This window comes from Rhinopithecus roxellana, chromosome 15, assembly GCF_007565055.1.
Source record: "Rhinopithecus roxellana isolate Shanxi Qingling chromosome 15, ASM756505v1, whole genome shotgun sequence".
Classification (NCBI taxonomy): Eukaryota; Metazoa; Chordata; class Mammalia; order Primates; family Cercopithecidae; genus Rhinopithecus; species Rhinopithecus roxellana.
In genome coordinates, this window is record NC_044563.1 from 13,635,642 (window position 1) to 13,908,214 (window position 272,573).

The window sequence follows — 272,573 nt, forward strand, 5'->3', positions numbered from 1 at the left end:
TGCCTGAGGTGTCTGGATCCCTGCCCACATCATTGGCCTGGAGGCTGGGGTCCCTCAGTGTCTTCTCTGGGGGTCAGGGCTGAGGCCAGGTCTCCTCCACCTCCCCTGGCCTCTCTCAGGGTCTCAGACTCAGGACTCTATCCAAGATGCTTTGAGGTGGGGTCTCGAGCCCAACAGCAGGCTCACCAGGTGAGGCAGGCTCAGGTAACACATGATGGACATGAGGATGCCCACACAGGGTGTGATAAAGTACCCCAGGGCGGAGGTCTGGGTGTCCACACCACCTGCGGAGAAACTTCAGCTGCAGAAGAGGCACCTGGTCCCCCCGGCTCCCACGGGGCTTCCAACTCTTGTCCCACTTCCCATTGTGCACTTCTCAGACCCATTCCCAGCCTCCCTTCACTGAAAATGGGAATCTTGTACAGGGCCCCAAAGCAGCCTGGCCCTTCTCCCACTTTCCCCTACATGTCATTTTTGTTGAGCACGTACTATGTGCCAGGAGCCTTCTCTTATTGCATGCTCATTATAATCTGAGCAGGGAGCTAGAACGATCACGTAGGTGGGGAAACTAGCACAGAGGGGTGACAAGCCTTGTCCAGTGCCCCTAGCTGGTAAGCGGTGAAGCAGATTCAAATCCAAGACTATCTGAATCCCAAACCCATCCCCTCATCCTTCAACTTCAACCTGCTGCCGCATGCCAGTACTGGCCCTAGGAATCCTGGCCCTGTCCCTGAGTTAACCCAGTCCTCGCTTGGTTATTACTCCTCACTGCAGGGCCCATGAGCCCCACTCCCTAGCCCCAGACCCAATCCCCATTTCCATATCACCCTCTTACCTCCATCTTCACCCAGAACCCAGGTGTCTTGCTCTCACATGCCCTCTCCGTTCCCCAAACCTCAGAGGCCGCCCCAGCCCTTCAGCCACCCAAGTGCACTCACTGGCCATGGACAGGAGCATGGCAAGGGCAGCAAAGATCCCAGCCAGGCCCTGGCCGCTGAGGAAGAGAGTGCTGTAGGTGGAGGGCATGGTGCCCAGCTGCCCGAAGAGGCTGCCCTGTAGGACTGCACTGAAGGCTGTGGAAGACAGGGATGGGGGCTGCTGCTCAACTAGGCACGACTCAGGGGCTCCCTGGAGGACGTGTCAGCAGGATGCACAGGGGACTCTGGTTGCACAGGTGTGAGCTTCCCTAGGGACTCTGGGCACTCTGGGGCAACACCCGCCAGTCAGTCCTTTTCTGAAGTGCCGCCATTGGTCTGTGGGGCTGTCGACCAGGAAGCCTGCTCCTAGGTCACCAGACAAGTGACTCTTCCCCTCCCTCTGGGCCTCAGTTTCTTCACCAGGGATATGAGCGACCATGATGCTGGCTTCCCTTCTCAGATATGCTGGGCCCTTTCAGTGATGAGGCCAGGCTGAAGCCCTGCATGGGCTGGCTGGGGAGGGGGTGAAGGTGCTCACAGTTGATGAAGCAGACGGAGGCCATGGTGATGGAGAAGAAGGGTCCGGGGCTCATGTCCACCTTGACCAATGCTGCCGTCAGGGCAAAGAGCAGCAGTATGGCCAGCAGGCTGCCCAGAATGCGCACCGTCTCCGGGATGCTGCTCAGAAGGGGGCAGAGTGGATCAGTGGGGCCCAGGCCAGAGGAGGCTGAGGAAGGGCTGGGCAGTAGGGCTGGGGGACGGGGGGTGCGGGGGAAGGCCTCAATGAAGCTGCGTCGGCAGGGGGCACAGGAGCCAGGGCAGGCCTCTCACCACTGGTACAGGAAGGAGTTGAGAAGGGTGAAGAGCAGCAGGGGAAGCTGGGACAGCAGCGTCACCCAATTGTTGAAGTTGAAGGCATCCTCGGGGCCTGTGTGGTTGGTGCTCAGGATCCTGGTTGTGCTGTTGCTGGCCCCGGCCAGTCGCGCCTGGAAGTACTGCCAGGTGGGGAGGTGACGGAGGGTCAGCACCTCTCAGCCTTACCCCACTGCCTTCCCCCTCACTTGTGATTGCTTTCTACTGTCTGCGGGGACTTGTCTGCCATGTCCTTGTTCTGTCCCTAGCGCCTGACACACAGTCGGAGCTCCATGAATGTGCACTGAGTTAAATGGCTGAAGTCTGAGACACAGCCCAAGCATTAAGAGCCCCCAGCACGAGCCTCGATCCAGCCTTGGACAGCCCCTTCTCTTCAGTGCCCTGGTTCCAGCCCCCATCCCCACTCGTGCAGCAGCTGCTAGATTCATTCATTCCAGGGGTATTTATTGAGCACCTACTGTCAGCCAGGCTTTGGCCTAGGTGCTGACCAACTGCATTCTCTCTAGAGCACATAGCCTGCCACTCCTCTGCTTAACCTCCTCACTCCTCAACACCCCGCTTCATGCCTACCTATTGCCTGCAGGGCAAAGCCCCAAATAGAACAGCCCTTCAGAATCAGATCCCAGTCTCCCTTTGTGCCCCATCTTCTGCTCCATCCAGCTAAGCTCCAGGCAGCCCTGGCTCTGGATCTCTCTCTAAACAGGCTGATCCTCTCTTGCCTGTTTGCCTTGGACGTGGCTGTCACCTCCGCCTGGAATGTCCTACTGACCACATCCCCCCCATATGCACTCTGCCTACCCTACTCCCAAATTACAAATCTCTTCCATGAAGCAGAAGAAACTTTCTCCCTCCCCTGGGGACCCACTGCACTCTGCTGCAAGCCTGGAATGTCGCGCATCATGTTACATTATTAATAGCTCTTTGGCCCCTCTTGCTCTCAAGACCAGGGGCTGATTCATCTCTGGGCCCAGCACAGAGCCAGTATCCAAGAGGCATTTGCAAAGTTGTTGCAGTGAATACAGATGAATAACCCGGTCCCAAAGACAACGCAAACCCCACATTTCTGCCTTCCCTGAAGACACTCCCTGCTGTTTCCTCCCGTGTCCCCAGTGCCTTCTCCACAGTAGGTGCACATTAAACGTTTGTTGAATGAATGAATGCATGAATGAGTGAAATTCATGGTATTTCAAAGAAAATCAAACGTTCGATAACCGACTTTTGGGGTGACTGACTCAGGAATAACGACACATAGAGGAGGTGGGTGGGCAGCGCCGTTGCTCATTCCAGACCCTGTGGGCTGGTGGCCTTGGCCCTCTGAGATGTGGGCATTCCTGAAGTTCTGCTTTCCTAGTCATGCGGGAAGCATTCCCCTCTCTGTGGCTCCGAGCTTCAGCCCATAAATGAGCTCAACGAGGGGTCACAGGTGCGCGGTGAGGAAGTGCCCGGTAAACCTCATCCCAAAGGGCTGGAGGGAGGGGTGCTGGCTGTGGCCACGAGGCTGCCACGCCGCCAGGAGTCTCACCGGGATGGCGGTGATGAAGAAGTTCCAGGGAAGGAGGGTGCCCAGCCCCAGGATGAAGAAGCTGATCCCGACCAGGTGGTAGCTGTGGGGATCGGTGGGAAGGTCACCCCGAGGACGCACCCGCCTCCGCGGGCCCTCCCGCCTCCCAGGCCGCCCCCTCCGGAGCGGACTACAACCCCCATCACCCCGGCTCCGGCGGCAGAGGGAGTCGGCTGATGGGAATTGTAGTTCGATCCGGTCTTCCCTGCGCCTCGGAGCGCCTCCAGGGAGCGGGTCTGCAACGCCCCGGGTCACTTGGGTCCCGGTCCGCACCCACCCGGGCCCACTCACCTGTCCCGCGGGGCGTCTTCTCTCGCCATGGCCGTTGCGGCGAATGCGCCTGGGGTGAAAGGGACAGAGAAGCCCCACCAGCACCAGCGCGGGGGCCGAGGGCCGCAGCACCGGTGGGGCAGGGGGCGGGTCTCCCCAGATCCGGGTGCGGGGCGGCGGGAGCCGCACAGGTAGCCTGGGGCGGATTTCGGCGGGTCTCGTGCTTCGCAGGCTGGACCTGGGCTCCGCCCCTGGGGCGGGGACAGAGGGTCGCGCCACCCGTCTTTCCTTCCCCCCCCGCGCCGCAGGGACTCTAGACTCCGGCTCGGGCCCCGCCCCACCTCGGAGCCTCCGGAACCCGCCCGCTCACGGCACAACCCCTCCCCGCAGCCCCCAGTCGTCTCCGCGGGCGTCGGAGGGGAAGGCGGGGGTGGGGGCGGGGGGTAACCTCACCTCCACCCCTCCCTGAGAGCTCTGTAGGGGCAACCCTGGCGCGGGGCTCTTCCCGCTTCGTCAACTCCGAGGTGATGCCAGAGCCGCTCCAGCGACCCCTAAAGCTGGAGCCCACCGGGGCGCCCCCTAACTAGGGAGCCGCTGCGGAGCCCCCACCCAGAGCGTAACCCGAGCCGGGCCCGGACCGGGGAACCGGAGCCGCCGCCGGTCGCCCGCGATCCTGGCAGGCTTCGCCGCGGTGGGTCCCCGGGAGTGCCTGGAAAAAACAGCATTACTTTCAACTCCCCACTCTTTTTATGTTTAAAAAAAAAAAAAAAAAAAACTTTTAAAAGACTGTAAATCATTAATTTGCTCCTACTCGTAATCTACGAATAGGTGTGGGTTCTCTGCAATCCCCGGGCGTATCGGGGACGCTGGAGAAGTGAGAGGTCCCGAAACACAAACTATTTTCTTTTTCTTTTTTTTTGAGACAGTGTCGCTCTGTCGCCCAGGCGGAAGTGCAGTGCCGTGGTCTTGGCTCACTGCAACCTCCCCCTCCCAGGCAGGTTCAAGCGATTCTGGTGCCTCAGCCTCCGGAGCAGCTGGGACTACAGGCGCATGCCACCACCTCCGACTAATTTTTGTATTTTTAGTAGAGACGGGCCTTCCTTCACCATCTCTACTTAAGAGGTGGCCAGTCTAGTCTCGAACTCGTCTTTTGACCAGGCTGGTCTCTGACTCGTGACCTCAGGTGATCCGCCCGCCTCGGGCCTCCCAAAGTGTTGGGATTACAGGCGTGAGCCACTACGCCCGGCCAGAAATTATTTTCTCAAGCAATGACATTTTATAGCCATTCCCGGGTTGCTTATGTTTTTCCTCCAGCCGACTGTGAGTCTGTAGGGGCATAGGCTGTGCTTGTCTGGTCCATTGGTTTACTGGCAGCATCTAGCACGTTGAGTGATAAATGGGTTGCAGTAAAATGCAGGTGATTTTAGGGAGAAAAGGGACAGCATTAAATTACACCGAAAGAGAAAGTTATTCTTTCCATTTTCTTTCAAGCCTCTGGATATGTCAAGGGTGTTAACAGGTTGCTAACACTTCTTTTTTTTTTTTTTTTTTTTGAGACGGAGTCTCGCTCTGTCGCCCAGGCTGGAGTGCAGTGGCCGGTTCTCAGCTCACTGCAAGCTCCGCCTCCCGGGTTCACGCCATTCTCCTGCCTCAGCCTCCGAGTAGCTGGGACTACAGGCGCCCGCCACCTCGCCCGGCTAGTTTTTTGTATTTTTTAGTAGAGACGGGGTTTCACCGTGTTAGCCAGGATGGTCTCGATCTCCTGACCTCGTGATCCGCCCGTCTCGGCCTCCCAAAGTGCTGGGATTACAGGCTTGAGCCACCGCGCCCGGCCCGCTAACACTTCTTAATCTGCCTCCCCATTCCTTCCCCTCAGTTAGCCTCAGAGGGTCTGCTGACAATTCTATGAAAAGTTATTAACTTGTATTTGTCTTATATTTATTTTTATAGCAACTTTATTTTCAGGGCTACTCATACTGGTTTCCTATTTATGATTATGATATCAACTCTTCTCTGAAAAATCAATTTATCGATGGAAAATGAGTTATTTAAAGAAAATCAAGCGAGGCTGCTGGTGCAGCACAGCTATGGCACAGGTTGTGAAGGAAGGACTTGACAATGGAGGCTGGGGAGCACTGAATTTGTTGAGACAGTGAAGGGAGAGGATGAGGGCATTTCAGGGAGAGAACAGCCTGTCCCAAGACAAGGGACAAGAGAGTGCTGACACATTCTGGGACATACAAATAAATCCCTTTGGCTGGCATTGGTGGGAGGAGGGGACAGAGCCTCTACAACAGCCAGGCTGGTTATGGCAAGCCTGAGGACTGATTAAGGAGTTCAGATTTCATTTCAAAGCACAGACGTTCAGCTGGGGCCGATTCCGTCATTCTTGTAATAAATATTTTGTTACTATCCTGCAGTGAAATTCATATAGAACAAACCCTACCTATACACAATAATATTTGATGTCCAGATAATATCCTGATTGTACTGCAGAGGAATCATAAAGAAAAGTGTTTGGTAATAACATGGTATGTGTGAATGTGTTACTATTCATGGTATGTGAAGCTGTCAGATGCTTGCCCTTCTTTATAAAACTGCAGTGAATCCATGGCTACAAACTCACATGGGATACCGGCATGCAGTGAAACTGGCCACTCAGAGACCACTAGTTTGCCAGGATTTTCTTTTCTTTTTTTTTTTTCTTTTTTCTTTTTCTTTTCTTTTTTTTTTTTTTTTTTTTTTTTTTTTTTGAGACAGAGTCTCTCTCTGTTGCCCAGACCGGAGTGCAGTGGTGGGATCTTGGCTCACTGCAACCTCCGCCTCCTGGGCTCACACGATTCTCCTGCCTCAGCCTCCTGAGTAGCTGGGATGACAGGTGTGTGCCACGATGCCTGGCTAATTTTCTTATTTTTAGTAGAGATGGGATTTCGCCATGTTGGCCAGGCTGGTCTTGAACTCCTGACCGCAGGTGATCTGCCCATCTCAGCCTCCTAAAGTGCTGGAATTACAGGCGTGAGCCACCGCACCCAGCCTCTTTTCTTCTTAAAAAACCTTTTTTTTTTTTGAGACAGAGTCTTCCTCTGTCGCCTGGGCTAGAGGCACTGGTGCAATCTCGGCTCACTGCAACCTCCGCCTCCCAGGTTCAAGTGATTCTCCTGCCTCAGCCTTCCCGAGTAGCTGGGATTACAGGCATGAGCCACCATGCCCAGCTAATTTTTGTATTTTTTAGTAAAGACGGGGTTTCACCATCTTGGCCAGGCTGGTCTTGAACTCTTGACCTTGTGATCCACCCACCTTAGCCTCCCAAAGTGCTGGGATTACAGGCATGAGCCATATTGCCCTGCCTAAAAACAAATTTTTTTAGTCATTTATGTTTTAAATTTTATTCGTATTTATTTATTTATGTATTTGTTTATTGAGACGTAGTTTTGCTCTTATTGCCCAGGCTAGAGTGCAGTGGCACAATCTCTGCTCACTGCAACCTCTGCCTTCCAATTTCAAGCAATTCTCCTGCCTCAGCCTCCCTAGTCGCTAGGATTACAGGCGCCCGCCACCGTGCTCAGCTAATTTTTTTGTATTTTTAGTGGAGACAGGCGCCCAGCCCTATTTATTTATTTAATTGATACATAATAGACGTACATATTTTCAGGGTGTATGTGATCATTTAATCTATTCATATAATGTGTAAAGATCAAACTAGGACAACTAAGATGTCCATCACCTTAAATATTTGTCTTTTCTTTTTTTTTTTTTTTTTTTTTTTTTTTTTGAGACGGAGTCTCGCTCTGTCGCCCAGGCTGGAGTGCAGTGGCCGGATCTCAGCTCACTGCAAGCTCCGCCTCCCGGGTTTACGCCATTCTCCTGCCTCAGCCTCCCGAGTAGCTGGGACTACAAGCGCCCGCCACCTCGCCCGGCTAGTTTTTTTTTTTATATTTTTTAGTAGAGACGGGGTTTCACCGGGTTAGCCAGGATGGTCTCGATCTCCTGACCTTGTGATCCGCCCGTCTCGGCCTCCCAAAGTGCTGGGATTACAGGCTTGAGCCACCGCGCCCGGCCAAATATTTGTCTTTTCTTTATGCTAGGATGTGATTTTCTGAAATGTGACCAAGTCCTGATCAAGTTCCAAAGAAGTCCAAGTGCAGCTCTTCGTCAACACAGACAGTAGCTGTGTTACTGAAGAATGCTGTGTATATTCAAGCCTTGCAAATAATACATTTTGTCTAAATGTAAGAGGATTTAAAGTCTAGGCTCAGAAAAATTATCAACATGGTTTTTTGTTTTTTTTTTTTTTTGAGACGGAATCTTGCTCTGTCCCCCTGGCTGGTGTGCAGTGGCGCAATCTTGGCTCACTGCAAGCTCTGCCTCCCGGGTTCACGCCATTCTCCTGCCTCAGCCTCCGGAGCAGCTGGGACTACAGGCGCCCGCCACCTCGCCCGGCTAGTTTTTTGTATTTTTAGTAGAGACGGGGTTTCACCATGGTCTCGATCTCCTGACCTTGTGATCCGCCCGCCTCGGCCTCCCAAAGTGCTGGGATTACAGGCGTGAGCCACCGCACCCGGCCTCAACATGGTTTTTTAAAAATAAACAGTAGATTTTATTTTTAGGTTGTACTTAATCCGCTATTAAACCTGTGTGCTGGATTTCATTCAACATTGATTATTATTATTATTATTATTTTTGAGATGGAATTTCGCTCTTGTTGCCCAGGCTAGAGTACAATGGTGCGATCTCGGCTCACTGCAACCTCTGCCTCCCAGGTTCAAGTGATTCTCCTGCCTCAGCCTCCCGAGTAGCTGGGATAACAGGTGCGAGTCACCACACCTGGCTAATTTTTGTATTTTTAGTATAGACAGGGTTTCACCATGTTTGCCAGGCTGGTCTCGAACTCCTGACCTCAAGTGATCCTCTGGCCTCAGCCTCCCAAAGTGCTGAGATTACAGGCGTGAGCTACTGCACCCAGCCTGGCTTCTTTCATTTATGTGTGTGCTTAAGTTCCTCCATGTCTTTTCATGGCATGATAGTTCATTTCTTTTTGTTTGTTTTTAATTTTTTAAATTTTTGAGATGGAGTTTCACTCTTGTCACCTAGACTGGAGTCCAGTGGCATGATCTGGGCTCACTGCAACCTCTGCCTCCCAGGTTCAAGTGATTCTTCTGCCTCAGCCTCCCAAGTAGCTGGAATTACAGGTGCCTGCCACAATGCCCAGCTAATGTTTGTATTTTTGGCAAAGACAGGGTTTCCCCATGTTGACCAGGCTGGTCTCAAACTCCTGGCGTCCAGTGATCTGCCTGCCTCGACCTCCCAAAGTGCTGGGATTACAGGCATGAGCCACCATGCCCAACCAACTCATTTCTTTTTATTGCTAAATAATACTCCATTTTATGAATTGCCACTGTTTGTTTATCCGTTTACCTATTTCAGGATATCTTGGTTGCTTCCATGTTTTGGTGATCACAAATAAAGATGCTATACACAATTGTGTGTAGGTTTTTGTGTGGACGTAAGTTTTCAATTTATTTGTTTTAAATACCCAGGAGCACCATTGCTAGATCATATGGTAAGACTGTTTAGTTTGGTAAGAAACTGCCAAACTATCTTCCAAAGTGCCTGTACCATTTTTTTGTCCCCAGCAACAACAATGAAACAATTCCTGATGCTCCACATTTTTGTGGGCACTTGGTGTTGTTAATGTTTTAGAGTTTAGCCAGTCTAATCAGGATGCAGTGATATATTGTTTTATTTATTTGTTTGTTTGTTTATTTATTAACTTTTTTATTTTTTTGAGACAGAGTCTCACTCTGTCACCCAGGTTGGAGTGCAATGGCTCAATCTCGGCTCACTGCAACCTCCCCCTCCCAGGTTCAAGTGATTCTCTGCCTCAGTCTCACCAGTAGCTGGGATTACAGGCAATGTCACCAAGCCCCGCTGATTTTGTGTATTTTCAGTAGAGATGTGATTTCACCATGTTGGCCAGGCTGGTCTCAAACTCCTGACCTCAGGTGATCCACCTGCCTCGGCCTCCCAAAGTGCTGGGATTGCAGATGTGAGACACCACGCCTGGCCCTGACTTTGACTTTGTTTTTTTCCTATATTGTGTTGGCTATTCTGAGTCTTTTGCCACTTCATCTAAGCTTTAGAATCAGTTTGTCAATATCCATAAAATAATTTCCTGGGATTTTGATGGAATCAAGTTGGGAAGGAGAGATATCTTGACAATATGAAGCTTTCCTATCCATGAACAGGGAATATCTCTCCATTTTATTTATTTATTTATTTATTTATTTACTTACTTACTTACTTACTTAATTTTGAGACAAGGTCTCACTCGGATGTCCAGGCTGGAGTGCGATGGTGCAGTGACAGCTGGCTGCAGCCTCAACCTCCCAGGCTCAGTCGATCTTCCCTCTTCAGCCTCCTGAGTAACTGGAACCACAGGTATGTGCCACCACACCAAGCTAATTTTTAAATTTTTTTGTGGAGAATAAGTCTCATTATGTTGCCCAGACTCATCTCAAACTCTTGGACTCAAGTGATCCTTCTACCTTGGCCTCCCAAAGCACTGGAATCCTAGGCATGAGCCTAGGTCCCAGGCCTCTCCATTTATTTAATTCTTCTTTGATATCTTTCATCAGAGTCTTGTAGTTTTCCTCATACAGATCTTGCATATTTTGTTATATTCATTGCACCTAAGTATTTCCATTTCTGGGATGGTAATGTAAATTATAATGTGCTTTCACATTTGTTTATTGCGTCATTCACAATAGCAAAGACTTGGAACAAACCCAAATGTCCATCAGTGATAGACTGGATTAAGAAAATGTGGCACATATACACCATGGAATATATGCAGCCATAAAAAAGGATGAGTTCAGCTGGGTGCTGTGGCTCACACCGGTAATCCCAGCACTTTGGGAGGCCAAAATGGGTGGGTCACGAGGTCAGGAGATTGAGCTCATCCTGGCTAACATGGTGAAACCCCGTCTCTACTAAAAATACAAAAAATTAGCCGGGTGTGGCAGAGCGCCTGTAGTTCCAGCTACATGGGAGTCTGAGGCAGGAGAATGGCGTGAACCCGGGAGGCGGAGCTTGCAGTGAGCCGAGACGGCGCCACTGCACTCCAGCCTGGGCAACAGAGCAAGACTCCATCTCAAAATAAAAATTAGCCAGGCATGGTGGCGCATGCCTGTAGTCCCAGATACTTGGGAGGCTGAAGCATGAGAAACACTTGAACCCAGTTGGCAAAGGTTGCAGTGAGCCGAGATCAAGCCACTGCACTCCAGCCTGGTGGCAGAGTGAGACTCTGTCAAAAAAAAGAGAAAGAGAGAGAGAGAGAGAGAGACAGAAAAAAAAGAAAGAAAGAAAGAAAGAAAGAAAGAAAGAAAGAAAGAAAGAAAGAAAGAAAGAAAGAAAGAAAGAAAGAAAGAAAGAAAGAAAGAAAGAAAGAAAGAAAGAAAGAAAGAAAGAAAGAAAGAAAGAAGAAGAAGGAAGGAAGGAAGGAAGGAAGGAAGGAAGGAAGGAAGGAAGGAAGGAAGGGGGGAAAGAAGCCGAGATCTGGGCTTCTGGGCTCTGGGAGACAGAGTGATCATTTAAAAATGAAAATTGGATGATATCCAGCACTTTGGAAGGCCAAGGTGGGTGGATCTTGAGGTCAGGAGATCGAGACCATCCTGGCTAGCACCGTGAAACCCCGTCTCTACTAAAAATACAAAAAATTAGCTGGATGTGGTGGCAGACACCTGTAGTCCCAGCTGCTTGGGAGGCTGAGGCAGGAGAAGGGTGTGAACCCGGGAGGTGGAGCTTGCAGTGAGCCGAGATTGCACCACTGCACTCCAGCCTGGGCGACAGAGTGAGACTCCGTGTCACAAAAAAAAAAAAAAGAAAGAAAGAAAATTGGATGATATCAACTTCCTTCTTACAGTTTTGGATGGCTAGCCACCGTGCTCGCAGCTAAAGCTGAATCTATTCACAGCCTGCAGGAACCTGCCTGAGTGGGCTCCTGCCCGCCTCTCCAGTGCCATTGCCAGCTCCTCTCCCCTTAGCCCATCAGGCCCCGCCACACCAGCCCTTTTGGTTCCTGGACTATTCCAAGTTTTCTGTTCTCAATGCCAAGAAAAGTGTTTTGCCTCTGAGTAACTCTGACTCCTCCTGAAATGCCCCTTCCCGAGAAAGGTCTTTTCGAATGGCCTCTTCCTGTCCCATCTCCAAGTTTCATTAGGCAGGACCCCATGGTTTTTCTTCTGTGACGGAGACTGCTTGCTACCCACCAGAAGCCTTTCTCTTCCTCTTTGGTGGTAATGGACTTGTAGCTGGGCATGTCACGTGGTCTACGCTTCCTTTCCCAGGCTCCCCAGCCTTGTCTATATGCTAGGTTCTCTCTAGAGAAATTTTTGTTGTTGTTGTTTTGTTTTTGTTTTCGAGACTGGGTCTCATTCTGTTGCCCAAATTGTAGTGCAGTGGTACAATCTTGGCTCACTGCCTCCCGGGTTCAAGTGATTCTCCTGCCCCAGCCTCCCAAGTAGTTGGGATTATAGGCACCCATCACCACACCTGGCTAAATTTTTTGTATTTTAAGTAGAGACGAGGTTTTGCCATGTTAGCCAGATGGGTCTCGAACTCCTGACCTCAGGTGATCCGCCTGCCTTGGCCTCCCAAAGTGCTGGGATTACAGGCGTGAGCCACCATGCCCAGCCTATAGCAGAATTTGATTGAAGTGACATGTGCCACTATTGGGGGAACACGCCCCCAGTATTTCAACGTAGGTTCTTTCTACTTTCCATAAGTGTCAGCCAGCTGAGAAATAAAGAGAGACAGTACAAAGAGAGAAATTTTACAGCCGGGCCACCAGGGGTGACATAATATATTGGTAGGACTGTGATGCCCACCTGAGTCTCAGACCAGCAAGTTTTTATTAAGGGTTTCAAAAGGGGAGGGGGTGTAAGAACAGGGAGTAGGTACAAAGATCACATGCTTCAAAGGGCAAAAAGCAGAACCACTAATAAGGGTCTAACAAAGATCCATGCTTCTGAGGGAACAGGACAAAGGGCAAAAGCAGAACCACTAATAAGGGTCCAACAAAGATCACAAGGCAAACGGCAAAAGCAGAACTACTGATAAGGGTCCATCAAAGATCACAGGGCAAAGGGCAAAAGCAGAACCACTGATAAGGGTCTATGTTCAGTGGTGCACGTATCATCTTGATAAACATCTTAAACAACAGAAAACAGGGTTTGAGAGCAGAGAACCGGTTTGACCACAAATTTACCAGGGCTGAGTTTTCCCAACCTTCATAAGCCTGAGGGTTCTGCAGGTGACTAGGGCTTATTTCAGTCCTTATCTCAACTGCACAAGACAGACATTCCCAGAGCAACCGTTTATAGACCTCCCCCCAGGAATGCATTCTTTTCCCAGGGTATTAATATTAATATTCCTTGCTAGGAAAAGAATTTAGCGATATGTTTCCTGCTTGCATGTCTGTTTATAGGCTCTCTGCAAGAAGAAAGTACAGCTCTTTTGCCCAACCCCGCAGTCAGTCAGACCTTATGGTTGTCTTCCCTTGTTCCCTAAAAATCACTATTATTCTATTCTTTTTCAAGGTGCACTGATTTCATATTGTTCAAACACATATGTTTTACAATCAATTTATACAGTTAACACAATTATCACAGTGGTCCTGAGGTGATGTACATCCTCAGCTTATGAAGATAACAGGATTAAGAGATTAAAGACAGCATAATAAATTATAAAAGTATTATGTGAGAACTGATAAATGTTCATATTAAGATGAAATCTTCATAATTTATGTTCCTCTGCCACAGCTCCAGCTGGTTCCTCCACTTGAGGTCCATGACTTCACGTAACGTGCCACTTTCCGGACTGGCCCATAGAAGTTCCCATGCATGCCTGCCATGGTCTTTTCCCCATTCTGGGGCTAGAATGGCCACAACCAGAGGCTCGTGGAAGCTTTGTGTAGATGGCAGCTCTGATGTCAGCCTGGGGGCTTGGATGGCGGTAGTGGACAGAGATCTCCACCAATCTGGAACTCCTACCCTAAACTGTTATATGAGAGAGAATCCAACATTTCTGGGGACTATTTGTTTCAGCAGCTTGGCCTACCCCAATGAAAACACCATCTAATTCCATTCAGATGCTGTCAGAGGTGTGGAGCAGAAAGGAAGGTGACATGGAGGGAGCTTCGAGTCTGAGCAGAAGATTAAGCTAGTGTTGAATATTTCCAATAACAACACTTAGGGGTGTGGAATAAAATATCTGACTCCATCACAAATGTAGAATTAAGGGAACTTGTAAGGAAGAAAGGGAAATCTCCGAGCACCAGAAGCAAAGAGGAACCTGGACCCCAGAGAAGCAGCCTGTGAGCTGGGAAGTTGGCACTCCCAGGGTGATGGTGGCGTTGGGGGCTTTATGTTTTGTTTTTTGCTGTCGTTTGCTTGCTTTGCTTTCAGTGACTAAAAAATAACATTCACTGAGCACTTTCTATATGCCAGTCATTGTCCTAAACTCTTCACATGTATCTACTCTTCTAATCATCGCAACCTTCTGAGGGAGGTGCTGTAATTTCCCCATTTTGCAGGTGAGGAGATGGAAGCACACAGAAGTTATGTCACTTGTCTGTGGCCTTGCAGATGGAAAGAGGTAGAGCCAGGACTTGAACCCAGAACGTCTTGCTTCTGAGTCAGTGTCCTGAAGCAGCATGTGTTACTACCATATGCCAGTGTGATAAGAGGAAAGATGAATAACAGTTTAGTTAAGATCAGATTTCACCTGGGTAGCAATGATCCTGGCACAGTGTCCATCACAACACAATGCATCCTGTGGCCCACAGAATCTAAGGAGGCTGATGCAACTGCATTAAGCCAGGAGACAGATCTCTGTTCCTGCTGCTTTCCAGGTTGTCCACAGCTCTGCCAGACAAGTCTCACTGAGGTCTGGGAGAGAGAAAATATTCAAATTATTTTGTATTCCTGGCTGGGTGCAGTGGCTCACTCTTGTAATCCCACACCATAGGAGGCTGAGGCAGGAGGATTGCTTGAGGCCAGGAGTTCAAGACCAGCATGGACAGCATAGCAAGACACTGTGTATTAGTCCGTTCTCACACTGCTAATAAAGACATCCCTGAGATTGGGTTATTTGTAAAGTAAAGAGGTTTAATTGACTCATAGTTCCACATGGCTGGAGAGGCCTCACAATCATAGTAGAAGGTGAATGAGAAAAAAATCATGTCTTACATGGCATCAGGCAAGAGAGAGCACATGCAGGGGAACTCCCCTTTATAAAACCATCAGATCTCATGAGACTTATTCACTATCACGAGAACAGCACAGGAAAAACCTGCCCCGTGATTCAATTACCTCCCATTAGGTCCCTCCCATGACATGTGGGGATTATTACAATTCAAGGTGAGACTTGTGTGGGGACACAGAGCCCTGGCCCCTCCCAAATCTCATGTTCTCACATTTCAAAACCAATCATGCCTACCCAACAGTTCCCCAAAGTCTTAACTCATTTTCACATTAACTCAAAAGTCCATAGTACAAAGTCTCATCTGAGACAATGCAAGTCTTTTCTGCTTAAGAGCCTGCAAAAACAAAAGTAAGTTAGTTAAGTACCAAATACAATGGGGGTACAGGCATTGGGTAAATACACTCATTCCAAATGGGAGAAATTGGTCAAAATGAAGAGGCTACAGGCCCCATGCAAACCTGAAATGCAGCAGGGCAGCCACATCTTAAAGCTCTGAAATGATCTCCTTTGACTCCATTTCTCACACCTACGTCATGCTGATGCAACAAGTGAGCTCCCATGTCCTTGAGCAGCTCTACCCTTTTGGCTTTGCAGGGTACAGTTCCTGTCCTGGCTGCTTTCATGGGCTGGTGTTGAGTGTCTGCAACTTTTCCAGGTGCACAGTGCAAGTTGTGGGTGGATCTACCATTCTGGGGTCTGGAGGATGGTGGCCCTTTTCTCATAGCTCCACTAGGTGGTGGAGTCTCCCAGTGGAGACTCTGTGTACGGGCTCCCACCCCACATTTCCTTTCCTCACTGCCCTAGCAGAGGTTCTCCATGAGGGCTCTGCCCCTGCAGCACACCTCTGCCTGGACATCCAGGCATTTCCATACATCCTCTGAAATCTGGGTGGAGGTTCCCAAACCTCAATTCTTGACTTCTGTGCACCCGCAGGCTTAACACCATGTGGAAGCTGCCAAGGACTGGGGCTTGCCCCCTCTGTAGCCATGACCTGAGCTATACATTGGCCCCTTTTTGCCATAGCTGGAGCAGCTGGGATGCAGGGCACCAAGTCCCTAGGCTTCATAGAGCACAGGAGCCCTGGGCACAGCCCATGAAACCATTTTTTTCCTTCTAGGCCTCCAGGCCTATGTAAGAGGGCCTATGGAGAAGGTCTCTGACATGTCCTAGAAACATTTTCCCCATTGTCTTGATGATTAACATTTGGTTCCTTGTTACTTATGCAAATTTTTGCAGCCAGCTTGAATTTCTCCTCAGAAAAGGGTTTTTTTTTTTTTTTTTTTCTACAGCATTGTCAGGCTGCAAATGTTCTGAACTTTTATGCTCTGCTTCTGTTTTAAACACAAGTTCCAATTCCAAACCATATCTTTGTGAATACATAAATACACAAAGCTGAATGCTTTTAACAGCACCCAAATCACCTCTTGAATGCTTTGCTTCTTAGAAATTTCTTCTGCCAGATATGCTAAATCATCTCTCTCAAGTTCAAAATTCGACAGATCTCTAGGGCAGGAGAAAAATGCTACTACTTTCTTTGTTAATACATAGCAAGAGTCACCTTTATTATAGTTCCCAACAAGTTCCTCATCTCCGTCTGAGATAACCTTTGGTGAAAGCCATTCAACAAGTATCTAAGAAGTTCCAAACTTTCCCACATCTTCTTGTCTTCTTCTGAGTCCTCCAAACTGTTCCAACCTCTGCCTGTTATCCAGTTCCAAAATCACTTACATATTTTTGGGTTATCTTTACAGCAGCACCCCACCCTACTGGTACCAATTTACTGTAATAGTTTGTTCTCACACTGCTAATAAAGGCATACCCAAGACTGGGTAATTTATAAAGTAAAGAGGTTTAATGGACTTACAGTTTCACATGGCTGGGAAGGCCTCACAATCATGGTGGAAGGCAAATAAGGAGCAAAGTCATGTCTTATATGACAGCAGGCAAGAGAGAGCATGTGCAGGGGAATTCTTCTTTATAAAACCATCAGATCTCATGAGACTTATTCACTGTCGAGAGAACAGCACAGGAAAAACCTGCCCCAATTCAATTACCTCCCACCAGGTCCCTCCCACAACGTGTGGGGATTATTACAATTCAAGGTGAGATTTGGGTGGGGACACAGAGCCAAACCATATCACCCCATCTCTATTTAAAAATATATATGTAGGCCAGGCGTGGTGGCTCACACCTGCAATCCCAGCACTTCGGGAGGCCAAGGCACGTGGATCACGAGGTCAGGAATTCGAGATCAGCCTGACCAACATGGTGAAACCCCGTCTCTACTAAAAATACAAAAATTAGCTGGGTGTGGTGGCACGCACCTGTAATCCCAGCTACTAGAGAGGCTGAGGCAGGAGAATCGCTTGAGCAAGGGAGGCAGAAGTTGCAGTGAGCTGAGATCATGCCACTTCATTCCATCTGGGCAACAGAGCGAGACTCCATGTCAAAAAAATATATATATATTTATATTTATATATGTAAATATATAAATATATTTCTATTATATATTTATATATAATATAATTTTAATTTAATATTTATTTAATATTATAAATAACATTATATAATATTAATATTATAAAATAATAATATATTATATTATAAAATAATAATATAATATATAATATAAATATAAATATTTATATTATATATGTAAACATATATATATATGTAAGGGCCAGGCATGGTGTCTCATGCCTGTAATCCCAGCACTTTGGGAGGCCGAGGCTGGTGAATCATCTAAGGTCAGGAGTTCAAGACCAGCCTGGCCAACATGGTGAAACGTGGTCTCTACCAAAAATACAAAATTAGCCAGGCATAGTGGCATGTGCCTGTAATCCCAGTTACTTGGGAGGCTGAGACAGGAGAATCCTTTAGAATCCGGGAAGTGGAGGTTACACCACTATACCTCAGCCTGGGAGACAGAAAGAGACTCTGTCCCCTCCCCCACCCCCCCAAAAAATATATATAAATTAGCCAGGCATGGTGGTGTTCACCTGTAGTCCTAGCTAATCAAGAGGCTGAGGCAGGAGCATAGTTTGACTCTAGGAGTTTGTATAGCAAACACCGCTGCATTCCAGCCTGGGTGACAGAATGAGACCATGTTGTTGTTGTTATTGTTGTTTGTTTTTGTTTTTTGTTTTTTGAGATGGAGTCTCCCACTGTTGCCCAGGCTGTAGTATAATATATATAATATGTATATATTATATATTATATATGTATAATATATATAAATATATAAAAATATATGTATTATATATGTATAACATATATACATAATATATGTATAATATATGTATTATATAAAATATATATGTGTGTATATAAATATATTTTTTACACACTTATATTTATGTATGTATATGTATACACACACACACAGAGGGACAGGAACCAGGAACATCACACGATTTCACATCCTAGGGTCCTCCAGAGCCTAGTCACTCCTGTGCTCCTGTGTCACTCAGTGCAGAAGTATTCCCCCTTAAACATAGGAAGGCGCCCTCTCAGATTATAGATGGAGGGCTGGGAGGGGGTGTCTACCACCCTAATTTGTTAATCTCCAGAGAATTGCTTGAACCCGGGAGACAGAGTTTGCAGTGAGCTGAGACTGCACCACTGCACTCCAGCTTGTGTAACAGAACGAGACTGTGTCTCAAAGAAAAACAAAACAGATTGGCTGAAAAGACCAGCTCGGCGTTGCCCGGAGGGTCCACAAGGGGGTAGTCGAACATTTGCTTACGAGTTCCCCAAGGGAGAAAGATTGGTTTTTAACCTCATTCAGGAACAGAAGATAGAATCTCGGGTTTTGACGGGGGATAAATTAGAAATAAGATCCTTGCACAAAGCCAGGACCCTTGAAGGGCTGCCATCACTTTGTAAGGAAGACCAATAAACTTCCCACTGGCCGGGGAGGCAACCGGGAAGCTCATCTCAGCTGTTGCCTTGGCTGGGAATAAAACAAGGTTTCCTAATCTCCAGGCAGGCAAGGAGCCTAAAGCAGTCTATTCTGTGGGAAATTCAAGCTGATACATTATCACAAAAATTAATCCCAGGCTGTTTCTATACCATGGCCTGAGTTTTTGTCCTCCTATTCCAATTAATTGAAACGTAATCATCAATGTGATACTATGGAGGGGGGTGATTAGATCATGAGGCTACATTCCTTATAAATGGAATTGGTGTCTGTATAAAAGAGGCCTCAGGGAGTTCCCTCACCCCTTCCATCATGTGAGAACGTGTGAGATTGTGCAATCTATGAACTAGAAAGCAGGTCTTCACCAGATGCAGAACCTGACAGTGCCTTGATCTTAGACTTCCCAGCCTCCAGATCTTTGGGAAATACATTTCTGTTGTTTACAAGCCACCCAGTCTATGGTATGATCCTGCCACTGCATTCTGCCTGGGTGACAGAGTAAGACCCTGTCTCTAAATTTAAAAAAAGAAAAAAATTGGCCGGGCACGGTGGCTCAAGCCTGTAATCCCAGCACTTTGGGAGGCCGAGACGGGCGGATCACGAGGTCAGGAGATCGAGACCATCCTGGCTAACACGGTGAAACCCCGTCTCTACTAAAAATACAAAAACTAGCCAGGCGAGGTGGCGGGCGCCTGTAGTCCCAGCTACTCGGAGGCTGAGGCAGGAGAATGGCATAAACCCGGGAGGTGGAGCTTGCAGTGAGCTGAGAACTGGCCACTGCACTCCAGCCCGGGCGACAGAGCGAGACTCCGTCTCAAAAAAAAAAAAAAAAGAAAAGAAAAAAAAAATTAAGAAAAGAAAATATGTAAATGGTGAGCTAAGCCAGATTTCTTGAATGAATAGTGCTTGTCACAGTGATTTCCACTTCCCCATTCTATGTGCTTTTGTTCTTTTTTGTACAAAGAGATCATACTCTGATGTCATTTATGTAATTAAAAATAAAAGAATAAAAACCAAGTCAAGAACACTTTCTATTTATAAAATCGGAAGAAATAACATTTTTACATTTCTAATTAAAACTCTAAGTGCGCCGGGTGCAATGGCTCACACCCGTAATCCCACCACTCTTGAGAGTACAAGGTGGGTGGATCACTTGAGGTCAAGAGTTCAAGACCAGCCTGGCCAACATGGTTTAAAAATTAGCTCTCTGCAACCCCAGACTCCTGGGCTCAAGCGATTGCTTTCTTAGCCTCCCGAGTAGCTGGGATCACAGGTGCACACCACCATCCCTGGCTAATTTTTGTATTTTTTTTTTTTAGTAGAGATGGGGGTTTCACCATGTTGGCCAGGTTGGTCTTGATCTCTTGATCTTGTGATCCGTCCCCCATCGGCCTTCCAAAGTGCTGGGATTACAGGTGTGAGTCAGTGTGCCTGGCCAGAGCTTTTCATTTTCTTTAAACTCTTCAGAGTAGTTAAAAGCATCAGCTGCTCCTCAAAAGATATTTATTAATTGCAAAGAGAAAAGTAGTTATTTTGCAGTGGACGAACTCAGAGCAAACACTGCCTTAATCAAGCACTCAAGGTTAAAATCACCAGTTTAAAGGCCAGGTGTGGCTGTGGATGCCCGTGGTCCCTGTTATTTAGGAGGTTGACGTGGGAGAATTGCCTGAGCCTGGGAGGTCGAGGCTGCAGTGAGCCTAGATTGTGCCACTGCACTCTAGCCTGGGCAACAGAGTAAGACCCTATCTCAAAAAAAACAGTTTGTTAAGTCACTAAGTTTGTGGTAATTTGTTACAGCCGACCTTATGGTTTACTGTGTGGCCCAGACTGAGAAAACATTCTCCAGTCAAACAAGGCTGTAGTCTAAGCAGTCCTCTTCTTGGCCCTTATACTCCGTGGAGCCAGTGACACCAGATGGAGAAACTGTATGGAGCTTAGAGAAAGGCTGTATAGGAGAACTGGAGCATGTGCCCTGTGTTTTGTTGGTTTTGGTGGTTTATTTATTTATTTATCTATTTATTTATTTAGAGAGGGAGTGTTGGCTAAATTTTGTATTTTAGTTCAGCGGAGTTTCACCATGTTGATCAGTGTGGTCTTGAACTCCTGACCTCAAGTGATCCACCTGCCTAAGCCTCCCAAAATGCTGGGATTACAGGCCTGAGCCACCATGACTGACTGTTAAACTTTTTATTTTGGGATAATTGTAGATGTACATGCAGTTCAAAGAAATAATACAGAGAGATCCTTTACCTGGTTTCCCCCATTGATAATATCTTGCAAAACTATACTACAATATTGGACGGGCGCGGTGGCTCACACCTGTAATCCCAGCACTTTGAGACGCTGAGGCGGGTAGATCATGAGGTCGGGCGATCAAGACCATCCTGGCCAACATGGTAAAACCCCACCTCTACTAAAAATACAAAATTTAGCCGGGCGTGGTGTCGTGCGCCTGTAGTCCCAGCTACTCAGGAGACTGAGGCAGGAGAATCACTTGAACCCAGAAGGCGGAGGCTGCAGTTAGACGAGATCGCACCACTGCACTCCGAGCCTGGGCGACAGAGTGAGACGCTGTCTCAAAAACAAAACAAAACAAAAAACTATAGTACAATATCACAACCAGGATATTGATTCAAGATACAGAACACTGCTATCACTTCAAGATCCCCCATGCTGCCCATTTATGGTCATACTCACTTTCCCTACCCATTCCCCTCTCCTACCCCACATCCTCAACCCCTGGCAATCACTAAGCAGTTTTCCATTTCTATAACTTTGTCATTTCAAGAATATTATATAAAAGGAATCATAGGCCGTGTGTGGTGGCTCACACCTGTAATCCCAGCACTTTGGGAGGCCAAGGTGGGTGGATCACCTGAGGTCAGGAGTTCAAGACCAGCCAGGCCAACAGGGAGAAACCTCGTCTGTACTAAAAATACAAAAATTAGCCTGGCATGGTGGAATGTACCTGTAGTCCCAACTATTAAGGAGGCCAAGGCAGGATAATCACTTGAATCTGGGAGGTGGAGGTTGCAGTGAGCCAAGAGCCAAGATCGAGCCACTGTACTCCAGCCTGGGCAACAGAGCAAGACTCCGTCTCAAAAAAAGGAAAAAAAAGGAATCATACAGTATACAACATTTTGGGATCGGCCTTTTTCACTCAGTAGCATCCCCTGTGGGTTCATTTAGGTTGTTCTGTGTGTCAGAAGTTCATTCAGTTTTTTTCTTGTTTTTTGAGACAGAGTCTCCCTCTGTCGCCCAGGCTGGAGTGCAGTGGTGCCATCTCGGTTCACTGCAATCTCTGTCTCCCAGATTCAAGTGATTCTCCTGCCTCAGCCTCCTGAGTAGCTGGGATTACAGGCACGCACCACCAAGCCCAGCTAAGTTTTATATTTTTATTTATTTATTTTAATTTTATTTTATATTTTGAGGAGTTTCACTCTTGTTGCCCAGGCTGGAGTGCGATGGTGCGATCTCAGCTCATCGTAACCTCCACCTCCCAGGTTCAAGTGATTCTCCTGCCTCAGTCTTCTGAGTAGCTGGGATTACAGGCGCCTGCCACATGCCTGGCTAATTTTGTATTTTTAGTAGGGACAGGGTTTCTCCATGTTGGTCAGGCTGATCTTGAACTCCCGACCTGAGGTGATCCACCTGCCTCGGCCTCCCAAAGTGCTGAGATTACATGCATGAGCCACTGTGCCCGGCCTAAGTTTTGTATTTTTAGTAGAAATGAGGTTTCACCATTTTGGCCAGGCTGGTCTCAAACTCCTGACCTCAGGTGATGCACCTGCCTCGACCTCCCAAAGTGCTGGGATTACAGGCATGAGCTGCCACGCCTGGCCAAATTCATTCATTTTTATTGCTAGCACTCTTCCATGGTATTGATTGTTTAACAGGCAATATAACCATTTGCCTATTGGACATCATTTGGGTTGTTTCCAGTTTTGAGCTATTCCAGATAAACCTGCTGCAAACAATCCAGTACAGGTTTTCACGTGGACATGAGTTTTCATAATGCCCAGGAGTGCAGTTACTCGGTTGTCTGGTAGATGCATGTTTAACTTTTCAAAAATTGGCCGGCCAGGCGCGGGGGCTCACGCCTGTAATCCCAGCACTTTGGGAGGCTGAGGTGGGCGGATCACGAGGTCAGGAGTGCGAGACCAGCCTGACCAATATAATGAAACCCCGTCTGTATCAAAAATACAAAAATTAGTTGGGCTTGGTGGCGGGCATCTGTAATCCCAGCTACTCAGGAGGCTGAGGCAGAAGAATCGCTTGTACCCGGGAGGTGGAGGTTGCAGTGAGTCAAGATCTCGCCACTGCACTACAGCCTGGGGGATGGAGCGAAACTCCATCTCAAAAATAAATAAAGAAATAAATAAAATAAAAAATAGTTGGCCAAACTGTTTTCCAGAATGGCTGCACCATTTTACATTTCCACTGGCAATGTGTGAGTGACCCAGTTTCTCTGTACTCTTGCTAGTGTTTGGTGTTGTCTGTGATCCATTTAGAGTTAATTTCCGTGTTAGATTGTGAAACTTAGATCGTGATTTGATTTCTTTGCCTATGTATGTACAATTGCTGCAATGTTACTTGCTGAAAAGACTGTCTTTCCTCCAATGAGGAGCCTTTGTCTAAAATCATTGGGCATATTTGTGTAGGTGTATTTCTGGGTTCTCTTTCCATTTGATTGATCTAGGTGTCTGTCTGTCTGCTGACACCACACACAGTCTTGATGACTGTAGTTATATAATAAGTCTTTAATTCTTAGAGTAGTTCCACTAACTTTATTCTTTTCTTCAAAATTATTTTAGCTATTCTAGTTATTTTGCCTTTTCATATACATTTTAGAATAGTCTTGTCTATACCTATAAAAAATCCTGCAGGGTTTTGATAGGAATTGAATTAAATCTATATATCAACTTGGAGAGAATTGACATCTTTACTATGCTATCTTCCAATCCATGAACACACTATGTCTCTCCATTTATTTAGATTTTCTTTGATTTCTTTTATAAGCATTTTTTAACTTTCAGCCTACAATTCCTTTACATATTTTCTTAGATTTACACCTAAATATTTCCTTTCTATTTTAAGCAACTATAAATGACATTATATGGCCAGGAACAGTGGCTAATGCCTATAATTCCAGCACTTTGGGAGGCCGAGGTAGGCAGATCACTTGAGGCCAGGAGTTCAAGACCAACCTGGCCAACATAGCGAAACCCCATCTCTACTAAAAATGCAAAAAAAAACCTTAGCTGGGTGTGATGGTGCATCCATCTTTGTAATCCCAGCTACTTGGGAGGCTGAAGCACAAGAATCACTTGAATCCGAGAAGCAGAGGTTACAGCGAGCCAAAATTGCGCCACTGCACTCCAGGCTAGGCGGCAGAAAGAGACTCTGTCTCAAAAACCAAATAAATAAATAAATAAAGCAAATAACATTATATTTTTAACGTCTGTGTCCATGTGATTATTGCTAGTACATAGAGGTACAATTGATTTTTGTATGTTGAACTTATAACCTACTATCTTTCTTTTTTTTGAGATGGAGTCTGGCTCTGTCGCCCAGGCTAGAGTGCAGTGGTGCATTCTGGGCTCACGGCAAGCTCTGCCTCCCGAGTTCACGCCATTCTCCTGACTTAGCCTCCTGAGTAGCTGGGACTACAGGCGCAAGCCCAGCTAATTGTTTTGCCCAGCTAATTTTTTTGTATTTTTAGTAGAGACAGGGTTTCACCACGTTAGCCAGGATGGTCTCAATCTCCTGACCTCTGATCTGCCCACCTCGGCCTCCCAAAGTGCTGGGATTACAGGCATGAGCCGCTGCGCCCGGCCCCCTATTCCTATTTTTATTTATTTATTTATTTATTTAGAGACAGAGTCTCGCTCTGTCGCCCAGACTGCAGTGCAGTGGCGCGATCTCGGCTCACTGCAACTTCCTCCCCTGGGTTCAAGCGATTCTCCTGCCTCACCCTCCTGAGTAGCTAGGATTATTACAGGCATGCACCACCATGCCTGGCTAACTTTTGTATTTTTAGTAGAGACAGGATTTCGCTATGTTGGCCAGGCTGGTTTTGAACTCTTGATCTCAAGTGATCCACCCGCTTCAGCCTCCCAAAGTACGGGGATTACAGGCGTGAGCCACCGCATCCAGCCATGCCTGGCTAATTTTTTTGTATTTTTGTAGAGACAAGGTTTCACCATGTTGCCCAGGCTGGTCTCAAACTCCCAGGCTCAAGTGATCCTCCCACTTTGGCTTCCCAAAGTGCTGGGATTATAGGCATGAGCCACCGCACCTGGACGGAAATGCAATTTCTGTATCAATTGATGTGATCATGTGATTTTTTTTTCTTTAGCCTGTGTTATGGGCTGATGTGTCCCTCTCCTCCTCTGCCCCAAAATTCATGTATTGAAGTCCTAACCCCCTGTACCTCAGAATATAACCATATTTGGAGATACAATCTTTAAAGAAGTAAAATTAAAATGAGATTATTAGAGTGGTCCGTAATACATTTTACCCAATGTCCTTGTAAGAAGAAGAAATTTGGCCACAGACACACATGGAGGGAAGATGATGCGAAGACAGAGAGAAGAAGGCCCTTGGAAGGAACCAATCCTGCTAACACCTTGATCTTGGACTTCCAGCCTCCAGAACTGTGAGACAAAAATTTCTCACTGTGCTTTCCCCAAGTCTACGGTACTTTGTGGCACCATGCCCTCTTTAGAACACAAGCGGAGAAACTCATAAAGGACTGAGTTTTGCCTGATCCACCAATCCATGAACTGGGCTTGCAAAGTCATTCCCCATCCTTACGTGAAAGTTGCACACATGACCTCAAGCTCAAGCGTAGCCTGGAAGCTGAAGTGGGTCTAACGAGCAGAGGGCTCCCACTTCCAGTGTCCCCAGACTCTCCCTTCCTGGCCACGTCTCCCTTAACTCACACCCATGGCCTGATGGGGAGTTCTGAGCCCAGCACACGGAGGGTTCTGTGTGACATGGCACCAGCTGGTAGTGGACTGCTACAGCATCACAGCGCACACATGGGTGTCACTGAAAGACAGTGCAAAGAGGTATCTCCAAACAGATAGAGCTTTGAGGAGCACATCTAGTCCACTTTGTTTTGAAGGAGAGTAGTTCCGAACAGTGGCTGTATGCAAGGGCATACATAACAGTTTAGCTGTTGTGAGAAATATTATTACCTTAGGAGTTAAGAACTCAGATTTGAGCTGACTGCCTGGGTTCAAGTCCTGGCTTTGCTACTTACTGTCCATGCAACTTTAAGCAAGTGATTAAACTTTCTGTACCCCTATTAGCTCTTCTTACCATTTTAAAGAAGGTAATGATACTATCTACCTCACAGAGTTGCTGTGGTGAGGACTGAATTAATATAGGTAAAGTACTCAGCACCTGGAACACAGTAAGCACTGTGTAAGTTTATCTGCAATGGATGATGATGGTGATGATGCCCAACAGTCAGGGATTTGGAAGGAACAGAACTAGGACCCATAACAAAAAATTCTGGCAGATTCAAGAATGGTTCAAATCCTATAGGGTTGAAAATTTCCCCCACCAGGGAACGAACCCTGATCAGCCATGGTACAGGCTGAAGGCAGAGAAGGTGGAGGGGGTCATGAAGAAAGGTAGTTGTAAGTATCAACTACAGTCTTAGGCCTGCTGCAGAAATGAAGATTCCAACAGGCATCAAATGTTTTGTCCTTGTCCTATTATGTGACCATTTTCACTTTCCTTCCCCTCTCCTTTTCCTCTTCTGTTTTATATATGGTGATCCTTCTCAGCCAGGGGTGATTTTGACCCATGGGGGACTGATATGGTTTGGCTCTGTGTCCCTACCCAAATCTCATCTAGAATTGTAATCCCCACGTTTACAGAGAGGGAGGCAATTGGTCATGGGGATGGTTTCCCCCATGCTCTTCTCATGATAGGGAATTCTCATGAGATCTGACGGTTTTAAAAGTATCAGTTTTCTCCTGTGCTCTCACTTCTCCCTCCTGCCGTCTTGTGAAGAAGGTGCCTGCTTCACCTTCCACCATGATTGTAAGTTTCCTGAGGCCTCCTCAGACATGCAGAACTGTGAGTCAATTAAACCTCTTTCCTTTTATAAAGTACCCAGTCTCAGGAAGTTCCTTATAGCAGTATGAAAACGGACTAATACAGAGACCTTTGCCAATGTCTGGAGACATTTTCAATTGCCATGACTTGGGAAAGGGGAGTGCTACTGGCATCTAGCAAGTAGAGTAAGGGAGGCTGCTAAACATCCTACAAGGCACAGAAAAGTCCCCCACAACAGCGATTATTTAGCCCAAAATGTCAGTGTTCTCAAGGCAGAGAACTGATAGAGAGTATAGATGGTGGTTCATATTTTAAGTCCACAAGTTGCAGGATATCAAGATGGAATTGGGATTGAACCAAAGAAGGCTGAATAATACCCAGAAGTGGGTGTGATGACTGATGGAACATTGAGCTACTAATTTTCTCTTTTAAGGAGTGTGATATGGCTTGGATCTGTGTCCCCACCAAATCTCATGTCGGAGGTGGGGCCTGGTGGAGGTGACTGGACCATGTGGGTGGAGTTCTCATGAATGGGTTAGCGCTGTCCCTCCATGTTGTTCTCTTGTGATAGTAAGTGAGTGAGTTCTGGTGAGATCTGGTTGTTTAAAAGCGTGTAGCACCTCCCCCTGCTCTCTCTTCCTTCTGCTCCGGTCATGTGAAGATGCCTGCTCCCACTGTGCCTTCCACCATGATTGTAAGTCCCCTGAGGCATCCCCAGAAGCAGATGCTGCCATACTTCCTGTACAGCCTTTGGAACCATGAACCAATTAAACCTATTTTCTTAAAATTTACCCAGTCTCAGTTATTCCTTGATAGCAGTACAGGAACAGACTAATACAGAGTGCCTTAGTACTTTTGTCTATGTATGAGAAAGAGAGAGAGTTTTTGTGTTGGGGCCAGGTGGTGGTTGATGTCATTGTTTGGATGTTTGAGGATGAGGACACAAATGTATGTTGAGTGTCTGAAAGGGTGGGATTCGGCAGGCGTGGTAAATTTGTTCACTCATCATCTCTCCCAGTCTCTTTCCGGTGTGCTTTCCTGTTCTTCAGAGTCTACAAAGAGAAACACTCTGTTTCCCAGACTTGCTTACAACAAGGGATCTGGGTGTGACTTAGATCCCGCCAGCCAGAGGCACTCTCGTGCCTCAGATTGCAGCAGAGTTTACAGTACCCTGGGGTGGACTGATTCTGCGGGGTTGTTTTTTCATGTCATTTCTGAAAGTCCAATTAATAGGCCATTTCTCCAGCTCTTCCGATTATTTTATAAACACTAAAACCCTATATAGAATCCCTTAATGCTTAAAATGGTAAGAATAGTTTTTGCAATAGAACCCTGATCGATACGGCAATAGATAGTATCCACAATGACTTATTGATAAGGAAAAGTAAAAAAAGGAGAGAAAATTAAGTAAAAGATGTGAATATTCCAGAGGGAAAAAATAAGAATGTTCTATAAACTTGAAAAGACGTTCAACCTCATCAGAATTAAGGGCAACCACAACGAGATACATTTTCACATCCACCAGATCAACAGTTTGGATGATGCCCCTAAGTAGTCCTGAAGCAGTGCCTCCCAACCTTTCTTACCTAACAGTGCACAGAGAAAGCCATAGAATGTTATCAGCACAGGCTGGGTGCGGTGGCTCACACCTGTAATCCTGGCACTTTGGGAGGCCGAGGTGGGGGGATATCTTGAGATCAAGAGTTCTCTACTAAAAGTACAAAAATTAGCTGGGCGTGGTGGCGGGCACCTGTAATCCAGCTATTTGGGAGGCTGAGACAGGAGAATCGCTTGAATTCAAGAGGTGGAGGTTGTAGTGACCTGAGATCACACCACTGCACTCCAGCCTGGGTGACAAAGTGAGACAACATCTGAAGAAAAAAAAAGAAAGAAAGAAAATACAAGTCAGTAAGAACAAGCTACCAACAGCCTCCAAAGACTTACATAGGATCAGTATTTCTGCAAGAAAATCAAGAAAGCAATAGACCCAAGAAGATTCACTGGAAAACAAGGCAAGCCCATTAAGAACAGCAAGCAAAGAGGAGGCATTTTTCTCACTTAATAGTAGATACGTACAAGGGTTCCACCATAGCAGGAAGATTACATCGTAAGACAACAACATTCAAACACGAAGCACAGTATATATAAAATTAGAGATATTGCTGGGCTCGGTGGCTCACACCTGTAATCCGAGCACTTTGGGAGGCCCAGGCAGGCGGATAACCTGAGGTCAGGAGTTTGAGACCAGCCTGGCCAACATAGTGAAACCCTGTCCCTACCAAAAATACAAAAATTAGCTGGGCATGGTGGCATGCACGTGTAATCCCAGCTACTTGGGAGGCTGAGGCAGGAGAGTTGCTTTAACCCAGGAGGTGGAGGTTGCAGTGAGCCGAGATTGTGTCATTGCACTCCAGCCTGGGCAACAAGAGCAAAACTCCATCTCAAAATAAAATAAAATAAAATAAAATAAGTGATATTGACAATTGAGGAAGAGGGAGAGAGACTGGAGCATCTAGCTCCTGTGAACACCCAAAACACTGGATAATGTGGAGACCCCCTGACCTTCTCCTGACTGTGGGCTGCTGGGTTCGTTAATGGTAAAGTAGCTTAGGATGGGCTCCTTCGTTCAACCCAAAGAGCAGGGGCTCACAGAGGTGTGTTGGACTCACTTTCACCCTGCTACCTCATACTAAAAACCCCTGGGTCAGAGGCTCAGAGATCTGAGTTCCATCTGTGGCTGTCTGAAACCTCCAGAAAACCATTTAACTTCTCTGAGTCTCAGTCTCCTTGTCTGTACGTGGGAATGATTTTAACGCTCACTGTCCTGCTTATCTCAAGAGACTGTGAGGCTGATCAAAAGAGACAAGGGGTGTGGAAGGGAAAGGGCCCAAGAAGAGCACTTTTCACAGTCATGAGTGCAGGAGGCAGTTCCGCCTGTGCTGCTATGGGATCTTAGGCAAAGCCGCAACTTCTTTCAGCTCCAGTTTTTCTCACTTTAAAATGACAACAGGCCAGGAGCGGTGGCTCACGTCTGTAATCCCAGCACTTTAGGAGGCTTAGGCAGGCAGATTGCTTTAGTCTAGGAGTTCTAGACCAGCCTGGGCAACATGGCAAAACCCCATCTCTACTAAAAATACAAAAATTAACTGGGTGTGGTGGTGCGCACCTGTAATCCCAGCTACTCAGGAGGCTGAAGTGAGAGGATTGCTTGAACCCGGGAGACAGAGTCTGGAGTGAGCTGAGATCGCACCACTGCACTCCAGTCTGGATGACAGAGTGTGACCCTGTCTCAAAAAAATGAGTAAAATAAAATGATAATAATATTTTGCATTACAGCGTTTCTGGGAGAATGGAGTAATACCAGGAAAGCACGTAGCACACTGCCTCACACATGGAGCGCGTTCGCTGAACGTTAGTCACAAGTGTGATTGATCACAAGTTAATCACAAGTGTGGTAAGAATAAGTCCCCCGTTAATCAGGGTTCTGGTGTGAAAATTCCTGAGCTCCTTCATGCTCTTCCCTGCTTGCAGACGCCAGAGGACGACATAGACGGCGGGACTCCAGCCGCCAAGCAAGTCCGCCGCAGCCCCATAGTTGGCCACGCGGTGGCGCTAAGCCACACAATATCCGGTTTTCCGCAGGCTTTGGGGAGCAGAGGGCTGACCCGGGGAGAGCGGAGACCGGGTAAGGGGGGCCTTGGGAGCCAGGGAGCCCTGAACCAGAGGGTCGAGGGGTCCTCGACCCAATATTCCCCGGGATCTAGGGACACAACAAGATCAGCTGGGAATGAATGGGTCCTGGGCTTTTGTGAATCTGAGTGGGGCATCCCTTCCTCTGGGCGCCGGGCTGCGCCCCCTTCCCCTGGGCAGCCGCGGGGCCGTGACGCCTGGCGGAGGGGGCGCGCATCTCGGCGCGCGCCTGTCCTCGCAGTGGCTCATTCATCGCCGCCGCGGCACGCCGTTGCCATGGGGACGTGATGCAGGCGCGGGGAGCGGGAGGGAGAGGGAGGCCCCGGGTGACGTCCGCGCTCTTCTCGCAGCTCGTCTCCCGCGGCCTCCCAATTCTTGCCTAATTTGGAAGAGAGCCGCAGCCCTTCTGCTGATGCGCGCGCGCTGGCGCCTTTTTAAGGCAACTGGCGGAGTGGCGGCTCCGCCAGAGCCTGGGAGCTGCCCCCGCCCCCGAGCCGCGAGCCCTTCGCCGGGCCCGGGCCAGGGGAGTCCCCGGCGCCGCACGCCCCCACCACCCCCATCTTAGCGCCCCCCACCCTCTATGGGGATATTTCAACCAGGAAAAAGGGAGGTCCTGCCCTTGCCCCTCGCCCCCGCCCCCCTTCTCCAACAGGGGAGACTTCTGTCCAAACCTTGGAAAGAAACGAGATGCCAGGCCTAGCGCCTTCGGGGATCCTCTCCGGCCAAGGCCACAGGGTGAAAACACCAGGTGAGGACTTCACTACCCTTGGGGCCACAATGGGACCCTGGAGACCTTTGCCTCCCTCCAGGCCCCCCGGCCCTTTAACCTTTTTCTCCCTGTGCTCAGCCTGGAGCAGAGTTAGGATCCCGGGAAAGCCCCTTACCAGTTGCTCCAACCTCCTCCTTAAACTGGAAGGTAAACTGAGGCCCAGAGAAAAGTAGTGATTGACTAGGGCCACATGGCACGTTCCTGGAGAGAGAGCATGGGCTAGAGCCCACGGCCGCTGACCTCCTGGCCAGAGGTCAGGCCATTCCTTATGGTTAAGCTTAGCCAGCCCCGTGTGCCAGTCCCCAGCCCCTGCCCTGCACCAAGCAGAGGGGCTGGACACCTCTGTCATGACACAAACTGCTTCTCCTTCCCCAGCACAGTCTGGACCTGGGCAGGGTGTTTAGAAAAGCTTCTGGACACCACGGACTCCACGACCGACCAACCAGGTTGCTGCTGCTTGCAAACGTCGCCTGCATTGAAGGATTCCTGCAGCCACCAGCTCTGGAACTTTCTGGAACCAAACCTTTCCCCAGACTGCCTACAAGGACCAGTTTGCTTCTGGATGTAGGTGTGGCCTGCAGGGGTCTGGTAGGGCTCCCCAGAGTCAAGTGGACCCAGCCCTTTGGAACCCCTGCCTGGTCCTGTTGACTTCTGCCCTCTCCCTACAGCACTTCCTGGAGGCGTTTGACGGGGACCTGGGACGACAGCTGGGAAGTGTCGACATATTCTCAAGGAGCTGCAGATTCCAGACATCTCTGGGCCCCTCTCTGGACTGGGATGGGGGACCCAGAGGTGGAGAAGAACACACAAGCAGCACTTGAGGGCTCCAAGGGTGGCGAGGAGAGAAGTTTCTGCTCTGGTACAGCTAGCCCTGGGACCCTGAATGGTGCTTCAATGGAGCGTCCACCCCCAGCGCCAAGCCCTCAGTGCAGAGGAGACTCAGGCGGCTCTCAGACAGACACAATTTGCCAAGGTCACACAGCAAGTCAGGGTGCCACTAAGACTAGGACCTAGAGCTCTGCCTCCTGGCCCAGGCTTCTCAGCACCTGGACCCCAGAGGCCAGCCTGTGGGAGGCCCGCATGGCCACTGCACCACGAACCAAGGACCTAGTCTGGGTTCACCTCCACCAAGTGCTGACCGTGAGTCACTGGGTCACTCCACTCTCTGCATTAGGCCTCAGTCATCCAAGACCATCTTTCAAGGGCCCTCGCTCCAATTATGAGTCTGGGACTTTCTGAAATTGAGCATTTTGGCCAGGCTTTTGGGGCCCTCTGTGGCCACCTGTAAGACACTGCTGAGGGGACTTTCCTCCTCTCACCAGACTGAAGCTAAGAAGTGCTGGAGACAGTAGCTGCTTTAGCCACAGGCTGTGTAGACCACCTGAGGATGATCTGGGAGTCTGTTTTGTGCACCTTGGAACCCATCGGATCCCTCCAATGGTGAGTCCCTTGGTGTACCTAGCACCAAGCTGTGAGAATGACCCCCAATGGGTTGGGTGGAAGAAGCAAAACTACAGGCTCAGCCCCAGCACTTATTCCCCTATGTCCGCACAGGCCAGGTCTCCAGGGTCCCTGCCCATCCAGGGCTGAGGACGTGGTCCTCTGGGAGCCTTCAGGCCCACTTGGACACTAGCACTGGGCAATGGGCTCATCACCACCTGAAACTGGGGCTTGGGGTTGCAGCATTCAACTTCCAAAGCCCAAGAGGCACTGGGACAGGTGGCCCAGCAGACTCAGAGATGCTCAAGTACCAGAGGTTGGGAGGGCCCTTTGAGGCTAAGGGGTCTGACCCACTGCTATTTTGCAAATACAAAAACTGAGGCCCAGTGAGCCGGGAGAGGTTTGCAGAACACCCTCAGCAGGCTAGTGGCAGAGCTGGGAACAGAATCTGCATCTTCCGCTGCTCCTGTTCAGAACTATTCCCCTGCACCAAACATAATCCACTGACATCTAGACTGAGCTCACCTCTTCTTCTTCCTGGACCTTGGACTCCTTTTGCAGAAGACTCTCCCAACTAACAGCTTGTCAGGGCTGGGAATTCAGGGGTTTTCCCTTCAACCTGATGGTCCTTTCCACCAGAGCTTCCTAGTGCTCCTCCCCTCCCACCAGTGCTCAGCCCTTCTTGGCTTCAGGAGCTGCTCCATCCTCAGCCGTAAAGGTCACTCTCCCCTGCTCACCATGGTTCACCCAACTCCCTGTGGTTCCCACATTCCCAGGCATGGAGAGCACCATTCTCCCTGCTCGTGGGGGTCTCTTCTTTGTTGCCCCTAGGCCCAGTCCCTGACCCTCTCTGACCACTGGAGGCTTAAACCCCATCAGTCTTTCCTGGGACCCCCTGGACTGTTCCCTGTAGACTCCCTCTCTGCTGGCCCAGGGCCTGTGGGAGTAATGATGGCAGGCATGTCACAGGGCTGCTGTGAGGTTTTCATGAATTAATACACTCATCAGGTACACAAGGTATGGGTAGGTGCCACATCTGTAAACTCCCATGTTACGAGCTGTGCCCTGTTAGTAACAAGGAGAGACTTGAAGCTGGAGCCTCTGGAGGCCGAGGCACCTGTGGGTGGAAGGGGAAGAAAGGAGGTGCCAGCCTGGAGGAGTTTTTAGTAATTAGAGATAATGGGAGCCATAAGGGTCTTAAGCTGGGAAGAACATGGTCAGGTCGGCTTCCAGAAGAATGGCAAGGGGAGCTGGGCTACTGAGCACCAGAAGGTTGTGTTGGGCCTAGCCCAGGCCCTCCATCCCTGGCTTGGTGAACAGTGAAGGGGGAGCTGCTGCCCGGGGAAGAAGCTTGCTGGGGCCTGAGCCAGAGCCCTGAGGGGCACTTTAGGTATATCCCTTGACTTCTCCAGGCTACAGCCCCAGCCTGGCTTGGGCTCCATCTTGTGCTCTCACACCTGGCCTGGACCAAAGCTGCTAGTGGGTACCCAGGCTATTTCTACACTTGCAGTGCCAGTACATGTGCTGCCTCCTGAACCAGCCCGTGCTGTCTCTGCATAGCCTTGTTCACAATTATATTTTTCATAAAGTTAATGACCAACATTCTGCCATTGAGCATTTCTTGTGCTCCTTTTATGCATCAGGCATTTTCTGAGTGTTTTAACTACTTAACTCCTTTAATGCTCACATAAGTCCCTTGATAGAGGTGCCATCATTCTCACCACTTCTGTATTTAACAAATCGGTAAACTGAGGCACAAAAGGTTAAGTCACTTAACTGACCGATGTCACAAAAGCAATCTGTGGAGGAGGCAGGACTCAGCCCAGATTCTCCTCCCCCTGCCACCCCCTCCTGCCCCAGGTACCTCCCTGCCCGCTGGCCTTTCCACGCAGACCATGTCGCTCCCACTGCCTCTTGATGGTCCTTCAAACATCTGCAAATACCACAGCACCCCCTCAAACCTCCTCTTCTCTGAGGAACATCTCTCCATTCCTTCCATCTTTTAAACATTTCTTAAAAATGTTTATGAAGCACTTTACTCCACACTGGAATTAACAGTGGGCAAAACAGTCACGGTCCCTGCCATGGTGACCACAGTCTAGTGGAGAAGAGGCAATAAATTCCTCACCAAAATAAAGTATTAAATCGCCATTTCGCCAAGTGCCAACAGAGGCCTGGGGTGCCTGCAAATCTGTAGCTGAGGATTTGGCCTCATCGGGAAGGTCAGGAAGGCTTTCCAGAGGAGATGATATTTGGGCTGAACTAACAGGGGAAAATAGGAAGAACTTGGCAGAGGAGAGAGGCAGCGGCACCCCAGGAGAGGAAATAGCATGTGCAAAGGCACTGTGGCGGCCGGGAGGGTGGCAGGCCAGGGACTGGAAGAAGGCTTATGTAGCTGGAAGAGAGGCAAGGGGGTGCATGAGGCCAGACAAGCTGGAAGGCTTATCAGAGTCAGGCCTGGGGGATGCCCTGGGCCTCGCCTCACAGCCCCTGGTGCAGTTGGCCCTTCCTCATTGGCTGCTCTGCTCAAGGCTAGGCTTGGACCCAGAGCATAAGTTCTAGAGCCAAACCTCCTGGCCCTGACAGAGGCTGCCCTCTCTCCACTTTTGTGCCTGTCCATGTTAACACAACCTCAGCTACAGTGGTTTCTTTTGTGGCTACCTGGCACTGTGTCAAGTTTCATTTATGAGGCCACACTCCTCTGTCCACCCAGCCACCCACCCAGCACAGCCTGGCCCAGTCAGCACTGACCTTGCTACCAGCAGCTCAACACAAATGCACCTACTTGGGGAGGCCGGTGCCGACTCCTCAGGCAGGGTCACCCCTCCTTTTGCTCTCCCCAAACTCCCAGCATGCCTCCTTGACAGCAGTATCCCACTAAAGTTGCTGGATGGACCCCTTGCTCTCTCACCAGCTTGCAGGTTCCATGAGGCTGAGACCAGCTGTTTGTGGGCACCATCACGTCACTGCAGAGGCTGGCACAAATTCCACCCTCAGCTTTGTTGCATGAATGACTTACATGCCTGAGCCCCTGCCCTATGTCAGGCCTTGTACTGGATGCTGGGAACATGAAGACCAGATGTAGATGCTGGTAGGGGAGACAGCCAAGTAAACACGCAGGGACAGCGCAGGGTGCAGAGTGTGGTGATGAGGAAGCACAGGGGCTGGGGGCACTGAGGGGGTTCCCGGACTTCACTGGAGGACCAGCAGGGCCAGAATTCGCCAGCTGGGAGTGGTGGTGGAGACGACTCTGAAAATGAATGTGAGGAAAGTCCTCCTCCTCCAGCCTCCCCAGGGCACAAAGAGGTCGCTGCTCTGCATTTGAAAAGTGGCTTTAGTTGATTAGGTTTCTTTCCCCTCTTGAAATGTGGCTGCTCTGACTTGCTCCTCACTGCATTCCTTGCGTCCTCTTCTCTCAGCCCTGCCTTCAGGACATTGCCCACAAAAGTTTCATCTATTCCCACCTGGGCTCCACTCTCCCCCTCCCACCCCTCCGTGGTTCTATGTCCCTCACCTTCCTGGCTCTCCGCTCATTCACCCAGCTCTGGCCGTCTCAATGCGTGGGTGCCAGCCTGCACCCTCTTTACATGAGCTTTGTTGATTTCATAACCATAAATAGATAAAATGTTCTGAATGCTTTCATGTGCAAGTAGAATTGAGGGAGTGATAGCATAATGAAAAGGCCTCAAGAAAAGGAAAACAGCCTGCTAAGATGCAGCGGAAGACAACACGGCCACTGCACAAGCCAGCTCTGCGTGGGTTTCCTATTCTCAATGCACTGACCGCGGAGCCGTGGACGCAGGATGGGGAGGTGCTTAGGAATCTGTTAGAAAACCTTTCCCTGGTTTCAAATCCACCAATTCAAAAGAACAACCTAGAAAAAAACAAAGTAGAAGTCAGGAAAATCTGGGTTCAATTGTGGATGTATCTCATTCTAGCTGTGTGATCCTGGGCAATTTAATCAACATCTCTGAGAAGACATAGAGAGATTCTTCCCCTGGGTCAGACTGGAGGCTTCGGGAGGCCCAAGATCCCACAATACCTTCCTTTTCCTCCCATACATAAATTTTTTCTTCCTTACAATGCCTTAATCACCAGCCCTGAGACCCCCTGTCCAAAATGCAGTCCTGCAGACTAGGGTTGGAATAGGGATGGAATAGGGTACCCCGTCTCCTCATTGCCTTTTCCAACAACTGTTGCAGGAAGTGGAGTGTCATCCTGCATGGGGAGGATACATCTCCACAGCCACAAAGGAGGCTGGAAACCAATAAAAAGCCTGGCCCATTGGGCTTCCCACCTCTCCTCCTTTAAGTTGTACAGGAGCACTACTTCTCTCTGACATTTGGAACAGTAAAGGGAGCTGAAATGATAGCTTGGTATACCCTGGGTTAAGAGAACTTTCTGGGTGAGAAAGAGAAGCAAGTGGAGGTATTCGTGGTGTGAACTCATCCTCTGGTCTAAGGATGGCAAACTTTTTCTCTAAAGGGTCAGTTAGTAAAAAAGGGTCAAAAAGTTCTTTAGGCTTTTGAACCATGTGGTCTCTGTTGCAACTACTCAGCTCTTCTATTGTAATGTGAAAACAGCCATAGACAATGAGTAAATGAATGAATGTGACTATATTCCAATAAAACTTTATTGACAAAAAGAGGCAGCAGTCTGGATGTGGCTAGATTTGCAGTCCATAGTTTGTAAACCCTAGCCCTATCATGTGGTGCAAGAAAGAAAGCTTGGGTTGGGAGCAGGAACTAGGGGTGAGGCGTAGCATTGCCAGAGACTAGCTGTGTGACTTTGATTAAGTCATTATCCATCTCCAAGCCTTTGTTTCACCATCTATCAAATGAGCATCATAATATCAGTCAAGGCTGGGTGTCTTGGCTCACATGTGTTATTCCAGCACTTTGGGAGGCCAAGGTGGGAGGATTGCTTGAGATCAGGAGTTCAAGACCAGCCTCGGCAGAAAAAAATTTTTCAATTATCTGGGTGTAGTAGTTTATGCCTGTAGTCCCAGCTACTCGAGAGGCTGACACAGAGGATCATTTCAGCCCAGGAATTTGAGGTGGCGGTGAGCTATGATCAGACCACTGCATTCTAGTCTAGATGACAGAGCAAGACTGTATATAAATAAAAATAATGATAACAGTCAGATTTGTCGTGAGAATGTGTCTAACAGGCCAAAGCAAATCTGGAATCTTTTTGTCCCTCTGCTCCATAACGTTAAGTGGATTTGCACCCACTGCCCATGCCAACCTCACCTGGCCATGCCCTTGCCTGCTGAGGGTGGCAGCAGCCTGCCAGAAAGAAAGGTGTCTCTCTCCAGGGTCAGATTCTTCATCTGTCTTTCCAAGCTCGAGCCCCAAGTGACCCCATTTCTGTAGCAAGCCAAGCACAGGAAACAAGGAATCCCTTTCTTTCCACCATCCAGTCGTTTGGCAGGAAGCTACAGTTCACTTGAGAGAGTGATGTGGCTGCAGTGGCTGGTGGCCAGGCTTTGGAGAGGCCTTTGAGACTCAGGCTGGGAATAGAACTGTGAAAAATGGGCGTCAGTGCTCCTCTGGAACATTCACCTGTAGCCGTAAGTTAAGTAGTTGCAGCTGTGGTCTCATTGGTGACTTGCAGCACCACCAATAGCATCAATGCATCTTTCTTGGACCATCTTGCCCACCTGTCTGGTCTGACCACTACTGCAAGCTTGCATCCTTTGGCATATTGTCATTTTCTCTGACGCCCCATTCAGTGATTCATTCATTCATATTCTTTCTGTCTCTCCCAACTTCCCTTCCCTTCCTCCCCCTTTCTCTTTCTCGTAGACACATTTGTCCAGAGCAAGACAAGATCACACTTTGACAGCCCTCTGTCAAGATCCTTGCTCCATATCTCCAGACTAGCAGCCAGGAGTCTCCATGCTGTTCTGAAGAAGCAGATTCCTCAGCTACCCTTCAACTCCTTCCCAGGAGGTAATCCTCCTCCAAATCTCTGGAAAAGATACACCTCCTCTTCTCTGATAAAGGCTGGGGGGTGATGCCCCTCCCCCAGATTCCCAATAAAGCTGTGCAAGACAGGAGCAAGGGAACTCACGGCCCATTTTTGCTACAAAAACCCTTTTTCGGAAAAAATAATAAAGAAAGGAATCAGCCAATCCCTCCTCGATGCCATCACCTCTTCTTGGTGATTTTTCGGGGAAGGAGTGGGTGGGTTGCTATGGCAACGGATGCGAGCTCTTCTCAGTAAAGAAGGGACCTTGATTTTTTTCTCTCTCTCATTCTCTCAGTTGTGTGTGTGTGCGTGCATGTGTATGTGCGCCTGTGTGTGTGTGTGCATGCGCGCTACGCATGCCTGTGCCCACACCAGGATTTTTTTTTTTTTTTTTTTTTTTTTTTTTAGAACTAAAGAAAGCCCTTCTCTTCTCTCAGCTCTCCAAATATGGAGTGATGGAAAACCACTTACTCCTGCAGGCCAGGGAGAATTCAGGATGATTCAAGAGAAAAGGGAGAGGTCATGTGGGGCTCCTTTCCTCCATGTTTTTACTAGAGATTGCATGCAACAAGAGAGCTTTGTAAATGGTTAGGGGGCCCTTGGAAAGAGGAGAATATGCTAGGTGGAAAGGGGTGAGCAAGATATAGATGGTGCAGGAGCCCAACAGGTGACATCAGAGAGGGCAACAGAAGCTATACTGAGTCTGGGGACGTATGCACATCCCACCACGCCATCAGATGCTGAAAGACCCAGAGCAGACTCAGATATGGACACAAACACAGACACTGACAGAGAGGCATATGGAAAGTTGTAGACATAAATACACACAGGCACAAACATAGAACTGCACAGAACATAAGTTGGAGACAAAAAAAAGACAGACATAGATGCAGACATAGGTAAACATAGATATACAGGGGTACAGACTCGCAGCTACAAAGATACATGCAAACAGGTAGAGATATAGACGTGCAACCACGTTCAGACAGGTTTAGAGGCAAACACACAGGACACACAAACAGTCTCAGTCAAATGAACACAGGCGCGCGCGCGTGCGCGCGCGCGCACACACACACACACACACACACACACACACACACACACACACACACAGTCTGGCTCTTTTCCTTCAATTGCCCAAGCATCCTTGAGCGGTAATGCATAGCTGGGGATGCTGCATGCTTGCCCAATAGGTTTGGCTGAGAGGCTCTGCTCTCCCATTCCTTCTACACACTCACCCCAAAGCCCCTCTCCCAATTCACTCCCTTGCCCACTTTCCCACAGCCAACAGGCTCTGATGCCTCCCCCATCTCAGGCTTCTAATTCTTAGCTTGTTCTGCTGCTGCTGCCTGCCACTTGGGGGAGAGAGTGGGGTGACTCAGCCAGGCCAGGATGACTCACACTGCCAGTATTTTTAGCAGCGGCCAGGAGCTCTCTAGTGTGCCAGCCGCCCCCCTCCTCCTGCTTGCTATTTCGGAACCGTCACTGGTGATATAAATAGCTCCTCTCCCACGGCCTGAAGCTGCTGCCAAGCTATTTTTGGTTCTGCACGGTTAAAAATAGCTTCACGGAGGTGGGAGGCAAGGGGAGTGGGAGCTGGCCTAGGGAGAGGAGACATCGGGGCATACAGAGCTTCTCAACTTGAATCAGAGTGGGCGAACTAAGATGAGCCCTTCTCTACCCCCTCCCTTGTCCCTTTCTAGACCCTTCTTCCCTTCCAACGTGCTTCTTCCCATTCCATTCTTCTGGAAAAAGCCGGGGGCTCTTCCCTTGAGCCCAGTTCTCTTCCCTTGCTTACTTCACCCCTAGAGCCCAGAAATCTTGGCTCCCTGCAAAACCCCCATATTCATTCACAGAAAATAAGGGGACAGTCAAAGGGGAGGCTCACTCTGAGGCCTGTGGGTACCCAAACCCTACTTCAATGTCCCTGGCAAACCGTAGCCTGACTTCCCCGGTGACTCTTTCAGCACCACGGACAGCGGTTGGCGCCCCATTCCTTCACTGCAGATTCGCTCAGATTGCTAGAGGCCATGGGACCCAGTCAGTAGACTCCTCTTATTGTGGAGAGGGACGCTCAGAATGCCTCACAGGCAGCTTTATCATCAGTGGGTGAAGAACACAGGAACAACCCCCCTGGAATTTCATACGGAAGGGGATCCAAAGATCAAGGGTTGTTGAAATGGAAGCTTGAGAGAGGGGTGGGTAGATACATTAGAGGTCAGATTGAGATAAAAGAAGCAACACAGATCCATGTCCAGGAGGAATCATCTCTCTGTCATCCAGATCAATAGGGTTAGAGACTGTAGCAGACAGACACACGGACATCGTTCCCTCCACCTCAGTTGCGACACTGACCACAGGATGGCCCCAACCTCTGCCAAAATGCATAAGACACAAGAATAGGGTCTCCACACCTTGTACCCCTCTTCTAAGACATATTTCTCCTCAGCTCCCTCTCCTCCCACTCTACCTCTGTTGCTACCACCCCTTTCCATGAGGAGTGGGGAGTTCCGTAGCCCCAAGCTGTCCTTTTTGATGTCAAAGTTCATCTCCATGCTTCCTGTGTGACTGGAAATTCCCAGTCCCACTCCTCCAATTTTTAAGTGGCCTCATTTCCAGCCTCTTAAGCGATTCCATGCGCACACAGCTACTCCATCAGACGAGATTTCAGATAAGAACATTCCCTAGCCCACTTGCTTCTTGCATTATTGAATCCCGGGGTAAGAACGGCACCTCCTTGCCCCTGTAGAGAGCAATAATCTGTGGTGAAAAGAGAAAAAAGCGAGTGTGGGGGGTGGGGATAAAGCAAAGGTGACAGGATATGGAGAAGAAGGAAAGGGGAAGCTTCAGGGGTCAAGGCACTAAGCTGAGCCGACCACCAAACACGCTAATAGAAAAAAGAAACGAAGGTGGGGAGTGGAGAGTTGAAGGTGGAGAGGCAGAGCCAGCAGCCCTAGCGCCGCAAATGTGGAGGGGGTGGAGGGAACCTGGCGAAAATACAGGGTCCCTGGTAGGTGCAGGGGTCATAGAGGGTCCAGCGCTCTCCCTTCGCTTCTCGGCTGCTCCCCCATCTTGCCCGCCTAGGCAGGGCGGGGAGCCCTCCGGAGCGGTGCGGAGGCAGCGAGGCCCCGCCCGCCGCCGCCGCAGCCGCGGCAGCCGCCGGAGGATTCCTGTCCTAATATGGAGCTGGGATTCCCCCGGCCCCGCCCCCGCCCCCGGCCCTCGGGGAGACCGAGGCTGGCAGCAGGGCGGGGGGAAGCACTCGCTTGGGGGCCGGCAACGGGGGGAAGGGATGCATAAGTGCAGACCCAGGTCCTCGCCGTGTCCCGCGTCCCTGCCTCAGTTTCCCCTGTCAGTAAGGTTAATTAGCTGAGAGGGAAACCAACAATCACTGCAGACTACAGCGCTGGTGTTGATTTCTATTCCTGGCTGTGGGAAAACAGGATAAACGCCAAATTCAGCTGGTCCCTTTCCCACCGGACTCCCTTTCCACCCATCCTAGGGACTTAGACCCCCATGAACACCTCCTGATTAGCCGCCAAGTCCCAATTTGGAAAGCGGGGGTGGGGATTTTTTCTTTGAAAATGGCCAAGGGAATCCCAGGTTAAGTAGTCCCCAGAGAGGAACCCCAGCTGTGACCTGTCCCCCGGAGGCCAAGGAAAGTCCTCCTTCCCTGCATGTGAACGTGACCTTGTCTGTCAAGTAACGAGGGGGATTTGTAGACAGTCTTATTCCTCCCCATTCCCTCAACTCCTCAGAAAAATTAGTCTCAGTGCCAGCCCCTCTCTGCCCTCTGCAAACTCCTGCCGGGGGCTTCAGGCCGCCCTAACCCTGGCCCTGTCTCTTCCCTCAACTGTACGCGTTCGGACGCCAGGGTCCCCACACCCCATTCAAGCTTTCCTAACGCAGCGCCTGCCTCTCCGCTCAGCTCCCTCCAGGCTCGGCCCCCTCCGCAGCCTCCTGCTCCCCCCTCGCCCGCCCCCCTCCCGCTCTCATTCTACGTCATAAGATGACGTCGGAAGCCGGGCGGGAGGAGGAGCCCCCCTCCCCAGTCAGCGGCTCCCGCTGCAGCTTGCTTAGCCCAGCCTCCCGCTCTCCCGCCCCCCCGCTCTAAAACGAGCCCCCCACGCCTGGCAGGAGCTATATAAGGCGGCGTGAGGCAGGCAAGGGGGGCAGCGCAGCCGAGCGGAGCCCAGGAGAGCAGAGAGCGAGCCTGAGCGAGAGAAGGGGAAGCACGGAGGAGGAAGCCGCCGGTGCGTCGGGACGGGAGCGCAGGTGCTCGGGCGCCCGAGCTGGAGCTCCGCAGCCGCCGGTCATGTACCGCTCCACCAAGGGCGCCTCCAAGGCGCGCCGGGACCAGATCAACGCCGAGATCCGGAACCTCAAGGAGCTGCTGCCGCTGGCGGAAGCGGACAAGGTCCGGCTGTCCTACCTGCACATCATGAGCCTCGCCTGCATCTACACTCGCAAGGGTGTCTTCTTCGCTGGAGGTGAGCATGCTGGGGCTACCGCAGATCCGAGCTGCCGGGTGCCGGAGACCCTGGAGCTGAGGGAACCCACTGGGGCTGCCGCATGTCTAGGGCAGCGTGCTGGCGAGCTGGGGAGATTTGGGACTCGGGAGATGCGGGACTATCTACTTTTCCTCCTGAGCTCCCTCCAAACCTCACCTTAGTTCTGAATGAGAGTTAGAGAGCCTGGTCGGTGTCCCTAACACCAGATTATGAGAGGAGTAGAGCCAGGACAGAGCTGCCTCGGTGCCCGCCAGTGCAGAGGCGCTCCGGGAGCTGGGGAGGGAAGCCCGGGAAGTTGCAGGGATGGAGCTGCCTGAGCCTAGGGGAACATAGCCACTGTCCGCGGTGCTGAAAGGGATCGCCTTCGGGGCACTGCCCATGGTGCTGACGGCTGCGTCTGCCGTGTGTGGCGCTGTCCACGGTGCTGAACCCACAGCCCTCTTCGGAGCTCTGTCCACGGTTCTGAAATCAGAGCCGCTTTGGAGCTCTGTCCGCGGTTCTGAAATTCAGAGGCGAGGAGTAGCCGACCCCGGTTTAGCAGTCCAGGGCTTGTGGGCTATGGAGGAGATACAGCAACAGGTTCCCAGGCCAAGAGGTGCGGGCAGCGGGTCAACAGGTGTTTGCAGAGGCAGGTCCACGAGAAATTCCTCTGGATTCTCTGAAACTCAGACCATGCCTTCTTCACTTCTGCTTTGGCTCCCAGTCTTACTCCTGACTCACCACGTCTTCTCGCCCTACAGGCACTCCTCTGGCGGGCCCCACGGGGCTTCTCTCAGCTCAAGAACTTGAGGACATCGTAGCGGCCCTACCCGGCTTTCTGCTTGTGTTCACAGCCGAGGGGAAATTGCTGTACCTGTCTGAGAGTGTGAGCGAGCATCTGGGCCACTCCATGGTGAGTGCAGAGGGTCCTTTCAGCTGAGGCTGGGCATGGAGGGGGTGCCATGAGACTTCCACTCCTGAGGAACTGGGAATTACTATGGAGGGCGAGGTTATACCCTACTAGATACTATAGATCAGAGATTGGCTTCTGCTGTTCTCACTAATGGTCATCTCTTCTTTTCCTTCCTCCAGGTGGACCTGGTTGCCCAGGGTGATAGCATCTACGATATCATTGACCCAGCTGACCACCTCACTGTGCGCCAGCAACTCACCCTGCCCTCTGCCCTGGACACTGGTAAGGACTCCCTTCTCCTTTCCTTAGTCCAATTTCCCACCTGCTGCCCTTCTCCCCACTATCCACTGTCTCTCTCAGCCATTCACCCTCTTACCTGTTTTTCTTTCCTCCTATCTAGATCGCCTCTTCCGCTGCCGCTTCAACACCTCCAAGTCCCTCAGGCGCCAGAGTGCAGGCAACAAACTGGTGCTTATTCGAGGCCGATTCCATGCTCACCCACCTGGGGCCTACTGGGCAGGAAACCCCGTGTTCACAGCTTTCTGTGCCCCATTGGAGCCAAGACCCCGCCCTGGCCCTGGCCCTGGCCCTGGCCCTGCCTCACTCTTCCTGGCCATGTTCCAGAGTCGTCATGCTAAAGACCTGGCCCTACTGGACATCTCTGAGAGGTAAGCCTGGAGTGTTCAGATTCCAAGAGGAAGGCAGGCCAGAGATGAAGGGACCCTAGATTCTGGAGTCAGGGGCAGGGAGGATGGGGTTTAAGGGGGCAGAGGATCTGGGAGGGAGTGAGATGCATGGGTATCAAGCAAGGAAAACAGAAAGCTGACCTCACCCTTTCCACCTTCCCAGTGTCCTAATCTACCTGGGCTTTGAGCGCAGTGAACTGCTTTGTAAATCATGGTATGGACTGCTGCACCCCGAGGACCTGGCCCACGCTTCTGCTCAACACTACCGCCTGTGTGAGTGTCCAGAGAGGCTGGGGACAAGACAGCAAGCTGGGAAAGGGCATGGGAGACCAGACAAAGACACAAGAGTGATGCTGGGGAGATAACAGAAGCCAACAGTTTCGAACGCTATAGGGTGAACATGAGGGTGAGGATTCAAGGCAATAATCGAATCAGAACTGGGGGACTTTGAGTGGTGAGGTCGAGGTAGAGAGCTGAGTGGTGCAGGTGAGGGTAGTCAGAAGAAAGGATGTCATGGCTATCTCAATTCAGTGGAGAGGTGACCAAGGGCAGGGAGTAGGTAGAGTTGCCTGGTGGGCATCCTAACTCTGCATCTTCTTTCTCCCCAGTGGCTGAGAGTGGAGATATTCAGGCAGAGATGGTAGTGAGGTTACAGGCCAAGACTGGAGGCTGGGCATGGATTTACTGCCTATTATACTCAGAAGGTCCAGAGGGCCCCATTACTGCCAATAACTACCCAATCAGGTAAGCCACAAGCCAGGGGCCTGGGGGGCAGCTGAGGTCGGCATGGAGGAGATACAAATCAGGGAACTGCTCTGGAAATGGACATCAGACCCTTACCAGCTGCCTCTTCTCTCCTCTCCAGTGACATGGAAGCCTGGAGCCTCCGCCAGCAGTTGAACTCTGAAGACACCCAGGCAGCTTATGTCCTGGGCACTCCGACCATGCTGCCCTCATTCCCTGAAAACATTCTTTCCCAGGAACAGTGCCCCAGCACTAACCCACTCTTCACCACAGCCCTGGGGGCTCCCAGAAGCACCAGCTTCCCCAGTGCTCCTGAACTGAGTGTTGTCTCTGCATCAGAAGAGCTTCCCCGACCCTCCAAAGAACTGGACTTCAGTTACCTGACATTCCCTTCTGGGCCTGAGCCTTCTCTCCAAGCAGAACTGAGCAAGGATCTTGTGTGCACTCCACCGTACACGCCCCATCAGCCAGGAGGCTGTGCCTTCCTCTTCAGCCTCCATGAGCCCTTCCAGACCCACTTGCCCACCCCATCCAGCACTCTTCAAGAACAGCTGACTCCAAGCACAGCGACCTTCTCTGATCAGTTGACGCCCAGCAGTGCAACCTTCCCAGATCCACTAACTAGCCCACTGCAAGGCCAGTTGACTGAAACCTCAGTCAGAAGCTACGAAGACCAGTTGACTCCCTGCACCTCCACCTTCCCAGACCAGCTGCTTCCCAGCACAGCCACCTTCCCAGAGCCTCTGGGCAGCCCTGCCCATGAACAGCTGACTCCTCCCAGCACAGCATTCCAAGCACACCTGGACAGCCCCAGCCAAACCTTCCCAGAGCAACTGAGTCCCAATCCTACTAAGACTTACTTTGCCCAGGAGGGATGCAGTTTTCTCTATGAGAAGTTGCCCCCAAGTCCTAGCAGCCCTGGTAATGGGGACTGCACGCTCTTGGCCCTAGCCCAGCTCCGGGGCCCCCTCTCTGTGGATGTCCCCCTGGTGCCCGAAGGCCTGCTCACACCTGAGGCCTCTCCAGTCAAGCAGAGTTTCTTCCACTACTCTGAAAAGGAACAGAACGAGATAGACCGTCTCATCCAGCAGATTAGCCAATTGGCTCAGGGCATGGACAGACCCTTCTCAGCTGAGGCTGGCACTGGTGGACTAGAGCCACTTGGAGGACTGGAGCCCCTAGACTCCAACCTGTCCCTGTCAGGGGCAGGCCCCCCTGTGCTCAGCCTGGACCTGAAACCCTGGAAATGCCAGGAGCTGGACTTCCTGGCTGACCCTGATAACATGTTCCTGGAAGAGACGCCCGTGGAAGACATCTTCATGGATCTCTCTACTCCAGACCCCAGTGAGGAATGGGGCTCAGGGGATCCTGAAGCAGAGGGCCCAGGAGGGGCCCCATCGCCTTGCAACAACCTGTCCCCAGAAGACCATAGCTTCCTGGAGGACCTGGCCACATATGAAACCGCCTTTGAGACAGGTGTCTCAGCATTCCCCTATGATGGGTTTACTGATGAGTTGCATCAACTCCAGAGCCAAGTTCAAGACAGCTTCCATGAAGGTGAGTCAGCCAAAAGGTCCAAGAACTCAAGTCCCTGTCCTGCCAATGAAATGCTGGGTAGAATTAGGTAAATCAATTCCCCCTCTCTGTACCTTGATTTTATTAAGGGGATGACATCCACTGCTGCAGAGAGTAGCAGTGGGGATAAGAAAAAATGAAAGACTTAATATGAACGTTTGAACAAGTATACCTGGCAGGGGTTGAGGCTGGGGGATAGAGTGGTAGAGAATCCTTAAGGAAGGGCGTGTGCTTAACTCCATGAGAGTCCTAGGTCAGTCTTCACTACCCCACTTTACAGATTAAAATAATCAAGGTCCCAGAGTTAAAGAAACTTTCCTTAGGGCACACAACAAACTAATGGAAGAGGAACTAGAGCTCTATCATAGTATCCTAGCTCCCTGAAAGGGATACAGAGCAAGAGTTTATAGAAGTTGGTAAAAGAAAGATGAGGCTCAGCCGCTGACTCCATTGAGGTAGCTCCCTGGTTACAGCTCCATCCTTCCTAAACTACAGCCATGGTTTCACTCCATCCATCCAAGTTGCCCCCTAATCTGCTGAGCCTCTAGCCATCGTTTCATCATTGAGCCAACATCTTTGAAGCCCATACTAATACCAACACATTCTCAGCCCCAGGATCCTCTGTCCTTATTGGCCTAGCTGATTGTGTTCTCTCTCTCTCTGTCTCTCTGCAGATGGAAGTGGAGGGGAACCAACGTTTTGAATAAGTCTGTGACTTAACGTCGTCAAGTATGGCATATTGTCATCAAGACGTGGAGCCGCTCTCCACCCCCCCGGGACTGTTGGGGGGATTCTGGGGGCCAGAGGGGGATATATATGATTCCCCAGGCCCTGCAGGATTGGGGGGGGGGGAGGTGGGAGGGCAAGGGAGGGGAGCTTCTTTTTAAAATCAAGAGACTTCGAGCGATCCCAGTTTCCATTTCAATCTGTATTCACTCGTAGTGAGTTTCCTTGAATGGGATTTCAAGCGGAGAATGGGGGAGTCTCACTTTCCCGCCGCCTTGCCCCATTGGCCTGGGCCAGTTCTCCACTCCTAGGGGCCAAGCCACCCCTAGGCCTTGGTGGGGGAAAGGCAAGGCCCACCTGGGCCAGCCCGTGCCCTGAGGGGCTCTTGACACCCACGTAGAATTCTCTACACACCAGTAACGGGATTTCAATTCCGATGGACTCTGCCGCCCTGGCGGCCCTTCCTGTGACTTTTGCGCCCCGCGCCTGGGGTGGGGGGTGCGAAGAGACGCTACGTTCCTTTCCGATGGAGGAAGGCAGACCTGCCGTCACACGTGTGCTTGCACGAGTGCGTGTACCTGGTGCGGGACTCACCCGGCCGCCAGACTGCCTGGGCCTGCCCAGATGGCCACCTCGTGGTGCTGCGGTGACTTTGTAGCCAACTTTATAATAAAGTCCAGTTTGCCTTTTTGGTACCTCTGGTGTCATGCACTACTGTGTAAAAGGAAGGATGGAGGATAAGTTTGGGAGGCTTGGATGGGAGCCTGGGGGCCAGGAGGTAAAAGCTGGACCTGTTTGTGGCCCCAGCATTTCTTCGTCCACTTGTGAATTCATTCATTCATTTATTCATTCACTCATTCATTCATTCTTTCACTCAACATCCACATGTACATTGTATGGCCCATACTGTGCTAGAAGCTGGAAAGTTTAGGGCTAAAACAGATGTTATGTCTTGCCCTCAAGGTGCTTGGCCAAACCCTGTACTAGAGAATATCGGCATCTCCTCTCTGCATCAGGCTTGCAGTCCTCATGGTGTGGGAGGAAACAGAGGGCCTAGGGGTGGACAAGAGGATTCAACTTGATGTTGGTTCTGGACATGGGTTTGAAGCTTCTGCTCACAAGTTCTTTCTTCACCTGGTCCTTCAGGGAAGCAACTTCCTTGTGGGGCCCTGGATCGACCCATTGGAAATTGTAACCACGTCTGTTATCCTTGCACAGGGTTTTCAGCTGACACACACTTTTACATCTCTTTTTGCTGCAACAATGCCTCTGGGCAGGCATATTAGCCCATCTCACTGATGAAGAAACTGAGGACCACAGGTAAAAAGTTATTTGCTCCCACAGTTGGTGAGAGGCATGGGTGGGTGGGCAACATACCCAGAGCATCTGCATCCCAGCCCTGGGCTGTTTTCTCTGCCGGAAGAGCCAGTGAACCACCACCCATCCCAAATCATCTCATCCCAGATTACTCAAGAAGGGCAAACGTGGGCTGGAGCAGGGTCCTCTCTCCCAAGTGTGGGGTAAGAAACCCCCTCCTTTTGCTCCTCCAGGTCTGTAAAGTAGAGCTGAGCAGAATATAACTCAGTAGGTCAAGAGAAAAAAGTTTCCAAAAATGCGGTTTTCCTCCAAGCTTGAAGCCCAAACAGCCACAGGGTAGGGTGAGGGGCAAATGAAACAGACGGGCTGGGCACAGTGGCTCACACTTGTAATCCCAGCACTTTGGGAGGCCAAGGCAGGAGGATTGCTTGAACCCAGGAGTCTGAGATCAGCCTGGGAAACCTGGTGAAATCCCATCTTTACAAAAAATACAAATATTAGCTGGGTGTGGTACACACTTGTAGTCCCAGCTACATGAGAGCCGGAGGCTGGAGGATCTCTTGAGCCTGGGAGGCGGAAGTTGCAATGAGCCAAGACTGCATCACTGTACTCCAGCCTGGGTGACAGAGCGAACCCTGGATTCAAATCTCACCTCCACCAAATATTTGCCAAATGGGACTTGAGGTTCAGTTTCTCCACAAGTGAAGTGGAGCTGACAAACATGGTACTTATCTCCCAAAGATGCTGTTAGAACTTGATAGTGTCCATTTAGAGCGGAGAAGCACAGAATTGACTTAAGTTATTAAATTGAATTAGAAGGCAATGGTGACCTTAAATGCTTGAGAGCATGTTTCTTTCTCAGGCAAAGGAAGGAAACTCCAGGCCCCAATCTTTCCCGGGTGAAGTACTGAGGCTCAGTTCCAGGAACTGAGGGTGCAAACCTGAGAAAGACCCTAAGCCTCCTTTCATTCCAAATCCTCCAGTTCTGGGCCATGCCCTTTCTGAGAGTCCCATGAGAAGGAGGACACTTCTGGGGACCTGTCACTATTTTTCCACCTTGGACGGGTCCGTGGGTGGAACAGGAGAGTGGAGTTTTGCCCTCTGCCTTCCTTGTTCATCTGTTCTCCAACTTGGACAAAATAACTGGACTGTCAACCCCAGGAAGACCCTGGCACAGAGCACAGGACTGGCACATAGCAAGCACACTCAAAATGTCTTCTTGAAAGGAATCTTTTTTTTCTTTCTTCTTTCTTTCTTTTTCTCCTTTCTTTCTTTCTTCTTTCTTTTTCTTTCTTTATCTCTCTCTTTCTCTCTTTCTTTCTTTCTCTCTATCTTTCTCTCTTTCTTTCTCTCTCTCTCTTTCTCTTCTTCATTTTAGACAGGGTCTCATTATATTTATTGAAAGGAACTTCTTTCTTTCATTAATTCTTTCTTTCTTTCTTTCCTTCTTTCTTTTTCTTTCTTCTTTGTTCTTTCATTCTTTCATTCTTTCTTTTGAGACAAGTTTCACTATATTGCCCAGGCTGGACTCAAACTCCTGGGTTCAAGTGATCCTCCTGCCTCATCCTCCCAAAGTGCTGGGATTACAGGTGCACAGTACCCCACCTGGCTGAGAGGACACTTCTGAAGATCAAAGGATTTCATTAGAGTCATCAGTTTCTACCACAAAAATGTGTTCCCAAGTTCCCCAGAGGGAATCTTAAGTGACCATGAGCTCAGGACACACTCTGGAGTCCCATCTAAAAACCTCCCTGGGGTCATTAAAAAAAAAAAAAAAAAAAAAAGGAAAGTCTGGTCAGGAAATTGTGGCAGCTCAAGCCTATAATCCCAGAACTTTGGGAGGACGAGGTAGGAGGATGGCCTGAGCCCACGAGATCAATACCAGCCAGGGCAACAAAGCAAGACCCAATCTCTACAAACAAAAATTAGCTGGGCATGGTGGCGTGAGCCTGTAATCCCAGCTACTCAGGAGGCTGAGGCAGGAGAATCACTTGAATTCATTAGGCGGAGGTTGCAGTGAGTCGAGATTGTGCCATTGCACTCCAGCCTGGGTGACAGAGTGAGACTCTGTCTCAAAAAACAAAACAAAACAAAACAGAAAAGCCCCCATCTTTTTTTTTTTTTTTTTTTTTTTTTTTTTTTTTTTTTTTTTTTTTTGAGATGGAGTCTTGCTCTGTCACCCAGGCTGGAGTGCAGTGGCATGATCTTGGCTCACTGCAGCCTCTGCCTCCCGGGTCCCAGCAATTCTCCTGTCTCAGCCTCCTGGGTAGCTGGGATTTCAGGCGCATGCCACCACGCCCGGCTAAGTTTTCTATTTTTAGTAGAGACGGGGTTTCACCATGTTGGCCAGGCTTATCTCAATCTCTTGACCCCGTGATCCACCTGCCTCAGCCTCCCAAAGTGCTGGGATTACAGGCATGAGCCACCGTGCCTGGCCGCCCCACAACATTAAAAAGTAAAAATTATGGAAGAAAAAAAGAAACACCTCCTTGGTATTTGGGGGCAGTGATAGGAGATGGTAGAGTGTGTATGGACAAGAAGGCACCCTGACACTCAGAACTGCAGAGCCAGGCAGTCGGCCCTTGCGGAGAAAGAAGTTGAGAGAGCCCATGGCACCCCCTGCTGGACGTAGAACTATCTGCTTCTGTTCCCTTCCCTGGCAGGGTCCCTGTGGCTCGGAGCATCAATACTGCATCTTAGAATAGATGGGTAAACTGAGGCCCAGAGAGAAGAAAGGAATTGCCCAATGGCACTTCCAAAGTGGCTGAAGCCAAATCTGACTCTCAAGCACCCTTGCCACCAACACCATATTGCTGCCCTGGGAGCAAAAAGGTATGAGAAAGGGCTGAAGTTTTGGGGTCACAAAGACTGAGCTCAAATACTGACTCTGGCACCTCATTTTGCATGTGATAAACACTTATGACACCTACATGTGCCAGGGGCTTTGCTAGGTGCTGGGAAAAACTGAACAAGACAGACAAGGTCCCTGGACTCACAGACCTTACACTGAAGTTGTGGGGAGACATAACAAAAAGTAAAATAACTCTCTAAAAGGAGCATGCAGTGTGTGCAATGAAAGAAAGAACTTGCGTGCTGTGGCAGAGAAGAACTAAGGAGGGGGTGCTAATTTAGAGTGTGGAGTCAGAAAACTCTTCTAAGGTGACATTGAGCTAAGACCTAAAAGATAAGAAAGAAGAACAGGCCAGGCACAGGGGCTCATGCCTATAATCCTAGCACTTTGGGAGGCTGAGGCAGGTGGATGGCTTGAGCCCAGGAGTTTGAAACCAGCCTGGGGCCGGGTGCGGTGGCTCACGCCTGTAATCCCAGCACTTTGGGAGGCTGAGGCAGGCGGATCATGAGGTCAGGAGATCGAGACCATCCTGGCTAACACGATGAAACCCCGTCTTTACTAAAAATGCAAAAAATGAGCCGGGCGTGGCGGCGGGCGCCTGTAGTCCCAGCTACTCGGGAGGCTGAGGCAGGAGAATGGCGGGAACCCGGAAGGCGGAGCTTGCAGTGAGCCGAGATCGTGCCACTGCACTCCAGACTGGGCAACTGAGCAAGACTCTGTCTCAAAAAAAAAAAAAGAAAGAAAGAAAGAAATCAGACTGGGAAACAAGACGAATCCCTGTCTCTACAAAAAAAAAAAAAAAAAAAAAAAAAAAAAAAAAAAAAAGCAAAACGTTAGCCAGGTGTGGTGTGCACCTGTAGTCCCAGCTACCCAAAAGGCTGAAGTGGGAAGATCACCTGAGCCCAGAAGCGTGAGTCTGCAGTGAGCCTTGATTGCACTTGCACCACTGCAGTCCAGCCTGGGTGACAAAAGTGAGACCTTGTCTCAAAAAAAAAAAAAAAAAAAAAAAAAAAAGGCCGAGTGTGGTGGCTCACGCCAGTAATCCCAGCACTTTGGGAGGCTGAGGCGGGTAGATCACGGGGTCAGGAGATTGAGACCATCCTGGCTAACACGGTGAAATCCCGTCTCTACTAAAAATACAAAAAATTAGCCAGGAGTGGTAGTGGGCGCCTGTAGTCCCAGCTATTCGGGAGGCTGAGGCAGGAGAATTGCTTGAACCTGGGAGGTGGAGGTTGCAGTGAGCCGAGATTGTGCCATTGCACTCCAGCCTAGGTGACAGAGTGAGACTCCATCTCAGAAGAAAAAAAAAAGATAAAAAGATGGAAAAATGGATAAGAAAGTTTTGTTTTTGTTTTCCTTTTTTTTTTTTTTTTTTTGAGATGGAGTTTCGCTCTTGTCACCCAGGCTGGAATGCAGTGGCATGATCTTGGCTTACTGCAACCTCTGCCTCCCGGGGTCAAGTGATTCTCCTGCCTCAGCCTCCTGAGTAGCTGGGATTATAGGTGTCTGCCACCACGCTTAGCTGTTTTTTTTTTTTTTTTTTTAGTAGAGACAGGGTTTCACCATGTTGGTCAGGCTGGTATCTAACTCCTGACCTCAGGTGATCTACCCATCTCAGCCTCCTAAAGTGCTGGGATTACAGGTGTGCAACACCATGCCTGGCCAATAAACTTTTAAAAGATAAGAAAGGATGCCCACCCTGGCTGCAGGCTGGGTGTCTCTGGCTTGCTAAGTAGGTGTGGGTGACTACCCTGAAGATGCCGCTCGGAACCTGCCAGCACCGCAGATGCTGTTGGTCTGCTGTGCCCATGATATTGGGACAAAGAGGAAATGGCCATTTCTACACTTGGTGTTCAGAAACCAGCGAGCTCTAAGAATGGTTTATAGCCTGACATTTCTTAGAAAAAATAAAAAATTAAAATTAAACAAGATTCCAGTCATGGTGGCTCATGACTGTTATCCCAGCAGTTTGGAAGGCCGAGGTGGGAGGATCGCTTGAGCCTACAAGTTTGAGAGCAGCCTGGGCAACATGGCGAAATCTTATCTCTACAGAAAAATATAATTTAAAAAATTAGCCAGGCATGGTGGTGTGTACCTGTGGTCCTAACCACTTGGGAGGCTGATGTGAGAGAATCACTTGAGGCCAGGAGTTGGAGGCTACAGTGAGCTATGATTACACCACTGTACTCCAGCCTGGCAACAGGGCAAGACCCTGTCTCAAAAAAGGAAGGAAAGAAAAAGAAGAAAGAAAGAGAGAGAAAGAAGGAAGGAAAGAAGGAAAGAAAGAGACTTCATTGGGCACAGTGGCTCATGCCTGTAAGCCCAGTGTTTTGAGAGGCTGAGGCGAGACGATTTGAGGCCAGGAGCTTGAGACCAGCCTGGGCAACATAGTGAGATACTGTCTCTTTAAAAAATAAAACAGGTCAGACATGGTGGTTCACGCCTGTAATCCCAGCAGTTTGGGATGCCAACCTAGGAAGATTACTTGAGGTCAGGAGTTTCAGACCAGCCTGGCCAACATGATGAAACCCCATCTTTACTGTAAATACAAAAATTAGCTAGGCGTGGTGGCGCATGCCTATAATTCCAGCTACTTGGGAGGCTGAGGCAGGAGAATCGCTTAAACCCAGGAGGCAGAGGTTGCAGTGAGCCAAGACTGCGCCATTTCTTGTCTTGGAGACAAAAGCGAAACTCCATCTCCAAAAACACCACCACCAACAACAAAAATAAAAATAAAATAAAAGTAAATAAAAAATAAACATAATTTTAAATTCACCAGGCACAGTGGTATGCACCTGTAGTCCCAGATACTTGGGAAACTGAGGCTGGAGGATCCCTGAGGCTGCAGTGAGCTATTACTGCACCATTGCCTGGGTTACAGAGTAAGACCCTGTCTCTAAAACATTTAAAAATGAAAAAGCCAGGTGCGGTGGCTCACGCCTGTAATCCCAGCACTTTGGGAGGCCAAGGGAGGCAGATCACAAGGTCAGAAATTTGAGACCGGCCTGGCCAACATGATGAAAGCCTGTCTCTACTAAAAATACAAAAATTAGCCAGGCGTAGTGGTGGGTGCCTGTAATCCCACCTACTTGGGAGGCTGAGGCAGGAGAATCGCTTGAACCCAGCAGGCAGAGGCTGCAGTAAGCTGAGATCGTGCCACGGCACTCCAGCCTGGGCGACAAGAGCAAGACTCCGTCTCAAAAAAAAAATTAATTAATTAAAAAAAAAATTTTTTAATAAAGTATTGGTTGGGCATGGTGGCTCACACCTGTAATCCCAGCACTTTGGGAGGCCAAGGCGGTGGATCACCTGAGGTCAGGAGTTCAAGACCAGCCTGGCCAACATGGTGAAACCCTGTCTGTACTGAAAACACAAAAATTAGCCGTATGTGTAACTCCAGCTACTTGGGAGGCTGACGCAGGAGAATCACTTGAACTTGAGAGGCAGAGGCTGCAGTGAGCCGAGATCGCGCCACCGCACTCCAGCCTGGTGACAGAGTCAGACTCCATCTCACAAAAAAAAAAAAAAAAAGAAAGCCTAAGCCATCATTTAAAATTGTTTTAGAAAGACAATTTTTAGGCATGGTGGCTCACGCCTATAATCCCAGCACTTTGGGAGGCGGAGGCGGGCAGATTATGAAGTCAGGAGATCGAGACCTTCCTGGCTAACACAGTGAAACCCTGTCTCTAGTAAAAATACAAAAAAAATTAGCCGGGCATGGTGGCGGGCGCCTATAGTCCCAGCTACTCAGGAGGCTGAGGCAGGAGAATGGCGTGAACCCGGGAGGTGGAGCTTGCACTGAGCCAAGATCATGCACTGCACTCCAGCCTGGGTGACAGAACGAGACTCCATCTCAAAAAAAAAAAAAGATAATTTTTAAATGTTCCAAATAGTTACCAAGGTAAAAGTATACAGCATTGTACAGCTATATAGAGGATGACCCCAGTTTGCTTTTTCAAAAAGCATTATACATAAATACACAAAGAAAAAAAAGAGCAGAAAAGATACACAACAAACATTGGCAGAAGTCTCATCTGGGTGGTGGGATAACATGAGGATTTTCTTTTCTTTTAGGTATTTATGCTTTCCATATTTCATCAGTATAAAATGAAGTGTCTAGCACATAACAGATGCTCAGTAAACAGGACACTTCTTTCTCCCCCAACTCCTGCTCTCTTCTCTGAAAGGACAATGAGGAAATAAAAGGCCAAGGGCTTCCCGAGGACCTCTGCATCAGACAGGAACCTGCTGAAGCTTTGCTCTTTCTGTGGTCTGTAGCTGTCAGCCCTACAATAGTTCATGTTCAGCCAACATCTGACCCAGAGCCAGGGTCAGGAGCTTAGTAGAAGGGCCTGAAGTAGCCCCTGCGATCTGGGCACTCCATGTAGTAACCCTGCCTGGGGCTGAGCTGAGACCTCCACAGGGACCTGTTTCTGCTGAGGTGGCAAGTCATTAGGAGATAAAAGAGATTTTTGATGGAAGAAGCAAGCAATATACCCCAGCCCTAGCACCCATGGTTCCCACCCTGGGGAGGGGAAGAACAAAGGATTTCAAATGAGAAGCCCTGTGTTCTATTCCTACCTCTGGCACCAATTCAGAACCCGGGCAATAAAACAAAATTATAACTTAAAAGAAAAAAAAAGGACCTGGGCAAGTTACTTTGCTTGGCTGAACCTCAATTTGCACATCTGAGAAGCAGCATGAAGACCCCAATTTCCTAATGTCTGCCCATGTTGGCTACCACCAGTACTGGTCCCCTTCCCTGAGGTCCCAAGACAGAAGATGACAGTGGGTAAGAAAGGATGTTTATTCAGCCCTGATGCCTCAATACAGCTAGATGTACAAAAATATATCATTCAAAGTCACGAAAACCATCATCATATTGGTGTGACTTCCTTCCTCCCCTGGGGCACAGCCTTTGCAACTGGCCCCCTTCCCAGCTGCCTCGTTTGAAATCTGGGAGATGGGGGGCAAGGGTCACTTCTTGGCAGCTTCCTCCTGGGCAGCCAAATCTGCCTCCTTCTGAGCAGCCAGGAAGATGGCTCGTTCCTTCTGGAAAGCTGCAAGCTCTTCTGAACTGAGGCTACAAGTGAAGACAGATGGTTGGTGCATGATTAGTCACCAGTGGGAGCTCACAGGACCCCATGTCTTGCAGGGGCTCAAAAGGACCTCTGTCTCAGAGCCCAGCTTGCCTGGCCCCTTCTCCCTCCCTGACTTCCAAGCCTCTATACCTTTGCTCTCCAGGGACACCATCTCCCAACCCCCAACACCCCTATCTTTTGTTCCCTTATTAAATCCCTACTCATCCTTTGAGGCGTCAGCCAGACCCCAGTCCAGATTAACTGGGGTACTCTGTGCCCCAAAATATGCTGTACAATGAAGTCATGGGGCTGAGCATGTATGTCTGTGCCAAGGCTGGGGTCAGATTTACCCATCTCCATGTTCCCAGTAAAAGAAAAGATTTGAGAAAAGTCAAGTCTGTGTCTGCTCCATGCTTAACCCCAGTCTTCTCGGGAAATAATCAATTGTCAGCCTTGACATGGGATGTGACACAGCAGCAAGAAACCAGTAAAGAGTTGAGTGCTATCTCTGTTCCGGCCATTGTCTAGGCCAGACACTCTCCCACCCAACATCTTACTTCAATGAAACAATTCCTGAAGTCATCTGAAGCCCCATAACGGGGGTCTCCTGTTTGCCTCAGGAGCAAGCATGAACCTGACACAGCTCAAAAATCTTTCCCCACTGGTCCTTCCCTCATACCATTCTCCACTCGCCTAGGTCTAGGATGACAGACCTGGGTGACACTGAACTTCTCCCACTTGGATCCTTCATGGAGATCTTTCCATTTCTTAGAAAATTTGCAGAACAACGTCTAATACATAACAGGTGCCCAATAAGAGTATTCCAAATCAATGAATGTGGTCTCCCACACCCACCCTATCCTCTGGAATCTAGGGTCCCTTGACTTAAAAACTGACCTTCCCACTACAATGGGCCCTCTCAGCTCTGCCCGAGTCCAGAGCTTTCTGGGCCCTCTTGTCACACTGCACCTGCCAGGACACTTACGCCTTCACCACACGAATGCCCAGAGAACGGGCAGACCCGATGATGGAGCGGACAACAGAGGACAGGGGTACATCCTGCAGGGCGAATGCCTCATCCTGAGCTTTGATGCAGGCAATCTCATACACGTGCTTCAAGGTCACCAGGCCTGCCACCTCTTTCCCTAGAAGGAAGGAACAAGTGGCTCTTCAGGTGTTACTGATATTCTGGAGCCCCCAGAATCTCAGACGCCTACCCTGACCCTCACCTGTTTGCCGGGCCCCCTTTTCAATCCCAGCTGCTGCCTTCAGGAAGTAGGAAACAGTGGGCTGTCCAATCTTGATTTCAAATGTCCTGTCAGGCTTAACAGAAAAAAGAAATATGAGATTCTCTCTTCCTGCTGCCCCATCCCAGGGAACTTCTAATGTCCTGTCCCTGCTTCCTTCATCTCACTTTCCTATGGCATCCCTCAAAAAGACCACAGAATCACAAGAAAAAAATCTGGGCCAGGTGCAGTGGCTCATGCCTGTAATCCCAGCACTTTGGGAGGAAAAGGTGGGTGGATCACCTGAGGACAGGAGTTCAAGACCAGCCTGACCAACATGGTGAAACCCCCTCTCTACTAAAAATACAAAAAATTAGCAGGCATGGTGGTGGGCGCCTGTAATCCCAGCTACTCAGGAGGCTGAGGCAAGAGAATTGCTTGAAACCGGGAGAAGGAGGTTGCAGTGAGCCGAGATTGTGCCATTGCACTCCAGCCTGGGCGACAAGGGCAAAACTCCATCTCAAAAAAAAAAAAAAGAAAGAAAAAATAAATCTGCAGCAAACAACCCTGTCCCCTCTATTCCTGCCCTAATTCTGCTCTGGAAGGCCCAGTGAGATGGAGGGGCAAAGGGAGGAACTGCAACATGGCAAGATGGGGCTGGTTCAAAACAAATATGGTCTAGTCCTAAATGGGGAAAGTGAAGCCCAGAAATAGGAAGTCAAGTCAGGAGCAGAGAAAAACCCAGACGAGCAGCCCCAGGGCCGAGGAAGAACAGAGGGAGAAAGAAACCAGGGATCAGAGTCCAGACTCCACCTTCACAAAAATCTTGGTAGGCAGAGGAATGCCTTCTTTGATGTCCTTTGTCCTCTCATTGAACTCCTTGCAAAATTGGTTGATGGAAACACCTCTCTGTGAGGGAAGCAGAGGGGGTTAGTGGTGGGAGGAGGGGACGGCTTCCTACCGCCCAGGAGGCGCCGTCCATTCCCTCCTTCCTCTTCACTTCTCTGTGTTCCTATCTCTACCCAGATTCAACTACCCCTCCGTGAGTCAGAAGATCTGTACGCATCTTCCCACGTTTTCCTCATCACAGCACATTGGGATGGGATGAGGAAGCCCAGGCGGAAGACCCTTTGTAACCAGCACAAGGACGTAAAGCGTGTGAGAAGCGGAGCCGAGCTCTGAACCGAGGCCCCGGTAGTTCCAGAGCCAGCGGCCTCCATCCGCGTCCTAGCTTCCACCACCCTCGACAACCCCCACGTCGGGTTCCCGCCACGGCCGCACCTGCCCCAGCACTGGGCCTAGTGGGGGCCCGGGCATGGCCAGGCCTGCCCGCACGATGGTCCGGATCACACCGCCGACCTCGGGCTTCCTGAGGCCCCGGGTGGCCCGGCCGAGCTTCGACATGATGCGGGACTGCTGGCTTCAGTTCACCTCAGGGCAGCAGCAAGAGAGAAGCTCTGGGCGCCACCATCTTGGCCCAGAGGTCAAGGGTCCTCACGTTAGGCTAGCGCAGGTGAGGCCAACAAACAGCAGCCTTGTTTCAGCCCTATTGCTCGCCAACTAGTAAGACAAGGAGGATAAGAGGAGGATAAAACACTTTTTAACTTGTCTTATGCAGATAAAGGAAGGTCCCGAATGGCCTTAATACACAATTTCCCACAGGAACGCGCACAGGCACTACCTCGGACAGCTAACCAGTAGAGTCGGACTTTGATACCCCATAGCATTGTGGGTATGGTAGTTTTGACTCCGTGTACAGGTCCGGCGTATTGCTACGCGCCAGGGCGCCATCTACTGCACACGGTGATAATCCTAGGGTTTGAAATACACCTGGAGCTCCTGATTGGTAATGGGAGTCTCTCTCTCCTCTCTCTGTTCCTCACATGCTGTTGAAAGGCAGTACAGTTAAGAGTGTAGACCCTGAGCTCGGCGCGGTAGCTCACGCCTGTAATCCCAGCACTTTGGGAGGCCAAGGCGGGAGGATCGCTTGAGCCCAGGAGTTGGAGGTGGCAGTGAGCCAGGATCACGCCACTGCTTGTGAACTTAATCAAGTTTCTTATGCTTTGTCTCCTCCCCAGTACAGCAGGTATTGCAATATGTAGCACCTACCTTTAGGATTGCTGTGAGGACTAAGTTAGCAAAATGCTTAAAACAATGCCTGGCACCTAGTCAGCATGTGCTATTATTATCTGTACAATTATGATAAAACCTGAGCTATTGTGAGGCTTAACAGACCCAGAACATTCGATGCATCATCTGTGACCAGTCAAATAAGCCAGCATCTTATTGTATCATGAGGAGAGCAAAAATCACCTGGCGACCTTTGAACGGGTCCTGGAGACTAAAACTCCTTATCTGAGGAATTTAAAAGTAATTAAACTACCTTAGTATCTAATGTTGGCATCTGGTTCCAGGACTCTTTTAAACTTAAAATGTATAAGCAACTAGAATTTCTATACACTTGGGAATGTCATGCCAAAACTCACTTTGCAACCCTTGCTGACATTAAGGCACCGGAATTACTATGAATGTAATCATTTATCATGACCTACGTGGCTAGCGTGGTCCAAATTGCCCTCAAGCTTCCTCTTTAAGGTCCATAAATACCCCTAAGGAAAATCCGCCAGCATGGTCAGTTCTTTCTTGCTGAGGCGTCCCTCTGCACTCCTCTGCAGCGTTCTTTCTTTCTAATAAAACTTTCCAGCCGGGCACAGTGGCTCACACATGTAATCCCAGCACTTTGGGAAGCCGAGGTGGGTGGATCACCTGAGGTAGGGAGTTCAAGACTAGCCTAACCAACATGGAGAAACCCTGTCTCTACTAAAAATACAAAATTAGCCAGGCATGGTGGTTCATGCCTGTAATCCCAGCTACTCAGGAGCCAGAGGCAGGATAATCACTTGAACCCGGGAGGCAGAGGTTACAGTGAGGCAAGATGGCACCATTGCACTGCAGCCTAGGCAACAAGAGTGAAACTCCGTCTCAAAAACAAAACAAAACAAACAAACAAACAAAAAAACCTTTCCTTTTCAAACCTATACTGTTGTTGGTAAATCCATCTTACCAACCCACAAGTCAAACATTTCCCCATCCCAGGGCTCTGACACCTTGCTTGGCATATCATTTAACTTGTTTTCTGAGTACTTGCTCTATGTCAGGCACTGTGCTAAGCACAAGTGCATTGTTATTTAATCCTCGCAATGGCATGAGGCAAATGCTTTTATTGTAAGCTGGGAGCGGTGGCTCATGCCTGTAATCCCAGCAATTTGGCTGAGGTGGGAGGATTACTTGAGCCCAGGAGTTTGAAACCACTCCTGACAACATATTGAGACCCCCGTCTCTAACCAAAAAAAATAAAAAATAAAAAATTAGTTGGGTGTGGTGGTGTTGCGGGAAGTCAGGGACGCCGAACGGAGGGACCAGCTGGAGCCGCGGCAGAGGAACATAAATTGTGAAGATTTCATGGATATTTATCAGTTCCAAAATAATACTTTTATAATTTCTTATGCCTGTCTTTACTTTAATCTCTTAATCCTGTTATCTTCGTAAACTGAGGATGTACATCAGGACCACTGTGATAACTGTACAAATTGATTGTAAAACGTGTGTTTGAACAACATGAAATCAGTGCACCTTGAAAAAGAACAGAATAACCGTGATTTTTAGGAAACAAGGGAAGACAACCATAAGGTCTGACTGCCTGTGGGGTTGGGCAAAAACAGCCATATTTTTCTTCTTACAGAGAGCCTATAAACGGACGTGCAAGTAGGAGAGAGATGGCTAAATTATTTTCCTAGCAAGGAATATTAATATACCCTGGGAAAGGAATGCATTCCTGGGGGGAGGTCTATAAACGGCTGGTCTGGGAATGTCTGTCTTATGCGGTTGAGATAAGGATGGAGATATACCCTCATCTCCTGCAGTGCCCTCAGGCTTACTGGGGTGGGGAAAAACTCCGCCCTGGTAAATTTGTGGTCAGACTGGTTCTCTGCTCTCAAACCCTGTTTTCTTTTGTTTAAGATGTTTATCAAGACAATACGTGCACCACTGAACATAGACCCTTATCAGTGGTTCTGTTTTTGCTCTTTGCTGTGATCTTTGTTAGACCCTTATTAGTAGTTCTGCTTTTTGCCCTTTGAAGCATGTGATCTTTGTACCTACTCCCTGTTCTTACACCCCCTCCCCTTTTGAAACCCTTAATAAAAACTTGCTGGTCTGAGATTCAGGTGGGCATCATGGTCCTACCGATATGTGATGTTACTCCCAGCAGCCCAGTTGTAAAATTCCTCTCTTTTTACTGTCTCTCTTTATTTCTCAGCCAGCTGACACTTATGGAAAATAGAAAGAACCTACATTGAAATATTGGGGGTGGTGTCCCACAATGTGGTGTCACACCTGTAGTCCAAGCTACTTGGGAGGCCAAGGTGGGAGGACTGCTTGAGCCTGGAAGTTCGAGGTTATAGTGAGCTATGAGTGCAGCATGGCACTCCCCCCCGGGGAATGACAGAGTGAGACCCTGTCTCAAAACAAACAACTTTTATTGTACCCTTCCTCCTCTTCTTCCTCCTCCTCCTCTTCTTCTTCTTCCTCCTCCTCCTCTTCCTCCTCCTCCTCCTCCTCCTCCTTCTTCTTCTTCTTCTTCTTCTTCTTCTTCTTCTTCTTCTTCTTCTTCTTCTTCTTCTTCTTCTTCTTCTTCTTCTTCTTCTTCTTTCTTCTTCTTCTTTTTTTTTTTGAGACGGGGTCTTGCTTTGTCTTCCAGGCTGGAGTGCAATGGCGTGATCTCGGCTCACTGCAACCTCTGCCTCCTGGGTTCGAGAGATTCTCCTGCCTCAGCCTCCCAAGTAGCTGGGACCACAGGTGTTTGCCACCACCTGTGGCAAATAGGGTCTTTGGGCCAGATAAAAGAACAATACTTTATCATCTTTTGCTTTTCCCTGTCCCTGGTTCGAGCGTTATTACTCCAAACCTACAACATTCTCTGCAAAGGACTATCTGGGGGAATGTCAGGGGAAGTTTCTTTGGCTCCCTCTTTCCTTTTTCCCCTAGGCCTAGAATTCCTATTTCCCACTTTTGGTCAGTCTCTGTGTTGGAGCTTTTCTCTGTTTACTCAACCCCCCCACTGGAAGTTTCTTGCATACCCCAAGAATTGCTTCATCTGTCTCCAGCTGTTTCCCTTGCAGGAGAAGGGGACCATGGATTGGGACTCCACACTCACTTCGTATCGAAGATACTTCTCAAACACACTCGACCTCCAAAAGTGCCCAACCACCAACGCAGTACTTATAATCCAATTTTCTGTCCTTGGCTCTCCAGTTTTCTGGTCTTGGGTCATGTACGAGGTTGCCTGGTTGCCATGCTGCCTGCTTTTCTCCCTATGTTACCTCTACTGCCTCCTGAATAACAGTCTCAGGTTTGTCTAGGGCCTCTGTGGGGAGCCAGATGCCCAGAAAGAGTGGGCCACCTAAATCAGGTGGATGCATCTCCCCTCTCTCCCAGAGTCCCACTCCACACAGGCACAGAGATCCCGGATGAGCCCCCAGATTTGTGAGAAGCAAGTTCACCTGTCCAAACCTGAAGAATGGACTCAGAGGCATGAAGAACAGTGAAAGTGAGACATTTAATAGCCATCTTGCAAGATCGGGTGTCTGATAGGCAGGCATACCTGGGGCAGCTAGAGCAGGTAATTTATCTCCTAGTACCCACTTCCCTTCCCCAGTTCCTCATTGGTTGAGTACTATGGGGTTACAATCATCCCAGACATTGTCTAAGTTTCATCATCCCCCTTGTAAGGTTATACATTGGTGACCTTCCCTGCTTAAGTTTCAATTTCCCAAAATTTTCTTCCCTTTTATGGGCTGACCCATCCTCTACATTCTGTTTGCTTATTATGACCTTTTTGGTGAATGAGCCATGCAGTTTGTTACATTCGCAGGCTGGCTCTCAGAGCTTAGATTTATTATGCCTTGAAAATGAACCATTTAAAATGTTTTCTCACAAACCAAGGTATCCCTTCCATGTATTGATTTATTGTCTTTGCTTATAACTCCTAACTCCTTAAAACATATAAAACCAAACTGTAACCCAACCACCTTGGGCACACTTCCTCAGAACATCTTGAGACTGTTCCCCAGGCTATATTCACCCATATTGGCAGAGAATAAACCTCTTTAAAATGTTTTACAGAGTTTGGTTTTTCCATTAATATGCCTCATCTAGTAAAATGAAAGAATCCACATAAAACCACCCTGGAAACTGTGAGGCACATATAAATTATTTATTAGGAATACTTGTTGGACTCCCACTAATTAAATATGATTGTTTCTACCTCTGAAGCCCATGAAGGCCTTTATAGCACTCAGGCTTGTTAACCTTACCACAGCTCTGGAGCCAAGCTACAAAGCCTTGAGCAAGGTAATTAACCTCCCTGTGCTTCACTTTCCCTACTAGTAAAATGGAACCAACAATATCTGGGCTGGGTGCAGTGGCTCACGCCTGTAATCTCAGCACTTTGGGAAGCCAAGGTGGGTGGATCACGAGGTTAAGAGATCAAGACTATTCTGGCCAACATAGCAAAACACCGTCTCTACTAAAAAAAAATACAAAAATTAGCTAGGCATGGTGGCACGCACCTGTAGTCCCAGCCTCCCGAGGAGGCTAAGCCAGCAGAACCTGGGAGGCAGAGGTTGCAGTGAGCTGAGATCGACCCACTGCACTCCAGTCTGATGACAAAGTGAGACTTCATCTAAAAAAAAGAAAAACAGTACCTATCTGGCAGGAAATTAGTTAATTCAGGTAAAGCACTTAGAAGACAGCCTGGCCCAGGCCGGGCACAGTGGCTCACGCCTGTAATCCCAGCACTTTGGGAGGCTGAGGTGGGCGGATCACAAGGTCAGGAGATTGAGACCATCCTGGCTAACACAACTAAACCCAATCTCTACTAAAAATACAAAAAATTAGCCCGGCGTGGTGGCAGGTGCCTGTAGTCCCAGCTACTTGGGAGGCTGAGGCAGGAAAATGGCGTGAACCCAGGAGGCGGAGCTTGCAGTGAGCCAAGATTGTGCCACTGCACTCCAGCCTGGGCGACAGAGCGAGACTCCATCTCAGAAACAAACAAAACAAACAAACAAACAAACAAAAAGACAGCCTTGCCCAGAGGAAGCAAGGCTGGGTCTGATTTAGCTCTGTGTGCCCACAGTGCAATAAATCCTTCCTGAATGAAGGAATTGTCACAAGGCAAACCCCAAACTTGGGGCTTGGCCTAGGAGGCCACATGGGTTTTTGGCCTCATGCAGGAAGAAATTTAAGAGCAAGCCAATAGAGGAAAGTAAAAGCAAGTTTGTTTTATTTTTATTTTATTTTATTTTAGAGATGGGGTCTCACTCTGTTGCCCAGACTGGAGTGCAGTGGCATGATCTTAGCTCACTGCAAGCTCCGCCTCCCAGTTTCAAGCAGTTCTCCTGCCTCAGCTTACTGAGTAGCTGGGATAACAGGTGTCCACCACCACACCTGGCTAATTTTTGTATTTTTAGTAACGGGGTTTCACCGTGTTGACCAGGCTGGTCTCAAACTCCTGACCTCAGGTGATCCACACACCTTGGCCTCCCAATGGGATTACAGGTGTGAGCCACTGCACCTGGCCTAAAAACAAGTTTATTAATAAAGTAAAGGAATAAAAGGGTAGCTACTCTATAAGTAGAGCAGTGGCATGGGCTGCTTGACTTAGTATACCTATGGTGATTTCTTAATTATATGCTAAACAAGGGGTGGATTATTTATTGGTTTTCTGGTGTAAACTAAAAATAAAATTCTAAGGCCCCTCCCAACCATCTAAATCGACCCCTCCTGTCAGCCGAGGGCATTCCAAAGTTAACCTGAAAAACTAGGCCATGATAAGAATTGGGGGTTGGACATACCTCATTATACCCTCTTCCCTTTTGGAATTCAGGAAAAACCAACCAGCATTAACATCAACACAGACCTTAAGTCTGATAAGAAACATCTGCAGTCTATTTTCTCTGAAGCCTGCTACCTGGAGGCTTCATATGCATCATAAAACTCTGGTCTCCACAACCCCTTATTGTGATAACCCATACATTTCTTTCTGTTGATGCCAGGTCTTTAGATAATAACTTAACTCTTTCAACCAATTGCCAATCAGAAAATTTGTAAATCTACCCATAATCTGGAAGCCCTCACTTCAAGTTGTCCTACCTTTTTCCAGGTCACTTCAAATTCTCCCACTTCAAGTTTTCCCACCTTTCTGTTGCTTATAACAGAATACCTGAATATACACCTTACATGTTTTTTTTTTTTTTTTTTTGAGATGGAATCTCTTTCTGTCACCCAGGCTGGTGTACAGTGGCACAATCTCAGCTCACTGCAACCACTGCCTCCAAGGTTCAAGTGATCCTCATGCCTCAGCCTCCCAAGTAGTTGGGATTACAGACATGCACCACTGTGCCCAGCTAATTTTTGTATTTTTAGTAGAGACAGAGTTAATATTTTATATTTTTAGCAGAAACAGAGTTTTATATTTTTAGTAGAGACAGAGTTTCACCATGTTGGCCAGGCTGGTCTTGAACTCCTGACCTCAGGTGATCTGCCTGCCTTGGCCTCCCAAAGTGCTGGGATTACAGGCATGAGCCACTGCACCCAGCCTCTTACATGTATTGACATGTATTATGTCTAAAAGGTATAAAAGCAAGTTGTATCCTGAACAACTTGAGCACATGTTGACAGGACCTCCTGAGGCTGTGTCATGGGTGCATCCTTAACCTTGGCAAAATAAAACCATCTAAATTGGCTGACACCTGTCTTGGATACTTTGGAGTTCACACTGGGAAAGGGGTGGAGATTTCTAGGACTGAGGGATCCTCCCCCTTTTAGACCATATAGTGTAACTTCCAAACATTGACATGGCACTTGTAAACTGTAATAGCACTGGTGGGAGTGTCTTTTAGCATTCTAATGCATTATATTTATCGTATTTTCAGCAGTGAGGACAATTAGAGTTTGCTTTCATTGCCAGCTTGATACTGGGTTTGGGGCTTTTTTCCCCCCACATCTTGTTTTATCAACAGGGTCTCTGTGACCTATATCTTGTGATGTCAGCCTGCTGATCTCCTATCTTATCCTGTGACTAAGAATACCTGCTCCCCTGGGAATGCAGCTCTGAAGGTCTCATCTTCATTTTACCCAGACTCTATTCAAGATGGAGTCACTCTGGTTCAAACATTTCTGACAGAATCAGGAAGTTGACTGGCATAGCAGGTGGCTACAGAACCAAGTGTGCAATCTGGGGCAATCTGCTCTATGGGGTGCAATTTCCACTTATGGTCAAGGGAAACACGGTTTTGATTATTCTGGCTCTTACAGACTACCAGGAAGCAACTCCCCAGGGTACCTCAGTAATATGTGAAGTCAAAGTGAGGTCATGTGTGAAGTTCAGTGGCAATAGTAAAGATGAGGCTGGACAGGTGGGTAGGGGCCAAATCATTCAGGCCTTGTCAGTCCTATTAAGGCGTGTGGACTGTGCAATAGGGAGCCATTGAAGGGTGTTAAGCATGTGCATCATATTTGCATTTTGAAAAGGTCACCTGAGCTTGAGTAGGTAGGAGGCACTGGAGGAGCATAATGGTGGATGCAAGGAAATCCATTAGGCCAAAGAAGGAATAGGGTAGAGAGATAATGGTGACTTGGACCAGGGAAGAGGAGGGGCACCCATTCATGCGCTATTTAGAAGACAGAATTTATTTTATTCAACCAAGGCTTGTGCAGTATGAACTGTGTCTCTGAACAGTAATTATTTTGTTCAGATGGAGTCTCACTCTGTCATGCAGGCTGGAGTACAATGGCTTGATCTTGACTCACTGCAACCTCCACCTCCCAGGTTCAAGCAATTCTCCTGCCTCAGCCTCCTGAGTAGCTGGGGCTACAGGCACGTATCATCACACCCGGCTAATGTTTGTATTATGAACAGTAATTCATTTAAACTTCATCACTATTCTAAGAAGTGTAGGTACTATTTCTGTGTTTTTGGAGATGGAGTCTTACTCTGTCGCCCAGGCTGGAGTGCAGTGGCGTGATCTAGGCTCATTGCAACCTCTGTCTCCTGGGTTCAAGCAATTCTGCCTCAGCCTCCCGAGTGGCTGGCATGACAGGTGTGCGGCATCACACCAGGCTAATTGTCTGTATTTTAGTAGAGACGGGGTTCACCACGTTGCCCAGGCTTGTCTTGAACTCTTGAGCTCAGGCAATCTGCCAGCCTCAGTCTCCCAAAGCACTAGGATTACAGACGTGAGCCACCGCTTCCAGACTACTATTTCTATTCCCACTTACAGATGAGGAAACTGAAACACAATTGTAATCACACTGTATACAAAATTTGTGTGTTGTGGCCGGGTGCGGCGCTCATGCCTGTAATCCCAGCACTTTGGGCAGCTGAGGAGGGCAGATCATGGGGTCAGGAGATTGAGACCATCCTGGCTAACATGGTGAAACCCCGTCTCTACTAAAAACACAAAAAATTAGCTGGGCGTGGTGGCGGGTGCCTGTAGTCCCAGCTACTCGGGAGGCTGAGGCAGGAGAATGGTGTGAACCCGGGAGGTGGAGCTTGCAGTGAGCCAAGATCGTGCCACTGCACTCCAGCCTGGGTGACAGAGCGCTCTGTCTCAAAAAAAAAAAAAATTGTATGTTGTGTATTGGTATTTTACCTTGAGCACTGTCTTAATCTGTTTTCAGTTGCTTATAACAATCTTTTTGCTATTGCTTATAACAGAATACCTGAAACTGAATATAATAAATAAAATTTATTTCTTACAGTTCTGGATGCTGGGAAGTCCAAAGTTGAGAGAGCACAACTGGTGAGAGCCCTCTTGCTGATGAGAACTCTCTGCAGAGTCCTGAGGTGATGCAGGCTATCACATGGCCAGAGGGCTGAGTGTCTAGCTCACGTCTCTCTGCCTCTTCTTTTGTTTTTCGAGACAGAGTCTCACTCTGTCCCTCAGGCTGGAGTACGATGGTGTGATCTTGGCTCACTGCAACCTCTGCCTCCTGGGTTCAAGTGATTCTCATGCCTCAGCCTCCTGAGTAGCTGGGATTACAGGCGCCTGCCACCATGCCTGGGTTTTGCCATGTTGGCCAGGCTGGTCTCAAATTCCTGATCTCAGGTGATCCACTCGCCTCAGCCTCCCAAAATATTGGAATTACAGGTGTGAGCCACTGTGCCCGGCTGACTCTTCTTAACCAATCCCACTCATGTGATAATCCACTAATTCATTAAGTTGTTAATCCATTAATTTTTAAATGGATTAATCCATCCATAGGGCAGAACCTATCATCTCTTAACGGCCCCACATTTCAACACTTCCACATCGAGTAATGTAAACCAAAAATAAAAATCTAAGCCTGTAATCCCAGCACTTTGGGAGGCCGAGATGGGCGGATCACAAGTTCAGGAGATCGAGACCATTCTGGCTAACACGGTGAAACCCCGTCTCTACTAAAAAAAAATACAAAAACCTAGCCGGGCGAGGTGGCGGGCGCCTGTAGTCCCAGCTACTCGGGAGGCTGAGGCAGGAGAATGGTGTAAACCCGGGAGGTGGAGCTTGCAGTGAGCTGAGATCCGGCCACTGCACTCCAGCCTGGGCGACAGAGAGAGACTCCGGCTCAAAAAAAAAAAAAAAAAAAAAAAAAAAAAAAAAAAAAAAAAAAAAAAAAAATCTAAGCCTCCCAACCATCTGAATGTACCTCTCCTCTCAGCGAAGGGCATTCCAAAGTTAACCTGAACGACTAGTTCAGACCTTGATGGGAAGTGACAGTCAGATATGCCTCATTATTCCCTTCTCCCTTTTGGAATTCAGCCACAACTCACCAGTAAAAACAGATCTTAAGACTGATAAAGCAGACTCTTTGTAGAAACAGGATACCAAATTCCAGCCTGACTCTAGTATAGCATCATATGACAGATAGCATGCCCTGAAAGAAATCAAAGTATTTTGCTCCAAATTATGTTTCTTTGCCATATATTGAAATAGTCCTGTCATGAGGGAAATCTACATTCTAAAGAGAATCCCCTTCCTTTTCCAGGTCTTTTTCCTGATCCAGGAGAAAAACAGTCTGACAGGCAAAACTTACAATCTATGTTCTCTGAAGACTGCTACCTGGAGGCTTCATCTGCATAATAAAAACTTTGGTCTCCACCAGGCATGGTGGCTCACGCCTGTAATCCCAGTACTTTGGGAAGCCAAGACGGGTGGATTACAAGGTCAGGAGATCGAGACCATCCTGGCTAAGATGGAGAAACTCCATCTTTACTGAAAATACAAAATTAGCTGGGTGTGGTGGTGGGCGCCTGTAATCCTAGCTACTTGGGAGGCTGAGGCAGAAGAACTACCTGAACCTGGGAGGTGGAGGTTGCAGCGAGCTGAGATCATGCCATTGAACTCCAGCCTGGGCAACAAGAGCAAAACTCCATCAAAAATAAAGAAAGAAAGAAAGAAAGAAAGAAAGAAAGAAAGAAAGAAAGAAAGAAAGAAAGAAAGAAAGAAAGAAAGAAAGAAAGAAAGAAGGAAAGAAGGAGGGAGGGAGGGAGGGAAAGAAAGAGAGAGAGAGAGAGAGAGAGAAAGAAAGAAAGAAAGAAAGAAAGAAAGAAAGAAAGAAAGAAAGAAAGAAAGAAAGAAAGAGAAGGAAAGCATGAAAGCATGGCAGTACCTGCTCAGCTTCTGGGGAGGCCTCAGGAAACTTACAATCATGGTGAAAGGGTGAAGGGGAAGCTGGCATATCTTATACAAACAGAGCAGGAGAAAGAAAAATGAGGTAGGTGCTACACACTTTCAAACAACCAGATCTCGTGAGAACTCTATCATGAGAACAGCACCAAAGGGACGGTGATAAACCATTCAGGAGGATCCACCCCCATGATCCAATCACCTCCCACTAGGCCCCATCCCCAACACTGGGGATTACAACTGAACATGAGATTTGGGTGGTGACACAGAGACAAACCATATCAACAAGTGTCTTCTATGTTATGAAATATCCCTCCTAAATAGAATTTTACTGACTAGAACAGTTTGGGATGGCCTCTTTGAGGAAGTGACATTAGACTTGAGAGAAGGAAGACAAGGGACTTGTTTGGGGTAAGGGCCTTCCAAGCAGAAGTAAGTGTGTGTGGACCCCTGAGGCAGGCGTGGGCTGGTTGGCTCTGGAGACCACCAAGGAGGTCAGTGCAGCTAGATGGAATGAGGGAGGGGGCAGGGGAAGGAGAGGAAGTTGGAGAGGATGGGAAAAGCAGATCACAGCAGGCATCGGAGGGCAGGTAAAGACTTAGGACTTTACTTGGGCTCCAGTAGGAAGTCACTGGAATAGGTAAGTGATGGGATGCAACTTACGCTGTAGAAGATGACTCTTGGCTGCTGAAGGAAGGCTACAGAGAGGCCAAGATGGAAGCAGGGACCTGTTAGAAGGCTGTTGTCATCCAGGTGAGAGATTTTGGTGCTGCAACTAGGGTCATGAAGGGGGAAGTAGAGAAGATCATATAGGCAAGGGTCATTGCATTGGTTCCACAAATATTCCCCAAAGACCTACTGCATGCCAGGTCAAGGTCAGCCACTGGACATACAGAAATGAGAAGGTGTGACATCACCTTTGAGGGTTACATGGGCTATGCACTGGCTTTCTATCTTTCTTGGCCATGAGTATTAGTAAAAAAAAAAAAAAAAAAATGCATTTTACATTGTGGCCCGATGCACATATGTGACATATACATAGGGAAATACCAGTTTCATGAGACAGTTCATATCTTTACTCTATGTGTTGTACTCTATTTTCTATTCTATTCTATGATTTCATTAAAAATGCTGGTTGAACCCATGAAGTCAATTTCATAACTCGCTGGTAACTCACAACCCTACCTTGCAAAAAGCCTTGACCTAACAGGAGAGGTAAATACATGAGTAGAGCACTAGGTGCAGAACCACATGGTGAGTTCTCTATGAGGGGCAGGCACAGCTGCTGCCCTGCAGGGAGGTGCTCTCTGTGCATCAGCTCAGCTAATTGCTGTAACAAAATACCATGGCCTGGGCACGGAAACAACAGAAGTTTATTTTCTCACAGTTGTGGGGGCTGAAAGTCCAAAAGCAAGATGTTGGCGGAGTTGATTTCTTCAGGGGCCTCTTACCTTAACTCAAAGATGGCCACATTTTCCCTGTGTCTTCACAAGGCCTTCCTTCTGCTCTGGTGCCTCTGTGTGTCCAAATTTCATCTTCTGATAAGAACATTAATCAGATTGGATCAGAACCCACCCTAATTGGCCTCATGTTAAGTTAAATCACCTCTTTAAAGGCGCTGTCTCCAAATACAGTGACATTCTGAGGTACTGAGGAGCCAGGGCTTCAACATATGAATTTGCAGGCGTCGGGGAGATACAATTTGGCCCCTAATAGGCATGTTCCCCAGTCTGGGGACAGGGAAGCACAGGGAACAGCAGAGGTACAAGATAGTGTGGGGCAGGAAGGAGGTGCATGTGCTGTGGCGTCAGTGGAGGGTATGGTGTGAGGTAGGGAGTATCAGGCTGGAAAGGTTGGCAGGGGCTAGATCTGAAGGGCCTTGAATCCTGCACCAATGAATGTAGACTAGCTTGCAGAGGGGTGAATCTCAAGTGTCACTGCACTGCAAGATTGCCTGGGACATTGTGACAAATGCAGGGATCCTTGGAGGGGACATCCCAGAAAGCTGCACTTTAATCAGTATCTCAGATGGACCAAGACCCACCCTCGGCAAAGAAGATGCAGGTGCCATTGACAAGATGTAAACAGGGGCTTGACACTGGCTCAGTTGGAGAGGACAGATTGGGGGGCAAGAATGGAGACAGAGAGGGCATCAAGGGGGCTCTCCTGAGTGCCCAGCCAAGAAATGATGAAGTCTGAACGGATGCTAATAGTGGTTGACTTTTAGAGAGTGTTTAACATATGCCATGTGGCCAGGCGCGGTGGCTCACACCTGTAATCCCAGCACTTTGGGAGGCCGAGGTGGGCGGATCACAAGGTCAGGAAATTGAGACCATCCTGGCTAACACGGTGAAACCCTGTCTCTACTAAAAATACAAAAAAAATTGGCCAGGCTTGGTGGCAGGCGCCTGTAGTCCCAGCTACTCCAGAGGCTGAGGCAGGAGAATGGTGTGACCCTGGGAGGCGGAGCTTGCAGTGAGCTGAGATCGCACCACTGCACTTCAGTCTGGGCGACAGAGCGAGACTCCATCTCAAAAAAAAAATGCCATGAGCCAGGCCTGAGCTAAGCACCCTTCCTGGGTAATCTTACTGATTTCTCACAACAGCCTTGTATGGTAGGTATCTTTATTATTATTACTATTATTATTTTGAGACAGGGTCTTGCTCTGTCACTCAGGCTGGAGTGCTGTGGCACAAGCATGGTTCATGCAGCCTCGATCTCCCAGGCTTAAGCAATCCTCCCACCTCTGTCCCCCAAGTAGCTGGGACTACAGGAACATGTCACCACACCGGCCTAAATTTTGTGGTTTTTTGTAGAGACAGTTTTGCCATGTTGCTCAGGCTGGTCTCAAACTCCTGGGCTCAAGTGATCCTCCTGCCTCAGCCTCCCAAAATACTGGGATTACAGGCATGAGCCACCACACCCAACCAGTGTCTTTATTTATTTATTTATTTATTATTTTTTAAGACAAGCCTTGTTTTGTCGCCAGGCTGGAGTTCAGTGGCATGATCTCGGCTCACTGCAATCTCCGCCTCCCAGTTCAAGCGATTCTCCTGCCTTAGCCTCCCGAGTACAGGCGCGTACCAGCACGCCCAGCTAATCTTTGTATTTTTAGTAGAGACAGGGTTTCACCATGATGGTCTCAATCTCTTGACCTTCTGATCTGCCTGCCTCAGCCTCCCAAAGTGTTGGGATTACAGGCATGAGCCACCGTGCCTGGCCTATTTATTTATTTATTTATTTATTTATTTTTGAGATGGAGTCTCACTCTGTCATCCAGGCTGGAGTGCAATGGTGTGATCTCGGCTCACTGCAACCTCTGCTTCCCAGGTTCAAGCAAGTCTCCTGCCTCAGCTTCCCGAGTAGCTGGGATTACAGGTTTCTGCCACCATGCCCAGCTAATTTTTTGTATTTTTAGTAGAGATGGGATTTCACCATACTGGCCAGGCTGGTCTCGAACTCCTGACCTCGTGATCCACCCACATCAGCCTCCCAAAGTACTGGGATTACAGGCGTGAGCCAGCACGCCCGGGCTATCTTTATTTTTATTTCATAGTTGAGAAAACCAAGGCTCAGAGAGGTGAAGAGACTTGCCCGAGGTCACAACTAGGGAGAGCTGTGTGTGTGTGTGTGTCAGGACAGGCAGAACTTAGATCTCAGCCCTGCTTCTCTGGACAGATGCAGAGGGGATGGCAAGGTTGATAGGAGCTGTGGGGACATAGTAGGCAGGACTTGGTGACAGGCTGAATGTGGGCAATGGCGGGGGTGGGGTATGAGCTACTTGCAGGCAGTTCTGGGTCCCTAACTCTCCATGTCGCCAATCAAAGGTCCAAGGGAGCCCAGCCTGGGTGTGGGGCAGAAGCGGAGATGTTGGCGGCGTGAAGCTCAGGAGTATACAACAGAGGAAGCCAAAAGCCAGCTGGAATAGTTCATGAATACAGTTTTAATCTTGTTTGTAATTATTTCGAAGGGGAGAAATCATCTGGATCAGAATTAAGATGCTCTGGTTTCAAGGAAATAGCATGCAACTTGCCGGATCCTCCCTTGGAGTCTTCTTGGTAAACTGCTCTGCCTCTAAGACAACTCTGCCTGTGCTGACCTTATTCACAAAGGACCCACGCCCCCTTTGTGGTGAAGCCAAGGAAGTACTCAAGCCTTATAAAAACAGGTTTATTTTACAGGAAGTGAATGTCACACTTCCAGAAAACTCTGCCTGGTATGAAAGATATAAATTTGACATTCCTGTCTTTCACTTGAATGGCCAGTTTCTGATGATGCATGGAGAAAACACCTTAAAACTTGAAAAACAGCTCCTGAAACTTGAGCAGCAAAGTACCGGAGGCTGACTAATGCCCTCGTGATTTCCCACCCTCTCTTCCTATACGGCATCTTCCCAAGGAAATGACCACGGCCTGATACTCCTTTTGTCACCAATACAGAGCCCTAAGGATATTCTGAACACAGGGGTGCCAAACAAATGTTGACATTCCTTTTTTGGTTGACGGGAAAAAAAAAAAAAAGGGAGCCCAGACTCCTCACTCTCCTCTCTGCCTTCCCCATCCTCTGTCTGCTCTTCCCCACTCCTCCTGGGGGCTCCCAAGGTACCAAGCAAGAGGCTGACGTTGCTTATGTATGATAGATACAAATCTCTTTGTATCTACTCGCTCTGGAGGGATTATTTTAGTGAAGTCTATCTCCTCCTTCTTGCTGCCAGAGTGTGAAGCCTCGGATGTCACTCCTCAGGGGGTACAGCCTTGGGTACCCACAGTTACCGTGGGTTAACAAGGGTTGTGGCAGGACTCTCTTTGACTGACTCATTCCCTGACACACTCAGCTGTTAGGCTCCAGTAATTGCCAGCTGAGTTGTCTACTACTGTATTTTCAACAAAGCTCTGGGGTGTAAACTGCTCCACAAATGGATCCAATCAAACCTGGTGACTCGTTTGAAGAAACAATCCTGGAGGTCAGTGTCTGAGATTTGTTCTGACTCCAGCAGGATTCTCCAGTTTCCCTTTCCCCAGTTTCTCTCCAGCAAACTAGCCAGCCTGCAATTTAACCTGTATCTCCAAAGTCCATCAATCTCCCCTGTATTGCTTTTCACCATCACCTCCAGTATTTTGAGAATGCTCTTGGGCTTGAACTTAAAACTTCTCTACAACCTGTTCCAAATGTTCCTTTAGGGAAAGATCTGGAGTTCTCTCTTACTACCTACTTTTTTTTTTTTTCAAGACAGGATCTCGCTCTGTCACCCAGGAGGCTGGAGTGCAGTGCCACAATCTTGGTCACTACAACCTCTGCTTCCTGGGTTCAAGTGATTCTCCTGCCTCAGTAGCTTGTATTACAGGCATGCACTACCACACCCTGCTAATTTTTGTACTTTTAGTAGAGATGAGGTTTCACCGTGTTGGCCAGGCTGGTCTTGAACTCCTGATCTCAAGTGATCTACCCACCTCAGCCTCCCAAAGTGCTGGGATTACAGGCATGAGCGACCATGCCCCGGCCTTACTACCCACTTCTGTCCCCAAGAGAAATCTCTGAGCCAAGGCTCTGCTGCTGGCAGGAACAATAGCAGGCCACTCTCTGAGTGACACCCCCACTTTAGGAGCTGAGTGCTTAGAGGACAAGTTCAGCAGCCCCAGGTCTCCTCAGTTCCCCTCCTCCACACTCTGAATGGAAGCCCCATTCCACAAGTGGGGTAAGAGTGAACTGTGCCCCAGTGTTCTCAGCAATGCCATGCCCAATGTTGGATATCCATCCGACCAATGGGGACTGGGTGGAAGAAGTGCACCTCCACATCTCAGATACACTCACCCAGAACTAAACTCAACCTCAACAACAGGTAGCTGGGGCAGGATGAAAAATGCTGATGTCCAGTCACTCCTGAAAAGATAGCCCCCGACCTGGAGCAGGGGAGGGAGGGAGCCCTGCCTTTTTTTTTTAGACGGAGTCTTGCTCTGTCCCCCAGGCTGGAGTGCAGTGGCACGATCTCAGCTCACTGCAAGCTCCGCCTCCCAGGTTCACGCCATTCTCCTGCCTCAGCCTTCCGAGTAGCTGGGACTACAGGCGCCCACTACCGCACCTGGCTAATTTTTTGTATTTTTAGTAGAGACGGGGTTTCACCGTGGTCTCGCTCTTCCGACCTTGTGATCCACTCGCCTCGGACTCCCAAAGTGCTGGGATTACAGGTGTGAGCCACTGCGCCCAGCCTTTTTTTTGTTTTTTTGAGACAGGCTATTATTCTGTCGGTCAGGCTGAAGTGGAGTGATGCAATCATGGCTCACTGCAGCCTCGACCTCCCTGGCTCAAGTGATCCTCCTGCCTCAGCTTTGCAAGTAACTGGGACTATAGGCACGCACCACCATGCCCAGCTAACTTTTTGTATTTTTTGTAGACGCGGGGTTTCGCCATGTTGCGCTGGCTGGAATATTTTCTCATTCTGAGGTAGATTAGACAGGGTGGTAATAGCCTCCCTTAAAGGACAATAAAACTTGCTAAATAGATGGAGAAAACAAACCACCCAGCAATGCACAAACTGCATCCTGGGCTCATGGTTAGAACATCCTGCAGCAACGAGGTAGAAAAGCAGAAGTAGAGCTGGATGTGGTGGCTCATGCCTATAATCTCAGCACTTTGGGAGGATGAGGCGGGCAGATCACGAGTTCAGGAGATCGAGACCATCCTGGCTAACACGGTGAAATCCCATCTCTACTAAAAAATACCAAAAAAGAAAAAAAAAATTAGCCAGGTGTGGTGGTGGGCACCTGTAGCCCCAGCTACTTGGGAGGCTGAGGCAGGAGAATGGTGTGAACCCGGGAGGCGGAGCTTGCAATGAGACAAGATCGCGCCATTGCGCTCCAGCCCGGGTGACAGAGCAAGACTCCATCTCAAAAAGAAAAAAGAAAAGAAAAGAAAAGAAAGAAAAGCAGCAGGGGGCCAGGCATGGTGGTTCATGGCTGTAATCCCAGCACTTTGGGAGGCTGAGGCAGGTGGATCACCTGAGATCAGAGCTTCGAGACCAGCCTGACCAATATGGTGAAACCCGTCTCTACTAAAAACACAAAAATTAGCCGGGCATGGAACCTGGAAGGTGGAGGTTGCAGTGAGCCAAGATCACACCACTGCACTCCAGCCTGGGTGACAAAGTGAGACTCCATCGCCAAAAAAAAAAAAAAAAAAAGTAGAAGGGAAAATCCCCAAATTCATGTAAGTGCAGAAACCCATGTTTAGTGTCTTGGGCTGACCTATGCTCATTATAATAGTAAGAAACACACTCCTGGGTGGAGATTTAAGATGCTAATGAGACATGCCATGTATGTACTAGCATGCACAATAATAGCACATGTACATGCAGGGGACCACCCAGAACATGAATAATCATGAATAATGATTCCCCCCTTTATGAATAATCATGTAAGACTCACATAAAGAAAGTCTCCCCAGTGTCAGTGGGTGCTGTCTCACCTTTGAGCAGCCAGCTCTGATCAGCTGTCAGAGTGTACTTTCTTTTTATTATTTATTTACAGGCGTGAGCCACCACACCTGGCTAATACTTTAATTTTTCTTTTTTTTTTTTGAAACGGAGTCTCGCTCTGACGCCCAGGCTGGAGTGCAGTGGCCCGATCTCGGCTCACTGCAAGCTCCGCCTCCCAGGTTCACGCCATTCTCCTGCCTCAGCCTCCTGAGTAGCTGGGACTACAGGCGCCCGCCACCACACCCGGCTAATTGTTTGTATTTTTAGTAGAGACGGGGTTTCACAGTGTTAGCCAGGATGGTCTTGATCTCCTGACCTCGTGATCCACCCGCCTCGGCCTCCCAAAGTGCTGGGATTACAGGCGTGAGCCACCGCGCCTGGCCTTTAATTTTTCATAGAGATAAGGCACTGTAGGCCAATCTCAGATTGCTATAAAGAAATACCTGATGGCGGCAGGGCACGGTGGCTCAAGCCTGTAATCCCAGCACTTTGGGAGGCCGAGACAGGCGGATCACGAGGTTAGGAGATCGAGACCATCCTGGCTAACACAGTGAAACCCTGTCTCTACTAAAAAATACAAAAAAACTAGCTGGGCGAGGTGGCAGGCGCCTGTAGTCCCAGTTACTCAGGAGGCTGAGGCAGGAGAATGGCGTAAACCCGGGAGGCAGAGCTAGAGTGATCTGAGATCTGGCCACTGCACTCCAGCCTGGGCGACAAAGCGAGACTCCGTCTCAAAAAAAAAAAAAAGAAAAGAAATACCTGATGGCCAGGCGTGGTGGCTCATGCCTGTAATCACAGCACTTTGGGAGGCCGAGATGGGCAGATCACATGAGGTCAGGAGTTCAAGACCAGCCTGGCCAACATGGTGAAATCCCATCTCTACTAAAAATACAAAAATTAGCCGGGCATGGTGGCAGACACCTGTAATCCCAGCTACTTGGGAGACTGAGGCAGGAGAATCACTTGAACTGGGAGGTGGAGGCTGCAGTGAGCTGAGATCACACCACTGCACTTCAGCCTGAGTGACAAGAGACTCTGTCTCAAAAAAAAAAAAAAGAAATACCTGAGACTAGGTAATTTATAAAGGAAAGAGGTTTAATTAGCTCATGGTTCTGCCAACTATACCGGAAGCATGATGCTGGTATCTGCTCAGCTTCTGGGGAGGCCTCAGGAAATTTACAATCATGGTGGAAGGTGAAGGGGGAGCAGGCATGTCACATGGCCAGCAGGAGCAAGAGAGAGTGAAGTGCCACACACTTAACCCCAGATCTCATGAGAATTCATTCACTATCACAAGCACAGCACCAAAGGGATGGTGCTAAACGATTCATGAGAAACTGCCCCACCAATCACCTCCCACTTGGCCCCATCTCCAACATTGGGGATTACATTTCAACGTGTAATTTGAACAGGGACATATATCCAACTATATCACGAGTTCTCACTATGTTGTTCAGGCTGGTCTGAAACTCCTGGACTCAAGCAATCCTTCCACCTCAACCTCCCAAAGCTGCTGGGATTACAGGCATGTGCCACTGCTCAGCCTCACTGTGGCTTTTGTCTTAGACTCTTTTTTTGTTTTGTTTGTTTGTTTTGTTTTTTTGAGGCAGAGTCTCGCTCTGTCGCCCAGGCTGGACTGCAGTGGCTGGATCTCAGCTCACTGCAAGCTCCGCCTCCCGGGTTCACGCCATTCTCCTGCCTCAGCCTCCCGAGTAGCTGGGACTACAGGTGCCCGCCCCCTCGCCCGGCTAGTTTTTTGTATTTTTTAGTAGAGACGGGGTTTCACCATGTTAGCCAGGATGGTCTCGATCTCCTGACCTCGTGATCCGCCCATCTCAGCCTCCCAAAGTGCTGGGATTACAGGCTTGAGCCACCGCGCCCGGCCTGTCTTAGACTCTTGGGTCACTTGTTTGGGAGAATCCAGCTGCCGTGTTGTAAGAACATTCAAGCTGTCCTCCAGAGAGGTCCACATGGAGAAGAACCCAGGCTTCCTGCCAACATCCAGCACTCACTTTCCAGGCATATGCGTGAGCCTCTGGGAAGTAGATCATCCGGCCCTCAAGCTTTCTTATGACTAAAGTCTCAACTGAAATCTTAACTGCAACCCCATGAGAAACTTGAGCCAGAAGCCAGGTCCCAGCATAGGAAAACAGTGTATTTCATGGCAACTATGACACCATCTGGAAGTGAAACTCTTGTGGTGACTGATGTTTGACCCCCACATACCAATGTGTTCTGCAGTAAGCTCTTTAAACAATGCCTTGTAGCATAGAAAGCCCCTCATAAAGATGCTTATCTAAACCCCCCAGTGGTCATGGATCTTGGCAAAAAACGTCTGAAGACATGACCAGCTGCACATGTTTTACCCTAAAAGAGAAAGGATACCTTCTGGAGTGTGGGTGCGGGGATCTATTATCTTGCAGCCGCCTAAGACATCCCTTCTGTTTCTAAGTCATTAAATGCTTCTTTCTGAGAAACTGAATTTGTCAGTCTCTTTCTTCAGCCTCTCAGCTTTCTTGGACTTTGGGGGTAGGTTTGCATAGAACTGCACATAACACTCAGCTAAACTGCTTTCAAGTTCCTGATTCTTAGAAACTATGTGAGATTAAACATTTATTTTTTTAAGCTGCTTAGATTTGGATAATTTGCTACTCAGCAATAACTAAGACAGATTTGGTGCCAGCTGAGCACAGTGGCTCACACCCGTAATCCTAGCCCTTTGGGAGGCCAAGGCAGGAGAATTACTTGAGCCCAGGAGTTCAAGACGAGCCTAGCAACATAGAGAAACTGCCTCTACAAAAAATAAAAATGAGCCAGGCACAGTGGCATGCACCTGTGGTCCCAGTTACTCAGGATGCTGAGGTAGGAGTATTGCTTGAGCCCAAGAGTTTGAGGCTGCAGTGAGCCATGACCATGCCATTGCACTCCAGCCTGGGTGACAGAGCAAGACCCTGGCTCAAAAAAACATAGTGAAACCCCATCTCTACTAAAAATACAAAATTAGCCAGGTGTGGTGATGCATGCCCGTAATCCTAGCTACTTGGGAGGCTGAGGCAGGAGAATCACTTGAATCCAGGACGTGGAGGTTGCAGTGAGCTGACATCACACCATTATACTCTAGCCTGAGCAACAAGAGCGAAACCTCATCTAAAACAAACAAACAAACAAACAAACAAACAAAAAAACAAACAAGAAGAAGAAAATCTCCAGCCTCTCCAGTCAAAAGCAATGCTAAAATTAACAAATGGCTTCTGGAAAAAGATCACATCAGAAAAACATGGTACAAAGTTGAAGCCAAGAGGCCAAGAGTATGCCTGTAAATTCCCTAAGACTTCAGGTCTAAGGCAATAGAACCATTCAAACAATAAGGGCTTCTAGAAACATTAAAGGATTTGTCTATCAGTATGAGCTCAAGGTAGAGGGGCTTATCTCATAGAGATTTGTGGGCATAGTCTAATGAAGTGAATAAGGTCCATAGAAATCTACACAGTTTTTAAGAGAATTGTATTGGCAGAAACACTGCCAACTTGGACTGTAAAGGACAGAGACAACAGAAATGGAAAAGCAGCATTTGAACCCCCAAACTTCTACAGACAGGGTGCAGGCCAAGAAAAATTACTCAGCTGCAAACACAGGCTACCTTTTATGGAACAGGAAAGATGACTCTGGAAGTATAATTAAGAGCCCAGAAGGTGGAGCCAAGAGTCATGGATTATTATCCTCAGGCCTTGAAGTCTTAATCAAAGAACTGCCAACTTGTGTCTTGCTAGAGCTGACAATTTCTAGGCACCTTGTGTCTTGCTAGAGTTGACCATTTCTAGGCACCAGTGACTCTTGCATGCCTCCTATATTCCCACTTTTTTGTTTTGTTTTGTTTTGTTTTGTTTTGGGTTTTTCTGAGACAGAGTCTTGCTCTGTCGCCCAGGCTGGAGTGCAGTGGCGCCATCTCAGCTCACTACAACCTCCACCTCCCAAGTTCAAGCAATTCTCATGCCTCAGTCTCCCAAGAGGCTGGGATTACAGGCATGTGCCACCATGTCCAGCTAATTTTGTACTTTTTTTTTTTTTTGAGACAGAGTTTCACTCTGTCGCCAGGCTGGAGTGCAGTGGAGGCATCCAGTGGGATTACAGGCGTGAGCCACCGCACACGGCCCAGAAATAATTTTTAAGACAGACATTGTAGGCTGGGCGCAGTGGCTCACACCTGTAATCCTAGCACTTTGGGAGGCCAAGGCTGGCGGATCACAAGGTCAGGAGATCGAGACCATCCTGGCTAACATGGTGAAACCCCGTCTCTACTAAAAACACAAAAAATTAGCTGGGTGTGGTGGCGGGTGCCTGTAGTCCCAGGCATTCAGGAGGCTGAGGCAGGAGAATGGCGTGAACCCGGGAGGCGGAGCTTGCAGTGAGCGGAGATCGCGCCACTGCACTCCAGCCTGGGCGACAGAGCGAGACTCCATCTCAAAAAAAAAAAAAAAAAAAAAAAAAAAAAAAAAAAAAAAAAAGACATTGTAGCTTCGGTCTTGCTCTCTTGCATCACTCACTCTGAAGGACCCAGCTATCATGACATGAATACATTCAAGCATCCCACGGGGAAGTCTCTATGCAAAGAAATGTTAGCCTTTCAGCAAAGCAGCACTCACCTGCTGGGTACATGTGTGTACCTCCTCCTGCGGGGATTCTCCAGCTTATTAAGCTAACTTTTTTTGGTAAGGAGCCAGACGGTAAATATTTTAGGCTTTGAGAGCCATGTAGTCGCTCTCACCACAACTCAACTCTGCTATTGTAGCATGAAAACAGCCACACACGGTACATAATCTAGTGGGTGTGGCTATACTCCATACAAGGTTATTACAAAACAGGCAGCAGGCTAGTGGGCTGTAGTTTGCTTACCCATTCTAAACTAAACATCATCTCTCTTTCCAGTTCCCATTGCACCTGTTGGGAGACAGTGTCGTCAAAGTAAGTTTCAGCTTTTCTCAGTCATTTCAGACACAAATGCAGTCCTTTTGACTCTTCCACCTCCTCCTCCTCTACTTGAAATGGCTTCTCAGATCCAGGAGGATCTCCTGGATCTGTCATGGCACTGGGAAGAGCCAGAGGCCTATGGACCAGTGCCGCTGGAGTTTGGCTATCTTCCTTGCTAGCTTCCACTGAGATACCTGTAACTTACTGGCCTCCAGTTGTCAATCTAGGTACCCTGATCTACCAATCCACAGGACACTCCAGCCTCTCTCAGCTTTGCAATTTTGGGGCACAGAAATCTCAAGGCTTTCCCATGCCATTCACGCATCTAAGACTCTGCAGACCAGCCCTCCTAGACATAGCACAAACCCCACACTGCTGTAGTCAACCCTGCTTCAAGGGCTTTCTTCTAAAGCTAGAGCCTGAGAACTGAAGCCCAGGTTGCCTCTGCTCTGGATCCCCAAATCTATGTGAGGAATCTGTCTTTTCCCAACCCTACCCTCCCACTCTGGCATGGCCTCAAGGGCAGAACCCAGCATCTTAGCTCTTCCTTCTCTCCAAATCTCCCAGCCCAGAAAGAATTTGCCGCTGTTGTTTTTTGTTTGTTTTCTTTTCTTCTTAATTTTTTTTAGAGACAGGATTTCACTCTGTTGCCCAGGCTGCAGTGCAGTGGTGGGATCATATCTCACTGTAGTCTCGATCTCCTACACTCAAGCGATTCTTCTGCCTCAACCTCTTGAGTAGCTGGGACTACAGGCAGGCACCACTATGCCCAGCTAATTTTTTAATTTTGTAGAGACAGGGTCTCACTATTTTGCCCAGGCTGGTCTCAAACTCCTAGCCTCAAGCGATCCTCCTGCCTTGGCCTCCCAAAGCATTGGGGTGAGCCACTGCACCCAGACCTGTTTTGCTTTTTCTGCATGTTTTCTCAACTAGATATATAACTACTTTTCCAAACTATTCCAAGCCTCTCACCTTCAGGCATTTGAACCCAAGAATTAAAGAAATAAAGTTTTCTATTTTATTCCTTTCTTTGTCCCTTTCTTTGAAGCAACAGGGACAAGATCTAGATTGAAGAGAGAAAAGGGAGGGCTGACAAAGGAATTTCAAAACAATACTGCAAAATCCTATTTCACCACAAGCAGGTATAATTATTATTCCCATTTTACACATAAGGAAACTGAAGCTTAGAGAGATTGAGAAGCTGGAGTTCTTGGAGCAGAGCACTGGATTTAGAGCCAAAAGCCAAGGTTGGAACTTAGGCATCTGCTGTTGGTGTTCTAACTCTCCCTTACTGTCCCTTACTTGAGCAATCCTGCAATCAGGCCTGCCCCAGGCTCCCTGAGGCCCAGTGGTCTGGCTGTGCTGCCGTGCAGCGCCAATCCCAGTACTGCCCCAGGAGAAATCCCTGACTCCTCCGCCCAGTCTTGGTGATCCTTCTCTGACCTTCCTCCATGCAGTCCAGTGTCAGTTGGAAGCACTGGGGATCCTGTGAAGCATCAGCTCCGCATCAGCCTGGCTTGTGACCTGGGGCAAGTTTTTTCTCCTGCCTGAGCCTCGGCTTCCTGGTGTGTAAACTGGGGATTATAACAGGGATTCAGTATATGTTCACTGAGGAACTGCTTTGGCAGGCAATGCATTAAAAGCTGGGGGTACACAAGGGAGTGAGGCTGTCCCAGGGTCCCCGGGCAAACCCAGCACAATGGAGGCCTCTGGAGGCATCAGTGAGGGCAGCTATCCTGTGTCACAGGGTTGTGTGACCTGCAGCCTGCTTGGTGGGAGTCTCGCAGGGAAATTCTCTGTGACTGAGTATCGTTTCCCCTAAAGGATATGCCGTCGGCTGCATTCTTGTTTCATCTAGCCGCTGGGCCCCAGAACAGTTGGCAAAGCAGTTGGTATCTTTGGTTATTTTTAGGTGGGGGAGTTAGCAGGGTGGATGTGGTAGGGCCCCAGGGGAGTCTGGTAGATTGGGAGCTTCAGGTGCAACAAGTTTGTGGGGGTGGGGGTGGCAGCGGCTCCCTCTCAGGAATGTTTAGGCAAACTCCCAGGAATCCTTCATGATGGAAGTCAAAAGCCAACTCCTCTATGCAGTCTTCCTTGATTTTCTCATAAAACACCCCCACCGCCACCCACAAGACCAAAGACTTGGTCTGGAACGATAATCCAGCCTTTAGTTATAGTTCCAGACCAACAGTACTGAGCAATAGGGACCTTATCTGATGCAGATAAGGTTTCTTTTCGGCACCTCTCAGGCTCCATCCCTAGTCAGAAGGATAAGGTACGGAAGTTAGGAGTTGAGGCTGAAGCCACTCATACAGCTGAGAGTCTCTCTTGGCCCGTTTCTAGCAAACTACAACAAGTAAGTCACTTTTGTAAATCTATTTCCTCATCTGTAAAATGGGCAACTATCGTGCCTGCCTCCCAGGATTAAAGTAAAGGGTTTAATTTGCTCAAAGCACAGCGCACAGCGCCTAACGTAGACTGGTAGATCTCTCGCAAGCCCCAGGCCCAGAAGGGGCTGTGCTCCCGCAAAGGTCTCTTTCCTTTGCTGCACATCGGGTGGTGTGTGCATCCTGGCGGGGCGGGGGGGCACTAAGGGGAGGGGGTGTTCGAGCTGGGCTGGAAGACAGGTCTGCGACTCTGTTCAACTGCAGCAGCTTTCCCCGGCCTCCACCGCTGCCGCACACCCCCTTTGCCTTTAGCATTTTCCTCCTCTCCTCTAATTGCGTGGCGTCCCCAGATGGGAGATGGGGTGTCGGAGCTGGGGGTGGGGAGTCCCCCGGCCTAAGGCTGGGGAAGGGTCCTCCAGTGCCCTGTGAGGGCCCTGCCCTACGGTGGGGAAGGGGCGCCAGGGTCTCCGGGAGAACCCCGAAGTCCCCGGAAATGGAGGCGGAGTCTGGGGAGTCTGAAATGGGGGAGGGGTCACGTAGACTACGGGGGAGTCCTGAGCCGGCGAGGAGGGGCAAGGGAGTCCCTCAGACCGAGTGGAGGGCGGGGCTTCCCTAGTCAGAGGGCGGTGCCAGGGGAGGGGCGTGGTCTCATGCGAAGGGGAGGAGCTCCCCCGACGAGGGCTAAGCCTCGCCGCAAGAGGCGGAGTCTGGAGTGAGGCGGGGCTCTCCTAGGGGCGGGGACAATGGGGCGGGGCCTCAGGACAGTGGGCGGAGCGTGGCTCTTAGCGCTCATCCCCCTCCTCCGGCCCCGGGTGTCCCCGTGACGAGGCAGCGCGGAGCCGCCGCGGGCCTGGCCCATCCCGCCGCAGCGGCCCGGGGCCGAGCAGGGGCTAGGCGGTGAGGGAGCGGCGCCCAGCGTGTCCCGGAGCGTGGCCAGGTGAGGCCGCCGGGGCAGAGGGGGCGGGGGCTGCGCCGGGCGGGTCCCGGCGGGCGCGGGGGGCGTGTTTGCGTGTCTGGGGGTGGCGGAGGGAGTGGGTCCGAGGGCGGGCGCCGGTGGCTACTGCGCGCCCGCGCTTCCCTGCGGTCGCGGGTGCAGGTGGTCTCTGCGCCGTCCGGGCCCGAGGAGTGCGGGGCTGTGCGCGCGCGCGTGTTGTGCGGAGGGGCCGCCGGGTGTGGACCTGCGTAGGTGCTGGGCCGCGGTTCTCGTTCTGCCCAACCTGGGCGCGGGGCGCGGGGCACGAGGCGCGGGCCTGCCCCGGCGCGGTCCCTCCGGCGCGAGGATGTTTTCCAAACGGGCTGCCTGCGGGAGACGGCTGTGCTGCAGCCCGAGCTCGAGGGGGGAGCGCCGCCCCCACAAGCCTCCTGAGACCCGGGCGGCTGGGGACGCAGACACCTGAGGGAGGGAGGGAAGAGTGCGCACCCAGGAGTCCATTGGCCTGCTCGCAGGGGGAGGCTGAGATGGGGAGACTGAGGCAGATGGATGGTGAGGCGGAGGCGGGCAGACAGGCAGAGACGGGGAATGGGGGGAGAGAGACGGTGAAAAGGACAGCGGCTAGGAGGACAGAGAGTCATTGAGAAAGCAGATGGACAGACAGAGGCCTAGACCTCAAAGGGGCAGAAAGATTCAGATGGACAGGTAGATTCAAAGAACCTGTCAGAGGGGCTAAATCAGAGGTCCAGAGGCCAAGAGCCATAACCAGGAACTGAGTCTGAGATGAGGGGTAAGGGCACCCAACTCATGGGGTGCCCCTCTTTGAAGCACATCCCAGACTGGGATCTTGGCCAAAAAGCAGCCTCTGGCCACCCCAAGTTGGTCCATCCCTCTGGCACCACTGAATATCCTGACCCTCTTGACTGTGCCACCCCTCCCTGGTATCCCAGCAACCTCGGGCAGTTTAGAGGAGGCAGAGGGGAAGTGGTTACCATAGCAGTAGAGGAGGTGAAAGGTGACCCTTGCCTTAGCCTAGGTGGTCCTGCAGCAGGCTGGAGCTGGGATTGAGTGGGGCTGGGGTGGGAACCTGCAAAGCTCTTTTCTCTCCCACTCTGCCCAGAATGGTGCTGGAAGGAAACCCTGAAGTGGGGTCCCCCCGAACCTCAGACCTTCAGCACCGGGGGAACAAGGGCTCTTGCGTTCTCTCCTCTCCCGGTGAAGATGCGCAGCCAGGCGAGGATCCCATCAAGTATGGTGAACTCATCGTCCTGGGGTGAGCATCTCTGGCCTAGAAGGGGTGAAGCACCAGACACCCACCCAACGCAGCCAGAACAAGGGCCCCGACCCCTCCTCCCCCGACAAAGTGCCTTCTGCTGTTCGTCCCTCCTCACCTTCCTAGCTGAAAGACAAAATTGACCAAACCCACCTCAATTCATAATTATTGTTTTGTCTTCCCATTTTTCACAAATTACTGTGACAACTCTAACCACCCAACTTCCTGATCAGATGAGAAAAACGTTAACACCAGCTGCCTTTCCTAAAGCACCTAGTGTGTGTGGTGTGGGGTGAAGAACTCTGGTTCTCCAGCAAAACTGCTAGGTTCAAATCCTGCCTCTGCAAGTTGCTGAACTTCCCTGTGCCTCTGTTTCCCGTTTTGCAAATAGAGATGTTAATAATCCCTTCCTCAGAGAGTTGTCAGAAGGAATGAATGAAGTGATTTCTGTAAAGTACATAGAACAGCGCCCAGCACATATCAAGTGTTCTGGGAGGCAGGCCTGTGCCAAGCCCTTTCATGGACATTATTTCATTTCAATCTTCACAAAGATGCTGTGAGGAAGGAGGTGAGGAAACCGAGGCTCAGAGAGGGGAAGTGACTGGCCCAAGGGCACACAGCTGGTAAGTGGCAGGGCTGGGATTTGGACCCAGGTCTTTCTTACTCTAGGTCTAGTGCACTTTCACTAAGCCACAGCTGACCTGCACACTGCAGATGAGAAAGCCAAGGCCAGGAGAGAGGAAGCAACATGAACTGGCAGCCGGGCCAACCTCATCCCTTCCTGGTCTTCTCCTGACCAGGATCCCTGCACCATCCACTCAGATCTTTCTCCAAGACAGACCCTCTTCCTCCTCCCCCATCTAGGTCTCCTTTTGGCCTCTCTCTGCCATCAGTCCTAAAGAAACTATTTGATAAGTTATATTATCATTAAGATTTTTTTTTTTTTTTTTTTTTGAGGCGGAGTCTCGCTCTGTCACCCGGACTGGAGTGCAGTGGCCAGATCTCAGCTCACTGCAAGCTCCGCCTCCCGGGTTTACGCCATTCTCCTGCCTCAGCCTCCCGAGTAGCTGGGACTACAGGCGCCAGCCACCTCGCCTGGCTAGTTTTTGTATTTTTAGTAGAGACGGGGTTTCACCGTGTTCGCCAGGATGGTCTCGATCTCCTGACCTCGTGATCCGCCCGTCTCGGCCTCCCAAAGTGCTGGGATTACAGGCTTGAGCCACCGCGCCCGGCCCAAGATTATTTTTTTAAAATGGCTGTTTGTTGACACGTGCTTTTTTTTTACAAAAAAAAAAAAAAAAAAAAAAAAAGCAGTAATAGCAAACACTTATCAAGGGCTTCCTATAAATATGCCAAACTCTGTGCTAAGCACTTTTAAATGCTTTGTCTCATTTAGTTCTCAAAATGAACCTGCGGGGTAGGTCCTAAAAAATTAGCTCCATTTTACAGAGGTCATGTGATAAGTGGAAGAGCCAGATTTAAGCCAGGCCCATCTGTGTCCCAGGCCTGTGTCCTGCACTGCCCCACCTCGGGGCCTGCCCACCCCCACCCCCGATGTGTAGGAAGAGCTCACAAGGGCAAAAGTGATGTCTCCCTTGGGAGAGCTTGCCTTGAAAAAGCAGCTGCTTTATATCCCAAAGGCAGGACTGGCTTTCCAGCCCAAGGCAAGGCCACTAATGTGGGAGGCTGCAGACCCATGGGTGTGGGCCCTCCTGGCAGCCCCTTTGCACAGCAGAGTCCACATTGGCTGCACATTCAGAGCTGGCTGGAGGGCACTGAAAATACACAGTGACAGTCACAATGGGTGGGACCAGGGAATGTGGATTTTTTTTTTTTTTTTTTCTTTTTTTTTTGCAGGAGGGGAGACAGAGTCTTGCTCTGTCACCCAGGCTGGAGTTCAGTGTCACGATCTTAGCTCGCTGCAACCTCCACCTCCTGGGTTCAAGTGATTTTCCTGCCTCAGCTTCCTGAGTAGCTGGGATTACGGGCACCCACCACCATGCCTGGCTAGTTTTTGTATTTTTGGTAGAGATGGGTTTTCACTATGTTGGCCAGGCTGGTCTTGAACTCCTGACCTCAAGTGATCTGCCCACCTTGGTCTCCCAAAGTGCTGGGATTACAGTTGTGAGCCACTGCGCCTGGCTTCATCTGGATTTTAACAAACTCACTAGAAGATTCTGATTCAAGTGGCCTTGTCTGTATTTGGCAGCTCTTTGTCCTGTCACTTCCTGTTCCCAAACCTTCCTGGCACCCCACTGGTTACAAAATAATGTCCTCAGCCTGGAGTTCAGAGCCCTCCCACCAGCGTCATCTCCCCCACATACTTCACCACCAAAGTCACCATTACCTGATCTCATCAGACCCTGCCAGCCTTGGGCCCTTTGCTTAGGGTGAGCCTCCATCTAGAGGGGCTTCTGGAGTCAGAGAGACTGGGCTCAAATCTGGACATTTTCACCTACTAGCCAGAGGCAAGTCACTTTACCTCCCTGAGCCTTGATTTCTCTCATTTGTAAGATGGGCAGAAAGCCACTTGCCTGGCAGGCCACGGCACAGATTCCATTAGGTGATTGATAGCAAGAAGGCCAGGAACACGGAGGCAGCAGCCCATGGCAGCGATGAGAGCTATGACTCACCTCCTCTGTGCCTCTCACAGCCATCCCTTCCGGACAAGAGATGGAAAGGCAGGTGGAAATTTGACATGTGTGAACATATAGAGGTAGTGGCATTGTGGGTCAGTTTTTCCTTTCGTTTTGGTTTTGAGTAGTGGTGTGATAAGTGACAATTTGCTACAGGTGAACCCTTTCTAGTTCTTCAAAACCCAGTAGAGGTGTTCCCTCTCCCAGAAACCTCATGCTAGGGCCAGACTTCCCTTTTCTTCCTCTAGGCTTATGGCATCCTTGACTTGTGCCTGGGTGTGGCAGGTGGCCTCTAGGTTCCTGGAGAAGCTGAGGAACCCCTCCACTGAGGGCCCACAGCTGATCCGTGGTGCGTCACCTCTACTGCCCCAGTGCACAGCACCCATCCAGGCATGGCTCAAGTGTCCAGGAAATACTTGGTTAACTGAATGTAAGTGCTTTTGAAACTGTTCTGACACCCCCCACCCACTCCCCAAGGTACCGATTTGTTATTGTAGGGTCTTCTAGTTTCAGGTGCTTCTAGAGCTTGTTTATTAAGGTAGGATCTGCCCAGAAGTTGGCAGTTTCCTCCAAGTTTCATCAGGGGTTCACTTTCCCTCTTTCTCTCTCTCCTCTTGCAACCCTTTCTTCTTAACCCCCAACATCTACAGCTACAATGGGTGTCTGGCAAGTGGGGACAAGGGCCGCAGGCGAAGCCGCCTGGCACTGAGCCGCCGTCCGCATGCCAATGGAGTGAAGCCAGACGTCCTGCACCACATCTCCACGCCGCTCGTCTCCAAGGCAAGCAACTGACCCGTAGACCTGAGGTCCTGCCCTCCCTGCCCAAGGCCCAGGTCTTTGGCTTTCCAGGTCCTACCTGCCCACAGCCCCCCACCTTAACAGGAGAGCCCACTTTGTGTCATCACTCACTGCGTATTGGGCCACCCGAGAATGGTGATGAAAAATCCTTTGCAGTGTGCACAGTTCTTTACAGTTTGCAAAATGTTTCCTTAACAACCAGACCTTTCTGAACCTTGGCTGCCTCTAAGATGGTGCTGCTTATTTCCATCCAATGGAAATGGGTGGAAATGAGCTGCACCATCTTAGAGGCAGCCAGGGTTCAGAGAGTGGGAGGTGACAGTCATACTGCAATGGTAAAGGAAAAAACCTTTGGCTTTAGAGGATTTGGGTTAGAATTCAGCCTCTGATATTTCCAGCTGTGTGCCTTTAGGGCAGTTTCTCTGTGACCTGCAGTTCCTTCAACTCTAAAATGGAACGATAACCCCATTCTTTTTTTTTTTTTTTTTTTTTTTTGAGACGGAATCTCATTCTGTCACCCAGGCTGGAGTGCAGTGGTGCAATCTCGGCTCACTGCAATCTCTGCCTCCTGGGTTCACACCATTCTCCTGCCTCAGCCTCCCGAGTAGCTGGGACTACAGGTGTGCATCACCATGCCCAGCTAATTTTTTTTTTTTTTTTTTTTTTTTTGTATTTTTAGTAGAGACGGGGTTTCGCTATGTTGGCCAGGCTGGTCTTGAACTCCTGACCTCAAATGATCTGCCCACCTCGGCCTCCCAAAGTGCTGGGATTACAGGCGTGAGCCACTGTGCCCGGCCTGATAACCCCATTCTTAAGGTGACTGTAGGGCTTAAATCATGTGACACACCCGCTGCACTGTCCACCCTCTGCAAAGGATGGAGCTGCCCCTTTCTGGAGAGTGGCTGCTGGGCCTTGAGCTCCAGCTGCTGGCTCCAGGCTTACACTTATCATAGCTGCACACCCTGGCAAGTGACTTTTTTCTCCCCCCAGGCACTGAGTAACCGTGGTCAGCACAGCATCTCGTACACGCTGTCCCGGAGCCACTCGGTCATAGTGGAGTATACACATGATAGTGACACAGACATGTTCCAGGTATGCTCAGGCCTCTCCACACACCTCCTGGCCACCAGGCCTCTAGGCTCTGCAAGCATTTCAGGTGAGGCTACAGGATGGGAGGCCATGGGAAAGTTGCTTCCCTCCAGACGAGGAAGCAGGATGTCTCAGTGTGGGCTGTTGACTGCAGAGTCACACAGCAAGTCAGTGGCTGTATCAAGGATCAAACTCAAGACTCCTAGACTGTGGGAGTTGACACAGCTCAGGGGTTCAGATGTGAGAGGCCTAATGCCTGTGTTCAGATTTTGGCTCCATCACTTACCACTGGGTGACTTTGGGGAAGCATCACTTAAGTTCTGTGGGCCTTGGTTTACTCATCTGTAAAATGGGGCCCATAATAGTACCCACCCCACAGGAAGATTAACTTAGGCATTGCATATAAAATGTTTAGCATGGTGGCTGGCATATGGCAAATAGTTACTCAGAAGTTGCTATCTGCTGCTAACATTTGACCACCCTCTTATAATTCTATCAGCAAATCAACTTGTATTTATTGGATGGGGTGATCCCTAGTGCTGTGGGGGCAACAGAGAAGGAGAAGCTGCTCCAGGCCATGGCTTCTTGGACTTGGAGACCCCACCTGGGAGCCTAGAAGGTCTAAGGAGTTGGTGCTGCCCCCTTCTCAGGGCCTGGCAGCCTCCTTTTTTGGTGACCTTGCATACAGAGCAGCTGCCAGAACTCTGGGTGGGGAGGCCTATGAGAGTCCCCTATACACATGCGGTCGCTGCTTGCTTTCCCTGTCCTCACAGATCGGCCGCTCCACAGAGAACATGATTGACTTTGTGGTAACAGACACGTCCCCTGGAGGAGGGGCTGCCGAGGGCCCTTCCGCCCAGAGCACCATCTCCCGCTACGCCTGCCGCATCCTCTGTGACCGCCGGCCGCCCTATACTGCCCGCATCTATGCAGCTGGCTTCGACGCCTCTAGCAACATCTTCCTTGGAGTGAGTGAGCCCCAGGAAGGGACCAACTCTTCATCTGTGAGGCAAGGGGTAGGCTTGGGAGGTGCAGCATCTTGATGTGATGAACCAGCCCACAGTAATCCACATGATGGTCCTGGTAGGGCTTAGCAACCCCAGCTAACTGATGAGCAAAGTGAGGCCCAGAGAGACGCTTAAGACATGCAGCTTCAATGCCAGTCCTCTCTGGGCCACCTCTGAACTTGAGGGTAGGGGGGCAGTGCCTCTGGCACGTAGCCTGCTGGGGGACCCCTGGGGGATGTGATCTGATCCCTTATGTGGTCCCAGGAGCGGGCGGCCAAATGGCGGACCCCAGATGGCCTGATGGATGGACTGACCACCAATGGAGTTCTGGTGATGCACCCGGCGGGCGGCTTCTCCGAGGACTCAGCCCCAGGTGTCTGGCGGGAGATCTCGGTCTGTGGGAATGTGTACACGTTGCGGGACAGCCGCTCAGCCCAGCAGCGGGGCAAGCTGGTAGGTGGCCTGCTCTATTCCCCACCCTCATCCTTGCCAGGCCCTCACAAGCTGCCTATCCCCCTGCCCAAGCCAGGAGATGATCTCTAGTCCTTCTGCCCCAGGGAGCCCCAACAGGCTCCATGTTGGGGAATCCCAGGCCCAGGGAGTTCTTAGCATGTGCCACAGAGAGGCAGACAGACCAGGGTCCCCAAGCATAGTGTGCATACCACTGGAGGTCCAGGGGGTGATGTGATCAAGGCACACACAGACATACTGTGCAGTCCCAGGTGGCTTCAAGGCTTCTGGCAGCTTAAAAAAAAAAATCACACCTTCTTATGAGAGTATGAGAGTGATACTGGCCCATGTGTGAGCAGTTTATAGCCTAAAGTGTTGGCAGTTTGTAGCATGTCTGTCACATTCAGACAGGTTTAGCCCTGTTCTCTCTCAGGAGGAAAGGGTCCTTACAGTAGTTCTGACACAGGTGTTAGTGGCAACTCCTTGTGCAGATCAGAGAGCTGAGGTTAGAGAGCCCAGAGTGAGTCCTAGAGAGAGGCAGGGGCTGCCCAAGGTCACATGGCCATGCTCCTCAAATGGGCCATGCGTTGCTCTTCAGGCATGAGCACATTGGCCAAGGAGATGCAAAACCTCAGAGAAAAGCATGGCTTTTCTTTCCAGAGCGTCAACTCTGTGGGGAGGTCTGGGGAAGCATTGTTTGGTAAAATGATGCATGTGAATGTTTTACAAGCCTACTCTTCTTAAGCAGTATTTGCCATGCACTGTTCTAAGTTTTTACACTGAATGATTCATTTATTTTTTTTTATTTTTTTTTTGAGATGGAGTCTCACTCTGTCACCCAGGCTGGAGTGCAATGGCATAATCTCAGGCTCACTGCAACCTCCACCTCCTGGGTTCAAGGGATCCTCCTGCCTCAGCCTCCCAAGTAGCTAGGACTACAGGCATGAGCCACCACACGCGGCTAACTTTTTGTATTTTTAGTAGACATGGAGTTTCACCATGTTGGCCAGGCTGGTCTGGAACTCCTGACCTCAGGTGATCCACCCGCCTCAACCTCCTAAAGTGCTGGGATTACAGGCGTGAGCTACCGCGCCAGGCCTCATTGATTCATTTAATCTTCACGAGAACCACTTGAGATGCCAGAAGGTGCAGTCCATCTTGAGGATGAGGAAACCGAGATGGAGAGAGGTTAAGTTACTTGACCAGGGACAAAGTTAGTCAATGGTAAGGACAGAATTCAGCCTGGGCAGCCTAGCTCCTGAGTTTTTGCTTTTAACTGTAACTACTGGGATAGCTGCTTTGAGCTAAGTACCCAGCATTCCTTGTTAGAGGCCTTTCCTGCCTCTGTCAGGAGGGCACTTCAGAAAACATCTTATTTTAGAAAAACCCTGTCTGGGTCCAGACTTCCTGATTAGACAGATGGAGAAACCAAGGCCCATGCCCCGCTGGGAGGGGGGGTCAGCATGTGCCTGGGGTGCACCTGCCCGCCCGCTTGGCCTCCCAGCCTGCCTTGCCCCTCTGCCCTGCCTGCCCTGCCAGCCAGGGTGTCCTCTCCAGGGAGGCTCCGTGGGATGGACCCGTGGCTCGGCCGGGGCCTCTTGGGCAGTAAGGCCCTTCTACTGCCTCTGGCAGGTGGAAAACGAGTCCAACGTGCTGCAGGACGGCTCTCTCATCGACCTGTGTGGGGCCACACTGCTGTGGCGCACACCGGCGGGGCTGCTGCGGGCTCCCACACTGAAGCAACTGGAGGCCCAGCGGCAGGAGGCAAATGCAGCGCGGCCCCAGTGCCCCGTGGGCCTCAGCACTCTGGCCTTCCCCAGCCCAGCCCGTGGCCGCACAGCACCCGACAAACAGCAGCCCTGGGTCTACGTCCGCTGCGGGCACGTCCATGGCTACCACGGCTGGGGCTGCCGGCGGGAGCGGGGCCCCCAGGAGCGCGAATGTCCTCTCTGCCGCCTGGTGGGGCCTTATGTGCCTCTATGGCTTGGCCAGGAGGCCGGCCTCTGCCTGGACCCTGGGCCGCCTAGCCATGCCTTTGCACCTTGCGGCCACGTCTGCTCTGAGAAGACTGCCCGCTACTGGGCCCAGACACCACTGCCCCATGGCACCCATGCTTTCCATGCCGCCTGCCCCTTTTGCGGGGCCTGGCTTACTGGCGAGCATGGCTGCGTCCGCCTCATTTTCCAGGGCCCGCTGGATTAGGCTCCCTGGGGCCCCCTGCTGCTGTGCCCACCTGCCCACCCAGGTCCCCACCTCCTGCAGCCCAGAGGGAGCTCTGCATGTGGGACACTCCCTGCTGGCACAGCCACACCAGATGGACATGTTGGACGGGCTGTGCCCTTCCCCCCAACTGTGGCCCCCCAAGGAGGTCCCCAAGATCTGCACCCCAGTCATGCTGATGGGCCTTCAGAACCACCTCTGTCCTGGGTCGATGGAGGAAAGCCCAGCCCCATGGCCTTGCCCTTCCTGGGGCATCCCACATCGTGCCGCTGACACTGTGTGCCCCTGGGGGAGTGAAGGGGCCAGGGGCCCCTGACCCCTAGCTTAGGCTGGCTATGCCCTGAGCCTGCCAACCCAGTTTCAGACACTCATCCTTCCTGCTGCCACCCTGGGTTCCTCTATAAACTTCGCTGCTCAGCTGCCCCCACAAGTCCCATGTGCCCCGCATGCGTGTAATGCCTCCAGCCCCCAAGTGAGTAGTGGGTGGGTGGCAGGCTGGGCCCAGCATTTGCTGACAGCCACTATGGGCTGGACTCTGTGCTAAGTGGTCTCTGGGGACACAGAGGCAATCAGACCTGGTTCCCCGCCTGGCGGAGTTCACAGTCTAGTGGAGGACAGACTGTTACCAAATGGCAACACGCTTCATGTGTGCTAGGATCAGAGTACGAATCGGGCTGTGGCAGGCCTCACTGGTAATGGAAAAGTGAGGGAGGCTTCACGGAGGAGTTGTCGTAGGAGCTCAGCCTCGATGGCTGCTCGGAACCCTCGGGGTCCACAAGATGGGAAGCGTGCTCTATGCAGAAGGGAGGGCCTGTGTGTAGGCTCAGGTGTCAGTTAGCCAGGAATCCAGGGACAGTGTCAGGGTGGCTGGAGCATGGACTGCTGGGGGACAGAGAAGGGGGTGGAGCAAAAGGTTGGGACCATGTGACCAGGGAAGATGCTGGATGGAGGATTCTGAACCTCATTTGTGGATGGTCAGGAGTCAACAAAGGGAGGAGAGAGGACTCACTGGTCAAGAGTGTGTCGGCTGTGACACAAGGGCCATCATCCCTGAATGCCCACCACGTGCCCCGCACTGTGCTGATGATGATAATAATAACTACGTCCATTGAGCACTCTCCAGACACCTGGCTCTGCTTCTTGGAGGTTTTGTTATTTAATCCTCACAGTAACCCAAGAAGGGAGGTGTTGCCATTTGTGTCTCTGAGGAGATGAGGGCAGATGCACCAAGTCACACAACTAGAAAGTGGCCAAGTCAGGATTTGAATCCACAGCTGCTCCACTCCATCACAGTGTTGCTTTCCTTCAACAGAGGTGGGGGTGAACCGAGCAGGGTTTTGGATACTGGATTGGTGGACACCCACCTGCTTTGTGCCTAGCCCTGTGCAGGGTCCCTGCAGTGGGCAAGGCCCTGCCTCTCGCAGCCCAAGGTCTGCAGAGGGACCTACCCATGCTTGTTGGAAGTTGACCCCCACACCTGTGCTGGCCATCTGTACCCCAGGCTAGGATGCAATGGGCTATCAGCCAGGCTGGAAGTGTTCGGAGGAGTGAGAACCAGGGGCTCTAGAAGGCCCAGGGAGGACCTGGAGCCTGAGCCAAGTCTTGAATGGCAGAGCATCTCCAGAGGCAGGGAGGAGTTGGGAGGACAGCCAAGGTGAGGGGAACAGCATGGCATGGCAGGGAACATGCCTAGTGTGGAGGGGGGCAAGCAAAAAGGAATGGGGGTAGGGAAGGTTGCTGAGGCCTGGTGGGCCTTGATTGCCATGGAAGCCAAGCCTGAACTGGATTCCTGTTCATCCTGGCCACAGGTGGGCGTGTTGCTGGGGTTGCCCCAGACCATTCCTGGGGAGAGCAAGCCAGGAAGATAGGTAGACGGCTGTTCTGGAGACGAAGAGAAGGCTCTGAGTATAGGCCTGACCTGGGCATCGTCCCCAGTAGATGGCAGAGCCTAGGGGAGTACAGATTCCAAGGGGAGGGATGGACCTGCCCAAGGTCACACTGCTGGTTGGGACCAGGGAGATCAGACCTGGGCTATTGAGAAGACAGATGGCACCCGCATGTTATGAGGAGGAGGGTGTGGTCAGATTCTTGCTTCCAGAGCATGGCACTGCTGCAGTGGGGGCGGAGGGGAGGGTGGGGATGCTGCAGGAGGTGTGGGAGCATTCCAACTTCTCTCCCCTCAACATACAACACGTAACACTCAAAATCCAACTCAGAATTTCAAGTTCTCTCTTCTGATCCTGTTGGGAACCAGGCAGGGGAAAATTTTTTTTTGAGACCGAGTCTTGCTCTGTCGCCCAGGTTGGAGTGCAGTGGCGTGATCTCGGCTCACTGCAAGCTCCGCCTCCCAGGTTCACGCCATTCTCCTGCCTCAGCCTCCCGAGTAGCTGGGACTACAGGCGCCTGCCACCACGCCTGGCTAATTTTTTGTATTTTTAGTAGAGATGGGGTTTCACCGTGTTAGCCAAGATGGTCTCGATCTCCTGACCTCATGATCCGCCCACCTCGGCCTCCCAAAGTGCTGGGATTACAGGCTTGAGCCACCACGCCTGGCCGAGGCAGGGGAACATTCTGATCCCATTTCCAGTGGGGAACCTCAGACCCTAGGAGGAGAGACCAGCAAAGGGCACCACCGTAGATGCTGGGGAGGACTCAGAGGTATTGGTGGATGGGGTCACACAGCCCTGGTCTTGTCCCAGCTCTGCCTTTGCCAGCTCTTAGAGCCTCAGCTTCCTCAATGCTAAAGGGGATAACAGTCGCTACCTCACCAGGTGGTTGTGACTATATGGAGGGCACCTGTAACACAGTTGATTCGTGTTGCTCCTCACCGACCCCTTTTTCATTCCCATGGGGAACAGCCAAGGCTGGGAAGTTATGACTCCAGTGATAGACTGCTCCATGTGAGTGACTGTGTGTGTGTATCTGTGTGTTGGGGTCAGGGACACCTGAACTATGTGGTGTTATAGGAGTCAGTGAACCTCTTAGCCTCAGTTTCCCTATCTGTACAATGGGTAAAGTGATGATACCTCAGGATTTTTGCAAGAATTAAATGATGTCCTCCATGCCAAACTGGTAGCAAGGGACCTCAGGACATGCTCATGTTATCTGTGATCATAAAAATGTGATCACGTGGCTTGGTTGGGGGTTCCGAGAGTACTGGGATCTTTTCCTTGCCTGAGCTGTCCCCTGCTGGCAGTGGACAGCACTACCTCCCTTATCTGAGTACATTTCAACTTCACCTGTCAGCCAACTTTATACCCATTTTAAAGACAATGAAAATGGAGGCACAGGAAAGAAGAGGGGTGACTTTCCTGAGGACACTGACCAACTGGTTGAACTCCTTCATATAACAAGTCATCATCAAAGCTAACAGCTTGTTAACACTTGTGTCAAGCAGGGCCTTGGGCACCTTTGCGGGTGAGAAACTGGTGTCTATGGTAAGCAGACGCTGCCTGGCCTAGACATGGGCGTGGCAAGGAGACTGTGTGGGATTTCAGTACCCAAACGCCCCTCACCCTGCGCAACTATAGGGAGCGGCACTGCAGCCAACACATCACAACTTACAATATCCCTTGAATTGGATTCAATTATTAGCCTGGTTTTCCGGTTCATAAAGCCAAGACTCCCAGACAACCTCGCTCCACCCCCAGTCTGACCCTGGGCCCTCACCGCTACTCCCCACTAGGCCTAGGCCCTTCCACATGCCCCACCCAGACCGTGGTTTTGTGAGTCCGTCCAGACCTGTAAAAGTGGACTGCAGGCCCGCCTCTGCTCTGGACTCCCTTTCGGGGCTGCCGGAGGCTTTTCTCATCCATCAGGCATTTGACAAGCCCCAGGAAACTGCCAGCCTGTTTGTGCTAAGGAAACTGAGGCTCGGGAATGTTTAGCAGCTACTTCCAGGCCCGTGGCGGGTGGGTGGTAGTACAGTGAAGCACTCGAGGCGCTTCTCCGCGCCCCAACACGGGTGAGACCACCTCAGCCCTGGCCCGAGCCCACTCGACCGTAGCCTCGATTCCCGGCACCGAGAGCTTTGCAACTTCCAAGTCTCCACTCCCAGGCCCCGAGTCCCGAGAGTCAGGGGGAGCCACATTACTCCTATTGTGTAGGTTCCCACCTGCAAGAGTTAGGTCGGGGCCTCTGGGGTGAAACCCCAAAGGAAAGCGGGATCAGGACTGGGGGAGGGGGATCGGGACTGGGGGAGGGGGATTCCCAAGTCCCTGACACCTGCGCCAGGTCGGCCTGGGCTTAGTGACCTCGTCAGTCCCGTTTGCCAGGACTAGGCCGCGGCCAGGCTGGGCACAGAGGTACCCGGTCCGGCGCGTGTGGGGCCTGCAGACAAAAGGCCGAGCCCGCAGGGCCAATCCGCTCACCACCGCGTAGCGACTGGGGGCGGGAGCCGGAGAGCCGAGAATAGATGCGTCTCGGCGCATCTATTGGCTGGTATTGACGCCCATCCAGACCCCGAGGCCAGGCAGTTGGCCAAGGGGGGCGGGGTTTGCAGAGCCCCAATGAATGGGGGAGCCGGAAGCAGGAAGTGAGTTTGCGAACGGAGCAGCTGCTGCAGGTGAGGCGCGGCGCCTGGGTTTTGGGGATCCCAGTGTCATCCCGGGGGACCAAGGCGAATCTGTACTGAGCGCAAAATAATTCCCTTTCTGCCCACTCTCCAGTACCTCCTCCAAATTCACCCCGCCCTCGAGGCTAAGGAGCACGCTGGGGAGCAAAGAGTTAACAGCCCATTCCGAATCTTGAGGCTGTGCTATTGGGGCGGAGCTTCTGGAGTCCGGGGCTGGGCGGGGAGGCTGGAAACTGTCCTAGCCGGGAAGGGGCGTGGCGGGGAGAATGCCCCGGGTTGGGGAATCCCCGGGTTCCAACGGGGCTGTCAGACTTTCAGTAAATTGTTGGCCTTTCCAAGCCTCAGCTTCCCTATCTGTAAAATGGGTTTTCTTCTGGTTGTAACTTCCGGTTGTAACTTCTGTGGCTTCCCTGGCGGAGCACAGGGAGAGAGTAGGAGAATGGAGGGCCGAGGAAAGGCGGTTAGAGGGATGAGAATGGGACAGGTGCAAGGAAAATCATTTATTGCTGTGAATATTTTCCGTCCAGGCGACCTCATCTGATTAGCGCACCCACCTGGTAATACTGAGGTTATTCCCTCTTTTACAGAGGAGGCAACGGAGGTGCAGAAAAGTAAAGCAATGGAAGTCTGGGGCCGAGTCCTGGGTAAAGGCCGAGCCTTTCCAGCTGGCGGCCTGGAACTTTATCCTTGTGAGCCCAGTGGAAAGTGTGAAGAATTCTGAACAAAGGCCAGGCGCAGCACCTGTAATCTCAGCACTTGGGAGGCTGAGGCAAGCGGATCGCTTGAGGCCAGGAGTTCAAGACCATCCTGGACAAAATGGCGAGACCCCCACCCCCGGCTCTACCAAAAATGCAAAAAATTAGCTGGGCGTGGTGATGCACGCCTGTAGTCCCAGCTATTTTGGAGGCTGAGGCAGGAGAATCACTTGAAGTCGGGAGGCGGAGGTTACTGTGAGTCAGGATCATGCCACTGCACTTCAGCCTGGGCAACAAAGTGAGACTCCATCTCAATAAAAGAATACTGAACAAGGAAGCAGGGAGGGGCCTGGGCTGGGAGCCTAGAGATGAGGATCTCTGCTGCTGATGTCTCCATTGTGGGATTAGGCAAGGCTCTGAGCCTCGGTTTCCCCATCTGTAATACTAGGTAGTTAGGCCAATCTATTTTTTTTTGAGATGGAGTCTCACTCTGTCGCCCAGGCTGGAGTGCAATGGTACGAGGCTCACTGCAGCCTCCACCTCCTGGGTTCAAGTGATTCTCCTGCCTCAGCCTTCCCAGTAGCTGAGATTACAGGCGCCCGCCACCACGCCTGGCTAATTTTTGTATTTTTAGTAGAGAGGAGGTTTCACCACATTGGTCAGGCTGGTCTTGAACTCTTGACCTCAGGTGATCCACCCACCTCGGCCTCCCAAAGTGCTAGGATTACACGTGTGAGCCTCCTTACCTGACCTTAGAATCAATCTTTAACGTTTAGGGACTACAGGCCAAATATGGTCCACCAGTGTATTTTGTGACCCCTTGGGTGAGTCATCTGACCTCTGAGCCTCAGTTAGCATATCTGGTGAATGGGTACAATAGTATTCCCTTCCATGTGGGCTTTTGGGAGTATTAAATGAGATTATAAGAGTTCAGAGCCAGGTATGCAATTGGTATGGGGTAAACAACAGCTGTGATGACAGTGATGGTTCTCAGCAGGGCCCATGGCGGACACCCAGTACATCCTGCCTAATGACATCGGCGTGTCTAGCCTGGACTGCCGTGAGGCCTTCCGCCTGCTGTCACCCACAGAGCGCCTCTATGCCCACCACCTGTCCCGTGCTGCCTGGTACGGAGGCCTGGCTGTGCTGCTTCAGACCTCCCCCGAGGCCCCCTACATCTATGCTCTGCTCAGCCGCCTCTTCCGCGCGCAAGACCCCGACCAGCTGCGCCAACATGCCCTGGCTGAGGGCCTTACCGAGGAGGAGTATCAGGTTAGTTCCCTTGGGCCAACCTGCATTTCCTGAGTGGCTTCTGGGTGTGAAAGACCAGGATACAAATGTCTGTCTCTTTCAAGGGGTAGGTGGAGGATTAGACCAAAGGTTACAAATTCAGGCACTTCCCCTCTCTGGAGCCTCAGTCTTCTCATCTGTAAAATATGCATATGGGGTGTCTGTACCTCTTAGTGTTGTGATGATCCACTTAGAACAGTGCCTGACTTCAAGATAAATGATGGCTGCTGTGATCATAACAAAAGAAACTGTGGTGGAGATTCAGGGAAGGAGAGGAAAGAGTCCAGAGTAGGTATCAGGAGGTCTGAATTCAGGACCAGTTCTTCTCTACCACACTATGTGGCCCTGGGCAGAATGTTCTGCCTGTCCCTTGGTTTTTGTTTTTGGACGTATTGGCCAGGTAATACACGAATTCTTAGTGCATTGCAGCAATGCAGAAAGACGCAAAAAACACAAAGATCACTCATTCTGTGCCCTCCTCAGAGGTAGCCCACTGAGACTGGTACAGCCTTTTCTTTCTCTCTCTTTTTTTTTTGTCACAGAGTCTTATTCTGTCACCCAGCCTGGAGTGCAGTGGCGCAATCTTGGCTCACTGCAAACCTCCACCTCCCAGGTTCAAGCATTTCTTATGCCTCAGCCTCCCAAGTAGCTAGAACTACAGGTATGTGCCACCACGTTGGGCTGATTTTTATATTTTTAGTAGAGATGGGTTTTCACCATGTTGCCCAGGCTGGTCTTGAACTCCTGGCCTCAAGTGATCCACTTGCCTTAACCTCCCAAAGTGCTGGGATTACAGGCGTGAACCACCGTGCCTGGTCTTGGTTACAGCCTTTTCAATCCCGTCTGTGTATTACATACCTATATGTGTATATGCATGGTGAATCAGTTCCTTATTTTCTCTTTTATAGAAATGAGATGATGTTCTTTTCCTGCTTTGTGTCCTGCTTTTTCCATTGAATGCCATGTCTTGGAGAACTTGGAGAATGGGGTACATTTAAATGTACCTCATTCTTTTTTATTGACTGTGAAGTATTCCACAGCAGGGTACACTATAATCAATTTAATCTTTATTTCTGGACATTTAGCTTGTCCTATTTTTCTTACAAACAGTGCCATGGTGAGCATACTTGCGCATACATGTGAGGGAGATCTGTTTCTAGAAGGAGAACTACTGGGTCAAGGGCTCTGTACATTTACAATTGACTGATTCTGTTAAATCATCTTCTAAAAAACTTTCACTGCATTATATTCCCACCAAGAGTGTACAAGAATATGGCTTGTTTTTCTATATGGGAAATGAAGGGATTGGATTGTTTCTCTCTGAGCTGACATGCTGTTTATTCTACCTCTTTTGAAGTCTGGGCATGTACTTCCCATCTTGGGCCTTGGCTTACTCATTAAAAGAGCTAATATCTGTGGAAATATTTATAAACGGAAAGGTGCAACCGAAGCATTAGTATTTTCAGGGAAATTCTTTTTTTTTTTTTTTTGAGACAGAGTCTCGCTCTGTCACTAGGCTGGAGTGCAGTGGCACAATCTTGGCTCACTGCAACCTCCAACTCCCTGGTTCAAGCAATTCTCCTGCCTCAGCCTCCAGAATAACTGGTATTACAGGCGCGCACCACCACAGCCAGCTAATTTTTGTATTTTTAGTAGAGACAGGGTTTCAGCATGTTGGCCAGGATGGTCTCAATCTCCTGACCTCGTGATCTGCCCGCCTCGGCCTCCCAGAGTGCTTGGGATTACAGGTGTGGGCGCCAGCCATTCAGGGAAATTCATGTTTGCAAGTGGCAGAAACCCAGCTCAAATTGGCTTACGTGAAAAGGAGAATTGTTGGGTTACATGATTGAAAAGTCCAGGTCTAGAGGAAGTTTCAGGCATGGCTGGACTCAGGGACTCAGTGCTACCACTGGGATGCAGTCTTCATCTCTCAGCTTGCTTGCTTTTCTTGCTCCTAGAGGGGAGCTCCAGGGGTTCCAGGCCTGATGATCCCTGGTGTACACAGGCTCTTTGCCAATAGGAAATGTCCTGGGTAGCGCTCTTAAGCCAGCTTGAGCCTTGTGCCCATCCTGTAGCCAAGGATGGTGGTTTCTCAGACTGGCCAAGCCAGCTTACATGCCCAACGCTGGGGCTGGGGGAAGGAAGATCCCCCACCCTCCCACCCACAAAAGGAGGATTGAGGTCTTGTTACCAGAGGAAGATCTGGGGCCAGCAGAAGCCATAGAATAGATAGATGATTAAGGCCCCTCTGGCTCTAACATGTGATGCTTCCGAGGCCAGCAGCCTGACAGGTCAGAGGCTGAGGACAGGCTCCGGGGAGAAAGAGGGAGGTGGTGCTGGAACTGGGCCTTAAAGGACACAGTAGTCTCAGGTGGCTGAGAGGGTGCGGGGATGGAGAGGGCAAAGGCAGACGAACACCTGGGTGTGTTTGGGAACTGCCCAGAAGATCAGTTAGTCCAGACAGCAGGGATGTGAAAATGGGTCTGTGAAAGTGAGTGTGGGCCAGACTGGGGCTTCCCAGGACCTGGGTCCTGCCTGCACATTTCCCAGCCTCACCCACACTGGCTCTGCTGGGGCATTCGCATCTCAGGAGGGGGTGTTGCTGGGGTCAGGGAGGCTGTGCTTCCTGGGTCTCTGATGCCTGTCTACCCCCTCAGGCTTTCCTGGTCTATGCCGCGGGTGTTTACTCCAACATGGGCAACTACAAGTCCTTTGGTGACACCAAGTTTGTTCCCAACTTGCCCAAGGTGAGCCAAGGGAGGGTTGGGGAAGGTGGGGATGGGGGCTGGTGGGGTAGGGGTGGAGAATGCAGTAGAAGGAGCCCCAACTGGAGTGTCAGAAGCCCTGAGCAGAACATGGACCCTGTCGCTGCCACCCTGCATGACTGTGAGTGTCACCAACCTCACTGGGTGCTGTGGCCTCTTTATGTATAAAGGAAAAGCACAGCTCTCCCTGGCCGCTGATCTGCAGGCCAAACAAGGGCGAGATGTGGAAGTGTTTTGTGAACTTTCAGGTGCTCTCAAAAATGGAGCTTGTTGGTCATCACCAGGAACAGTGGGAAATACTGGGCTGGGGGCATCCCTCCCAGGATTATGAGGCTTGAGCCTATCTAGGGCAGAGGTGGTTCTTACAGCAGGTATAAGAGCTGGGACTTTAACATGCACACAAGTCACTTGGCGGTCATGCTGACATGCAGCATCTGATTCAGCAGGTCTGTGGTGGACCCAAGATTTGACATTTTTTCTTTGAGACAGGGTCTTGCTCTGTCACCCAAGCTGAAGTGCAGTGGTGTGATCATGACTCACTTCAGCATCAACCTCCTGGACTCAAGTGGTCCTCCTGGCTTAGCCTCCCAAGTAGTTGGGAATATGGGTGTGCAGCACCATACCAGCTAAATTTTCTTTTCTTTTCTTTTTTTGAGATAGGGTCTCACTCTGTCACTCAGGCTGAAGGGCAGTGGCACGGATACAGCTCACTGCAACCTCAACTTCCTAGGCTCAAGTGATCCTCCTCAGCTTCCAGAGTAACTGGTACCACAGATGCCTGCCACTGTGACGCCTGGCTAATTTTTTAAAATTTTTTGTAGTGACAGAATCCCACTGTGTTACCCAAGCTGGTCTTGAACTCCTGGGCTCAAGCAATTCTCACACCTTGGCCTCCCAAAATACTAGGATTACAGGCATGAGCCGCAGCGTCTGGCCTAATTTTTTTTATTCTTTTTAGAGAAGGGGGTCTCTCTATGTTGCCTAGGCTTGTCTTGAACTCCTGGCCTCAAGTATCTCTCCCTCCTCTGCCTCCCAAAGTGCTGGGATTACAGGCATGAGCCACCACACTTGGAGGCTTGACATTTCTCAGGCCCTGCCAGTGCTGCTGGTCCACGGACCACACAACGAGCCAAAGCTCTTAGACCATGGGAGAAGAGATTGGGAGTGGATAGGGAGGCTCTGGAAGGCAGGTTTGGGTGGTGTGACTGGGCCATTGGCTTCCCCTTCCCGTAGGAAAAGCTGGAACAGGTGATCCTAGGGAGTGAGGCCGCTCAGCAGCACCCCGAAGAAGTCAGGGGCCTCTGGCAGACCTGTGGGGAGCTTATGTTCTCTCTGGAGCCAAGGCTTCGACACCTTGGACTGGGGAAGGAGGTGAGGCCCCTGACTCCCCCAAGGGGACAGGGAGTGGAGGGAATTCTTCGAGGCCACCTGGTAAGGAGGGAAGGACAGGGGATGGGGAGGCAGTGGGCTCTGCCTCACACTCCTGAGGCAATGCTGCTCCCCACTGCAGGCCTCAGTTTTGTCATCTGTAGAATGGTAAGCAGGTTGGGTCAAATGCTTTCTGAATGCCCTCCCAGATCTGACATTCTGCACACAGGATGCCATGTGCTGATGGAGGGAAGGAGAGGAAGGCTGGAGGTGGAGGGAGCTGAGGAGGGGACGGCAGGGAAGGAGGGGGTCCCAGGTTTCCCACCTCTGGAGGCCGCATCTGTTGCATGGGAAGAGGACCTTGGGAAGCCTTAGGGGTGGGCCAGCCTGAGAGAGGCACAGGCAGGGCTGCAGGAATGCTGGAAGTTAGCATCTGTTTGTTTGTTTTATAACTTTTTCCCCGGAAGTAGATGGAGGGGTAAGCGGTAGAGGCTGCTGGAAGGAGGGAGGGGCAGGAAGCCTGGGAAGATGAGTCCCTGCAGCCCTGACCTTGGCAACTCCTCTTTCTCATGTCCCCTCTCTTCCCCAACAGGGAATCACCACCTATTTCTCTGGGAATTGTACCATGGAAGATGCCAAATTGGCCCAGGACTTTCTGGACTCACAGGTTTGGGGTTGGGGAGCTCAAGGTAGCAGAGGTTTGGTGGAGTTCCTAGTCCCAGCCCCCTCACAACTGGTGCCCACTCCTGGGTCTCTGCTTGACTACTCCCTGCTAACTAGGGAAGGCACCACCCCTGCCCACCCCAGGCTGTAGAGCCTAATGACAGCCTCAGGGCTGGGCGAGGAACCAGGACCTCAGGCCACAGGGGTGTGAGGCTCTGAGGTCCACGTGTCAGTGGCGCTCCCAGCTTAGCCACTCACCAGCCATGTGATCAGTTTCCGTGTCTGTGAAGTGGTACCCACCTCCGGTAGCCCTGGGTTCGCAGAGGCCATGCAGTGCCTGGCATAGTGGTTGGAGTCAGTGCTTAGTAGAAGTGCACAGTGTCCCGAGCAGAGCAGGAGAGTTGGCCCTGGGCTGCCCACTCCCACTCTCTCCCGCTCCTCCCAGCCAACCTGGAAGGCCCAGCCTGCTTTGCCTCCATGCCTTCTCCCCGGGGGGTGACCCATTTTCCTTCCTCCCACCCCACTGCCCTCTCCAGACCTCACTCTCAACCCCTGCCCTGGTCTCTTCTAGAACCTCAGTGCCTACAACACCCGGCTCTTCAAAGAGGTCGATGGAGAAGGGAAGCCCCACTACGAGGTGCGGCTGGCTTCTGTGCTTGGCTCAGGTGAGCTTAGCCCCAGGCTTCCCTTCTGCTCCCTCCCAGGCATTTCCGGACCTGGGTGGCTCGGGTCCTGCCAGCCCTGCCACTCCCGCACAAAGAGAATCCTTCTCTCCTAGGAGTTTCTACATAAGGCCTGGGAATGGCTCTAGTTTCTCTATATCAGTCCCCTATTTGTCTGTGAACCAATCCCTGAGGGCTGGCAAGGGACAGGTCTCTGATTGGCTCAACCTGGTCTCAAGCCTACCCTGGAGTCAGGTGATGAGGTTGGCCCTTCAGGCCAGGCGTGGCGGCTCACACCTGTAATCCCAGCACTTTGGGAGGCTGAGGCAGGTGAATTACCTAAGGTCGGGAGTTTGAGACCAGCCTGGCCAACATGGTGAAACCCCGTCTCTACTAAAAATATAGAAATTAGCCAGGCATGGTGGCATGTGCCTGTAATTCCAACTACTTGGGAGGCTGAGGCAGGGGAATCGCTTGAACCTAGGAGGCAGAGGTTGCAGTGACCCAAGATCTCACCACTGCACTCCAGCCTGGGTGACAGAGCAAAGCCCCAGGTCAAAAAAAGAGGCTGGCCCTTTCCAAACCAACTGCACTTGGGGTAGTAGTAGTGGGACCTGGGGTGATATTCTGAAGGGGAAATTGGGGTCCATTCCCAGGAGAGAAGAAATAGTGTGGACAGAAGTGTCCAGGCCTTTATGAAGACCTTTGCCACCTGGCTCTTTGTTCCCCACCTGCACCCCAGCCCCTGCTTCATCTCCACATCCTCCCACTCAGACTCTGTGCTCTGGCCATGCTCAACAGCATCCAGTTCTCACGGACCCTCTCTAGGTCTTTTTGTTTTTGTTTTTGTTTTTTGAGACAGAGTCTCGCTGTATCACCCAGGCTGGAGTGCCCAGGCTAGAGTGCAGTGGTGCGACCTTGGTTCACTGCAACCTCTGCCTCCCGGGTTCAAGCGATTCTCCTGCCTCAGCCTCCAGAGTAGCTGGGATTGCAGGCACCCATCACCACACCTGGCTAATTTTTGTATTTTTAGTAGAGACGAGGTTTTGCCGTTTGGCCATGCTGGTCCTAAACTCCTGACCTCAGGTGATCCGCCTGCCTCTCGGCCTCCCAGTGTGCTGGATTATAGGCGTGAGCCACCGCGCCTGGCCCCTGTCCAGGTCTTTGCACAATCCATTCCCCACTTCCCATGCGGAACCCCCTCCAGCCTCTCCTTGTCCCCTGGCCACCTCCTCCCCATCCTCTAGGCCGTGCATGGACATTGCCTTCCCCAAGACCTTTCCCCGTCTTCCCATAACTGAGTCCATGCCCTTCTCTCTTCCCATCGGCACACTCAGTAGCTTCCCTGACTACAAGCTCCGCGAGAGAAGGGCCTGTGTGTTTCATCTACTGTTGTCTCTCCGGTGCCCAGCGCTTGGTGGATCTGAGCTTCCACCGGGGAGATGATGGCAGATGTGCGTTCAGAGGAACAGGAGTTGATCTCAGTGGAATATAAGCTGGGCTTATACTTACACTGCAGGATGCAGTGTCAGGCAGTGGTTGAATGTGGCCCTGGAGCCGGGCTGCCTGAGTGGGTCATTATCTATTGCTGTGGAACAAATCCTCCCCAAATGTAGTGATACAAAACTGCCTTTTCATGCTCATGGACACTGGATCAGGAATGCAGGTAGAGCACAGTAGGAACAGCCGGTTGCTGGGTGACCGTGTCTGAGGCCTCAGCTGGGAAGACTCGACAGCTTAGGGCCGCAAGCATCCCCAGGCTTGTTGGCTCACACGCAGGTGCTGGCTGCCGGCTGGAACCCAGCTGCGCTGTTGACTAAAATACCTCACATGGCACCCTCCTATTGTTTGTGGTAGCTGGGCTCCCAGAGTGAGCCTCCCAGGAGAGCCAGGCGGAAGCCTGCTCACCTTGTGTGACCTGGCCTCAGCACATGGTGTTCCTGCTGCTGAAGTCACAGCCTTCCTGGCTTCAGGAGGAGGGAACACATCCCACATCTCCATGGGCAAAGTCACAGTTGAGCTGGACATGATGGCTCATACCTGTAATCCCAGCTACTCAGGAGGCTGAGCCAGGAGGATCGCTTGAGCCCAGGAGTCTGAGATCAGCTCGGCAACCTTGCAAGATCCTATCTCAAAATTAAAAAAAAAAAAAAAAAAGACGTAAGACAGGAAATATTGTGGCTGTTTTTGCTCGTTTGTTTTTACATAGCCTTGAAGTATATTTTATTGATCAGGGACAACAAGGAAAATACAATAGTGTGTAAGCATCCCATTGCTTCTATAACAAATTGCCACAAATTTAGTGGCACAAAACAACATGAACTTATTACAGTTGCAGGGGTCCAGAGTCTAAAAGCAAGGCTGGGCCGCATTCATTTTGGAGTCTCAGGAGGAACGTGCCCCCGCTTGCCTTTTCCAGCTTCTGGAAGGCTGCCCAGCCCCCCAACTTCACTCCACCTCCCTTCTGCTATCGTCATAGCTCCTCTTCCCAGTCACCTTCTTGTCTCCCCGTGGGACTGTTGATTACGTTTGGGATGTGGCTGTCTTTTTAAATCCAATCTGCTACTTGCTATCCACGTAAGCTCTCGGTGCCTTAGTTTCCCATCAGTGAAATGGAGATGATAATTTCTGCCTCCCCCCAGAGTTGGAGTGAGGCTTAAAGGAGTTAACACATGGAAAGCACATGTTATGTGATACATATATTTTTGTTTTTTAGTTTTTGGGTGTTTTTGTTTTTGTTTTTGTTTTTTTGAGCTGGAGTCTCTGTTGCCCAGGCTGGAGTGCAGCAGCGCGATCTCAGCTCACTGCAACCTGTGTCTCCTGGGTTCAAGCAATTTTCCTGCCTCAGCCTCCTGAGTAGCTGGGATTACAGGTGCCCACCACCACGCCCAGCTAATTTTGTATTTTGAGTAGAGACGGTATTTCACCATGTTGGCCAGGCTGGTCACGAACTCCAGACCTCAGGCGATCTGCCCCCTTGGCCTCCCAAAGTGCTGGGATTACAGGTGTGAGCCACCGTGTCTGGCTGATATATATATTTTGGAAGACGAGAGTTTATACTCATGTCTGTTGGCTACAGGGAGCCATTGAAGATCTTAAAGTGAAAGAGTGCTATGGGGAAAAGTTGGCTGAGGTGGCTTACTCCGGCCTTTTCTCTGAGTGACACCTTCTTTCCCCAGAGCCTTCCCTGGACTCTGAGATGACTTCCAAGCTGAAGAGCTACGAATTCCGGGGAAGCCCTTTCCAGGTGACCCGAGGGGACTATGCGCCGATCCTCCAGAAGGTGGTGGAGCAGCTGGAGAAAGCCAAGGTTGGACTGGCTGGGGGCTGAGGGGTGCAGGCTGAGGACCCCTCCGGGCAGCAAAGCTGGTGTGGAGGTGGGTTGACCTCACACAAGGCTGACCGACTCCTGCTCACCTCAGGTGTATGCAGCCAACAGCCACCAGGGGCAGATGCTGGCCCAGTATATAGAGAGCTTCACCCAGGGCTCCATCGAGGCCCACAAGAGGGGCTCCCGCTTCTGGATCCAGGACAAAGGCCCCATCGTGGAGAGGTGAGGCGCCAGCTCCACCCCACCCGCCCCCTCCTGCCCACCCCTCCTCCACCTCTGCCCTTCTCTCCCCCAGTTACATCGGGTTCATCGAGAGCTACCGTGACCCCTTTGGTTCCCGAGGAGAATTTGAAGGTAACTCCCTCGGGGAGGAGGAGGTCAGTCACAGTTCTTTCCCCCATATCCAAGTCCACGTTTCCAGTGTCCCCTGATGGTTCTCCCCACCCCCACTCAGCCATAACCATAACAATAACAACAGCCATGGTAAATAAACACCATTTACAGTGTATTGGGAACTGTTGTAAGAAGCTTAGCTATATTAACTAATTTAGAGTTCATCACCCCATGAGGATGTTTATCCTCACTTAACAGGTGTGAGCACTGAGGCCAGTTGGGGGGTGACCTGGAAACTCTGGCTCTGAACTACTTTGCTGTGCTGCCTCTGGTGTCTGGTCAGGGCACAGGCTCCAGGTAGACATGTGCCTCCTAAGCCCAGCTTCACCACTCCCAGGCTGTGTGACCTTGGGCCAAATAGCCTGACCTCAGCACCAGTGCGGTTAGGATGCAGACTGCTGCACTCAGTGGCTGGAAGCAGGATGAACATTGTGACTGGACCTGACCCGGGGCTGTCATCCCAGGCTGGTAGCAGGCTGCCTCGGCCCCCAACCCCTTCCCCAGGGGACCCACCTGTGCAAGGCAGGGCATCCAGCCTGAGGATTCAGCCACTTCGCTGACTGCCCTGATCCTCCCCAGCCGCTGGATGTAGAAGAGTCTGAGCATCTGCCTGCTAAAGCCAGAGAGATTAGTCTGGGAGGAGAGCACACAGCCTGCTGGGGCTCGGGTGAGCCCCTAGACCCAGGCCTAGGGAGAAGGGGCAGGCGGCCCAGGGGCCTGAGCGGGAGACAGGTTTGTGCAGTTGCAGCTTTCCTGTCCAGGTCCTGACCTAGTAGGGCCCAGACCTGGGTCACTGCTGTCCCCAGCTGCCAGCCCAGGGTGACTGCATACAGTAGGCATTCAGTACATGCGTGATGGCTGGAGTAGGGTGAAGTGAGAGCCCTCCTGGAACCCTGCCAAGCCACAGCTCCCTCCCTCCCCTGCAGGTTTCGTAGCTGTGGTGAACAAGGCCATGAGTGCCAAGTTTGAGCGGCTAGTGGCGAGCGCAGAGCAGCTGCTGAAGGAGCTGCCCTGGCCCCCAGCCTTTGAGAAGGACAAGTTCCTCACCCCCGACTTCACCTCCCTGGATGTTCTCACCTTTGCTGGCTCTGGCATCCCTGCTGGCATCAACATCCCCAACTGTAAGTGTCGGCAGGCCCAGCTCCCGAGCCCCAGAAGCCTCCTTTTAGAGTCGTCCCTCCCTCTCCACACACACACACTCTCCACAAACTGTCCTGTGCCTCTTGTCTGTGACCTTTGACCCTTGCCTCTTCTTCCTGGTCCTTCTCCGCCTTCTCCAGACGATGACCTGAGGCAGACGGAAGGCTTTAAGAATGTGTCGCTGGGGAATGTGCTGGCTGTGGCCTACGCCACGCAGCGGGAGAAGCTCACCTTTCTGGAGGAGGATGACAAGGTGGGTGCCAGCAGTTGGAGGGTCGGGGCTGGGCCTCACCTTCCTCAGCGGACTCGGGAAGGCAGACAGCCCAGAGCAGTAGAGAGGAAAGCACAAAGCTTCCGTCCTGGCTCGGCCACTTCCCAGCCACGTGACCGTGCGGACTTTGGAGCCTCGGTTTCCTCTCGGGTCACACTAGGGAGGCATCCCTCCCTTCCTTCTGGGTTGTTGCAGGGATGAGATGGGCTGTGGGGTGGAGCACAGTTGGCCTTTACCAAGTACATGCATTGAGATAGGCCCTTGGCCCAGGGGAGGGGAGGCCGACAGGCTCTGTGGCCAGGGCTGGCCAGTGGACAACGCAGGTCTCTGCTTGTCTTGGCAGGATCTGTACATCCTCTGGAAGGGGCCCTCCTTCGATGTGCAGGTGGGCCTGCATGAGCTGCTGGGCCATGGCAGCGGCAAGCTCTTCGTACAGGTAAGAAGGCAGCGGCCAGCACTGGCACCCCAGCCCACAGCTCCACTCCCCACAACCTGCCCTACCCAGTGGTGAAGCTGCTGTAGCCTCTGCCCTCAGGGGCTGTGGGTTGGGTGGGGAAAATGGCCCCTTAAGCAGAAAAGACCCTGTCTTGCCCTTCCTCAAGATGTCCCAGGAGCTCAGATGCCCGGGTGTAGAGCCTGGGTGTAGAGGGCCCTCCAGGACAGTTCAGCTGCTGTTCCTCACATCAGGAGGAATTGCTTGGCTCAGGCTAAGGAAGCACACCCTAAGGGCGTGGCTCCAGCAGCCCCAGGACAGACACTGGGGATAGGGGGCGTCTCTGGGTGCTCCCATCTGAGGCAGCAGTGCTATCTTTGTTTGCGCTGCTGTTCCGTGGAGCCTGGGCTTTTCCAGGGATCGTAGGGAGCCACTTCTCCCCAGAGCGGCCCCTTCTTGCCAGCCAGCCAGAGTGACTGGAGTCCCCTCCACACCTACCCAGGGAATATGGAAACACAGACAACGTTTTATGGGGGGCTGAAAAGCTGATGTAGACCCCCAGCATGGAGATGACCAGAAGTGGGGTGGGGTGTGGCCCCTCCCTTCCGAGGGTGGGGTTCTTGGTGGGCCCTGCTTCTTGGGGTGTGGGGCTGCTTCCCTGGATGAGGAAGGGCTGGAACTGGGCCTCGGGGCCAGGAGGATGCGCAGAACAGCTGCTGAGGCAGCAGGCTGGCGAAACGCCTTGTCCAGACTTTATCCAAGCTGTGTGTGGCCTTGGATAAGTCAGCTCCTTCACCAAGCCTCAGTTGGCCCATCTGTAAAATGAGATTCCTGACCCCTGTTGTGTGGGCTGTTGTGAGGAGTAAAGGTGAAGACAGTAAGCCCTGACACACAGTAGGTCCTCAGCAAACAGGTATTAGTGTTGAGAGAGAGTGTCCACGGAGGTTGTGTGCTCTGACTCCAGTTTGGGGCTCTTAGGCTCCAAGCCTCAGTTTCCTCGTCTGTGAAGTGGGATAATAGTAGCACTGTCCTCGGAAGATGGTTGTGAGGGTTAAAAGGACGCTGCATGAAAGACGCGTGGCATGCAGTGGGAGTGGCAATGCCAGGAGCCGGGCCAGAAGCCTGTGGTGGGCACAGCTGGGCTCTCTGGCCCACCCACTGCAGCATCTCCTACTGGGGTCTGGAGACACCAGATCTGGGTCCTCACAGGACTTGCGGCAAGTTCCTTGACTGTCTGGCCCTCGGTTCTCCTCTCTGTGCCGTGGGGTAGGCATCTCTGGTTTTCACGTTCCTGATGGCTCTGAGGAGGCAGCCAGCATCACAGGGCTCAAGGCTGTGCAGGCATCAGTGTGTGGACGGACCTGCTGCTCCTGCGTTCCTGCTTGCCTTCCTGAGCCACTCTCTGGGCCTGTGGATTCTGGTGCTGGAGGCCTGGATCCAGCTGGGGGTGCCTTTCCCTCACCCACCCTGTGTTCTGCAGGATGAAAAAGGAGCATTCAACTTTGACCAGGAGACAGTGATCAACCCAGAGACGGGCGAGCAGGTGAGGGAGGCCTCAGTGGAGCCCCAGGGTACTGGGAGGGTGGGCACAGGTGGGGTGGGGCAGTGGCCACCCTAAGCCTGACAGTGGAGCTCTTTTTCCAGATTCAGAGCTGGTATCGGAGCGGGGAGACCTGGGACAGCAAGTTCAGCACCATCGCCTCCAGCTACGAAGAGTGCCGGGCTGAGAGCGTGGGCCTCTACCTCTGTCTCCACCCGGAAGTGCTGGAGTAAGAGCAGCAAGGCCGAGGGGTGGGCTGTCCCGGTGCAGTGGCCAGCCCTGGGGGCATGGAGGGTGGGTGGTGGCGGCCGGTGGAATGGGGACAGGGCAGCCTCTGACCATCCTGCCACCTGCCTGCCCCTCTCACAGGATCTTTGGCTTTGAGGGGGCTGATGCAGAGGACGTGATCTACGTGAACTGGCTCAACATGGTTCGGGCCGGGCTGCTCGCTCTGGAGTTCTACACACCTGAGGCCTCCAACTGGCGACAGGTGGGGCCTGGGTGGGGCCCCCAGGAGGCAGAAGGGAGCCTGCAGTGGGCGCCAAGATCAGGGTGCAAGGATGGGACTGCTGTACCTTTAAGGCAGACGGACAGGGTTTAATGCCAGACTCCACTGTTTGGGGGGCAAGTCACATCACTCTCATGAGCCCCAGAGTTCCTCCCTGTGAAGTGGGAGTAGGACTCTCCCCGGCCACCATTTCACAGTGAATCAGATGAGGTGATTTTATTAGGACTCCTCGCAGTTGACGCACTCTGTGCCACACACAATTCTAAGCGCCCTCCATGAATTCACTACACCAGGAGGTAGATGCTGTTGTTATCCTCATTTTAGAGAAGAGGAAGTTGAGGCACAAGGAGATGAAGCAACTTGCTACTAGGTGGCAGAGCCAGGATTCGCATCTATACGGTGCCTCCAGGGCCATTTGGTGCCACGGCTCCATTTTGTGTCCTTTGGACATGGGGTAAGTGATATAAATTTTTTTTCTTTTTCTTTTTTTTTTTTTTGAGACAGAGTCTCGCTCTGTCACCAGGCTGGAGTGCAGTGGTGTGATCTTGGCTCACTGCAACCTCTGGTCCCGGGTTCAAGCGATTCCCCTCCCTCAGCCTCCTGAGTAGCTGGGACTACAGGCGCATACCACCATGCCCGGCTAATTTTTTTGTATTTTTTAGTAGAGACGGGGTTTCACCGTGTTAGCCAGATTGGTCTCGATCTCTTGACCTTGTGATCCACCCGCCTCAGCCTCCCAAAGTGCTGGGATTACAGGCGTGAGCCACCGCGCCCCGCAAGCAATAGAAACTTTTTGACAAAATCAAATGGGTGTGGTTTGAGGAGGTGATGTGACATCATTCAGGGTACACAAATGTGGGTCTGAGTTGTGGCTCTTCCTTTACTAGCTGTGTGCCCCTAAGGAAGTCCATCCACTTCTCTGGGCCTCTGTTTTATCATCTGCAAACTGGGGATAATGACGCTTACTTGGTTCCCCTTTTGAGCACAAACAAGGTTGTGGAGGAGAAAGTGTTTGGGGACCCTGGAGGGGGAAGCTGCTGTCCTCAGTGGGGGATCTGGAGCAGCAGGGATCACGGTGGGTGACATGAGGAGCATGGGCACCAGGTCCTACCTGGAAATGGCCTCCCTGTCTCCAAGGGCAGCCTGCTCTCTCTGTTAGCAGAGGAAGGAGGAAGCATTTGAGGGGAGGGGAATAAGCAGAAAAGGACCCACAGGGTGGTGGAGAATGACAATAACAGTTGCCAATAAATGAGCAACTGGGACCAAGGACCAAGCCTAGGACCATGCACTTGATACGGGCTACAAATGCTGTCTTTCCCCGCCCCGGCAGGCCCATATGCAGGCCCGGTTTGTGATCCTGAGAGTCTTGCTGGAGGCTGGCGAGGGACTCGTTACCATCACTCCCACCACAGGCTCTGATGGGCGCCCAGATGCCCGGGTCCGCCTCGACCGCAGCAAGATCCGGTCTGTGGGCAAGCCTGCTCTAGAGCGCTTCCTGCGGAGACTTCAGGTAAGCAAAGGCCTCTCGCCTGGATGGGCCCCCGCCAACCTCTCCAGGGGCAGAGTGTTACCATGTGCCAGGCATGGAGAATAAGCTGTGAACAGTTTCTTATGCTGCAGTAAGGAAAGGTAGCCAGTAAACATGTGAGCACACCGGGTGCCTCACGCCTGTGATCCCAGCACTGTGGGAGGCCGAGGAGGGCGGATCACTTGAGCTCAGGAGTTCGAGACTAGCCTGGGCAACGTGGCAAAACCTCGTCTCTACAAAAAATACAAAAATTAGCCAGGCATGGTAGTGCGCGCCCGTAGTTCCAGCTACTCCAGAAGCTGAAATGGGAGGATCACTTGAGCCTGAGAGGTCGAGGCTGCAGTGAGCCATGATTGTACCACTACACTCCAGCCTGGGTGACAGAATGAGATCCTATCTCTAAAAAAAAAAAAAAAAAAAGGAATAAGGACATCTTTTATTTATTTATTTATTTGTTTGTTTGTTTGTTTGTTTGTTTTTGAGACAGTTTTGCTCTTGTTGCCCAGGCTGGAGTACAATGCACAATCTCGGCTCACTGCAACCTCCTCCCAGGTTCAAGTGGTTCTCCTGCCTCAACCTCCCAAGTAGCTGGGATTGCAGGCTCCCGCCACCACGCCCGGCTAATTTTTGTAGTTTTAGTAGAGACGGGGTTTCACCATGTTGGCCACGCTGGTCTTGAACTCCTGACCTCAGGTGATCCACCCACCTTGACTCCCAAAGTGCTGGGATTACAAGTGTGAGGCAACACGCCCAGCCAGGACATCTTTAAGAATGAAGGGGCCAGGCGCGGTGGCTCAAGCCTGTAATCCCAGCACTTTGGGAGGCCGAGACAGGCGGATCACGAGGTCAGGAGTTCGAGACCATCCTGGCTAACACGGTGAAACCCCGTCTCTACTAAAAAATACAAAAAAAAAAAAAGCTAGCCGGGCGAGGTGGCTGGCGCCTGTAGTCCCAGCTACTCGGGAGGCTGAGGCAGGAGAATGGCGTATACCCGGGAGGCGGAGCTTGCCGTGAGCTGAGATCCGGCCACTGCACTCCAGCCTGGGCGACAGAGCGAGACTCCGTCTCAAAAAAAAAAAAAGAATGAAGGACATTTTTAGACAAACAAAAACAGTTTACCATTAACAAACCGTCAGTAACAACACTTCTACAGGATATAATTTAGGAAAAAGAAACAGCCCCAGAGAGAAGGTTGGATAAGCCGTAAGAAATATGGCTGAGTGATGCTGAAAGTAAATATACAATATGAACTTTGTATACCAATAAAAATGCTCAATTTGGCTGTGTGTGATGGCTTATGCCTGTAATCCCAGCACTTTGGTAGGCTAGATTCCTTGAGTCTAGGAGTTCAAGACCAGCCTAGGCAACATAGTGAGACGTCATCTCTACAAAAAATTTAAAAAATAGCCAAGTGTGGCTGGGCGCGGTGGCTCATGCCTGTAATCCTGGCACTTTGGGAGGCCGAGGCAGGCAGATCAACTGAGGTTGGGAGTTCGCGACCAGCCTGACCAACATGGAGAAACCCCGTCTCTACTAAAAATACAAAATTAGTTGGGTGTGGTGGTGCACAGCTGTAATCCCAGCTACTCAGGAGGCTGAGGCAGGAGAATTGTTTGAACCCAGGATGTGGAGGTTGTGGTGAGCCAAGATCGGGCCACTGCACTCTAGCCTGGGCAACAAGAGCGAAACTCCATCTCAAAAAAAAAAATAAAATAAAAATAGCCAAGTGTGGTGATGCACGCCTGTGGTCGTGGCCACACAGGAGGCTGAGATGGGAGGATTTCTTGAGCACGGGAGGTAGAGGCTGCAGTGAGCCATGATTGCCACTGCACTCTAGCCTGGGCGACAGAGCTAGATTCTGTCTCTAAAAGAAAAAGAAAAGATAACATATTGATCAAAAGTTACCATAAAGAAGGTGTCAAGTGTTACACTAGGATAGGATATTTACAACACATATGGTTAGTCCCTGCTTATCCACAGTTTTGCTTTCTGCGGCTGCAATTAGCTGCAATAAAATACAACAAGATATTTTTAGGCTGGGTATGGTGGTTCACGCCTGTAATCCCAGCACTGTGGGAGGCCCAGACAGGCTGATCACCTGAGGTCAGCAGTTCAAGACAAGCCTGGCCAACATGGCGAAACCTTGTCTTTACTAAAAATAGAAAAATTAGCTGGGCATGGTGGCAGGCGCCTGTAATCCCAGCCACTCAGGAGGCTGAGGTATGAGAATCACTTGAATCTGGGAGTTGGAGGTTGCAGCGAGCCAAGATTGCGCCACTGCCCTCCTGCTTGGGTGACACAGTGACACACTGCCTCAAAAAGAAAAAAAAAGATATTTTGAGAGACAGGCTGTATTCACCTAACTTTTATTGCATTATTTTGTTACATTTGTTCTATTTTATTAGTAGTTATTGTTAATCTCTTCCTGTGTCTAACTTATAAATTAAACTTTCTCATAGGTGTGTATGTATGGTGAAAAAACAGTGTATATATAGGGCCCTGTACTACATGGTCTTGGAACATATCCTCCATGTATCTGTGGGGGCTACTGTACTAACAAAGGGCTCATATCTAAAGTACATAAAGAACTTTTCAGCCGAGCACAGTCGCTCACGCCTGTAATCCCAGCACTTTGGGAGGCCGAGGCAGATGGATCACTTGAGGTCAAGAGTTTGAGACAAGCCTGGACAACATGGTGAAACCCGTCTCTACCAAAAATATAAAAACTTAGCCGGGCGTATTGGCAGGCGCTTGTAATCCCAGCTACTCAGGAGGCTAAGGCAGGAAAATCGCTCAAACCTGGAAGGTGGAGGTTGCGGTGAGCTGAGATCATGCCACTGCACTCCATCCTGGGCAACACAGCGAGACTCTGTTTCAAAAAATAAAGAAAGAAAAAACTTTAAAAAAAAAAAGTGAGGGAGAAAAGATAGCCCAACAGAAAATAAGCAAAAATGAACAGAAGAGGAAAATGAATCGCGCTTGACCAACTAAGGGAAGATGCTCAACCTCGTTAGTAATTAGGCAAGCTCGATCTAAGCTGCATAAGTTACAACTGATACCCACCAGCATGACAGAAATTAATAACTGCCAGCATCCACTTAGTAGACTGAGCAATGAGGACTGCCACCCACTGCTTTTGGAAGGCTGAATTACATACGAATTTCAAGAAAGAGCAGCATCATCTCTTAAAGTTGTGCATTCCTGTCACCTACACAGAATTAGTTCTGTAAAGACTTGCATCTGTTCATCAGGAGACATACAGGGATGTTCACATCTGCATTATTAGCAAAAAGCACCGGCTGGGTGTGGTGGCTCACACCTGTAATACCAGCACTTTGGGAGGCCGAGGCGGGCAGATCACCTGAGGTTAGGAGTTCAAGACCAGCTAGGCCAACATAATGAAACCCCTTCTCTACTAAAAATAAAACATTAGCCGGGTGTGGTGGCATGTGCCTGTAGTCCCAGCAACTCGGGAGGCTGAGGCAGGAGAATCACTTGAACCCGGGAGGTGGAGGTTGCAGTGAGCCGAGATCGTGCCACTGCACTCCAGCCTGGTGACAGCGAGACTCCATCTCCAAAAAAAAAAAAAAAAAAAAAGTACAATGTCAAGGATAGTGGTTTCCTTAGATGGGGGCAGCCACAGAGTGCAGTCAAGCAGAAGCAGCAGAACTAACTCTGAGGTGAGGTGGGGGTTGTATGAGTGCCTGTTTTTCTTTTCGGTGTTTTTTTTTTTTTTTTTTTTTTGAGACGGAGTCTCACTCTGTTGCCCAGGCTGGAGTGCAGTGGCCGGATCTCAGCTCACTGCAAGCTCCGCCTCCCGGGTTTACGCCTTTCTCCTACCTCAGCCTCCCGAGTAGCTGGGACTACAGGCGCCCGCCACCTCACCCGGCTAGTTTTTTGTATTTTTTAGTAGAGACGGGGTTTCACCGGGTTAGCCAGGATGGTCTTGATCTCCTGACCTCGTGATCCGCCCGTCTCGGCCTCCCAAAGTGCTGGGATTACAGGCTTGAGCCACCATGCCCGGCCTTGGTGGGGTTTTTTTTTTGTTTTTTTTTTTTTGTTTGTTCGTTTGTTTTTGAGATGGAGTCTCACTCTGTCGCCCAGGCTGGAATGCAGTGGCAAGTTCTTGGCTTATTGTAGCCTCCGTCTCCCGGGTTCAAGCGATTCTCCTGCCTCAGCCTCCCAAGTAGCTGGAATTACAGGCACATGCCACCACACCCAGCTAATTTTTTTTGTTTGTTTGTTTTTGAGACGGAGTCTCGCTCTGTCGCCCAGGCTGGAGTGCAGTGGCTGTGATCTCGGCTCACTGCAAGCTCCGCCTCCCAGGCCATTCTCCTGCCTCAGCCTCCCGAGTAGCTGGGACTACAGGCGCCCACCACGGTGCCCAGCTAATTTTTTGTATTTTTAGTAGAGACGGGTTTCATCGTGGTCTTGATCTCCTGACCTCATGATCCGCCCACCTCAGCCTCCCATAGTGCTGGGATTATAGGCATGAGCCACCATGCCCAGACTTTTTTTTTTTTGAGACAAAGTCTCGCTCTGTCACCCAGGCTGGAGTGCAGTGGCACAATCTCGGCTCACTACAACCTCCGTCCCCCAGGTTCACGCCATTCTCCTGCCTCAGCCTCCCGAGTAGCTGGGACTACAGGTGCCTGCCACCACGCCTGGCTAATTTTTTGTATTTTCAGTAGAGACAGCTAAAAGACACCGTGTTAGCCAGGATGGTCTCCATCTCCTGCCCTCGTGATCCACCCACCTCAGCCTCCCAAAGTGCTGGGATTACAGGCGTGAGCCATTGTGCCTGGCCAAACTTTTTGTATTTTTAATAGAGACGGGGTTTCACCGTGTTAGCCAGGATGGAACTTTATCTTGTATGTGTAAGAAATGTTTTATTTTATTTTTATTTTATTTATTTATTTATTTTGAGATGGAGTCTCACTTTGTCACCCAGGCTCGAGTGCAGTGGTGCAATCTTGGCTCACCGCAACCTTCACCTCCTGGATTCAAGCGATTCTCCTGCCTCAGCTTCCTGAATAGCTGGGACTACAGGCACCACCATCATACCCAGCTAGTTTTTGTATTTTTGTGGAGACAGGGTTTCACCATGTTGGCCAAGCTGGTCTTAAACTCCTGACCTCAGGTGATCCGCCCGCCAACAGGTGTGAGCCACCACACCCAACCAGAAATGTTTTATTTTATAAAGGGTAATGGTCATACCTGCCTTGTTTACATGTCAAATGAGATAATCAAATGAGAAACATTAGCTTTAATTTTGTGGGCATTTACTCTGTGCTAATCATTGATCTGTGTTTCTCACTCATTCAGTGCATTAACACTGTGAGAGAGCAGAACTGTTCCTGTTTATAGATATTCCTGTTTAGGTATTAATGATAGAGTGGTTTAGTAACTTGTCCGAGGTTACACGGCCTGTGACAGGGCCCAGCATTTTGCAGGGTGTCTTAGTCCATTTTGTGCTGTTGTAACACACCAAAATACCAGAGGCTGGGTGATTTATAAAGAACAGAAATTGGCCAGGTGTGGTGGCTCACGCCTGTAATCCCAGCACTTTGGGAGGCCAGGGCAGGGTAGATCATGAGGTCAAGAGATGGAGACCAGCCTGGCTAACACAGTGAAACCCCATCTTTACTAAAAATACAAAAAATTAGCTGGACGTAGTGGCATGCGCCTGTAGTCCCAGCTACTCGGGAGGCTGAGATAGGAGAATTGCTTGAACCCGGGAGGCGGATGTTGCAATGAGCCAAGATTGTTCCATTGCACTCCAGGCTGGGTGACAGAGCGAGACTGTCTCAAAAAAAAAAAAAAAAAAGTGTCTGGGTAGCGGTGGCTCACGTCTGTAATCCCAGCACTTTGGGAGGCTGAGGCGGGCGGATCACGAGGTCAGGAGATCAAGACCATCCTGGCTAACACGGTGAAACCCTGTCTCTACTAAAAACACAAAACGTTAGCTGGGTGCCTTTAGTCCCAGCTACTGGGAGGCTGAGGCAGGAGAATACTGTGGACCCGGGAAGCGGAGTTTGCAGTGAGCCAAGATCGCACCACTGCACTCCAGCCTGGGCAACAGAGCGAGACTCTGTCTCAAAAAAAAGAAAAAAAAAAAAAAGAACAGAAATTTATTTCTGACAGTTCTGGAGGTGGGAAAGTTCAAGATCAAGGCACCACCTAGTTCATTGTCTGGTGAAGGCTGCTCTCCCCTTCCATCCAAGATGATACCTTGTTGACGAATTATTTGGAGGAGAGGAATGGAAGGAATGCTGTGGCCTCACATGATAGAAGGCAAAATGGCAACAGGGCCAAACAGGCATGAAGGCTGTTTTCCTTTTTCTTTCTTTCTTTTCCTTTTTTTAGAGATGAGACGAGGTCTCATTATGTTAACCAGGCTGGTCTCAAACTCCTGAGCTCAAGTAATCCTCTCACCTCGGCCTCCCCAAGTGCCCAGGATTGCAGGCATGAGCCACCATGGCTGGCCTTTTATTTATTTATTTATTTTTTCCATAGAGATAGGGTCTTGCCACATTGTCCAGGCTGGTCTCAAACTCCTGGGCTCAAGTGATCCCTGCCTCCTCCTCCCAAGGTACTAAGATTACAGATGTGAGCCACCACACCCAGCTTGAAGTCTGTTTTATAAAGGCCTTAATCCCATTCATGAGGAAGGAGCCTTAATGGTTAAGTTGAAACTTAACCGTAAGTTTCAACACCGGAATTTTGGAGGGGACACATTCAAACCATAGCACAGACTGTCCAGAGCTGACCACAATCAGCTGTGGCCTGTGGCAGAGCCCTGTGGACACCGGGTAAGTGCCCATCCTAGACATTTACTCCATCCTTCCCACAGGTGCTGAAGTCCACAGGGGATGTGGCCGGAGGGCGGGCCCTGTACGAGGGGTATGCGGCGGTCACTGATGCGCCCCCGGAGTGCTTCCTCACCCTCAGGGACACCGTGCTGCTGCGTAAGGAATCTCGGAAGCTCATCGTTCAGCCCAACACTCGCCTTGAAGGTAATGGACTCTTGGGCTCCCTTGATGAGCACCACACAGGGCCCTCTGGGAAGCAATAAGAACCCATCCCAGGGCTCAGGGAGAGCAGCCTGGGATGGCCCTTCCCTTTCTGCCAGGGTCCTTCCCATGCCAAACCTCAGGCCCTAATCTTGTTATCGGTCACCACCCACCACCCCCCGACACACACACAGTCATGTGAGTTGTAAGACAGTGACAGAAGATTTGAAGAATACCACCAGAGCAGGGGATAGCAGAACATGCAGACTTAGGGGGAAGCCAGGCATTTGTACCAAAGAATTAGACCTGTTGGGTACCCAGGCTGGGGGTTAGGTCAGGAGGGAGCTGGGACCCAGCAAGCCTAGTGAAACCCAGGGGACAGTGTGACTTGGTCGCATCCGGGATGGTGATCAACAGCTGCATCATCCCTCTTTCTTCTCAAGCGACAATTCCGGAGCCTAGCCCTGGCCACACGGTGCTTGTATCTTTTGAATTCAAACCCCCTGTGGACCCAGCCCCTTACTGCCTTCACTTTCCTCTCACCCCTTGATTCATCTTTCCTGCTACTTGTCACTTGAGACACTTAAGATGATGTGGTGTTATGGAGTGGTTAGAGCACCAGCTTCAGAACCGCCCTGTGACCTTGGCCTAGTCATTTGACCTTTCTAGACTTGGGTGTCTTCATTCATAAAGCCAGTGCGGACTGCTTGCTGATATTATAGTGAACCTGAATTCCTTCTTAGAGTTTCTAAGTGCTTTCTGGGGATTAACCTTTTAAATCCTCACAATAGCCCAATAAGGTAGGTATTTTTGTTATCCCCATTTTACAGGTAAGGAAACTGAGGCACAGAGAGTAATTTGCACAAGGCTTATGCCTTTTTAGTGGAGAAGCCAAGAGTCAAATTAAGAGTGGTTGAGTCAGGCATGGGGGCCCCTGCCTGTAGTCCCAGCTGCTTGAAAGGGTGAGGTGGGAGGATCGCTTGAGCCTAGGAGTTCAAGAGTGCAGAGCAAGACCTCAACTCTTAAAAAAAAAAAAAAAAGCATTGTCCTGTGCAGTTCTGAGGGTTAAATAGAATAATATTTGTAAAAAGTCATTACCTATTATTGGTGGGGGAAAAGCATTTATTTATTTGTTTTTTGGGTGGGTTTTTTTTTTTTTTTGAGATGGAGTCTCACTCTGTCTCCCAGACTGGAGTGTAGTGGCGCAGTCTTGGTTCACTGCAACCTCCGCCTCTGAGTTCAAGTGATTCTCCTCCCTCAGCCTTCCGAGTAGCTGGGATAACAGGTGCCTGCCACCACACCCAGCTAATTTTTTTTTTTTTTTTTTTGAGATGGAGTCTCGCTCTGTCGCCTAGGCTGGAGTGCAGTGGCACGATCTCGGCTCACTGCAACCTCCACCTCCCGGGTTCATGCCATTCTCCTGGCTCAGCCTCCCAAGTAGCTGGGACTACAGGCACACGCCACCACCCCCGGCTAATTTTTTGTATTTTTAGTGGAGACGGGGGTTTCACCGTGTTAGCCAGGATGGTCTCGATCTCCTGACCTCGTGATCCGCCCACCTCAGCCTCCCAAAGTGCTGGGATTACAGGCGTGAGCCACTGCACCTGGCCGCTAATACTTGTATTTTTTTTTTTTTTAAGTAGAGACAGGGTTTTACAATGTTGGCTAGGCTGATCTTGAACCCCTGACCTCAAGTGATCCTCCCGCCTTGGCCTCACAAAGTGCTGGGATTACAGGTGTGAGCCACCGCACCCGTCCTTATTTGTTCATTTTTAGTTTTGTTTTTTTTTTTTTTTTTTTTTTTTTGAGACGGAGTCTCGCTCTGCCGCCCAGGCTGGAGTGTAGTGGCCGGATCTCAGCTCACTGCAAGCTCCGCCTCCCGGGTTCCTGCCATTCTCCTGCCTCAGCCTCCCGAGTAGCTGGGACTACAGGCGCCCGCCAGGTCGCCCGGCTAGTTTTTTGTATTTTTAGTAGAGACGGGGTTTCACCATGTCAGCCAGGATGGTCTCGATCTCCTGACCTCGTGATCTGCCCGTCTCGGCCTCCCAAAGTGCTGGGATTATAGGCTTGAGCCACCGCGCCCGGCCTAGTTTTGTTTATTTATTTATTTATTTTTTGAGACAGGGTCTCACTCTGTCACCCACGCTGGAGTACAGTGGTGTGACCTTGGCTCACTGCATCCTCTGCTTCCAGGGCTCAAGTAATTCTGTAGCCTCAGCCTCCCGAGCATCTGGCACTACACACCCAGCTAAGTTTTATATTTTTTGTAGAGACAGGATTTCTCCATGTTGGCCTGGCTGGTCTCAAACTCCTGAGCTCAAAGTGATCCACCCCTCTCGGCCTCCCAAAGTGCTGGGATTACAGGTGTGAGCCACCATGCCTGGTGGAAAAAGCTTTTATTTTATTTTATTTCTTTCTGAGATGGAGGTTCCCTCTTGTTGCCCAGGCTGGAGTACAATGGCGCAATCTCGGCTCACTGCAACCTCTGCCTCCGGGGTTCAAGCGATTCTCCTGCCTCAGGCTCCTGAGTAGCTGGGATTACAGGCATGTGCCGCCATGCCTGGCTAATTTTTGTATTTTTAGTAGAGACAGGGTTTTGCCATGTTGGCCAGGCTGGTCTTGAACTCCAGACCTCAGGTGATCCGCCCTCCTCGGCCTCCTAAAGTGCTGGGATTACAGGCGTGAGCCACTGTGCCCGGCTGGAAAAAGCATTCATTAAGACGCTCATTCTAGATGCTTTTCCGTGCCCTCCAGAGGCTTCCTGGAATTTGGCCCCAACCCTTGCCAGCCTCACTTACCTTTTCTCTGGCTTACTGTACTCCGGGCTCCCGACCGTTCTGTTTCTTCTACCCACTGAGCTCACTCCACTCCTACAGCCTTTAAATAGGCTGTTCTTGCTGCTTGGCATGATCTTCCTCCAGATCTTTGCCTGTCTGGTTCTTTTTGTCCTTCAGCTCCTTGTAAAATGGCACCTTGTGAGAGAGGTTGTCTCTGACACCTCAACCTAAAGTAACTGCTTCAGTCCCTCTCTATTCTGCCACCCAGCTTTATTTTCTTCATGTGCCCATCACGCTTGCCCATTTTCTTGGTGGTCATATCTCATGATGGGAGGAGCAGCACACGCCAGTGCCTCATGCACAGCCTAGCACATTGGAGTTGCTCAGTGGCTGTCGAATGAGTGCATTAACAAATCATGCCAGCCACATGGACAGTACCATCAATTGCTTTGATATGTCTAGCCCTGTGCGAGCCATGGGGGACCCACTGGGGACCCGGAGGTGATCACAGCTCATTGGGGATGATAAGATATGGAGATAAATAATCATACAAGGGAAGTGTTACTGAGCAGCCAAAAGATATAAACAGAACTCTGAACACTTAGAGGAGGGAAGATCGCATCCATCTTTAAGAGGATCCGGGAATGTTCTGGGGAGGAAGTGGTGGTTCCCACTAGATCTGAAGAACAGGTTGGATTTTCAAAGGCTGTGATGGTGATGCACTGTAAAAACTTTTTTTTTTTTTTTGAGGTGGAGTCTCACTCTGTCCCACAGGCAGTGGTGAGATCTCGGCTCACTGCAACCTCCGCCTCCCGAATCAAACAATTCTCCGGCCTCAGCCTCCTGAAAAGCTGGGATTACAGGCGCCCACCAACATGCCTGGCTAATTTTGTATTTTTAGTAGAGCTGGGGTTTCACCATGTTGGCCAGGCTGATCTCAAACTCCTGACCTCAAGTGATCCACCTGCCTCAGCCTCCCAAAGTGCTGGGATTACAGGCGTGAGCCACCACACCCAGCCAGGTCACTGTAAAAGTTTTCTATGGATTAACTCCTAACAACTCAGAGAGAAAGGGTTATTATCCTCATTTTTCAGCTGGAAAATGAGGCACAGAGGGGCTGTGTATTTGCCTACGGTCACACAGCTTTTGGGTGGCACAGCCAGAACTTGAACTCCAGAGCCTGTGCTCTTTGCTGCTGTACAGCTTGCAATGTCATGGAACATGACAAGTTGCAGAGAGAGGCTAGAGTAGTTGAAATGTGTTTGAGGGCAGTGCTTCCCGGGAGTATTCAGGGGACCCTCAGAACAGCCCATTTAACAAATTGGTAAATAGGCTCGGAGATAATGATGCCATGGTGGCTAGCATTTGTTGAGCTTCGATATGTGACTATGTTATCACCACAGCTCCTTTACAGATGAGGAGACTGAAGCTTAGGAGGTGGGGAAACTTGCCCCAGGTCCCACAATAGACAGATGAAGTCGTTGCTGGACTGTGAGCTTCAGGACACCAAGGACAGTATCTGTTTCACCTAGTGTGGCACCTGGTGTAAATCTTTTATTATTTATTTATTTATTGAGGTGGAATCTCACTCTGTTGCCCAGGCTGGAGTGTAGTGGCATGATCTCCACTCACTGCAACCTCTGCCATCCAGGTTCAAGCGATTCTGCAGCCTCAGCCTCCCGAGTAGCTGGGACTACGGGCACGTGCCACCACGCCCAGCTAATTTTTTTTGTATGTTTAGTATAGACAGTGTTTCACCATGTTGGCCAGGCTTGTCTCAAACTCCTGACCTCAGGTGATCCTCTCGCCTCGGCCTCCCAAGGTGCTGGGATTACAGGCATGAGCCACCGTGCCCAGTCTAAATCTTTATTTGACTGACTGAATGAATGAAAGCAGCAATGCATTTAATACTCCCCCTGTAGTATTTCCTTCCTCACAGGGTTAGTGTAAAGAGTAAATTAAGTAATTAACCTAAAACGTAGAGCACAGGTTCGTTTTGGCAGAGCTCAGTAAGAAACAGCTGCTGCTGTGATTGTGATTATTAAGACTATTATGATGATTCAGTTTCCCTATTCAGACCTTTCCCTGCTGCTGTTTTATCTCCATCTCCTCCCCAGACTCAGACGTGCAGCTTCTGGAATACGAGGCCTCAGCTGCTGGCCTCATCCGATCCTTCTCCGAGCGTTTCCCAGAGGATGGACCCGAGTTGGAGGAGATCCTCACACAACTGGCCACAGCTGATGCCCGATTCTGGAAGGGCCCCAGTGAGGCCCCATCTGGCCAGGCTTGAGGAAGATGTGTGGCCTCTCCCCCAACTCCAAGAAACCAAGGCTGCAAGTGGCCCTCCATTCGTGTGTGTTTTTAGGGGCAAGGGGAGGGGGAGGGGCAGGAGCTTGGACCTTGGTACTACCTCAGCTGAGGGTGGTGACACTAACCCCTTACATTTGTCAGCACTTTCCAGCTTGCCAAGTGCTTCCCCTCTGTGAGCTCATTTCATCTGCACTGCCATACCTGGAGTGAGCAAGACAGGGCTCACCATCCTGTCTACCAGATGAGGAAATGGCAGTTCTGAGAAGTCACTGGTCTAGATTCCACAGGTGGCACGTGACAGCTAGGGTTCAAAATGTTCTCACCTAATCCAGTGCTCCTCACATATTAATTTTATAACCAGACAAATAAATATTAGAGACAACCACCATATTTGTGTGGCTCCTCCTTGCCTTTGTCTGTCTTCTCATTTGCTCCCAGCAGAGTGATGGGCTCAAGGCCTGGGGAGGGAGCAAGAAGGGCCATTTTTAGCCTCCCTTCCACAACAGGATGTTGACATTATCTCTAGATGAAGATATGCAGTCACAGAGCTGAACATAGCACAATTTTTGCAGCTCTCCTTTGTGGCATTCTTTGCATTTTTAAATGTTCCGGGGCCGGGCGCGGTGGCTCACGCCTGTAATCCCAGCACTTTGGGAGGCCGAGGCGAGCAGATCACGAGGTCAGGAGTTTGAGACCAGCCTGGCCAATATGGTGAAACCTCGTCTCTACTAAAAAATAAAAAAATTAGTTGGGCATGGTGGCTACTGTAATCCCAGCTACTCGGGAGGCTGAGGCAGGAGAATCGCTGGAACCCGGGAGGCGGAGGTTGCAGTGAGCTGAGATCGTGCCATTGCACTCCAGCCCTGGCGACAGGGCAAGACCATCTCAAAAAAAAAAAAAAAAGGCCGGGCGCGGTGGCTCAAGCCTGTAATCCCAGCACTTTGGGAGGCCGAGACGGGCGGATCACGAGGTCAGGAGATTGAGACCATCCTGGCTAACACGGTGAAACCCCGTCTCTACTAAAAATACAAAAAAAAAAAAAACTAGCCGGGCGAGGTGGCGGGCGCCTGTAGTCCCAGCTACTCGGGAGGCTGAGGCAGGAGAATGGCGTAAACCCGGGAGGCGGAGCTTGCAGTGAGCTGAGATCTGGCCACTACACTCCAGCCTGGGCGACAGAGCGAGACTCCGTCTCAACAAAAAAAAAAAAAAAAAAAAAAAGTTGTGGGAATCTACAAACTCAACTTAAGTCAGAATCCTCTGCATTTGCCCCATAACCCTCATGTTTTGTTTCTCTGGGCCTGGACCTCTACAGTAAGGCAGCAAGACAGGACCTGAGCCCTTTTCAACCGAGTAACCATGAAGATGGAGACAGGAGGAGTTTGTTTTGCTGCTCATAAATGCTAGAAGGGGCTTCTTTCCAACCCTGGAAGCCAGAGGGCCCTGTGGCTGACCCAGAGACTGTAAAACCTAGACGCCTGGAAAGGCGGCTCTGACTAGGAAGGAGCAAAGATAAATAAGCTGGGAGAGATTCCTCAACCCAGGAGGGTGGCCAGCGCGTCCTCCTCAGCCTGGGAGGGAAAGCTTGGCGCCCGGAACCTTTGTACTCGCGCTTCCCAGCGCTCGGGCACTATTGGGCGTTACGCGGCGGCGTGGGAGGGGCCGGTTGCCAGGACGACGCCTGCGAAGATGGCGGCTGCGTCCTCATCGGATTACGACGGCTGCGGAGCTGAGAGGTGAAGGTGGGGCCCCTCAAGGCCTCTTTTCCCACCCGTGTAAAGAGGGTCCCTTGGTCCCCGGGTTCTGGGCTCCTGCTGTTCTCGGGCAGTCTGGAAGGACTCTTATAGAGGTCAAATAGGGAAACCGAGGCCTAAGATGTGCATGTGTGTCTGGAGGTCGCTGGGTGAGCCAGTGGCGGAGCCTGGACTTGTACCCAGACGTTCTGTACCTTATGTTCGGAGTGGCCTGTACCAGCTTACTCAAAGTTTTCTTCCCCTCCCATGGGACTGACTCCCCAACTCTTTCCCCCACTCCCAGCAATGAGGCCAATTCGAAATGGTTGGATGCGCACTACGACCCAATGGCCAACATCCACACCTTTTCTGCCTGCCTAGGTGAGTCTCTGGAACCAGGAACCCTGGGTTCTAGTGGGATGGGGAGTCAGACAGTGGTCCTGTAGTGAAGCCTCTGGGATATCTGAGACCCTGGTTTTGGCCCTTTTGTTTTCCAGCGCTGGCAGATTTGCATGGGGATGGGGAATACAAGGTAAGCATATCACCCTAGCAGGAGAGTTGAGCATAGGGGGATGCACCCAGAAATGAGATTTCCCGACGGCTGAAAAGAGGCCCAGCACACTCTGGAATTCACATATACTATGAAAAAGCACATTTAGCGTTAAATTTTGTTTTTATGTGGAAAGTGAGGAGAACGTATTAATTTCATAATACAGACTGCAGAAAGTAAAGCAGATCAAATATTTCTGGGGATTCTACTAAGACAAAGCCTCTTACTTTAGTTAACATGATTTCCTTGTTGGAAGGGCAAATCCCTTGGTTAGCAGGGGGCGGCATTAGAATCTGGAGGGAAAGTAAAAGGGAGGGAAGTGAACGTTTTATGTTTATCAAAAGATTTTAAGATTGGCCATGAGCAGTTAATTGTTGAAGCTGGATAATGGGATATATGGGGGTTCACTATATCTCTTCACTTTTGTATGTGAATGAAAATTTTCCATAGTAAAAATGTTAAATTTTAAATTTAATTTTAAGGCCAGCATGGTGGCTCACACCTGTGATCCTAGCACTTTGGGAAGCTGAGGCGGGTGGATCACTTGAAATCAGGAGTTCAAGACCAGCCTGTCCAACATGGTGAAACACCATCTCTACTAAAAATACAAAAATTAGCCAGGCATGGTGGTGGGCACCTGTAATCCCAGCTACTTGGGAGGCTGAGGCAGGAGAATCGGTTGAACCCAGGAGGTGGGGTTGAGTGAGCCGAGATCATGCCACTATACTCCAGCCTGGATGACAGAGTGAGACTCCGTTTAAAAAATATATATATATAATTTTAAATAAAAAATATATTTTTAAATAAATATATAATTTTAAATAAAAATGTAAATAAAGTTTAAAAGACGTAAATTTTTTAAAGGTAGAGAAATATATTCGAATAAAAGAAAGGAAGTTAGCATGGATTCAATATCCATTTCTGGACTAGACCTTCCGTGGAGGCACATAAACATGGATTTTATTTATAGGCCGGGCGCGGTGGCTCAAGCCTGTAATCCCAGCACTTTGGGAGGCCAAGACGGGCGGATCACGAGGTCAGGAGATCGAGACTATCCTGGCTAAGATGGTGAAACCCCGTCTCTACTAAAAAATACAAAAAACTAGCCGGGCGAGGTGGCGGGCACCTGTAGTCCCAGCTACTCGGGAGGCTGAGGCAGGAGAATGGCGTAAACCCGGGAGGCGGAGCTTGCAATGAGCTGAGATCCGGCCATTGCACTCTAGCCCCGGCGGCAGAGCGAGACTCCGTCTCAAAAAAAAAAAAAAAAAAAAAAAAAAAAAAGATTTTATTTATTCCCATTTTGTGAATGGGAAAATAGTTTCAAAGAGGTTAAGTTTACTTAATTTGTAACTGGGTCTGTTTGATTTCAAGTCTTGTGGTTTTTCACCATAGCTCACTCACCATGGGCAACGACACCACAATAGATAAATCATGTGGATAGCCAGAAGATTGTCCTGGAATCCTACCCCACATAGAGAGTGCCATAGGACTCAGTGGTTTTTGCCCCCAAATTCCTATCCATAATGCATTCAGTAATTCAGCAAGTGTATAGTGAGTCCCTACTGTGTGTCAGGCATTGTTGGGACTCTACACTTAGAAATGCATCAGCATGTAGTCAGGAGGATATACAGACACTGTCAACAATTATTGCATGATATTGATTGAACACCTAGTTAGTATTTGGCTCTGGGCTTACAGTAGTGAGGGAAGAGAAACCACAGACACAGTAGCTAATAAGAAATGTTAGCCAGGCGCAGTGGCTCATGCCTGTAATCCTAGGACTTTAGGAGGCCAAGGCAGGTGGATCACGAGGTGGAGTTCGAGACCAGCCTGGCCAACATGGTGAAACCCCATCTGTACTAAAATACAAAAATCAGCCAGGCGTGGTGGCGGGCTCCTGTAATCCCAGCTACTTGAGAGGCTGAGGTGGGAGAATGACTTGAAACTGGAAGGCGGAGGTTTCAGTGAGCTGAAATCACGCCATCGCACTCCAACCTGGGTGACAGAGCGAGACTCCGTCTTAAAAAAACAAAAGAAAGAAATGTTAAATACCTTCACATAATAGAATGTTTAATGGCTAGTTTATTCACCTTTGAGTCCTAGCATTTAGCCCAGTGCCTGGCACAAAGTTGGTACTTGATAAATATTTGTGAGGAAGTGAGTAGATGCTAAAATTGAACACTGTGGAAAGTATTACGGGAGCGCCAGTGAGAACAATAGATTCTATCTGGAGGCACCAGGAAGCAGTAATGTGTAAACTAGGCATTTAAGGATGAATGAAGTCTATCAAGAAGTCAAGGATGAGAGGATGGGGAAGGCATTTCAGGTAGAAGAAACAGCAAAAGCAGAGGCACAGAGGCTTAGAAGTTCATAGCATACTTGGAAAGAATAAATGTGAAGTTAGAAAGTTGAGGCCCATATAAAATAACTACCACATAAAAAAGTAGTTAAGACTATGGCTTTGGGTTCAGACAGACCTAGCTCTACCACTTTATAGCTGTCTGACTTTACTTAACATCTCTAAGACACAGCTTCCTCATCTGAGAAATGAGGCTAATAATGGTACCTGCTTCACAAGGTTGTTGAAAGCCGGGTGTAGTGGCGCACATCTGTAGTCCTAGCTGCTTGGGAGGCTAAGGTGGGAAGATCGCTTAAGCCCAGGAGTTCGAGGCTGCAGTGATCCATGATTGTACCACTGCACTCCATCGTAGGTGACAGAGCAAGACCCAGTCTCTTAAAAATAATAAGATTGTCAGCCGGGTGCAGTGGCTCACGCCTGTAATCCCAGCACTTTGGGAGGCCAAGGCGGGCGGATCACAAGGTCAGGAGATCGAGACCGTCCTGGCGAACACAGTGAAACCCCATCTCTACTAAAAATACAAAAAAATTAGCTGGGCCTGGTGGCAGGCGCCTGTAGTCCCAGCTGCTTGGGAGGCTGAGGCAGGAGAATGGTGTGAACCCGGGTGGCGATGGAGCTTGCCGTGAGGGGAGATCGCGCCACTGCACTCCAGCCTGGGAGACAGAGCGAGACTCCATCTCAAAAATAATAATAATAATAAGATTGTCAAGAGGGTTAAATGAAAGGACGCATGCAGTTTCTGATGTGGTCCCTGGCACATACTGCATGCTCAGTATCCAGCCTTTCTTGGGTACCCACTTTCTGGCCAGAGCACAGCAATGGGAAGGGTGATCGGAAACAAGGTGGGAACTAGATCAGAGGGGCCTACCAGGCCTCATTCAGGGGAATGGGCTTGTGTGGCAGCTCCAGCAGCTTGGAAGATGGATTGGAGGGTGGAAAACTGAGAGACCAAAAAGCTTGGCTCCCCTCTGTGTGTCCACAGAGCATATCCTGCCCTGCATTTGGAAACCAGGCTTCAGCAGCCCAGATATGGGTGTCCCCATCCCCTCCCGCACTGACCTCTACCACTGTCCCAGTGTCTCTCTAGAAGTGCCTGGCATGGAAGAAATGTTTGCTGCATGAATAAGAGAAACATCAACTGCCACTTATTCTTCAGTAGCACTTACCAGGTTCTGTAACTCATTATCTCACTTGATTTTCACCACATACCATGAAAGTATTCTCATTTTGCAAGCAGGAAACCTGAGATTCAGAAAGGTTAGTCAACTTTCCCAAGGTCAGGCAGCTTGAAAGCCTGAAGGCAAAGCCTTTATTGGTGCAGGAATGAATGAATGCGCACCAGCAATAAGGTAAGAAGAGGGTCAGTGGGGAGGTCTTCAGACCCTGAGCCTAGAATGAGCCATCCTCTCCCTGCAGCTGGTGGTAGGGGACCTTGGCCCTGGTGGGCAGCAGCCCCGCCTGAAGGTGCTCAAAGGACCACTGGTGATGACCGAAAGCCCACTACCTGCTCTGCCAGCTGCTGCTGCCACTTTCCTCATGGAGCAACATGAGCCCCGGACCCCAGCTCTGGCACTTGCTTCAGGCCCTTGTGTCTATGTGTATAAGAATCTGAGACCCTACTTCAAGTTCAGCCTGCCTCAATTGCCTCCAAATCCTCTGGAACAAGACCTTTGGAACCAGGCTAAAGAGGTAAGTAACATGGGAGTTGGGAACCAGAAGGCAAAGATGGCAGCCACTGGGAGAGGAGGGCTGGGCTCCTGGGAAGAAGGTGGGCTGGTGGCAGGAGGTCAGTTATAGTCCATCTCTGACAGCAGCAGTGGTGGCACTTCTTTTTTTTTTTTTTTTTTTTTTTTTGAGACGGAGTTTCACTCTTGTTGCGCGGAGTAGAGTGCAATGGCGTGATCTTGGTTCACTGCAGCCTCCGGCTCCTGGGTTCAAGCAATTCTTCTGCCTCATCCTCCTGAGTAGCTGGGATTACAGGCGCCAGCAACCACACCTGACTAATTTTTGTATGTTTTAGTAGAGAGAAGATTTTGCCATGTTGGCCAAGCTAGTCTCAAACTCCTGGCCTCATGTGATCTGTCTGCCTCGGCCCCACAAAGTGCTGGGATTACAGGCATGAACCACCATGCCCAGCCTAGTGGTGGCACTTTTGGACAAGGTGCTGCGCTTGGCTACTCAGCAGTGGCTCCCAGAGAGGCACTGAGCCAGTCCCCTTAGAGAGTGGAACCCAGAAAATTCCTCCGCACTAGCCACATCCCTGCCCAACTTTGAGGTAGATGAAACCAAAGAAGGCAGGGGCCTATCAGAAGGAGGACTGGAAACACCAAGAGAGGAGGGGAATTTAGGGAAGCGTCTATAAATGGGATGATGAACGTGGCCCTGAGACTGGATTCAGATAACGGGCGTGAGCTTGGGGCTCAGTGCAGAGGCAGGCTGGCAGGGAGACAGAGACCAAGAGGTACCCCCAGAAGTGTGGAGCTCTCTGAGGGCATGGGCATTGGGTTTCCTGCCTGGCTTGAGCTCATAGGCTCACCCTTCTTCCACATTGTCACAGGACCGGATCGACCCCTTAACCCTGAAGGAGATGCTGGAGAGCATCCGGTGAGAGGCTGCCTTCCCCTTCATCCCCCTCCTCACTCCTTCATCCCGTCTGAGCCCCATGGCCCCATTCCTCCACTCGGCTGCCATGCTGGCCCCTTTCCTTGCAGGGAGACGGCAGAGGAGCCGTTGTCCGTCCAGTCACTCAGGTAAGGGCCCTGTGGAGGGCCAGGGTTTGGGAGGCTCCAGGTGGAGGAAGCAGCCACCAGATTGTGCCAGAATGATAGAGGAGGGCAGCGAGGCCGGGGCCTGCTGTGTGTCTCTGTGTGTTCTCTGTGTGTCTAGGTTTCTGCAGCTGGAGCTGAGTGAAATGGAGGCATTTGTAAACCAACACAAGTCCAGCTCCATCAAGCGGCAGGTAATATTCCCTTCTCTTTTTATTTCCCTCTAAAAAAATTTAAATTTTTTAAAAGACCGCTTAACATCAGTGGTAAATTCTATAAGCAAACCCAACCAGTATCTCTTTGCTGTATTCCTTCCAGCCATGCCATGTGTGTGTAGTCATAAAGCTGCAGTGCTTTCCACATTCCAGTTAGTAGTGACAGGTTGTTTTGTATTTTTGTTGTTGTTGTTGTTGTTGTTGTTGTTTTTGAGACAGTCTTGTTCTCATCCAGGCTGGAGTGCAGTGGCATAATCTCAGCTCACTACAACCTCTGTCTCCCAGGTTCAAGCGATTTTCGATTCTCCTGCCTCAGCCTCCCGAGTAGCTGGGATTACAGGCATGTGCCACCATGCCCAGCTAATTTTTGTATTTTTAGTAGAGACAGGGTTTCGCCATGTTGGCCAGGCCGGTCTCCAACTCCTGACCTCAGGTGATCCGCCCGCCTTGGCCTCCCAAAGTGCTGGAATTACAGGCGTGAACTACCACACCCGGCTGACAACTTTTAATATATAGATATATAGTCAGCAGGACACAGATTCTGAGAAAAAGATAGATAGATACAAACATACATACATACATACGTACAGACATAGATACATAGAAATAAAAGATCATGTTACATAAATTGCACATAACTTTTGTTTTCTTGAGAGTAAAGGTAATAGATTTTTATTACAGACATTTTGGAAAAACAAAGAGGGGTATATAGACCAGGTGCATTGACTCATGCCTGTAATCCCAGCACTTTGGGAGGCCAGCGGGGGATAATTGGAGGCCAGGAGTTGGTGACCAGCCTGGGCAAGAAAAAAGCGAGACTTCGTTTTTAAGTTAGCTGGGTGTGGTGGCATGTGCCTGTAGTCCCAGCTGCTTAGTAGGCTAAGGCAGGAGGATTGCTTGAGCCCAGGAGTTGAAGGCTGCAGTGAGCTATGATTGTGCCAGTGCACTTTAGCCTGGGTAACAGAGTGACAAGAACTTTTTTTTTGTTTTGAGACAGTCTCGTTCTGTCACCCAGTCTTGCCCCCCCACCCAGAAAAAGAGGGAAGTATAAAGGAGAAATATAAATATGACTGTAATTTCACTACTGAGAGATCCAAAAGATACCTATTCTTACCATTTTGATATATTTTCTTCGTAAGTATGCTTTTATATCCTGCTTCTCTTGAGTATGTAACATATTTTGAGCATTCGTCTTTAGGAACTTCATTGTTAATGGCCTCTTGATTATGTCACTGACTATTCAGTATTTCCTTCATACTTTGTTTATGTAACCATTCACATCCAGGTCATTAGACAAATGTTTCCCTTTTATTCACTTCCTACTTTTTGTAGTTATAATTTTAATGCCTTTATTGATGAACCTATGCATTGATGAGACCTAGTGGTTCTTTTTTTTTTTTTTTTGAGATGAAGTCTTGCTCTGTAACCAGGCTAGAATGCAGTAGTGTGATCTCAGCTCACTGTAACCTCTGCCTCCCAGGTTCAAGTGATTCTCATGCCTCAGCCTCCCGAATAGCTGGGATTACTCATGCCCTCCACTGTGCCCGGCTAAATTTTGTATTTTTTAGTTAGAGATGGGGTTTCACCATCTTGGCCAGGCTGATCTCGACCTCCTGACCTCGTGATCACCTGCCTCGGCCTCCCAAAGTGCAGAGATTACAGGCATGAGCCACTACGCCCGGCCGATCTAGTGGTTCTTGACCTAGGGGCACCAACCCTCAGTCCAGGAACAGACTCCCAGAGCTGTCTTGCAGTTTAGAAAGCCCCATGGGAACCATCCACCCCGTAGAGGCCACACTCACTGAACGCACTGACAAACACATGCCTTAGACTTTGGCTTGTGTTAGACCAATTCTGTGAGAAACACCGCTCTCTCCTGCTGATCAGCAGCTTTGACATCCACAGCTGTCAATATCTTGGAGTCCTTTTAAAATGGGGAAGTGAATTAATTATTGCTTAAAAGATGCAGTTTGGAGGGGGCAGTCTTCTCAAGTATCTGTCATGGTTACCACTCACATCTTTTTTTTTTTATTTTGAGACAGAGTTTTGCTCTTGTTGCCCAAGCTGGAGTGCAATGGCACGATCTCAGCTCACTGCAACCTCCGCCTCCCGGGTTCAAGCGATTCTCCTGCCTCAGCCTCCTGAGTAGCTGGGATTACAGGTGTGCGCCACCACATCCAGCTAATTCTTTTTATTTTTAGTAGAAATGGGGTTTCACCATGTTAGCCAGGCTAGTCTCAACTCCTGACCTCAGGTGATCTGCCCACCTTGGCCTCCCAAAGTGCTGGGATTACAGGCGTGAGCCACTGCACCCGGCCAACCACTCGCATCTTTGAGTTATCATTAACATTTGGAATGGGAATAGTTACCACTAATATCTGTCCACATGTTTGTAAGCTTTCTCCTTCCATTAGGCACTGAAAATCATTCCTCTTTTTTCATCTTTTTTGGGGTAGGGTAGGGAGCTGGGTCTTCTTCTGTCACTGAGGCTGCAGTGCAGTGGTGTGATCGTGGCTCACTGCAGCCTCAAACTCCTGGGTTCAAGTGATCCTCCCCCTTCAACCTCCTGAGTAGCTGGGACTACACGTGCATGCCACCACACCCAGCTAATTTTTTTTATTTTCATTTTTTGTAGAGACGGGATCTCACTGTGTTGCCCAGGCTAGTCTTGAACTTCTGAGCTCAAGTAGTCCTCCCACCTCAGCCTCCCAAAGTGCTGATATTACAGGCATGAGATGCTGTGCCCAGCTGTCTTTTTCAATCTTGATGATAATCACACAATGAGCACCTTTATCTAAAGAAAAACATTTTGCAGCCAGGCGTGGTGACTCTCGCCTGTAATCTCAGCACTTTGGGAGGCCGAGGCGGGCGGATCACGAGGTCAGGAGATCGAGACCAGCCTGGCTAACACGATGAATCCCCGTCTCTATTAAAAATACAAAAAATTAGCCGGGCATGGTGGCGGGTGCCTGTAGTCCCAGCTACTGGGGAGGCTAAGGCAGGAGAATGGCGTGACCCCGGGAGGTGGAGGTTGCAATGAGCCAAGATCGCGCCACTGCACTCCAGCCTGGGCAACACAGCAAGACTCTATCTCAAAAAAAAAAAGAAAAACATTTTGCTTCTGCTAATTTCTGTAGAAGAAATTCCTTACAAAGGGGATCTTTTCTTTTTTGTTTTCCCTCCAATTATAATTACAAAAGAAACATGTGCCTACTGTAGAAATGATAGAAAGGCATCATGAGGAAATTAAACATCACTTGTGATATCACTGTCCAACAATAACTAGTGTTGGTTGAAGGGTTTAGGCTTCCACATGTTTTTGTATTCATATATTTTTTATTTTGACATTTTTATTCTTTTTTTTTTTTTTTTTTTTTTTTGAGACAGAGTGTTGCTCTGTTGCCAGGCTAGAGTGCAGTGGTATGATCTCAGCTCGCTGCAACTTCCACCTCCTGGGTTCAAGCAATTCTCCTGCCTCAGCCTCCCAAGTAGCTGAGACTACAGGCTCACGCCACCACACCCAGCTAATTTTTGTATTTTTAGTTGATACGGGGTTTCACCATGTTGGCCAGGATGGTCTCGATCTCTTGACCTCGTGATCTGCCTGCCTTGGCCTCCCAAAATGCTGGGGTTACAAGCGTGAGCCACTGCACTCAGCTTATTCTTTTCTTTTTTAAAAGACGGGATCTCACCATGTTGCCCAGGCTGGTCTCAAACTCCTGATCTCAAGTGATCCTCCCACCTGGGCCTCCTAAAGTGCTGGGATTACAGGCATGAGCCACCTTATTTGGCCTATATTCACATATTTTTAAAACTAGGATTATACTAATGTAACTTTTTTTTCTTTTCATTTTTTTGAGATGGAGTTTCGCTCCTGTTGCCCAGGCTGGAGTGCAATGGCGCAATCTCAGCTCATCGCAACCTCCGCTTCCTGGATTCAAGCGATTCTCCTGCCTCAGCCTCCCGAGTAGCTGCAAATACAGGCATGCGCCACCACGCCTGGCTAATTTTGTATTTTTAGTAGAGACAGGGTTTCTCCCTGTTGTTCAGGCTGGTCTCAAACTCCCAACCTTATGTGATCCGCCCACCTCGGCCTCCCAAAATGCTGGGATTATAGGCGTGAGCCACTGTGCCCAGCCTTTTATCTTCTTTTCTTTTCTTTTTTTTTTTTTTTTTTTTTTTTTGAGGTAGAGTCTCCTGTTGCCGAGGCTCGAGTACAATGGCACGATCTCAGCTCACTGGAACCTCCACTTCCCGGGTCCAAGCAGTTCTGCCTCAGCCTCCCGAGTAGCTGGGATTATAGGCACCCGCCATCATGCTGGGCGAATTTTTGTATTTTTGTAGAGATGGAGTTTCTTTTCTGTTTCTTTTTTTTTTTTTTTTTTTTTTTTGAGATGGAGTCTTGCTCTGTCGCCCAGACTGGAGTGCAGTGGCACCACCTCGGCTCACTGCAGCCTCTGCCTCCCAGGTTCCAGCTATCCTCCTACCTCAGCCTCCTGGGTCGCTAGGATTACAGGCACATGCCACCATGCCTGGCTAATTTTCATACTTTTGGTAGAGACGTGGTTTTACTATGTTTGCCAGGCTGGTCTCGAGCTCCTGACCTCAGGTGGTCTGCCCCCAAAGTGCTGGGGTTACAAGGGTGAGCCACCACGCCCGGCTGAGATGGGGTTTCACCATGTTGGCCAGGCTGGTCTTGAACTTCTGACCTCAGGTGATCTGCCCTCTTAAGCCTCCCAAAGTTCTAGGCTTACAGGTGTGAGCCACCACGCCCAGCCTTTTCTTTTCTTTCTTTTTTTTTTTTTTTTTTAAGACGGGGTCTTACTCTGTCAGTCAGGCTGGAATGCAGTGGCAGGATTATAGCTCACTGGAGCATCGAACTCCTGGGCTCAAGGGATCCTCCTGCCTCAGCCTCCTGAGTACCTGGGACTACAGGTGCATGCCATCATACCTGGCTAATTTTTTATTTTTTGTAGAGTTGGGGGTCTCATTTTGCTGCCCAAGCTGACCTCAGACTCCTGGGCTCATGCAATCCATCCACCTTGGTCCCCGAAAGTACTGGGATTACAGGCATGATCCGCTGAGCCTGGCCCAAATATTCTTTTAAAATATGACTTTTAAAAAAATGACTTCAGCCGAGCATGGTGGCTCATGTATGTAATCCCAGCACTTTGGAGGGCTGAGGCAGGTGGATCACAAGGTCAGGAGTTCAAGACCAACCTGGGCAACATGGTGAAACCCTGTTTCTACTAAAAATACAAAAATTAGCTGGGCATGGTGGCGTGTGCCTATAATCCCAGCTAGTTGGGAGGCTGAGGCAGGAGAATCGCTTGAACCTGTGAGGCAGAGGTTGCCGTGAGCCGAGATTGTACCACTGCACTCCCGCTTGGGCGACAGAGTGAGACCCTGTCTCAAAAAAAAAAAAAGGCCGGGCGCGGTGGCTCACGCCTATAATCCCAGCACTTTGGGAGGCCAAGACGGGCGGATCATGAAGTCAGGAGATCAAGACCATCCTGGCTAACACGGTGAAACCCTGTCTCTACTAAAATACAAAAAAATTAGCCAGGCGTGGTGGCGGGCGCCTGTAGTCCCAGCTACTCCGGAGGCTGAGGCAGAATGGCGTGAACCCAGGAGGCGGAGCTTGCAGTGAGCCAAGATCGCGCCACTGCACTCCAGCCTTGGGCGACAGAGTGAGACTCTGTCTCAAAAAAACAAAAAAACAAAAACAAAACCAAAAAAACAAAAAAAAAGACTGCATAGTTTTTGATCATATGGATAGCTCATAATTGACTTAAGACAATCCTCTTTTGTTAGAAAGTTAGATTTGTTGCAGCAAACACCTTTGTACTTAAATTTTCTGTCACATCTCTGATACATCCTCTTCATCCTCCTTTGCTCTCTTTCTTCCCTCCTGTGGCATTCTGGGAGTATCTTGGGGGTGGTGTGTGGAGGTTCCCTGGGTGACCCCTGGAGTCCTTCTGTAGACAGTCATCACCACCATGACCACCTTGAAGAAGAACCTGGCTGACGAGGATGCTGTGTCTTGCCTGGTGCTGGGCACCGAGAACAAGGAGCTCCTGGTGCTTGATCCTGAGGCTTTCACCATTTTAGCCAAGGTCAGTGTCAGGTCTGACCCTGGGCACACTGGAGGCTCAGGCTACATTCTCTCCCCGTGCTTCACAGTTAGTTCTGGGTGATATATATGTTCCTTGTAGAAAAATTAGAAACTAGATAAGCATAAAGAAAGATATATATCAGGCCGGGCGCGGTGGCTCAAGCTTGTAATCCCAGCACTTTGGGAGGCCGAGATGGGCGGATCACTAGGTCAGGAGATCAAGACCATCCTGGCTAACACGGTGAAACCCTGTCTCTACTAAAAAAAAAATACAAAAAACTAGCCGGGCGTGGTGGCAGGCGCCTGTAGTCCCAGCTACTCAGGAGGCTGAGGCGAGAGAATGGCGTAAACCCAGGAGGCGGAGCTTGCAGTGAGCTGAGATCCGGCCACTGCACTCCAGCCTGGGCGACAGAGCAAGACTCCGTCTCAAAAAAAAAAAAAGAAAGATATATATCAAAAAATCCTGCTGCTCATGGATATGTACTATTAAAGTTGAGGCATAGGTCTTTCTAGACATTTTCATATTTAGACATAAATATATAACTTGATGTAAATACTTATCTTTATAAGAACAGGATTAGCTGGGTGTGGTGATCCATGCCTCTAACCCTAGTGCTTTGGGAGGCCAAGGCAGGAGGATGGCTTAAGCCCAAAAGTTTGAGGCTGCAGTGAGCTATGAATTGTGGCACTGCACTCCAGCCTGGGTGACAGAGTAAGACCCTGTCTCGGCCAGGCACGGTGGCTCAAGCCTGTAATCCCAGCACTTTGGGAGGCTGAGACGGGCGGATCACGAGGTCAGGAGATCGAGGCCATCCTGGCTAACACGGTGAAACCCCGTCTCTACTAAAAAATACAAAAAACTAGCCGGGCGAGGTGGCGGGCGCCTGTAGTCCCATCTACTCCGGAGGCTGAGGCAGGAGAATGGCGTGAACCCGGGAGGCGGAGCTTGCAGTGAGCTGAGATCCGGCCACTGCACTCCAGCCCCGGGCGACAGAGCGAGACTCCGTCTCAAAAAAAAAAAAAAAAAAAAAAAAAGACCCTGTCTCTAAAAACAATAAGTAAATAATAAAAGCAGGAGGCTCATGTAGCATGTTCTTTTCATGTAGCAGTATATCATCGGTATCTTTCTGTATCTATAAAACCACATCAGCCTTTTGTTTTTTTTGTTCTGTTTTTTTGTTTTGAGTCACCTGTGTCACCCAGGCTGGAGTACAGTGGCTCTATCTCAGCTCACTGCAGCTTCCACCTCCCGAGTTCAAGCAATTTTCATGCCTCAGCCACCTGAGTAGCTGGGACTGCAGGCATGCACCACCACGCCAGGCTCATTTTTGTGTTTTTAGTAGAGATGGGGTTTCACCATGTTGGCCAGGCTGGTCTCAAATTCCTGACCTCAGGTGATCTCTGCATCTCAGCCTCCCAAAGTGGTGGGATTACAGGCGTGAGCCACCATGCCCAACCCCACATCAGGCTTTTTAAAGACCACACAATATCCATCATATAGACATACCATAATTTATTTATGCTGTCACCTATTGTACATTTAAATTGTTTTTCATTTTTTGCTATTAATACCAATGCTGTAGACTTTTTTACCCAAATATCCTTGCATGCTTCTTTGTTTGTTTTTGAGACAGTCTTGCTCTCTTGTCCAGGCTGAAGTGCTGTGGTACAATCTCAGCTTACTGCCACCTGTGCCACCTGGGCTCAAGCAGTCCTCTCACCTCAGTCTCTCATCTGTGGGACCACCACGCCCAGCTAAGTTTTGTACTTTTGGTAGAGACAAAGTTTTGCCATGTTGGACAGGCTGGTCTTGAACTCCTGAGCTCAAGCAATCCAAAGTGTTGGGATTACAGGCGTGGGCCACCATACCCAGCTGCATGGTTGTTTAAGTACAGCATTAGGATGCAGTCCTAGAAGTGGCATTGTTTAGTCAAAAGGCACAGACAAGGCCGGGCGCGGTGGCTCACGCCTGTAATCCCAGCACTTTGGGAGGCCGAGGCAGGAGGATCATGAGGTCAGGAGATCGAGACCATCCTGGCTAATACGGTGAAACCCCGTCTCTACTAAAAACTACAAAAAATTAGCCAGGCATGGTGGCAAGCACCTGTAGTCCCAGCTACTCGGGAGGCTGAAGCAGGAGAATGGTGTGAACCCAGGAGGCGGAGCTTGCAATGAGCCGAGATTGTGCCACTGCACTCCAGCCTGGGCGACAGAGCAAGACTCTGTCTCAAAATAAATAAATAAATAAAAGACACAGACTAAAAGGCTTTTGCTAAATGTTGCCCCAAGTTTCCCTCCTGAAAAACTGTTTGAGTTTAAACTGGGTGTGAGGGAGGAGATTGGGACTTTAGACCAGGCACTCACTCAGAGGAGTTACTGACAGGGCAGGGAGGGATGGGGGCTCCAGAGAAATTGGAGTGTTTGCACCTCTTTGCAGATGAGCCTTCCCAGCGTCCCTGTCTTCCTAGAGGTTTCCGGCCAGTTTGATGTTGAGTTCCGGCTTGCTGCAGCCTGCCGCAATGGAAACATCTATATTCTGAGAAGGTAGCCACAACCATGGTCTCCGGGGCCGGTAGGAACATCTCAGAAAGCTGGTGGCTTCAGAGGCTTGCAAGATGAGAGTGGGCTTTAAGGCTGGAATTTGGAAATGCAAAGAGCTGAGAACTTCATAAAGGAGGCTGAGCCCACAAGCCCAGGGAAGATAGCTGGAGGCTTGTGAGATAGGGGCTGGCACAGTGAGAGACTAGCCTGGGTGGCTATAGTACGGGAGTGATCAGAGATGAGAGGATAGGCTGGGCGCGGTGGCTCACACCTGTAATCCCAGCACTTTGGGAGGCCAAGGCAAGTGGATCACCTGAGGTCAGGAGTTTAAGACCAGCCTGGCCAACATGGTGAAACCCTGTCTCTACTAAAAATACAAAATTAGCTGGGCGTGGTGGCGCACGCGTCTAGCCCCAGCTATTTGGGAGGCCGAGTTAGGAGAATTGGTTGAACCCGGGAGGTGGAGGTTACAGTGAGCCAAGATCGCACCACTGCACTTCAGCCTGGTTAATAGAGCGAGACTCAAAAAAAAAAAAAAAAAAAAAAAAAAAAGGACCAGGCGTGTTGGCTCACGCCTGTAATCCCAGCTCTTTGGGAGGCCGAGGCAGGCGGATCACGAGGTCAGGAGATCGAGACCATCCTGGCTAACACAGTGAAACCCTGTCTCTACTAAAAATAAAAAAAATTAGCCAGGCGTGGTGGCAGGCGCCTGTTGTCCCAGCTACTCAGGAGGCTGAGTCAGGAGAATGGCATGAACCTGGGAGGTGGAGCTTGCGGTGAGCACTGCACTCCAGCCTGGGTGACAAAGCGAGACTCCGTGTCAAAAGAAAAAAGAAAAGAAGCCGGGCGCAGTGGCTGAAGCCTGTAATCCCAGCACTTTGGGAGGCTGAGACGGGCGGATCACGAGGTCAGGAGATCGAGACCATCCTGGCTAACACGGTGAAACCCCGTCTCTACTAAAAATACAAAAAACTAGCCGGGCGAGGTGGTGGGCGCCTGTAGTCCCAGCTACTCCGGAGGCTGAGGCAGGAGAATGGTGTAAACCTGGTAGGCGGAGCTTGCAGTGAGCTGAGATCCGGCCACTGCACTCCAGACCGGGTGACAGAGCAAGACTCCGTCTCAAAAAAAAAAAAAAAAAAGTAAAGAAAACAGATGGGAAGAAATAAAAAAAAAATGTCCCATATTTGTTACTTTCCAGGGTACATGACATGACACTTGTTTATGCATTAGTTTAATATTCCATATAACATGCTTTTTTTTTTTTTTCTTTTTTTGGAAACAGAGTCTTACTTTGTCACCCAGGTTGGAGTGCAGTGGCACAATCTCGGCTCACTGCAACCTCCACCTCCCAGGTTCAAGCGATTCTCCTGTCTCAGCCTCCTGAGTAGCTGGGACTACTGGTGTGCGCCACCACACCTGGCTAATTTTTGAATTTTTAGTAGGGATGGGGTTTCACCACATTGGCCAGGCTGGTCTTGAATGCCTGACCTCGTGATCCACCCACCTTGGCCTCCCAAAGTGCTGGGATTACAGGCATGAGCCACCACGCCCAGTCTAAAATGCATTTTTTTAATTCAATAAATATTTATTGAGCACCTACTATGCATTATGCAGTGTGTGGTATTAGGGATATATTGATGAACAAGATAAATATGGTCCCTGTCCTCATGGGGAAGACAGATATATTAAAGTGAAGAAACCAAGATATTCCTACAAATTGGATGAGTGCTATGGAGAAAACATACAAGCTCAGTGGGGAAAAATAATGCATAAAGGTGATCAGGAACACCTCTCTGTGGAGGTGGCTTGAAGGTTAAGATGGAACCAGTTGTTGAGAAAGTGGGGAAGAGTGTTGTAGGCCAACTCAAAGCGGGAAAGACATTGGCGTGTGCTTCTCGAATAGGGAGGAGCTAACTGTACTTTCTGGAAAGGGAAACTAAAATTCAGAGGCCAGTAAACTAAAAACTACATTGACACAGGGCAAAGCTCTTCATTCTTTTCTCATAATAAAGTGCCTAAGTCCACTTGTCCTGACTAGTCCAGCCAAAGGTAAACTCACTGAAAACTCTGTTAAATGCCAGATGATCATACCAGCCACTATAGTGAAGGTGGGAGAAGACACACTTGATCTTTTCCAAGGCCACACATTTACTAAGGTGGCAGAGGTGGAAATAATCCCAGGGTCATATGCTTTGGGGCCAGTGTTCCTCCCAGGTGAGTCCATGGGGTTTAGAAAGAGGAGGGTCAGCCATGGAAGTGGAGACGATTTCTCTGGGGCCGGACAGTGTGTCGTTTATTCCACAGAGACTCCAAGCACCCCAAGTACTGCATCGAGCTGAGCGCCCAGCCTGTGGGACTTATCCGGGTACACAAGGTCCTAGTGGTGGGCAGTACCCAAGACAGCCTGCACGGCTTCACCCACAAGGTGCGGCCCCCAGCAAACAGCAGCCCCTCCATGCCTATGTCCCCAACGCCCCCTTGGCAAGGAAGCCCTCTGGCTTCCCCACCCCAGAAACTCTTCTTTCCACTGTAAGCCCTGAGCCCTCCACAGACACTGGCTGTTCCCTGCCAGGGGAAGAAGCTGTGGACAGTGCAGATGCCTGCAGCCATCCTGACCATGAACCTCCTGGAGCAGCATTCCCGGGGCCTGCAGGCCGTCATGGCTGGGCTGGCCAATGGAGAGGTCCGCATTTATCGCGACAAGGCCCTGCTCAACGTCATCCACACCCCGGTGAGCCCCATCTGTGGCATCTGCTGCTCACTCCTCCTTGCCCTGGTGTCACCTCTGGGGCTTCTTAGCTGCCTCTCCCGATCACACATTGATGCATTTCAAAAACATTTGTTGAGGCCAGGCGCAGTGGCTCACACTTGTAATCCCAGCACTTTGGGAGGCCAAGGTGGGCAGATCACCTGAGGTCAGGAGTTCAAAACCAGCCTGGCCAACATGGCATAACCCCCTTGCTACTGAAAATACAAAGATTAACTGGGCATGGTGGCACGTGCCTGTAATCCCAGCTACTCAGGAGGCTGAGGCAGGAGAATCGCTTGAACTTGGGAGGCAGAGGTTGCAGTGAGCCGAGATCACATCATGGCACTCCAGCCTGGACAACAGAGCGAGACTCCATCTTAAAAAAAAAATGTGTTGAGCACCTCATATGTACAAGTCACCATACTGGTAGGGGTGAGAGGGTGTAATATGATGACTAAGTCCTTGTTTTCAGAAGGCTTACAGTCTAAGGTAACAGCCAGCCAGAGACACAGCAAATTTAAAAGCAGGGCGGACTGAAGCAGAGCAAAGTGCTAAAAAGCTCAGAGGGGGCTGAGTGACAAGGGTGGGGGGGTGAGATAAATGGGGATGGACTCCATGGGACACTTCACAGAACAAGTGACAGTTCAGCTGGGCCTCAAAACAGTTTGTCAGGTGGATAAATGGAGGAAGAACATTCTGCACAGAGAATAGCATGAATAAAGCCTGAGAAGTATGAAGGCTCTTGATTAAGGGATCCAGGTCATTTGATGAGTTTGGACCAGAGGTTTTCAGACTCTAAGTTGTGAATCATTAAATCAGTTTAGTGGATCACAACCAGCAACATTTAAAAAAATAGAATAGTAAATTCAAAGTATGTCACAAGTGAGGGCCGGGCACACTGTCCCATGCCTGTAATCCCAGCACTTTGGAAGGCCGAGGCAGGTGATCACAGTTCTAGAACAGCCTGGCCAACATGGTGAAACCCCGTCTCTACTAAAAATAAACAAATTAGCCAGGTGTGATGGCACACACCTGTAATCCCAGCTACTTGGGAGGCTGAGGCAGAAGAATCACTTGAACAATGGAAGGCGAAGGTTGGAGTGAACTGAGATCGCACCACTGCACTCCAGCCTGGGCCACAGAGCAAGACTCTGTCTCAAAACAAAAAAACAAAACAACAACAAAAATAATTACAAATGCAAATACAAAAATTAGCCAAGCATGGCAGTGCACGCCTATAATCGCAGCTACTGGGAAGGCTGAGGCAGAATCACTTGAACCCAGGAGGCGGAGGTTGCAGTAAGCTGGAGATTGTGCCACTGCACTCCAGCCTGGGCAATGAAGTGAGACTCTGTCTCAAAAAAAAAGTATGTCACAAGTGAAACTGTGTGTGTACATGTGTGCACCTGTGTGTGTAAATTGTCCCGTGTCACAATATAAAATTTGCAAACAACTGGCTTGGGCCATAGGTGCTGGGAGGGCTGGTGGTATGCTGGTTGAAAGAAGGGTCAAGAGGAGAGAACTGACAGAAAAGGCTGGTTGGAGTCAAATGTTGAAGGCCTTCAGTGTCCTAACAAAGAGGACAAAAGCCATTGGAGGTTTTCTAGCAGAGATCAGACATATTTGTGTTTCTGAAAGGTAGCAAAGGCAGCATTGTGAAGGACAGACTGGGGAGAAAGACCTGAAAGACGAGTCTGGGAGACCTATTTGGAGGCTGACTGCAAAAGTGAGGGCCAGTGATATTTAGTCTAGAACTGAGGTAGTGAGATTGGAGTGGAGATGAGAAATATAGGAAATATTTCAGAAGCAGTGATGCCCCAGGCCTATCTCTTATCACTTCTCACCTATTACATCTGGGGCCTCCCCTAGCCATCCCCTGTCTTGCTTGCCTCTTCAAGATATTTCCCCAGCTAAACTCTGACGTCTCCACATAGGATGCAGTGACCAGTCTTTGCTTTGGCCGCTACGGGCGGGAGGACAACACCCTCATCATGACCACTCGAGGTGAGTGGAGTCAGACCTGGCAAGGGCTTTGGAGGTGGGAGTGAAGGGACAGGACTGCTTCTGGGGAAAGAGGAGAAGGTGGGTATGAAGCATGGGTGGACCTGGGTGTGGAAAGCAAGGCCTACAGATGTGTCCTCCTGGAGCTAGGCCTCCACCGGGAAAGCCCAGGGGCTGGGTCCTGGGCTGGATTCAATCTCTCTAGTTCACCCAGGACGCCCAGGCATTGTGCCTGCCACAATGCCAGGAACATCACAGTACTCCACAAATAACTGCTAAGCGGATTAATGGATTAATGATGGGAGACTATTAAGATGCAGTTCATTACTTCCAGAAATAGTCTCATCTGGAAGACAGATGTGTACAGAAGCAACTCTATAGGAGGCAGATTGTTTGGGGAAGAAAGAATGGGAATGTGGGTAGAAGTAGGGAGGACAAATCCATTTCCACTGTTCATTTCCCTAGGTGGTGGCCTGATCATCAAGATCCTGAAGCGTACAGCAGTGTTTGTAGAGGGAGGAGGTGAGGTGGGTCCCCCACCAGCCCAGGCCATGAAACTCAACGTGCCCCGAAAGACCCGGCTTTACGTGGATCAGACACTGCGAGAGCGGGAGGCTGGCACCGGTGAGACTCAGACTGGGTCCTTTCCCTTCTTCCTCCTCCATTGCTCCTACACAGCAAAGCTGGGGGAGTGCTGCCTGTGTAGTGGGAGGAGATCTCGGCCAACTAGGCAGGTCACTCACCTCTGGAAATCCAGGGACAGCCTAGGAGGTACATCTTGCCTGCAAATCACTGTTCCTCAGGCCGGAAGGTGCTGTGGGTGATAGCAAGAACCCTTAGAATTCAGGGAAGGGAACAGTCACTTCCAAATGCAGGAATTCTCATGAGGAAAGTAGAATTTTGGCTGGGTATGGTGGCTCATGCCTGTAATCCCAGCACTTACAGAGAGTCAGAGGTGGGGGGACGGCATGAGTCCAGGAGTTTAAGACCTACTTGGGTAACATAATGATACTTCTTTCCCCTCCCCCCCAAAAAAAAGAGAGAGAGAGAAAAGTAGAATTTGACCAGTGTCTTCTTGTCCAGTTTTTCCTGCCCACTTGTTTATTTGTTCATTCATTCATCGTTCATTCATTCATTCACTCATTCAGTACCTATGATTACGCCAGGCCTTGTGCCAGGTGCCTTGAATTAGAATAGTCCCCACCTTGGGCCGGGTGTGGTGGCTCACGCCTGTAATTCCACCACTTTGGGAGGCCGAGACGGGCAGATCATGAGGTCAGGAGTTCAAGACCAGCCTGGCCAATACGGTGAAACCCCATCTCTACTAAAAATACAAAAATTAGCCTGGCGTGTTGGTGTGCATCTATAGTCCCAGCTACTTGGGAGGCTGAGGCAGAAGAATCGCTTGAACCCAGGGGGTGGAGGTTGCCGTGAGCCAAGATCGTGCCACTGCACTCCAGCCTAGGCAACAGAGCGAGACTCTATCTCAAAAAAAAAAAAAAAAAAAAAGAAAAACAAGAATAGTCCCTACCTTAGGAACTCAGGAAGGGGCCAACTTCGTGATCAGGTGTAGAAGGGGTTTCTGCAAAGAGCTTTTGGAGCACACAGAGGGAGTAAGGACTTCTGCCTGGGAAGCTTGGGAAGGGCTTCAGAGCGAGGTGACTTTGGGCTTCACCCTAAAAGATGATTGCCAGACCCCCCAGACAGGGCAGAGCAGGGTAATGTAGGCAGAGGCACAGGGCGTTGACCTGGATTCAAGAAAGCAGGTTCAGTTCAGTGGCTCACGCCTGTAATCCCAGCTCTTTGGGAGGCCGAGGCAGGCGGATCACCTGAGGTCAAGAGTTTGTGACCAGCCTGGCCAACATAGTGAAACCCCCTTGCTACTAAAAATACAAAAATTAGCTGGGCGTGGTGGCATGCGCCTGTAATGTCCTGAGGCAGGAGAATCACTTGAACCCAGGAGGCAAAGGTTGCAGTAAACCAAGATCACACCACTGCACTCCAGCCTGGGCGACAAGAGCGAGACTCCATCTCAAAGAAAAAGAAGATGTACAAAGTCTAATAAAATTGTAAAACTCTTCAAGAACAGAAAAGACCACCTTCAAGAATGCTTAAGTGGAGAGATTTACCAAGTTGCAGGATGGGAAGACCTAATGCTGTAAAGCTTTAAGTTGCAGTTAAAATCCCAGTGGGGTTTGTTTTAAGGACCTGGCCAGTTGATTCAAAGAGTAAACCTAAGAAGATCGGGGAAAATAAGAGTGAGGGGACTTACCCTATCAGGTAGCAAAATGAACTCAAGCTGTGGGAATCAGAAGCTGTGGTGTGGATGTAGAAATAGAATGGAGATTGGGGCAGGATTAGGAAGTCCAGAAACTGACCCTAACATGTGGAAAGTCAGAGTGTATGAAAGGTGTCATTTTGAATTGGCAGGGAAATGTGAGACTGTCCAAAAACACACAATCAGGACAACTTGCTTCTAGAAAAGAAAATTAGACCTTTTCGGCCAGGCACAGTAGCTTATGCCTGTAATCCCAGCACTTTGGGAGGCCAAGGTGGGCGGATCACCAGAGGTCAGGAGTTCGAGACCAGCTGACCAACATGGTGAAACCCCATCTCTACTAAATACAAAAAATTAGCCAGGCTTGGTGGCGCATGCCTGTAATTCTAGCTACTTGGGAGGCTGAGGCAGGAGAACTGCTTGAACCCGGCAGGCAGAGGTTGCAGTGACCTGAGATCGTGTCATTGCACTCCAGCCTGGGCAACAAGAGTGAAACTCCATCTCAAAAAAAAAAAGGAAGAAAATCAGACCTTTTCTTTATATCGGCCACAAAAATTAGTTCTGGATAGATTAAAAATAAATTGTAAAAGTACTGGAGAAAAGGGGCATAAAACGTGAAACTCGGAATAGCAGAAGCCACCTCACACCCATGGAAGAGCGAGGCCAGCCTGGGGGACCGGGGTGCCCAGTCTGGAAGAGGAGGGACAGTGGGGTGGGCGTGGGGTGGGCCCTGGAGGCAGCTTAGGGAAGAGTCATGTGATCCTGCAAACGGTGAGATGTGAGGGGTGGACCTAGGTGACTTGAAGGACAGGGAGGCAGTGATGGAGGCAGGACCATGAGGCTGGTTTCCGCAGCATTGGGCCTGAGGTGTTGATGGGACTTCCCCGTGGAGATGAGCAGGAGGCAGGCGCGGGTGCTCACTAAGCTGCTGGAGACACATGCACAATATCGAGCGTGGACACTGAGGACTCAGGAGGAATGTGGGGCCTGCCCTCAGGAGCTCGTGGCTGTTCCTCTTTGTGGTGGTCGGAGCTGTGGCAGGACACGGATTGTCTGGGGGAGGAAGACGGAGGATGAGAAGAGGACCGTGGACCAGACTCAGGAGAACACCAGCCTCTAGGGCCAGACAGAGGAGCCAGCGAAGGAGCTAGACAGTGCGGGCAGGGAGGTGGTAAGAGAGTGAGAAGAGGCAGGGCAAGGCCACAGCATCCAGTTTTGCCAGAAGGCTGGGCTCTTTCCCACCTCTCCAGCTCCTGCAGCACCCTCCTCTTGCACCCTTCCCACACCAGCCTGAGCAGGAGTGCCCTGTTGCTGCCTGCCTCCCTGCCACCCCCACATCCACCGTTAGCCTCTGGGACCCTTCTCCACAGCCATGCACCGGGCCTTCCAGACAGATCTATACCTGCTGCGCCTGCGGGCTGCCCGTGCCTACCTGCAGGCCCTCGAGTCCAGCCTGAGCCCCGTGTCCGCGACAGCCCGAGAACCACTCAAGCTGCATGCTGTGGTGAGCATCTGGGTGAGGGCAGAGTCAGGGCCAGAGGGGCAGAGGCCAGGGTGCGCGGGAACCCCTCTGCCACACAGCTAAGCCCCAGAGCCAGTTCCAAGCCAACTCAGCCCGTGCTCCCCATCACCTTCCCGCAGACCTGGGGACGAGTCTCATGTCCTCCTTGGTGAGAGCAGCCTCACCTTCCCACCCTCCTGTGCCACCTCTCTCCTCGGCTGGTCATGCCGAGGGTCCAGCTCAGGCCCACAGGGTAGTCACATTGGGATATTTCTTCCCAAGAACCTGATGGGATCCTTACACCTATGGTACAGGGAAGGAGGCTGTCACTTTGGTAACCGTGGGCAGCCCAACGTGTTAGGACTGCTGGGTACAGGGAAGGGGCCATCCCGGCCTCACCCGCAAGCACCGAGACCAGCACGGGCACAAGGAGGAGCCCGCAAGGCTCAGGCGCAAATGAGCTTAGGGTCAGCAGGGCTCTGACCAGCTCTAAATGTGTCCCTGAGGTGTGGCATCTGAGCCAGCCAGGTTCTGAGTTCTCTTTGCCTAAAGAGTGGATAGATGCGGAGGAGGAAGAGGCTACAAGGCAACTCGGGGGAAGCGGGAGAAAAATGAACGGTCAAGGCTACCCTAGGATGAAAGTGGGGGGTGGGGCAGGCGGGGGCAGGGGTGAGGGGCTCAGGGTGAGGGTCGCGGCCTGCAGTCCCAGGCCAGCTCTGCCTCTGACTTGCCGCCTGGCCTCCCTCAGGCTCTCACCCTCTCTAGCCTCTTCTGATCCCTCTGCCCCTTCTGGTCTTCTGTGTCTGCTGGGAGGCAGATTGAGTAGGAGGAAGGAAGGCAGAGCACACTGTACTCCGTGTCCAAGGCTGCTAGGTCCTAAGGGCTTTCTCCACCCACCTGCTCCATAGGTTCAGGGCCTTGGCCCCACCTTTAAGCTCACACTTCACCTGCAGAACACCTCGACAGCCCGTCCTGTCCTGGGGCTGCTGGTCTGCTGCTTGTACAACGAGGCGCTCTATTCCCTGCCCCGGGCCTTCTTCAAGGTACTGGATGCTCCTCACTTAGATATGGAGTGGAAAAGGCCAGGGCAGGGGCCTGATGAGATGCCCACAGAGCCCCGCCAGGTCAGGGTCAGAGCATGTGGGTGGCTGCCAGCTGGCCAGCAAACCTATTCTCCCACCACAGACCAGGCCAAGGCCCCAGCCTCTGGAGGGAGCCCCAAGCCCCACCTCTGCTGCTTTTCTTGCAGCCTGTGAGGGGTCTCCAGGAGCCATACCAAAGGTGCTGGGAAAACTGCCAGAGCCTGAGCCCCACCTACACCTCCCAGAAGCCTTTTGGGGGCTGGGAGACCCCAGAGCCCACCCTGCTGCCCAGCTACTCCTGCAACAGGAACAGGAGCCTCTGTGCCTCAAGGAGCATCGCCCACAGAGGGAAGGGCCTGGTTTTCTCCTAGGGCCCAGGTCTGACCCCAAGTTGGGAGGACCAGACTGCGAAAGACTGGAATATGCAGTAAACAGCCCCAGACTGGGCGCGAGTCCAGAGGTCTAGGTTTCATCACTCACCATGTGGCCCGGGGCCATTCACTTCCTCACCACACCTGCATCCTCCTCCACCCAGCAGTTGTCTTGCCCACCTTGCAGGGGTGCTGAGGCTTAGCAGAGACTGGGCTTGAATGCACTTGGGAATGTGCCAAACACTGTCACAAGGGCTGGTTTCCTTACTTCTTTGTCCCCAAACTTAGGTACCCTTGCTGGTGCCTGGGTTCAACTACCCCCTGGAGACCTTTGTGGAGAGTCTCAGTAACAAGGGCATCTCAGACATCATAAAGGTAGGCCCCACACTTGTACCATGTGGAAGGTGAGCGGGACCCTGGGGAGGACAGTAAGGGTGAGTGCCAACACAGCCCTTGGGGGGCTACCGGGTGGGGGTGGGGGTATCTGCACAGTGGAGCCCTATGGCCTGTTATTAGGGCCAGCGCAGACCCTAATGGCAAGGGGTCAGGGGTGTATGCCCCCTGCTGCCATGGCCACTCCTCCATAGGTGCTGGTGCTTCGAGAAGGCCAAAGCGCACCCTTGCTGAGCGCCCATGTCAACATGCCTGGGAACGAGGGGTTGGCGGCCGCCTGAGCCCTTGGCTGCTGTGAAAGCCCCTGTACAATCAGCCAGGGAGAACTGGGCAAGTTCAGTGGCCCCAGGCCCACTCCTCACACAGCAGTGTGCTGGGGTGATACCTCGTTTCCCCTCTCCTAAGCACCCCCTTCCTCACCACCCCCACTGCTGGGCCTATAGTAGCAGGTTAGTGAGTACCCAGGAAGGCTCCACTCCTCCTCCCACAGGACCAACCAGGCATGGTCCCGCTGAGGTCCTGCTACGCCCTCCCCTCCCCAGCCCTTTTCCAGAAACCATACCGGGCTCAGAATAGAGCTCCAAAGCGGTCAAATTGAGCTGAGCAGGACAGGCCCAACCTTTCTCCACTGCCACATCCCTCATGCACATCACTTATCTCCCGCTGCAGGCCAAAATTGGGCTAGTCCTGGCCAGGGAAATCAGAAGCTCTTCTTGGGTGAGACTGAGCCTCCTGTTGCTCCCTGGAGTTCCAGAGGCTGGGCTGCAGCCCACTCAGCTTGCGGGCAAAACGTGCTCTCCTCTCTGCTTGTCAGCTGAGCAAGCCCAGGGAATAGCCCTCATCTCCCCAGGAAACTTCTCTGAAATCTTATACTTAGCCAGTCTCAGGCCTACAATGCCACAAAACGGTTGTTCAGGGAGAAGGGGGTGCAGGAGGGCAGAGGGTGCCCCGCAGGGAGCTGGTAGCTCCAGCCTCACTAGAGCTCCTAAAGATCACACAGCAGCTGCTCCTGACAGGGATGCTCATGCCCAGAAAGAAACTCCAGGAGAGGAAGGCAGAGCGAGACAGAGCAGAGCCAGGGCCAGGAGCACCAGGAGAGGTGTTTCTGGGGCTCCGGGGAAGTGCCACAGGAGGCAGAAGTCCAGAACTGCCCATCTAGTTGCCCTTCTATGTCCTGGAGCCCAAATCAGTCCTGGGTGGGAAGTTCCCAGGGCAGTGGCCACATCGTGAGAATTAGCAGGAAAGGCGGGGCCTTTCTCATCATAGCTATTTCTGAGGATGAAATGGGAGACATATGCCCAGCACCTGATGTAAATTTATGTAATGTAATACTACGTACCTACCGCTAAGAAATACATGAGCCGTGCCATGTGGACAGTAAGTGTTCATAAAGCAACGTGAAGCAAGAAACAGTGCAGGGTGCCCAGTGCACACACTAGAGAGAAATTGTGGACATTAAGCACAAGGAGAATTGGTGTCTTTCTAAAACATACTTATTTAAAAACATGTATCCACTTACTAATGTGGAATTACACAGTTTGTAACAAGAAAACAGTCTCTCCCATTCTCTAGTACAGCTCCCCTACCCAGTAGTCACTTCTAGTTCGTTCAACTATTTTTAAAATGTGTATATGACTCTTGCTTGATATATCAATCTTAGGCATTACCTATTGACTCCCTGTTGTCATACATGAGGCTTTAGCTCTCTTTTGTCAGCACCCCTCCCCCATCCCTAGTTATTAGGTTAAAAAATACTCAGATTACTATTTCTATTACTATGTGAGTTATTAACTGCGGAGCCAAGAGTTGGACTATAATTAAATTACCTTCCTTGTACTGTTTTTTAAATGGAGTTAATGAGTTGCCCTGAGTTTCTCATTTACTTTGTTTTCTGATGGGCCAATTGCTAATTCTTCCCCCACCGTCTGACAGCTCCTCTTTTTTCTAGACACTTCCCTTCATCCCCTGCTTCACTGAGGACTGTTTGTTCTCCAGGTAAATTCCCTTTGCCTCTCTCCTGGGCTAGATCCTGATTCCTGGGCCCAGTGGCTTCCTATTTCTCAGTTCACCCTCATTTGGTGAAACATATCCTCAAATACCTTCTTTAAAAAGTTGTGGCCGGCTGAGGCAGGAGAATGGCGTAAACCCGGGAGGCGGGGCTTGCAGTGAGCTGAGATCCGGCCACTGCACTCCAGCCTGGGCGACAGAGCGAGACTCCGTCTCAAAAAAAAAAAAAAAAAAATGTTGTGGCCAGAAGGCCGGGCACCGTGGCTCACACCTGTAATCCCAGCACTTTGGGAGGCTGGGGCAGGCGGACTCCCTGAGGTCAGGAGTTTGAGACCAGCCTGGCCAACATGGTGAAACCCTGTCTCTACTAAATATACAAAAATTAGCCAGGCGTGGTGGCAGACACCTGTAGTTCCAGCTACTTGGGAGGCTGAGGCAGGAGAATCGCTTGAACCCAGGAGGCGGAGGTTGCAGTGAGCTGAGATCGAGCCACTGCACTCCAGCCTGGGCAAAAACAGTGAAACTGGTCGGGCGCAGTAGCTCACACCTGTAATCCCAGCACTTTGGGAGGCTGAGGTGGGCAGATCACAAGGCCAGGAGTTCGAGACCAGCCTGGCCAACATGGTGAAACCCCATCTCTACTAAAAATACAAAAACTAGCTGGGCATGGTGGCAGGTGCCTGTAATCCTAGCTACTTGGGAGGCTGAGGCAGGAGAATTGCTTGAAACAGGAAGGCAGAGGTTGCAGTGAACCAAGATTACACCACTACACCACTCCAGCCTGGGCAAGAGCAAAACTCTGTCTCAAAAAAAAAAAAGCAAAACTCTGTCTCAAAAGAAAAGAAAAAAAAAGCCGTTAGAGGCCAGGCATAGTGGTTAACACTTGTAATCCCAGCCCTTTCAGAGGCCAAGGCAGGAGGATCACTTGAACCCATAAGCTGGAGACCAGCCTGTGCAACATGGTGAGACCCTGTCCCTACCAAAAAAAAAAAAAAGTCATTCGAGTTTTTAAAGATTTTTTTTATTATTCATTTTATTTATTTTTATTTATTTATTTATTTATTTTTTTGAGATGGAGTCTCGCTCTGTCGCCCAGGCTGGAGTACAGTGGCGCCATCTCAGCTCACTGCAAGCTCCGCCTCCCAGGTTCACGCCATTCTCCTGCCTCAGCCTCCCAGTAGCTAGGATTACAGGCGCCCGCCGCCACGCCCGGTTAATTTTTTGTATTTTTAGTAGAGATGGGGTTTCACTGTGTTAGCCAGGATGGTCTTGATCTCCTGACCTCGTGATCCGCCCGCCTCGGCCTCCCAAAGTGCTGGGATTACAGGCGTGAATCACCGCGCCCAGCCACCATGTGTTCCTATCATTTGCTGTGTTGTGGGTAGAGATGTGCATCCTTCAGCTCCAGGAAACTCTACTGCTGTTGTTTTGTGGGTGATTCCCACCCCCCTGCCTTTGTTTTTTCTGTTCTCTCTGGAACTCCAGTTAAGCCCCAAAATTATAAAATTACAAAAATTAACTGGATGTAGTGGCAGGCACCTGTAATCCCAGCTACTTGGGAAGCTGAGGTAGGAGAATCACTTGAACCCGGGAGGCGGAGGTTGCACTGAGCTGAGATCACGCCACTGCACTCCAGCCTGGGTAACGAGTGAAAATGCATCTCAAAAAATAATGATAATAAAACCATTTGACATGAGGGCTGCCCAATAATTTAAAAAAAAAAAAAACTATAACAAACATTTAATGGTGAAATATTGAACTTATTACCTCTAAGGTGAGAAACAAGGGTGTCTGCTACCTGCACTCCACATTATATAGTAGTCTCACCCATACAGAGGGGCAAGAAAATTAGTAGGTATAAAAATTAAAAAGGGCTGGGCATGGTGGCTCGCGCCTATAATCCCAGCACTTTGGGAGGCCTAGGCAAGAGGGTCAGTTGAGCCCAGGAGTTCAAGATCAGCCTGGGCAACATGGTGAAACCGTCTCTACAAAAAATACAAAAATTAGCCACGCGTGGTGGTGTATGCCTCTAGTCCCAGCTGCTCGGGAGGCTGAGGTAGAAGGATTGATTGAGCTCAGGAGGTGGAGGCTGCAGAGAGCCATGATCGCGCCACTGCACTTCAGCCTGGGTAACAGAGACCCCATCTCAATAAAAAAGTTTTAGGTTTATTGGACACAAGTGTTTTTTGGGGGATGTTTGTTTGTTTTTGAGACAGAGTCTCCCTCTCTCGCCCAGGCTGGAGTGTGCTGGCACGATCTCGGCTCACTGCAACCTCTGCCTCCCAGGCTCAAGCGATTATCCTGCCTCAGCCTCCCGAGTAGCTGGGATTACAGGCATGCACCACTGCACCTGGCTAATTTTTGTATTTTTAGTAGAGATGGGGTTTCGCCATGTTGGCCAAGCTGGCCTTGAACACCTAACCTAGGGTGGTCTGCCTGCCTCTGCCTCCCAAAGCGCTGGGATTACAGGCGTGAGCCACCGCGCCTGGCTGGACACAAATTTTGTTTTTGTTTTGGTTTTTTTTGAGACAGAGTCTAGCTCTTGTCACCCAGACTGGAATGCAGTAGCACAATCACAGCTTACTGCAGCCTCGACCTGCTGAGCTCAAGCCATCCTCCCACCTCAGCCCACCCCTATCCCCCACACTACAGACGCACCACCACACAAGACTTTTTTTTTTTTTTTTTTTTTTTTTTTTTTTTTTTTTTTTTTTGAGACGGAGTCTCGCTCTGTCGCCCAGGCTGGAGTGCAGTGGCCGGATCTCAGCTCACTGCAAGCTCCACCTCCAGGGTTTACGCCATTCTCCTGCCTCAGCCTCCCGAGTAGCTGGGAATACAGGTGCCCGCCACCTCGCCCGGCTAGTTTTTTGTATTTTTTTTTAGTAGAGACGGGGTTTCACCGTGTTAGCCAGGATGGTCTCGACCTCCTGACCTCGTGATCCGCCCATCTCAGCCTCCCAAAGTGCTGGGATTACAGGCTTGAGCCACCGCGCCCGGCCAACTTTTTTTTTTTTTAAGACACAGGGTCTTGCTTTGTTGTCCAGGCTTGTCTCAAACTCCAGGCCTCAAGTGATCCTCCTGCCTCAGCCTCCCAAAGTGTGGGATTACAGGCATAAGCCACAGTGCCCAGCCTCCACTAATTTTGTATTTTGTAGAGACAGGGTCTCACTATGTTGCCCAGGCTCACAGTCTGTTTGGATAGTGCATGTATAATAGCATAAAATATCAGATACTTAAGAATTAATACAATTTAAAAAGGCATGATCTTTATGGGAAAAGGTATACAACTTTATTGAAAACATGGAGTGGAAAAATAAACCCTGCTCATGAACGGGAAAATTCAATTTTACATAGATGCTGATTTTATCCAGACTGATTGATAGATTCAACTGGGTTCCATTCTCCATCTCAAGGGGTTTTTGGGGGGAATTTGACAAGCTGATCCTCAAGGTTACATGAAAGAGCAAGGGCCAAGACTAGAGCTTAGGAGATGATTCCCAGAGGGCACAGGACAGAAAAAATGACCAGTGGAACCAAAAAGAAAAATTAATTGTGGTATTTCAGTGGATCACTATGCAGCAGGGAAAAGGAATGCCATACAGCTACACACAATAATCCGGATACATCTCAGGAACATAATCAAGTGAAAAGGCAAACTGTAAAAATAAACTCAGCATGATTTCATTCATACATTTGAAAACATACAAAGCCAACACAAACACATTAATAAAACTATAAAGCAAAGCAATGGAATGACTGAAACAGGACCGTGTCTCCCCCACCAGGGAGGGGCAACAGCAGGAACTTCGAAGGAAATGGTAACCTTCTCAAATGCAGTGGCGGCTGTTGTTTCCTCTGAATTTTATAAATGTGTTCTAGTAGCTACTCACTAATTAAAAAAATATATATATGAGTCTGGACACAGTGGTTCATGTCTGTGATTCCAGCACTTTGGGAGGCCAAGGTGGGCAGATCACCTGAGGTCAGGAGTTCAAGACCAGCCTGACCAATATGGTGAAACCCCATCTCTACAAAAATACAAAAATTAGCAGGGCGTGATGGTGGCTGCCTGCAATCCCAGCTACTCGGAAGGCTAGGGCAGGAGAATCGCTTGAACCCAGGAGGCAGAGATTGCAGTGAGCCAAGATCACGCCACTGCACTCCAGCTTGGGCAACAAAGTGAGGCTCCATCTCGAAAAACAAAACAAAACAAAACAAACAAACAAAAACATGAAAATAAGATATTGTGGGCCGGGCATGGTGGCTTACACCTGTAATCCTAACACTTTGGGAGGCCGAGGCAGGTGGATCACCTGAGGTCAGGAGTTCCAGACCAGACTGACCAACGTGGAGAAACCCTGTCTCTACTAAAAATACAAAAAAATTAGCCGGGCATGGTGACACATGCCTATAATCCCAGCTACCGGGAGGCTGTGGCAGGAGAATCGCTTGAACCCGGGAGGTGGAGGTTTTGGTGAGCCGAGATCGCACCATTGCACTCCAGCCTGGGTAACAAGAGTGAAACTCCATCTCAAAAAAAAAAGAGAAAGAAAATAAGAAATGGTGGAGGGCGAGGGATGAAACGGGACAAGGTGAGTCTGCTAATGCATCTGTTCAGCCAAAGTGCCAGGCACACCAAGTTCCTACTGTCATTAAAAAATAGCAACAGAGCATGCCTTTTAGAAAAACAACCAGCCCAAGCAGCTCACATCTTTGTGGGCATGGGCAAAGCCTGTCAGACGGTTTCTCTGAAGGTTCTTGGGGGTCAAGCATGTTCCTTCATGGGAGGACCCTCCCAGCAGTATCTATGGACTTTCACTTAACCCCATTTTTTGGTTCAGCCCCTCACCCACCCCTCCCCAGTACCCCTAAGACCCGAAGCTTCTCTGGTTCCATTTATCCTTCAAATAATCCTCACGTCACCCCACCCCACCCCACCCAGAGGGGTAGCTGCTGGCTGCATGGCGGGTGGGACGCTGGGGAGCAGCACCCTGCTGATCCTTACGTAGACTTCCCACCAGTCCCCATTGTTGGCTGAAGCCTCACCTCACCCTCCATGGGCCTGGTGGAGTTCCTGAGCCTCTCCAAGGCTCTGACAGGTAATTCCACTTGCCTCTTGGCCCCACTTTTGGGAACACATAATTTCAGCTCTTAATTCTCCATCCACTTTCCGTCTTTGAAAATGTCAGCCAGGCGACCGGGCGCGGTGGCTCACACCTGTAATCCCAGCACTTTGGGAGGCCAAGGTGGGCGGATCACAAGGTCAGGAGATAAGACCAGCCTGGCTAACACAATGAAACCCCGTCTCTACTAAAAATACAAAAATTAGCTGGGCGTGGTGAACCCGGAAGGCGGAGCTTGCAGTGAGCTGAGATCATGCCATTGCACTCCAGCCTGGCGACACAGCAAGACTCTATGTCTCAAAAAAAAAAAAAAAAAAAAAAAAAAAAAAATGTCAGCCAGGCACGGTAGCTCGCGCCTGTAATCCTAGCACTTTGGGGGATGGAGGTAGAGGCGGGTGCCAGGAATTCAAGTTCAGCTTGACCAACATGGTGAAACCCTGTCTATACTAAAAATACAAAAAAATCAGCTGGGCATGCTCAGGTGCAGTGGCACACACCTGTAATTCCAGCACTTTGGGAGGCTGAGGCAGGTGGATCACAAGGTCAGGAGTTTGAGACCAGCCTGGCCAACATGGTGAAACCCCGTCTCTGCTAGAAATACAAAAATTAGCCAGGCATGGTGGCAGGCACCTGTAATCCCAGCTACTTGGGAGGCTGAGGCAGGAGAAGCGCTTGAACCCGGGAGGCAGAAGTTGCAGTGAGCTGAGATCGTGTCATTGAACTCCTGCCTAAGCAACAAGAGCAAAACTCTGTCTCAAAAAAAAAAAAAAGGCCAGGCGCGGTGGCTCAAGCCTGTAATCCCAGCACTTTGGGAGGCCGAGACGGGTGGATCACGAGGTCAGGAGATCAAGACCATCCTGGCTAACCCAGTGAAACCCCGTCTCTACTAAAAAATACAAAAAACTAGCCGGGCGAGGTGGCGGGCGCCTGTAGTCCCAGCTACTTGGGAGGCTGAGGCAGGAGAATGGCGTGAACCCGGGAGGCGGAACTTGCAGTGAGCTGAGATCCGGCCACTGCACTCCAGCCTAGGGGACAGAGCGAGACTCCGTCTCAACAACAACAACAAAAAAAATTAGCCAGGTCTGGTGGCAAGTGCTTGTAATCCCAGCAACTCGGAAGGCTGAATCACTTGAACCCAGGAGGTAGAGGTTGCAGTGAGCCGAGATCGCGCCACTGTACTCCAGCCCCGGTGACAGAGTGAGAAAAAAGAAAATGTGGTCAGGCTCTTTGTTCTACTATGTTCCCTCCTGTTTTCTTTTCGTTTGTATATATTTTGGTTTTCTTTACTATCATCTTAGAGAGATCCTAAGAGAAAACAGACGAACTCATGTGTTTAAGCCTGCCATGTGGAAATGGCGATCTCTGTTGACTATTTATACAGAAATGTTTAACAAGCAGCTCTTGAAGAGTCCAGAGAGGTGCAGGCCTAGCCCTCTCAGCACCACCCTCCACAGATGCCCAGACAGCCCCAGCGCAGTTCTTTACCTTGATTTCTTTCCTACTCATTTCCTCCAGCTGTGCAAGGGTAAAGGCAAAAGCACAAAGATCTGGGTTCGAATCCTGCCTCCATTTGCCGCACCATGATCTTACCACATGGATTCTCAGAGCGTAACTGCTGCCCCATGGGCCAGGTTAGCTAAGAGAGGTTCCGTGAAACTGCTGTTGCAGAAATGTTTTAACTATAAAATGCCAAACCTGGGAAAGAACATTTGGATTCTCATAGTCTGGATCAGTAGGATACTGCCTTGTCCTGCTGGTACCCCACCCCCAACTCACCCAGGCCGGGGGACGTAGAGCCCCAGTCCCTGAGAGCCTCGGGCATTCTGGGGTTTCCAGGCCCTACAGAGGGACCCAGAAACAGCCCCAGCAACAAAGTGAGGGGCCAGAAACTGTGCAAAGATGGGAGGGAGGCTGAGAAGCAAGTCAGTGCTTTATTAACCTGGCAAGGGGGCAGCTAGGCAGCCTAAGCAGCCCCCTGCCAGACCCTCCTCTGCACTCCTCTGCCTAAGTCATGGCCCAAGCCCTAGACACGCAGGTGTGTAGGCAGGCAGGTGCAAGGCCAAGGAAGGGGTGGAGTTGTCCAATGCAGATATTAAGGTCCAACCCGACTTCCTTCCTGAGTCTAGGGGTGGGGACCCCCTCTCACTCCTTCCTCCCTGTACAGTTCTGGCTCTTCCTGGAGTCAGGAGGCTGTGTGTCCCACATCTGCTGTGGTCTGGAAGGTGATCCCATCCCCAGGCAATGGGGAAGCCAGGAAGGGCCAGAGCCAGACAAGGGCCCAGCGGGGCCCCAGGGCTGCCTGCAGGTTGTGGCAGGGACCCAGGTCATAGGCGTGCTGGCCCCGAGCCCACTCCCATGTGGTCTGGCCCCGCAGCAGCAGCATCCCATGGAAGAGCAGCCCAGCCCCACACAGCAGCGCACCCGCCACGCACGTGTCCGTCACAAAGGCCAAGGCGAACTGTGCCAGAGACACTCTGCCTGCAATAAAAGAGCAGAGAGGATCAGGGAGTGCCAGTGGGGCCCGGCTTTCCTTCCACCCACACCCCTCCACCACAAAGCAGGGCTCATTCCTCCACTCATCAAACCCTGTGTCGATACTCGCTGGCCAGCCCGTGCTGGGTGACAAGGACACACTGGTAAACTGGGCAGACACAGCCCCCTGCTTGGGATACAGCTTCATTCGTGCATCACAGACTTGGTGAGCACCTCCTCAGCCCTGGAGGCGATGCCAGGCACTAGAGGGTGTCTCTGCCCTTGGGGAGCTCACAGACATTAAAGAGGCCATTCCTGGCTAGATGCAGTGGCTCACGCCTGTAATCCCAGCACTTTGGGAGGCCAAAGCAGGTAGATCACCTGAGGTCAGGAATTCGAGACCAGCCTGGACAACATGGTGAAACCCCGTCTCTACTAAAAAATACAAAAATTAGCCGGACATGGTGGCAGGCGTCTGTAAACCCGGCTACTTGGGAAGTTGAGGGGCTCAGGCAGGAGAATCACTTGAACCCGGGAGGCAGAGGTTGCAGTGAGCTGAGATCGCACCACTGCACTCCAGCCTGGTCAACAGAGCGAGACTCCATCTCAAAAAAAAGAAAAAAAAAAAAGGCTGGGCATGGTGGCTCACGCTGGTAATCCCAGCACTTTGGGAGGCCAAGGCGGGTGGATCATGAGGTCAGGAGTTCCAGACCAGCCTGACCAACATGGTGAAACTTCATCTCTACTAAAAATACAAAAATTAGCCAGGCGTGGTTGCACACACCTGTAATCTCAGCTACTCAGGAGGCTGAGGCAGGATAATCGCTTGAACCCGGGAGGTGGAGGTTGCACTGAGCCAAGATTGTGCCACTGCACTCCAGCCGGGCGACAGAGAGAGACTCTGTCTCAAAAAAAAGGCCATTCTCAGTTACTTAATGTGTGCCGCCACAGAAAAGCCAGCATCCCGTGCCATCTTGGCCTACAGTCAGCAACAAGTACCTGCTGAACTAACAGACTGAGAGGCCATGAAATGTTACACTGAGAGAAGCCAGGCACCAAAGGTCACATGTTTATCATCCCACTTATGTGAAACATCCTGAATAGGCAAATCCACAGAGACAGACAGATTAGTGGTCGCCAGGGGCTAAAGAGATTAGGAAGGAACATGGAGGGACCAATAATGGGTGTGGGGTTTCTTTTTAGGGTGAAAATGTTGTGGAATTAGACAGTGGTGATGGTTGCACTATATCATGAATGTACTAAAAGCCACTGATTTGTACATTTTAAAATAGTTAAAACGGGCCGGGCGCAGTGGCTCACACCCGTAATCCCAGCACTTTGGGATGCCGAGGCAGGTGGATCACCTGAGGTCAGGAGTTCCAGACCAGCCTAGCCAACATGGAAAAACCCTGTCTCTACTAAAAATACAAAAATTTAGTTGGGCGTGGTGGCGCATGCCTGTAATCCCAGCTACTCAGGAGGCTGAGGCAGGAGAATCGCTTAAACCCAGGAGGCAGAGGTTGCAGTGAGCCAAGATCACGCCATTACACTCCAGCCTGGGCAACGAGTGAAACTCCGTCTCAAAAAAAAAAAGTTAAAATGATGAATTTCACCTCAATAAAAAGAGCCCATGGCAGGGGGTGGGGGGTGGGGGATGCCATGCAAACTTATTAAGAGGACAGGGGCAGTGGACATCATCTTTTTTTTTTTTCTTCAGAGAGTAAACTAGACTTCATCTGTTTTTGTAAAATAAGGATAAAACATTGTTTGGGCTGGCCACGGTGGCTCACGCCTGTAATCCCAACACTTTGGGAGGCTGAGGCGGGCAGATCACCTGAGGTCAGGAGTTCGAGACCAGCCTGGCCGACATGCCGACATGGTGAAACCCTATCTCTACCAAAAATACAAAATTAGCCGGGCATGGTGGTGCACACCTGTAATCCTAGCTACTTGGGAGGCCAAGGCAGGAGAATCACTTGAAGCCGGAAGGCAGAGGTTGCAATGAGCCGAGATCGCACCATTCCACTCCAGGCAACAAGAGCGAAACTCCATTTCAAACAAAAACAAAAACCATTCTGTTTGAAGGTCCTGAGGCAGGCCAGAGGCACCTGTGAGACAAGCGGGTGGACAGTCTGCAGGTCTGCAAGCACAGGGAGAAGCCCAGGCTGGACAAGCAGTTCTGCGAGTAGGGGGTGCAAGGCAGCCCTGAGACTGTGGGCGCAGCTAGACCTGCCAAAGTGTGCAGAGTGAGGGTGGAACGGCACCTAGACAGGAGCACGGGGAAACTGGTTCATAGGAATCAGATAAAAGATGAGAAAAGGCAACCAGAAAGGAAGGTGAACGCATCAAGGTCCCAGCCATCGGTGATGCCAGGCGGAGAACACTTCTCGGGGGCTGGGGGCCGGCAGCGTCATGACTCTAAAGGGTCTCATAAAGCAGGAACTCAAGTGGGTCCTGGAGTGTGTGGAGACGGATCCCTGGGTGAGTGGTGGTGGCAGAAGCCAGGCTGGAGCAGGCAGGGAATGAGCAGCTATGAGCCTGGGCAAGTCCCTCAGGAAGCTTAGAGCAGGGCAAGCGCTGGAGGAGGATATGAGGGCAAGGGAGGGTTTGTCCAAGGTGGCTAACCGGGAGGGCAGAGAGGGCCTGGCCTGCAGGAGAGGCAGACGCCACAGCCTGAGGCCTCCAAGCAGGGAGGTAGGCACCAAACACAAGAAGCTGGGAACAGTCAGCCGGGCTCGGGGATTTGAGGACAACACAATTTGGGATGTGCCAGCTGATGTCTCACTTTCTCAGTGCCGGAGTTTGGAGGGTGGGAGAGCAGGGAAGGTTTGAGCTGCTGTCGCTGCGGGGAGCAAGCTTACGAGCAAACAGGACGGCCAGGCATAGCCGAGGTCCTGCTGAGGTCAGCAGCTGTGAACATGGCATGGCATCAACCTGCCACAGACTGCCAGTGCCTTTGGCTCTCAGCAGCCAGAGGCAGACACAGAGAAGCCAGGAAGGCACTGTGGAAGGAAGATGAGGGAGGAAGTTTGCGATGCTGGCAGGAGAATGGTGGGAAGGATGAGTTCTGAGCTGGACGTCGGTGGCGAAGGTGGAAAGGCACAGATGGGCAGTGAGGGCCACGAGCCTGCGGGCTCATGGAGCAGGTGCCAGGGCCTGGAGGAGTCAAAGACGGAGAGGAGGTGGGGAGCAGGAAGAGGGAGATGGGTGGTTTCAGGGGTGACTCATTTTTGGATTCTTACCAGGACTGGGGTGTGGACATGGGTGGAGGGGAAGGAAAGAAAAATGAAGGAGGAGGCCAAGAGCTAAGCCATCCAGGCATTGAGGGGGCTGTTCATGCAAACTTCCAGACACCCTTGATTTCCAAAGGACCCAGGGCTGAGAGAGAGTCTGTGACTGAGCCAGAGTCTTCCGTGACTGAGGGGAGTGAGTGTTGACCACAAGGAGGTAGGGCAGTGCGGCTGGAGGGCTGGGACTCATGGAGGGAGGGATCATTGAGAAGGGCAGAGGAGGACCTGTTGGGAAGCTGGTGTGGGCAGATGAAGACTGATAACCCCATTGGGCCACTGCCAGAGGCCTCCCCTGGGCTGTAGGTGGGGTCCATGCACAGAGCTGGGCTTGGATAGGATGAGGAGGCACAGAGACCACTCGGAGTAGCCGGAGAGGTTCCTCACCATAGATCAAAGTGATAGAGGGAACCATGAAAAGGTCAGGAGGGAGGAATAGGGGCGAGAAACGCCAAAGCATTCTGGGGGTAGAGAACAAAGAGTAAAAAGGACCCGCGAGGCTTCTACCTGTAGATGTGTCGGGGGAAGAGGACATATGTGTCGTCCAGAACATGGTATCTCAGGCAGCCTGCTGATCCAAGTCTGCCCTCCCCAGCTTCCCATAACTGGGCCTTCCCCTGCCTGTCACTTTCACTGGCTCCCCACTATCCAGTCAAATAAGAGCCATCTCCTCACACCAGTTCTCAGGACCCCGCCCACCAGGCCTCCCTACCAATCTGGCCTTAATTCTCACAATTCCCTGCCCACCCTCCCAGCCTTTGTTCCTACTGCTTCTCTCATTTAGAAATGCCCCTAGAATGCCATTCCACATCCTGCCACGCAGAGACTCCCATGAGTCTCCTTTCTCAGCAACTCCCAGAACCTCCCGATTCTGGCCAGACCACTGCACTTGCCTCAACGCACCAGTTTCTGTACTGCCCCCCCAGGTGAATACCAAGCTGCCCTTTCTGGCCATCACTGACACGGGCTGGGTCCCCCAGGTCAGAAAGCCCGTCTCCCACCAGAATGGGCTGTACTCCCAAGCCCAATACCAGGGCCCCTGCCTCTGTGCAGAGGCCTCCCAGGCTCCCCACCTGTGAGCAACATGAGCCAGGGAAGCAGGAGGAGGGCAGCCATGTGGAGGGGCGTGTGGGCTCGCAGCAGGGCCGACAGTGCAGGTCCCAGCAGCACAGAGATGTGGAGCAGGACGCCGGCGGCATGAAGCAGCAGGCACAGGAAGGGCCGGTAGTTGCGGAAGCCCACGCAGCGGCCCAGCAGTCGGCAGTGGTGGTCCCGACGCAGGATGCAGACGCGGCAGGCAGAGCAGTGTCCACTGCGTGGCGGCACCTGGCTTTGGCACTGGTAGCAGTAACTGCAGGAAGGAACTACAGGGTCAGTTCCCCCAGCAGCTCAGGTGCCCCATACTGTGCACAGGGCAGCCTTGGAGCACATCCTGAGGAAGCAGCAACAGCCATTCGCCCTGGCTAAGCCTCAATTTCTTTACAAGTAAATGCAGGATAAACAAGATGTCCCCGGCCCTTCTAGTTCTAGCACTACAGGTCTGAGGTCTCTTCCAGCCCTAATGTCCCCAGTCCTGAGACCTCTCTCAAGCCACTGACATCCAGCAGCAAATCTCTCCCTCCCTCCACGGTCACCCCTTTGTCCAGGTCGCCAGGAACTCTCTGGATTACTGCAATAGCCTCTCGACTGGTCTCTGATTCCATCTTTGCCCCTCCTCGTACAGTCTCACCCCAGCAACCAAACTGACCCTCCTCTGCTTAAAACCCTCCTGTGGTTCTCCAATTCTTTCTAGTAAAAAGCAAAGCCCTCAGTGTCCTACAACATCCTTCCATCTGTGACATCTCTTCCCCTCTCTTACTCCACTACAGCCACACTGGCCTTCTTGCTGTTCTGGGAACATACATGCTAGGCACACAACTGATTCAGAGCCTTTGCACCACTAGTTCCCTCTGCCTGGACCACCCTTCCCTCAGATTCCCACATGGCTAACCCCCACCACCCCCTCCAAGTTTTTTGCTCAAATGCTTCCTTCTCTATGAGGTCTATCTCGACCATGTATTTATTTATATTATTTTAAAAATTAATTTTAAAAAAATTTCAGAGACAGAGTCTTGCTACATTACTGAGGCTGGAGTGTAGTGGCTGTTCACAGGTGTGATCATAGCACACTACAGCCTCAGCTTCTCGGGTAGCACGGGACTACAGGCGAAAGCCTGTGCCTGGCATAAAATTTGTGTGTAGAGCCTTACTTACTTAATTTTTATTTTCTAATTATAAATTGACAAATTCCAGTTGTAGATACTTATGGGATACCAAGTGATGTCATGATTTATCAGTACAACTTGGAATAAATCAAGCTAATTAGGATAGCCATTACCTCAAACACTCATATTTTTGTGATGAGAATTTACCACCTATTTATTTATGTATTTATGTATTTATTTATTTGAGACGGAGTCTTGCTCTGTCGCCCAGGCTGGAGTGCAGTGGCTGGATCTCAGCTCATTTGCAACCTCTGCCTCCCAGGTTCAAACAATTCTCTTACCTCAGCCTCCCGAGTAGCTGGGATTACAGGCATGCGTCACCACACTCGGCTAATTATTTTGTATTTTTAGTAGAGACACGGTTTCACCACGTTGGCTAGGCTGGTAAACTTCTGACCTTAAGTGATCTGCCGGCCTCGGCCTCCCAAAGTGCTGGGATTACAGGCGTGAGCCAACGCGCCCGGCCTAACCACCTATTTAATACTAAAACTTGCAACCCCTTTACCCTGCTCTACTTCTTGTTTCCAAACTACTATCACCTTCTAGCTTCTATATGATTTGCTTACTTACTGTTCCTCTAGTTTCTCATCTGCCCCCCTCAAATTAGCTCCGTATCAGGAATCTGTTCTATTGTACCCTTCGTCCCTGTAACAATACCTTGCACCTAGTAGGTGCCCGATAAGTATTTGTGAGTAAATAACACTCAATTATAGCTCTTCCATACCAGGTTCTAAAAAAATTTCTGGCTCTAACAACCTGAATCCTAATGTAACCCGCTTCTACCATCTCAGGTCTTGGGGCCCCTCCCCACTGTCCAAGGCGCCCACTTCTCCCCCCGGATCCCGCACCCCACTCACGCCCAGCCCTGGCCCAGACCGCGGCCGGCCAGCATCACGCCCCGGATGCTGGGATCCGAGCGCAGGAAGAGCCCCACGTTGCCCAGCAGGTTGAGCAGCTGGAAGGCGGCCAGCGCCAGCTGCAAGGCCCGGGCCAAGGGTCCCAGCGGGGGCGGCCCGGGACCGAGCACCAGCACGTAAGTCAGCTCCAGGCCCACGGCCGCGGCCCACAGCGCGGTGAGCACGAGAGGCAGCCGCGCGGGCGCCCCATCCGCGCTCCCAGCAGCCCAGGGCTGCCCCATGGCCTGGACACTCAGCTGTCGGAGCCGGAGGACTAGGCCGCTTCCGTATTGGGGCGGAGATAGCGACAGACGGACGTCTACCACGGCCAATAGAAGCTCGGAAGGGGTGAGGCGAGCGCTCAGACTCTAAGGGAACGGCCAGCCGACGCGGAGAGTTGATTGGACCGACGGACCAGCCGTGGGGCGCTTGGAATCCCGCGGCGCTGAAGCCCGGATGACTTCCGCAGCGCGATTGACCCGCCCACCCTGGAGGCCCCTCCCCTCCCGCCGGAGCCCCGCCCGCTGACGGCGGGGCCAGGAGTGCCCGGGAGATTGAGTTGCAGCCCGGGTAGTGTCGGGGTTTCCCGGCTCAGCACATTCTCCCCTACTCCCCCTAGCCGCCCCGATATTAATAGCCCTGCTGCAGCCCATCCAGCTGGCTCAGAGCCGTTCCCCATGCCCGGGTGTCTCCCTTCATCACCCCAGAAAACATGCAAAACAGCTCGGCGCCTCTGTGTTCCTGACTGTGAAATGGGGATAGGGCTCCGTGTCCCACCAGCGAGGTGCTGGAAGAGGCTCACGAGGAGCTCGAGGGCGGCCTCTAGGGCGGCCCGCGGTGACTATTATTATCGGCCTTTCTATTGTGGAGAGGAGGAAACAGATTCAGAGAGGTCCCGTGGATTTCCCAAGGTCACACAGCGCCCCAGTAGCGGAGCGGGAATGCAAACCCAGGATCTCTGCCGCGAGATCCACCCCGGCTCCCCCGAGTTCTGCAGTCTCCGGCTCCAGGACAACCCCTTGCCAGGTCCAACCCGAGCTCCTTCACCCCCATCCGGCCCCTCCCTCCTCCCCCATATTTAGTGCGAATTCGATCTGGGGCTGGGCTGGGCGCTACTTAACCGGGCCCGGGTGTCCGAGAGCGCGCCGAGCGGAGCGAAGCCCGGAGTCCGAGCGAGATGATGATGGTTATGCAGCCCGAGGGTCTGGGGGCCCGGGAGGGGCCCTTCGCGGGCGGCGGCGGGGGCGGCGAGTACATGGAACAGGAGGAGGATTGGGACCGCGACCTGCTGCTGGACCCGGCCTGGGAGAAGCAGCAGCGGAAAGTGAGTGCTCGCCCATTTCCTGACAGCAAAATCGAGGCCTGAGAGGCCGGGCGGTTTATCCTGGGCATCTCAGCAGGGCAGGGGCAGAGTTTGTCTTTAACCTAGAGTGCTAATCCGCAGCCCAGGCTCTGCCCATCAGCTGCTTGCTGTCCCCAGGGCTGGAGGAGAGGGCTGGGAGCCCTCAAGAGGGGTTTAAAATGACAAGAGAATTTCTGGGGTCCCCACCCCACCAGGATTCAGTCCCCTGGACCCACTGCCGCACTTCTGCTGGTGAAAAGGGGCTGCGCAAAGCCCAGGAGATCAAGTTAGGGGGTTCAGGAAGAAGAATCTTTCTCCCACCACTCTCTAGTTAAATATTCCCAGACCCCACCCTGAGGGCTTGCAGCCAGGCAACTAGTGGACTTGGGAGTGTGGGGGTGGTGAGAAGGGTCCTCTCAGACCCCACCCCACCTCGTCTCCAGGGTGGGGTCCATAGTCGCTGTATCTCATTTAACAACTGAAGAAACTGAAGCCCAGAAAGGAGCACAGACAGGCCCCAAATCACAGACTGTCAGACATCAGGACCTCCGCAACCTAAGGATCTTTACCCCTTTCCCCACCCCCATTCTTTTCCAAGATACCCCAGGCATGGGGCCCTGAGTCTGCTGAAAAGGCCATAGGTCGAGGAGGAGGGGAGACCTGGGTCCCCTTACGCAGTAACCTGACTCTCCAGCCAGATGGACACGTAGTGCTGAGGCAGCACCTCGGGGGCGCTGGAGAGGGGCACAGGGGCAGCTGCTGCCCAGGCCCAGCCCATCAGGCACTCAGGGCCCCTCCCTGCCTGAGTTATTTTCACTCCCAGACTTTCCCAAGTAGAGGGGGCAGGACACCTGGGTTCCCAAAGAGAAAATGATCTGGGCCAGAGGGAGAAAACTTTGGGGAGTGGCAGGCCGGTAACCAGGAGGGCACCATAAGGCCATTGGACCCTGCTCAGTGTGTGCCAACACTGTATGACTCCAGGAAAGGGCAGGATACTCAGGTACTCAGTGGAATTTGCAGGATCTGAGAATCTTAGAATTTAGAATCAGAGCACTTCCACTGGGTTAGATGACAGGAGATGACTCCAAGGGCCAAGAGGCTCTGCTGAGTCGGCTGGGGTGCCCTGGGTGACAGGCTTCCACTTAGGCTCCCCCTGCACCTGTCTCCAAGCACAGCTGCAGTCCCAGGTTCGGCAATTTCCCAGTGATGTCATCCCTGTCCTTGGCTCCAGCTGCTACCTATTCTGCAACATCTCCTATCCCTACCCCCACCCACCCGGGCCTCTCCCACATCCAGGTCTGCATGCCCCTCATATGACATGTGCCAGTCTGTAACTTGTCTTTGTCACCTAACAAATTATCAGGAACATCTGTTCATCTCAACCTGCAGTCACCATCTCATCCACTCATTCAACGGCTACACAGCATACAGGCTCTGAAAATCAATCAGCATCTCTTGTAGTTGGACATTTGGCTCATTTCTTTCTTGTCCAGCATTGTTTATTGCAAGGTGGTAATAAACATCCTCGTGCTCAGCTTTAGCCCTGACGCCTCCCTGTTCCTCTGTGCTCCCTTCCTCCCCAGTGACTCTTCCATCCAAGGGCTTCCTTCATACAGTCTTAGAGCAGCACACTGCCTTGGCCCACGTGATGTCTTACTATGTGCCAGCACTGTTTTAAGTGCTGGGATTTGGCAGCAGACAAAATAAAGCCCCTGCCATGGGAGCTTACATTCCAACATTTCTGTCTCATCCATCCGATCCTGCCTTGTCCCCCTCACTGACACCCTTCCTCTCTTGCCCTGGTCCCAGTGACTGCCTCCTCATTTCTCCCTTTTGCCGTGCCAAGCCATTCATCTCCACTCTGCAACCAGCATGGACAGTTCTGCCCACCTCCCTCCTGCCTGAGGCTTCCCTGACTCCCTGTTGCCTTCCGGATCAAATTTTAACTCCCCAGCTTAGCACCCAAGATCACGCATGACCTGGCCCCTGCTGCCTCTCCGGCCCGCCTCTCACCACTTATACCCCAACAACCCCAGCTCCATTCCAGCAGTGCCCAGATCTTTGTAGTCCAACAAACGTAGCAACTGTTTCTCACAGCCAGCGAGCACTTGCCCGCATGATTGCCCCTGCCTGAAATGCCCTTGCCTGCCCTTCCCTTCCTGAATAATTCCTGCCCATCACAACTCTGATCAAATACTTGCCTTCCCCAAGAGGCCCCCGCCCTGATCCAACTTCCCTCCCATAAACTCCTTGGCAACCTCTTACAGCGCTTCTCAGACCAACGTGCCTCTTGGATGGGCTATGAGCTCCCTTAGGGCAGAAAAGACTCTCATTGAGTCTTTGTGGTATGGGGATGCTCTGAATCCAAGAATCCTGCCAGGTTGGAAGAAGAAAGACCTAAGATATCATAGATTCTGATCCTTTAATTACACAAATGGGGAGACCAAGCCCCAAAGAGGGAAAGGGGCTGACCCTGGATCACAGAGCATGAGTGGCTCAGTTGGACTTGGAGCCCACCCTGACTCTACCAGGGAGTCTATGGAAAGGCAGAATTCAGGACCCGAAGGGCGGCAGGTTGGCAGAAACTTGTGTACCAAGTGTCATGTCACCCCTACCCCCAACAGACACACAGCCCTGTACCATCCCTCCCATCTCAGATGGAGGCTGAGGCTGAGGCTGACTCTTGGGGAAGGGGTGGGCAGTCACCCCCAGAAATGAGATCAGACCAGATGTGGTGGCTTATGCCTGTAATCCCAACACTTTGGGAAGCCAAGGCAGGAGGATCACTTGAGCCCAGGAGCTTGAGACCAGTCTGGACAATGTAATAAGACCAAGACAGGAGGATCACTTGAGCCCAGGAGCTTGAGACAAACCTGAGCAACATAGTAAGACCCTGTCTCTCTCTAAAAAAACAAAATGAGATCAGGCTGGGCCTGAGTGCCAGCTGACGTTCCAACAGCCCACAGAGTCCTTGCACACTTAGGGTCTACTCAGAGGCCAATTTACAACAACCCTAGAAGGTCAGAACTGATAAAAATAGAAACACAGAGACAGTCCCTTAGGCAAAACCCTGAGGGCCAGATGTGCTTCAGTCCAGGAGTTTTCAGATTTCAGAAAGGCAATATCACCCTGCACTGGCTCCTGTAGTTCAAAACCTCAGAGGGCCCCACACTTTGAATGGGTTAACATTTTCTAAGGGTCCTCCCATGTTTAAGACCCCCAAGGCTAGAGTGCCAGTGGCCGGTGCACCCAAGTCTGAACTGGGACCTGCATGAGTCCCAGACCCCATTTCTCCCCTCTCAGGAAAACTAAAGCTCAGAGAGGCAAAGGGACTGGCCCAGGATGCACAGCAAGTCAGTGGCTAAGCTAAGCTGAGATTTGAATCCAGAAATACAAGGCTCTGAGACCTACCCTGACTGAGGAGACAGGACTGTGCCCCACATCCCCCAGAGCCGATCGTAGGGTCTGAGTGCTGTCCTCTGCCCCCAGACCTTCACTGCCTGGTGCAACTCACACCTGCGCAAAGCGGGCACCCAGATTGAGAACATCGAGGACGATTTCCGCAATGGCCTCAAACTCATGCTGCTCCTGGAGGTCATTTCAGGTGAGGATGTCAAATCAGTGCACCTGAGCCCCAGGACCCAGGAACATGTGGACAGCAGGGGGAATAGGAGGGCGGAGTGTTGGACAGGACTTGGTGGAGAGGGGAGAGTTTGTGGACAGTGGCTTCTGCTGCCTCTCATGACCTTTGGCCCTTGTCCTCTCCTCTTATACCCAGGAGAGAGGCTGCCCAGGCCAGATAAAGGCAAGATGCGCTTCCACAAAATCGCCAACGTTAACAAGGCCCTGGACTTCATTGCCAGCAAGGGGGTTAAGCTGGTATCTATTGGTGCTGAAGGTGAGGAGGTGGCAGGAAGGGTCCTGGGCAGGGCGGGGCCTCTCTTGATGTCAGCAAATCACCTCTGTGGGCCTCAGTTTCTTCATCTCATCAATGGGAATAATCCCTGCCTCGCAAGAGAGCCTGTAAAGAGCCAATTTACCAGCCAGGCACAGTGGCTTCCGCCTGTAATCTCGGCATTTTGGGAGGCTGAGGTGGGTGGACCGCTTGAGGCTAAGAGTTTGAGACCAGCCTGGCCAACATGGCAAAACCCCATCCCTACTAAAAATACAAAAATCAACTGGTGGTGGCTCACACCTGTAATCCCAGCTACTTGGGAGACTGAGGCACAAGAATCGAATGAACCTGGGAGGCGGAGGTTGCAGTGAGCCAAGATCGCGCCACTGCACCCCAGCCTGGGTGACAGAGCAAGAGACTCCATCTGAAAAAAAAAAAAAAAAGCCGGCCAGGTGTGGTGGCTTACACCTGTAATCCCAGCACTTTGGGAGGCACAGGTATGGGGCTCACAAGGTCAGGAGATCGAGACCATCCTGGCCTACGTGGTGAAACCCTGTCTCTACTCAAAATACAAAAATTAGCTGGGTGTGGCAGCACGTGACTGTAATCCCAGCTACTCGGGAGGCTAAGGCAGGAGAATCGCTTGAACTCGGTAGGCAGAGGTTGCAGTGAGTCGAGATCCTGCCACTGCACTCCAGCCTGGCAACAGAGCTAGACTCCATCTTAAAAAAAAAAAAAAAAAAAAAAAAAAAAAAAAAAAAGCCAAAGTGCCAGCACAGCCCCTGAACCCTAGTAAGAGTTCAGTGAAATAATTTCTAAATAACAAGCAAGGCATGGTAGCATGTGCCTGTAGTCTCAGTTACTTGGGATACTGAGGCGGAAGGATTGTTTGAGCCCAGAAGTTGGAGATCAGCCTAGGCAACGTAGCAGAACTCCATCTTGGCCAGGCACAGTGGTTCACGCCTGTAATCTCAGCACTTTGGGAGGCTAAGGCAAGTGGATCACCCTGAGGTCAGGAGTTCGAGACCATCCTGGCCACTATGGTGAAAGCCTGTCTGTACTAAAAACACAAAAATTTGCTGGGCATGGGCCAGGTGCAGTGGCTCACACCTGTAATCCCAGCACTTTGGGAGGCCAAGGCGGGCGGATCACGAGGTCAGGAGTTCGAGACCATCCTGGATAACATGGTGAAACCCTGTCTCCACTAAAAATACAAAAAATTAAGTGGCCATGGTGGCGGGCGCCTGTAATCCCAGCTACTCGGGAGACTGAGGCAGGAGAATGGTGTGAACCTGGGAGGCGGAGCTTGCAGTGAGCCGAGATCACGCCACTGCACTCCAGCCTGGGCGACAGAGCAAGACTCCATCTCAAAAAAAAAAAAAAAAAAAATTGCTGGGCATGGTGGGGCACACCTGTAATCCCAGCTATTCGGGAGGCTGAGGCAGGAGAATCCCTTGAACCTGGGAGGCAGAGGTTGCAGTGAGCCAAGATCGTGCCATTGTGCTCCAGCCTGGGTGACGAGAGAGACTCTGTCGTCACACACACACACACACACACGCACCCACACACACACATAGAGAAAACTCCATCTCAAAAAATTCCCCAAACCAACCAACTAAACAAAAAAATAGATGTGGGCCAGGGGTGATGGCTTATGCCTGTAACCCCAGTACTTTGGGAGGCCATGGCAAGCAGATCACAAGGTCAGGAGTTCGAGATCAGCCTGGCCAATACAGTGAAACCCATCTCTACTAAAAATACAAAAATTAGCTGAGCCTGGTGGCATGCACCTGTAGTCCCAGCTACTCAGGAGGCTGAGGCAGAAGAACTGCTTGAACCTGGGAGGCAGAGCTTGCAGTAAGTCAAGATCACACCACTGCACTCCAGCCTGGGTGACAGAGCAAGACTCTGTCACCCCCCAAAAAATAGATGCAGCTGGGTGCAGTGGTTCACGCCTGTAATCCCAGCACTTTGGGAGGCTGAGGTGGGCAGATCATTTGAGATCAGGAGTTCGAGACCAGTCGAGCCGACATGGCAAAACCCCATCTCTACTAAAAATACAAAACAGTTAACCAGGTTTGGTGGTGCACGCCTGTAGTCCCAGCTACTAGGGAGGCCAAGGAAGGAGAAATCGCTTGAACCCAGGAGGCAGAGGTTGCAGTGAGCCGAGATCGCACCACTGTACTCCAGTCGTGGCAAAGAGGGAGACTCCATCTCAGAAAATAATAATAAATAAAAGAAAAGAAAAAGAGATGCTTACTGAGTACCTGCAAGGTGCTCACCTACTAGGTACCAGCCCTGAAATGTGAGACAAGGGCTAGAGGACTGATCAGAGGGGAAGGTGAGCGGAGGCCAGATAGCACAGACCTTGAATGTCAGGCAAATCTGTCCCCTGACCCCTGCCCTGCAGAGATCGTCGATGGGAACCTGAAGATGACCCTGGGCATGATCTGGACCATCATCCTTCGCTTCGCCATCCAGGACATCTCTGTGGAAGGTGAGCAATGGGAAAGGAGGTTGGGGCCAGGTACAGTGGCTGGGGCCTGTAATCCCCACACTTTGGGAGGTCGAGGTGGGCAGACCACTTGAAGGATCGCCCAGGAGTTCAAGACCAGCCTGGACAACATGGTGAAACCCCATCTCTACAAAAAAATACAAAAAAAAAAAAAAAGCTGGCTATGGTGGCATGTGCCTATAGTCCCAGATACTAGGGAGGCTGAGGTAGGAGGATCGCTTGAGCCTGGGAGGTTGAGGCTGTGGTGATCCATGATCGTGTCACTGCACTCCAGTTGGATGACACAGCAAGACCCTGTCTCCAAAAAAAAAGTAGGGTGAGAGGGCTGACCTGGACCCCTTCGCAATGAATTCTCCCACCTCCTCCCCACTCAGAAACTTCGGCCAAGGAAGGCTTGCTTCTGTGGTGCCAGAGGAAGACAGCACCGTACCGCAACGTCAACGTGCAGAATTTCCACACCAGGTCTGTCAGCTGGTTACCAAATGTGTCTGGGCCTCTGTGGGGCACTGGGCATAGAGAGGAGCCCTCCCTGGTCAGTGAAGGGCACTGAGCTGGTCCCTGTCACAAGCCACAGGGTAGGAAAAGGTCACAGCACAGTTCCTGGAACAGTGTCTGAAAAGAGGGCTCGGTAACTGCTGAGTGGAATGGAATTGAATCCAGGAAGGTTCCAGTAACTCCTGGAGGAGGGAGTGTTTGAGACTTCCCTGGAAGGCCATTCCAGCCAGAGGGAAGCTGGAGGCCAAAAACATCTAGAAACTGGTTGGGCCTAAACATGGGTGTGTAACAGAATCATGATGAGCTAGCAGGAGATGGTCCAGATATGGTCATGAAGGACCTCAAACGCCAAGCTAAGGGGTTTGTGCTTTACTCCATTTTACAGATGAGGCTATCCTTCTGGGGGGTGCTCCTGGGCCGAAGGGAGAATGGGGCCCCAGCTCGAATCCAGGCCTGACCCCCCTCTTCTCTCTGTTCAGCTGGAAGGATGGCCTGGCCCTCTGTGCCCTCATCCACCGACACCGCCCCGACCTCATCGACTACGCCAAACTGCGAAAGGTAGAGACCCCCAGCACCCCCACCCACGGCCTCTGCCTGCAGCTGACCTTTCACCCTCCTCCCTCACACCCATCTAGGATGACCCCATCGGCAACCTGAACACTGCCTTCGAGGTGGCAGAGAAGTACCTGGACATCCCCAAGATGTTGGATGCAGAAGGTGAGAATGAGCTAGCCCAAGGGAGGACCCCATATTCTCACCACTGGACCTGCTGCACCCTCCACACCTTTGCATGGCCCTTTCCTCCTCCTGGGATGTTCCGACTGCCCCCACCCCACTCCCTGGTCACAGTCCCCCTTCTCCAGGAGTCCTCTATCTTGTCCCCTGCCCCATCCCCCGAAGAGGACCAGCCTCTCCCGCCTCTCCCCTATGTAATGGCCCTACCTTCTGCCTCATATCCCAGTTACTTGGGTTACCTGGGATAACATTGGTCCCCCAAGACTGGCAGCTCCCCTGGGGCATGTCCTGCCTGTGGTCCCCATGCCTAGGCAAGGCAAGAGTCAACTGAAGCAGCAAATACTTTATGAGCATCTACTTTGCATGATGCCCGGGCTGTGTGGGCACTGCTGGAGAACTTTTTCTTGCCCTGAGGAGCTGTGGACTTGGGGGAAAGACAGACAGACAGAGGGAGGTACAGGATAGTTCAAGGCACGAGGCAGCGTGGACCAGTCCCTCACGAGGGCCATGGTGGCTGGTCAATCACATTCACCCACCCACTCCCTCACACTTTGGTCACCCCAAGGTGGGGAGGTGGGGAAGTTGCTGAGCCCTGGGGTAAGGAGAGAGGGCTTCAAGGAAGAGAAGACACTGGGCTTGGGTGACTGGCTGCTGGTGGCCATGACTAGATGCTTCCAGCCCTCCCACCCAGAGGGAGTTCTCTCCCTGGGGAGGGACCCCTGGCTTTGGCCAGTAGACACCGTACTGTCCTGCCCTAGACATTGTGAACACCCCAAAGCCGGATGAGAAGGCCATCATGACCTATGTGTCCTGCTTCTACCATGCCTTTGCCGGGGCTGAGCAGGTAAGGTGGCCCAACTGCTACTGCCTGGGCTTGTGGACCCAAGGGCCCAACCTTGGCTGCAGCCCAACATTGGAGGCGCCAGACCACGCAGGTGGGAGTGCCACTGTCCCAGCTGCACACACTCAGTCCTCAGCAAGACCAGAGGACCCTGGTTTGGAAACTCCATGCCTACCTAAGAGCCGTGCTCCCCCCATCCCTTTCTCTATTTGCAGGGGCTCCATTTTTTGTTTGTTTTTTGAGACAGGGTCTCACTCTGTCACCCAGGCTGGAGTGAAGTGGCATGATCACAGCTTGTTGCTGCCTTGACCTCAGCCTCCTACCTCAGCCTTCCCAGTAGCTGGGACTATAGGCACATGCTACCACACCTGGCTAATTTTTTGTATTTTTTTGTAGAGATGGTGTTCCATTATGTTGCCCAGGCTGGTCTCAAACTCCTGGACTCAAGTAACTTACCCACCTCAGCCTCCCAAAGTGTTGGGATTTACAGGCATGAGCCACCACGCCCAGCTGGGGGCTCTGTTTTTTAAGGGCTTTACAGAGGCAGCCTGCTTTAATGCCAGCCTTCTACCAACTACCCCCATAGGCAGAGACAGCTGCCAACAGGATCTGCAAGGTGCTGGCGGTGAACCAGGAAAACGAGAAGCTGATGGAGGAGTATGAGAAGCTTGCCAGTGAGGTGAGGCTGGGCTCCCACTGTGCTCTGCCCATCCCGGCCCTACTGACCCTCCCAACCCTGTTAACCCCAAGCATGGGCCTGCAGAGCCTCCCTCTGCTCAGAGTAGCCCTGGCTTCCTCCAAGCCTCCTCCTGTCCATCTCCACCCAGCACTTGCCCTTCTGCCAACCCAAGCTCCTGGTCAGTCATTGATTGACTCATCATTCATCCATTTACTCCTGCATTGATCCATTCACTCGTATTTAGGTAGTCACATGGCCCTTTGCTCTGTGCCAACCTATACTAGCCCCTGGACTCAGAAATCAGCCATCCGACTCCTTCTCTGACTCATGGGGACTACCCCATTCTGCCTTCATATTTGTCAAAATTACCCCCACCTACCCTCTGGCCACAGCCTGGGTGTGGGTGGAGAGGGGTGGGTGAGCCGGGCAGGTCAGCTCAGAGCTCTCTGCCTTGCCCCTGCCTGGCCCTGTCAGCTGCTGGAGTGGATCCGCCGCACCGTCCCATGGCTGGAGAACCGTGTGGGTGAGCCCAGCATGAGTGCCATGCAGCGCAAGCTAGAGGACTTTCGGGACTACCGGCGTCTGCACAAGCCGCCCCGTGTTCAAGAAAAGTGCCAGCTGGAGATCAACTTCAATACACTGCAGACCAAGTTGCGGCTCAGCCACCGGCCTGCCTTCATGCCCTCCGAGGGCAAGCTGGTCTCGGTGAGCTCTACACACATTCCCTGGGTGAACTTGGGGTCCGTATCCCCATCTGTACAATGGGCAAACCGTGATGGAGGGCACCCCTGCCTGCTCCACAGGACATCGCCAACGCCTGGCGGGGGCTGGAGCAGGTGGAAAAGGGCTATGAGGACTGGCTGCTCTCAGAGATCCGACGCCTGCAGCGACTCCAGCACCTGGCCGAGAAGTTCCGGCAGAAGGCCTCCCTGCACGAAGCCTGGACCCGGGGTAGGTACACCTACCTCACGGGGCTGGACTGTCTCCTGGGGTGGAGACTGGTGTGCAGGGGCGGGAGGGGAGGTTCTTGGCAAAATGCACAGGACAAGGGTAGGTGCTCTGCAGGGAAGCCGGAGACTGGATTTCTAATCCCACCCTGACTTGCTGTGGTGCAACCTGGGCCTCTTTGGGCCACTGCCCCTCTGTGGGCCAAAGTTTGTTTTGTTTTTTGAGACAGAGTCTTGCTGTATTCCCCAGGCTAGTAAAATCTCGGCTCACTACAATCTCTGCCTCCTGGGATCAAGCGATCCTCCTGCTTCAGCCTCCCAAGGAGCTGGGACCACAGGTGTGCTCCACCATGCCAGGCTAACTTTTTGTATTTTTTGTATAGATGGGTTCTCACTTTGTTGCCCAGGCTGATCTCAAACTCCTAGGCTCAGGCGATCCACCCACCTCAGCCTCCCAAAGTGCTGGGATTACAGGCATGAGCCACCACACACCGGGTGTTTATCTGTAAACTCAGCCTTCCCCCTCACCCCCCAGCCCTGCTCTGGTCTTCTGTAGGTCTGCTCTATTAATTCATCATTTAGCATTTTATTTTATATGTATCTGGTGTACAAAGGTGAGTCCATTCCTCACCTTAACATCACTTATGTCATACTCAAAGTATCCTGACGCTAAAATATTGCACGAGTCAAATGTGTTACTCTGGATAGAAACATCCATTCGGTGTTCTGTCGAGGATTTTAGTGATGAACAAAGGAGGCCGGTTCAGGGGCTCATGGGGGTTACAGAATCGTTGAGAGCTATTTTAAGGTCAAATTATGCCAAAACTGTACCAAAGGCCCCTTGGTCATAGCTCGCTCAGGGGACGCTGATGTAGTTTATGGATCACACCACGGAAGAGGAGTTTCATCTACGTTATTACACCGATGCCGCAGAGCAAACCCCTAGGAGGGGCTAGGCCGGTGTGATCGCCACCTTAGCAAATGAGGCTTCGTGGTCACAGAGCCCGGCCCGCACCCCTGCCCCTGCTGCCACTGGGTGACCGGAGCCGGCCTCTCTTCGAGCAGGGAAGGAGGAGATGCTGAGCCAGCGCGACTACGATTCGGCTTCGCTACAGGAGGTGCGGGCGATGCTGCGGCGCCACGAGGCCTTTGAGAGCGACCTGGCAGCGCACCAGGACCGCGTGGAGCACATTGCTGCACTGGCCCAGGAGCTCAAGTAGGCGGGGCCTCTCGGGGCCCGCCCCCAACACCTCCTGGCCCGGCCCCCGGCGGCGAGCCCCGCCCTGATCCCCATTGCCCTCCTCAAGACCCCAGGCTCTCCCGGGTTCTTCTGTAACCCCGCCACCGTGGTACCCAGGTCCCATTCGCTCCGCCCCCTCCTGGAACCCCACCCCCATCTCCGGATCCCGCTCTGCTGCCACCACTCTTTCCACTAGGGCTTGACTTGTCCCACTCGTGGCCTGCCCTCTAACCTGCCCGCTCTCTTCACCCGGCTTACTGCCCCAAACCTTCCACATCAGCTTTGGCCTGGCCACCCCCTCCCATGAACCCGCTCCTCCACCCAAGCACCTCCATGGACTGCAGCTAAGGACGCCCGGGCGCCCACCTACACAGAGGGATGCGCAGGGACCGCCCCCTCTTGGAAAGCATCCAGCTTTACCCAGCACCTGCCCTGGCTCCCGCACACCTTCACCCCCACCCGGGGCGCGGGTTCCAGCCCCGGGAGTGCAGTTAGGACATCTGGGCTGGGGCTGGCCCCACACTCGCCCTACTTCTCGCTCCCAGTGAGCTGGACTACCATGAGGCGGCCTCAGTGAACAGCCGCTGCCAGGCCATCTGCGATCAGTGGGACAACCTGGGCACCCTGACCCAGAAGAGGCGGGATGCGCTAGAGGTGGGGCTGGGGGCCGGGCAGCTGGGGGTGGGTAGGTGGGTGAGGCCAGGTCTGCTGGGCATGCTGCTGACCCACTATGCCCCCTACCCCTAGCGGATGGAGAAGCTCCTGGAGACCATCGACCAGCTGCAACTGGAGTTTGCCCGGCGGGCCGCACCCTTCAACAACTGGCTGGACAGTGCCGTGGAGGACCTGCAGGACGTGTGGCTGGTACACTCTGTGGAGGAGACCCAGGTGGGTGCCAGGGTTGCAGGGGATGGATGGGATGACAGGGAAGCTGGCCCCAAATTCTGCCAGCCACAACTTTAGGCTCCTAGGGCAAAGGGATGGGAGGAAAACCCCAGTTCCCGAGTGCTGGGCTGGAAGACAGGAGGCTGGGGTTCTTGTGTCAGGACTTCTCAGGACTGCTGGGTGGCCCGGGGCACACTGCTGCCCTTTCTGTTGCCTATGGTTAAGTGGGGACACCAGTTGACGCTTCCTGTCACCCCCAGAGCTTGCTGACAGCACATGATCAGTTCAAGGCAACATTGCCTGAGGCTGACCGAGAGCGAGGCGCCATCATGGGCATCCAGGGTGAGATCCAGAAGATCTGCCAGACGTACGGGCTGCGGCCCTGCTCCACCAATCCCTACATCACCCTGAGCCCGCAGGACATCAACACCAACTGGGATATGGTCAGTGCCACCTGCAGCCTTCCTCCCACCCACTCCTGCATACTATGACCACCCTGAAACCTCGGGTGGCCCAAGATATGGAGAATAAAGTCCATCTTCAGATCTGGGGTCTGCCAGACTCCACGTGGGACTGGATAAATCACCTTGTCTGTCTTGGACTCATCTGTATATGATGAGCCATAACAGCAGCATTCTCCTGTCAGGACTGATGTGAAGTAGAATTAAGCCTTATGTGTGGACATCTTTTATAAATCCACCCATATTAGTTATAAATGATGCCATCAGCCCCATTTTGCAGATGAGAAAACTGAAGCCCACAAGGGTTAGTGACTTGCCTAGGAGCTTTCTTGCATATCCCAGACAAGTTGGCTCAAAGCAACAGGGGCTGAGGTTTGAGGGGCTGGAGCCCATTTCCCCTAAAGCCATTTCCCAGCCCCCAGAGCTGGCTCTGGCAAAACTGCCCTCCTCTCAGGTCCGAAAGCTGGTGCCTAGCCGTGATCAGACACTGCAGGAGGAGCTGGGACGGCAGCAGGTAAACGAGAGGCTCCGGCGACAGTTTGCGGCCCAGGCCAATGCCGTTGGACCCTGGATCCAGGCGAAGGTGGAGGTAAGGGCTGGGATAGTGGGTCCAACCTGGGGGGGTGCGGCTAGGGCTGGGCCACAGGGAGTTGGGAGCCCTCATGCTGCCTGGGAACCCCTGCAGGAAGTCGGGCGGCTGGCAGCGGGGCTAGCTGGCTCTCTGGAGGAGCAGATGGCTGGGCTACGGCAGCAGGAGCAGAACATTATCAACTACAAGACTAACATTGACCGGCTAGAGGGTGACCACCAGCTGCTGCAAGAGAACCTGGTGTTCGACAATAAGCACACTGTCTACAGCATGGAGGTGGGATCACAAACTCTCAGGAGAGAAGGGAGGCAGCGCTGGCTGAGGAGGCCCAGGGAGACCACAGCTGGACAGAGCATGCGTGTCCCAGCAGGGTCCCCAGTTCAGCCTGGCCAGGTCCCTTAAGACCCAGCGATGGAAAGTGACCCTTCCAGAGTCACAAAGCAGTCCAAACCCAGGCCAGGATTGGCCATAGCTGGTTATCAAGATAGGAAGGACTGCTGGGGGGTTACTCAGTGGAGCCTCCAGATGGGGATGGAGGCCCAGTGAGGGGGAGGACTTGCCCAGGGTCAGTGGACTGGATGTGGAGCTAGAGCCAGTGGCCAGACACTGGCCGCCCACTGACGGTGACCTGTCCCCGACTGCCAGCACATCCGCGTGGGCTGGGAGCAGCTGCTCACCTCTATCGCCCGCACCATCAATGAAGTGGAGAACCAGGTACTGACCCGAGATGCCAAGGGGCTGAGCCAGGAGCAGCTCAACGAGTTCCGAGCATCCTTCAACCACTTTGACCGGGTCAGCAGGGGCCTGGCCCTGTGGGGTAAGACGCTTGGGGGCTGGTGGAGGCTGGAGACCAAGCCTGATATCCACACACCCCCTACAGAAGAGGAACGGGATGATGGAGCCCGATGACTTCCGAGCTTGCCTCATTTCCATGGGCTATGACTTGGTGAGTGCCCCCCAGCCCCTTCCCAGGAGTCCCAAAGTACCTCCTCCTCTGTGCTGATCACCTACTGTGTGCCTCCCATCTTCACATACACCATCCCCTGCATCTTCATCACATCCACACAGGGGCTAGCAAGGCTCAGGGAGGTAAACTCACTTGGACCCAGTTCTGTGTGGACCCAAAGTCTGAGCTTGCAACATTTGTACCTGTAGGGAAACAGCACTACAGAAACGGGTATGGCCCTGGAAAAAAAATCAGGACCAGGGAGCAAATCTGCTTCCTGCTATAGGTAGGATGCAGATTTCAGTCTACCATAAAGGACAGTCCTACAGCCAGGACTAAGGTCTCTGGAGGAAGGGAACACCCTTGTTACTGGGGCTCTGCTAGCCAAGGCTGGACAGTACCCAGGAGGGGACATCCGGACCCCTCCTGGCTTTAGTGCTCATGGGCATAGTGCCTGGCCCCTATCTCTGCAGGGGGAAGTGGAGTTTGCTCGCATCATGACCATGGTGGACCCCAACGCAGCTGGGGTGGTGACCTTCCAGGCCTTCATAGACTTCATGACCCGAGAGACAGCTGAGACTGACACGGCTGAGCAAGTTGTGGCCTCCTTCAAGATCCTGGCAGGAGACAAGGTGAGTCCCAGGTGGTGGAGGGGCTGGTGGGCTGGGGCAGGGCATAGGACCTGTGGGTCCTCAACGCCTCTTCTCCCCAGAACTACATCACCCCCGAGGAGCTGCGACGCGAGCTCCCCGCCGAGCAGGCCGAGTACTGCATCCGCCGTATGGTGCCCTACAAGGGATCCGGGGCCCCACCTGGAGCCCTGGACTACGTGGCCTTCTCCAGTGCCCTCTATGGGGAGAGCGACCTCTGACCCCAACCACTGAGGTTCTCTATGCAAGATGGAGAGAGGGTGCACCCTGTGGCTGATCCCATCCGTCCCTCAGAGCAAGCAAGGGCCTGAGAGAACAGTCAGCCAAGTGCTTCTGAATAAAGATCCCTCTGTGGGTCTCTCCCCATCTCCTTTTGGTTCCTGAAGCAGAAGCTGGGCCCTCAGGCTCCTGGGCAGGACCAGCCATCCCACCTTGACCCACCAAGAGTCCTGCCCTCCCTCCTCACCCTGGGGACTGAGCATTCATACCACACTGGGGACCAGGACACATCTTTATTGCTGTTAGAAAAGGTTGGTTACAAGTTTCCTGGACGTGGAGGGGACACTATCCCTAAATCCAAGGGAACCAGAAAATGTATAGTATCAAACAGAAGGAAGCGAGGCAGGACAGAGCGAGGCTTAAGATCAGAACATTTTCTTCCCGCTCGTTACCCGATCCCAGAGTTCTTGCCCCAGCTTCAACTGCCAAGATACCACCCTTCACCCCAAGATCCTCCTAAGCTACCACAATTCAACAAAGGTGCAGGTGCAGAACTTCAGGGTGGGAGTGGGGTGCAGGGAAGCAGGAGCTGTGCCCCAGCCCAGTGCCCTCTGCTCACTCTGAGGTACCCAGTGCCTGTCCCTCTGCCAGCTGTACGTCCCGGGGAGAGGCCTGGACACATGTCAGGCTGCGGCAGCGGCCACTCTGATCAGCACCAGGTCCTGAGCTGGGGGCCCCTCCTCAGTCCACCACCGCCGAGCTGGCCATGGTGTTCACACCACAGGCCCCAGACCCGCGATGCAAGTAGTAGTAACCCTGGGGGAGAGGGGGAGCTGGTGAGGGCACCAGGGTAGGATGGCAGCTGGGGGGCCAGAGGCCAAGCCGGCAAGACTCACCTTCTCGCCCCAGTCAGTGCCCCAGCTGTTCTTGATGGCCCAGAAGGGAATGTCAGAGCCTGGGGTGCAGTGCAGAGCGCAAGGATCAGGGCCCTTAATTCTCCAGGCAGAGCCTTAATCACTTTGCACCTTCCAATACTTGCACTGGGCCTACTGTATGACGAGGACTAGGAAAAGAACAGAAAGCAAGGGGCCCAACTACCAGCCTCAGGGAGAAGCCCTGGGGCAGGGAGGAAGCACCCACCCACCCGCCTCTTGCAGGTCATCAATATTTACCCTCCCACAGCTCAGCTTCCCTTCCACAGACAGGACAGATGATGCCCGCGTGGCCATGGCCCAGGCAGCGGGTAAGGACAGGGTTCCTAGGCATTCCCCCTATTTCCCCTCTAGAGGACCATGAGATGCTGTGGTCCCACCCCTGCCTGTGGCCTGGCTGGATGCAGGATAGGCAGCGGAACTCACGGTTGCCATAGCCCACAAGCAACACCGCATGGTCGATGAGCCAAGGGCTGCAGAGGGGCCGGAGAGGGCGGGAGATCCCATGGCGGTAAAACTAGAGGTGGAGAAGGAGTAGGGGATCAACTCCAAGATGAGGTCAGGGGAGGTCAACAAAAGATGGGGCAGGGGCAGTGGGACTAGGGCCTCACCTGCATGCCAAAGGCATTGATGGCCACGGAGATTGGGCCTCTCTTGGCCAGCCAGGCCGCCAGCTCTGAGATGGGAAGGGGTGGCATCAGTGGGCACCCAGGCCCTGGCCCCACCTTGCCTCAACCTCACCCCGCCCCTCACTCACTCTGCTCATTCTGGCTCAGCTCCACGGAGTCATTGATGTAGACCTTGGCCTTCTCTGCTGAGAAGCTGCAGGTCTGCATGTGGCCCCGGTAGCTGTAGTCATCCTCTGTCTCCAGCCCTCCTGGGGAACGGTATGGGTGAGTACAGAAGGGCAGGCTCCCATTTGCCATTCACAGCCAGAAGCGGACTAAGCCCCCTACATGAGGTTTCACATTCCTTGTCCACCCCAGGCCACAGGCCATCCCCTGTGAGGAATGTCTTCATTCTAGAAATGACACATCTGAGGCTGGGAGAGATGGGGAGGAGGGACCAGCAGCCAGCAAGAAAAGTGGCAGAGACAGAACTCAGCTCCAACTTCTGACTCCTCACCAAGGGCTCGTCCCAGCAGTCTTTCACCCAGGCTGGAGCCTAGTGGCCCAAACATGCCTCACTGCAGCCTCAACCTCCTGGGCTCAAGCGATCCTCCTGCCTCAGCCTCCCAAGTAGCTGAGACTATAGATGCAAGCCACCATGGCTGGCTAATGTCTTTAATTTTTTGTAGAGATGGGGTCATGCTATGTTGCCCAACCTGGTCCTGAACTTCTGGTCTTAAGTGATCTTCCCACGTTGGCCTCCCAAAGTGTTGGAATTACATGCATGAGCCACCACACCTGGCTGGGTCAGCATTAAGACTTCAACTTAGTTCTGTGTGACTCTCACGCTCACGTCTCCCCCCATCATAAAGTAACTTCTTGCAGAGAGAGAAGTAGCTCCAGTTGCCCCTCCTGACCCCGTTAATGCATACCCAAATTCTTTATGGCCGAGTAGGCGTTGGAGGGCAAGCCGCCCATGCAGGCCTTGTCCATTTTGTCACAGTCCAAGAGCTCTAGGAGACAGAAGGCTGGTCCCAAGAAGCCCTCCTGAAGGGCTAGGCTGGGGACAGAGGGGTAGAGCGAGATGCTCACCCTGTTCAGAGAGGGAGAGTAGGGTCCCCTGGTTCAGAAACCACTGGCCCTCCACGTTGCCTGTGACTGAGAAGGCCCAGCAGGAGCCACACATGCCCTACAAGAGATGGGTGGAGTCAGAGCTGGATCCCTTCACCAGCCCCAGTGCAGTGCCCATGTCCCACCCTCACTTCCAGGGGTCCAACCTGGTCCTTGACTTTTGTGACAGCCCCCTTACTCCTCCAGTCCCATTCAGGTGGGGCGAAGTCACCCACAGACTTGACTGGCTTCATCTTGTTGCCAGGCTCTTCTCTCAGGAGGGGATTCAGGTAGATAGTGCGGAACTCCTCCTCTGCAGGCAAAGGTGGGCAGGGCATGGGGAGAAAAGTGTTCTAAGCCAGACCTGACCAGAGGCCTTGCAAGCAAGGTCCTATCTCTTCCTGGCTCCATGAGGACTCTGGCCACTATCCCTACCTGTGAGATCACTGAACTTGGTGACTCCATACTGAGCTGTGCCACGGTCCAAGGCCTGGATCTTCTGTGCTCGCACCATGTTATTGACAAAGACGGACAGGCGCCACCGGGCTTCTGAGGACCAAGGAGCAGAAAAGGAGGGGCTTGACCCCAGGCAGATAAAAGGAGGGGCAACTGGGGCTAGTAGGCAGGGGTTTCCCCGCGGAGCAGGTAGGGGTGGGGGCCACACATGCAAGTGATGGGTGGGAGGTGTGATCAACTTTTGGGGCCAAACTGAAGTGATGACTTCCCAGGTGCAAAAGCAGTAAATGGGGTCTAAAGGACACCACCCACAAGAGGTGGTGGGGAAAGGCCATGTTGTCAAGGACTCTCCAGCACAAAAAATCCGGCCTCTGCCCCATCCCACCCTGCCCAGAGTGATGGAGACGCATGGCTTTTTTTTTTTTTTTTTTTTTTTGAGACCGAGTTTTCACTCATCACCCATGCTAGAGTGTAATGGCGCAATCTTGGCTCACTGCAACCTCCGCCTCCTGGGTTCAAGCGATTTTCCTGCCTCAGCCTCCCGAGTAGCTGGTATACAGGCGTGCGCCACCACGCCCAGCTAATTTTTGTACTTTTTTTTTTGGTAGAGATGGGGTTTCACCATGTTGGCCAGGCTGGTCTTGAACTCCAGACCTCAGGTGATTTGCCCGCCTCGGCCTCCCAAAGTACTGCAATTACAGACATGAGCCACCGCACCTGGCCAAAACCCATGGCTTCTGAGCGGGAAGATAAGGTGGGAGAAGGGACCAGGTACTCAGGGTGGCTGCCCAGTCTGGGAAGGCTTAGGGAGAACTCAGGAATTACGGGGTCCTTGAACAGGTGCACTACCTCTTGTCTTTCTCCTCCCCCACACCAAGGTGCCAAGTTGGGGGGAAAGTCCTGTTCTGATAGGAACAGGTACAGCCAAGGCTGGGTCCTCACCTTCCTTTGACTCATATGTCCGGTTATACGTAATGACAAAGTTCTTGAAGATTGAAGCCATCTTCACAGGCAAGTCCTGGGTAGGTAGACCAGTCTTTAGGCTGACCAGGGAAACCCACTCCAGAGGGAAGGGAGGAGAAGGGCGATGAGGCAGTGGCTGGCTCCCCAAGCTATGGGCTCCTCACCTGGGGCAGGGGATCCTCATTCAACAGGGAAAGGACTGAGCTGAAAGTCTCATTTCTGCTGTCTGGATGGGGTTGGGACAGAGAAGAAATCATGGCTGAGCCCTGAGTGAAGGCTGACTTGGGCTCCCCAGCAGCCTTGGGCTCTCCCAGCACCTGGAACCTTGGTGTCCACCGGGTCACAGTCCTTCCGCAGCAGCACGTGTTTTCCAAGTTCATCCAGAACTTCGAAGCTGCAGAGCTGGAGGGAGAGGAAGAAGCTGCTCTGGGGGCCTGGATCTGGATCTGGATCTGGGGAGCAAGATCTGGGCAAGATGGAGCTGGATGCTCCTCAGATGAGGGCCACCCCTAAGGCAATCACCCCATCACAGTGGACAGTGAGGCACGGCCTGCACCGGGACATCCTCCCCTTCAGAGCATCCTGGTTTCTGGCCCTCGGGGCCTGGGAAGTGGCTCGAGGTGGGGCATCAGCTGCCTCAGATTCCTGCGTCTTGACCTGACTCGTCATAATCTAACTGCTGCCTTACTCAGCCTGGGGGCGGGGAATCCCAAGAGCCTCATCACTCACCAGGGTTTTCTTGGACGCGGGGAGCCGGCACACCGTGGTGTCCTTGCAGGGTGGCTCCTCCAGGGTCGCCTCCAGGGAGTACAGCGAACCTTGGCCGGCCTGTAGACAGGGGCAGGTGAGGCGGGCACGGTCGGCCCTTCACGGCGCCCACGGCCCCGCCCATGCGGTGCTGCCCGTTCCCCACCACCAGAGATCGGTTTGTCCAGCGGGCAGGCCCCATCCCAAGGTTAGGTCAAAGTTCCTACTCTCGGACCCGGGCCTGGCGCCCTCGCCCCCGGCGCGTTCTCACCCGGCGGACGCGGCCGCGCACAAGGCCCAGTACGGCCCGCGTCCCCGCAGCCCGGCCGCGATTGAACATGTCCAGCGCAAAGCGGGCGGGCGCCAGCATCTCCGGGGACGGCGGCCCCCAGGCCTGAAAGCTGGCGGCTTGGGGCTGGGCGGGGGCGGCCACTGCGCCCAGGAGCAGCCCCAGCAACGACAGCAGCTGCAGCCAGGGCGCCATGGCGAGGGCAAAGCCGGCTGCCCGGACGCGCGGACCCAACAGACACGCCACCGACCAACCGGGTACAGACCCAACGGCAAGCCGGGCCTGAGTACTCCCTCCCGCGGGGCTACCGCGCGCCGACCAATGGGCGCTGGCTTGGGACGCCTGCGCGCTCTCTTGTTTACAGGAGGCACGTGGGGCGTGCGGGGTAGGGAGAGCGGGAGGCTGCCGGCCTGAGGCTAAAGCTAGTCAGTAACCTCTATCACGTGCGTGTTACAGGTTAGGCTTGTTATTTGATATGCCAGCTCCTTTTATTCGGAGTAGCAATCTCTGAAGTAGGTGCTATCCCCATCGTACAGTGGAGGAACCTAGGCTTGGAGAGATTAAATGGTGTGGCCGGGCTCTGTGACTCAGGCCTGTAAATCCCAGCACTTTGGATCACCTGAGGTCAGGAGTTGGAGACCAGCCTGGAACACGTGGTGAAACCCCGTCTCTACTAAAAACACAAAAATTAGCTGGGCGTGGTGGTGGGCACCTGTAGTCCCCAGCTACTCGGGAGGCTGAGGCAGGAGAATGGTATGAACCCGGAAGGCGGGGCTTGCAGTGAGCCGCGATCGTGCCACTGCACTCCAACCTGGCCAACAGCGAGACACCGTCTCAAAAACAAACAAACAAAAAAGAAAAGATGGAGATCCACCAGCCTGACCAACATACTAAACCCCATCTCTATTCAATAATACAAAAATTAGCTGGGTGTGGTGGCAGGCACTTGTAATCCCAGCTACTCAGGAGGCTGAGGCGGGAGAATCACTTGAAACCTCGAGGCGGAGGTTGCAGTGAGCCAAGTTCGCACCACTGCACTCCAGCCTGGGCGACAGAGCAAGACTCCATCTCATAAATAAATAAATAAGATGGAGACACAGCTGGGCATGGAATCACTTGAGGTCAGGAGTTCGAGATCAGCCTGGCCAACAGGGTGAAACCTTGTCTCTACTAAAAATACAAAATTAGCGGGGCGCGGTGGCTCACGCCTGTAATTCCAGCACTTTGGGAGGCGGAGGCGGGCAGATCACGAGGTCAGGAGTTGGAAACCATCCTGGCTAACACGGTGAAACCCTGTCTCTACTAAAAAATACAAAAAATTAGCCGGGCATGGTGGTGGGCGCCTGTAGTCCCAGCTACTCTGGAGACTGAGGCAGGCGAATGGCGTGAACCCGAGAGGCGGAGCTTGCAGTGAGCCGAGATCACAGTACTGTACTCCAGCCTGGGCGGCAGAGCAAGACTCCGTCTCAAAAAAAAAAAAAAAAAAAAAAAAAAAAATGGAGACCCACTAGCCTGACCAACATACTGAAACCCCATCTCTATTCAAAATACAAACATTCGCTGGGTGTTGGCCCAGAGCGGTGGCTCACGCCTGTAATCCCTGCACTTTGGGAGGCTGGGGCAGGTGGATCACGAAGTCAGGAGATCGAGACCATCCTGGCTAACACGGTGAAACCCTGTCTCTACTAAAAATACAAAAAAGTAGCCAGGCGTGGTGGCGGGTGCCTGTAGTCCCAGCTACTCTGCAGACTGAGGCAGGAGGATCACTAGAGCCTGTGAGGTCGAGGCTGCAGTAAGCCATGATTGCACCGCTGAGCTCCAGCCTGGGAGATAGAGTGAGATCCTGTAAAAAAAAAAAAAAAAAAAAAAAAAAAAAAAGAACCAACCAACAACAACAACAAAAAAAACTATTACCCACAAAATAAGTGGCTTAAAACAATGCATGGCCAGGCACGGTGGCTCATGCCTGTAATCCCAGCACTTTGGGAGGCCAAGGTAGGTGGATTGCTTGAGCTCATGAGTTCAAGACCAGCCTGGGCAACAGTGAAACCCCATCTCTACAAAAAAATGCAAAAATTAGCCAGGTGTGGTGGTATGTGCCTGTGGCCCCAGCTACTCAGGAGGCTGAGGTAGGAGGATGGCTCAAGCCCAGGAGACAGAGCTTGCAGTGAGCTGAGATTGAGATCGAACCACTGTACTCCAGCCTGGCGGACAGAGCCAGACCTTGCCTCAAAAAAAAAAAAAAAATTTCTTACATCTGTCTCAGTGGGTCAGGAGTCGGCTTACTTGGGTCCTCTGCAGGGCAGCACTCAGAGCTGGCCAGGCCTGCAGTCTCCTCTGAGGCTCAGGTGGGGAAAGAGTATGTGTAGCATTCAGCCCCTGTGGCTACCAGACTGTGGTCCTCAGTCATTTGCAAGCAAGGCTGCCCTCAGTTCCTTGACACGTGAGCCCCCCAGCAAGGACACTTGCTTGCTGAAAGCCAGAAAGGGAGAGAGAGGCTACCACAATCTTTTCTCTTTTTTTTTTTTTTTTTCGAGATGGAGTCTTCCTCTGTCTCCCAGGCTGGAGTAAAATGGTGTGATCTCCACTAACGGCAGCCTCCACCTCCCGGGTTCAAGCGATTCTCCTGCCTCAGCCTCCCAAGTAGCTGGGAGTATAGGCACATTCCACCACGCCTGGCTAATTTTTTGTATGTTTAGTAGAGATGGGGTTTCACCATGCTGGCCAGGCTGGTCTCAAACTTCTGACCTCGTGATCCGCCCACCTCAATCTCCCAAAATGCTGGGATTACAGGCATGAGCCACCGCGCCTGGCCCCACAATCTTATATAACATAATCACATCCACGTAATCACATAGATCCACCACCTCTGTTCTATCCTATTGGTTAGATGCAAGTCACATCCCACCCACACTTAAGGAGAGGGAATTACACCAGGGTGTGAATATTAGGAGGTGCGAATCACAGCAGCTGTCTTAGTGCCTGTCTACCACAGGCATTCCCCAGAAGAGTACCTAGTACACACAAATATTAACAGCAGCAATAATAATGGCTAATGTTTTATGTGCACTCACTACCTGTGAGGCACTCAGAGTCCTCGGCATGTGTGTTATCAGCTCATGTAACCCCATACAGCCCTGTGAGATAGTTGTGATGCACGTGAGGAAATAAAAGCAAAAGGAGATTCAGTAATTTGTCCAGAAATTGGTGAATGCTGGAAGTAGAGTTTGAATCCAGTTCTTTTTTTTTTTTTTTTTTTTTTTTTTTTTGAGACAGGCTCTCACTCTGTTGCCCCGGCTAGAGTCCAGTGGCACCATCTCAGCTCACTGTAGCCTCCACCTCCCAGGTTTAAGTGATTCTCCTGCCTCAGCCTCCTGAGTAGCCAGGATTACAGGCATGTGCCACCATACTCAGCTAATTTTTGTATTTTTAGTAGAGACGGGGTTTCACAATATTGGCTAGGCTGTTCTTGAATTCCTGACCTCAAGTGATCCTCCCGTCTTGGCCTCCCAAAGTTTTGGGATTACAGGCATGAGCCAGCGCCCCTGGCTAACTTAGATGAATATCCAGTTATAAGACCTATAAAGACTCGCTTCTCAAACTGGCCTCTACAGACCCCTGAGTGCATGGAAGCGTGCCATTGAAAGCCAGAGGACAGACAGGGCACTGTTTCTCCAAGTACACCCAATGGACTGAATAAATCAGTCACCCAGTCACCAGGGAGTAGTTGACAATGCATAATCTACACATCTGTTTCGGTAGGCCTAGATCAGGAGCTTAGAATATGCTGGGGAAGCTTAGGAACACCTGTTTGAAAAGTCTGCAGCAGGCTGTAGTGGTGGCTCATACCTGCAATCCCAGCACTTTGGGAGGCTGAGGTGAGTGGATCACTTGAGGTCAGGAGTTTAAGATAAGCTTGGCCAACATCGCAAAACCCCGTCTCTACTAAAAATACAAAAATTAGCTGGTGTGGTGGTAGGCACCTGTAATCCCAGCTACTCGGAAGTCTAAGGCGGGAGAATCACTTGAACCCAGGAGGCAGAGGTTGCAGTGGCCAAGACTGTGTCACTGCACTCCAGCCTGGGAGACCGAGCAAGACTTTGTCCCAAAAAGAAAAAAAAAAGAAAAAAACAAAGTTGCCAGGCATGGCGGTGGGTGCCTCTAGTCCCAGCTACTTGGGAGACTGAGGCAGGAGGATTGCTTGAGCCCACAAGTCCAACCTAAGCAACACAGAGAAATCTGCATCTCTGTTAAATAAAACATTTAAAAAGAAGGTAAAATCACAGCCTTTGGAGTCAGACTGACCAGCCTGGGTTGTAACTATGGTTCTGCCTCTTCGAATTGACTATGTGACCATGAGCAAGTTACTTTGTTTTTGGAACCTTTTTGTAGAAATAGGAAGAGCACCTGGCCTGATCAGGCTCTTCTGATCTTTTTTTTTTTTTTTTTTTTTTTGAGACGGAGTCTCACTCTGTCACCCAGGCTGGAGTGCAGTGGCCGGATCTCAGCTCACTGCAAGCTCCGCCTCCCGGGTTTACGCCATTCTCCTGCCTCAGCCTCCCGAGTAGCTGGGACTACAGGTGACCGCCACCTCGCCCGGCTAGTTTTTTGTATTTTTTAGTAGAGAGGGGGTTTCACCGTGTTAGCCAGGATGGTCTCGATCTCCTGACCTCGTGATCCGCCCGTCTCGACCTCCCAAAGTGCTGGGATTACAGGCTTGAGCCACCGCGCCCGGCCGGGGGTCTGGTTTCTGAGGGTGCCGGCGGAGCAACTGGAGTCGGTGGTCCACGGCGGTCATGACTTTCGACACACGGTGGCGCTGTTGAGGCTCGGTCCTGTGCATTCCAAGAGCCCTGGAAGAAGTTGCAGAGTTCTCACCTCCCACGCAGCCACTGCACTCCGAGGCACAACCAGTGAGTCAGGGAGGCAGGGCCAGAAAGGAGTTTGGCATCACTGGATAAAAATCAGCCTTAATTTACATCCCCTACGTGCCGCTAAATGTTAAAATGGAGAGATCTGGGCCCTAGGCTTCACACCACCTACATAGCATCAACGCCTGGATGTCAAACTTAGCCAGAGCTGCGTATTGTTTTCATCCTCACCCGTCCTCAGGAATCTCCCATCCCAGCATATGGCATCACTATTCCCCCAGCTCTTCAGTTCAGAGAACTGGAAGTGTCATTGATTCTTCCCTTGCCTTCATGCCGCACGTCTAGCCCATCTCCAAGTGCCGTGGAATCTGTCCACTTCTCCCCATTCCCACAGCCGCTCCTTATGACCAAGCCCTCACCATTGCTTGCCTGACTGAATCCACTCCTGCCTCCAATAAGCTCCTCTGCAGGCCACAGCTGGAGGGACCTCCTTAAACATAAACCGTCCGGGCACAGTGGCTCACGCCTGTAATCCCAGCACTTTGGGAGGTCGAGGCAGGTGGATCACCTGAGGTCAGGAGTTCAAGACCAGCCTGGCCAACATGGTGAAACCCGATCCCTACGAAAAATACAAAAATTAACTGGGCATGGTGGTGCACACCTGTAATCCCAACTACTGGGGAGGCTGAGGCAGGAGAATTGCTTGAACCCAGGAAGCAGAGGTTGTAGTGAGGGGAGATCCTGCCACTCCACTCCAGCCTGAACAACAGAGCAAAATTCTGACTCAAAAACAACAACAACAACAACTGCCAGGCGTGATGACTCATGCCTGAAATCCCAGCACTTTGGGAGGCCGAGGCAGGCAGATCATGAGGTCAGGAGTTTGAGACCAGCCTGGCCAACATAGTGAAACCTTTCTCTATTAAAAATACAAAAAATTGGCCGGATGTGGTGGCTCAAGCCTCTAATCCCAGCACTTTGGGAAGCTGGGATGGGCGGATCACGAGGTCAGGAGATCGAGACCATCCTGGTGAATACGGTGAAACCCCGTCTCTACTAAAAAAATACAAAAAACTAGCCAGGCGAGGTGGCGGGTGCCTGTAGTCCCAGCTACTCGGGAGGCTGAGGCAGGAGAATGGCGTAAACCCGGGAGGCAGAGCTTGCAGTGAGCTGAGATCCGGCCACTGCACTCCAGCCTGGGCAACAGAGCGAGACTCTGTCTCAAAAAAAAAAAAAAAAAAATACAAAAAATTAGCTGGGCTTGGTGGTGGGCGCCTGTAATCCTGGCTACTTGGGAGGCTGAGGCAGGAGAATTGCTTGAAGCCGGGAGACAGAAGTTGCAGTGAGCTGAAATCATGCCACTGCACTCCAGGCTGGGCGACAGAGCAAGACTCCATCTCAAAAATAAAAATAATAGCCGGGTGCGGTGGCTCAAGCCTGTAATCCCAGCACTTTGGGAGGCCGAGACGGGCGGATCACGAGGTCAGGAGATCGAGACCATCCTGGCTAACATGGTGAAACCCCGTCTCTACTAAAAATACAAAAAACTAGCCGGGCGAGGTGGCGGGCGCCTGTAGTCCCAGCTACTCAGGAGGCTGAGGCAGGAGAATGGCGTGAACCCGGGAGGCGGAGCTTGCAGTGAGCCGAGATTGAGCCACTGCACTCCAGTCTGGGGGACAGAGCGAGACTCCACCTCAAAAAATAAATAAATAAATAAAAATAAAATAATAATAATAATAAAATTACAATATCCTATTACTTAAGATGGGATAAAGGTGAATTTGATCAGGTATGATAAGGTTGGGGCTCCCAAGAGGGACCAAGGTCAACAAGCGTGAAAAAATGGCATGACTTGGCCCTTAGTTGGTTTGCCCTAATATTTGTAGAATGTATGGATGGATGGGCATACGAATGGATAGAAGGATGGACATTCTGGGCCACAGGCTGGAGTGCAGTGGCACAATCTCGGTTCACGGCAACCTCTGCCTCCCAGGTTTAAGAGATTCTCCTGCCTCAGCCTCCCGAGTAGCTGGGACTACAGGAGAATGCCACCATGTGTGGCTAATTTTTTGTATTTTTAGTAGAGACAGTGCTTCACTGTGTTAGCCAGGATGGTGTTGATCTCCTGACCTTGTGATCCGCCAGCCTCGGCCTCCCAAAGTGCTGGGATTACAGTTGTGAGCTACGGCGCCCGGCCATGGGCCTCCTGTTTTGAGACCAGACTTCTTTCCTGGACTGAATTCATCTCAGGGGCTGTCCCTCAGCCTTGCGTGGGCAGCTCTGATCCACCTCCAGATCTTTCTGCTGAATCACGTCAAGAGTTAGATTAGGATACTGACTTTCCCCACCTCCACCCCCACCCCTAAAAGCCCCAGGGCCGCATACACAAATAGATTCACATCCTCTCCTCACTACTTTCTTTGCCAAGATCTCAGGCTATAGCACTTTAGAGCTTTCCAAAAGCTTCCCGTTACACCCTAATCCCAGAATGACCTCTAACTCACCTCACCTTTGCATAACTCAGAGGAAATATTCAACCACAATCATAATAATATTCAGCCAGTGCTTGCTTTGGGCTCAGTGCTAAATCCTTCTCAGGAATTATCTTTTCATTTAAAAAGGTCATCTTAGGTGGTCTGAGGCCTGCAGACCTAGGAGGGTATGCATCTTAACAATTAAATCCCTGCCTTAACCAGCTGGCAAATCGTCATTTGGAGGTTTGTTCAGATTTACGTATACTGATTTAAAACATGAAACTAGACGCATGTCTGGACTAACACCGCCATCTGTGGGGTGGGGGTGGGAACAAGTGCGGAAGCCTGTGATGCAACAGCTGCAAGAAATCTGCTTGGGCCGGGTGTGAGGGGCCCATGCCTGTAATCCCAGCACTCTGGGAGGCCGAGGCGGGTGAATCACGAGGTGAGGAGATCGAGACCAACCCCGTCTCTACTAAAAATACAAAAAATTAGTCGGCGTGGTGGCAGGCACCTGTAGTCCCAGCTACTTGTGAGGCTGAGGCAGGAGAACGGCGTGAACCCGGGAGACGGAGCTTGCAGTTAACCGAGATCATGCCACTACACTCCAGCCTAGGCGACAGAGCGAGACTCTGTTTCAAAATAATAATAATAATAATATAATAATAATAATAATTATATTATTATTCAAAAAAATCTCAAGGGCTGGGTGCAATGGTTCATGCCAGCAATCCCAGCACTTTTGGGAGGCGGATGGATTACTTGAGCTTAGGAGTTCAAGACCAGTTTGGGCAACATGGTGAAACCTGATTTCTACTAATAATACAAAAATTAGTCAGGCATGGTGGGACATGCCTGTAATCCCAGCTACTGGGGGGTCTGAAGCACAAGAATCACTTGAACCCAGGAGGTAGAGACTGCAGTGCGCCGAGATCGTGCCACTGCACTCCAGCCTGGCTGACAGAGTGCAACTCTGTCTCAGAAACAAACAAGAAAAAGATTTTAAAAAAGAAATCTCGCCGGGCGCGGTGGCTCAAGCCTGTAATCCCAGCACTTTGGGAGGCCGAGACGGGCAGATCACGAGGTCAGGAGATCGAGACCATCCTGGCTAACACGGTGAAACCCCGTCTCTACTAAAAATACAAAAACTAGCCGGGCGAGGTGGCGGCGCCTGTAGTCCCAGCTACTCGGGAGGCTGAGGCAGGAGAATGGCGTAAACCCAGGAGGTGGAGCTTGCAGTGAGCTGAGATCTGGCCACTGCACTCCAGTCCGGGCGACAGAGCGAGACTCCGCCTCAAAAAAAAAAAAAAAAAAAAAAAACTCACCAGGTGCGGTGGTTCACATCTGTAATCCCAGCACTTTGGGAGGCTGAGGCGGGCAGATCACCTGAAGTCGAGAGTTGCTGACCAGCCTGATCAACATGGAGAAACCCCTGTCTCTACTAAAAAAACACAAAATTAGCCAGGCGTGGTGGCGCATGCTTGTAATCCCAGCTACTCAGGAGGTTGAGGCAGGAGAATCGCTTGAACCTGGGAGGCAGAGGTTGCAGTGAGCCAAGATTGCGCCATTGCACTCCAGCCTGAGCAACAAGAGCAAAACTCTGTCTCATAAATAAATAAATAAATAGTAGAAAGGGTGACTCCAAAGCCTGTGTCTTTCTACTACCATAGAGAGAAGGGAGAACAAGACACCGGGAGATCCTTTTTTTTTTTTTTTGAGACAAAGTCTTGCTCTGTTGCCCAGACTGAAGTGCAGTGGTGCCATCTTGGCTCACTGCAACCTCTGCCTCCTGGGTTCAAGCAATTCTCCTGCCTCAGCCTCTCAAGTAGCTGGGATTACAGGTGTAGGCCACCATGCCCAGCTAATTTTTGTATTTTTAGTAGAGATGGGGTTTTGCCATGTTGTCCAGGCTGGTCTTGAACTCCTGACCTCTGGTGATCCACTGGCCTCAGCCTCACAAAGTGCTGGGATTACATGTGTGAGCCACCGTGCCCGGCCAGGAGGTCCTTTTTGACATTGGTTCCATCTCATCTTCTGCCATGGCCCTGTGCTCACTGCCTATTCATAGAGCCCCACAGACCCACTGTGCCCCCACCATTAAAGTCTTCTGTCCTGTAGACTCCTAATTGCTGTCAGCTTTTAAACATGAACTCAGCTAAGAGACTAGACCATTGGCCTGGGAGGAAAGAAAAAGAGAAAGCAAATTGGGCAACTGCTATGTGCTGAGCAGCCCAATCACTGCGCCTAGCAGGGATCTCCCATACCTCCTCTCATTAATGACCACAAAGACCCCCTAAATCTCCCAGCTTATGCCCAGGCTGGTCTTCAACTCCTGAGCTCAAGCGATTCGCCCACCTCAGCCTCACAAAGTGGTAGGATTATAGGCGTGCCCGGCCACCACAATCAATTTTAGAATATTTTAATCACCCCTAAAATAAACCCATACCCGTTAGCGGTCACTCATTTCCCCCAACCTTGCCTGGCCCCTAGTAACCATTAATCTAATTTTTATTTCGATGAATTTGCCTATTCTGGATATTTCATATAAATGGAATCATCCAGTATGCGATCTTTTGCGTCTGGCTTCTTTCATTCAGCATGATTTTTGTTTTGTTTTTTTGTTTTGTTTTGTTTTTGAGATGGAGTCTCACTCTGTTGCCCAGGCTGGAGTGCAGTGGTGTGATCTCTGCTCACTACAACCCCTGCCTCCCAGGTTCAAGGGATCCTCCTGCCTTAGCCTTCTAAGTAGCTGGGACTACAGGCATGCGCCACCACACCCAGATAATTTATATATTTTTGGTAGAGATGGGGTTTCACCATGTGGATCAGGCTGGTCTCAAACTCCTGACCTCAGGTGATCTGCCAGCCTCAGCCTCCCAAAGGGCTGGGATTATAGGCGTGAGCCACCGCACCCAGCCTCTATGTTGTCCTTTTTATTATTACTGTTGCTATCCTAGTGTGTGTGTAGTGGTATCTTATTGTGGTGTTGATTTGCATGCCTTTAGTAAATATGATATTGAGCATCTTTTTGTTTATTGGCCATTTGTGTATCTTCTTTGGAGAAATGTCTATTCAAATCCTTCACCAATGTAAAAATTGAGTTATTTGCCTTTCTTGATTGTTAAGATTTATATATTCTAGATATGATCTCATCCGGTTTATGATCACACATATTTTCTTCCATTCTGTGTCTTTCACTTGCTTGATGGTGTCCACAGAAGCACAAGTCTTACATTTTGATCTACCACTTATTAACTGTAAGACGTGAGCAGGCCAGATGTGGTGGCTCACACCTGTAATCCCAGCACTTTGGGAGGCTAAAGTGGGAGGATGGCTTGAGCTTAAGAGCTCCAGGCTAGAGAGAGTCATGATTGCACCACTGCACTCCAGCCTGGATGACAGAAAGGGACCTGGTCTCTAAAAGATTTTGAATAAATTGCCCTGCTTCTCTGAGCATTTCTCACCTGTAAAGTGAGCATCATGATGTCTTGTAGGTATAGGATAAAACTATAATGAGGTGACAAACACAAAGCCCAGATCACAGAGCTTGGGTAGGCTCAGGTAGAATCTATACTCAGCCGAGAATCTCATGGGAGGAAGGGAATGTCTCTGAGGCTGCAGGTCATGGGTAATCCACAGGCCTCCCCATGCCTCTTTCCCCCATTATTTCCACTGTTATGTGTTTATTGGCTCTGTCTGAATCTACTCCTAATTTCCTGATTGCTGCTTCTTCAGTGCCCAGCACAGTGCCACACCCATAGACAATGTACATCAAATATATGATGGATGAATGAATGAATGAAAAGGAAATGAAATCTCCCACCCAAGGTTGCACTCCAGCCTGGACAACAGAGCAAGACCCTAGCTCAAAAATATCTATATATTTTTAAAGAAACGAAAAAAATTAGCCAGGTGCGGTGGTAAGCAGCTGTAGTCCCAGCTACTCAGGAGGCTGAGGCAGGAGGATTGCTTGAGCCCAAGAGTTCAAGCTGCAGTGAGCTATGATCAGGCCACTGCACTCCAGCTTGGGCAACAGAGCAAGACCCCGTCTCTAAAATTGGAAAAAAAAAAAAAAAAAAATCCAGGTGCTGTGGCTCACTCCTGTAATCCCAGCACTTTGGGACGCTAAAGCAGGTGGATCGCCTGAGCTCAGGAGTTTGAGACCAGCCTGGCCAACATGGTGAAACCCCCTCTATACTAAAAATACAAAAAAAAAAGCCAGGTGTGGTGGCAGGTGGCTGTAGTCCCAGCTACTCAGGAGGCTGAGGCGGGAGAATCGCTTGAACCAGGGAGGCAGAGGTTGCAGTGAGCCGAGATCACACCACTGCACTCCAGCCTGGGCAACAGAGTGAGACTGTCTCAAAAAAAAAAAAAAAAAAAAAAATTAAAAAATTGTTAACACTTGTCCCCACGGCAGGAAACTGAGATATTGGAGGTGGGTATGGGAAGGCTTACTTTTCAGTACACATCCTGGTATATTTTGTACCATGTGCATGTAATCGGTAAAAATTTAATTAATTTTAGTCTTCCTAATAGTGTTTGAGAACTAAAAGAGGTGACAATTTAATGTAGTGTGACAGGAATGCTAAAATGAGTTGTTCCAAAGATCAACTTTGCCTCTGTCTGACCTTTCCCACTACAATAAACTCCAAGGTCTCAGTTCTTTTGATCTAGGAGATTTGGGTTGTATTGTGCAAGGCTTGACATAATGGGACTACTAGGCTTGGGGATTCTTTTATGAGAATTTCACTAAGAAAACAATAGTTTTAGTCTAAATCCCTTCATAGTTGGAAGCATAATGTTCCTGAACCCCCTCTGCTCCCAGATATAGACAAATATTTCTTCTTCCAAAGCAGTAAAGAGGTCTAGATGAGCTGCTGGCCATTTGGGGGTGAGGGAGGCATTTGAGGGCACTAGGCCTGGTCAAGGCATAATAGGGGTATTCCCAGGAGCTACTAAAGGCTGGCTGACTGATGGGGATCCTTCAGGGCTGAGACCAGGTGGCGAACCCGCCGCTGCTGTTGCAGCCAATAGAGCATCTCCACTTTGTCACTCTTCATCTTGTCCAGGTAGCGCCGCCCCTTGAAGATCACTGGCTCGCCAAAGATTAACTCAATCTCCTCCAGGAGAGAAGCCAAAGAAGACTCCATTAAGTTGAGCTTCCTGTGGAGATGGCTTCGGATCTGATCCTCCTCCAGGAAGTGACTGGAGCTCAAGTTGGTCTTTTTGAAGAAGCGGTTGGGGTTGGAAGCTTGTCCCTCAAACCACTCTAGTCTCGCCAGCAATGCCTCCCGCAGCTGGATGGGCTTCAGAGCTCGCTCCCAGGCATTCACCAATGAAGGCAGCTGTCTCAGGCGGGCTTTGGAACTGTATTTAATGACCATGTCCACCTGGTCCTTGTTGGGGACCTCAAGCACAGACCACAGTTGTTCCAGACGCTTCTGCAGGCTCAGGATTTTGTGAGATTCTCCCAGGTGGGCGGTCTTCCCAGCTCCTAGCCTGTGCTCTAGCACGGTGTTCCAATCCCACTCTCCTGGCACAAAGTCTGGTTCTTCATCTTCCAGCAATGGGGGAGGGTGCTGAATCTCCAGGGACTCTCTGACAGGAGCCACAATCTCCACAGGAACCTCTTCTTCATGCATTTGAAAGATGACATGAAGGAAATCTGTTTCATGGTTGGTGAGGTACTTGAAGTAGTCATCCACAGACAAGGTGGTTTTCCACGAGTTCATCAAGGAGGCCTTGTTTGACCACTTCTCCCAGCTTTTGGTAGCTTGGGGTGATGGGAGGGAGGGCATCATCTCAGTATTGGACTGTAAAGTGTTTGCTCTCTGGGAGTAAAGTCCAACCAGCTCAGGGTTGATAATTTGAGACTGTTTTTCTTGACGTAGAAAGGCTGAGGACAGGAAGGTCGACCAGTCTTTATCTGCTGCAGGCTCAACTAGGGGCCCTTGATCGAAATGTAAGTGGTCAGAAGAGACATGGCTCATCAACTCCTTGTAGACCTCCCTGGTAGTACTGCCAACAAAGTTATCAATATCCATTTTTTCAATGGCTTTGGGATCCAGTTCACCAGCCAGATGGTTATACAAGGCTCCGGCCCCCTCAATGTGGAAAGAGTCTAAGAAGTTTCTATCAGAGACCCGTACGGCAGCCGCCTGGACCACGACCTCATTTCTAAGCTTCAAAGTAATGGTCACTGGCTGTGGGTGAAGTGGAAAGTATTTGGGGGGCTGGGGGTCCCACTGCCCAGAGGTTTCTTCCTCCTGGAGGTTCCTCAACATCTTCTCCAGCTCCTCCAGGCGATGCCCTGCAGCTGGGTGACGGGTCACAACTCCAAGGAGAGGAGGCAGGCCTGAGTCCAGTGGTGGGTAGCGAGTCCCCTCCAACTTCATCTTCTTTATCAACTGCTTCAGATCCTCAGCCACGATGTGCCCAGTCAGCTCTGGTTTGCTCTCTCTAGCCAAGACCAGCGGGGTTAAGGGGCGAGATGAGAGTGGAGGAAGGCCCAACTCATCTGCTAGCCTCCAGCCCTCACGCAGGGAGGGCATGGATTGGCCTCTCCGGAGCTCAGAGTAGAAAGGCAAGGGGGAAGCCCTGCTGGTGGGGGCCACAGGATAGCTGCGCAGCGACACCATCTGTGAGGAACTGATGTCGATTTCTCTCTTTCCTATGGAGGGTGGCCAGTGGAGAGGCTTTTTCCTCTTCAACCGAGGGATGGACTTCAATTCCTTCACTGGATCCATCTTTCCTGGCTCATTGAGAAACTCTGGTGGACGGCTGAGTTGGATGAGGTAGTTCAGGTTGAGGTCAGAGCACTGCACTTGGGCGAAGCCAGTGCTGTGAGGCCAGGGGATAGGGCACAACTTGAATGTCCCAGAGGGGCAGACAGGGCGCAGCTTGTCCACACCTCCAGAGGTCTGCTCTGCCCTCAGCAGGGCCTGGAAGTCGGTGAGCAGGCCACGGTAGACGTCGGGACTAGTGAGGAAGAGTGTGCAGTCCCTGGCAAGGCTGGCGGCCAATCGGGTGAGCGTGGCTGATTCAGTGAAGACCCCTCTGGGGGTCGACATGGTCACCAACAGGTGCAAGTAGCGCAAGAAGAGCTGCTCACTGCTCAGCAGCACGTAGGCCTCGAGCCGCTTCCGCAGCTTGTGGTTGTTTTTGTGGCTCAGACTGAGTTCGGCGGGCGGCTCCCGCCAACTGCACTTCAGCTCGTCCAGGATGACCTTGATGAGACGTAGTCGAGCCTCAGGAGGCACTCGCGCTGCCATCCCGCTGCTGGAAAGCAGCTTGGCCACCTGGCTGCACAACGACGCCACCGTCAGCTTCGCGAGAGGGAAGGACTGTAGAATCCGGCCCTCCTGCGTGGGGCGCTTCTGAGGCTCTGGGGACGTCGCCCTAGTGGGGAAGAGCGACAGCGGACGCAGCAACCGGTGGTAAAACCACTGGAGCTCAGGTTCGTGCTTCGGAGGCTCCATCTTAGGGCCTGCGGCTGCCACCGTCCGCTAACAGAAAGCCGAGTGGTTACTAAGGCAACCGGGAGCCCGAGGGCCCGAGTGCGCCTGCGCGGCCGCCACCCGGCGGCTGACTGGGCAGGGCCTTGCGTGCGCACGCACTAGGAGGCGGAGTTAGGGGTGTCTTTTGAGGCTCAGCCAGGCGACGCTGCGCTGGTTGGCTCTCCTGCGTCCGAAGAGTTCCGCGTTTCGGGCGGGTGACTGGGTCCAGAATGGCTTCGGACTCGGGGAACCAGGGGACTCTCTGCACGGTGAGGGTTGAGGCTTCGTGTGGAGCCTCGCTGGGCAGAGAGCCTCGGCCCCTGGAGTGATCGTTACCTTGGGAAGAGGGGAAGGAGTGAGCACTTGGGTTGGGGCCTGGGGCCACGGGATGAAACTAGCATGCGAGGGTAGCAGGGGCCCTGCATGAGTGTTGGGGGGTGACTCCCATGGCCCTGGAATGGTCATGAGTGATCATAAAGAAGGTGCTTGAAGAGGGGTTACGTTGGGGCTTGTTCCCAGACCCTTGGGGTGGTCATAGGGTAGGTAGGTGGTGAAACAAAGTCATACCAACGCACTTCCCCAGCGATCATCGTTCGGTCCCTGCCGCCCTTGCAGTTGGAGTTCGCGGTGCAGATGACCTGTCAGAGCTGTGTGGACGCGGTGCGCAAGTCCCTGCAAGGGGTGGCAGGTAAGAACAGGGTAAACTTTTCTGCAGACAGTCCAGAGGCCTCTGGGAGAGACCAGGCGAATCTATTAGACGAACCCTACTCCCATTTTACAGATGCAGAAACTGAACCCCAGAGAGTGGAAGGAATGTTCTCAGAGTTACACACAGATCCTGGAGGCAGAGCCTAGAGTACAGCTGTCCAGCTTGCCCTGACAGGTTCTAACTGCTTGTCTTGCTGTGCTGAACCTCACGTGCCCCAGAGACTGAGGAGCTAGGCTGAAGGAGTTCTTTGGAAAACAGGCAGTTTTTGCTTGGGAAACAACATAATCTTGACAAAGCAAACAGCAGTGCTGGCCCTATACCATCCTGAGTAGCTTCTGGTTCTTAAAAGGCCAGCTGGTCTGGAGGTGACCTGGCACAATTAGAAAGATCTGAAAAGGTAGAGCCACCAGCATGGCTCTGGGAACTGGCTTCCTTTGATTCTGTTAAGTGTTCATCCAGGCCAGGCTCAGTGGCTCATACCTGTAATCCCAACACTTTGGGACGCCGAAGTGGGTGGATTGCTCAAGTCCAGGAGTTTGAGACCAGCCTGAGCAACATGGTGAAAACTCTTCTCTATAAAAAATACAAAAATTAGCTGGGCGTCATGGTGCACACCTGTAGTCCCAGCACTGGGGAGGCCGAGGCAGGAGGATCACTTGAGCCCAGGAGGTGGAGGCTGCAGTGAGTTGGATTGCGCCAGTGCACTCCAGGCTGGGTGACAGAGTGAGACCCTGTCTCAAAAAAAAAAAAAAAAAAAAAAAAAAAAAAGTCATTTGGTAGGTATGGACCAGACACTGGGGCTTTTTAGGGAGAAGAGTTCACATGGGTATCAGGCACATCCCCTACACTCAGGTGGAAATGAGCATGCAAGCGTTGCCTGGATGGCATTCACAGAATGCTTCATGGGAAGAGCAATCCTGAGAGGGAATGAGATGAGATGGCTTCTGAACCTGGGACCCTGGTAGTGGTGGACTTTTAAAGTGGTTAGGGGTGTGAGCTCTAGAGTTCAGACCCCCTCTTTGCCACTTAATGGCACTAAGACTTCATGCGTGTTACTTTTCGTGTTTCTGTTTCTTCCGTGTTAAATGGGGGATGATAATAGAAGCTACTCTGGAGGATTGTCCTGAAGAGTAACTGAGTTAATATAAAAAAAGCACTTAGAAAAGTCTGGCATGTAGTAACAGCCCAGTAAATCCTAGGGGATTATGAGAGGAAGGCCTTACAGGTGGTGATCTGGAGGGAAGGAGGCTGGAGGGGGCAATGTTGAAGCTGGGTTTGCTTAGACTATGTGTTTTGGGGTGGTGAGTGAGCCCTCCATTTGCTTGCCGGGAGAGCAGACAGTTGGCCTTTCTCTTGGACCCGGCTCAGTTTTCAGCCCTCAGCATGTTTCTTAGGCACCAGATAAAGACTTCTGGTGACTCTGTGTTTTCTGGTCCGGCTTGGCTTTCTCATGGGGCTCGGAAAGGAAGTTGTAGTTTTCTAGAATGCACACACACAGAGAAAGAGAGTTGCCATCTCAGGAGGCCTGGGGGAAGGCCTTCTTAAGAGGTAAACAGGAGGAGCACCCAGCCCAAGGCTCACCCCCTAGAATCTCTATCACTTGCCCTGGTGTTCTCTGTGGCCTTCTGTTTTCTCCCTCATTGGGCTCTGAGCCAACCAAGGGTGGGCCTGGCCACATTCCAAGGTCTGCCAGTCTTAAGGAGCAAACTGAATGGCTGCTTAGCTAAGGAACCAGCCTCCCTCTTGGTTCAGACTCAGTCAAGAATTCAGGAGGTGCATAGTGACAAGGAGCTTCCCACTTCAGGAGCAGAGAATCAGCTCTTCTCTGGAGACCCCTGGGTCTGGGAACTCTCCTATGCCGAAGCCTGTCATCAGGACATCTTATCTGCTGTGTGTTCAAAACATACTTAGGCCTCCACACTGCTGCAGTCCACCCCGCCTTTCCCTAGCCTGTGTAAGAACCTCATCCTTTGATGGGTTCCCCATTGCTTTTCTTGCCCCCTCTAATAGCTTTTGCACATAAAAGCCAGTGTGATATATATATATATATACATATACATACATATTTTTGAGACAGGGTCTTGTTCTGCTCTGTTGCTTGGGCTGGAGTGCAGTGGCACTGTCTCAGCTCACTGCAGCCTCCACTTCACGGTTCATTCGATTTTCCCACCTCAGCTTCCCGAGTAGTTGGGATTACAGATGTGCACCACCATGCCTGCCTAATTTTTGTACTTTTACTAAAGATGGAGTTTTGCCATGTTGGCAAGGCTGGTATCGAACTCCTGGCCTCATGTGATCCTGCCTCAACCTCCCAAAGTGCTGGGATTATAGGTGTGAGCCAGCACACCCGGCAGACAACTGACTTCGAGACCTGCCTGGTCAACCTGGTGAAACCCTGTCTCTACTAAAAATACTCAGAAAAATTAGTCAGACATGGGGGTGCATGTCAGTAGTCCTACCTACATGAGAAGCTAAGGCAGGAGAATTGCTTGAACCCAGGAGGCAGAGGTTGCAGTGAGCCAAGATCGTGCCACTGTGCTCCAGCCTAGGTGACAAAGCAAGGCTCCATCTCGAAAATAAAAAAATATATCATTCATGTATTATAAAAATCACCCATTTAGGCCAGGCGCAGTGGCTCATACCTGTAGTCCCAACAATTTGGGAGGCCAAGGTGGGTGGATCACTTGTGCTCAGGAGTTCGGGACCAGCCTCTGGGTAACATGGTGAAAGCTCGTCTCTACTAAAAATACAAAAAATTAGCCGGATGTGGTGGCGCATGTCTGTAGTGCCAGCTATTTTGGAGGCTGAGACAGAAGTATTGCCTGAACCCAGGAGGTGGAGATTGCAGTGAGCCGAGATTGTGCCATTACGCTCCAGCCTGGGTGACAGAGCGAGACTCTGTCTCAAAAAAAAAAAAAAAAAAAAAAATCACCCATTTAAAGGATACACTTCATCTGTTTGTAGTATTTTTAGAGTTGTGCAACCATCTCTCCACTGTCAGTTTTACATTTTTATCACTTCATAAAGAAATCCTAGGCCGGAGCCAGGCCTGATGGCTCATGCCCTGTAATCTCAATACTTTGGGAGACTGAGGCAGGCAGATGACCTGAGGTTAGGAGTTCAAGAGCTGCCTGGCCAACATAGTGAAACCCCGTGTCTATTAAAAGAAAAAAAATACAAAAAAATTAGCCGAACGTGGTGGTGGTGTATGCCTGTAGTACCAGCTACTCCAGAGGCTGAGGCAGGAGAATCACTTAAACCAGGGAGGTGGAGGTTTCAGTGAGCTGAGATTGTGCCACTGCACTCCAGCCTAGGTGACAGAGCGAGACTCCATCTCAAAAATATTAAAAAAAAAAAAAAAAAAAAATAGAGACAGAAAATAGATTGGTGGCAGGGGTGGGTGGCAGAATAGGAGGGTGATAGCTAAGGGATATAGGATTTCCTTTTATTTTATTTATTATTTATTTATTTATTTATTTATTTATTTATTTTGAGACGGTGTCTCACTCTGTCGCCCAGGCTGGAGTGCAGTGGCCGGATCTCAGCTCACTGCAAGCTCTGCCTCCCGGGTTCACGCCATTCTCCTGCCTCAGCCTCCCGAGTAGCTGGGACTACAGGCGCCCGCCACCTCACCCGGCTAGTTTTTCTTTTGTATTTTTTAGTAGAGACGGGGTTTCACCGTGTTAGCCAGGATGGTCTTGAACTCCTGACCTCGTGATCCGCCTGTCTCGGCCTCCCAAAGTGCTGGGATTACAGGCTTGAGCCACCGCGCCCGGCCTTATTTTATTTTATTTCAGAGACAGAGTCTCACTTTTTCACCCAGGCTGGAGTGCAGTGGTGCAATCTCGGCTTACTGCAACCTCTGCCTCCTGGGTTCAAGCAATTCTTGTGCCCTAGCCTCCCGAGTAGCTGGGACTACAGGTGCGCACCCCCATGTCTGGCAAATTTTTATATTTTTGGTAGAGACAGGGTTTCACCATGTTGGCCAGGTTGGTCTCAAACTCCTGACCTCAGGTGATCCACAGGCCTCGCCCTCCCAAAGTGCTGGGATTACAGGCGTAAGCCACCGCCCCCGGCCTATTTTGTTCCCTTTCTGTTGTTGTTGTTGTTTTTCCATGATGGAGTCTTGCTCTGTCACGCAGGCTGGAGTGCATTGGCGCGGTGGCTCATGACTGTAATCCTAGCACTTTGGGAGGCCGAGGTGGGTGGATCACCTGAGGCCAGGGGTTCGAGACCATCCTGGCCAACATGGTGAAACCCCATCTCTATTAAAAATACAATAATTAGCCGGGCATGGTGGTGCATGCTTGTAATCCCAGCTACTTGGGAGGCTGAGACGAGAATTGCTTGAATCTGGCAGGAGGAGGTTGCAGTGAGCCAAGATCCTGCCACTGCACTACAGTCTGAGCAACAGAGTGAGACTCTGTCTAAAAAACAAAAAAAAGAAATTTAAGCTATCTCCTACGGGAAAGATATTTTCTGTCTCTGTGGATTTGCCTATTCTAGACATCTCATGTACATGGCATTATATAATATATGTGGCTTTGTGACTGGCTTTCACATAGCATAATGTTTCAAGGTCCGTCCATGTTGTAGCATGCATCAGCACTTCGTTCCTGAATAGTATTTCATTGTATGGATACTACATTTTATCTGTTCCTTAGTTGATGGACATTTGGGTTATTTTTATCTTTTGGCTATTGTGAATAATGCTGCTATGGATAGCCCACTTTAAAAAAGAAAAAAATACCGCTTTAAAAAGAATTATGTATATTTCCAAAGTTATAAATAATGCCTGATGAGTATTAGGACTCACATAAATCCTGGGGGCAAGGTGGCATTATCCCAATTTGTATGAAAAGAAACAGACTCAGAAGTGAGGAGGCTTACTCAGGGTTACACAGTTACAAAGTAGCTTGCCTCTGGCCATGGGAAGTTTGGTGGAAATGGGGCTGGAGAATTGCTGTCTGTTTCTCTGTTTCCTGCTGCCAGCACTGGGTGCCAGCCTCTGTTGCCCTCTTCCCTCTCTCTCTTGCCAGGTGTCCAGGATTTGGAGGTGCACTTGGAGAATCAGATGGTCTTGGTACACACCACTCTGCCCAGCCAGGAGGTGCAGGCTCTCCTGGAAGGCACAGGGCGGCAGGCAGTACTCAAGGGCATGGGCAGCGACCAGTTGCGTGAGTGACCATTATGGCCTTGGCCCCTCTGGGAGGGAGGTGGCTCAGAGCTGGTACAAATCTAACCATAGGATTCTTGGGCTCTGGGTTGGCGTGGCTTTGAGGAAGGTGTGAAAATTATGTGAGACTCCCTGCCCTTTCCGAGCTGCTAAAGAGGTGTGCTGGGTGAGGTGGCAAGCCAACCCAACTATCTAATACCTTGCAGAGAATCTGGGGGCAGCAGTGGCCATCCTTGGGGGGCCTGGCACCGTGCAGGGGGTGGTGCGCTTCCTACAGCTGAGCCCTGAGCGCTGCCTCATCGAGGGAACTATTGATGGCCTGGAGCCTGGGTTGCATGGACTCCATGTCCATCAGTATGGGGACCTCACAAACAACTGCAACAGGTGAGTTGTCCGAAGTCTCCCCAGTAGCATCCTCAGCTACACATTTTCACACTTGCCCCTCACCAATACTCTGTGAGGCACATACACACAGGCACAACCTCCAGATGAGGAAACTGAGGCTCACGGAGGTTAAATGACTTGCCAAAGGTCCAGAGCAGGTAAAAGGTAGAGTTGGGATTTGAGTCAAGATCTGACTTTGGCTGGGCACAGTAGCTGACACCTGTAATCCTAGAACTTTGGGAGGCCGAGGTGGGCGGATCACCTGAGGTCAGGAGTTCAAGACCAGCCTGGCCAACATGGTGAAACCCCATCTCTACTAAAAATACAAAAAAAATTAGCCGAGCGCAGTGGCACGTGCCTGTAATCCCAGCTACTTGGGAGGCTGAAGCAGGAGAATCACTTGAACTCAGGAGGTGGAGGTTGTGGTGAGCTGAGATTGTACCACTGTTCTCCAGCTCAGGGGCGACAGGGCAAAACACTGTCTCAAGAAAAAAAAAAATTTGATGTTGAAGGTCCTGCTTGTAACCACCTTACTGCCTCTGAGATGGAAGGGGACTTCTGGACACAGGAAAGGAAGGGTCCCCATGCCATGGTGCTAGTTATGCTGTGATATAACTAGTTGTTTACTCATCTGTGACTCCCCTGAGCCAGAAGCTTATTGAGGACAGGACCCATGTCTGATTCTTCTCGGTGCCCTCTACCCAAAGCCTAGCACAGAGTAGGCCTGTTTGTTGAATGAATGAATGAAGCAAATATAGATAGGTGAGAGGGTAGAGCACCTGCTCTGTGAGCTGCTTTCCTGCCCACCTGTTTCCTTTCTTTCTTAGCTGTGGGGACCACTTTAACCCTGATGGAGCATCTCATGGGGGCCCCCAGGACTCTGACCGGGTAAGTGTCTGTCTGGTTTTGGGCTTGAGCTGAGAGAGAACCTAAAGTCTCAGAGGCAGGGCAGGCAACTCTTGGGATCTTAACAGTGTGATTCCTTTTTAGTGGAGTCTTTTCCTCTCACTTTGTTTTGCTGAGTTTGGAAACATTTGTTGACACTTTCTGTGATCAAAGACCAGGGGATACAATAGATTACAGCCCCAGTGCCTGACCCAAGGAGCTCACAGTCTCTGGCAGGGGATCACTGAATTCCATGGCTTCCAGGTAGTGAGATAATCGTTGCAGGAGCCTGCAAGAGGCCCTGGAGCCCAGAGTGAATCATTCATCTGCCTGAGGGGCAGGGGCAGTGGGAGGAAGTGAAATATGGAAGTTGAGGGTTTTACCTAAACTGAAAGGGCTGTCCCCGGTGCTCCCTAACACCCCTGGTCCTGGAGTTTCATTTTTCAGCAGAGAATCATTTCCCAATCTTCAGGGAATTGCGTGTTGCCTTAATGATTTTTTGCCTTATCTGAGTACTAGTTGTATTGTTAGTTACTCAATCATTTGATTTTTTTATTTTATTTTTTGAGATGGAGTTTTGTTCTTATTGCCCAAGCCAGAGTGCAATGGCATGGTCCCAGCTCACTGCAACCTCCGCCTCCCAAGTTCAAACAATTCTACTGCCTCAGCCTCCCTAGTAACTGGTACTCTAGGTACACACCACCACACCCGGCTAATTTTTGTATTTTTAGTAGAGATGGGGTTTCACCAGGTTGGTCAGGCAGTCTCAAACTCCTGACCTCAAGTGATCCGCCCACCTCAGCCTCCCAAAGTGCTGGAATTACAGGTGTGAGCCACTGTGCCCGGCTCTGACTGTGCCATTTTCTATCTTGATGGGTTTGCAACCTTATGCCATAAAGCAAATGAAACCATGCTATGTGCTTCTTAATGCATGTAACTGATTTTTGGACTTTTCACAGCTCTGTTACCTATCATGCTTTGCTTTTCTTCTGTTTATTTTCCTTTTCCTTCTTTATTTCCTTTTTTTTTTTCTTTTCTTTCTTTTCTTTTTTGAGATAGGATCTCACTCTGTTGCCCATGCTGGAGTGCAGTGGTGCGATCATGGCTCACTACAGCCTTGAACTCGTGGGCTTAAGCAGTCCTCCCACCTCACCTGATAGCTGGGACCACAAGCATGTACCACCATACCCAGCTAATTTTTTTTTTTTTTTTTTGTAGAAATAGGGTATTACTCAGTGAAACCCCGTCTCTACTAAAAAATACAAAAAATTAGTCGGGTGTAGTGGTGGGCACCTATAGTCCCAGCTGCTCGGGAGGCTGAGGCAGGAGAATGGCGTGAACCCGGGAGGCGGAGCTTGCAGTGAGCTGAGATGGTGCCACTGCACTCCAGCCTGGGTGACAGAGCAAGACTCCATCTCAAAAAAAAAATAGGGTGTTACTATATTCCTCAGGCTGGTCTCAAACTGCTGGGCTCAAGCAGTCCTCCCTCCTCAGCCTCCCAGTGTTAGGATTATGAGCATGAGCTAGCGTGCCTGGCCTCTGTCACATTTCTTTTTTTTTTCTTTTTCTTTTTTGTATTTTTAGTAGAAATGAGGTTTGGCCATGTTGGCCAGGCTGGACTTGAACTCGCAACCTCAAGTAATCTGCCTGCCTTGGCCTCCCAAAGTGCTGGGATTATAGGCGTGAGCCACTGTGCCCGACCACTCTGTCACATTTCTAATGGTCAAAAGTTTTTACTCCCTGTTCTGGGAAATTGGAGAGGCATTTCTATAGAGTCCATTGCACAGTGCCATGCTTATGCTCAGTGATTAGTAATCTGCTGCTGTTGCTGCAAATCAAATGACTCCAAAGTTAGGAGTTTAAAACAACAAACATATACTGTCTCTGGGGCAGGAATTTGTGTGTGACTTAGCTGGGTGCCTGCAGCTCAGGGTCTCTCTCGGGGCTGCAGTCATCTTAGGGCCCCACGTGGGGAGAATCTGCTTCCAGGTTTGCTCATGTTGCTGTTGGCAGGCCCCAGGTCCTCTGGCTGTTGGCCAGAGACATCAGTTCTTTGCCACGTGGGTCTCTCCCTAGGGCAGCTCATAACACGGCAGTTGGCTTCCCTCAGAGTGAATGAGCGGGAGAGAGATTGAGATTGGGAGAGGGCGTCCAAGACTCAAGCCACATTCTTTTGTAACCTAATCTTAGAAGTGACACTAGGTCCAGCCCACGCCCAAGGGAGGTGCAAAGCCCTGGAGGCATAGAATGGCAGGGAGTGTTTCTGAAGGGCAGGAGACTGCCTTGTGACCTGTGTTTTCTTCCTGGGCCCCAGGTGGGGCAGGGAATCAGAAGGAGCTGGCATCAGAAGCTATACCTCACCCAACCCCTTAACTTAGACAAGGAAGAACTGAGCAGGAGTTGAGCAGCCAAGGCCACAGTGACTGGCAAGTTGCTGTTGGGTTTTAGCATCTGCTTTTCCCAGATGGAAGAGAATTTCATGTAGGAATTTGCATCCCAGCCTGGTTGTCCCTTGCACATCTCCTAACTGATCTCTAAGCTCCCTTCTGTTCTCACCTGCTCTAGTCCTTACTTTTCATAGACTGCACTAGTAGGATTGTTCTGAAGCCTGGAGTAACCAGGCCATGCCCCTGCCTGAAACTTGTCTTGGCTCCCAGTGCCTGAGAGTACAAGCTGGGCCTAGCTTCTTGGTGTGGACATTCAATGCCCCACTCCCCCGGCCTGTTGCCCCTGCCTGTGTGCTGAGGAAACAGCCTGGAAAGGCTGCCTTTCCCTGAACTCCTCCTGCTGGGTCATGCCTCCAGCCATGCTGTCCAGGCTGCCCCCTGCCTTGAGGCTGCTCCTCAAGCTGGGCACAGTGGCTCATGCCTGCAATCCCAGAACTTTGGGAGGCTGAGGCGGATGGGTTACTTGAGGTCAGGAGTTTGAGACCAGCCTGACCAACATGGTGAAACTCTGTCTCTATTAAAAATACAAAAGCTGAGCCTGGCATGGTGGCTTACGCCTGTAATCCCAGCACTTTGGGAAGCTGAGGCGGGCAGATCACGAGGTCACGAGATCGAGACCATCCTGGTTAACACAGTGAAACCCTGTCTCTACTAAAAATACAAAAAATTAGCTGGGCGTGGTGGCGTGCACCTGTAGTCCCAGCTACTCGGGAGGCTGAGGCAGGAGAATGGCGTGAACCCGGGAGGCAGAGCTTGCAGTGAGCCAAGGTCACACCACTGCAGTCCAGCCTGGGTGACAGAGTGAGACTCCATCTCAAAAGAAAAAGAAACAAAAACAAAACAAAACAAAATTAGCCAGGCATGGTGGCGTGCATCTGTAGTCTCACCTACTCGGGAGGCTGAGACAGGAGAATCACTTGAACCTGGGAGGTAGAAGGTTGCAGTGAGCCCAGATTGTACCACTGCACTCCAGCCTGGACAATACAGCCAGACTTTGTCTCAAAAAATTAATTAATTAATTAATTAAAAGACATACACAAACCAGCCAGGCCTAGTGGTGCATGCCTGTAATCCCAGTTACTCGGGAGGCTGAGGCAGGAGAATTGCTTGAACCCGGGAAGCACAGATTGCTATGAGCCGAGATCACACTGTTGTATTCCAACCTGGGCGTCACAGTTAGACTTCATAGCAAAACAAAACAAAAACAAACAAACAAGCAAAAAAAAAAAAAAACCACTCTTCAGGGCTCTGTATCACCTCCCCCTCCTTGATCTTTCTGCTATTCAAGTCCCCAGCGCAGGGCATAACGAAAAGTGCCAGGTGCAAGCAGCAGATGTCCCTCTGGAAAATGAGATAAAGCAGAACTGGCGCTTCTTCCTGCCCATCAGTTGGTGGCACAGTGAGATGCCTGGTTACTCAGCAGCAAGGTCATGGGAGCCCACCCGCACTGGCACAGGCACTTGTTTCTGCCCAAAATGTCAGGTTGGGGACAATTTATTTGCACAGATGTGGGTTTCTGAGGCTCACTAGTAAGGCCTTGTCACCCCAAAACACACCAACTGTTGTATTCACCCTGTGTGTCATGACCCCTAATCTGTTCTGTGTCTGGGTCCCCACCATGTTCTGAGTTCCTGGAGGATGGTGACCTGCATACTGCCCGCCATGCCTGGTACAGTGTGTCTGACCTAGGAGGTGCTCATGGGTGTGTTATGGCATTTTTTCTTACCTTCAAAGCAGAAGGAGGGCAGAGCCAGCTTCTAGGGGCTGGGACAGGCTCTTTGCCCCTTGCGTTTCCTTCTGTTCCTGGAATCTGGGAGTCAGGGAAATGACATTGGCTGCCTATGATGGTCAGGGAAGCCAAGCTTGGCCAACTTAAGCCTATGGGAATTGAAGACAGCCAAGGGCTCACAGAGCCATCAGGAGGCTGCAGAACTGGGCTAACTGGAGGCTGAGAAGCAGTACTGGGCAATGGCCTCACTGGAAAAACAGTCTGGTCTAACAGGAATGACTGCACAGGCAGGGGAAACTTCTACCGGCTCTTTTCAGCCCACTGTCATCCTGCCCAGGATTTCAGCTCCAGGGAGGGAGTGTTCAGATGGTGCAGGACTTCCTGGACCACTTTCCACTTCCAGAGAGGGCCAAGAGGACCTTGCCTGCCCAGTCCTTGGGGAGCTCAGATCCTACCAGACTGGTACCCATAGCAGGAAATGGGTACTTTGGGGAAGCAGTAAGAGGCATCGGAATCAGGAAGTCAGAAGATAGCAGATTGGCACCATGTGGCACACATCCCCTGTACACACACTGGGTCTCATTCCAGCACCGCGGAGACCTGGGCAACGTCCATGCTGATGCTGACGGCTGCGCCATCTTCAGAATGGAGGATGAGAAGCTGAAGGTAAGGTGGAAAAGAAGGCGGGCACCCTTCCTAACAGGGTCCATCGTCTGAGGCTGTCGTCTCTCCTCAAAGGTGTGGGATGTGATTGGCCGCAGCCTGATTATTGATGAGGGAGAAGATGACCTGGGCCGGGGAGGCCATCCCTTATCCAAGATCACAGGGAACTCTGGGCAGAGGTGAGTGGTGTGGGCCCCTGCAGGAGGCTGTGCTCTGCGGATGGTGCATGAGGAACCCAGGGGTGGGGACCTAAACAAGCACCCACCCTGACCACACATTCTTCTGCAGGTTGGCCTGCGGCATCATCGCGAGTTCCGCTGGCCTCTTCCAGAACCCCAAGCAGATCTGCTCTTGCGATGGCCTCACTATCTGGGAGGAGCGAGGCCGGCCCATCGCTGGCAAGGGCCGAAAGGAGTCAGCCCAGCCCCCTGCCCACCTTTGAGCAGGACCTTACCTTGGCTCTGTTGCTGTCCTCCGGGGCGAGCACTTTCCTCTTCCAGAGGGGGCCAGAGGGACCTTGCCTGCCCAGTCTTTGGAGAGCTCAGTACAGGGCAGGAGCTGCTGCGGTGTTCCCTTGGCAAATGAGTTTTATTTTCATTTGGGATTTGGTGTTTTGTGCTTGTCTCTGTGCCCCTTATGGGCTTGGTGAACATAGCTCTGCCTCTGCCCTTTGTATCAGGGCCACCCCTTAGCATTGGAGCTAAAGAAACCTGAATTGAAACCCACACACACACTGAAGTCCCCATCTTCCTCCTTGGAGCCATAATGAAGAGCCACCACAGTCAAATTTCTGTTTGTGGCCTGTCCCCTCCCCTCACTATGGCTGATTGGAACCAGAATGAACATCTGACCGGTGGTGGCCCATGCTTTCCCTGAGAAATCAGCAGATCAGCTTTAGTTTCTTCCTGTGGTTGGACCCATAACCTGGGAATATGGGAAGTTTTGGTGGCCCTCTTCTCCCTGCCTTACTGGCAGAGCACCAGAAAAAGCCAGTCAGCTAAGAAGGAAGAATGAGGCAGGGAGAACCTAAGAGTTGCTGGAGAATCCCAGTTACTCTGGAGTCCCCTCTCTGAGCCTTTCCTGAGGCCAGCTGCCTCCTGCCTGAGATTGAACAGGCACGATTGAAAGGCTCTCTGAGCCTTTCCTAAGGCCAGCTGCCTCCTGCTCCTGAATCCTCCTAATGCATCCCCCTGTTAAGATAATCTGGTTTGAGGCCAGGCACGGTAGCTCATACCTGTAATCCCAGCACTTCGGAAGGCCAAGGTGGGAGGATCTCTTGAGCCCAGGAGTTTGAGACCAGCCGGGGCAACAGAGTAAGGCCCCGTCTCTACAAAAAGTTTTTTTAATTAGCTGGGTATGATGGTGCATGCTTGTGGTCCCAGCTACTTGGGAGGCTGAGGTGGGAGGATCACTTGAGCCTGGGAGGTCGAGGCTGCAGTGAACCGTGATCACACCACTGCATTCCAGTCTGGGCAACAGAGCAAGACTCCATCTCAAAAAAAAAAAAAAAAAAAAAAAAAAAAAACTCTGACTTTATTTCTTTTAGTCATAAGTAAAAACTATTAATTAACATAATAAGTGAAGTGCTTGGCACAGAGCCTGTCACACAAAGTTAAGGGAGCAGCAGCTGTGATTCTGAGGCTGTGTGCGACCCTTGGAGGCAGCCCTAGCAAAGCTCCCCTTTCCTATGGTTGGATGTGCTAACAAGGGAACAGTTTGTGGGGCCTCGGGTTCAGAGCCTCCCTACTCATCTGTTCTGTCCCTGTACCCCCACCCCCATGGGGTGCCTTGCTCATCCTTGACAAAGCTGCTTTTATGACAGGGTAAGCTGGCAGACTACAGACTTTGCCCCTACACGGCCTACTTGGAACTGGGTAGGTGGTTTCACAGTTAGTTGTCCTTGGCTTCAAGGCAGAGCCCCTGGCTCTGCTCCCATTCCCCAGTCCCTGTCTGTTTTCCCTTTCAAGGCTGTGGGTTCCACCTCTAGCCCCAAGCCTTGGACTCTGCTCTTTCTTGCCAAACCTATGCTGGCTATTTTCCAGCTCCCTGTGGTTGCTAGGAGCCAAACCCTTTTTAGCCCAGACTCAGGCTGTCTTTCCCCACTTCCAGGTCATTGCAGAAACTCATCCTGGATTCTCCCCACAGCTAACCCCTGACATAGCCTCTCACCTCCATTCTGGAATGGTACCTGAGTTTTAACCTTTTTAAGCCTAAACAGTTCACCATGACACCACTCTATTAACCTTTTTTTTTTTCCTTTTTTTTTTTTTTTTTTGAGACGGAGTCTCGCTCTGTTGCCCAGGCTGGAGTGCAGTGGCCAGATCTCAGCTCACTGCAAGCTCCGCCTCCCGGGTTCACGCCATTCTCCTGCCTCAGCCTCCCCAGTAGCTGGGACTACAGGCGCCCGCCACCTCGCCCGGCTAGTTTTTTGTATTTTTTAGTAGAGACAGGGTTTCACCGTGTTAGCCAGGATGGTCTCGATCTCCTGACCTCGTGATCCGCCCGTCTCGGCCTCCCAAAGTGCTGGGATTACAGGCTTGAGCCACCGCGCCCGGCCTTTTTTCCTTTTTTTTGAGACAGAGTTTAACTCTGTTGCCAAGGCTAGAGTGCCGTGGCGCAATCAAGACTCACTGCAGGCTGGGTGCGGTGGCTCATGTAATCCCGGCACTTTGGGAGGCCAAGGCGGGCAGATCACTTGAGGTCAGGAGTTCGAGACCAGCCTGGCCAACATGGCGAAACCCCATCTCTACTAAAAATACAAAAGTTAGCTAGGTGTAGTGGTATTACAGTGCCTGAAATCCCAGCTACTCATGAGGCTGAACCAGGAGAATTGCTTGAACCCAGAAGGCAGAGGTTGCAGTGAGCTGAGATCAGACCGCTGCACTCCAGCCTGGGTGACAGAGCAAGACTCCATCTACAAAAAAAAAAAAAAAGAACCTCATTAGCTTTTCTTCTGAACTTCTGGCTGTGTGGTTTTTCAAAGTTTATTTTGAAATCACAGAACACTGTTCAAACATTTCGAAGCCTCATCTGCAAAGCAGAAGTGGAACTGCAGGCAGAGATCCTCCATTTTGGTCAGGCACAGTGGCTCACGCCTATAATCCCAGCACTTTGGGAATCCAGGGCAGGAGGACTGCTTGAAGCCAGTTAGAAACCAGACTAGCCAATAAAGCAAGACCCTGTCTCTACAAAAAATAATTTAAAAGGCCAGGCGCGGTGGCTCACGCCTGTAATTCTAGCACTTTGGGAGGCCGAGGTGGGCAGATCACGAGGTCAGGAGATCGAGACCATCCTGGCTAACATGGTGAAACCCCGTCTCTACTAAAAATACAAAAATTAGCTAGGCGTGGTGGCATGTGCCTGTAGTCCCAGCTACTTGGGAGGCTGAGGCAGGAGAACGGCGTGAACCTAGGAGGCGGAGCTTGCAGTGAGCGGAGATTGCGCCACTGCACTCTAGCCTAGGCGAGAGAGCAAGACTCTGTCTTGAAAAATAATAATAATAATAATAATTTAAAAATTAGCCGAGTGTGGTGGCGCAGGCCTATAGTCTCAGCTACTTAGGAGGCTGAGGCAGGAGGATTGCTTGTGCCTAGGAGTGTGCAGCTGCAGTGAGCCATGGTCATGCCACTGTGCTCTAGCCTGCCTGACAGCGTTAAGACCTTGTCTCTAAAAAAAAAATTTTTTTTTAAAAAAAGGTCTTTATTAAGATACAAAAAACTAGCCGGGCGAGGTGGTGGGCGCCTGTGAGTCCCAGCTACTCGGGAGGCTGAGGCAGGAGAATGGCGTGAACCCGGGAGGCGGAGCTTGCAGTGAGCTGAGATCCAGCCACTGCACTCCAGCCCGGGAGACACAGCGAGACTCCGTCTCAAAAAAAAAAAAAAAAAAAAAAGGTCTTTAATCCCAGCAATTTGGGAGGCCAAGATGGGAGGATTGCTTGATCCCAGGAGATCAAGGTTGCAATGAGCCATGATTGTGCCACTGCACTCCAGCCTGGGGGACAGAGTGAGACCCTGTCTCAAAAATAATAAATGAAAAGGAGAATTTGAGTCCAAGATGGGAAGATTACTTGAGGCCAGGAGTTCGAGACCAACTTGGGCAACATAGCAAGAACTCCATCTCTAAAAAATAAATTTTTTTTTTTGAGATGGAGTTTCGCTCTTGTTGCCCAGGCTGGAGTGCAATGGGGCGATCTCGGCTCACTGCAACCTCCACCTCCTGGGTTCAAGCGATTCTCTTGCGTCAGCATCCCGAGTAGCTGGGACTAAAGGTGCGAGCCACCATGCCCGGCTAATTTTTTGTATTTTTAGTAGAGATGGGTTTTCAGTGTGTTAGCCAGGTTGGTCTCGATCTCCTGACCTTGTGAACTGCCCACCTTGGCCTCCCAAAGTGCTGGGATTACAGGTGTAAGCCACCACACCGGGCCTATACCTCCATATTTTTAAATAATATGACCGTCATTGTTTCTTTTTTTTTTTTTTTTTGAGACGGCGTCTCGCTCTGTCGCCCAGGCTGGAGTGCAGTGGCCGGATCTCGGCTCACTGCAAGCTCTGCCTCCCGGGTTTACGCCATTCTCCTGCCTCAGCCTCCCGAGTAGCTGGGACTACAGGCGGCCGCCACCTCGCCTGGCTAGTTTTTTGTATTTTTTAGTAGAGACGGGGTTTCACCGTGTTAGCCAGGATGATCTCCATCTCCTGACCTCGTGATCCGCCCGCCTCGGCCTCCCAAAGTGCTGGGATTACAGGCTTGAGCCACTGCGCCCGGCCGACCGTCATTGTTTCTTATTTTCAGTCTTGATATTGTCTGTGGAATTCTATATTAGGATGAATTCTGCAGTAAGTAACACAGTCTTAATAGTGGCCAAAGCAATTAAGACATTTAATTATGTCACCAGATCAACAGTCTGGAGATTAGAGGATTCAGAGCAGGTCCAGTGGTGTGACGACATCAGGATACTGTCATGAACTGTGTGTTTCTCTTCATGTCCCCTCTCCCCTTTTGGAGGCAAGGGTGATTGCCACAGCTCCAAGCCTCCCATTGTCACACATTCACATGATAGGGTGGAAAGCTGGAAGGAAGGAGACCAAAAAGGGAAACCTTTCTAACAGAGAACACATATGCAATGGAATAATGAAAGTCAGTTGTGAAAATGTCTTTATCTGTGTTGTTACTCATATTTTCCTGTAATCAGTTTCCTTTGTAACAGTGGCAGCTGTAACAAAGTACCACAAACTGTGGCTTAAAACAACAAAAATTTATTCTCACAGTTCTGGAGGCCAGAAGTACAAACTTAGTATCACTGGGCTGGAATCAAGGTGTGGACAAGAGCTTGCTTCCTCCAGAAACTATAGGGAAACATCCCTTTCTGGCCTCTTCCAGCTTTGTGTGGCTGCTGGCATTCCTTGGCCTGTGGCCGAATCTCACTCCAGCCTTCAAGGCCAGCACCAACCACTCAGTCTGCTCTGTCTTCCCATTGCCTTTTCCTCTGTGTATTTGTGTCATATCTCCTTCTGCCTCCCTCTTACAAGGATTGCATTACATGTGATTGCATTTAACACCACCAGAGTAATCCAGGATAATCTCTTCTTAGCAAGGGCCATTGATTCAATCACATCTTCAGAGACTTTGCCACATAAAGTAACATTCACAAGTTCCAGGGATTAGGACCTAGTATCTTTGGAGGCCATTAATAAACCTGCTACAGTGACCTAGTAAACCACAGGTAAATTGATACAATTAACTTAGGAAAAAGTCTCATTAGTAAATTTGACAGGACTCTAGTTTCCATGACAATTTCTCTCTAGCCTTTCTCTCCATTCGTTGTAAAGAGGTAAGGACTTTCCTTATCAGATTGTTTTATTGCAGAGATTGTTTTTACCTAAAACTAAGTTTACCTAAGTTTACAAATTTGATTTAGATCAGTGGTTCTCAGTGGGGATGGTATGGCCCATAGGGGACTTCTGGAAGTTTGTGAGGGCCATTTCTTCTGGCTGTGACAATGCTAGGTGGGGGTGAGGATGCTGCTGGTATTGGGGGAAGACTAGGGATACTTACCAACCTTCAATGTGCAGGATAGTCCTCCACCAAATAGCCCACAGGATACCTTTGTAGGTAAAAAATCACTACTTATTTCTATTTCAGATGGTGTCTTGCTCTGTCACTCAGGCTGGAGTATAGTCGTGTGATCATAGCTCACTGTAGCCTCCATCTCATGGGATCAAGCAGTCCTGCCTCAGCTTCCCGAGTAGCTGGAACTACAGGCACGCACCACCATGTCCAGCTAACTTATTTTTTTAATTTATTTTTGAGACAGAGTCTCACTCTGTTGCCCAGGCTGGAGTGCAGTGGTGTGATCTCAGCTCACCGCAACCTCTGCTTCATGAGTTCAAGCGATTCTCCTGACACAGCCTCCTGAGTTGCTGGGATTACAGGTATGTGCCATGATGCCCAGCTAATTTTTTTTTTTTTTTGTATTTTTAGTAGAGATTGGTTTCGCCATGTTGGCCAGGCTGGTCTCAAACTCCTGACCTCAAGTGATCTGCCCGCCTTGGCCTCCCAGAGTGCTGGGATTACAGGCGTGAGCCACCACAGCCAACCTTTTTTTTTTTTTTTTTGAGACATGATCTCTTAGTTTGTTGCCCAGGCTGGAGTCCAGTGTCATGATTATCGTAGCTCTGTGCAATCTGAAACTCCTGGGCACAAGCAATCTTTTTCCTCAGCCTCCCAGCTGGGACCACTGGTGCACATCACCATGCCTGGCTAATTTCGTTTCTTTTCTTATTTTTTTTTAATTTTTTTCAGACGGAGTTTCACTTTGTCACCCAGGCTGGAGTGCAGTGGTATGATCTCAGTTCACTACAACCTCCGCCTCCTGGGTTCAAGCAATTCTTGTGCCTCAGCCTCTCAGGTAGCTACGATTACAGGCACGTGCCACCACTCCTGGCTAATTTTTTGTATTTTTAGTAGAGATGGGGTTTCACCATGTTGATCAGGCTGGTCTTGAACTCCTGACCTCAAGTGTTCCACCCACCTCGGCCGCCCAAAGTGCTGGGATTACAGGTGTGAGCCACTGCGCGGGAATAATTTTTATATTTTTTGAGACACAGGGTCTCCCTGGGTTGCCCAGGTTGGTCTCAAACTCCTGGGCTCAAGTGATACTCCTGCCTTGGCCTCCCAAAGTACTGGGATTATAGGCATTGAGCCACTGCATCCAGCCAAACTTCTTACTATGTGTCTTACACTGTGTTCAACACTTGTTATTGCTCAAAATGGCCTTATCCTTTATATGTACTTGCCAAGAGAAATTTTTATTAGAGACAAGGTCTCACTGTGTTGCTCAGGCTGGAGTGCAGTGGTGCTATCACAGCTCACTGCAGCCTTAGCCTCCTGGGCTCAAGTGATCCTCCCACCTCAGCCTCTAGAGTAACTGGGACTACAGGCACACACCACCATACCTGGCTAATTTTTAAAATTCTTTTCGTACAGATGGGGGTCTCACTATGTTTCTCAGGTTGGTCTTGAACTCCTGAGCTCAAGTGATCCTCCTGCCTCAGTCTCCCAAAGTGCTAGGATTACAGGGATAAGCCACCACACCCATCCCCAGATTTACAATTAAAAAACTCTTGGCTGGGCGCGGTGGCTCAAGCCTGTAATCCCAGCACTTTGGGAGGCCGAGACGGGCGGATCACGAGGTCAGGAGATCGAGACCATCCTGGCTAACACAGTGAAACCCCGTCTCTACTAAAAATACAAAAAACTAGCCGGGCGAGGTGGCGGGCGCCTGTAGTCCCAGCTACTCCGGAGGCTGAGGCAGGAGAATGGTGTAAACCTGGGAGGCGGAGCTTGCAGTGAGCTGAGATCCGGCCACTGCACTCCAGCCTGGGAGACAGAGCCAGACTCCGTCTCAAAAAAAAAAAAAAAAAAAAAAAAAAAAACAAAACAAAAAACTCTTACACCGAAAAACAAAAATAAAAATGTGGTAAAGCCAGTTATTTTACAGGTAAGAAAGGTGATACTCATAGATGTAAAGAATCTAGCTGGGTGTGGTGGGTCATGCCTGTAATCCTAGCACATTGGGAGGCTGATTCTGGAGGATCACTTGAGGCCAGGAGTTCGAGAGCAGCCAGGGCAACAAATCGGCCCCCGTCTCTACATAGTAAAAATTAAAAAATTATCTGGGGGTGGTTGGGCACGGTGGTTCATGCCTGTAATCCCAGTACTTTGGGAGGCTGAGCCGGGCAGATCACGAGGTCAGGAATTCAAGACCAGCCTGGAAAGTCCAGGCTGCAGTGAGCCATGATTTCATCACTACTCCGGCCTGGGCCACAGAGCGAGACTCCGTTTCCGAACAAACAAACAAACAACAACAAAGAAAAAACCTGCAAACTTTGAGATCAGCTAAGCCAAGCTAGACACTTTACAGATGAGAAACTCACTGAGGGCTGGAGGAGGGAAGAGGGTTGCCCACCTGGACCATAAAACTGAACTAGGGCTAATGTAATGCTCTTTCCATTATTCCAGGTCAAGGAGTCAGATCCTTATTCAAGCCCCAGCATTCTGATTTGCCAGGTCTGTGAAGTTTGGCAAGATTCTTTACATCTATTTAATTAATTTATGTATTTAGAAACAGAGTTTCACTCTTTTGCCCAGGTTAGTGTGCAGTGGCACCATTACAGCTCACTATAATCTTAAAATCCTGGGCTCAAGGTGATTCCTTCTCCCTCAGCCTCTCAAGTAGCTAGGACTACAGGTGCACTACCAGCTGCAGATATCTACACACACACACACACAAACACACACACACACACACGTATGTATTTTTTGAGATGGAGTCTTACTCTGTTACCTGGGCTGGAGTGCAGCAGCCACTATCTCAGCTCACTGCAACCTCCGCCTCCTCAGTTCAAGCAATTCTCCTGCCTCAGCCTCCTGAGTAGCTGGGATTACAGACGCACGCCACTACACCCAGCTGATTTTTTGTATTTTTAGTAGAGATGGGTCATGTTGGCCAGGCTGGTCTCGAACTTCTGACCTCAGGCAATCCGCCCACTTTGGCCTCTCAAAGTGCTGGGGTTACAGGCGTGAGCCACCCCACCTGGCTGCCAGCTAAATTTTTAAATTTTTTTAGAGATGGGTTTTTGTCATGTTGTCCAGGCTGGCCCCAACCTCCTGGGCTGAAGCAATCTCCCTGCCTTAGCCTCCCAAAGTGCTGGGATTACAGGCATGAGCCACCACACCCAGCCTAAAATTAGTTTTACCTGTTTCTTTTCACCTTTTAAAATGTGGCTACTAGAAAAATTAAAAGCACCTATGGGTCTCACTGTGTTAAGGTGAGACCCCACCCATCAGGCGGGGTGACTCCCACCTGTAATCCCAGCATTTTAGGAGGCCGAGACAGGCGAATCATGAGGTCAGGAGTTCAGGACCAGCCTGGCCAACATAGTAAAACCCCTACTAAAAATGCAAAAATTAGCCGGGCGTGGTGGTGTGCACACCTGTAGTTGCAGCTACTCGGGAGGCTGAGGCAGGGAAAATCGCTTGAACCCAGGAGGCAGAGGCTGCAGTGAGCCGAGAGCCAGGGTGACAAGAGTGAAACTCTGTCTCAAAAATAAATAAATAAATAAATAAATAAATAAATAAATAAATAAATAAAATGGCTATGCTTACTGGGTAGCTAGGAGTTTGCTGTTATCCTGTTCTGGGAATACTACCAGCAGTTTAGATTTCGGGAGATACCAGAGTACTGCCCTCTTTTCTTTCTTTTCCTTTTTTTTTTTTTTTTGGAGACAGAGTCTCGCTCTGTCACCCAGGCTGGAGTGCAGTGGTGCAATCTCGGCTTACTGCAAGCTCCGCCTCCAGGGTTCAGGCCATTCTCCTGCCTCAGCCTCCTAAGTAGCTGGGACTACAGGCACCCGCCACCATGCCCGGCTAATTTTTTTGTGTGTGTTTTTAGTAGAGATGCGGTTTCACCGTGTTAGCCAGGATGGTCTCGATCTCCTGACCTCGTGATCTGCCTGCCTCGGCCTCCCAAAGTGCTGGAATTACAGGCATGAGCCACTCGCCTGGCCCAAGCACATGCCATTTCAATGGCCTTGTGCTGCATAACTCCCACTCCCCTATTCTGCTCTCTGTTCCAGGCTCTGGTCATATTGGGCTTTTTGTTTTTCTTTTTTTTGAGATGGAGTCCTGCTTTGTTGCCCAGGATGGAGTGCAGTGGTGTGATCTCAGCCCACTGCAACCTCCATCTCCCAGGTTCAAGTGATTCTAGTGCCTCAGCCTCCTGAGTAGCTGGGACAGGTGCCAGGCATCACTCATGGCTTATGTTTTGTTTTCAATTAGCAATAATCGCACCTCGGATAAACCTCATTGGCTATGATACTGCCACTGTGCAAAGCTAATGTTTTGTAATTTCAGTAGAGACGGGGTTTTGCCATGTTGGTCAGGCTGGTCTCGAACTCCTGACCTCAGGTGATCCGCCTGCCTTGGTCTCCCAAAGTGCTGGGATTACAGGTGTGAACCACTGCTCCTAGGCCATACCGGCTCTTGACTCTTCCTTGAACCAGCTAGATTTGCTTCTGCCCCAGCACTCTTCGACTTGTACTTTCTGGCTGGCATGATCTTCCCTCAGAGGATGGTTTAGTTCCCTTGATTACTCCAAGTCCTCATCACCATCTAACACGCTTATGTTTTACTTATTTCTTGTCTGTCTCTCCCTACCATAAGATCCAAGAAGGTTGGGATTTCTGTCACTTTTTTTCGTTGTTCAGTGCTATATTCTTGGTGGTGTCCACATGGTAGGTGCTATTAACTGAACACGCAAGCAAATATTTCCCTGAGTTTGTCACGTCTGTGTTTTTGATGTGTCTGCCATGCAACAATCTTATTTACATATTCAAAACTGTTTAAAAAAATTGTTGAGACGGAGTCTCACTGTGTCGCCCAGGCTGGGGTGCAGTGGCCTGATCTCAGCTCACTGCAAGCTCCGCCTCCCGGGTTCAAGCGATTCTCCTGCCTCAGCCTCCCAAGTAGCTGGGACTACACGCATGCGCCACCACACCTGGCTAATTTTGTATTTTTAGTAGAGAGGGGGTTTCACCATGTTGGCCAGGTCCTGACCTCCTGACCTCAGGTGATTGGCCTACATTGGCCTCCCAAAATGCTGGAATTACAGGCGTGAGCCACCGCTCCCGGACTAAAATTTTTTTTAATAAGGCTCAACTTTTGCTTCTTCCAGAATTGTTTTTCTCATTTATTAAACTGTTTATTGTGAAAACCTTCAAGCATACAGTAGCGTCATTCCATTATTTCTTGATTGGGAATTCCATCAGGGCAGAGGCCTTTGATTTTTCACCGTCTGCCAGGACCTCAGCAACCCCAGGGAATGTTTCCAAAGAATGAATTAATGGCATGAGGGCTTCTCCGGGGCCTGCCTCAGGTCCCCTCGCGGTGCCCAGCACAGTCCCGGAAGCCGTTTGCCGACTCAAGGCGCCTGTCCTGGTTTCTCCCGCCAGGCCCGGCCTTTCCCTGTACACTCACGCGGCCACCTCCAGGCGCAGGTTTGGACAGGGCTTCCAGAATGGGAGGAGCCCTGACTTCCAATTGAACAAAGTTTTTCCTAGGAGCCCGCCGGTCCCAGCCCCACCCGGGCCAGAGGCCGCCTCACAGACTAGGCCTCTTTGCCGCCGGGGCCGCTCGCGCGCGTTCTCCTCTCTTCAGCCCTCCCTCTCCCTCCCAACCCTCCCCCCGCCACGGGCTGTGGCGGTTGGTCGTCCCTTTCCCACCCCCTCAGCTAACGAGCGGGCTCTAGATCCTCTGGGATTGGCTGTGCTTGAGTGCATCTTCCCTCAGCGTTTCTGATTGGTCGCTGGACGCGCGGGATGCGGGTCTCCATTGGCTAGGCCAGGGCGCCTGCGCGGCGGGGTTCTCGGTCGCCAGCCATTCCTGGGGAGGACTGCCGCTCGTTCGGACGTCTTTCCTATCGCTGGAGGAGACGTCCGGGCTCTCCGGGAAGGCGGCTGCGGCGACAAAATGAAGATATTCGTGGGCAACGTCGACGGGGCGGATACGACTCCGGAGGAGCTGGCAGCCCTCTTTGCGCCCTACGGCACGGTCATGAGCTGCGCCGTCATGAAACAGTTCGCCTTCGTGCACATGCGCGAGAACGCGGGCGCGCTGCGCGCCATCGAAGCCCTGCACGGCCACGAGCTGCGGCCGGGGCGCGCGCTCGTGGTGGAGATGTCGCGCCCAAGGCCTCTTAATACTTGGAAGATTTTCGTGGGCAATGTGTCGGCTGCATGCACGAGCCAGGAACTGCGCAGCCTCTTCGAGCGCCGCGGACGCGTCATCGAGTGTGACGTGGTGAAAGGTAACGCGGAGGCGCGCTCGGGGGCGGGGGCGCGCTCGGGGCACTCTGCCTGTTAGCCACGCCCCTTACCCGGGGGTCGGTCACTGCGCGGTTGGGAGGGGTTGGGAAGTGCGCGGGAGCAGGCCGGAGGTGTTGGGGGCGCGTTGGGTAGAGCCACCCTCCTCCCCTGCGGTCCAGGAACCGTCCACCAAGTAGGAGGAAGCGGCTCTGGGTGGGTGCGGCGGCCACTGCGAGCCAAGCTACGGGGCCGGGGACGCGCCTGAGAGCCTTGCGAGTGTACCGGGGGCGCGCCTTCTCCTGGTCTCCTGGGCCTGGCACCCAGCGGAAATTGGGAAGTGACGGGCACAAGCCGGATCATGAAGCGGGGAAGATTTCTCCACTTCCCCACTTCCTCTCCAGACGTCGGTCAGAGCAAGGGAAGAGGGAAAAGGTGGGGGCTGACGCCCCCAAGGCCGCCCTCCTGTTCCCTCCCGATGAATGTGCTCAAGCGGAAGGTAACGGGGCCCTTGGACGTTTCTCGGGCTGGGGTCTGTTAGTCTTGTCTGGCATGGGTCTACTCACGGGCACAATTACACGTGGGTACGAGAGGGGCCCCTTCCGAATCACTTTGGCCTTTCAATATTAGGTAGGTTAGGCGTGGCAGCTCTGTGCTTTCCTCCTCCCTCAAACCTGGGATTTTTCTTTGGGCTCGATTTTACATTTGTCAACTGGAAACCCCAGCCTTTTGCATGTGCAAGAAAGTTTGTTTTATGAAGGCCCCTTCTGCGTAGTCTTTACGTGCCAAGCTAGTGCCCTAGGGCAGTGTCTTTCTTTCATAAGCTTGGTGACTTTGCAAGGGGACATACTCTGGCTGAGGGGGTCCTGGGGAGGGGTCTGTGAGAGGTCTTCATTAAACAGTGGCTAAACACGATTTATTGAATCAGTAGTAGTCATTGCTTGAGTAGTCTAATCCTCAGGGCAGATCCCTATTGCCTTTTCTTCGAGAAAAATGTGTCACCATAATTTAAGCCTGACTAGGGACCCAGTTGACTTTTTCATAGCCTGAGTTTTTATTCCTTAAGCTCTTTTACATTGGCAAGGTTTGGTAGGACAGCCCTTGTGTATGTGGCCAGCCTCTGCTCCACTTGGGAACATATCAGAGCTAACTTTGCCCTGTCATCTTGGAGGATGCAGCCTGGGAGTATCTGATGCCCTACTCCTGGTGGGTTCATGCCTGCTCATACCCTGTGTGAGAAGTTTCAGGGATAGGAAATAAATGTAGGTGCAAGTGTTTATTTATCCCACCAAGATATTTCATTTGCTGTCCTGGAAAGGCACATCTTTGGGGCCATTCCTAGTCCTTTAAGTGGGGGAAATATAAAGGGTCATAGTGTCCACTTCTAGGAACAAGTCCTTGTTCTGCATTAATACTGCATTCTATTTTCCTCAACTCAGGTTATACACGTCCACGACTATCCGGAATCGGGCTTTCCTGCTGGGTGCTCTGAGGCAGGCTGTATGGTGCATGGATTTTTGCTTTTGTTTAGAGTAAAAGAGTGGGGGAGGGTCTCAGATTGGGTACTTGTCCAGCAAAAGGATGGGGTATATGAGTCTCATTTATGAGAGTTTTGTGTTTAATTGACTTACCAAGTTTCTTTTGTGGTTGTTAGGTAGGGTGGCTACTAGATTGAGAGTCTAGAGTCAAACATCTGAAGGGACAGTCTCCCTGGAACTCAAGCTCCTTGCTTGCTTTCGGGTGGTAGAGAATGCCAAAAATTTGCCTGAATTTGCTTGGGACCCAGCACCAAGTGACAGTGGGGGTGAAGAGCATAACTGCCCATGAATTTTTAGAACTCCTGGGTGACTCCTTGTGAGAGTTAGAGGGAGTTTTGTGCATTTTGTTCCTTTATAAACATTTGGCAGAAATGGATTGACTTACTCAGGGAGTGGTGGTCAACTATTTGCAGTTATGTTGTTGTGTAACAGAGCTCCTGATAATACTTCGATGTAAGAGACTGCGGGAAAGATTTGAACATCATGTTCTCCACTGATGTCTTTCTATCTATTTGTGATGACGGAAAGTGAGGGTTGAAAGTTGGGAGTGTAGTAGAAGCGACTGGCTCTCTAAAGAGTGTATTCATTTCTTGTGCTAGGAGTGGTCATTTGATTGAGTCTCCTCGTGTTGGCTGACAGGGCTTTGAAAAGCACAGAAGCTTGGTGTTGCATAGGACAACCAGCTCTGTTTTCTTTCACAGGAAAAAAAAACAACATAGTTGCTTGGTTACTCTAGGAGCTTAGATAGGATTTGTAGAACAGAAATCTCAGTAGCAACAGTGGATTGTAACCACTCCACAGTTTCCTCCTATTAGGTGTTCAAAGATGAACAGCTTCCGGAAACGTGTACAGACTTGTGGGGAGATCTGAAAGACCAAAGAGGAAAATATCTCCTCTTCATTTTTGTGAGTGACTGTTTCTTCTTCCTATACAGAACTCTGTAGTTTGAAGTTTAAGATTTTTTCTTTTTTTTTTTTTTTTGAGATGGAGTCTCGCTTTGTCGCCCAGGCTGGAATGCAGTGGCGAGACCTCAGCTCACTGCAAGCTCCGCCTCCCGGGTTCATGCCTTTCTGCCTCAGCCTCCCGAGTCGCTGGGACTACAGAGTCGCTGGGACTACAGGCGCCTGCCACTACGCCCAGCTAATTTTTGTATTTTTAGTAGAGACGGAGTTTCACCGTGTTAGCCAGGATGGTCTCCATTTCCTGACCTTGTGATCCACCCGCCTTGGCCTCCCCAAGTGCTGGGATTACAGGTGTGAGCCACTGTGCCTGGCCCTCAAGTTTAAGATTTTTAGTCTTAAGACAGGAGAACTTATTTTTCTGGATTCATTTAATTTTGGTACTGGAGGACTTTTGACGCCACCAGACCATTTGGAGATCTCTGTAAAACATTACTTGATAGTCCCAATGCAGTGATTTCCTTCAGAGTTTCCTTGAATTAGATCTCCAGGCAACAAGGTTCCTGGAATTTTTCAGATCTCTGGTTTTAATGGTCCTAGGAGTACCTGGGTTTCAGGACATCTTTAATATAGCTAGGTCTGTGCTTTGCCGCTTACTGTGATAGGGCGTATCACTGTTGGATGTGGTTGAGTTAGCTGGGCCATCTATTCACACTTTCTCCTCCAATATCAGGCTTAGAAACTTCCTGATACACTTTGGTTATAATTGTATCAGATGGATTTTAAAATTTCGTACTTATTTTTATATTATTTATATATTATTTTTTGAGACAGAGTCTCGTTCTGTTGTCCAGGCTGGAGTGCAGTGGCGAGATCTCAGCTCACTGCACCCTCTGCCTCCTGGGTTCAAGCAGTTCTCCTGCCTCAGCCTCTCAAGTAGCTGGGACTACAGGCCACTACACCTGACTAATTTTTGAATTTTTAGTGCAGACAGGGTTTCACTATGTTGGCCAGGCTGGTCTCGAACTCCTAACCTCAGGTGATCTGCCTGCCTAGGCCTCCCAAAGTATTGGGATTACAGGCATGAGCCACCATGCCCGGCCTGGATTTTTAAATTTTTTGATCAGTTATGCAACTCATCTGGGCAGTCATTTGAATTATACATGTGACACCTCAGTTTTCAATTTTCACCACTTGGTCTGAATGAAAACCACCTAAGGAGGGAAACAGACAATGGGATGTCCAAATGCTCTTGTAAGCCCGTGGAAGTTTTTGTCTTATTCTAGTGTCAGGAATTTGTGGAATTATCTGGACTATTAGAATCGTTCCTTAATATTACCTCAGAATGTCTAGAGGCCCCTCCCCCGAACAAGTGCCTATGAGCTCCAGCAACTCTGCTTCCTTTCCACTTTGGGTCTTTCTGCTTGCCATCTCCAGGTGGTTTTGCCATTTCCAAGGATTACCTCAGCCTCTGCTTTTATTTTTATTTTTTATGTAAAAATTTTAAAAAATATTTATTCATTCTTTTAGAGATAGGGTCTCGCTTTGTTGCTCAGGCCAGAGTGCAGTGGCATGATTGTGGCTCACTGTAGCCTTGACCTCCTGAGCTCAAGCCATCCTTCCACCTCAGTCTCTCAAAGTATTAGGATTACAGGAGGGAGCCACCATGCCTGGCCCAGCCTCTGCTTTTAAAGGGCTCTTAGGCCACGTGCTAGTTTTTAGTTTTTTGTTTTTTAGCTTACTCTACCCAAAGTGGAGATGAGAGATCACAGGACAACTTTAGTGCCTTATGGCTAGGCTGAAAGAAACACGTAGTTTTTCCCAAGTAGTAGATGAGGCTCCGGCCACGGGAGTCTTGAGGACAGAGTTGTGGTAATTCTTTTTTCTTTTTGAGATGGAGTTTCACCCATTTTGCCCAGGCTGGAGTGCAGTGGCATGATCTTGACTCACTGCAACCGCTGCCTCCTGGGTTCAAGTGATTCTCCTGCCTTAGCCTCCTGAGTAGCTGGGATTACAGGCACATGCCACCACAGGCAGCTAATTTTGTATTTTTAGTAAAGACGGAGTTTCACCGTGTTGGTCAGGCTGGTCTTGAACTCCTGACCTCAGATGGTCCGCCTGCCTCGGCTTCCCAAAGTGCCGAGATTCGGCGTGAGCCACTGTGCCTGGCCTCATTTTGTTCTTTTATCATCTCTGCCAGGTTCTAGGTTTGTATGGCATTGTGTTTTGCTTGAGATGAAAGATAATATTCTATAGGGAAATAAACCTCTGGTTATTTCTAGGTTTGAATAGTCATAATTCCTTATTCTGTAGCTGTTTATGTCTTACAAGGCACTTTTGTCTTTTCTCTTGAACCTCTTAACTTTGAGGTAGGTAGGATAGATTTGTTGGAGGAAATAAGTGGTAAGTTTCTTTTTATTTTTTTTTTTTGAGACGGAGTTTTGCTCTTGTCACCCAGGCTGGAGTGCAGTGGCACGATCTTGGCTTACTACAACCTCCTCTTTCTCCTGGGTTCAAGTGGTTCTCCTTCCTCAGCCTCCCGAGTAGCTGGGATTACAGGTGACTGCCACCACACCCAGGTAATTTTTGTATTTTTAGTAGAGACTTGGTTTCACCATGTTGGCCAGGCTGGTCTTGAACTCCTGACCTCAGGTGATCCACCCATCTGGACTTCCTAAAGTGTTGGGATTACACGCATGAGCCACCGTGCTGGGCCAGTTTCTTTTCTTTTGTTTTTCTTTTTCTTTTTTTTTTTTTGAAATGGAGTCTTGCGGTGTCACCCAGGCTGGAGTACAGTGGTGCCATCTCGGCTCACTGCAACCTCCACCTCCCAGGTTCAAGTGATTCTCCTGCCTCAGCTTCCCGAGTAGCTGGGATTATAGGTGTGCACCACCACACCTGGCTAATTTTTGTATTTTTAGGAGAGATGGGGTTTCACCACATTGGTCATGCTGGTCTTGAACTCCTGATCTCATGAGCCACCGCACCTGCCTAAATGGTAAGTTTCCTAAGATAACAAGTCAGTGATACCTGTATCTGGAACTGAGACCATTGAATTCTTAATTAAGGATCACTTTTGTGCTATGCCACGCTTCTGACTTCTACTTATTGATTGTATTTTTTTCCCATTATCCTGAGGTTTGTGTCATTGTCTTCAAATCCAGGGAAATGACTTGTTCTGTAGGAGCAGCTAGATGGGCATCCCAGTACGAAAGTTTCTAAAAATGAGGACCCTTGTTTGGAGATTATTAAGAATGTTTCTTATCTTAGTATTGTCATCCAGGTAGCTCTGTTTCTTAAACTGATGTGACAGATAGCATCCTGGTACTTGGATGCTATCTGAGAGTAGCCACAGGTCGAGAATGGAGCTAAGCTCAGAACCCTATTTCCTAGGGGCAGGCTTCTCTCGTTCAGATTCTGCCTGTGCTATTGTGCTTTGTGAGTGTGGACTTGAGAATTTCTCTCCACTCCTTCACTACCTGAAGTTTTATCCTTCTGTGTGGTGGATAAGTATGTAACTTTGAGACCAACATCCTGTCTTCTCCTACCCTACCACAGCTTACTCAGATCATAATGAGAGCTGCAGGGTTAACCTGCTTAGCAGAGCCTGTTAGCTGCAGTAATTGCAGCTTCATGCCTTATAGGTGAGAAACCAGATATTTCCTGTAAGCAGTCTGCTCTGTGAACAGAAGCCCAAGGTGTAAGGTATACCTCTGTCCCTTAAAGAGGAAACAGTGGAGGATGTAATGTGGTCTGGGACAGGGGGATTGGGCATAAACTCAGCCACTAGGCTTAGTTTCTATTCCCATACCTCGTTGGCTTACACAGGGTCCATCTTCTCTGCTTCTAAGCCTTAAGTTTTAGTCATATGACACGGTCCTGCCTCATACCTTGACTTCTCAGGGATAGATTGTATAGCAAAGGGACATTGGAAGAGCTGTGATTCTGGTCCTGACTCTAACACACTTTGAGTAGGGCAAGCCATGTAAAAACTCTGAGCATGTATGTGTGTCCATCTGTTAAATGGAGATAATGATTCTTTGCCCTGCCTACCTCACAGGATTGTGAGGCCCAAATGAGGTCCTCCCGTACCTGAGAGTGCCTTGAAAACTTGGGAAGTACTGTGAAAAAGCAAGAGAGATCATATTGGAACAATGTTGTGAACTGCTTGCTTATTGCAGTCTAACTCTCTTGCCTTAATTGGACATGGGCTGAGAGATGGGTCATACCAAAACGTGAGTGGTCGTTTCCAGTGTTTGAGAGTTAGGCTTCAACAGTGAGCTAGGCCTCAAAGCTGTTCGGTGAGCTTGGGTTGAGAACACTGAAGAATTGAGTGATCTAGGAACCCTTTCTGCATTTTTTTCTGCTGGTTTGTACTTACAGGAGATGGTGAAGATTTTTATCCTGTGTTGCAGTTCATCTCTGCTCCTTCTCTCACCAGGAAGTTGGGTGAGGTGGCAGGGTTTGTAAAGGGGAGAATGGGAAGAAGGCTGTAGGCAAAGATGACTGCTTGGGACAGTCAGAAGCTTTGTTATATGGGAGCTACATTTTATGACATACTCCTGGAGAGGGTTTGGAGGCCGTGGAGGTAGCTGGCAACAGCTGGGTGCTGTTGTGTGTCCAATTTGGGACCCATCAGGTAGCATGCCCTGCCCCCCTAATTGCTAACCCTCTGTCTGCTGCTTTATCAGACTACGCGTTTGTTCACATGGAGAAGGAAGCAGATGCCAAAGCCGCAATCGCGCAGCTCAACGGCAAAGAAGTGAAGGGCAAGCGCATCAACGTGGAACTCTCCACCAAGGGTCAGAAGAAGGGGCCTGGCCTGGCTGTCCAGTCTGGGGACAAGACCAAGAAACCAGGGGCTGGGGATACGGCCTTCCCTGGAACTGGTGGCTTCTCTGCCACCTTCGACTACCAGCAGGCTTTTGGCAACAGCACTGGTGGCTTTGATGGGCAAGCCCGTCAGCCCACACCACCCTTCTTTGGTCGCGACCGCAGCCCTCTGCGCCGTTCACCTCCCCGAGCCTCTTATGTGGCTCCTCTGACGGCCCAGCCAGCTACCTACCGGGCCCAGCCGTCAGTGTCACTGGGAGCTGCCTACAGGGCCCAGCCTTCTGCCTCTTTGGGTGTTGGCTATCGGACTCAGCCCATGACAGCCCAGGCAGCCTCTTACCGCGCTCAGCCCTCTGTCTCCCTTGGGGCCCCATACAGGGGCCAGCTGGCTAGTCCTAGCTCCCAGTCTGCTGCAGCTTCTTCACTCGGCCCCTATGGTGGAGCCCAGCCCTCGGCCTCGGCCCTTTCCTCCTATGGGGGTCAGGCAGCTGCGGCTTCTTCGCTCAACTCCTATGGGGCTCAGGGTTCCTCCCTTGCCTCCTATGGTAACCAGCCATCCTCTTACGGCGCCCAGGCTGCCTCTTCCTATGGGGTTCGTGCAGCTGCTTCTTCCTACAACACCCAGGGAGCAGCTTCCTCCTTAGGCTCCTACGGGGCTCAGGCAGCCTCCTATGGGGCCCAGTCTGCAGCCTCCTCACTAGCTTATGGAGCCCAGGCAGCTTCTTACAATGCCCAGCCCTCGGCCTCTTACAATGCCCAGTCTGCCCCATATGCTGCACAGCAGGCTGCTTCCTACTCTTCCCAACCTGCTGCCTATGTGGCGCAGCCAGCCACAGCTGCTGCCTATGCCAGCCAGCCAGCAGCCTATGCCGCACAAGCCACTACCCCAATGGCTGGCTCTTATGGGGCCCAGCCGGTTGTCCAGACCCAGCTGAATAGTTACGGGGCCCAAGCATCAATGGGCCTCTCAGGCTCCTATGGGGCTCAGTCGGCTGCTGCGGCCACTGGCTCCTATGGTGCCGCAGCAGCCTACGGGGCCCAACCTTCTGCCACCCTGGCAGCTCCTTACCGCACTCAGTCGTCAGCCTCATTGGCTGCTTCCTATGCTGCCCAGCAGCATCCCCAGGCTGCTGCCTCCTACCGCGGTCAGCCAGGCAATGCCTACGATGGGGCAGGTCAGCCGTCTGCAGCCTACCTGTCCATGTCCCAGGGGGCCGTTGCCAACGCCAACAGCACCCCGCCGCCCTATGAGCGTACCCGCCTCTCCCCACCCCGGGCCAGCTACGACGATCCCTACAAAAAGGCTGTCGCCATGTCGAAAAGGTACTGTATGCCCCTCCGCCTCTGCCCCCAGCTGGGGCTTAGGGCAAGGGGCTGAGGTTGGCATGGGAGGGAAACTGGAGGCATCGGCCCCTCCCTTGGTCTTCTCTTCTCTATTTCTGTGGGATGTCCAGAGGCCGAGGGGAGCAGTGTCAGTGAACTTCTCTGGTCACCAGGGTTCAGGTGGAGCATAGTGCTCAGCCTGGGGTGGTACCTGCTAGTCAGACCAGGCACACTGTCACCTGTCTAGGCTAGCCCAAGTGTCATTGGAGCTACTGCCTGCAGGACTGTGGCCCATATCCTTTCCCACTGTCTCAAGGATCCTTAAGCCTATTACGTGGTTGTCCTGGCTTTGGCAGGGATGGGGGTTAAAGAGTAGTCCCTTTGGCACTCACTGGCTAAAGGCAAGTTTATGAGGTGCGTCCACTCTGGGAAGTTGGGGACCTTGCTTTCATCCGCCGTTCTGTTGATAAACAACCAAGGTCTTTCTCTGCAGGGCCCAGGGGTGGAGATAGTTTGCTGTGTGGGAATGTAGACCAAAATCCACCTTGGCCAGTTCAGAGGGGAGGACTTCAGTGGAGGGTTTGGTTTCCCACTGACTTGAAGCCAGGCTTGATTTTTTTGGCCTGGATAGGGTGATGAGCCTTCTGACTAAAGGAGACCAATCTCTTGGAGACCAGTGTGATCACACCCTCCCTTTCCCCATTGGCATCTCCCCAGTGCCCACCTGGAGTCCTCCCCTCAATTGTCTCATTCACCAACTGTCTTCTTCTCTCGACTAGGTATGGTTCCGACCGGCGTTTAGCCGAGCTCTCTGATTACCGCCGTTTATCAGAGTCGCAGCTTTCGTTCCGCCGCTCGCCGACAAAGTCCTCGCTGGATTACCGTCGCCTGCCCGATGCCCATTCCGATTACGCACGCTATTCGGGCTCCTATAATGATTACCTGCGGGCGGCTCAGATGCACTCTGGCTACCAGCGCCGCATGTAGGGCCATCCTGGGATGGGGTACCACAGGGCGGGAGGGAGAAAAGAGGTGGGTAGGGTTACAGATCCAGGTTATAACTACTCTGGCCCATACCTTTCCTGGTTGTGGTTTTCCATCCCCTCTACCATGTGGGCCTTCCCCAGGAGATGATCCTTTTGAGTGTTCGGCAGTAACCTACTTTGTTCCTTCGCCTCAGCAGCAAATCTTGCTACTGGCTCTAGATCTGCGGTTTTCCCTCTACCCTGCCTCCCGTCTCCCCAGAATGGGAATTTCTTTTATGTTTTTATTTTTTTTCCTGGCTCCTTTTTATTTTTGTGCGCGATATTTAAGGTCGTCTGGATGGGGAAGCAACCTGCAGCTGAGGTCGCCGGCGCCTTTTTCTTTTTAGATGGGAAGGAGGCCAGGAAAGGGTTAGCTTAACCATTTCCTATGCGCCAAGCTGTGCCAGCAGTCCAGGGTACCCTGACTGTCCCTCTGTAGACTGTTGAGACTGAGTTCCTGTTGGGACAGTCAGTTGGCATGTATCCAAGTCCCTGCTGACCACTAATGTTCTAGCTGATGGTGAGCGGCACAGTCCCACTTCCCCATCTCCCCAAGTAGGTGGTGTTAGAAAACCTTAATTTTTTTTCCCTTTTGTATGGACTACAAATAAAACTTGGGGCAATTTGCAGTTTGGAAACCTGGTTGTCATTGTCTTGATTGCATTCAGTGTCAAAGCAGCCAATTTGACATCCAGGAATACATGATAGCTAAAGGGAAGGCAGTCAGAGAACCCAGGACTGGTGAGGAAAGGGGTTTGAATGTGGGAATTAGAAGGATTGCCCTGTGGCCCAGAAGGATTTAGCTTATCGTCGTCCTGCTAGCCTGCCATCTTTCAGACTGGAGTCCAGAGCAAGCGGCCTGGTCCTCAGCCCTCAACTTGAGTTAGTCACACCAAAATGCAGTAAATAATGCCCATTTTCCACTGCCTGTGTCCCTCACTTTTCTCTAGTTCAGGAATAACCTGTGTTCCAATGGGATGGTTTTGGGGTTTGGCCTGTCAGGAAGTGGGGAGTGGGCTGCCGTGGTATTTACAGGCTAGTGGATCTTTTAGGCAGTAGGCTCAAATGAGTGCTGGGGCTGGAACCCAGAGAGGAACCAGTAGTGGAGTGGGGGTAATGGCATTGCCTGATACTGCCCTATGGTTGAAAGAAGGAAGGGCAGAGAAAACTTGAAGCAGGTATGGGGCATTCTGGTCGTATTTTGCCTGTTGAGCTGTTACCATGGAGCATCCTCTGTGTCCTGCCAACTCCTGCCATTATAGTAACTGGAGACTCCTTTCCCTATCCCTATCTGTTAAGATTTTCAGATGTCCTCTCTCTGGGTTTATATTTGAAGGTATAGAATCTGGGAAGGGGTGGGATGCAAGCATAACCAAGTAGGGATGTTAGGGCTGGGTGGGGAATTGAGGACTCTTTATGCTTTTATTCTAGGGCTGGGGATTGAGGACCTGGGCAAAAAATATGACATTTCCAACCAGGGACAAGATGGAGGCTTGGGCTTAATGCTGGGTAAATGGAAGACTGGTTGAGTGGGATGATAATGGGAGAACATACTGCTCCTTTGGGAAAAGGGGCTTTAAGACTGGGTTTGGGAGCCTACTGGCGCAAGGCGACTTTGGGGAGGTGTACGTGTCAGTCAAGTGGAGGTCAGGTGGGTTGTCTTACGCCTCCTTTACTGGCTTCATGTGAACTTGCCTGTGACAGAGGATCTTGCCCTAGATGTTCTTTTCCCTCTTGCCATCGTGCAAAAGCATTCAATCTTATATGACTGTGAGTTCTTATTTGTGGATGCTAACTGGGGTAATCTCAGGGAGTACTGGGGGCCATGGCTCTTTGCCTTGCTTCTCTTTCTGCTCACTGCTTTGCTTTCAGGTGCTTAGCTGCTCCTTTTTATTTCTTTGCAGGACTGGGAAAGAATGGGAGGAGGATTTTGATAAGTTTCTTGTTTTCTGCGTGGTGATGGGGTGGTCTGAGGGCCAAGCTAATAAGCCTACCTTTGGTTATTACCCTGGAAAATGGAGGGTTGATGGTAGGGTTATGATTGTGGCCTGCGTATTTGCAATTTTTCTTTGTCAATGTGGCTTTCTGTCATCTTCCTTTCTCTCCAGTGAGGGTTCTGCCACTGTCTCAATCCCTTGGTTCCTGCAAAAAACAGCTAAATGTGCTCTCAGGGCCTGTGGTGATGTTCTCTGTCACAGTCCCAGGTCTTGAAAGTGACCTGGTCCAGATGAGCGCTCTGCCTGCTTGTCATCTTTAGGTCCTGCTGCCTCAGCCCTCAGGCTCCTAACTGCTCAAGCCAGAAGGAGCTACAAAGCCAACTCATTTGTCATTTTTCTCTTGCAGATTGTTTTAAAATTTCCCTCCCCTCTTTTATTTTAATTATATCACCTGTGTTAATCCTATAGCCTGCTTCTTTGGTTTGTGGATTGCTGATTTGAAGTTCTATAACTTGGGGAAAGTTGGGTTGAGTGAATGGGAGGACAGACATTGAATGTGTGTTTTGGAAAAATGGACTCTCTATCTTCGGATTATTCAACTTCTCCACTTATCACCTCTACAACTTGGCCTTCATTGGAGAAGTTTTAGTTGGCTTATTCCTGGAACAAGACCACCTAGAGGCTTTTAGCCTTGTCACCCTGCCCTCTTCTGAGGTTTGGACCTTGTTTTAAATTCTATGTGTGGTGGACTTGAGACCATCTCTTGTAATGGAGGTAGTGGGACTATCACTGAGGGGGTCAGCCTATCCAGGCAGGCTACTCTTCTAGTCAAACCCATCACTTAAATTCTGCCACAGTCTGTGCACAGACTGTTGGTTGATCCTCCAGGCATTTTGTCCTATTAAGCCAAATAGGTGGACATCATGGGATGGATGAGGTCATAATGAAAACAGATTTACTAGATTTATGGACCTAGTATACTATGTACATATGGAAAACTGAATTTTAAAATCTATAGGTACCTTTGAATAGTCATAAAGAGTAAAAGTCTATAGTTTTCTAGAAAATAATTCTTAAATCTGGGTTTCATGTCTAGATTTAAATCATATCATGTATCTGTAGTGCTTCCAATGTGGCCAGGTGTGGTAGCTGACACCTGTAATTCCCAGTGCGTTGGGAAGCTGAGGCAGGAGGATTGCTAGAGGCCAGGAGTTTGAGACCAGCTTCAGCAATACAGTGGTACCTTGTCTCTACAAAAAAAAAAAAAAAAAAAAGGCCAGCTGTGGTGGCATGCACCTGTAGTCCTAGCCACTTGGGAGGCTGAAGCAAGAGAGAGGATTGCTTGAACTCAGGAGTTGGAGGTTATGATCACGCCACTGCACGTCAGCCTGTGTGACAGAGCAAGACCCTGTCTCAAATAAATTAGGAAACAAATGCCTTGCTCAGCTAGCTGAGGCAGGCTTTGGGCTGACCTTGAGGGATTTATTGTCTGCGAGGCAGGACCTACCTCAGTGAGCTAGTTTATGTGAATAATTATTGATAGGCAAGTGGTAGGTAAGGAAGGAGAGGATGTGGCAGTAGTCCCAGGTAGTTAAAACTTTTCTTTTGGAGAAATGGTTTGATTTTAAAACCGACTTGGGGCAGGTGTCATGGCTCAGGTCTGTAATCTTAGCACTTTGGGAGGCCGAGGTGGTCGGGTCCCTTGAGTTTAGGAGTTAAGACCAGCCTGGTATACATGGGTAAACTTCATCTCTACAAAAAAAAAATTAGTCGGCCGTGGTGGTACGTACCAGTAGTGCCTGTAGTCCAGCTGAGGCTGGAGGATCTCTTGAACCTGGGAGATGGAGTTTGCATTGAGCTAACATCATGCCGCTGCACTCCAGCCTGGGCAACAGAGTGAAACCCCGTCTAAGGAAAACATAAAAACAACAAAAAAAAGTAAACTGACTTGGTATAGACAAGAGTGACTGTTGTCTCTTTAATCAGGTTTTTTTTTTTGAGTGTCACCCAGGCTGTAGTGCAGTGGCGTGATCTCCACTCACTGCAAGCTCTGCCCCCCGGGTTCCTGCCATTCTCCTGCCTCAGCCTCCAGAGTAGCTGGGACCACAGGCACCTGCCACCACGCCTGGCTTTTTTTTGTTTTTTGCTTTTTTGAGAGACAGGGTCTCACTATGTTGCCTAGGCTACACTTGAACACATAGCTCAAGTGATCTTCCTACCTTGGGCTCCCAAGTAGCTGGGACTACAGGAGGTTTCTTGAATTTGAATCCTGGCTCTACCTCTTCTTGGCTGTGTGATCTTGGACATATCAGGAACACTGTCTCTGTTTTGTTACCTATAAAATGAGGATAATAGCTAACTACAATAAATTAAAATAATACAACAAACTAAATTTATATTAGTGTAGCCAACACAATTATATTAGTCTTCATAGCAACTCACATGCGTTAGCTATTTCTTTTTTTTTTTTTAAGATGGAGTCTTGCTCTTGTTGCCCAGGCGGGAGTGCAATGGCGTGATCTCGGCTGTGAAATTTTTGTCTTTTTAGTAAAGACAGGATTTCACCATGTTGGCCAGACTGGTCTTGAACTCCTGACCTCAGGTGATGCACTTGCCTCAGCCTCCCACAGTGCTGGGATTATGGGTGTGAGTCAACATCCCCGGCCAACATTAGCTTTTTTTTTTTTTTTTGAGATGGAGTCTTGCTCTGTTGCCCAGGCTGGAGTGCAGTGGCACGATCTCGGCCCACAGCAAGCTCTGCCTCCCGGGTTCACACCATTCTCCTGCCTCAGCCTCCCCAGTAGCTGGGACTACAGGTGCCCACCACCTCACCTGGCTAATTTTTTGTATTTTTAGTAGAGACGGGGTTTCACCGTGTTAGCCAGGATGGTCTGGATCTCCTGACCTCGTCATCCGCCTGCCTTGGCCTCCCAAAGTGCTGGGATTACAGTCGTGAGCCACCACGCCTGGCCAACATTAGCTATTTCTAAACCTATTTTGTAAATGTGGGAGTTGAGGTTGTTGGTTAAGTGACTTTTTTTTTTTTTTTTTTTTGATATGGAGTCTTGTATCACCCAGGCAGTAGTGCAGTGGTGTGATCTTGGCTCACTGCAACCTCCTCCCGGGTTCAAGCAATTCTGCCTCAGCCTCCTGAGTAGCTGGAACTACAGGGATGCACCACCACACCCAGCTAATTTTTCTGTTTTTAGGAGAGGCAGGGTTTCACCATGTTGGCCAGGCTGGTCTCGAACTCCTGATCTCAAATGATCCTCCCACTCGGCCTTTCAAAGTGCCGGGATTACGGGTGTGAGCCACCATGCCTGGCCTTAAGTTACTATTCTTAAGATCAAATGGCGACAAAGTTGGTGGCTCAAGGAACTGAACCAGACATTGGAACCATCTAGGGCTTTGTTTATAATTGTTATGCTGTACAACTATTGGGAGAGTCAAATGAGAACATGTGACACGTATATATAGTCACTTCTTATGAAATGTTAGCCATCTCATATTAATGAGTTAGAACATTCTGGGGACACTGGGATGGCCTAGTGGAGCAGCACACAGCTGATCCAAAGATTTTGGATATAGGTGTGAGTACAGCACATACTTGTAATAGTGAAGGCAGTGAATTTTTGTAATTAGCGGTACCTAGAAGTGATTTGGCTACGGACCACATCAATTTTGGTCACCTCCAGTCTCTGGCAATACTATTTTGTGTCCTGGGAACAATTCTTGTGGATATGGAGAAGAAAGGTTATTGATAGTGCAGGGGACTTTCAAAGACATTAAGGAAGGCTAAGAGGTTGTCGTTGGCAGTAGGATTGGAGGCCTAGGAAGCCTTCTGCCTGATTACCATTGAACATCCCTGGAGAATGGCTTTTTATTTTGCCCCCTTATCAGACTTGTAACTCATTTCTGGACCAGGAGCCAGAGTTATTTATTGGATGTATAAGTTATATTAAGATGTTTAAGTTATGTATTCGTTCTTGAGCCTGTAAAACTCAGATGGGACTGGGCATGGTGGCTCACGCCTGTAATCCCAGCACTTTGGGAGGCTGAGGCAGGCGGATCACCTGAGGTCAGGAGTTTAAGACCAGCCTAGCCAACATGGTGAAACCCTGTCTCTACTAAAAACACAAAAAATTAGCCAGGCCTGGTGGCGTGTTCCTGTAATGCCAGCTACACAGGAGGCTGAGGCATGAGAATCACTTGAACCTGGGAGGCAGAGGTTGCAGTGAGTCACGATTGAGCCACTGTACTCCAGCCTAGGTGGCAGAGTAAGACTCCATTAAAAAAAAAAAAAAAAAAAAAAAAAAACTCATACAGATTACATTTTTATGTCTTAAGTAGTTTTCACTGTCACCCGTGTTTATCCCTAAATTTGTATTTGTCCCTCATTTCCAAGAGTCTGATCTCTTATTTCTCATCTATATGCCTGTATACACTGCCCTTTTTATTGAAGATTGGCAGCCAGATTACATATTTATTCTTGGCTCTGAGAAAATGTCAGCTTTCTAGATGACTGGACAAGTCACTTAACCTCTGAAGAGCTTGGTAGCCTCTAGTCAGCAAATTAAGAATCACCAAAATAGTATCTACCTACCATGTTCCAGACAACGTGCTTTTATTTACTTTAATTTTTTCAGATGGTCTCTGGTTGCTGAGGCTGGATGGAGTGCAGTGGCATGTTCTTAGCTCACTACAGCCTCTGCCTCCTGAGCTCAGGTGATTTCCCCACGTCAGCCTCCCAAGTGCCTGGAACTACAGGTGTGCACCACCACACCCAGCTATTTTTTTTGTATTTTTAGTAGAGAGAGGGTTTCTCCATGTTGCCCAGGCTGGCCTCGAACTCCTGGACTCAAGCAGTCCACCCACCTTGACCTCCCAAAGTGCTGGGATTACAGGCATGAGACACTGTGCCCGACCAACAAGGTGGTTTTAAAACATCCCTTTTGCCAGGTACGGTGGCTCACGCCTGTAATTCCAGCACTTTGGGAGGCTGAGGCGGGTGGATCACCAGAGGTCAGGAGTTTGAGACCAGCCTAGCCAACATGGTGAAACCCTTCTCTACTAAAAATACAAAATTAGCTGGGCGTGGTGGCACATGCCTGTAATTTCAGCTACTTAGTAGGCTGAGGCAGGAGAATCCCTTGAACCCTGGAGGTGGAGGTTTTCTGTGAGCTGAGATTGTGCCATTGCACTCCAGCCTGGGCAACAAGTGCAAGACTCCTTCCTAGATAGATAGATAGATAGATAGATAGATAGATAGATACAAGTGCAAAAATCCCTCTCAGATAGATAAGATAGATAGATAAATAAAACATCTCTTTTGATGTCATTCTCTGTAGTTTAGGTGGTAAGGCAGAGGATTTGGATCAGATCTCTTTAATTGGCCTTTATTTATTTATTTTTTTTGAGACGGAGTTTCGCTCTTGTTGGCCAGGCTAGAGCAGCGTAGTGGTGTGATCTTGGCTTACCGCAACTTACGCCTCCTGGGTTCAAGTGACTGTTCTGCCTCAGACTCCCTAGTAGCTGGGATTATAGGCATGCGCCACCACGCCCGGCTAATTCTTTATTTTTTTTTTTTTTAGTAGAGACGGGGTTTCTCCATGTTGGTCAGGCTGGTCTTGAACTCCCAACCTCAGGTGATCTGCCTGCCTCGGCCTCCCAAAGTGATGGGATTATAGGCGTGAGCCACTGTGCCCGGACTAATTGGCCTTTTAGTTGAACATCTTATTTATTTATTTATTTATTTATTTATTTATTTATTTATTTTTTTGAGGCGGAGTCCCGCTCTGTCGCCCGGACTGGAGTGCAGTGGCCGGATCTCAGCTCACTGCAAGCTCCACCTCCCGGGTTTACGCCGTTCTCCTGCCTCAGCCTCCCGAGTAGTTGGGACTACAGGCGCCCGCCACCTTGCCCGGCTAGTTTTTGTATTTTTAGTAGAGACGGGGTTTCACCGTGTTAGCCAGGATGGTCTCGATCTCCTGACCTCGTGATCCGCCCGTCTCGGCCTCCCAAAGTGCTGGGATTACAGGCTTGAGCCACCGTGCCCGGCCGAAAATCTTTTATTTTTTTTAAGGGGCATTAAGTTCCTTTAGTACTCAGTAAAATACAGGTAGGTGTATATCAGTATGAAGACACTTGAACTACAAACTTCTCTACCTGAAGCTTCATTGTGTTCCAGTTGTCAAAGTGGTGATCAAAATCTGTTAGCTTGGGTTACCTCTGGCTGTTTGGTACCTGCTTTTCTGTTTGGGGAAGACTGGAACATGTACTAGGTGATGAGTAAAGATGCGTGTTTTCAGTACTAAGTGTACAGGTTTTTAACCTGATATTGACTGAAAATCCGAAGGCATTTCCCTCCTTTGGGCTATCAAGATGTTAACTCATACATTCATTCATTTACTTGTTAACTTAGTCAACAAATATTTGAGGGTCTTACTATGTGCCAAATACAGTTCTAACACTGGGGATATAATATAGAATTAATAATATGCCTTTTTAGAATAAGTATAGGATTTCAAGTGGTAGTAAGTATTCAGAAAGACAACATGGAGTCATAGGATAGAGTTCCAAAGTAGGGTTGGAGTGGGTGGTGTTTTTAGATCGGTGGCCAGTGAAGAACCTGAAGAAAGAATATTCCTGTCTAAATGAGCTTGGGATAAGGCCAGTATGTCTGAAGGGAGCACAGTTGGTGGTCAGGGGCGGTGGTGGTTAGAAACATTGGGAAATTCCGGCAAGAACCAGATTGGGGTAAGGTCTTACAGTGCAAGGAGAGGAGTTTGAATTTTGTTTCAATTGCCTTAAAAAAAAGAAAAAAGAAAAAAACTAGGCCAGACGTGGTGGCCCATGCCTGCAATCTCAACACTTTGGGAGGCCAACGCGGGCGGATCACGAGGTCAGGAGACCAGCCTGACCAACATGGTGAAACCCCGTCTCTACTTAAAATACAAAAATTAGCCAGCCATGGTGGTATGCGCCTTTAATCCCAGCTACTTGGGAGGCCGAGGCAGGAGAATCACTTGAACCTGGGAGGCGGAGATTGCAGTGAGCTGAGATTGCACCACTGCACTCCAGCCTTGGCCGCAGAATGAGACTCCATCTCCAAAAAAAAAAAAAAAAAAAAAAAAATCAAAGCCAAGGCTGGGCATGTAATCTCACGCCTGTAATCTCAATACTTTTGAGAGGCTGAGATGGGAGGATTATTTTTGGTCCCAGGAGTTTACTGAGACCAGCCTGAGCAACACAGAGACCTCATCTCCCAAAAATTAAAAAAAAAAAAAAAAAAAAAATTGGCCATGTGTGGTGGCACACACCTGTAATCCCAGCTACTTGGGAGGCAGAGATAGGAGGAACACTTGAGCCTGGGAGATCAAGGCTGCAGTGACCTGTTATTGTGACACCACACTCCAGCCTGGGTGACAGCATGACCTGGTCTCTTAAAAAAAAAAAAAAAAAAAAAAGGAAATTTATTGGCCATTATCCAGCCTACTTTCTAAATTAAACCACCCCAAATACTATTCTCATCATCCTTGCTTACTAAATGTTACAACTGCCATAGTTTTGTGGGTTTTGTTTGTTTTTGAGATGGAGTCTCTGTCACCCAGGCTGGAGTGCAGTGGTGCGATCTTGGCTCACTGCAACCTCCCCCCCGCCTCCCCCGGGGTTCAAGCAATTCTTCTGCCTCAGCCTCCCCAGTAGCTGGGATTACAGGTGCATGCCACCATGCCTGGTTAATTTTTTGTGTCTTCAGTAGAGACGTGGTTTCACCATGTTGGCCAGGCTGGTTTCGAACTCCTCACCTCAGGTGATCTGCCCACCTCGGCATCCCAAAGTGCTGGGATTACAGGTGTGAGCCACTGTACCCGGCCGAGAGGATTGCTTTTGAGTGCAGTCTTTTTAGACCAGTCTGGGCAACAAAGACTTGTCTCTACAGTAAATTAAAAAAATAGCGAGGCCTGGTGGCACGCACCTGTAGTCCTAGCTACTTGGGAGGCTGAGGAGTTCCAGGCTGCAATGACCTATGGATAGTGCCACTGTACTGCAGTCTGGGTGACCTTGCAAGAACTGTCTCAAAAAAAGGCAGGGAAATTATTTAATGTGGTTCATTTAGGATGAACTTGTAAAGTGTTACATAGCTAACTAGACCTAGTTGGGTTTCAGAAGTCAAATCAAGTAATTAGGTTTTGGGCTGCATGTGGAGGTGGTTAGTAGTTTTGATGTCTGCACACTGGGCTTGAACTGTGATCCTGAGAAGATTTATGTTCCCAGTCTCCTTCCAATCTGGAGAGATTATTAGTTACAATGAGTTGATCATTGATATACTTTGGTATTTTGGAAGAAAGTTTTATCCCCAGACATGTTGAGACAAGAGATCTAACTAAGGAGATAAGAGTATTTCTGTACCATACGCGTTACCTTCTAATGCTGGCCACCTCTGAAGGGCATGTGGCAGCTGACACGAAATTGACTTTCTTCATCACTGATCCTGTGGCCTTTACACAGGCCCAGAGGTGCATCAGCATCCGCAGTGAAGTGGACAAGATTAGTGACCAACATATCTGTAAATGTTATGTTTTCTTTTTTTAGTTCCTTACCTTTTTCTACCTTAGGATAAATTATTGACCAGTTTTCTACAGTCAGATTCCTGAATCATGTTGGGTTTTTTTAAGTTTCACTCTTGTCGCCAGGCCAGAGTGTAGTGGCACAATCTTGCCTCACTGCAACCTCTGCCTCCCGGGCTCAAGCGATTCTCCTGCCTCAGCCTCCTGAGTAGCTGGGATTACAGGCACCTGCCACCACGTTCGGCTAATTTTTGTATTTTTAGTAGAGACGGGTTTCACCTTTTTTTTTTTTTTTGAGACGGAGTCTCGCTCTGTCGCCCAGGCTGGAGTGCAGTGGCCGGATCTCAGCTCACTGCAAGCTCTGCCTCCCGGGTTTACGCCATTCTCCTGCCTCAGCCTCCGCAGTAGCTGGGACTACAGGCGCCTGCCACCTCGCCCGGCTAGATTTTTGTTTTTAGTAGAGACGGGGTTTCACCGTGTTAGCCAGGATGGTCTCGATCTCCTGACCTCGTGATCCGCCGGTCTCGGCCTCCCAAAGTGCTGGGATTACAGGCTTGAGCCACCGCACCCGGCCGGGTTTCACCATGTTGGCTAGGCTTGTCTTGAACTCCTGACCTCAGGGGATCCGCCTGCCTCGGCCTCCCAAAGTGCTGGGATTACAGGCGTGAGCTACCGCACGTGGCCCTCGTGTTGGGTTTTAAAACCCACTCTTTTTTTCCCCCCAAACTCTGACTTCACCTTTCTCTTCATGAAACCTTTCTCTTTGGGGCATGGGTGGTGGTGAAGAAGCTGCTTTGGATGGTGGTGTGTAGTACTTGTGTCATCTTCATTCCTGATGATCCCTTTCCTCATAAACTGCACTGCTTTTAGCCTGTTTTGTTCGTGTTTTAAGTTCTTCCATCCAGTCCCTGCACTCCACCTTTTAACCCTTTTCAAAAGCTGCTTTGCAGAGGGTCTTGACTAAAGTTACTTGCTTAATGAATATGGGATTATGTGAAGCAGCCTAAGGATGAGAGAAAACAAGGCAGCAGCTGGACCCTCTGGAGAATGTTACTTTGTATTTTCTTTACAGCTGGTTGTGACTAAGCTCTTCCCTCTAAAGTCGGTTCTAAGGGATTAAAACAGCCCTGGCTGATGGCGCCCAATAAAATAAAACAAAAAAACCTTTGCTGCTCCAGTTTTTTCTCAGGGTGGGGTCGGGGTATACTTTCAATCTCCATGGTCACAGAAAGGACTCTTCATCGCGGACCCTGGGAGGCTGGTTCCCAGAGGGAACTTGTCCTCAGCGTCTCCTGGACAGTGCAGCCTTCTGCTGGGCCTACTTCTGGGCCATTACAGAGGTCCTTTCACCACCTGTGAGAGGTTTGATTTTGGGGGAGCTCCGAGACTCTGAAGGATACAGTGTGGACTACTGGCCCAAGGAGAAGGTTGGTTTCCTGAGGTGGTGGTGGTGGTGGTGGGCGGGAGGAGGGTGTTTTTCTTACCTGGCTGTGCCTGCATAAGCTATTTCCACAGCGTCCTGGCCGCGAGGTGGGTGGTGCTTGGGAGGTTAGAGGGAGACAACTAGAGTGAACGGCAGAATGGAGCGCGGAATAGTGTCTGGCTGTGCACGTGGCGGTGGCGAAATGTGGAAGCTTAACGAAGTTGGCGCCATGAAGCTAAAGACTGCAACCCCGGGGCTCTAGCTCGCTCCGCCTAATGGCGGGCCGCACCCCGCCGGCGAAGCCCACGTTTGTAGGTCCGCCCTCACGCTGATTTCTTGCCCAATCAATGAGTTTGGCTTCGCGAGGTTGGTGCCCATTGGCTTTCGCATAAAAGCTCCGAGGTTACAGACGTTTCCACCTCTTGCCGGCCTCTCAGGTAATTGGCGTCCGTGGTAACCAATCAGGAAGAGGATCTGCGGGAACGCCGGCCTTTTACTTTATTGAGTGGCCAATCCGGTTGTAGGCTCACCTCCCCCCTCTACCCAGAGCCACTGCTGCGGCCGCCGCCATTTTAGCGTTTTGTCAGAAGCGTCCGTGCCGCGAGGAGGAGGCCCTGCTGGTTTCCGTGCGGGTGAGACTGCGAGCCCTTCCATTGCCTTTCTTGTACTCTGTTAAATTTTCTCTCACTCCCTTGGGCTTCGGGGGTGTCCTGGTGGGGTCACAGCCTCCACACCCGTCACTAAGCCGATCTCGGTCCTCGGCATTGCGCGGTAAGCCGGGAGCAGCCCTTCCCCCACCGCCCCCTGAGAATACCTTGCTTTTTTTTTTTCCCCCCACCCTGCCCCGCGCCCGACGTGGCTCCTCTTGGAAGCCTCGAGATTTCCACTTGGAAAACCCCCTTTCCCTTATACCTGGCAATTACGTCCCTGTTTCGAGAATTTCTCGGGCTGTGAGACATCGTCTGGTTAATGAATCTGAAGCTCTCCTCCGCGGCCACGCATTTCAGTGTTCCGCAGGAGCTCGGACGGTGCCCCGAGAGAGGCGTTCCCCAGTCCAGTACTTCCTTTATCCTCCACTCCTCGCTGTCTGATCCGAGTCGCGCGTTCACTACTTCCAAAGAAAACTCAAATGCAGCTATTGCAAGACCCATTTCCCCGGAAATGATGGCTGCTTTGGTTACTACTTGAGGAAAAGCCTGTTGATAATTTCAGGCAGGCAGCAAGCCTAGTAGACTTTCGTTTTCTGTTGCTTTCCTAATGGATAGAAAAGCCCAGTACCCCCATCTCTCCATATTCTGTTTTTCATGCACATTTCTGTTGGAACGTATCAGTTCTTACTAAATCCTTTGTCTACTAAGGACCTCCCTATTGCAGACGTCTTCTCATTCTTACAGGTTCATGGCGGCTACTATAGCAGGCCCTAGTTCACTCCCACTTCCCTTTGATTATATTGTGTGGAGGTGTGTGTGCAGGCGGGTGAGAGAAAACTGGAAATACACATCAGAGTGAAAATCGTTGTTTTTTATGAACTGATGTGGGCCTGAGGTCTTTTGTCAGAAATCTTGTTTTTCTCTCCCAGGCTCTTGTCAGGATGGTGAAGCTGTTCATCGGAAACCTGCCCCGGGAGGCTACAGAGCAGGAGATTCGCTCACTCTTCGAGCAGTATGGGAAGGTGCTGGAATGTGACATCATTAAGAATTACGGCTTTGTGCACATAGAAGATAAAACTGCAGCTGAAGATGCCATACGCAACCTGCACCATTACAAGCTTCATGGGGTGAACATCAACGTGGAAGCCAGCAAGAATAAGAGCAAAACCTCAACAAAGTTGCATGTGGGCAACATCAGTCCCACTTGCACCAATAAGGAGCTTCGAGCCAAGTTTGAGGAGTATGGTCCGGTCATCGAATGTGACATCGTGAAAGATTATGCCTTCGTACACATGGAGCGGGCAGAGGATGCAGTGGAGGCCATCAGGGGCCTTGATAACACAGAGTTTCAAGGTGAACCACCCTCTTTGGGTAGAGGGCTGAACACAAGGCTATGTGCAGAAAGGGGTTGGATGCGTAAAAGGACAGGTTTGGTAAAGATAACAGCTGTTGGCTGGCTGGTGGTGAAGAATTAAGTATGGGTAATGGACTTCTTAAGATGTAGAATGCATGGGACTTAGAGGCTTTACCTTAGGCAAATGTCTCCTGGAGAAAAACCACTGAGCTTTTATTTGGAGCCCCTAAGGCTTTTGTGCTCATCAGTGCAGAAATCCTTTTCTCTGAAGGCTTTCTGAGTTACTGGGTTGTTTTTTTGTTTTTTTTGTTTTTGCTTTTTTTGATAGTAGAGCACAGTTCAGAGTTCCTCACTGTGAATTTATTGCCCTCAGCATAGGATCAGAATTATGCATTTTATATGAAGAACCTCGCAAAAACATGTCAAGCAACACTTATAGGAGCAGAATCCTTGTAAGTTGTCTTACCTTACATAAACTCTTAAAAGAGTTACAGCTCTTGTTGCTTTTTTATTATACTTGTACCAAGGGGTTGTGTTTTGAGTATAAGGCTACACTAGAATTAGAAGGCTGATTTTAGGACTATTTGGGGAGGAGGCACTGGGGTTTTAGGGGCAGTAATGACTGTCTTTTCATTGGTTTGGGGGGCTGGACTTTATAAAATTTTGGTGAATAGAGCACTTAGATTTATGTTATCTTAGGAGTCTTAACCAAATGAATTTTTTGTGCCTGGAGGGCAGCATGGGTGATGATGTGGATTGTCACTTCATTTGGAAGCATCTCAAATCCCCAACATTTTGAATACCTACATGTTGCTCAAAGGAAATGCTTGTTAGAGCATTTTGGATTTTGAATTTTCAGATTTGGGATGCTCAACTGGTACGTATTACGCAAATATTCCAAAACCTGAGGTCTGAAGCAACAGTGGCAGTTCAGGGGTGGTAATCATGGTGAGTTGCTATCTGAACTCTTCTCTCACCTCCTTTGGTTTCCCAGTATCAAAAAGAGCAGTGTCCTTTTTTAGCTTAATTAAGCAGGACTGAACAAAAATTTAAAAAATTAAAAAAGCTTTATCCAAATTATGGAGTATTCCCGTGACTCCTTGCTATATATTCCAAACCTGTGTTCTGACAGTGTAGTAGTGGTGGATTCTGTTTCTGAGTACTCCCCTCGTTAAGAGTCATTACTGCTGCCTTTGGTGTCCATTTCCCTTAAATTGGGCTTTTTTTAGAGCTGAAGGTCTGATCATTATTTCCGCTAGTAATGGGTACCCTTGTGTTGTGGGCATTGCTGTGCATTAGTAAAGAAAAGTGACACAGGTCTCTCAGGTCTAGTTTGCTTTCTTTTTTTTAATTTGCAAGTTGAGAATTATTTTGTCAACAAGTTAATTGAGAGCAAAGGCTGCTCTTGTGAGAGGGTTTGCGGTGTGATACCTAATTTTTGGACTATTTGCCACACTGTAGCCCAGTCAGAAGAGGTGATGTCTGCTTGTAGCAATTAGGTTTAAGGAGAGGACAGTGTGGTCTTGATTCAGGACAAATTATCCTTATATAAAACTCTGGGTGTCTGAACCCTAGGTCCCCCTACAGTAACCTTTGCTTAGTTATTTTTATCTTATTTTATTTAATATTGGCATTTTTTATTTCTTAATGCTATTCTGGTAGAGTTATAGATGTATATTGATGAGTGGTATTAGGGTAGTCTTTTTTCCTTTCCGTTTCTTAGTGTTGGGTATCTTCTCTATTGCATGCCCACTTAAAATCTCTTTTAGATATTCTTTTTTTTTTTTTTTTTTTTTCTTTTGGAGACAGAGTCTCGCTCTGTCGCCCAGGCTGGAGTGCAGTGGCCGGATCTCAGCTCACTGCAAGCTCCGCCTCCCGGGTTTATGCCATTCTGCCTCAGCCTCCCGAGTAGCTGGGACTACAGGCGCCCGCCACCTCGCCGGCTAGTTTTTTGTATTTTTTAGTAGAGACGGGGTTTCACCGTGTTAGTCAGGATGGTCTCGATCTCCTGACCTCGTGATCCGCCCGTCTCGGCCTCCCAAAGTGCTGGGATTACAGGCTTGAGCCACCGCGCCCGGCCTAGATATTCTTAAAAAATTAACTTCTTTTTCTGGCATTAGAACCAACAGATCCTTAGATCAAGGTATTTATTAATGATCTTTTTGTCTGGAATGTGCACAGTTGGTTTCTTAGTTGCAGTTGTTTTCTCTGGTTTTGTTAGGTGCCAAAGTGGCCCACTGGGGAAATGCCGGAGACAGGCTAGCGCTTTAAGGCACTTAAGTGCATAATTGCATATCTACTCTCTTAGTAACATGCAGCCTAAACTTCCCAGCTGTGTAGACCTTGATATTTTGTTCCTTCCATCCCATTTCCCTATTGTGTTTTCTGGTCTCCCAGAATCTAACATTGATTTTGCAGGTAAAATGTGTGTTTACCATTTTCTCTAATGTTAGAGGATCTATCTGTTGACTCTCCCTTGCTTTTTTGACCATTTACTCCTTTGACAGGTATATGTTTAGGTGCATCATAACCAATTGCATTGGGAAGTTTTTGCAGGATTTGGATCTCTTCGGAATTTTGCTTACCAATAAGTTGGTAGATCATGTTAGGTAGAAATTGCTTCTGTAGAGACTTACTAAAACTTAGTTTTAACTTTTCTAGAAAAGATTCTGCTTTTATTACATTTTTAGAAGTAATACTTTTCATTTCCACAATGCAAATTTTAATTTTCAGGAAAAATATTAGGCGTATGTTCTTAGTTAGGCTCTCAGGTAGTTTCAGGAGAAGTACTTTAATTCTGCTTAAACTGAGCAGTTTGGTCCACTGACTAGTATAAGTAGTTATTCTCCACTTTCCTCAGCCACCTTTTCTTCCATGGTTTTTACAGTATTCAAAATTTCAGGCATTTGAGAACAATCTGTCCTGTTTTTGCCCTGTTTGCCTTTGACCCTAGTAGAGGGTCACTAAAATTAACTACCAGATTGTAAAGAATCCATGTTAAAGCAATGATCAGAACCAGCAGTTTAAAGGGCCCAGTTAAGGGAGAAGGCTGTCCTTCAACTTGTGCCCCTCAGTCTCCCCAGTTCATGAGGGTTTTTCCAGAGATGTACTTTGAGATTTGCTTGTCACATTCAGCCGTGGATTGAGTCTAGATCATTCTTTAATAGTGGAGTCTTTTATTCCATTCTTTTATTCCATTCTTCTAAAGTTTTTGAGGAGGGTGGCCTTTACTTACATTCCCTTGCTTAATGAAAATCCATCTTGCTGGTAAGGATTGGAGGTGTCAGAAAAAAATTGGGCACTCTTTCTTTGACTTCTTTTGACTTTGAGCCACTGTTTGGAGATGATTTTTACCTGCAGTTACTTGGCAAAGGATGAGCTTGTTTTGAGCAAGAGTAGTTTATTTCTTAAGCATTTAAACTATTGTTATAGCTGGACTATTTCGTCACCTAATTGGTCTTTGCCTGAAATCAGGTCATTATACTGAATCTATAAGTTGAGTCTTTTTTTTTTCCTTTTTATCTTTTGGTAAAGATGAGTTCTGCATTAGAATTGCCTAGATAAAGCCATTGCTATGACCAGTGTCTGGGGTAGGGGCTGGGGCTGTGAGTAAGAGTGATAGCAACCCTTCTTGCGTCTGTTTCTTCAAGGCAAACGAATGCACGTGCAGTTGTCCACCAGCCGGCTTAGGACTGCGCCCGGGATGGGAGACCAGAGCGGCTGCTATCGGTGCGGGAAAGAGGGGCACTGGTCCAAAGAGTGTCCGATAGATCGTTCAGGCCGCGTGGCAGACTTGACCGAGCAATATAATGAGCAATACGGAGCAGTGCGTACGCCTTACACCATGAGCTATGGGGATTCATTGTATTACAACAACGCGTACGGAGCGCTCGATGCCTACTACAAGCGCTGCCGTGCTGCCCGGTCCTATGAGGCAGTGGCGGCTGCAGCTGCCTCCGTGTATAATTATGCAGAGCAGACCCTGTCCCAGCTGCCACAAGTCCAGAATACAGCCATGGCCAGTCACCTCACCTCCACCTCTCTTGATCCCTACGATAGACACCTGTTGCCGACCTCAGGAGCTGCTGCCACAGCTGCTGCTGCAGCAGCAGCCGCTGCTGCTGTTACTGCAGCTTCCACTTCATATTACGGGCGGGATCGGAGCCCCCTGCGTCGCGCTACAGCCCCAGTCCCCACTGTTGGAGAGGGCTACGGTTACGGGCATGAGAGTGAGTTGTCCCAAGCTTCAGCAGCTGCGCGGAATTCTCTATACGACATGGCCCGGTATGAGCGGGAGCAGTATGCCGATCGGGCGCGGTACTCAGCCTTTTAAAGCTTGAGGTGAGAGGGGTGGGGTGTTCCTTCTTCTGGTTTTGCCATCCCTCCTGCAGCCTAAAGGGCTCCATTTAGGCTGCCCTGCTTGCTTGCTTTTGCAGGGTTAGGGTAAGGTTACTAGGGTGGCTCATAGGCTAGAGAGAAGTCCTACCTGTTTAACTTTAAAATATATAGAGTTCCTTGGCCCTCATGGCTATTTTTCAGGGCTTCTGGTAGTGAGAGTCAATTTGATTCTATTGGTGCCTAGAAAAATAAAGAATGATGTGCTGGTGAATCTTGGGTCACCTATGTATTATGCTATAATTGAACCTTACCTGGGGACCCACACGTTCAGGCTCAGGTGTTTTGTTTCTTAGAGCCTTTGTTAAGTTTCTTAGGTGTGCGACATTCCTAAGGTCTTCAAGTTTCCTGTTCTGTTTTGTGCTGTGTGAAAGTTCTGATATGACCCCTGATGATAAATTCCATAACTGTAGTTAACTGGTCATCACTGCTCAGGTCCCAGTTACTAAGAAGACTACCAAAATGGCATCATCTTAATCTTGAAGCGTATTTCTGACATTCCTGAACGGTTCAACCCTTATGAGTTTTATAGAACTTATTTGATGGTAAGTTGGGATAGAGAGAAATACAAAACTTATCTTTTATGAAGTTCCACAAAGAAGTCTGGGCATAGATGCTAACACCCACCTTCTTTGCCCAGCTCAGATTTATTCCCTGAATAGAGTGCCTACTCCATTGCTTTATCTTTCAGTCTGTCCTGTAACAGCCCAGCCTGTCACTTACTTAGGTTTTTTTTTTTTAAGTAACTATTCCCACAGTTCTAGTTTTGACATCATCTACTTTCTCAGGGTATGTGTTTAAGTATGCATGGACACCTGTTAATTTTACTCCTTTGGTGAGGTTGAAATCCAGGGTTGGGAGCTTTGCCATAAGCAAATCACTCCCTTCTTCATCTTCTCACTAGCTGTTTTGGGCATTTAATACTCTTGAGCCAGCAGCTCTACCCTGAGTCCCCTGGCTTTTTCCACCGTCATACATTTTGAGCCCCATGATCCATTTGGCTCTACTTGAGTATATTCTCTTCTGATACTTGCCAGCTTTGGGCTCTAGGTGTTTGAGATTATTGTTGTACTTAAGGGTAAATCTCAATGCCCTTAGTTTTGAGTAGCTCCCAGTGTGTCCCAGACATTATGATTGATGGTTAATTATAGTAACTGTGTGAGTGATAGATAACTGTCATCTTTACAGTTAGGGCAGAAGGTATGTGACTTTCCCAGGGTCATTGAGTAGGCAGTCACTGATTGGGCTGGAAAAGAGACTTCAGTGACTTGATGTGTAGCTTATACATGCCCTTCCACACCTTCTTTACAAAGTTAGTTTCTTCCCTAGTTCGAATTGGATGTCCTTAGGTCTTAAAACTTGTACAGTTGATGCTACTTTTATTTAGACTTTGAATGATTTTTAACTCGGACCTTGGCAGTAACTCCTAGATAGAAAATACTGTTGGTTTTTTTTTTGTTTGTTTTGTTTTTAAAACCTCAGGGAGCTAATTGGAACCTTTCCATTTTTCCTGTCCTCTGCTGACAGCTTGTGATGTGGAATTACCTTCTCTAAGGAATGCTAATGTTAACATCATCAAGAGCAATGGAATGTCTCTTTGCCTACTTTTATGAAACAAGATGTGCTGTTAATTTAAGACCTTAGTCTGAGATTGTTTAGACTCCCCAGTTACTCTCTGGCCTTCAAGCTCTTTCAATTGTTAGAGATTACTGTGATACTGGGGAAGGGTACAAGTAAACTTAAAAGGAGTGTCAAGGTTATCAGACTTTGTAAAGATGTTGAAGTTTTTAATGGGAAAGCCCTTTTGAGCTTTGCTGTAAAGCCGCTGTATTGTGCTCTCTTTCAGGTGGGATGTGTGTGGGCTGAAATTCCGAGCTGCGGTTGTGCATGAGAATACACCCTTCGTGGTACCCCATCTCCGGGACGTTCTCGGCTCTGTGCGTTCAGTCCCTCAGGAACCATGGACCTTAATTTACCTTGCTAAGTTCAGACCTTCTCTTCCTTTCCTTTCCTTTCCTTTCCTCTCCTGCCCATTTTCCTGTTCTTCTGTCCTTCAAAACTTCTGTAGCTTCCCATTCATGTTCTGTACTCCCAGCAGGCCTCATTGTGTGCAGAAACTGTGGTGGGGGCTGTGCTGTCTCCTCCCTGCCTCCTGCCTCCTGCGGCTGTTGGATTTGGGAATGACCTTGGTGAGAGTCTCACTGCTCCAGGGTCTCTCTTTGGTCCAAAGGCTAGACCTATAGAGTTGGATCACTTTTTTTCTTTCCAGTGAAATAAATGGTTTTTCAACTTAGGGTATGTGTGCTTTGAGAGACTTCTTGCTTCGGCTTGTTTGGGGGTTCATTTGTACCTTGAAGGGGAGGGTATAAAGTTTTAAGATACTCAGCTTTGGGTGAACGTCACTGCAGTTCTTTTGTTTCTTGCAAATAGGACTTGTAGGTGCCAGAGGAAAGGGGTTATACAGAAGCCCAGGTAGGCAGCCTTATTCTAATGAAGACTTTTCCCACTGGTCCACCTTTGTTATAAAACCAACTACTTTTAGTTTAGAGATGTAGGTCTTCTCTTCTAGAGAAGCAGTCACTACCATTCCAATCACCCAGTCAGTATATCTAGCTTAATTTCCGGGGATGAGGAAGTCAGCTTTCGCTCTTTGTGCCGTGTGAAAAAATGAAGCTGTGGCTCCAAGAGTACTTTGCTAACTGTAGGCCAGTGACATGTGTTGATGCCTTTCACCATCTATTTGTTTAGCTCTGCCAAAATCCAAAGAATGCCTGAATGTCCCACTAGCACCTCATTACTTGGGTTTATAGCCTTTAAATCATAGGCATGGAGAAATGACCCAACATACAAACTTTAGATGCCTTGTTGAATGATGGGGCTAAGTGCAAGTACTGCCACCTCTTAGCCTCATGTTTTTCTTGAAACAGTTACTTGTCTTCCATATGTTTGCTCTGTACCTTCTTGCTCCAGTTTCTACAGATACAGGACTCTGTCTTGTTAGAGCATTTCTCAGAATCATTCAGCAAATACTGAGCACCTACTGTATGCCCGGCATTACTCTTTAGGGAAGTCGGGTTATGATGATGGAGAGATAAGCTGGTTTTAGATGGTTTCTTAGATTTTTTTTTTTTTTTTTTTTAAATAATTGCTTCCTCCTGTTGGATTCTTTCTAATCATGGGATGGCCAAGATTTGAACAGCTCTATACAACATGTAATTTATTGAATATTTTTGTACGTGAAGCCTGTGCTGGATGTTTCATGTGTTCTCATTTAATCTTCCCAGCAAATGTTTTTCTGTTAGTTTTTTCCTTTCCTGGCTGGGTTGGTTCTCTGCCATTTCTCTTGGATGGTCGTACATACCTACTTTGGTTTCTTTTTCTCTAAAGGACAGACCCACCACTGAACGCCATTTTTACTCTGTCAGTATACCCTTTGATCTGATGGGTAGGGTTGGCAAATTTCAAACATTGGAGACTAACAGTATTTGTTGATTCAACAAATATTTTATTGAATGATACTCTCGAAAGTGGTGTTTTAAGTGTTGGGCATATATACGGTTCTGTAGCTTCTATTCTGAGGGAGGAGAAAATGCAGAAATGTCAAGCAGAGAATTCTATTTAGATGGGGATGGTCAGTGAAGGATTTTCAGAAGTGACATGGTAAACATGGATATGATACATTTTTGCATTACAAAACTAGTTTAATTTTAACTAAATTAGTTAAAATTAGTTAACTAGTTAAAATTAACTCAGGCATGGTGGCTCACGCTTGTAATCCCAGCACTTTGGGAGGCCGAGGCGGGTGGATCACGAGGTCAGGAGTTCAAGATTAGCCTGACCAACATGGTGAAATCCTGTCTCTACTAAAAATACAAAAAATTAGCTGGGTGTGGTGGCGTGTGCCTGTAATCCCGGCTACTCAGGAGGCTGAGGCAGGAAAATCGCTTGAACCCAGGAGGTGGAGGTTGCAGTGAGCCAAGATTGCGCCATTGCACTCCAGCCTGGGCAACAAGAGCAAAACTCCGTTTCAAAAAAGTATTTTATAAAATAAAATACTCACTCCTTGGCCAGGTGCAGTGCCTCACACCCATAATTCCCGCACTTTGGGAGGCTGAGGCAAGTGGGTTGCTTGAGCTCAGAAGTTCAAGACCAGCCTGGGCAACATGGGGAAGCCCTGTCTCTACAAAAAATTTAAAAATTACCTGGGCGTATTGGTGCGCATTTGTGGTCCCAGCTACTCCAGAGGCTGAGGTGGGAGGATCACTTGAACCCAGAAGTCAGGGCTGCAATGAGCTAAGATCAGGCCACTGCACTACAGCCTGGGTGTCTCAAAAAATATTTGTCTCAAAAATTTTTTGCCAGGCACAGTGGCTCATGCCTGTAATCCCAGCACTTTGGGAGGCTGAGGCAGGCGGATCCCCTGAGGTCAGGAGTTCGAGACCAGCCTGGCCAACTTGGTGAAACCCTGTCTCTACTAAAAAATACAAAGGGAGGCAGAGGCAGGAGAATCGTTTGAACCCGGGAGGTGGAGGTTGCAGCGAGCCGAGATTGAGCCATTGCACTCAAGCCTGGGGGAAAAGAGCGATACTTCTCTCAAAAAAAGTTTTGTTTTTAAATTTCTTGATTTTGTTGGAGGAAGTCACTGTTGCTTTCTGCTTTGAGATCCTGATCTCCCTGTAACAGACAACATAAGAGTAGTTTTTTCATAACTCAGAATCTGGCCTGGCTTAATGCTATGTTCATACTAGATGCTTTTCCATTTTCTCTTTTAAACTAGTGTGTGTGTGTGTGTGTGTGTGTGTGTGTGTGTGTGTGTATGTGTGTGTGTGTTTTCCTTTGAGACAGGGTCTCTCTATTGCCCAGACTGGAGTGCACTGGCATGATCTTGGCTCACTGCAGCCTCTGCCTCCCGTGCTCAAGTGATTTCTCCTGCCTCAGCCTCCTGAGTAACTGGGATTACAGGCGCCCGCCACCACACCTGGCTAATTTTTGTATTTTTGGTAGAGATGGAGTTTCACCATGGCCAATCTGGTCTCAAACTCCCGGACTGGTGATTCGCCTGCCTCCTAAAGTGCTGGAATTACAGGCATGAGCCACCACACCCAGCCTTAAACTATTGACTTGTTGAGAGGACAAACTTTATCAAGAACAATGGCAGCCTCGGCAGCATAGCAGGATCCTGTTTCTAAGACAGTTTTAAAATTAGCTCTGTGTGGTGGATATGCAGCTGAAGTTCCAGCTACTAAGAGAGGCTGAAGCGGGAGGATAGTTTGAGCCCAGGAGTTTCAGGCTGTGGTGAGCTGATTGTGTCACTATACTCCAGCCCAGGTGATAGAGCGAGACGAATTATTTTTAAGAGGTGATTTGGAAAGATTGACTATAAGTCACTGATTTTCAACATCGATGTATTATGAAGTTTTCTTTATGCTTCCAATCAAGTGTATCTTTGAGTTGAAGCCATATAGTTGGCTCTGTGTAATTGACAAGGTTATGCTGCCACTCCTTACCTCAGGAGTAATAAAGTACTTTTTCTTGCTTTTTGTTTAGCCATCTAGCTCTTTTTGTTTTTTAGACACCCAAGCTGCAGTGCGGTGGCATGATCATAGCTCACTGTAACTCTGATCTCCTGAGCTCAAGGGATCCTCCTGCCTTGGCCTCCTAAAGTTTTTGCGGAGATTATATGTGAGCCACTGTGCCTGGCCAAAATGTAGTTTTTCAAGAGTAATGCTTTAATAAACTGATTTTTCCCCCATAGCATTTCACTGTTCATTCTGTCTAGTAAATGTCTAGCTGGATTTCTATTTCGCTAGGTACTCCATGATTACCTGCAATTAGGTTAGCATGTGGTGAATACAAAGATCAACAGGGCATTGTGCCTGTCCTCACTGTGCCTCCACAAGCTGCTGCTTGTCTGGGTCTTGGGTGTACAAATAATTGATATGTCCTTAGAAGTCAGGTTGAGGTGGGAATGGTCATACTATTTTGTATTGATGACATGTGGCCTGGCCTGGTTCTGCGTGAGTCAAAGGACCATGGAGGGCAGAGTTTTCAGGGTGATCTTGGAGTTTAACTTGATGTTAACCCTGTTAACTTTGCCTTAAGTTTTCTGGCCAGGAATGGTGGCTCAACGCCTGTAATCCCAGCACTTTGGGAGGTCAAGGCAGCAGATCGCCTGAGGTTGGGAGTTCAAGACCAGCCTGTCCAACATGGAGAAACCCCATCTCTACTAAAGACACAAAAAATTAGCCAGTCATGGTGGTGGGTGCCTGTAATCCCAGCTACTCGGGAGGCTGAGGCAGGAGAATCACTTGAACCCGGGAGGCAGAGGTTGCAGGGAGCTGAAATAGCGCCATTGAACCCTGGGCAATGAGAGTTTAAGTATGTCTTAATAATAATAGGTGGGGCGCGGTGGCTCAAGCTGGTAATCCCAGCACTTTGGGAGGCTGAGACGGCAGATCACGAGGTCAGGAGATCGAGACCATCCTGGCTAACCTGGTGAAACCCCATCTCTACTAAAAAATACAAAAAACTAGCCGGGCGAGGTGGCGGACGCCTGTAGCCCCAGCTACTCGGGAGGCTGAGGCAGGAGAATGGCGTGAACCCAAGAGGTGGAGCTTGCAGTGAGCTGAGATCCGGCCACTGCACTCCAGCCTGGGCAACAGAGCGAGACTCAATAATAATAATAATAATAATAAAATTTAAAAATGAGCTGGTCATGGTGACTCGCGCCTGTAGTTTCAGCTACTCAGGAGGCTGAGATGGGAGGATTGCTTGATGCCAGGGATAGAGGTTGCAGTGAACAGAGATGGTATCACTGGACTCCATCCTGGGTGACAGAGGGACCCTGTCTCAGAAATTTTCCAGGCATCCTCAAAATTGGGGTTTTGGGTGAATACTAAATTAAACCAGGCTCCTTACCCTAGAGCTACACATCAATACTTAAAGTAGCCTCAGGGGGATGCAGTAGTGAGAGTGAGATTATTGGCACTGGTACTAAGTGCTGTTTCAAATTACCCAGGTCAGTTTGCTCTCAGTACTTTTGTGTTCTTATACATCATCTCATTCTGAGGTAAAAGGAATTCCCAGGATGATGGTGATGGGAAGTACCAGGACTCCCTTTCTGCAGTGGATTTGGAGAACAGTAGTCCAGGTTGAAGCAAGAGAAAGTATACTTCTAAGAAGGGATGTCTCAGACAAAAAACTATTAGAATATACTGAGGAAATTTTTGCCTTATTTGGAGAGTTCAGAGCTGAATTACTGATGAAGTACAGAGAAAATGAAAAAATTAAGGTAAATATTAACTAGAATAAACAAAAACTTGTGAAGTACTATAACATGAGGATTTTCTTTTTTGAGACAGAGTCTTGCTCTGTCACCCAGGCTGGAGTCAGTGGCGTGATCTCGGCTCACTGCAAGCTCCGCCTCTTGGGTTCACGCCATCCATTCTCCTGCCTCAGCCTCCTGAGTAGCTGGGACTACAGGCACCCACCACCACACCTGGCTGAGTTTTGTATTTTTTTATTTTTATTTTTATTTTTATTTTTATTTTTTTTTTTTTTTTTTTTTTTTTTTGAGGCAGAGTCTCGCTCTGTCGCCCAGGCTGGAGTGCAGTGGCCGGATCTCAGCTCACTGCAAGCTCCGCCTCCCGGGTTTACGCCATTCTCTTGCCTCAGCCTCCCGAGTAGCTGGGACTACAGGCGCCCGCCACTTCGCCCGGCTAGTTTTTGTATTTTTAGTAGAGACGGGGTTTCACCGTGTTAGCCAGGATGGTCTCGATCTCCTGACCTCGTGATCCGCCCGTCTCGGCCTCCCAAAGTGCTGGGATTACAGGCTTGAGCCACCGCACCCGGCCAGAGTTTTGTATTTTTTTAGTAGAGACGGGGTTTCACTGTGTTAGCCAGGATGGTCTCGATCTCCTGACCTCGTGATGCGCCCCCACCTTGGCCTCCCAAAGTGCTGGGATTATAGGCGTGAGCCACCACGCCCAGCCAAAAGGAAATTTTTAAAAGTGGCAAATGAATTATGAACATCTTATTCAGAAATAAAGGTAAAGAACAGCCCGGCCAACATGAGGATTTTCTTAACTCCGTTTGAGCTACTGTGACAAAAGACCATAAACTGGATGGCTTATACACAACAGAATTTTATTTCTCAGCGTTTTGGAGCCTGGGAAGGCCAAGATCAAGGCTGTGGCAGACTTGGTGCCTGGATCCTGTCTTGAGTTTGCAAGGCAGGAAGGGTGAGGGATTTCTCTGGGGTTTCTTTTATATAAGGGCACAAATCCCATTGATGAGGGCTTTGTTCTTTGGTGTAATCACCTCTCAAAGGTGTACCTAATACTTTCACCTTGGGGATTCGGATTTTAACATGAATTTTCAGGGGACATAAACACTCAAACCGTAGCAGGATTCAACTGTGTGTGATATTTACCTAGTTACGATTGTTGTAGCTCTGAATATTGTAATAAAATAATAATCTCATGAAGTGGGGATGGGTAGGTAATATGTGTAAGAGCAAAACTCATAGAAATGAGGAATTATTTTTTTGGTCGCCCAGACCGGAGTGCAGTGGTGTGATCTCGGCTTACTGCAAGCTCCGCCTCCCGGGTTCACGCCATTCTCCTGCCTCAGCCTCCCGAGTAGCTGGGACTACAGGCGCCCGCCACCATGCCTGGCTAAATTTTTTTGTATTTTAGTAGAGACGGGGTTTCACCGTGTTAGCCAGGATGGTCTCGATCTCCTGACCTCATGATCTGCCCACCTTGGCCACCCAAAGTGCTGGGATTACAGGCGTGAGCCATCACACCCAGCCAAAAGGAAATTTTTAAAGTGGCAAATGGATTATGAACATCTTATTCAGAAATAAAGGTAAAGAACAGCTAAAAAGGCAAAAGCAGTTGGCTTCTGGGGAAGGTGGGGCCGGGGACTTTTGAAGCCTTAATATTTGCTTTGTTAAACCATGTTCTTGCATTATTAAGTTTTTTCATGGTAACAACTCTATTTTGTCAAGCCAGATTATGATGGCTTAACCTGAGTGAACCTTCCAGCTTCTCACCAGATGCAAATCTGACAGGAATAGGGACTTGTGTTACTTTATGGCAGGTAAATAGCATCCTTGAGATACAAAATTGGGATGGTTTCAGGCGTGGTGGCACCTGTCTGTAGTCTCAGCTACTAGGGAGGCTGAGGTGCAAAGATTGAGCGCAGGAGTTCCGAGGCCAGCATGGCCAACATAGTGAGACCTGACCTGTCTGAAACATATACCCGCCCACCCCCACCCCGACCAAAACAGGGATGGTTCTTCCTGTCTCCTTAAGGATACACGACACCAAAGGAGAAAGTACTTGGATAGTGATGAGTGAATTGAGCATTTTATTACGGCTCTCATTTTTGTCTTGTCACAACTAACAGGGAGGTTGAGTACTCTGTCCACTGGGGGCTGGTGCTTCCATTGAGGGTTGTGTGTGCCTGCTGATTTCTTTGAGTCCCTCTATCCAACATCAGAATTGTTTGTATTCAGATAAGCGACAAGATGGGACTTCACAGTTTCACAGTGTAAGGAAGATTGACACCTAACCAACTTTGGGGCTTCCTTTGTACAGTTGACCATGGAACAACAAGGGTTTGAACTGTTGTGCAGGTTCACTTATACATGGACTTATAGATGGATTTTCTTCTGCCTCTGCTGCCCCTGAGACAGCCAGACCAACCCCTCCTCCTACTTTTCCTCAGCCTATTCAACGTGAATACTATCGGGATGAACACCTTTATGATGATTCACTTCTACATAATTTTTTTTTTTTTTTTTGAGAGGGAGTCTTGCTCTGTCACCCAGGCTGGAGTGCAGTGATGTGATCTCGGCTCACTGCAACCTCTGCCTCTTGGGTCCAAGCAAATCGCCTGTCTCCGCCTTCTGAGTAGCTGGAACTGTAGGCACACGCCAACCATGCCCAGGTAACTTTTGTATTTTTAGTAGAGACAGGGTTTCACCATATTAGTCAGGCTGTTCTCGAACTCTTGACCTCAGGTGATCCACCCACCTCAGCCTCCTAAAGTGTTAGGATTATAGGTGTGACCCCACTGCGCCCAGCCTTTTCTTTAGCTTTATTGTAAGAATACAGTATACATGTAACACATAAAATATGTTAATTGACTTATGACCTGTAAGGCTTCCGGTCAACAACAGGCTACTACGTTTTGGGAAATAAAAAATTATACATGGGTTTTCTTTTTTCTCTTTTTTCTTTTTCTTTTTTTTTTTTCATGACAGAGTCCTGCTCTGTCGCCCAGGATAGGGAATCACACTTTGAATACATGCCTCAATTAAAAAGGCAAAAAATAAGCAGGGCACAGTGGCATGCACCTGTAGTCTCAGGTACTTGGCAGGCCGAGGTGCAGGGATCGCTTGAGCAGCCCAGGAGTTCAAGCCCAGTGTGAACAACAGCAAGACTCTCTCTAAAAATATTACTTATTGTAGAGACAGGGTCTTGCTCTGTCATCCAGGCTAGAGTGCCACGGTGTTATATCTCACTGCAGCCATAGCTCCGAGGCCCAAATGATCCTCCAGTCTCAGCCTCCTAAGTATTGAGGACTATAGGCGTATGCCACCAAGCCCTACTAACTTTTTTAAAAATTTATTTTTGAGACAAGGTCTCACTTTGTTCCCTAGGCTGGAGTGCTGTGGTGCAAACATGTCTCACTGCAACCTTGACCTCCAGGCTGAAGCTATCCTCTTGCCTCAGCCTCTTGAGTAGCTGGGACCACTGGCATGCACCACCACGCCCAGCTCAGTTTTGATTAATTATTATTTTATTTTTTATTTTTTATTTTTTGAGAGACAAGGTTTTCCCCTAGAGCCCAGCCTGGTCTTGAACTCCTGGGCTTAAGCGATCCTCCTGCCTTAGCCTCCCAAAGTGCTGGGATTACAGGTGTGAGCCACTGTGCCCCGCCTACAGATAATTTGTTTTTTTATTTTTTGAGATGGAGTCTCACTCTATCACCCAGGCTGGAGTCCAGTGGCGCCATCTCGGCTTACTACAATGTCTGCCTCCTGGGGTCCAAGCGATTCTCCTCCCTCAGCCTCCTGAGAGCCCAGCTAAATTTTTTTTTGTAGTTTTAGTAGAGACAAGGTTTCACCATGTTGGTCAGGCTGGTCTCGAACTCCTGACCTTGTGATCCGCCCGCCTCGGGCTCCCAAAGTACTGGGATTATAGGCGTGAGCCACCGCGCCCAGCCTTCTTTTTACTTCTTTAAAATTTTGCTGGGCGTGGTAGCCCACACCTGTAATCCCAGCTACTCAGGAGGCTGAGGCAGGAGAATCGCTTGAACCTGGGAGGCGGAGGTTGCAGTGAGCCAAGATTGCACTCCAACCTGGGTGACAGAGTGAGACTGTCTCAAAAAAAAAAAAAAAAAAAGAAAAAAATGTGCCCATAAGTGTAGTTTTTTTTTTTTTAAACAAAAAGGATAAGGTTATATTTAAACAATTCTTAGACATAATGTTTTAACATTTTTTGATGTGTCTGAAATTTGTGTCTTGCTTATCCATATGTCTCATAGTTCAATTGGCAGTGTTTAATTTTTTTTTCTTTTTGAGACAGAGTCTTGCTCTATTACCCAGGCAG

The 272,573-nt window shown here is 50.3% G+C and overlaps 14 protein-coding genes, 1 non-coding gene and 2 pseudogenes across 37 annotated transcripts in view; 11 read left to right on the top strand and 6 right to left on the bottom strand.

Moving 5' to 3' along the window:
* Positions 1-4,018, bottom strand: part of SLC29A2 (solute carrier family 29 member 2) — a 9,182-nt gene extending 5,164 nt beyond the window's left edge. For all 3 annotated transcript variants that reach the window (XM_030918094.1, XM_010366419.2, XM_030918095.1), the window contains exons 1-6: positions 3,643-4,018; positions 3,313-3,394; positions 1,749-1,912; positions 1,456-1,595; positions 939-1,073; positions 187-284 (exon numbers count right to left, since the gene is read on the bottom strand). In XM_030918094.1, the coding sequence (XP_030773954.1) occupies positions 187-284; positions 939-1,073; positions 1,456-1,595; positions 1,749-1,912; positions 3,313-3,394; positions 3,643-3,671 (648 nt within the window). In that variant the 5' untranslated portion in view covers positions 3,672-4,018. The remainder of the gene's footprint in view (positions 1-186; positions 285-938; positions 1,074-1,455; positions 1,596-1,748; positions 1,913-3,312; positions 3,395-3,642) is intronic.
* Positions 4,019-42,886: 38,868 nt separating this feature from the next.
* Positions 42,887-48,576, top strand: NPAS4 (neuronal PAS domain protein 4). Of its 2 annotated transcripts, XM_010366418.1 has the most exons (8): positions 42,893-43,237; positions 43,999-44,150; positions 44,330-44,432; positions 44,551-44,818; positions 45,000-45,109; positions 45,445-45,580; positions 45,702-47,137; positions 47,830-48,576. In XM_010366418.1, exons 1-8 carry the CDS (start codon positions 43,063-43,065, stop codon positions 47,856-47,858), a joined length of 2,409 nt encoding a protein of 802 aa, XP_010364720.1. In that variant the 5' UTR covers positions 42,893-43,062; the 3' UTR covers positions 47,859-48,576. The 2 variants fall into 2 exon arrangements, with proteins under 2 accessions (XP_030774559.1, XP_010364720.1); XM_030918699.1 differs by lacking the exon at positions 45,000-45,109 and having other exon boundaries at positions 42,887-43,237; positions 47,830-48,574.
* A 5,232-nt stretch (positions 48,577-53,808) lies between these two features.
* Positions 53,809-53,946, top strand: LOC115893765. The gene has a single exon (XR_004053820.1). It is a non-coding gene; the product is annotated as a small nucleolar RNA SNORA43 (small nucleolar RNA).
* Positions 53,947-56,838: 2,892 nt separating this feature from the next.
* On the bottom strand, positions 56,839-59,859 carry MRPL11 (mitochondrial ribosomal protein L11). 2 transcript variants are annotated; one of them, XM_010366417.2, is made up of 5 exons: positions 59,638-59,859; positions 59,170-59,265; positions 58,360-58,453; positions 58,116-58,275; positions 56,839-57,132 (listed from the first exon to the last, which is right to left on the bottom strand). In XM_010366417.2, exons 1-5 carry the CDS (start codon positions 59,758-59,760, stop codon positions 57,027-57,029), a joined length of 579 nt encoding a protein of 192 aa, XP_010364719.1. In that variant the 5' UTR covers positions 59,761-59,859; the 3' UTR covers positions 56,839-57,026. The 2 variants fall into 2 exon arrangements, with proteins under 2 accessions (XP_010364719.1, XP_030774872.1); XM_030919012.1 differs by having other exon boundaries at positions 59,716-59,858.
* Positions 59,860-75,083: 15,224 nt separating this feature from the next.
* Positions 75,084-75,431, top strand: LOC104664775 (glutaredoxin-like protein C5orf63 homolog). Its single transcript, XM_030917406.1, has one exon. It carries the CDS (start codon positions 75,084-75,086, stop codon positions 75,429-75,431), a length of 348 nt encoding a protein of 115 aa, XP_030773266.1.
* Positions 75,432-86,685: 11,254 nt separating this feature from the next.
* On the top strand, positions 86,686-97,439 carry PELI3 (pellino E3 ubiquitin protein ligase family member 3). Of its 2 annotated transcripts, XM_030918596.1 has the most exons (8): positions 86,690-86,848; positions 87,963-88,115; positions 88,667-88,738; positions 91,402-91,531; positions 92,540-92,641; positions 93,412-93,606; positions 93,910-94,098; positions 95,728-97,439. In XM_030918596.1, the coding sequence occupies exons 2-8, from the start codon at positions 87,964-87,966 to the stop codon at positions 96,295-96,297; spliced, it is 1,410 nt and encodes a 469-aa protein (XP_030774456.1). In that variant the 5' UTR covers positions 86,690-86,848; position 87,963; the 3' UTR covers positions 96,298-97,439. The 2 variants fall into 2 exon arrangements, with proteins under 2 accessions (XP_030774457.1, XP_030774456.1); XM_030918597.1 differs by lacking the exon at positions 88,667-88,738 and having other exon boundaries at positions 86,686-86,848.
* A 2,973-nt stretch (positions 97,440-100,412) lies between these two features.
* Positions 100,413-129,964, top strand: DPP3 (dipeptidyl peptidase 3). 5 transcript variants are annotated; one of them, XM_010366413.2, is made up of 18 exons: positions 100,413-100,879; positions 102,581-102,855; positions 105,531-105,620; positions 106,872-107,009; positions 107,599-107,673; positions 108,241-108,334; positions 111,511-111,641; positions 111,754-111,884; positions 111,958-112,016; positions 112,982-113,176; positions 113,336-113,448; positions 113,810-113,902; positions 115,380-115,442; positions 115,544-115,668; positions 115,809-115,929; positions 117,278-117,457; positions 124,329-124,491; positions 129,383-129,964. In XM_010366413.2, exons 1-18 carry the CDS (start codon positions 100,828-100,830, stop codon positions 129,553-129,555), a joined length of 2,271 nt encoding a protein of 756 aa, XP_010364715.1. In that variant the 5' UTR covers positions 100,413-100,827; the 3' UTR covers positions 129,556-129,964. The 5 variants fall into 5 exon arrangements, with proteins under 5 accessions (XP_010364715.1, XP_030774459.1, XP_030774460.1 ...); XM_030918599.1 differs by having other exon boundaries at positions 100,747-100,879; positions 102,578-102,855; XM_030918600.1 differs by lacking the exon at positions 100,413-100,879 and adding an exon at positions 101,512-101,532.
* Positions 129,965-131,210: 1,246 nt separating this feature from the next.
* BBS1 (Bardet-Biedl syndrome 1) lies at positions 131,211-158,082 on the top strand. Of its 4 annotated transcripts, none has more exons than XM_010366411.2 (17): positions 131,211-131,308; positions 131,610-131,686; positions 131,803-131,837; positions 135,631-135,903; positions 136,772-136,818; positions 136,926-136,964; positions 137,101-137,173; positions 143,179-143,310; positions 145,747-145,853; positions 148,155-148,275; positions 148,423-148,581; positions 150,534-150,603; positions 151,066-151,224; positions 154,249-154,382; positions 155,288-155,422; positions 156,121-156,207; positions 156,420-158,082. In XM_010366411.2, exons 1-17 carry the CDS (start codon positions 131,262-131,264, stop codon positions 156,504-156,506), a joined length of 1,782 nt encoding a protein of 593 aa, XP_010364713.1. In that variant the 5' UTR covers positions 131,211-131,261; the 3' UTR covers positions 156,507-158,082. The 4 variants fall into 4 exon arrangements, with proteins under 4 accessions (XP_010364713.1, XP_030774464.1, XP_030774463.1 ...); XM_030918602.1 differs by having other exon boundaries at positions 131,243-131,314; XM_030918604.1 differs by lacking the exon at positions 155,288-155,422.
* LOC115893623 lies at positions 156,728-158,077 on the top strand (annotated as a pseudogene). The gene has a single exon (XR_004053707.1). The product of XR_004053707.1 is annotated as an uncharacterized LOC115893623 (transcript).
* A 6,610-nt stretch (positions 158,083-164,692) lies between the features above and the next one.
* ZDHHC24 (zinc finger DHHC-type containing 24) lies at positions 164,693-172,745 on the bottom strand. The gene is made up of 3 exons (XM_010366412.2): positions 172,236-172,745; positions 170,188-170,465; positions 164,693-165,833 (listed from the first exon to the last, which is right to left on the bottom strand). The coding sequence occupies exons 1-3, from the start codon at positions 172,514-172,516 to the stop codon at positions 165,538-165,540; spliced, it is 855 nt and encodes a 284-aa protein (XP_010364714.2). The 5' UTR covers positions 172,517-172,745; the 3' UTR covers positions 164,693-165,537.
* A 609-nt stretch (positions 172,746-173,354) lies between these two features.
* ACTN3 (actinin alpha 3) lies at positions 173,355-188,855 on the top strand. Its single transcript, XM_010366410.2, has 21 exons — positions 173,355-173,598; positions 177,106-177,220; positions 177,395-177,514; positions 179,922-180,008; positions 180,401-180,488; positions 181,001-181,079; positions 181,157-181,238; positions 182,015-182,100; positions 182,684-182,776; positions 183,251-183,481; positions 183,580-183,727; positions 184,789-184,939; positions 185,509-185,617; positions 185,711-185,851; positions 186,109-186,291; positions 186,764-186,898; positions 186,995-187,174; positions 187,544-187,690; positions 187,779-187,844; positions 188,318-188,476; positions 188,557-188,855. The coding sequence occupies exons 1-21, from the start codon at positions 173,452-173,454 to the stop codon at positions 188,713-188,715; spliced, it is 2,706 nt and encodes a 901-aa protein (XP_010364712.2). The 5' UTR covers positions 173,355-173,451; the 3' UTR covers positions 188,716-188,855.
* A 131-nt stretch (positions 188,856-188,986) lies between these two features.
* CTSF (cathepsin F) lies at positions 188,987-194,132 on the bottom strand. Its single transcript, XM_010366409.2, is given in 14 exon segments — positions 188,987-189,529; positions 189,610-189,668; positions 190,072-190,162; positions 190,257-190,321; positions 190,403-190,522; positions 191,186-191,266; positions 191,346-191,442; positions 191,531-191,676; positions 191,799-191,912; positions 192,762-192,837; positions 192,947-193,078; positions 193,080-193,184; positions 193,512-193,610; positions 193,801-194,132. Coding segments are annotated over 14 exon segments (1,473 nt in total). The 5' UTR covers positions 194,014-194,132; the 3' UTR covers positions 188,987-189,454.
* Positions 194,133-205,834: 11,702 nt separating this feature from the next.
* On the bottom strand, positions 205,835-208,705 carry CCDC87 (coiled-coil domain containing 87). The gene has a single exon (XM_010366408.1). It carries the CDS (start codon positions 208,639-208,641, stop codon positions 206,119-206,121), a length of 2,523 nt encoding a protein of 840 aa, XP_010364710.1. The 5' UTR covers positions 208,642-208,705; the 3' UTR covers positions 205,835-206,118.
* A 76-nt stretch (positions 208,706-208,781) lies between these two features.
* CCS (copper chaperone for superoxide dismutase) lies at positions 208,782-221,256 on the top strand. Its single transcript, XM_010366407.2, has 8 exons — positions 208,782-208,928; positions 209,275-209,347; positions 214,408-214,545; positions 214,751-214,928; positions 215,756-215,816; positions 220,578-220,655; positions 220,728-220,831; positions 220,941-221,256. Exons 1-8 carry the CDS (start codon positions 208,890-208,892, stop codon positions 221,092-221,094), a joined length of 825 nt encoding a protein of 274 aa, XP_010364709.1. The 5' UTR covers positions 208,782-208,889; the 3' UTR covers positions 221,095-221,256.
* A 9,705-nt stretch (positions 221,257-230,961) lies between these two features.
* LOC115893824 lies at positions 230,962-231,044 on the bottom strand (annotated as a pseudogene).
* A 1,353-nt stretch (positions 231,045-232,397) lies between these two features.
* On the top strand, positions 232,398-243,264 carry RBM14 (RNA binding motif protein 14). Of its 2 annotated transcripts, none has more exons than XM_010366404.2 (3): positions 232,398-233,013; positions 240,137-241,601; positions 242,381-243,264. In XM_010366404.2, the coding sequence occupies exons 1-3, from the start codon at positions 232,677-232,679 to the stop codon at positions 242,586-242,588; spliced, it is 2,010 nt and encodes a 669-aa protein (XP_010364706.1). In that variant the 5' UTR covers positions 232,398-232,676; the 3' UTR covers positions 242,589-243,264. The 2 variants fall into 2 exon arrangements, with proteins under 2 accessions (XP_010364706.1, XP_010364707.1); XM_010366405.2 differs by lacking the exon at positions 232,398-233,013 and adding an exon at positions 233,081-233,507.
* An 11,352-nt stretch (positions 243,265-254,616) lies between these two features.
* Positions 254,617-263,250, top strand: LOC115892005 (RNA-binding protein 4). 9 transcript variants are annotated; one of them, XM_030917359.1, is made up of 5 exons: positions 254,617-255,185; positions 256,133-256,556; positions 256,936-257,009; positions 257,417-257,505; positions 260,208-260,324. In XM_030917359.1, exons 2-4 carry the CDS (start codon positions 256,145-256,147, stop codon positions 257,498-257,500), a joined length of 570 nt encoding a protein of 189 aa, XP_030773219.1. In that variant the 5' UTR covers positions 254,617-255,185; positions 256,133-256,144; the 3' UTR covers positions 257,501-257,505; positions 260,208-260,324. The 9 variants fall into 9 exon arrangements, 7 of the variants coding, with proteins under 7 accessions (XP_030773219.1, XP_030773220.1, XP_030773221.1 ...); XR_004053484.1 differs by lacking the exon at positions 257,417-257,505 and adding an exon at positions 262,799-263,246 and having other exon boundaries at positions 254,619-255,185; positions 260,208-260,898; XM_030917360.1 differs by lacking the exon at positions 260,208-260,324 and having other exon boundaries at positions 257,417-257,629.
* The last annotated feature ends 9,323 nt before the right edge of the window (positions 263,251-272,573 follow it).

What these genes read in the sequence shown, in the direction of transcription:
- NPAS4 (XM_010366418.1), top strand. Translation starts at nt 43,063, where the DNA reads ATGTACCGCTCCACCAAGGGCGCCTCCAAGGCGCGCCGGGACCAGATC. An exon ending in GGGTGTCTTCTTCGCTGGAG is followed by an intron (nt 43,238 to 43,998) that starts GTGAGCATGCTG and finishes CTCGCCCTACAG; the next exon opens with GCACTCCTCTGGCGGGCCCC. An exon ending in GCCAATAACTACCCAATCAG is followed by an intron (nt 45,581 to 45,701) that starts GTAAGCCACAAG and finishes TCTCCTCTCCAG; the next exon opens with TGACATGGAAGCCTGGAGCC.
- MRPL11 (XM_010366417.2), bottom strand. Translation starts at nt 59,760, where the DNA reads ATGTCGAAGCTCGGCCGGGCCACCCGGGGCCTCAGGAAGCCCGAGGTC. An exon ending in CTACCAAGATTTTTGTGAAG is followed by an intron (nt 58,454 to 59,169) that starts GTGGAGTCTGGA and finishes TTTTCTGTTAAG; the next exon opens with CCTGACAGGACATTTGAAAT. An exon ending in GGCATTCGTGTGGTGAAGGC is followed by an intron (nt 57,133 to 58,115) that starts GTAAGTGTCCTG and finishes CTTCACTTGTAG; the next exon opens with CCTCAGTTCAGAAGAGCTTG.
- LOC104664775 (XM_030917406.1), top strand. Translation starts at nt 75,084, where the DNA reads ATGCTCTGGTTTCAAGGAAATAGCATGCAACTTGCCGGATCCTCCCTT.
- PELI3 (XM_030918596.1), top strand. Translation starts at nt 87,964, where the DNA reads ATGGTGCTGGAAGGAAACCCTGAAGTGGGGTCCCCCCGAACCTCAGAC. An exon ending in CCACGCCGCTCGTCTCCAAG is followed by an intron (nt 91,532 to 92,539) that starts GCAAGCAACTGA and finishes TTCTCCCCCCAG; the next exon opens with GCACTGAGTAACCGTGGTCA. An exon ending in CCCAGCAGCGGGGCAAGCTG is followed by an intron (nt 94,099 to 95,727) that starts GTAGGTGGCCTG and finishes TGCCTCTGGCAG; the next exon opens with GTGGAAAACGAGTCCAACGT.
- DPP3 (XM_030918599.1), top strand. Translation starts at nt 100,828, where the DNA reads ATGGGGGAGCCGGAAGCAGGAAGTGAGTTTGCGAACGGAGCAGCTGCT. An exon ending in TTGTTCCCAACTTGCCCAAG is followed by an intron (nt 105,621 to 106,871) that starts GTGAGCCAAGGG and finishes CCCTTCCCGTAG; the next exon opens with GAAAAGCTGGAACAGGTGAT. An exon ending in TGGCATCAACATCCCCAACT is followed by an intron (nt 113,177 to 113,335) that starts GTAAGTGTCGGC and finishes CGCCTTCTCCAG; the next exon opens with ACGATGACCTGAGGCAGACG.
- BBS1 (XM_010366411.2), top strand. Translation starts at nt 131,262, where the DNA reads ATGGCGGCTGCGTCCTCATCGGATTACGACGGCTGCGGAGCTGAGAG. An exon ending in CCAGCTCCATCAAGCGGCAG is followed by an intron (nt 137,174 to 143,178) that starts GTAATATTCCCT and finishes GTCCTTCTGTAG; the next exon opens with ACAGTCATCACCACCATGAC. An exon ending in AACATCTATATTCTGAGAAG is followed by an intron (nt 145,854 to 148,154) that starts GTAGCCACAACC and finishes TTTATTCCACAG; the next exon opens with AGACTCCAAGCACCCCAAGT.
- ZDHHC24 (XM_010366412.2), bottom strand. Translation starts at nt 172,516, where the DNA reads ATGGGGCAGCCCTGGGCTGCTGGGAGCGCGGATGGGGCGCCCGCGCGG. An exon ending in GGTCTGGGCCAGGGCTGGGC is followed by an intron (nt 170,466 to 172,235) that starts GTGAGTGGGGTG and finishes TCCTTCCTGCAG; the next exon opens with TTACTGCTACCAGTGCCAAA. An exon ending in CTGGCTCATGTTGCTCACAG is followed by an intron (nt 165,834 to 170,187) that starts GTGGGGAGCCTG and finishes CTTTTATTGCAG; the next exon opens with GCAGAGTGTCTCTGGCACAG.
- ACTN3 (XM_010366410.2), top strand. Translation starts at nt 173,452, where the DNA reads ATGATGATGGTTATGCAGCCCGAGGGTCTGGGGGCCCGGGAGGGGCCC. An exon ending in GCTCCTGGAGGTCATTTCAG is followed by an intron (nt 177,221 to 177,394) that starts GTGAGGATGTCA and finishes TCTTATACCCAG; the next exon opens with GAGAGAGGCTGCCCAGGCCA. An exon ending in TTTCCATGGGCTATGACTTG is followed by an intron (nt 187,845 to 188,317) that starts GTGAGTGCCCCC and finishes CTATCTCTGCAG; the next exon opens with GGGGAAGTGGAGTTTGCTCG.
- CCDC87 (XM_010366408.1), bottom strand. Translation starts at nt 208,641, where the DNA reads ATGGAGCCTCCGAAGCACGAACCTGAGCTCCAGTGGTTTTACCACCGG.
- CCS (XM_010366407.2), top strand. Translation starts at nt 208,890, where the DNA reads ATGGCTTCGGACTCGGGGAACCAGGGGACTCTCTGCACG. An exon ending in GTCCCTGCAAGGGGTGGCAG is followed by an intron (nt 209,348 to 214,407) that starts GTAAGAACAGGG and finishes CTCTCTTGCCAG; the next exon opens with GTGTCCAGGATTTGGAGGTG. An exon ending in GCCCCCAGGACTCTGACCGG is followed by an intron (nt 215,817 to 220,577) that starts GTAAGTGTCTGT and finishes GTCTCATTCCAG; the next exon opens with CACCGCGGAGACCTGGGCAA.
- RBM14 (XM_010366404.2), top strand. Translation starts at nt 232,677, where the DNA reads ATGAAGATATTCGTGGGCAACGTCGACGGGGCGGATACGACTCCGGAG. An exon ending in CGAGTGTGACGTGGTGAAAG is followed by an intron (nt 233,014 to 240,136) that starts GTAACGCGGAGG and finishes CTGCTTTATCAG; the next exon opens with ACTACGCGTTTGTTCACATG. An exon ending in GCTGTCGCCATGTCGAAAAG is followed by an intron (nt 241,602 to 242,380) that starts GTACTGTATGCC and finishes TCTCTCGACTAG; the next exon opens with GTATGGTTCCGACCGGCGTT.
- LOC115892005 (XM_030917358.1), top strand. Translation starts at nt 256,145, where the DNA reads ATGGTGAAGCTGTTCATCGGAAACCTGCCCCGGGAGGCTACAGAGCAG. An exon ending in TGATAACACAGAGTTTCAAG is followed by an intron (nt 256,557 to 260,207) that starts GTGAACCACCCT and finishes TGTTTCTTCAAG; the next exon opens with GCAAACGAATGCACGTGCAG.